A 276,961-nucleotide genomic window follows, 5' to 3' on the forward strand; every position below is an offset into this window, starting at 1 on the left:
CCTGCCAGAGTTCCCGAATCCAGGAGGCAGCCTCTCTGAGCTCCTGACCCGTGCAGAGCAGATCTCAGATGACTGGGCAAGGTGGCCGAGTGGTGTCTGTGGCTCGCCCAGTGGCAGTGAGCACCACTTGGTGTCCACAGCCCGTCCACATCCAGTCCCAGCTGCTCCCATGGTCACTCAGAGTTGGCGGTGTATACGTCTGTTTACAGATGAGAATGCTGAGGCTCAGGGAGGCGATGTGGCAATCCCATTTGGGTCAACCACACGTTTATTGAGCAGCTGCTATGTGCTAGGCACTGAGGTAGGTGCTGGGGATCAAAAGATGTGCTAGACTATGTCTGTCCTTGGGGTTCACAGTCCAACGGGGAAGAGACCCCTAAACAGATCATTTCAAATCAATGTGGCAAATTACATGAAAAAAAACATGCCCCAGGGGTACGCATAACATAATCCAGCGTGCTAGGAGGTCAAGGAGGCTCCCTGGAGCATGCGACATCAGCACAATGCCTTCAAGGATAAGGAGGATAAACCAGGCTGGGCTGGGGGTGGGAGGATCCCAAGCAAAGGGACCAGCCCGGTGCAAAACAGCCCCAGGTTGCAAAAAGCATGCTGGCTTGAAGCTGCTTGGTGGCTGGTGGGGGGCTGCCAGCAATCGGGTTTTGTCCAGCATTGTTGGCAGGTGGGGCCAGAGAAATACACCCAGTTGAGGTCAGGGAGCAACTTGAGAGGGTCCAGCTCGAACACACTTAACCAGCAGCACTTGAAAGAGGATTGGAGGGGTCAGATTTGTGAACCAGCTTGTCAAGAACAGCTGTAACGATTCGAGTGCCTACTCCACGTCAGGTGGGTGCTGCCTCTTGATGGGTATTACTGACACTTTAAGAAGGTTCAATTAGCTTGCCTGAAGACACTCAGGGAACCAGTCCTTGCTCAGATCTCCCTCTGGGCACACGTGCGTGCGTTGGAGAGTGGGGAGAGGCCGAGAAGACCCGGTGAATGGCTGACCTGGCTTGGGGCAGCCCCGGGGCCCATCCTTCGCGCTGGCGCAGGGAGGAGCGAAGCGGTGCGCGCGCTCGATCGCCGCCGGGCTGTGTGTCTGCGGCTCTAACTAGGTGGCTCCCAAGGGCAGTGGTGTTGGTTCACAGTCTGGAGGAGAGAGGGCGGCAGTCCGAGAAGGAGGCTAAGAGGCCACCCCCAGCCCGGGGCAGCCCAGCACCCGAGGGGAGGTGCCGCTCCCGGGGCCGGAGAGAAGGGGGTGGCTCCTCCCCGCCCCCGCCGTGGTGGGTCGGGGCGCGGGGCCGGGCTGCGCGGGAGCCGCAGCCTTTTCCGGGGGGCGGTCCGGAGGCGCTAGCGCACGGCTCCTGCCCCGACAGGTGCGCGCTGCGCGCAGGAATGCGGTCTGCCTGACTCATCAGCTCCTCCTTCCTACCTGCCGCCCAGCCCATAAAGCGGTCCCCTTCCCGCCGCCGCCCGCCCTCCCTGCAGTCCGTCCTCTGGACAGTCCCGGCTCGCCCGCGCGCCGCCTCCGGAGCCGCCGAGCGGAGCCCAGCGCGGGGAGGGCGCGAGTCAGCCCCAAGGTAGGTCCATCCTCGGACCGCGGCAGGCGGCCGGGGCACTGGCGCGGGGCGGGAAGGCAGTCCCTCCGCACACCGCACGCCCCTCCAGTGCCTCGGGCCGCCGGGGCTGGGCGCTCATTCAGGGACCTCCGAGGGGAGAAGAAGGAAGTGAGCGCGCACCCCAACTGGGCAGACCCGCGGGGAGCTGATTGGTGGGCCGGGTGGCTTTTGTTTCCCCGGCTCTTTCCTTCCTGAAGGCTGGCCGCCCGGCCCTTGGGTGGATATGTGGGAGAAGTGGGCAGGGGCCAGGCAGTGGCTGGCAGGCTTACCGGGCTGGGCCCTTCTGGGGTTCAAAAAGCAGCAGCCACCTAGAGGCAGAGGCCCTCCCGGCTTGGCTGTGCGGTGCCACAGTCCGTCTGGGGTCTGGGGAGTCCCTGACTCTCCTCTTTTCTTGGCCCTCCTCCCAAAGTCAGCACAGGACACCCTTCCTCCAGGAAGCTCTCCTGACCTCATCCAACACCCCTGGAGGCTGTGCCCACCACTGTAAACTCCTCCAGAGCCAGCCCCCTTTCCCACCCCTTTAGCCCCGGGTGGGCCTCTGGTTGTAGGCGGGGGGCCTCTAGATGGCTCCCAGAGGGCAGCGGCAGGGCTCCTGCTTCTCCCGCATGGTCTTGCCACACCCTGAGCCCAATTGTGGGCATGGTTGTTGCTGCCTCGGAAGGAGCTGGAAGTGAAGACTGAGGGGCTCCATCCTGGGGGCTGAGTGGGGAGAGGAGAGCCGGAAGGACAGCAGGGAAGGAGTGCCTATCTCCTTGGCCTTGATTTCTGTGGGCAGTAGAGCAGCAGAAGGGCCAGGAAAGCAGGAAGGGAGAGAACCACGGAGGGCAGGTGCAGACATGCAACAGGGGTCCCGTGGGTGGGAGGGAGGGCGGGTATAGGGAGATCGCTGAGCCTACGTTCATGTGGGTCACAGTGTGTGTCCAAGAATATGCATGTCCCTGTGCCTGCAAGGCCTGAGTGTGCCACTATGTGATAACACTGGGTGGCAATCACATACTTCCGGGACCCGGGTGGTACATAAAAAGACCCTCGCAGCCTGGGGACCCAGAGTAGCCTGGAGAGAACGTTTCCCGAGGGCTCTGCCCAGCCCGCCACGGCCAGCCACCTCTTCCAATAAGCCCACAATCCTAACTTTTATGTGAAACCTTATTATTTTTAACACCAGCAACTACTTTTAAAACTTTTTAGGGATTTTCCTTGGTGGTCCAGTGGTTAGGAATCCACGCTTTCACTGCCGGGGCCCGGGTTCAGTCGCTGGTCGGGGAACTAAGATCCCACAAGCTGTGCAGGGAGGCCAAAAAAAAGAAAACAAACAAACTTTTTAAACACAAGTTGAGTCAAACACAACACTCCTGAGTGCATAACTAGTCCCCAGCTGCCACTTTAGAGCCTCCGAGTATAAAGTGAAGGCTAAGTGGGGGGTGTGCGCTGCCCGGGTCTCACCCGGGATATGGGGACAATGCAACCATCCCCACTGGTTCCTGTACAGATTAAGGGGCAATTATGTACATGAAGTGCTGGGCACTTGCCCACTGTGTGCCCAGCCTGGGGGCACAGGAGGGTGAGTAAAAGCTGGGCTGGGCCCTCCAGTGTCTGTATCTGTGTATGTAATGGTGCCTCTGGGAAGCCTGGGTAAGGCAGCCTATATTGTGTAGTGTGTGGGTGTGGTGCCTATGCCCCAAGGCTGCAGGAAAGTCATTTCCTCCAAGAAGCACCCCCTTGGCTGGCTCAGAGCTCCCTTACCCCAGGCCCCTCTTAGAGGGTGGCTCCTTCCCAGCAGGCTCTGCCTGCGATGTGTTGGAGCTGCTAGTGCCTCCTGGGAGCCACCTGCCTTGTAGCGACGGAGGCAATGCCTTCCTGCAACGCCCCCCTGCCCCCGGCTCTCCCCAGCCATTTGGGGGCCTCAGTCTCCCAGAGCCTGGGGCTGCCCCTGCCCCACAAGCCAAGGACTGAGCAAAGATCCAAGGAGGGAGGGCCAGTAGGCATGGCATAGTCTTGGGCTGCTGGGTGACTCGCTCTAGAGAAAGAGGAGGGGGTCCTAACGTCAACTCTGCCGGCCTGGTGGCTATGGCCAGCCCCTTCTCTTCAGCAGGCTACCCATCTTTTATTTATTTGCTTGCTTTTTTTTTTTTTTTTTGCGGTACGCGGGCCTCTCACTGTTGTGGCCTCTCCCGTTGCGGAGCTCAGGCTCCAGACACGCAGGCTCAGCGGCCATGGCTCACGGGCCCAGCCACTCTGCGGCATGTGGGATCCTCCCGGACCGGGGCACGAACCCGTGTCCCCTGCATCGGCAGGCAGACTGTCAACCACTGAGCCACCAGGGAAGCCCCTAAATTTTTACTGCAGTATAGTTGCTTTATAATGTTGTATTAGTTTCTTGCTGTACATACCCATCTTTTTTTTTCTTTTTTTTAATATTTATTTAGTTACACCCGGTCTTAGTTGCCACACGTGGGCTTCTTAGTTGAGGCATGCATGTGGAATCTAGTTCCCTGACCAGAGATCGAACCCGGGCCCCCTGCCTTGGGAGCGCAGAGTCTTATCCACTGTGCCACCAGGGAAGTCCCCATACCCATCTTTTAAAAGGCCTCAGGGACGCCGGTGCCTGCCCCGAAGGTCACTAATGAGTTGAGATGGTTTGATGGTGAACCAAAGGCAGATGGGTCTCCTGGGGTGGCTGGCAGTGCGTGTGTGTGTGAGTGGGCAGGAGGGGCTTGTAATCTAGCTCCAGGCTAATTTTTGAAAGGGTGATCTGCTCAGGGGCCCCCAAAACTCAACTCTGAGGCAGACAGAGGTGGGGAGTAGGGGGGGACCCCTCCCCTGATGGGACAGGCAGCCATTGCAGAACTTAGCTGAGTGCAACAAGTCTCCTCCTTCCTTTCTCAGGCCCCAGATATTGGGAGGGGCCCCCTTCTTCCCGGCTGCACCCTCTTACCAAGAGGCAAGTGGGCCAGGACAGAGAGGGGACAGGAAGGCGGAGCCAGGATCCTCTAGGGTGGCCCTGTCCCTGCCAAGCCTGACCCAGGCCACTGGGGTCTGAAAGGCAAAGGCGGAATAAGCCCTGTTCTGCCCTCGGGGAGATCAGCACAAGAGACCTGGCATTGGGACAGGCTCAGAGCCCAGAGTCCTCAGTGGTGAGAGGGTGGGGGCCTCCCTGGGCAGGGCATAGGCTGCAGGGCATCTGGCCACTCCAGAGACGACAAGGAAGGCGGCAGTGGAAAAGAGGAGTCAGGGGCCCTGGGCCCTGCCACGTGCAGGCCAGGTGGCCTTGGAACATCACTAAAGTTCTGTAGAGCCTCAGTTTCTACATCTGTGCAATGGGAATGGTGGAGCTTAGACAGGGACCCAGTGAGCTGACACATGGACCAGAGCTGTCAGGCATGGTATGTCGATTGTTGCTGTTATACAGGAGGAAGAGGATGGCAGGGCCGCATCCCAGCTGGTGGAGCAGGCTGTTGCTGGCAGCCCTGCTGAGCGCCAGCTTCCCCGGGGACATGGGTGAGTCGGACACACCCCTGCAACACCCCTCTCTGTGGTGGGGGCTCAACTTCCAAGGCACTGCCCTTAAGTGAGGGAGGGGGCTCTCATGGAGTGTCTTACCCAGACGCTCACTCAGCCATTCAACAAACAACCACCACCCACCTTGAAGGCTGGGGAGCCATGAGCCTGAGCTGTATGGCCCAAGAACACCCAGGGGAGGAAGGAGACTTGGTCTAGAGGAGGGAGAAGACGTCCACTCGGAGAATGGAGGCGCTCGCAGGATGTACTGAGGCTGGAAAGCTGAGTCGAAAAGTTTTAGAGGCATTTGGAGGAGAGAAAGGTGATCATCACCTGCTCTGGGAGTGTCTGCAGTCGGCAAAGGGCTGGAGCCCGCTCCTACTGATGAAATTTCGCCTGTCAGTGGAGGTCATGCTGATAGCTTGAAACAGACCATGGTGGGAACATTTACACCCTGGAAATTGGCAAAGGCTGCAAGTCAGGGCTTCCCCGCCCTCACCGGAGCCCTTGCTAAACATTGACAGTGCACCGTTGCCTGGAGCCCAGGAGACCACCCACTAGTGCACATAATAGGTCCTTACTGTGATTTTAACTGAACAAAACCAAAGGGAATCCCAACCTTTGGGGAAACTGGAGTTTTACCTCATTTATTTACTAACAACTCACTGTGTGCGGGGCTTGGGCTAGGCACTGGGGACACAGTGATAAACAAGACAGAATCCCTTTTACCCTGGAGGAGCAGGTGAGGGGGGTGGCTAGGGTGTCCCCACCAGCGCCTCGGTCTCGGCCCCCACCATCCTTGCCTCCAGACTTGAGTGGAGAGTCCAGGTTTGAGACCTGGCTCCGTGGGTTTCTAGCTGTGCGACCTGGGACTGACCACGTACCTGCTGGCCTCCATTTCCCCCTCTGTAAATCGGGAGAGAATCCCCACCTCTTTCAAATGAGGTTGCACAAGGGAAGGGCTAGGCAGTGGGTGAGGCGCATCTCAGTGGGCACGCCCATCTCTGCTCCCCAGCGAACCGCTGCAAGAAGGCCCAGGTGAAGAGCTGCACGGAGTGCATCCGCGTGGACAGGGACTGCGCCTACTGCACGGACGAGGTGTGATGCCGCTGGGGCCTAGCCTGGGCCACCTTCCCAACCTGCGTGCCCCACCCTGCTACACCCCACGCCTGGGCTCTGGCCCACACTTGCCCCGCCCTCAGCCCAGCCTCAGGCCAGGTGGTCGTGGGAGAACAGGCAAGGGTCAGGAAGATCGGGGTGGTGGGGTACAGGATAGATCCAGGGTTAGGACAGCCAGGGGAAGGGCACTGCCCTCCTGACTCCATCTCCTTCCGGCCAGATGTTCAAGGAACGGCGCTGCAACACCCAGGCAGAGCTGCTGGCTGCGGGCTGCCGGCAGGAGAGCATGGTGGTCACGGAGAGCAGCTTCGAGATCACAGAGGTGCCCAGAGTGGGGGTCGGGGGGGCTGGGCCCTCCAAGCTCAAGGCTGGCTGTTTGTGGGAGGCTATCGTGTCCCCTGGCTGAGCTGAGAGGTATCTCCCTCAGATCTGGAGAGACCCTCCAGCCAGGTGTCCCCCTCCCCTGGACACAGGAAACGCAGATCGACACCACCCTGCACCGTAGCCAGGTGTCCCCCCAGGGGCTGCGGCTGCGGCTGCGGCCGGGAGAGGAGCGGCACTTTGAGCTGCAGGTGTTTGAGCCCCTGGAGAGCCCCATGGACCTGTATATCCTCATGGACTTCTCCAACTCCATGTCTGACGATCTGGACAACCTCAAGAAGATGGGGCAGGATCTGGGTACGGCGTGGAAGACAGCAGGGCAGGGCATGGAGAGAGTGGCCTCCCCAAGCTGGCTGGACACCTGCTCAGGAGGCCAGGGCTCAGGCTAGCTGCACCCATTCCTCAAGGAAGGACAGGACATCTGAGCACCCCAAGAACTCCTTCCCCCCATTCTCAGAGGCGGGTCCTGTGCAGACCCCAATAACCACTCGGGAGTGCAGAGAAGGCCCCAGCCGGGTGGGAACCAGAGCCCTCGGGTCCTTTTTGTGTTTTTGGATGTGCTGCGCTTCATGGCTTGCGGGATCTTAGTTCCCTGACCAGGGATTGAACCCGCGCCCCCTGCAGTGGAAGCTCAGAGTCCTAACTACTGGACTGCCAAGGAAGTCCCTCCTCTGGTGCTGACACGGAGGGCACCAGCTGCCATGAGGCTGAGGTTAATTCCCAGCTCTGCAGACAGCTGATCCAGCTCCCCGGCCGCACCCTCCAACTAGCTGCATGCACAACTCTGGGTCCCCTGAGTCCCATTTCCCTCATCCGTAAATAAGGACAAGGGCTGTCGTGTGCGTGAGCTGACGCCCAACATGCAAAGTGCTGACAATAAGTTGTTCTTCCTCTTCCTCCTTCCCAAGCCAGCCCCCGGCCCCTGTGTTGATGTGGGGTTCTTGGGGCTCAGCTGCCCCCTCTTTTTTTGTTGTTGATGCCTAGCCCAGGTCCTGAGGCAGCTCACCAGCGACTACACGATTGGATTTGGCAAGTTCGTGGACAAAGTTAGCGTCCCTCAGACAGACATGAGGCCCGGGAAGTGAGTGACCGAGGGGGCAGGGGTCCTGGCCAGGTGGCCCACGCCCTCTCCACCCAAGTACTTCGAAGTCTTCAGGTTGAAATGAGCCACGGGGGCGGTCCCTAGAGAGGGTGGGCAGGGGGTTGGGGGCATCTTCTCCCCTGACTTTCTCCCTCCCTGACTCTCTCCTTCCCACCTCCGCCCAGGCTGAAGGAGCCCTGGCCCAACAGTGACGCCCCCTTCTCCTTCAAAAACGTCATCAGCCTGACGGAAGACGTGGAGGAGTTCCGGAACAAGCTAAAGGGAGAGCGGATCTCAGGCAACCTGGACGCCCCCGAAGGAGGTTTCGATGCCATCCTGCAGACGGCCGTGTGCACCGTGAGTGCCGGGGCAGGTCCTGCCGGCCTAGACCCGGCTGTGCTTTTCAACAAGGGCATGAGCTGCCCACTGGCCTGCCCTGGTACCAGGCTGGGGCCCCCATCCCCTAAGACAAGCTCAGACCCACTGGGGGACCCTCAATTCCAATCCAAGTTTAGAGGTATCAGGGCCTGAGCAGTCACAGCCTGGTTTTGTGTTGGCCAGTGAGGCGGACATGAGTCTTGGGATTCTGGAATCTTCAGTGCCCTGAGGCCAGCCTCCCACCCAACCTCCCTGTTAATACCCATCTCCAGCTGTGCTGGAAGAGGGCGCCTCTTTTTATGTGCACATCAGTTTTTTCATTTAAAGAATAATGTATCCGCAGACAGAAAAGAAAATTCCCTGGCAGTCCAGCGGTTAAGGATTCAGCACTTTCACTGCCGGGGGCCCAGGTTCCATCCCTGGTCGGGGAACTAAGGTCTCTCAAGCCACATGGCGTGGCCAGAAAATAAAACAAAGTTAAAAAATAAGAAATAAAAATGAAAATAATGTATCCATATTACAGACAATTTGGAAAACAAAGAACAGAAATTGCCCATAATTTCACCACCATCAGACAGCCAGCCACTGATACCCCACCAGCATATTTTGTTCCCTTTTCCTTATTTTATATAGTTGGTTTATATAGTTCTGAAACTTGCTTTTTTTTTTCACCTAATGCTATCATAAACATTTTCTCTTGTAATACATGGTTTTCAAAATCATCCCATGTATTTCTTTTTTTTTTTTTTTTTGCGTCATGCGGGCCTCTCACTGCTGTGGCCTCTCCCGTTGCGGAGCACAGGCTCCGGACCCGCAGGCTCAGCGGCCATGGCTCACGGGCCCAGCCGCTCCGCGGCATGTGGGATCTTCCCGGACCGGGGCACGAACCCGTGTCCCCTGCATCAGCAGGCGGACTCCCAACCACTGCGCCACCGGGGAAGCCCCGATCCCATGTATTTCTCAAACAAATTGTCACATGCTGCTTGCTGTACCTATTTTAACTCTTCCGTTGAATGCTGCGTGGTGTACATTTTTCTGTGCCATTGAGATATTCTCGCAGAGTGGTTAAGACCTTGTGGGGACAGCTGCATGAACCTGGTTCACATCTTGCGTGGCGCCCACTGTGGGCACAGCCCCTGCTTCTGTTTCCCACTTCCCATCGCTGGTTTCTGTTTATGCCGGTCATCAATCATGTGCTGTCTGTCACGTGCGTCATTCGTGGGGGCGTCAGGCTGTTAATCCCGTGTCCTCGCTGAGCCCCGTGTTGGGACGTGCTTTCGCTGTCACTGTGCACGACGCTGTGACGAGTGTCCCCTGCTCCACGGGCACCCCTCCTCGCTCTCCCCAGAGGCACATCGGCTGGCGCCCCGACAGCACCCACTTGCTGGTATTCTCTACCGAGTCGGCCTTCCACTACGAGGCGGATGGCGCCAACGTGCTGGCTGGCATCATGAGGCGCAACGACGAGGAGTGCCACCTGGACACCACGGGCACCTACACCCAGTACGGGACACAGGACTACCCGTCCGTGCCCACCTTGGTGCGCCTGCTCGACCGGCACAACATCATCCCCATCTTTGCAGTCACCAACTACTCCTATAGTTACTATGAGGTGCGGGGGCCGGGGCCTCACGGGGCAGGATGGGGGCAGGCGGGAGGGTCCGTGGAACTTCTCAGACACCCCCATCTGCCTTCCTCCCTTCCTTCCCGAAACTTGGGATGGGCCCTGGTGGGAAGAGGAGTCCACGTGCCCATTCCCCAGCCCCCCTCCCAAGCAGGTGGGGGCTGAGAGCACAGGCTCTGGAACGCACAGCAGGCGCCAGGCCTTAGCTTCCCCATCTGCCAGGTGAGCGAACCCCAGAGGTGTTGTCTGGATTCAGAGATGACCCTTGTGGGAGGCTGAGCCCCAGCCTGGCGTTTTCTCCTGCAGAAGCTGTCCTCGTATTTTCCCGTCTCTTCGCTGGGGGTGCTGCAGGAGGACTCTTCCAACATCGTGGATCTGCTGCAGGATGCCTTCAACGTGAGGGCTCTGGAGTCTGAGCCTTTCTGGGGAGGGGCTAGAGAGAAGGCTGAATGGCGGAGGACTGGGAAATAGGACAGGAGGGAGGAAGGGTCTTCTGCAGTCCTTGAGGAGCACCCCCTGGGCCTGGCCCCAGGTTCCTGCAGGCTCTTCTCCCTTGACCCCCAGCCCCCCCGACCCCCGCCAGCACCCCAGGCCTCCGTGTAGGTGGGAGTGCAGCACAGACAGGCCAGGCCAGGGTGGGTGAGCCCGGGGTACCCCCAGGCCATTGATCGCCTGCTCTCTTTTAGCGCATCCGCTCCAACCTGGACATCCGGGCCCTGGAAAGCCCCCGAGGCCTGCGGACAGAGGTCACCTCCAGGATGTTCCAGAAGACGAACACTGGGTCCTTTCTCATCCGGCGGGGGCAGGTGGTACGCCTCCATGGGGGTCCCGGGGCAGGGGAGGACGGGCACAGCGGCCTGCGGGGCGGGGTCTACCCGAACAGAGGTCCAGAGCATGGCCTCCGGAGTCAGATCTGGGTTTGAAGCCCTCTGGATCAGCCCCTTGGCGTGTCCTCATCTGTATAGTGGAGACCAATCAGCTTGGAGCTCAGGGTTGCTAAGATGAGTGAATGGGCCAAAAGCAACCCCGGTTACTGTTGGTGCTGTTGTTACCGCGGCTGTGCCTGGAGGGAGCAATTTCGCAGCCCTGAGGAAGGGCAGGCGGGGAGCTGGGTGTCAGGGGCCAGACACATCCCTGGAGCTTGAGGGCCTAGAGACTTCAGGCACGACTGCCCCCTGGTGGTCTGTCCAGGCCTGCCTTGCCTGACAGTGGGGTCCCTGCAGGGCACATACCAAGTGCAGCTGCGGGCTATCGAGGACTTGGACGGGACTCACGTGTGCCAGTTGCCAGAAGCGGACCGGAAGGGCAACATCCATCTGAAGCCCTCCTTCTCCAATGGCCTCAAGATGGATGTGGACGTCGTCTGTGACGTGTGCTCCTGTGAGCTGGTATGATGCGGCCCCGTCAGGTTGCGGAGGGAGGGAGAGGCTAAGCCGACCACCCCAGGGCCCTGAGTAACACAGCAGAGCATGCTGTGGCCACAACTCCCTTTTGGGGTTCCCTGAGGGGCAGCGTCCAGCGTCCCTCGCCGCCCCCAGCCACCCCACCATGATTTCATTCCAGCAAAAACAGGAGCGGTCACCTCGCTGCAGCTTCAACGGGGACTTCATGTGCGGACACTGTGTGTGCAGTGAGGGCTGGTGAGTGTGGGAGGGTGAAGCCAGCGCCCAGGATGCCAGCCGCTCCCAGAGAAGGGGCTGGGCACACCAAGTAGGCTGCTGAGGGTGGGTTGGCAGCTGGGCATAGAAAGGGCTAGGAAAGGGATATGTCTAGTTGGCAGGTGGGTTTGGTTCAAAGCACTTTGAAATTCATGGATATGGGAATTCCCTGGTAGTCCAGTGGTTAGGACTCAGCAGTCTCACTGCCGGGGTTCCGGGTTCGATCCCTGGTCAGGGAACTAAGATCCCGCAAGCTGCCTGGCGTGGCCAAAAAATGAAAAGAAATCTATGGCTATATAGGATTACCGCTGGAAATACGCATAAGAATCAGGGCAGTGGTGGCCGTTAGGGTGTTGTGGGTCAGACACAGGAGGGAGACGTACTTGACCCTCCATCCCTTTTGGGCCTTTAGTATCTGAGCCATGGGCACCTGTTACCTGAGTAGAAGGGAGTCATAAGAGAATGTTAGCAAGAGCAAGGGCTTTTCAAGCTTTAAGACATTGAATAGGTTTGTCATGACTTGAGGAAGGGACAGGAGGAGGGTCTCAGGGGACTGAGGTTTGAGTCTCAGCGCAGCCCCTGCTGTCTACATAACTCAGACCCACAGAGGCCCACTTAGAGCCTCAGTTTCCTCATCTGTAAAATTGGATGGTGAAATCTTTCCTGCTGTGCCGTGCAGAAGTGACTGGCTTCTCCCGCAGGAGCGGCAAGACCTGTAACTGCTCCACTGGCTCCCTGAGCGACCTGGCGCCCTGCCAGCGGGAAGGTGAGGACAAGCTGTGCTCGGGGCAGGGCGAGTGCCAGTGCGGCCACTGCGTGTGCTATGGTGACGGCCGCTATGAGGGTCAATTCTGTGAATACGACAACTTCCAGTGCCCCCGTGCCTCCGGGTTCCTCTGCAACGGTGAGCTACTGGCCCAGGTGGGGTGAAGCCGGGAGGGTGGCCTGGGTGTCCAGCCCCTGCCCGCCACCTCTGGCTCTGCCATCAGAACCCATGTTGGGAGAGCCTTGCTGGGAGTCGGGACCCCCATGTTCAGGCCCAGCCCTCCTCCAGATTCCCTGAGTGCCTCTCCTCAGTCCAGCCCCAACCTGGACCTCTCTCCTCCTCCACAAACTTGATGCCCAAGGCCCCTGCCAGCATGAAATCCCCATTGTGGAATGTCCCCCTGAGGTCCTCCGGCCCGTGCCCACCGCCTTCTCCACTCTCCCATCCCACTAGAGCGGGTACCACCCAGCTCAACCTCAGTGATCGGTGGTCTGTGGCATGGCGATCTTTCCTCTCTCGGAAGCGGCTACATCTCTAGCAGACAGGGCCTGGAGTAATGCATCCTCTGTAGCCCCACAGGGCCTAACACAGTGTGGGCCCAGGCCATGGGTACATAGCCTGGCCAGGGCTTCCGGAGCTGGGCAGGGGGTCACAGAACCCACAGGGGCCATATGGAAGTACTGAATGGGTAAATGGAGGAGAATGAATGAAAATCCACTCGCCAAATACTTACTAAGCCCCAACTGTATACTTGCCACGGGGGGGTCAAGACCCTGCTTTTCTATCCTTTCCTCCGTTCTTGCTTCTGTCTGCCATTAGTTCTCTTCACCTGCCCACCCCGGGGTGTGCCCAGAGAAATGAAGGGAGAACGCAGGACGTCTGGAGAAAGGCAGACATTTGGCACAGGCCAAGCTGAGACAGGAGGGGAGGGAGATGCAGCCAGGAAGGAGGCAGGGCCAGACTGCGAGGGGCTTGGGTTCCAGTCCAGGATGGGTCCAGTTTTAGTGTAGTCCAAACTTTTTCTTAAAAGGCTATACATTAAATATTTTCAGCTTTGTAAGCTATATGGTCTCTGTCACAACTACCCAGCTCTGCCATTGTAGCAGAAAGCAGCTTTAGGCAATACATAGGCAAATGAGTGTGGCTCTGTTCCAATAACACTTTTGCAAAAGCAGGTGGTGAGCTGGATTTGGCCCACAGGCTGTAGTTAATCAACCCCTATTCTAGTAAGGATATTGGACTTCATCCTTTGGGCAAAAGGGAGTCACTGGTGTGTTTCTTTTGTGTGTGTGTGTGTGTTTTTAATACATTTATTTATTTTTTATTTATTTTTGGCTGCATTGGGACTTCATTGCTGCGCGCGAGCTTTCTCTAGTTGCGGTGAGCGGGGGCTACTCTTCATTGCGGTGCGTGGGCTTCTTATTGCAGTGGCTTCTCTGGTTGTGGAGCATGGGCTCTAGGCACGTGGGGTTCAGTCGTTGTGGCATGCAGGCTCAGTAGTTGTGGCTCGTGGGCTCTAGAGCGCAGGCTCAGTAGTTGTGGCACACAGGCTTAGTTGCTCTGCAGCATGTGGGATCTTCCAGGACCAGGGCTCGAACCCGTGTCCCCTGCATTGGCAGGCTGATTCTTAACCACTGCGCCACCTGGGAAGTCCTCACTGGTGCTTTTAATTTCATTTTCTAACTCTTTCTATGTTAACCTTGTATCCAGCCACCTTGCTAAACTCACTTACGAAATCTAATAACTTATTTATAGATTCTTCTTGCTATTTTGTGGCATGTTTCTGATACTTGCACATGATGACAGTTTTTCATCTCTTAACTTTCCAAAACTTATGTTTTATTTCTTTTTCTTACCTTGTTGCATTGGCCAGGACTCATTAGAAGTTCTTAAACAGGGGAGACACATGATTGTGTTTGTGTTTTGGGGTGATCTCCCCAGCTGCAGAGTGGAAGGTAGAAGGGCACAATAGAGCGGGAGAAATGGAGAGGAGGGAGTTCCAAGAAAGCGACGAAGAGATGGCTCTGCCCCTGGCTGGAGACATCCTAGCTCCCAAGGCAGCTCCAGCCAGTGGGCAGCCTGGACTGCAGGTGCAAGTGTGCCTCTCCTCTCCCCTCCCCTTCTCTTCAGACCGAGGACGCTGCTCCATGGGCCAGTGTGTGTGTGAGCCTGGCTGGACAGGCTTGAGCTGTGACTGTCCTCTCAGCAATGCCACCTGCATCGACAGCAACGGGGTAGGCCTGGGCATGAGGCAGACGGGGGGGGCGGTAGAGGGGGCCCCAATCAAGACCACCCTTCCTCTCAGGCAGGGGTGGGGGCACAGCTGGCTCACTGGCGCCTCCTCTTGACTCAGGGTATCTGTAATGGGCGTGGCTACTGCGAGTGTGGCCGCTGCCACTGCAACCAACAGTCGCTCTACACAGACACCATCTGCGAAATCAACTACTCAGCGGTGAGGCCAGATTCACTGGGTATGGGCATGGGGACCCCAGGCACGGGGCAAGACGGACAAGAGGGGCTGAGCCTGGTGCCAGAGGAGCTGCCCGAGGGTGTGACGTGGTGGGAGCGGGCCTGGCAGGGGCCGCCGCCCAACACAGTGCCTGTCTGACCCTCTTCGCCCACCCAGATCCGCCTGGGCCTCTGTGAGGACCTGCGCTCCTGTGTGCAGTGCCAGGCGTGGGGCACCGGTGAAAAGAAGGGGCACGTGTGTAAGGAGTGCAGCTTCAAGGTCAAGATGGTGGATGAGCTTAAGAAAGGTATGGGGCAGGGAGAGAGGACTAGGCAGGGGGGCTTCCGATGGGGTAGGTGGTGTCTCTCATCTGGGCAGGTCTGTGGAGCTGGGTAGGGGGCTCATAATCCAAACTGAGGACATGCAGTCCAGAAAGAGGGGTTCCAGACCTGGGAGTGGTCACAGAACCCAGACAGGTCACACAGACCCAGGTAGGGGCCACACAGTCTGACCAGGGCACCCAGACCTGGGGAGATGGCTTCTGGCTTGGGCAGGGGGCAAAGAGCTGGGTAGGGCCATGAACACGGCAAAGGCCCATAATTGGGCCGTGGGGGCTCACAACCTCCTTTCCTCTAGGTCAGAGAAGTATTCTAGAAGGGACTTCCCTGGCGGGCCAGTGGTTAAGACTCCGCACTCCCGCTGCAGGGGGTGTGGGTTCGACCCCTGGTCGGGGAACTATGATCCCACATGTGGCCAAAAAAAAAAGAAAAGAAAAAAGAAAAACGTTGTAGAAGCCCAGCTCCTGAGCGATGCCCAGGACGGGCACAGATTTGCTTGCAGCCTTTGACGCTCCTGGAGGGCAGACCCCGCCTTGCCCCATCTGTATGCACAGTTTGCCGGGAACTTGCGTTCTTCCCCAGGGAGGTGCCTCCCACCCTGTGATGGGAGGGCTGGGCCCCAGAGTAGGGCTGTGGTGAGGAGCGGCCACCCCACCAGGCCCTAAGGTGCTCCGGGGTGGGGTTGGGTGCCCTGCCGACTGTCTGTGGGTGCAGCGGAGGAGGTGGTGGAGTACTGCTCCTTCCGGGACGAGGATGACGACTGTACGTACAGTTACACCGTGGAGGGTGATGGCGGCCCCGGGCCCAACAGCACCGTCCTGGTGCAGAGGAGGAAGGGTGAGCTGGAGGGCCGGCCGGGGGCGTGTGGGTGGCCTGTCGGGCCCCGGTGGGGGAAATGGCACCGACTTCCTCTCCTTCCTCCCTAGACTGCCCCCCCGGCACCTTCTGGTGGCTCGTTCCCCTGCTCGTGTTCCTCCTGTTGCTCCTGGCACTGCTGCTCCTGCTCTGCTGGAAGTACTGTGCCTGCTGCAAGGTGGGGGCTCCCCCAGGGTCTCCCCCCGCCGCCAGGGTCCCTGTAGGTGGCAGAGGCCAAGCGAACCCACATGTTCTGCCCAGCCCTGGTGCCCTCCCCACGCCAGCCTCTCACCTCTGCCAACCATCAGTGGCTGGATACCTGGGAGCCCCTGCCCGGGGGTCAGCCACATGCAAAGGGTCACGAGAGCTAACAGGGAAGGAAGGGCTCTGCCCGCCAGGAGCTGACAGTCTACTGGGGAGGAAAGACAGGAGACAGGAAAACATGGAGGACGGCATGGCATGGGATACTGAATTGTAGGGAGCAGAGACTACTCTCTGCAGTAACCCCCAGCGTGTGGGATATTAGTGTGTGTTACAGAGAAAAAGAGCTCTGTGATCAAATGCATTTGAGAAAGCGGTTTCTTCTCTGCAGGACTTCTCAGAGCCTTTGATCTAGTTGTATGAATAGTGAAACTATAAGGGGAAGGAATTCCGTGCTTCCCAAATGGGTTTGATCACAGAACCTTTACTTTCCAGAGTATACAGCAGGACCAGGGTCCCCTGGCACACATTTGGGGAACCCTCTGCCCCATCACCCTCTGTGTACCCACCTTATGTGCCACACACCTAGACCCCTGCAGCTGCCTGGATATCCTGGTGTCTGGGAAGGCACCTTTGCCCCCTCTGGACCGTTGGCGTGGGTGGCAGGTGGTGGCGGAAGGGGCTTACCTAGGCTGGGGTGGCTGTCTCAGCTCTCATCCTCACCCACCTTGTCTCCTAGGCCTGCCTGGCCCTTCTCCCGTGCTGCAACCGAGGTACGGGCCAGCATCAGCAGGGGTGGCGGGCTTCTGCCCGCTCTTTCTTCCAGCTGGGGTGGAGGGGAAGTGGGGGCCGAGTCTGGAACAGAGGTGGGAGGCCCCGGGGTCCCACCTGCAGGGGTGTGGTGGGGAAGGTCTAGGGAGCAGCCCAGTGTGAGGACCCTGTCCCGCAGGTCACATGGTGGGCTTCAAGGAAGACCACTACATGCTGCGGGCGAACCTGATGGCCTCAGATCACCTGGACACGCCCCTGCTGCGCAGCGGGAACCTCAAGGGGCGCGACACAGTCCGCTGGAAGACCACCAACAACGTGCAGCGGCCTGGCTTTGCCTCGCATGCTGCCGGCATCAACCCCACGGAGCTGGGTGAGGGCCAGGGCTGGGCACCGCAGGTCTTGGTGCTGCCCTTGGGGCCCGGGGCACGTTCACCGCTGCTCCCAGGTCCGGGATCACACCATTCCTATTTTCTCTGGGTATTGGGGTGCAGGCATAGGCCTGGCTGCCTTCTATCCTTCCTGATGGTGCTATAAGCCTCAGGTGCTCCCCTATCCAAGCATGGCTCCTGGACGGGGCTTCTGTGGTGCGCACTGTGCAGGGGGCTGACGACACCCCTCCCTGCCTGCCCCTAGCGCCCTACGGGCTGTCCCTGCGCCTTGCCCGCCTTTGCACCGAGAACCTACTGAAGCCTGGCACCCGAGAATGTGACCAGCTGCGCCAGGAGGTGGAGGAGAACGTAAGGGCCAAAGAAGCCGATCGCAGGCAGTGGCGTCTCTGGGCTGGGTGTGAGCCAGGTGGCGGGAGAGCAGAGGGAAGCAGCTGGGGAACCTGGATTCTTCCGGGCAGGAAAGAAGGGCTTCCCTGGACATGTGCCTGGCCTGGGATCATCCTGGGATCTGTTCCCTGTAAATGCCTCCAGAAGGGTGGAGGCAATGTGCGTGCCCATGGCCACGCCCCCAGCCCACCCCGAGAGGTCCTCCGGGCCTGGATGGCTCTGGGTGCAGAGGCTCCCCCAGGGCCCGAGCCTCACAGCCCTTCCTTGTCTGGCAGCTGCACGAGGTGTACAGGCACATCACGGGCGTGCAGAAGCTCCAGCAGACCAAGTTCCGGTGGGTCCTGGGTGCCCGGGGTTGGGTGAGGGTGCCGCCCGTATAGCCAACGCCAGGGGATCTCCCCCAAGCAGATCGTGCCTCCACCCCAGGGACCACCTGGCTCACGTTCCCCACTTTGTCCTCCACAGGCAGCAGCCCAATGCCGGGAAAAAGTGAGTCGAAGACACACAGGTGGGGTAGTACCAGCCCCAAGTACCTGCCCCCTCTGCCCCCTCCCCCACCCCAATCTCCATCTCCATCTCCATCCCACTGGAAAGGAGGGCTGTCTGTCTTTGGGTAGGACCTTCACTGAGCAAATACCAGTATGAAGCCCTCACCAAAAGCCAGCCCCCGTACTAGAACAGGAAAACCACAGGGAACCAAGCAGACCCAGTCTTTGCCCTCATGCCGGCGATAGCCCCCTACCCAGTACCCGGGATAGCCCGGTGCCCAGCTGCAGCCCTCCTCCGACGCCAAACGCCTTGATCCTGGAGGCACCACTGGGTGCCAAGAAGATGGTCCAGTGGGTGACACACCTCCTTCCCAGTTCCTACCCCGAGTCCCAGCCCCCCCAGGGGAAAAGTGGGGGTGGGAACAGCATGTAGAGAGGACAGAACTGCGTGCGCAGTAACAGAATACAGCTCTCACTGAGCACATCACCTTCAGTGAGAACCACTTAGACCAGCATTTTGAGTGCTTACGACGGGCCAGGCCTTGTTCTAAGGGCTTCATGTGTGTGGTTCTCTTATCCAAGTAGGTACCATTGCTATTCCCGTTTTATAGTTGAGGAAACTGAGAATCAGAGAGCTTAAGTAGCTTGCCCAAGGTTACCTAGCTGTTAAGATATAGAGCCAGGGTTTGAACCCAGGCAGTCTGGCTTCAGGGCCTACACCCTTCACATCTTTGCTGTCCTGACTCTACTTTTGCTTCAGCAGCCCTTCTTGGTGAGGTGGGTGGGAGCAGTAGCCTCATTTCACAGATGAGGATGCTGGCTGCAGGGTGAGGGGGCCCACCACGCTGGGACCAGCCTGGGCCCCTAGGACTGTCTGGTTCTGATGACTGCCTTTTGCTGCCTGGAATCTTGTCCCCTGATGGAGAGAGGACAGGTAGGCGGGACGGGATGAGTGCCAGCCTCCTGGCCAGCCTGACACCTCCCCACCCAACCCCGCCCCCAGGCAGGACCACACCATTGTGGACACGGTGCTGATGGCGCCCCGCTCGGCCAAGCAGGCCCTGCTGAAGCTGACGGAGAAGCATGTGGAGCAGGGGGCCTTCCACGAGCTCAAGGTGGCCCCTGGCTACTACACCCTCACTGCAGACCAGGGTAGGTGGCCAGGCTCCCTGTGCCCCTCCCTCTCACCTCCCACCCCTGTGCGGCCCCCTGACCCCCATCTGACGTCTCCCCACCGCCTGCCCAGACGCCCGGGGCATGGTGGAGTTCCAGGAGGGTGTGGAGCTGGTGGACGTGCGGGTGCCTCTCTTCATCCGGCCTGAGGACGATGACGAGAAGCAGCTGCTGGTGGAGGCCATCGACGTGCCCGCGGGCACTGCCACCCTCGGCCGCCGCCTGGTCAACATCACCATCATCAAGGAGCAAGGTCGGTCAGGGTGGGGGGAACAGGGGGGCCAAAAGGGAGGCTCTGGGGTCCCTTGTTCCTCCCCAATCCAAGTGGAAGTGGGGCCTGGCCATGTGGCCTAGGCAAGTGATTTAACGTCTGAGCCTTGGTTTCTCCATCTGTAAAATGGGTATCAGGCTCTTGTGAGGAGTGTGTGGCTGTACGTCTCTGCACAGTGCCTGGTAGTAAGCACTCAGTGTGGGAGCTTCTCTTATAATCACCAGAGGGTGCTACGTCCTCCTGGAGCCATTGCACATCCCTCTCTCCTTGTTCTTCCCCTATGGCCTTTGAACTTGGGAGACTGAATAGGGCCCCCCTAGGATGGCAGGGCATCAGAGCAGGAAGGGGACTGGGGCCTCCCTCTGCCCAAGCCTATCTAGAGGGGTGAGCAAGGCGTCACACCACTGTCACCCACGGTGCCTTCCCTGCTGGTTCCTCGGGGAACCTGGAATTGTTGATAACCATCTTTCCGGCGCCCGGAGGGTCTGTTCTGGTCCCTGACCCCTCCTCCCCACCTGCTCCAGGACCCCAAGAAGGGGGGGTCCAGGACTTAGGCCTACTCTGCCTCAGCTCTCAGTCTCAGCTCTCATGTCTGGTCTTGCCCCTGCCCGGCCTCCTTTCTCTGCCCTGACCCTTCCAAGATGTTAGTTGGACACTGTTCCAGCCTTGTCAACTTTTCCTGGAAGACTTTTCCAGCCCCTTCCTCTGCCCTTCCCCAGAGAGGGGTGACAAGCAAACTCCTGGAGTCTGGGCCGGGCTGGGCCAGAGGGAGGGCGGGGGCTGAGAAGGGACTGTGGCCAAGGCCCCTGACCGGTGCCTGGCTCCTTGCAGCCAGCGGGATCGTGTCCTTTGAGCAGCCCGAGTACTTGGTTAGCCGCGGGGAGCACGTGGCCCGCATCCCCGTCATCCGGCGTATCCTGGACAACGGCAAGTCCCAGGTCTCCTACTGCACGCAGGACAACACAGCGCAGGGCAACCGGGTGAGTCTGCATCACGGAGTCAAGGGCACATCCCAAGGGCCCGGTGCGAGCAGGACATGGGGGCTGCCTGAGTCTGGATGCTGGTGGTGCCGCTGGCTGGCCTCCCAAGGACATGTCCATCTGCCCGGCCACCCTGCACCGGCACCAAAAGTGCCAGTGACGCCCTGAGTAAGGTCTCATCATGTCCAGACCATCCATGTCCCCCTCCCAACATCCCAGGATCCATCAGGACAGCCGAACTCTCCACAGAGAAATAGACACCTCCATCTGCCCCTGTCCAGGGACTCTGGGCTTCTTGACGTGGAATCACAGACCCCATGTCCCTGGGCTGTCATTGCCGGGCAGGCCGTCTCTGGGCCGTGCCACAGGAGCAGCCCTTCAGGGCAGGGAGGGCCGTGTGGCAGGGCAGTGTCCCCTTTATCACTGGGCCCCAGTCTCCGGGAACTGCCCAGTCCAGGTGGTGGGTGTGCTTGGATTGGCGTACAGGTCTGTTTGTTTTTGTAAATTTATTACCAACATTTTATGTTTTTTTTGTTTTGTTTTTTTTTTTGGCCATGCCGTATGGCTTGTGGAATCTTAGTTCCCCAACCCAGGGATCGAACCCGAACCCGGGCCCATGGCAGTGAAAGTTCAGAGTCCTAACCACTGGACCGTCAGAAAATTCCCTATTACCAACGTTTTTTTAAACTAATTTTTATTGGAGTCTAGTTGATTTACAATGCTGTGTTAGTTTCTGCTGTACAGCAAAGTGAATCAGTTATACCTGTACATACATCCACTCTTTTTTAGATTCTTTTCCCATATAGGTCATTACAGAGTATTGAGTAGAGTTCCCTGTGCTATACAGTAGGTTCTTATTAGTTATCCAGTTTATACTTATTACCAACATTTTAAAACTAAAAATATTCACATCAAAACTTCACTCAAAACGTAATAAAGTCTAGTCTCACTGGCCCACAGGCCCAGCCCACTTGGCAATCATGGGAGCAGGTGTGCACTCACATGATCCCGACACACACGCTATTCTTTTTATCGGTAGGAACAGTTCTCGTTACTGCTCCAGTGCTCCCCATAAAATCTCCAAAGAGGAATTTGGATGCCCAGAACTTTTCACTGAATATTATAGAGATTCTGGCTATCCTGTTATGCTTCTACAAAGATCCTTTGGGATTGAACTTTTTTTGTGTGTGTGGTACGCGGGCCTCTCACCGCTGTGGCCTCTCCCATCGCGGAGCACAGGCTCCGGATGCGCAGGCTCAGCGGCCATGGCTCACGGGCCTAGCGGCACGTGGGATCCTCCCGGACCGGGGCACAAACCCGTGTCCCCTGCATCGGCAGGCGGACTCTCAACCACTGCGCCACCAGGGAAGCCCCTGAACTATTTTTAAAAACATTTTATTTTTCAACTTTTTGTTTTGAAAAGTTTCAGCCTACAGGAAGATGGAAAGACCAACAAAATTAGCACCCATTTACTCTTTACGTAGATTGACCTTGCTTTCTTTCTCTCTTTCTATATAGATGTATACATGCGTGTGTGTGTATGTATGTATATATATATATATGTATACGTATTTATAGCTCTATAACTGTAGAGAGAAAGGGAGAGAGAGTGTGTTTGGTTTACTTTTGTTGGCTAAACCATTCAAGGTAAGTTGTAGACATCACATAGACCCTAAACCCTTCCGCAGGCGCCTGCTAAGAACAAGGGCACTCTACATGACTACGACAGAATTACCTAACTTAAGAAATGTCACATTGTCCTCATAACTACTAATTAGTCCATATTCGGATCCCCCCATGTTCACATGTCCCAGTAATGTCCTCTATAGCTTTTTCCCCCCAATCCAGGAACCAATCAGGGGTATGACATTGCATTTTGTTGTCATGTGTCTTTAGTCTCCTTTAATCTAGAATAATTCCCCGGCTTTGTCTTTTGTCACCTGGACATTTTTGAAGCATCCCCCCCGAGGTCAGTTGTCTTGCAGGCAACTCCTGCTTTTCTTTCTGGGTTTTTGTAGCGTTTGAGTTTGTCCCTCTCTGCACAGCGCGGCTGGCTAGCAGTGCCTGGAATTGAATGTTAGTTTGCAGTGCCACCTAGTGGCGTCATGTGACGGGAGCTCAGGAAAGCTCGGGGGCATTGGGGAAAAAAAAAAAAAAGCTGGAGATGTTGGAAGCACCCCACCCGGGAGGCAGGGCCTGGGGGCTGTGGGATCCAGACTTCGGAGCCCCAGTGCGGGGAACAGTTCCTCCCTCCCTGTCTGGGGCCTGCAAATCTCAGCTCCCCCGGCTGAGTGCCTGCCTGTATGGGACCCTCCACATCTGCATCCCTGTCTCTGTGCCTTGGTTCAAATGCTGGTGAACCAAGCAACCACAACTACCTGTGTGAACTTGGGCGAGTTTCTTCACCTCTGCGTGCCTCAGTTTCCTCATTTGTAAAATGGGGACAATAATATCTCTACCTCACACTGCCCTGAGGAGTAAACAAGCTAATATTTGTAATGCGCTTGACGTGCAAGAGGTGTTGTAGAAACATAAGCCATTCCGTGTCCACGTGGGACAGTCTGTGTGTGAGGGTCTCTGCATTATCTGTGAGGTTGGGGTGGGGTGTGTGGCCGTTACTCATTCTCCTAGGCCTGGTCTGACCCTGACCCCTTCCCACTCCCAGGACTACATCCCCACAGAAGGCGAACTGCTATTCCAACCTGGGGAGACCTGGAAGGAGCTGCAGGTGAAGCTCCTGGAACTGCAGGAGATGGACTCCCTCCTGCGGGGCTGCCAGACTCGCCGCTTCTACATCCAACTCAGCAACCCCAAGTTTGGGGCTCGCCTGGGCCAGCCCCAGTCTGCCACTGTTATCATTGGGGACCAAGGTAGGCAGAGTCTGGAGTCAGCTTAAGCAGGGCTGGGGACTTCTTGACAGTCTTAGCAAGTAAAAATACAGGACGCTCAGTTAAAGTTGAATCTCAGGTAAGTAACAACCACATTTGTAGTATAAGTATGTCCCATGCACTATTTGGGATGTACTTATCCGAAAAAAGTGTTTGTTGTTTATCTAAAATTCCAATTTAACTAGATATCCTGCCTTTATCTGGCAACCCTACTCTCAATCAGAGAGGCTGGGGTCATGTGGCCACCGGCCTGCTGCTGGCTGTGAATCCCACCACTAAGGGCCTTAGCCCTTTGACTTCGGCCTTAATTCTAGCTAAAATGCAGGTGTTTCCAGAAGGGGTGAAACAGTTCTTATGGGTCCTGAGAACTGTATAGTGGGGTCTGTGAGCCCACCCAGAGAGGAGGCTTGCCGAGAAGATGGGGCAGGAGGCGGAGTCTTGGGGTCCAGGAGTGATGGAGGGCGTTGGGAGGAGCCAGATTGTCTCACGTGGGACATACCCTTGGCTGCCAAAGGGAGAGAGCAAACTCGTTCCTCCTTCTCATCCCTCCAGAGACCCTCCTGGGCACCCCCAAGTTTGGCAGGATGCCCTGTGCTTTACTAATGGGGGCACCAGCCCTCTAGAGACCCCCTTTGGCAGGTCTCAGTTGAGGGGGGTGCAGGGAAGGAGCGTTGATGTTTTAACTGGGCTTCTGGCGCCCCCTGGTGGCGACGGTGGGTTCCTGCCCCCCTCAAAAGCGGGGTGTCTCAGCTGGCTGCCCTGCCCTGGTTTGACCCACTACAGATGAACTGGACGGGAACTTAATGGGCCAGACCCTATCATCACCCCTACTCCCCCGGGGTGACCTGGGTGCCCCACAGAACCCCAATGCCAAGGCCACCGGGTCCCGGAAGATCCACTTCAACTGGCTGCCCCCTCCTGGCAAGCCAACAGGGTACCGGGTAAGGTGGGGGGCAATGAGGGTGGTGGATGGGGGAGGCTGGGCACATAGCGGGGAGGTGGGCCACCGGGGGGCAGAGGGCCCTTGAGGGAGAGGAGAGGGCATGCTTGGCCTCAGTGGACGGGGGAACCCCCATCTGTGCCCCGGGGGAGAGGCAAGTTCCTGGACTGTGGCCCCACCACCCCAGAAACACCTCTGCCCTGCCCCAGCCCTGCTGTGTGAACCTGGCAGGTCACTCGGTCCTGTCTGTGCGCAAAGGGGGTAAAACAAGGGCAGGGCTCAGTGGAGGGACGATCAGCTCTGCCAGCTGCTCCCCACTGACCAGCCCCGCCCCGGGAGCAGGTGAAGTATTGGATCCAGGGGGACTCTGAGTCCGAAGCCCACCTCCTCGACAGCAAGATGCCCTCGGTGGAGCTCACCAACCTGTACCCGTACTGCGACTACGAGATGAAGGTGTGCGCCTACGGGGCGCAGGGCGAGGGCCCCTACAGCTCCCTGGTGTCCTGTCGCACTCACCCGGAAGGTGAGGCCTCGCCTTTCTGTCCATCCACCTGTCTGCCCCCCAGCTACCCTGATGCCAGCGTGCCCAGCCCTGTCCCCCGACCCCCTAGAACTCTGCCCCCTCTCTGCGGCTGACAGCTCTCTTCCTGCATCCCCTCCCCCTCCAGCTCCCAGCGAGCCGGGGCGTCTGGCCTTCAATGTCGTCTCCTCCACCGTGACCCAGCTGAGCTGGGCTGAGCCGGCCGAGACCAATGGCGAGATCACAGCCTATGAGGTCTGCTATGGCCTGGTCAACGAGGACAGCCGTAAGGATCTGGACCTCTCCTTCTGCCCCCAGGGAGGGGGCAAAGAGTGGGAGGAGGTCACAGCGTCCCGGGCAGTGGATGAGCCCATATGTCTGACTGCCTGGGGCATCGTTAGGTCTGTGGTCAGGTTTGGGCTGAGTTGCATTCCAAAGCCAGGCCCAGAAGCTCCCAGGGCGGGTAGGGATGGAGGGCCTGAGATTATATATGTGCAGTGGGGTCACAGGTCCAGGGCTGCCTGCCCACGCAGGTAACTAGAATGGCTCAATTCTACGCGGTTCTCTTAGGGCCAGAGTAGAGTCGACAGATTTAGCAAATAAAAGCAGAGGACGCCCTGAGCTTCAAACAGACAATTCTTCTAGTACATTTCATGCAATATTGTATCTGGCAGCCCTAGGCAAAGCACCTGGCAGAACTGTTATTTTTCTCCCAGTCCTGGAAAGGGGAGGGACCACCCCTGCCAGCTGTCAGGATGAGAAACTATTTGAGGGAACTTGGTCCCACCTCTCGCCTGGTGCAGGGCCCTTCTCCTTGCGCTCTCACCTCCGTTTGGCCCATCTCAGGGATGGAGAGCTGAGTCAGGCTTACCACCGCCAGGGTGGCCCAACAGGGCCGAGGGCAGCAGGATTGCTCTGGGTCTCAGGCTCCTTGCCCTTTACTAGCCTGGCTGACCAAGCACAGCCTTGTCAGCAGCTGCATCACATCCTTGGCTCATTCTGAGTTTACAACACCTGGTCCACCCATGGACCACTGTCAGGAAGTGTTTTCCGACCCAGCCTTTAATCCCAGGAATGACTGATGGTTTCAGCCCACGGCCTTAGCCTGCTGAGGCCTCCGCTGTGTCACGAACGTGCGAGGCAGGCCCGAGGGCATCAGCGACTTTGGGGTGGCCCCCTTCCCTTCTACCCCTGGTGGACAGAGATGAGAGAGGGCGGTTAGAGACCTCCCCCGGCTGACAGCCCAACGTCAGCCAATTCTTGGAGCACAGCTGTTTACTTACCAAACAGCATCAAGGGACTTCCCTGGTGGTCCAGTGGTTAAGAATCCATGCTTCCACTGCAGGGGGCACGAGTTCGATCCCTGGTTCGGGAATTAAGGTCCCGCAGGCCACGCGGTGGGCAAACAAACAGCATGAAGCTTAGCAGGTGTTGTTTTTCCAGAGCCCTCCTTTGGACCCCTGGGGAACTGGGACATTTTCTGGTCTCCCAGACGTCTTCCAACATAGAGGGCCCCATCTTGTCACATGGGGGCCTAGGCACCGTACCTTGCTTAGAGCAGCCTGGGGTCTCTTCCTTCTCTCTCCCAGGGCTTGCGTCCACCCTTCTAGGTGTGGTGGAGGAGAGCTGCTTCCCCTCTGCTCTCGCCCTTAGCTCTCACACGCCTCGGCCTGTCCTCAGGTGCAGGTTCAGGCCTGCCTCTCTCCTCCCGTCCCTGCCCAGGTGACCAGGGCAGCCGTGCATTTGGGGTTTGGTTGTGGACAGGGAGGCACAGGTGCTGAGGGCGCCCAAGCCTCTGGAGCCAGCGTCACGCAGACGCACATGGACGCAGGACCCTTTACCAATTGGTAGAGGTGACAGTGGGGCCGACTTGAGTCTAGTCTGTCTCTGCCACTTAACCTGGCGATGAGCCGCGTGGAGGCTTCTCTAAGCCAGTCACACCCAGGTTCTCAGGGCTTGGCACGCAGCTGGGTTTCAACAGTTGCTCGCTCCCTGACTCGTTCCCCAAACTCCTGGGTGCAGTTCAGGGGCTGTGCAACAGTCCTGGTGCACCAGAGGCAGGGATGCACCAGGCCAGAAGCTGGTGACCCCTCTGAAGCACTCTCCCTGTTCCAGGACCCATCGGGCCCATGAAGAAGGTGCTGGTGGACAGCCCCAAGAAGCGGACGCTGCTCATCGAGAACCTGCGGGAGTCCCAGCCGTACCGCTACACGGTCAAGGCTCGCAACGGCGCAGGCTGGGGGCCTGAGCGGGAGGCCATCATCAACCTGGCCACCCAGCCCAAGCGGCCCATGTCCAGTGAGTGGCGGGTGGGAGGCACAGGGCAGACAGGGGCGGGCAGGAGGCCGAGGCTGGGGCCCTGGCTCACCCGCTCCCGCCCTGCAGTCCCCATCATCCCGGACATCCCCATCGTGGACGCCCAGAGTGGGGAAGACTACGAAAGCTTCCTCATGTACAGCGATGACGTGCTCCGCTCCCCGACGGGCAGCCAGAGGCCGAGCGTCTCTGAGGACACTGGTGAGTGGGCCTGGGACGCCTGCGAGGAAGGTGGGGGTCCTGGGTAGAGGGTGGGGCCATCACTGGTGTCCAGAGAGAGCCAAGGGGCCAGTGAGCACTGGGCACGACGGTCACACCAGAAGTCCCCTCTCAGCCCCAGGCGAGCATCTGCAAAGCCGACGGTTTGGCAGGCACCACACTGGCTCTGGGTACAGGGGGGATAGAGCCGACGTGGCCCCAGTGAATAGTGTGCACGTCTGTGAGGACAGGCAGAAAGCCATGTGCTTGGGGCACATGCACACAGGCTCGTGCACATGGGACTGGAAACACAGTTTTGAGACTGGAGGGCTCACCAGCAGTGCCATGGAATCAGGCCACCTCCCAGGGACAGGGCTATGTGGGAGGAGGCAGGCCGGGCTCTGGGGCCCACAAAGCAGTGTCTCCCCACACTGGCCCTGTACAGTGTGACGCAAAGAGCCCTCGACTGGGACTCTTGGGGACTCAGTTTTAGCTCTGGCTCCACTGCAGGAATTCAGATGAATCACCCTCTCTGTGCCTGTTTTCTGATCTGAAATGAGATGCCGATCACACACTACCATTAGTGAAAATCCTTCAGGATTTGTATTTTCTTCCATCCTTGCCTATACCAGGCCTCCATGGTGTCAAGCCTGGGTTTAAGGAACCCAAGCCCAAGGGTCTTGAGAGTTTTGAGGGTCTGAAGTAAAGAGCAGCTGGTACGCAGCAGGTGCCCCAGCGCAGCTGCACTACACTTGGCTGCCTGTGACGCACACCGGCTGCTGGAACTGCCCCTGGGAGGCCGGCAGGGGAGAGCTCACTCCCTCCGTTATCCAGATGGGAAACTGAGGCTCAGAGCAGGGAGTCCTCACAGCTGGTGGCAGAGCCCAGGCTCTAGTCCAGGGGTCTCCCCTCGCCAGCTGCAGCCCGGGCCGCCCTCTTCCACCTCTCGGGCGAGGGCCTCACTGGCCACCGGGCTCCCCGGCACACACCCGGATCCCAGAGAGCCAGAGGACGGGCTCACGTCACAGCGCCGCCCGCCTCCTCCCCCAGCCCCTCTGCGCAGCCGCCCGCGCCCCCCGGCGGTGCCAATGCGGCCCTTCGTTGTTCCCAAGGCGGCAGCGGCTGGAAGTTCGAGCCCCTGCTGGGGGAGGAGCTGGACCTGCGGCGCGTCACATGGCGGCTGCCCCCGGAGCTCATTCCGCGCCTGTCGGCCAGCAGCCGGCGCTCCTCCGACACCGCCGAGCCGCCCCGCGGGCCCCTGGACGACGGCGCCGCCGATGGGGGCGCGCGGGGTGCCAGCGGGGAGGGAGGTGACCGGCCTGCCCTCACCCGCACCCACCTAGGCTCACTGGTTTGCTGCCTCTGGGCTCCAGCCAGAGCCCACCGCGGCCAGGCTGCCCGGCTGCCACCCCAGAGCCAAGGGACCCCAGGGCAGGCGCTGGGGCTCTCTCCAAAGCTAGACTGCCCCCAACCTTCCAAGTCTGTTGTGTCCAGGGCAGGCCCTGGTGCCCAAGGAGACCCCTCAGAGGCCTCAGGGGACCCAAGGGCAGGCGTTTGGGCTCTCCCCAGGGCAGGGCCAACCGCAGGGGCAGTGAGTCCCCGGCTGAGGTCAGCGGCCATCCATAGGGGCGTCCTGCCGGGCCACAGGACCTGAGTTGCAGACGCCTAGGGGGCCCTTGTACTCCTCCAAGGACCTCTGTCCCTGGCGGGCCAAGGGAAGCAGGTTGTTTTTATGCCAAGGGCCCCCAGAGGGTAGGTAATCCAGGGAATTCCCAGGGCCGCAGCCTGCCCCGAGGGGCTCCAGGTCTGGTGCGGGCCGGTCCGGTGACCCTGCTCTACCCCACAGAGCACCTGGTGAACGGGCGGATGGACTTTGCCTTCCCGGGCAGTGCCAACTCCCTGCACAGGATGGCTGTGAGCAACGCCGCCTACAGCACCCACCTGAGCCCACACCTGCCCCACCGCGTGCTGAGCACATCCTCCACCCTCTCGCGGGACTACCACTCGCTGACCCGCCCGGAACACTCGCACTCGTCCACGCTGCCCAGGGACTACTCAACCCTCACCTCCCTCTCCTCCCAGAGTGAGTGCCCGCCACCTCCCCTGCTCTCCCCTAATCCTTCCTCTCTTCCAGCTCCTGGAGGCTCGGGCTGCTGGCCTGCCGTCCCCCTCCTGCCCATCCTCTGACGTGCACACTTCCTGTCCTCTCACTCTTGTTTTGTCCTGCCCTAGGCCTCCCTCCCATCTGGGAACACGGGAGGAGCAGGCTTCCGCTGTCCTGGGCCCTGGGGTCCTGGAGTCGGGCTCAGATGAAGGGGGTCCCCCACTCCGGGGACTCCAGAGACTCTATAATCCTGGCTGGGCAGCCAGCAGCACCCTCTTGGGGCCCAGGTAGTATAGGGGTGGCCATCCTGTGCCTCCACAGCTGTCCTGCACCATCTGTCACCCATCCACCCACCGCCGCCGCTGCCCGCGCCGCCTTACCCTCCATTCCATCCACATCAGCGCTGGTGCCTAACGCAGCTTCTGTCCTCTGGGGGTGCTGGGCTGGGGCAGGAGAGGGGCCAGGCCAGCTGAGGAGGGTGGGGGCCGGCTGACTCACGAGCTCACCCCTTCTCGGCACAGGCAGGGCCCGCACCCACGTCCTGCACAGGACATTCAGGAGGTGCTGAGTGGCCTGGACAGGGTGTTGCAGGGTGAGTGGGCCACCTGGCCGGCGGTCCATGCAGGCGCCAGAGCCGAGGGCGGTCAGGGCTAGAACTAGGACTCCTGCCCAGACACCCCCGACACCGGCTGACTGTGGCCTCCTGTCTCCAGGCTCCCGCTTGGCTGCAGGTGTGCCCAACACCCCCACCCGCCTGGTGTTCTCAGCCCTGGGACCCACGTCTCTGAAAGTAAGCTGGCAGGAGCCGCAGTGTGCGCGGGCGCTGCAGGGCTACAGCGTGGAGTACCAGCTGCTGAATGGCGGTGAGGCACGGCTGCTGTCGGGCTGACACGCGGGGACACCCGACTGTCAGGAATCCACCCAAGTCCCTTGAACACTAATGCTCCCCCCACCACCCACCTTTCCGAGAGAGTCTCGCTCTTCTAAGACTCCCACTGCCTCTTCTGATGAGTCCTCATCCACCTCCCTAGGCCTCTCTCCAAATCATTCCCACTGCTAGGTTTTACCTAACAAGGCCTCACCGGCCTAGGGACCCAGGGCCTCTGCTGGCCTATGAGATGTCTTTTCAGGAGTCGGGAAGTGGTACTTCCGTGGGCAGACACACTCGCGGCAGCATGCCCTGGGCCCATAAACGGCCAACATACACAGATGGGATTTCAGGTTCCACTCATTCCTTGTATAGCGTACAACGAACCATACTATACAAGGCTGACCCCACCTGTACCCAAGCCACAGCTAATGCTGGGTGGGTGGTGGCTAGGTCTTGACAGTAGCCTAGGGAAGGGGTGGGATCAGGCTGGGGATAGGAATGAGGAATGCTGCTGCTCTGCTACCTGCCTCCATCCCCACCCAGGTGACCTGCATCAGCTTAACATCCCCAACCCCAGCCAGACTTCGGTGGTGCTGGAAGACCTCCTGCCCAACCACTCCTACGTGTTCCGCGTGCGGGCCCAGAGCCAGGAAGGCTGGGGCCCAGAGCGCGAGGGTGTCATCACTATCGAGTCACAGGTGCACCCACAGAGCCCTCTCTGCCCCCTACCGGGTGAGTTACCCCCCCACCCTGACAGTGGTCCCCCCATCTTGTACCCACAAACCCACCGACACCCTTCCTCTGCTGTCCGCAGGCTCTGCCTTCACTTTGAGCACGCCCAGCGCCCCGGGCCCACTGGTGTTCACCGCCCTGAGCCCAGACTCTCTGCAGCTGAGCTGGGAGCGGCCGCGCAGGCCTGATGGCGACATCCTCGGCTACCTGGTGACTTGTGAGATGGCCCACGGAGGAGGTGCTGCCCGCCCCAGGGTCAGGGGGACCAGGGGAAGGGTGGAGGGGGAGCCACCGAGGCTAAAGGCATCTTCCCTGCCCAGAGCCAGCCACCACGTTCCTGGTGGACGGTGACAGCCCCGAGAGCCGGCTGACGGTGCCAGGCCTCAGCGAGAACGTGCCCTACAAGTTCAAGGTGCAGGCCAAGACCACCCAAGGTTTCGGGCCGGAGCGTGAAGGCATCATCACCATCGAGTCCCAGGCTGGAGGTAGAGGCTGTTTCACCCCTTCTCTGGCGACACCTTCTCCTGGCACCACCCTCTGACTGGCCCCTCTGCCCACTCCAGGCCCCTTCCCACAGCTGGGCAGCCACTCGGGGCTCTTCCAGTACCCAATGCCAGGAGAGTACAGCATCACCACCACCCACTCCAGCACCACTGAGCCCGTCCTACTGGGTGAGTTGCCCGGCGGGGGCTCCTGGCTCTCCCGGAGGAGCACAGCGCCAACAGAGGAAAGGGGGTTGGGGACCCAGGTAGACCCTTCAACACCTCTTCCCCTACAGACGGATTGACCCTGGGGTCCCAGCACTTGGAAGCCCATGGCTCCCTCACCCGGCACGTGACACAGGAGTTTGTGAGCCGGACACTGACCACCGGTGGAACCCTCGGCACCCACATGGACCAACAGTTCTTTCAGACCTGAGCCCCCGACCCCCCACCTCCTCTCCCTGGCGCTGCCTCAGCTACTCCATCCCTGGACCCCTGGCGAGCAGCCCACTCGCATGCTGATCGCAGGGCCGGTGCCTCTGGCCACAGAACAGGGGGTAGGTGTCCTCTGGGAGGCACGAAGTGGTCCCGGAAGGCCCTTCGGCTGCCCTCCTACCCTGGGCCCAAGCCCATTTGTAACCAAAGAGCTAGGACCAGCATGACAAGGTCCCAGCTTTGTTCTGCACTTAATAAAAGATTTTGCTACCGCTGAGCTCTGCCCTGTCCATGTTTCTGGGGCCTGCCCAGAGCAGGGGAGCAGTTCTTATACACACCTTTCTCTGATGCCCAAGCACACATCCACCTCTGGAGACAGGCAGGTATCAGAGCCAGAGGTAATACAAGTTTATTGAGCACCCAGGTTGGAGGGCAGGCCTGCCGTGGGCCAGCCTGGGAGGGCCTCACAGGCACAGCACCTGGGCGCCGTCGGCCGCCTGGGAAAGGTAGAAGGTGGCGGTCCCGCTGTACTGCCCCTGTAGGAGGGACGGGTGGGGTGGGGTCTGAGCACAGCACGGCCCTAGGAACCCATCTCTCCCGCTCCCCCCAGTCTCTGGCACCTACCCACCTGGATGTGCTGCATCACTAGGGAAGCGGCAGAGGCCTCCAGCAGGGTCACCGTGCAGCCACCAAAGCCACCGCCTGTCATGCGGCTGCCATAAACCCCGGGCGCAGAGAGCGCAGCCTCCACCAGCTGATCCAGCTCGGGGCAGCTCACCTCGTAGTCATCCCTGCAGAGAGGACACGGGGGGAGGCGGGAGGCCTTGAACCAGCCCCATCCGGCACAGGGGACAGCCTGTGACCAGGAGGTGCTGGGCACCCGGGGATCTCACCTGAGCGAGTTGTGACTCTCCACCATGAGGCGGCCGAAGGCTCTGTAGTCGCCGCGGCTCAGGGCGGCTGCTGCCTGGGCTGTGCGCTGGATCTCGCCCACCACGTGCCGCGCCCGCCGGAAGGCCTCCCCGCTCATCAGCTCCCTGCCAGCTGGGGCGGAAAAGGAGTCAGCAGACCCACCATCCACCGCCTCTGGGCCCCTGTGGACGTGGAGGAGGGGCACGATGGCTCCAGGGCGCTGGCTGGGGGGGGGCCGGGGCATCTCCAGTCTGAGATCTGGTTCTGACCAAGCTGTGGGTAGAACCTCGGGTTGGTGACCAAGGTTTCAGAGCCTCCCCTCCTCGACTAGAAAAGGGGACAACCGCCTCATTTGGCGCGCAGGGGAGGCTGAGCAGACACATGGAGTGCCCCCAGCAGGGCGCCTGGCACACAGTGGGGGCTCAATAAACAGCAGTTTGAGCCCCAGACTCAGTGCTTCCATGGTGCGTGGGACACAGTGCTGCCTTCAAGAGGCCAAGACAGAACAGGAAGGAAAAGTCCTGCTGGTGTTTTTGCTGGAGTTAACAGGGAAGCCTCCGAGGGCCAGGGCTCCGGAGTTGGGATACAGACCAGGTCTGCCCGGGGCACCCCAGGGAACCAGCAAGCTGTCCCACTGGCTAACGCTGAAGCTGGCAGAGCAAGCTGAGTCGCTAACGGCAGCCCCGAGCGCTTAGGACTTTACAACTTGACTCTGGGCGCCAGAGAGGTTTTGGGAGCAGGGGAGGCATGGAGCTGAGCTCTAGTTGACGAAAGTGACTGCCTTGCGCAGAGGGCCCTGCTGGGAGAAGCCAGCGCCGGGAGATGGCAGCTGTTAAAACAGTCAGAGACCAAGAGAGGCCGGTTCTGGGGAGGAAGGAAAGGCGGGCAGGGATGACTCAGTGTCCTGAAGTTTCAGACAGCAGTGACAAGGGTGAGGAAATAACAGAAAAGGGGAAGTCAAAAGCAGAGGCGTCCAGGGGCTTCCCTGGTTGCGCAGTGGTTGAGAGTCCGCCTGCCAATGCAGGGGACACAGGTTCGAGCCCTGGTCCTGGAAGATCCCACATGCCGCGGAGCAACTAAGCCCACGCACCACAATTACTGAGCCTGCGCTCTAGAGCCCGCGAGCCACAACTACTGAAGCCCGTGTACCTAGATCCTGTGCTCCACAACAAGAGACGCCACCGCAGTGAGAAGCCCGAGCACCACAATGAAGAGTAGCCCCCGCTCACCACAACTGGAGAAAACCTGCGTGCAGCAACGAAGACCCAATGCAGCCAAAAATAAAAACAAACAAACAAACAAAAAAATCAACCCATCACAGGGACTTCCCTGGTGGCGCAGTGGTTAAGAATCCACCTGCCAATGCAGGGGACAAGGGTTTGAGCCCTGTTCCAGGAAGATCCCACATGCCGTGGAGCAACTAAGCCCATGCGTCACAACTACTGAGCCTGTGCTCTAGAGCCCGCAAGCCACCATTACTGAGCCTGCACGCCACAACTACTGAAGCCCACGCACCTAGAGCCCGTGCTCCACAACACGAAGCCACTGCAATGAGAAGTACGCACACCACAACAAAGAGTAGCCCCCGCTCATCACAACTAGAGAAAGCCTGTGTGCAGCAACGAAGACCCAACGCAGCCAAAAATAAATAAATTTATATATTAAAAAAATCCATCACGGTGTTAGGTGTGATCACCAGAAAATGGTTAAGTAAATTACAGTGCACCTAGATGCTGAAATGCTATGTAGCTTTAAAAAGCCATGCTGATGACAGGCCTTTCATGACATAGAGAAGGGCTCTGAGATAATGTTAAGCAAAAAAAAAAAAAGGGCAGGTGGCAACACTGCATATACTAAACCTTGAGAATCCAGATGTTGAAACTAACATAACATTGTAAGTCAGGGATATTTCAATTAAAAATTTTAAAACTGGGACTTCCCTGGTGGTACAGTGGTTAAGAATCTGCCTGCCAATGCAAGGGACACGGGTTCGAGCCCTGGTCCGGGAAGATCCCACATGCCGCGGAGCAACTAAGTCCGTGCGCCACAACTACTGAGCCTGCGCTCTAGAGCCTGCGAGCCACAACTACTGAAGTCCACGTGCCACAGCTACTGAAGCCTGCACACCTAGAGCCCGTGCTCCACAAGATAAGCCACCGCAATGAGAAGTACGCACACCACAACGAAGAGTAGCTCCCGCTCGCCACAACTACTGAAGCCCATGCACAGCAACGAAGACCCAATGCAGGACTTCCCTGGTGGCACAGTGGTTGAGAGTCTGCCTGCCGATGCAGGGGACACAGGTTCGTGCCCCGGTCCGGGAAAATCCCACATGCGGCGGAGCGGCTGTGCCCGTGAGCCATGGCCGCTGAGCCTGCGCGTCCGGAGCCTGTTGCTCCGCTACGGGAGAGGCCACAACAGTGAGAGGCCTGCATACTGCAAAAAAAAAAAAAAAAAAAAAATGCAGCCGAAAAGAAAAAAAAAATTTTAATTAATTAATTTAAAAAAAGATACAGATGTAGAAAAACACTGGAAGGAAATATACTAAAATGCTAATAGTGGCTATCTCTGGGTAGTGATCTTATAGCTTGTTATTTTCTTCTTTGTACTTTTTTTTTTTTTTGGCTGCGTTGGGTCTTCATTGCTGCACACGGGCTTTCTCTAGTTGTGGCGAGCAGGGGCTACTCTTCGTTGTGGTGTGCGGGCTCCTCATGGTGGCTTCTCTTGTTGCGGAGCACGGGCTCTGGGCACTCAGGCTTCAGTAGTTGTGGCACATGGGCTCTAGAGCGCAGGCTCAGTAGTTGTGGCTCACGGGCTTAGCTGCTCTGCGGCATGTGGGATCTTCCCGGACCAGGGCTCGAACCCGTGTCCCCTGCATTGGCAGGCAGATTCTTAACCACTGCACCACCAGGAAAGTCCTCTTCTTTGTACTTTTCTGTATTTTCCATGGTGGATACTTAATCCTCACATTAGAAAAAGCAATATGGAGATTTCAAGCAGTCCTAAGTCAGCAGTGCTGGGGGAGTGGGCAGAGCTTGGCAGAGGTCCCTGGAGGTGAGGGGACGTACATCCAGGTCAAAGCCACAACGAGAGCCCGGAAGCCCCCCTCACCCCAGGGTGCCCAGCCATCTCCAGGACACAGTGCACCCAGCCAGCTCTCACCCTCCAGCTCCTCCAGCTGCACCTCACGAAGGCTCTCCTTGCCCAGCGCCCGGGCCACTTCTTCACACTGGCGCCGCCGCAGGGGATACTCGCTGGAGCCCAATGAGTGGCGGACGTTGGAGTTGGTGATGAGCACAGCCAGCTTGGGATCCAACAACGGCACCAGGCTTGTCTCCAGGGACCTGGGATGGAGATGGAGCCAGGAAGATGACAAGGCCAAGTGTCTGTTTGCCGCGCATGTTTCATCCAGGAGCTCTCCTACGAGGTGGGAGGGGACAAGGGGAGCCCCTGACCTGCAGTCAATGAGCAACGCGTGGCCTTTCTGCCCCAGCAGTGCGATGAGCTGGTCCATGATGCCACAGGGCACCCCTGCAAAGCTGTGCTCAGCCCGCTGACACACCCGGGCCCGGGCGGCTACTGTCCCCGAGTCTGCAGCACAGGGCAAGGTGGGAAGGCTGGGGCCCAGGAGGGGGCACTAGGGGTGGGAGCAGCCCCCAGTGTGTCCAGTGATACTCCAGGGAGATTCCCCACCCACTCCCCCAAAGCCACAATTGGGGTAGGAAGCTCTGATCACAAGACCTCAGGGAAGGAGGGCTGCGTTGGGAGCTGGGGTCTAGGAGGTACCTGGGCAGAGCTGCTGCAGGAAGGTATACGTGGCCACTTCCAGGGATGCTGAGCTGGACAGCCCACCCCCCAGGGGCACTGAGCTGACCACCACTGCACTGAAGCCAGGGAGGGGGGCAGCTGCAGGAGAAAGAATAGATGACGGTAAGACGGGCCATCTGGGAGGATGAGCACAAGAAGGGCATGTATCCTGGTATAAAGGAGGCAACTGCCTGGCAGCTGCTCCTGGGGAACTGTGTCTCAATTGTCAGAGGCCACCAACCTGTTGGGCCAAGGGGTCCACCGCCCTCCATCCTCCTACCCTGAGGTTTCTGGGACACAGACTCCTAGTTCTCCTGGTTTAGGGCTCTGGAGACCAACGGGCTGGGGTTTGAACCCTGGCTCCTCCAATCATGTCATGGGCAACCCAGGGATGGTTCTAGAACCTCTGCGGGCATCAGTCTCCTCACCTGTACAATGGGGATGCTCCACGCTGCATGCCTACCCCACAGTGGATTAGATGAGCTAATGAGCCTCGCAGCTGAGAGACAGGAATTTGACCCAGGCCTGGGCCCCATACCTGGGTAGTGCTGAATCACTCCCTTGACGTAGTTGGCCCAGTGGGGGGCCCCAGGCTCCAGGGGCCGCTGGGTTGTGGGCAGGGGAAACTGCAGCCGGCGGGGCTCGTCGGCATCCTCAGAGGTGGTAAGGAGGGAGATAAGCCCATCTGCCCGGGGGCTGCCCACCAGCACCGTCCCAAGCTCCAGCGCCTGGCAGAAGAAACAAATAGTATGCAAAACTTCCACTACCAAGGGGCCAGGGACAGACAAGGAGGTGACCTCCAGGCTCAACATGAAGGGAATGGGGAGTGTCTCAGGGAAGAGCCTGCATGTCCATCTGGCCTTGGGGGGCTTGGGTCCCACCCCATAGGTCTTCAGGGGCAGGGCCAGTGCAGCGGGAGTGCAGACCTGGACTCTGCCCTAAGCGTGGGCTCCTGGCTGTGGGTCAGTAGGAAAACAGAATCAGACGAGCTCTTTCTGACGCCTTCCCATTTTGGAAGATGCACAGTGGGATGGACATGGCCCCAGGCTAAGGCAGCTCCACCTCAGCTGTGTGACCTTGAGCAGATCACTAGCCCTCTCTGTGCCTCCATTCCCTCCTCTGCGAACTGAACGGGCCGGACCAGGAGGCTTAGGGCTACTTCGCCTCGGTTTACAGTTGGGCCGCGTTCCGCATCCCCCCACAATCTGAGGTGGCTCCCAAGGAGATGGCGAGGATCAGCGGTCCATAGCCTACTTCCTCGCGGATTCCCCGTTTCCTCCCTTCCAACGTGTGAAACGCCCCGTCCTAGGGTCTCTCCCACGTGCTCGTCCCCCACACTCGGCTGGAGTAAAAGTTCGGAGCGACCCGCCCAACGGTGCAAGCGGGGAGATGGCGCCTCCCCCGCAGCCCCTCACCATGGGCAGCACCAGGCCCTGGTTGTAGTCCGTGTGCTCCCCGATGAGGTTGACGCGGCCCGGGGCCGACACGGCCAGCTCGGGCTCGGCCCCGAACTCCTCCAGGAAGGCTCTCCGGGCCTTGGCCAGCAGCTCCCCGGGCTGGCGCTGCTCGGAAGCGGCCATGACACTCACCCTGCGGCTCTGCCGGGCGCAGTCGGGTCGGCTCGGGATGCTCGGGGCGGAGCCGCGCTGCGTCGGCTCACACAGCTGCACGCACCGCCCCAAATCGGGCCGCGCTGGCCCCGCCCCGCCCGCGGTTCCGGCCCAATCCACCAGCTGGGCGCGCGGGGCGGGCTGACGGCGGGCTTTCCAAAGAAGTGCTGGGCGCCCAGCGGGGCGGGTATTGGCGGGCCCGGGACATCTGAGCTGCTCTTTCCTGGCCCTGGTGCCCCTCTCTGTGTCCACACCCATCCACCCAGCCATCTACCCCAGCCGGAGCAATAGAGCTGGCCTCCCACACCTGGGTTTCCCAGAAGGATCTCCTAGGTCCTAAAGTCCTGCAACCGTGATGGGTCACCAGCCTCTGATCATAAATCCGTGAGAGGGCCGCCAGACAATCAGTGTAAATAGAAATAAGGAAAGCCAAGTGTGGTGGAGTCACTTTCTACACGCTTCTTTTCTAGAGTGGACCTGCTGGCCCAGCTCCTAGCAATGGAAGGAGTAGGGAGGGTGGAGATGGACAGCAGTGGGCCCAGCCCCTCCTGGAAGGACCCACCCAGCTGCCAAGGTAGGTTGGTCGGTTGGCCCCAGCAGATGCTTTCTCAGCCTGGAACCTTGGTCCCAGGGCCTGGTGCCCAGAGTCTGACACTAGCCACCTCCTCTCTCACCAGCCTGCATCCTAAACCTTCAAGCTGTCCCCAACACCTCACTGGATGCCTGTCCACAGTTGGCCACCCCATATGAAACCTTGGAGGGGAAAGGCTGAAATGTAAGCAGACTCTTCGGGATTAGAGTGGGGGTTTTGTGGAGGGTTGCAGCCAGGGTAGCTTGGGGTCTGCTCAGGGGGTTGCCCCAAGAACATTCAGAAGTCAGCTCTGAAAACTCCTAGAAGTAAACATAAGGATAAACCTTTGGGACCTTGGCTTAGTCAATGGTTTTTTAGATAGGACACCAAAAGCACAAGCAACAAAAGAAAAATACGTAAATTGTACTTCATCAAAATAAAATACTTTTGTGCATCTAAGGACCACCCCATCAAGAAAGTGAAAAGACAACCCACAGAATGGAAGAAAATATTTGCAAATCATATTTAAGGGACTTACTTGTATCAAGAATGTATAAAGAGGGCTTCCCTGGTGGTGCAGTGGTTAAGAATCCGCCTGCCAATGCAGGGGACACGGATTCAAGCCCTGGTCCTGGAAGATCCCACATGCCGCGGAGCAACTAAGCCCGTGTGCCACAACTACTGAGCCTGTGCTCTAGCGCCCTCGAGCCACAACTACTGAGCCCGCTTGCCACAACTACTGAAGCCTGCGTGCCTAGAGCCCGTGCTCCGCAACAAGAGAAGCCACCACAGTGAGAAGCCCGTGCACTGCGATGAAGAGTAGCCCCCGCTCGCTGCAACGAGAGAAAAGCAACGAAGCAGCAACAAAGACCCAACGCAGCCAGAAACAATAAATAAATTATAAAAAAAAAAGAATGTATAAAGAAGGACTTCCCTGGTGGTGCAGTGGCTAAGAATCCGCCCGCCAATGCAGGGGACACGGGTTCGAGTCCTGGTCTGGGAAGATCCCACACGCCACGGAGCAGCTAAGCCCTAAATAAATTTTTTAAAAAAGAAAGAAGAATGTATAAAGAGCTCTTACACCTCAACGGTAAAAAGGACAACTTAAAAATGGGCAGAAAGACTAAATATAAGGCTTGGGGATCAATAAAGAAAAGGTTTAAAAGCTCGAAAAAAATGGGCAAAAGATTTGAACATTTTTCCAGAGAAGATATGAAAAGATGCTCAACATCACTAGTCATTAGGAGAATGCAAATCAAAACCACAATGAGGGGCTTTCCTGGTGGTACAGTGGTTAAGAATCCACCTACCAATGCAGGGGACATGGGTTCGAGCCCTGGTCCAGGAAGATCCCACATGTCATGGAGCAACTAAGCCCATGCGCCACAACTACTGAGCCCATGTGCCACAACTACTGAAGCCCGTGTGCTTAGAGCCTGTGCTCCGCAACAAGAGAAGCCACCACAATGAGAAGCCCGCACACTGCAACAACGGGTAGCCCCCGCTCGCTGCAACTAGAGAAAGCCAGCCAACGAAGACCCAACGCAGCCAAGAAATAAACAAATTAATTAAAAACAAAAACCCACAATGAGGTAGTACTTCGCATCCATTAAGATGGCTTAAGTTAAAAAAAAAAAAAGACAGAAAATAGCAAGTGTTGGTGAGGATGTGGTGAAATCAAAACCCTCATTCACTGCTGCTGGGAACGTAAAACAATTCAGCAGTTCCACAAAATGTTAACCATAGAGTTATCGTATGACTCAGCCATTCCACTCCTAAATGTACACTCAAGAGAAAAAATATATCCACACAAAAACTTGCACATTAATGTTCATAGCAGCACTATTCACATTAGCCCAAAGGTGGAAGCCATCCAAAAGGGAAAAATGAATAAACAAAATGTGGCCTATACGAGGGAATATTATTCAGCCGTAAAAAGAATGAGGTTCTGATACCTGCTACAACATGGATGAGCCTTGAAAACAGTAAATGAAGGAAGCCAGTCACAAAAGACTACAAACTGTATGATCCTGTCCAGACGAAATGTCCAGAAGAGGCAAATCTATAAAGACAGAAAGTACATGAGTGGCTGCTTGGGGCTGAGCGGAATGGGAGAATAAGAGGGTGTTAGGAAAGGGTACCAAGTTCCCTTTGTGGTGATGAAAATGTTCTAAAATTGACAGTGGTGATGATTATCCGTATCTGTGAATATACTGAAACCACTGAATTACACACTTTAAATGGGCCTTTTGAGCACTCCTCAGTAAAGCATTTTTTGGCATAGGCAACATAAAACAAGACAAAACGGTGAGTGGCCCTTGGGGCTGGTTGAAATGGAATTAAACTCACAAACCATGTCTCCCCACGAGGCAATGACTGGAGAAGCCTCCCCGACTCTGCGCATCATTTTCCCACCTCAGCTTTGATGTCCAACAGCTCTGAGCCCAAATCTTTGCCCTTACTACTGTGTGATCTTGGTCAGATGACTTAACCCCTCTGAGCCTCAGTTTCTCATCTGTACAGTGGGGCTAGTGTGTTTCCTTCCTAACAGACTGTTTCAAAAGGAAGTGAATGAGGTCATCTTCATAGAGTGCCCAGCCCTGCCTCTGGCACTTGGTAAGCACAGAATAAATGTTTACTATTATGATCAATCGTCCATTAATACAACAGACATTGTTGGACTCTCCAGCAGGCAGTGGGCCAGATAAAAGCCTTGGGCTCTGATAGGGAGGCAGTCTCAATCTGACCCTCGCCCCACCCTGACTGAGATAAATGCTCTGAAAAAGGAATAAAGAGCTTTCTGGGAATTCTGATCACTAGGCGGCCCACACCCCTGTTTATTTCCATTGTTTCATTTTGATTGAAAACACCCCCTTTGATCCATAGTCATCATTTGTATGTTTCAGTTGTTGGAAAACCTGATTTGACCCAAGGGCAGGTGCTCCTGATGGCTCACTCTGGACTCTGAAACACTGATTTCATTTGGGAGACCTGTTTACTCTCAGTGTTTGAATCCCATCTAGCATGTTACATAAAATTTGTTCAGAAGAAAGTCTGCCTCTGACCTTTGACCCTCCCTCCCATTTCCTGGCCAGATGTCACAAGACTGGGGGGAAGGTGGCACCTTAAAGGGGACACTGTCACCCAAAGTCTGTCCTCTGCTCTGCTGGCCAAAAAAACTTACTTGTATCAGAGGAACCAGAGCCAACTGTCACACAGGACTGAGGTGTCATGATAGAATTCTCAGTAATAGCCCCCACGGGGACAAATTATCCAGTGGTGGGAATACCACCCGTGCCAGCTGAGTGCCCAGTGGCCTAGGCAAGCTGTTTGTCCAGGTCATGGCGAGACCGGGCCCACCACTGAGGACAGGTGTCCCAGAGGCAGCTCTTCTCTCCCAGAGTCCGTGTTTGTCCCCACGCTCAATTCTTAGCCCTTGGGCCCTCCCTGCTGGACCCAGTCTTTCTTCATGCAGTGAACGTCTGTGTACTTCATGCAGCTCTGGCCTCTCCACTGCAGTTAAAGACTGGTTTCCTGATGGGACTGGGATCCACATCTCCCAAGCTAATATCTACAGTCTCTGAAAATGTTTGCTCTCAGCAGATGGCTCACGCTTTCACTCATTCTGGGAGGTTCTTTTTGTTGTTCCCAGGGGGTTAACCTATCTCCTATTTGGGCCCCCTTTGCCCTTCTGCTACATTAATGATAACAGCTTCTGTAATATTGATAACACTAATATCAAGCTTGTGGTAAACCCTGGTATCAGGGCTGAGATGCAGCCTGCAGGGCAGCACAGGTTGTTCACTACCAGTGCCTGTTCTGATTGGTCAGTGCTCTGGACTTCTGTTTTAAAGGCACCAGACTTTGCACACATTGTTTCATTAAATCCTTACAAGCCTATTGGGTAGACACTGGTTTTATTCCCATTTTACAGATGAGGAAAAGAAGCACAAATGGGTTAAGGAACTCATCCAAGTAGGACAGCTGGGTCTTGAACCTGGGTCTGTCTGATACTGAGATTGGTTGTACTGTAACCACCCTGTCCCCAGGAGCACTTTGACCTGCCGCAGCCTCTGCTCTGCCAGCCTCTGCTTACTGAAGAATTAAAATCCAAAGCTCAGCCTCATAGCAAGGAACAGGAGGGGCAGCTGCTCTCCTGGACCCCTGGAGCCCCAGTTCCTACATGGAACCCTCCCAATTTGGAAGCCAGGCCAGTAACCAAAGCTCTTGGGAACCTGACTGATTCTTGGCCACCCATGCCAGAAGCAGATCCAGCCAGATGCGCTGTGGGGCTGCCAGGGCTTTGGGTTGGCCAGCAAACACGCCCAGAGTCTGTGCTGTGTGCCAGGCACGACTCCAGAGGCAGACCAGACTCAGGTCTTGCCTTTGGAGCACCGGGAGCTTCTTGTCCATCCCCGGCCTCAGATGCCCCGCTAAGAGGCACCAGCTGCAGGCCTCGTCTTTATTTGGTACCCCCACCGTGTCCCTGAAGCTCCTGCCCTCTAGGCTGACGACCACCCTGCTGATGGCTAGGCAGGGAGCAAATCCAGACTCACAAGATGCAGCTGCGGCTGTCTCTCCCTGCACCTCGCCCTAGGCACAGCAGCTGGCAGGTCTCCAGGCCACCGTGGGTGGGCAGGAGGACTGAGGCTGGTCAAAGGCAGGGCATTGAGGAGGGAGAGGCCCTCGGACTGTCACAGGACCCTCAGGTTCATGAAGGCTGGGCCTTGGACCCAACCCCATCCCGTCCCCTCTGCTGATGCTCTTGGCTCAGTGCCAGGCAGTGAGGCGCTTATGGGAAAGGTCCTGGAGCCTAGTGTGTCCGACAGAGAGGGTGGGAACGGAGTAGAGGTTAACGGAGCCTGGGCACCATCTCCCTGCGGACGTGTGCAGCCCCTCACATACCCCTCAGCCAGAGGCGGCCAGCCCGAAGCCTGCAGCCCACCAGCCTCCCTTCCCCAGAGCCCTTCTTGCCACCAGTACTGGTGAATTGGAGATGGCCTTCTTCCTTTCAGCCCACTCTCCCTTCCACTGTGTATATTCCCAGAACTGCAGCTCCCTGAAGGGGGGCTGGGTAGCTGCCAGAGAGAAGACCTCAGACACTGACTGCCCAACCACGCCCCTCTGTGCCCCTTTCCAGACCCCATGTGGCCTTTTAGCTCCTCCAAGAGTCACGGCCTCCCTGAAGAGCTGCCCCGCCACCCCCCGCCTTGCTTCCCTAGCTGGGGTGTAGGGGGGTGTCTGCAGAACCTCTTAGCTTCTCAGGAAGGGCAATGGGGTAGGTGGAACGGGGGCGAGGGTCCCTGGCTGGACACTGGACATAGTGCTCAGGTGAGGACACCAGGACAGGCTGGGGACACATCACACACAAGGCCCATGACTCTGCTTGGAACAATGCTGATTGTCGGGGTGGGATTCCCTCACTGCCAGGGGCAGCTGGGCAGCAGGCAGAACAGGGAGCAGGCACCTCTCCACCCACCCCAGGAGGGAGGACAGCAGCCTCTGATCCCTGCTCACAGCACACCCTCTGTGAATATGCGCAAAGCTGTCCCAGCTGCACCCACCCACCTCGGCCCACAGCCTCGCTCATCCCCCAGACCTGCCGACCCAAAGGGGTCAGGGGCCAAAAGGCCGGCCACCTGGCCAAGGACATCAGCCTCCTCTGAGCAGGCTGCAGGGATTTGGGTTAGCAACCTGGGCAAGGACCAGTTCTTCCTTCCTTCCTTCCTCCAGGCTTGCCTTCAGGAAGGTAGGTGGAAGGCTGGCTGCTTGTGCTGGAGTTGCTGGCCAGAAGCCAGGCCCAGCTCGATGGAATGGTCTGGGCTGGTGACACCCCTGAGGAACGCCTACAGAAGCAGGTGTGACCGCCAACGGGTTTAGGGAAGGAAGAGACTGTGGAGCTCAGACCACATTGAGCTCAGCTGTGTTCTTTTATCAGCGCCCAAGGTGGGGCCCAGGGAAATATGCTGTGACTGCCGTGGTGAGGTGACTGTGAAGGGATGGGGAGGTAGGGGTGAGGACTGGATGCCCAGGGTGGAGGCTCAAGGCTCCTGGGCCTAGCCTACCCAGTGAGACGACCGCTACAGAAAGTGTGCTGAAAACTACACCTCCCCCTTCTCTGTGGCAGGGTAGGTTGGCCACAGGCCTGAGGAACTGATCCCTGACCTGCTGTTGCTCCCATAGGCAGGTTGGCCCTTGCCTGCAGAAGCTTAAGGGCAAGCCCTGGAGTTTCCTCCTGATCCAGTGGCAGACAGCTGGCTAGACTGTGTCCACCCTCTGCTGCCCAACCTGAAAGTGTTCCAGAAGGGGCCTGCTTTCCTACTGAGGCAAACCCCAGCCCCAACACCTGACACCAAGCAAGGAACAGTGCTTGCAAGGAACCAGGGAGGGGAGCCCCCGGACACAACTATCAGGGAGAGCTGAGGAATGCACTCCCCACCCCCCACCCCCAACTACCAGCTGAGTCAGAAGGCAAGGCTTCCTGGACATTCCCCTACAAAACTTTGTGAAAGAAAAACATCATCATCCAAACGAAGACCATTAACAAGATGAGGAAGTCTCAACTTTAAAAGCTTTATTTTTGTCTCACCCATCAACAGCACAAGATGTCTTCATCAGCTCCAATTTTTGCTTGCTTTTCTCCTCAGACTCTGTTCTACCATCTTAACCCATGGATATTATAACATGTGGGCAGTTCCCTAGAACCAGAAAATATTTCTGCCTGTCGACTTAAAAATTAAAAGTGTGTAAGTTGCACTATTTTAGCAGATTCCAAGCTGCCCAGTAAAATCCTACCTTGGGATGCAGACTTCGTGAGAAAGTCTGTCACCTACTCTAGCTCGAGTGGTAACTCAAGGAGACGCATCACCATAGCCGTTTCTCTACTTGTGTTTGTAACTCCCACTCCACACCACATTCCACTGGCTAGGATTTCAATGTCCTTCACAAGAACAATGCAAGTAATTGGTTCCAGAACTCGTTATGATGGACCTTCTAGGAAACCAGTTCATATACTGTATCAAATTTCGACACCTCATAAAAAGCTCACTAAATTACCAAGATTCCCAATCCTAATCTGCCTTGCCTCTTTCCAATCCTAAACCCCTTAAACCCTAAATTTGAAACTAGTCCAAACTTAAAAAAACACCCACCAAACTGTTTTATCGTGGCATAGAGACTTCCTACAACTACTGACTTCAAATTATACAGAATTCTTTTGTCTGGTAAGTGTGGTTCTTGTGCCCATGTCCCGCTGACATACTATGCTTCACTGGTGGCCATCATTGGTCAAGAACACTAGTTTCATACTGAAAAGGCGGCTTAAACTAAAGATTCTATACCTGTGGACTTGTCTTAAAATAACTCACTTTATGAAGAGATCTATAAACGTGCTTCACAAACAGGTTCAGGAACAGACGCCAAATTTGAGTCCTGGAATTTCAAAGAAATTTACTTTCCTTCACAACAGAGGGGCAGGGGGGAGAATCATATTAATACAATCTTAAGCCCACACTGCATATACAGCTGTCATGGCATTTTTATAGAGCAGAGAGCTCTTTACATGCTTTGTAGAAATATTTCTGCAAATAAATGTTTCCTTTGTCTACCAAGCAAAACCTGAAATAAACTTAAAGGACCTAGATAAAAGATGTATTAAGCTTTCAACATTCAATTTAGGTTTTTGACACTTAGTTGGATAAACAAGTTTATTTGTAAATTTAGTCAACATACATAAGTGACCTAAAAACTTCAATAGAAGAATAAGTTTGAAAACCACTTGGAAAGCATCTCTATGAAGTGATTTTTCCCAGGACCTTATACCAGATGACACCATTTTAACCGGCAGAGGTTCCATGAGCTGAAGCTGTGTGTCCCTCCCCCACAGCAAGTTTACCCTAAGGGTTATTATAATACAAACTCCACAAGGAAAAGAAGTTCAGTATTGTTCCCTCCTGGTAGAGAAAAACTCAACCTAGTTATGAGACCAACCACAACACAAAGAAAAGCTGCACTAACTACTATATTAGTAACAGATGATGCTGGTGTGAATAACTTGTATTATATTCTAGAGCCCTTATAAATAAATCCCCCCGTTAGTGTCTGCATTATCAGCTAGAGGATTAGTTAACATGTGGTAGAATGAGGACTTATGCAAGGTATAATGCACAAAGCATCTTACTACGTATGAAAAACAAGTGCAGTCTAGTTAGGAGAAAACCAACCGGACTCTATGTTACACACACCTTAATGACAAGACTCCCCACCACATGTGAATGTAAAACATTTAATTTAAAAATGTTGACACTACAATATATAAAATAGCTATTATAAATGCACATAGTGTATTCTATAGCTGCCAGGTTTACTTTTTTTTTTTTTTAATAAGGAAACTGTAAGTTACACTGTGGTTAAGACTTGTATCTTCACCCTTGAAAAAGCCCACATTCTATCACAGTGATGTATGGTCAGACTTAACAGCCCCAATTGTTAAACACTTGGATCAAGTCATAACCAGTTTTATTGCAAAAGGACCCTGTACACATTTATCAATTCTAGTACCTTAATAGCTACCCAACAAGTCATTAACATACAGAAACATGCATCATGAGAAGCAAGAAATATCACCCATCCCTTCTGCATATTAGCAACTTGTCACTCCTGAGCAACAGTGCTCACATCACTGAGGTCTGTGAACAGTCAGTCACTTTTCGCATTCATCCTGAGTGAAAGATGGAATGACTTAAGTACAAATGCAACATATTATAAACAATTTCTTACAAAAAAATCACAAATTAAACCAAAGTATTTTACAGAATTTACTACAAAACACCATAAAAACTGCCTTCACTTAAGCTCTCTCTCCCCGTATCCGGCGAGCCAACTGGATGTCTTTGGGCATGATGGTGACTCTCTTAGCGTGGATGGCACACAGATTAGTATCTTCAAACAAACCCACCAGGTACGCTTCACTAGCCTCCTGTTGAGGACAAGAGCCACACTATTAACTCTCTCCGAGGAGAACCGCGCGCAAGCCCTCCGCCCCTGCCGCACGCAGCTCGGCCACCTCACCTGAAGCGCACCAATGGCGGCACTCTGGAACCTCAAGTCGGTTTTGAAATCCTGGGCGATCTCCCTCACCAACCTCTGGAAAGGCAGCTTCCGGATCAGAAGCTCGGTGGATTTCTGGTAACGACGGATTTCTCGAAGCGCAACGGTCCCGGGCCTGAGGCGAAGAGGAGGGCGTAAAGGGACACCGGTTAACCGAGAGCGCTGATCAAGCAGCAGGAAGCGTCCCGCTCGCGGCGCGCCGCCGAGTCATTGTTTTCCTGCCGCGCTGCCTACCTGTAGCGATGAGGTTTTTTCACCCCGCCGGTAGAGGGGGCGCTTTTCCTGGCGGCTTTAGTGGCCAGCTGTTTGCGGGGCGCTTTGCCGCCCGTGGACTTACGAGCAGTCTGCTTGGTTCGGGCCATTTTCTTTCACCTGCGGAACAAATCCCTGACTCCGGGGCCGCGGCGCTCGCCTCCCGGGCTGCGGGGGGCGGGACGCCCGGCGCCCCTACCCTCCCGCCTCCTCCCACCCCAAGGCGGGCGGCAGATGGCCGAGGGCTGCCGCCTCCTCCCCCTCCCCTAATGACTCAGGCTGCAAGTAGCAGCAGCCTCCCCCGGGAGGGGGAGCGCGGGGAGGAGTCACTTCCCCTCCTCGACGGGCGGAGGCCCGGCTGCCCGGAACCCGGCGTCGGGACCTCTGAATCACCAGCGGGAAAGAGGCGGAGACATGGTTCCGGAACGAAGCCCCAAGGGAAAACCACCCGTCCCCACGCCGGCGCCAGCAAGCAGCCTGGGCAGCCCGCAGCGGCCGGCACTCGGCTCTCAACGGCCGCGGCCCGCGACACCAACGGCTGACAGGGCCTCATGTCACGCGTAAACCCAAGAACACTTACCCAATGCCTAAGTTCTACGCCGCTTCTCCGACAGCCGCGCCGCTCCTGCTGCCCAATGAAGAGCCGCAGTCGCCGAACTAACGGAAGAAGCTCCTCCGACTAACGACCAAACCGCTCTGCGTTCCAGGCCCCCCCTATGCCTCCGTTTTTATACTCACGCTTCACGCTGCGTCTCTGCGTAATAGGACCTTAATTTGCATACACCAACGACTTTTTCTATTGGCTGACGCTTTCGCCGACGCGCTGACATCCCCCGACACAAAGGCCGTGCTTCGGCCCCGTTCGCTGATTGGCGGACATCTAGACCACTGATTGGCTGTTAAAGTGGCCTAATGATTGGATAAATGGAAAGCGGAATGGACGAATCAGAGTTTAGCACTAAGCGGCTCTTCTGATTGGATAAAATGGAGCTATGTTTGGATCCTTCCCTTGGTTTCAAAGCTCTACAATAGAAAGTCAATGCAAATGAATTGCACTGGTCCCTATCAGGACTTAAAGAGTCGGGACGGGAAGGAGCCTAACCTTATTTGCATCAAGCTAATACAATGCAGGAGGAGGAGAGGTTTCTTTAACGAAAATTTTATAAATATTTTCCAATATATAAAAAAAATGTATTCCCTGTGATTACTTTTCAATCAAATGGGAGTTCTTTTGTTTGGTGGGGAGGGGTAAATAATAGATACAAAAAACAAATGTCAATAAATTATTTTAGAAGTACTGTTTTGTATGTTATTAGACCATCACAAAATACTTTGTGATTTCAAAATGCTTAAACAAGAAGTAACCCACTAAGCAACATATTTTTAAAATTATGTAATTCAACTGAACTAAATGACTACAGCCAGAATGGGAATAGTCAGTTCTAAAACTGTATTTGCATGTCCATAAAGAGCAAACAAAAGACAACTAAATTAAATACGTTCACTTGTATTTAATGGTATATCCTGGAATGTGTTACTTGTGAAGAAACAGGACAAATGTATAAAAATGGTAATCCCTACCTTTGCCTAAATGTCTTGAGTGGATTTTAATATTTAGTTTTTCAGGTGACTCAGTTATATAAAATATCAAAGCAGGCTTAAGGTTAAGACCCGCCAAACAAAGCCCAGAAAATTGAAACAGAGCCTTGGGCATTCTACTCCGCAGTTCTTACTCTGGGTTCACCGAACTGATTTATTTATTCGTTGGCCGTGCCGTGCGGCATGTGGGATCTCAGGCTCCCGGTCAGGGATGGAACCCGCGCCCCCTGCGGTGGAAGTGCGGAGCCCTAACCACTGGAGAGCCAGGGAAGTCCCTCACCGAATATTTTAAATTATTAAAATAAAAAAGCAGCAAAACCAGGTACATATAGATTTCAACTCAGAGAATTATTATACATAAATACAAATACCTCAAAAATTTACTCCTGACACCAGAGTTCCCCCTCTCACCATCAATAGTGAGGAAAAAAATGCAGTTTGAAAAAGCAGCTATGGCAAAAAACGCCTTTGACCCAACCTCTATTTCCAAATTCCTCTCGTTATTTCAGCCCTCTCAATCATAACACGCACAGTATGTATTTAATTATTATATATCTAAACTTTTATGTGATAATTCAATCAACTTTAGTTTTCTGCCTTCTGCTCAAAGTTTAGGGTAGGGGAAAAATTAAGCTGTTTCATTCATGCCAGACTGAGAAGACAAACCAAGATGCCCTGTTCTCAGAACCCGGGTAAAGCCGAGAAACAGGGCGCTGGTTACCTCTCACATAAGAGGCTGTCAAATGTCCTGGGATGTAACAAGAAAAATACCCTGTCATCTTTTTTTGACTGCTCAGATGGCCTGGAGAAAGAATGGACTCCTGAATTAACACCCATTTTGTGTTCCAAAGCTTTTCTAGGAGATCCAGAACCCTGTCTGTCCCATGTTTTCTACGGGAGAAATAGTCTAGTTATCTGCCGCGCCCCCCATCCCCGTCCCCAGTTTTGCTAATTACTACAGAGGAACTAAAACTGCTCCAGGAGAAACTAGGTATGAATTTACATGCATCCATTTAAGGATGATTAGTGGAAACAGTTTGTCCCTCTTACTTGGCCGTCTTTTCGCTATGTTCTTCTTTTTCCTAAGTGGACGCAGGGGAGGAAAAGCGACACAGGAAATAGGGAACAACTGAAAATGTTAATACAGTCAAAACAACGCAAAACATGATGCAGCATGTAGGCTACTGTCCTAGTTCCTGTTCTGTCAGACTTGCTGAGTAACTTCGCACAAGTTACTTAACCTCTCTGAGTTTTGGTTTCCTCTTCTGTAAATTAAGCAGTTTGGATGGTATCATCTCCCAATTCTACCAGTACACACTTATTCTGAAGCTCATACCCTTATTTAAAATCTAGCACTCTTAACTATATTTCTTCATTCAAATCACACTTGGGTATTTTGGGGATAGCATATATGCCAATTATTTGGATTTAATAATAGTAAAGCAATACACAACTTTTTTATCCTTTTGGAATTTTTCATCTTCAAATGCCCCTAGTGGTTAAACAACTGATTTGACATGTTTAAGAAATACCAGTTTCTCAACTTTGTAGGCTGACAATTTGGATTCTGATGTGAAGTTACTCGTAACAAAATAAAATAGATATGTATCAGTCTTAAACATTAACAATTTTCCATTCACCCCACCCTGCTTCACCGGTAAGGTTATTCGTTATTCGGAATGTGTTTCTTTAATGAGATTAACATTAGTTAACGTTATCTCATAAAATGTAAATTAGTCTGTAAAGCAATGGTTTCAAATAGATTCAATATGGAAAACAAAGTTAAATAACAAGTGTTAAAATATCTATGAAGAACTTCGCCCAACTGGCGGGAAGCAGGGAGGAGACATTTTCACCAGTAGAAGCGCTGGCATCCGCAGCAGGAAACTGGAGTGGATTATAAATCGCACTCCCTACTCAAACCCAGGCCCTTCCTCTGGACACTGTGATGCTTCTCGACGCCCCTGCAACTTGCCAGTGTACCTGAGACTATGCTAGACGGAGATTAAATTCGTCCTTGGCCCTTAATGTACTGGAAACAAGTTGGTCAAGCCAGGTGTCGAGTTGAGAAGGGACCCAAGTCGTGGAGTTCCAGGTTTCAGGGCTGGTAAAGGTTTACGGAGCGCCTCAGCAAAGGCGCAGGAACAGAGTATTGTGTAGTGTAGCTCTTCGTTAGCAAAGGTTTCTTAAGCTGACTTCCAACGGGCAGACTTTCCTTCACGCCTCTCAGCTTGGTCCCACTACAGGAATGAGGATGTTGGCGGACTCCAGGTGCCTGAAGCTCAAAGGCCCACTGCTCAGGGCCGGCATCAGAACCGAGCCCAGGGTGTGCTAAGTATGGAGGCGAGGTAATTGTTACACTGTTGGCAGTGCAATTACACTTGGAACCGTTTCCCAGCAGTCGTTAGGCCCTCCCTGGCTCTGGGCCTCTTCTACTCCAGGGGCTCCAATTTCAGGGAAAGGCTCCCGACTACAAACCTGGAAAGACGCAGTTAAGAAGAAACGCAGCCGGACTGCAATCCCCAGAAACCGTCGCGGGCCCTCAGCATCCGGGACACCATCCGCAAGGATCCCTGGGTATTGTGGTCCGTTCCTTCGGCAGCAACCCTCGGCTGACGGTAAAATTCCAGCCGAACCTAGGACCACAACTCCCAGCAACCCTTGCTGCCGTGCGGGGGGTCTTCACGTTCTCGTGGCGCGGCGCAGGCGCACTGGGGCCTCGGCGCGGACCGCGCAGACTGAATAATAAAAGGGGAGCGGCGAAGAGGCAGGAAGACAGGACCATGTCGAAGGGCCCAGGGCCCGGCGGCTCCGCAGCTTCCTCGGCGCCCGCGGCCGCCACCGCTCAGGTGCTGCAGGCACAGCCCGAGAAACCGCAGCACTACACGTACGTAGAGCCCCCCCCGCCGCGGGCGCACGCCTGACGTCAGCGGCCAGCGTGAGTCACGCGCGCAGGGAGAGCGCGAGGCGGCCTCTCCCTCCCCCCTTCTTCCTCCGGCCCGGCCCAGACCGGTTCCAACCTGCTGGGGCCGGTCCCAACTGCCTCCAACTGCCATCAACCTTTGGTCGGCCGAGGGGCGGGAAACCCGGTCCCCGCCGCCGAGTGGGGAAGGCGGGAGCTTGGGATGCGGAGTGCACACATCTTAGGCCGGGCCTTCGAGGCCTAACTGTTCCTCAGACCATAAAACCACAATCCCAGGCACTTTAGGGGCGATAAGAAGTCTAAGACGCGACCAGAATGAGTTCCTAAGGGGCCAGCCCTAGACCCGCTTATAAATGACCGTTAGCGTGAAGTCTTGTCAGGCGACCCATGTAGTGTGCACAGGGGGCCTTTTGTGTCCGTGAGGTCCGTGTGTTGTCCACAGAGGTCACTCTTGCTTGAGTTCACTTAAACAGTTGACCCAGCCCTAGTCAGGGATCCCAAGGGTGATGGGGTCCGAATGTGTCCCCAGGCCCAAGCCAAATGTGGCATCCGAGGGAGCCCCAAATGCTGATGCTACGAGAGTCCAGTAAGATGGGAAGCCTCTTCCTGGGAATCTGCTTGTGTCTAAATGTAGGTCCCTGTCGTCTTTTTATAATATTGCCTCTCAAGGCACTTCAAGCAACTGCCTAGTGCTAGATGCTTTGGGAGAAAGAAAGAGAAAAAGAGGCAGGCCCTCCTGTTAAGCACAATGTTGGTTTCCATTTTTCCGTGATGCTCTTTGAGTGCCCCACATCCCCTTCGTCTCCCAAGTTGTGAGCAAGTTTAGAAGGATCCCCAAGTGTACCTCAGTCTTGCTGGAGATTTTGGAAGTTGGGGGTTGAACAGCCCTTAAGGGGAACACGGTAATGCTGCCTGGTGAACCAAGAGCAAGAAGCATGTGTTGGAGTAGAAGGAAGTAGACAAGAGGAGCGCTTGTTTGTCACTGATGGAAGTGAGACCCATTGGGAGACTCTTCTGGGATAAGGGAACATCGATTTTAGGAAGTGTATTGGTTTCTTTGTGAGATTCTCTGTTACTGGTTGAAATCATTTGAAACTTTTTGTGGACTTAAGTCTGACTCACGTTAACTATAACTTTTTTAATATGGCCATTTGCATTGCTTTCTTACTGGAGTTCTTTCTGCAGTCCTGCCGCTGGCTTTGGTGAGATGGTCTTATCTCAGGGAATTCAGTGATCAGATGAATGGTGTGGTCAGGCAACAGTAGGGTCTTGATTTGGAAATCTGCAAACTTCACCTTATTGGAACTTATTTATAATCACTGGTTGCTCAGATCACGTTTTTTCAGAAAAATACCGATAACATTTTGAGTAATGTGAATCTTGGTTTCAGCAACCTGTTTCTGTGTTGTGTTGTCATTGTCATTGAGTATATTATGGAGTCTATATTAGAAAGGCTTTCTGATCATGTTGGAATTGAGAGGTGAAACAAGTCAACAGCTGTGTAAATGTTAATATGAGTCTTTGTCCTCTTGATGCTCATTTGTTTAAAAACTGTCTTTCCGTTCCTCGTGGGGTAAGCACAGAGTAATCAGTCTTGGCTCTTAAAGTGGCTTAGCAGCAGATGAAATGCCCAGGCCTGATTGGGTGGTTGGTGGTTGGAGGTGTTCCCATCTCTTTATTTTCTGTTATCTGTTCGTGTGTGTGTGTGTGTGTGTGTGTGTGTGTGTGTGTGTGTGTGTGTGTGTGTGTGTGTGTGTGTGTGTGTGTGTGTCCAGAAATCAGAGATAGAAGTCAGTTGTCTTTCTTGGTAGGTTTATGAGCATTCAGAAACCTTGATGATTTGGAAAGCTTCATTCAGGTCTGAGGAGCAGGAAGCATGAGGACACATGATGACACGAGTACACTTGTTGGCTCTGAATTTATTTATTAAAGGTGAACCCATTTGTTTTCCTTGGGGGTTAGGAGACACGAACATTTTAATTTTGATTTCAATATTTGCTATAAAATTTTGAGCTGCCGAGCATTTTTTTCATTCTCTTTTGTAGCATGAATTTCCGGAATTTGTTCCAACCTGAATATGACCTTATCTAGTGCATTGATCCCATTGTTGAATACAGATATAGACTCCTTGTTGTTTTTTGAATGTTTGTATTTTTTTACCTGTCAAATTTTTTTTACATTTTAAAACTTTCTGATATGTTAATTTTGTGTATTTTTTTGTACCTGATGTTATTTGAGATTATGTGACATGCATTAATTTTGCAGTAATCTAGAAGAGATTTGCATTAAAATTGACTCCCACTCATCATAATGTCAGTCTTGGCAAACACAGTTGAATCCATCAAAAGCAAAAATTGTGTTCCTGTTGGCTTGCTTCTTGCCCTTTATTCTTATACCACAACTAAAGTCCTAGAGTTTGAGCCCTCCTTTTCCCAAACCAAGGATTGTTCGTAACATAGTTTGAAGGATAATTATTTTGTTGGCTTTTCTTTTTTGTAAGCTGTTGAATTTCTTACTTTAAGGGAAACTTGGAATTAATCCTTTCAGAAAATTGGTGTAGCGGGCACTTGTGCTAGACTTGAGGAATCCATCCCTTTTAGATAACGGTTATATCAGAATTTCCTCTGTTGTACACTTCCAAGTATTGGATTAGCACTAAGTAAAATGATAATATGCATGTATTAGTACTTTTCAACACAAGAACCATGTGACCTCTTGCTAGGTAATTTGTCTATTTTTTTTGACAAAAACTAAATTTAATGCAGCTTTATTTAGAACAAGTCCATCATATTTTAGAAGAGTTTTATAAAAACAGACTGAAGAATGGGAAATTTTGGAGCAATTTACATTCTGAAATGTATCTACAAATTTAGCTAACTTTGGGCTTTCTTACTACATAACAATTATATTGTTAAAAGTGTATAGCTGAAAGGTCACCAAAAAACCTGCCATCTTTAATAAAACATCCCAGTTTGGGGACTTCCCTGGCCGTCCAGTGGTTAAGATTCTGCGCTTCCACTGCAGGGAACACAGGTCCAACCCCCAGTGGGAACTAAGATCCCGCATGCTGTGTGGTATGGTCAAAAAAAATCCCAGTTTTGGGAATTCTCTGTCAGTCCATTGGTTAAGACTTGGTGCTTTCACTGCCGTGGCCCAGGTTCAATCCCTGGTCTGGGAACTGAGATTGCGCAAGCCGCGCAGCGTGGCAAAAAAAAAAAATTAAGTTTTTGACCTCATTATTTTGACCCTATAAGAGGATATAAACCTCAAAGACATTAAATCATTTTTGGATTCTTTTACCTGCAATTGATTCTCAGACTTCTTAATTCTCTTGTATTAAAGGAAAATGAAATTCTAGTTTATTGACGGTTACTTGGAGGTTTCTGGCCACTGGGTGATTTCTTATAGGTAGACAGAGGATAAGTGCTTTATACTCATCTAGCCAGGTGTCGTTTTAATTTAGGACTGTTTCCTGGGCATCTTTAAAGAAGAATAATGTAGCAGTACTTCCATAGATAAACTACTTTGAGGGAAATCTGTTAGTTTATACATTATGTAAATGTCATGAGCTTCACTTGATTGCATCTGATTGTGTTTTGGAAAATCCAGGCAATGAACAGTATTTAAATCATTATTGCAGATTGCAATAACTTTGTAAATACATTGCTAGAGCACAACTTGTTGCACAATGGAAGTCATTGGAAGCATTGCTTAGCAGCCTTGGCAAGAATGAGTTAAATTACCAATAAACATTTCTGGATCTTGTTTACTTGTTTATCAAGGAGAACTAATATCTTGCAGGACAAAAATTGAGAGCTCACTGTGGCCTTCAGGCAAGTCCACAAAATCCCCATTAATAAGTGTTAAGTGCCCGTGCTAAGGGTAGACTCAATTTTAGCACCTAGTTGATATTTGCTATAATCTAAATTAATGATTAAAGTGAAGATTTGCTTAATGGTTAAGTTTTTTTGTTTTAATCCAGCTATGTTAGATACTAAAGAAGGCTTCCCCACAATCCATATGCATCTGCTTTGACTGGTGGTTTCTATCAACCTACAAAGACTGTGGCTTATTGGTGAGGGCAGCTGGACAACTCTGAGAGCAACTTAGAGAAATCCATCTTGGGCACACTCTATAAAGGAGCTCCTTCTCTGCAAATAGCACCCCAGATAAGTGCACAAAAGCAAGACACCCTCGTGGACCTACTTCCTCCCGCTTTCAACACCCTGATGCCTGAAGGTGAGGTCTCCTTCCTGTGTGTCTTAGAAGCTGTGAGCTCACTTAGGTAATGAGAGGCCTGCGACAGCCTGAGCACCGCACATCTGCAGGCTTTCCTACCAGACCTTTGCCTAAAGGTTATTTTTCTCATTAGGAGAGACTCTAGGTTAGAAGACTGATAAAAGTAAGGTTGCATTTAAAGCTACGTTACTTTAAATAGAGAACTGATCTAGGGATTATTTTCTCAAGTGGGGACAATATTTGCTTAATCATAAAGTTTTTCATTTTGTTTTTTGTTTTTTTGATCCAGCTGTGCTTGATACTAAAGGAGGTTTTCCCACATATGCATCTTCTGTATTTTGAAATTACAACTATGGACAGTTATGGCTAATCATAGTAGATTGTCTTCCCTTCTTTTAACACCTTGGATGAATTTTGGGGCACATTAATGTGTTATGTGAAGATGGATGTTGAATGTAAGTTTCTCTGCCATTCTTAGCCAATATATAAAAATTACATTAGCCTAATTGCTAAAAATGCCAAGGATTTGCGTTCAGTATCTTTCTGGACAATGTAGTTTTCTTGTTTTCTTACCGTATAGATACTCTATAGATTCACCCCAGCCACCATCTTAAAATACCTGCATGGGCAACAGAGAGATCTACGGAGAAAGTGTGGGTAAAATCGTTGCATATGAAAATAGGTATGGGGTGTATTTGGGGGTGGAAATGTTCTGGGGCCAGGCCATGATGATGGCTACACAACATGATGAGTATCCTAAAAACTAATGAGATGTACGCTTTAAAATGGTGAGTTTTTATGTTGTATAAGTTCATCTCAATTTTTTTGGACAGAAGCGTTGTTATAATCAGTGTATATGAGTCCCTCCTACTAGAGAGGCCTTAGACACATGGCCTATCAGGGCTTGGCAGCATCAGTCAGCATGGGAAAGCCTGCAGTTTGTGAAGAGCTCTTGGCACCCTTTTCCCAGCCTTCTCAATGGCTTCGTCTCCGTGTATCCATTCTAGGCGAAAGCCTCCATGTTGTAAGTCTGAGGAGATTCTTTTAAGAAGTGAATACTCAGCAAGTGTGAGACTCCTAGTTGTTGGTAGTTGTACTTTAAATTGTCTCTGAATTGGTAACCGTTATAAAGAACAAGCACACTTTTCCCAATACCTTCATAAAATGAATTGTGTTTACTTCCTAGGGTGGGTGGGATGTAGAAGAGGTTGCTGTTCTGCTAAAATGAATTGATTCTGTTCATCCGGTATTGTGATGATTGTTCTAATGTTCACATGGGCATTTCTGTAAGAATAGGCCATGTGTTTTAGGCATTTAAAGTGATATCAATGGCTATAATATTTTCGTTCAAATAATCTCAACAAACTTTTAATATTTTCTCTATAAAATCCCTCAACTTTCACCCCTTTTTTCTTTGCCAGTGTGTAGAATTTGACAGCAGTATCAAGAGCTGATGAGGAGGAGAAGATGGAAAGGAGTCTAGCAACTTAAAAATCTCATAGCGTTCTGTGAGGTGACCTTTTTCCTGTTGGTGGCTCAATTTATTTAGGAGACAAAGAAGATACTAAGGCCTGTGATAGTATCGTCATGTCATATCTGAGCTTATTTTCCTCCCTTATTCTTTACATCACAGTTTGCTTTTTGTGTTCATAAGTTGACTCATTTGTTTCCTATTAGTATTTGAAACACCATATGGTCACCATAAGTCCTAACAAAATGACTTCTAATGAGGAGGGGAAGACCCATGTTCCCACCTTCCTATGAAATTTCGGCCTATTCACAAAACTACCCCATTGAAGAGAGATAGTTATGCTCAGGAAGGAAGAGGTTGATAAAAACATTTGGCATGGTGTTTTATGACTTAAAAATTTTAAGTAGTAGTTTTTATATCTAAGCTTTTATTAATTTTGGTAAGAACATTACTATATCGTTTTTATTTCACTTTTAGTGCTAAGAGGTGCCAAGCATCTGGTAGCCTGCCAGTTTAGGATTTGTGTAAGTCAAACAACATGAATTAGAAACTTGTACTTATGTTTTCTTATTTAAAACCAAACAGAACAGATTTTACTATTGAACTTTTATAATGAACACATAAAATGAATATTAAATATCCAATAGAGTACATTGAAGTTAACATTTCTGTTTTTGTTTTTAGTAACTTATTTTATGGTATTGAAATTATGGCCTGTCAAAAACTCCCAGACATACTTTCAACAGCTTCTAGAGAGCCACCTATGCTTATTTGTTACTACTCTTGTTTTTCCTGTAGCTCAGTTAAGAAAAGCATAGTTAACAGCATGGTGTTTAAGACTAGTGATTCTAGGACCAGACTGTCTGGGTTTGAAGCCCAACTCTGCCGCTTACTAGCTGTGGGGCCTTGGGCAAGTGACTTCCCTCTTTGTGTGTCAGTTTCCTGATGATACCAATAATACCTGTGCCAAGGGGTAGTTATGAGGATTCAGTGAGTTAATGTATATAAGGTGCTTAAAACTGTGCCTGGCACTTAGCACAGTGTAAGTACTATTCTTATCAATGTCTGAACAGTGCTCAGGTTACTGCTTTCAGTTGCATTGCTACCTCCTTCAACAGCCTGTGGGTCCGTGTTGTCTTCAGAGCACTCTCTTCCCTGTCCATTCGAATTTCACTTCAGTCGCAGTTCTTATAGCCTCCATCAGCCTGGTTATATCTCAGACAATGAATTTGTGTTCTCAACGGAACTACTCTTTCAGGGATCAAGACTGTTGTACAGAAGTGTTCAAAATAACACATCAGTTAAAACCTTTATACTAAAATGTTTGTCAAATTGGAAGCTTTTGAGGCCAGCTATTTACAGGAAAACTCTGAACCAAAGCAAGGTGTTATCTAATTTAGGGAATGAACCAGGGTTTTCAGTACCGCTCACAGATTCTCCAAAATCAGTGACGTTGAGTCACTGATTACATGAACTTTCCTCAGTTTTACCACTTCCAGGATCCTTAGGGCAAGGAGAAAATTACAGACAGAAGGAACCAGGAACACCAACGTTGCACCGTTCATGGTTCTTGTTAGTTCTTGGGGCCGGGACATGTCACAGGTATCAGCTTTTTCTCAGTGAGAATGGGCTGAAATCATTTGCTGGTGAGTGACTCCACCCCACCTTAAAGTGTTTGCTTGCTTAAGTGCCTGTGGTGCTTGTACTGTGGGTTCCTGTGTATGTAACTGTGTGTTAAGATAGTTTCATTGTATCTAGGAGGTTGGTACTGGCCCCAAGGCCTTTGGCTAAAACCCGGTTATAGGATTAAAGCCTGTCTTGAAGATTTAGACACATGCAGAAATTCACCAGATGCTTATTTTGTTTGCCTGAATAATACTATCTGGGCTTGCTTTTTCTGCCAGAGAGAGTGTTCTAAACCAGGATCACTTCAGAAGATAGCACGTTATCTTATCTTTTTTTTTTTTTTGCGGTAAGCGGGCCTCTCACCGATGTGGCCTCTCCCATTGCGGAGCACAGGCTCCAGACGTGCAGGCCCAGCGGCCATGGCTCACGGGCCCAGCCGCTCCGTGGCATGTGGGATCCTCCCGGACCGGGGCACGAACCCGCGTTCCCTGCATCGGCAGGCGGACTCTCAACCACTGCCCCTCCAGGGAAGCCCACGTTATCTTATCTTAAATAAAGATTTGGACAAATAGTTGTCCAAATATTTACCAATAACTAATTTTAGCTTTATTTGGCGTTGTTTTTTTAAAAAGCCATTTTTTTTTTGTAACTCTTACTGGTGTGGTTATTGTCATAAAGTTGTATGGTTTCTGGGTTATGTTTGGTGTCAAAACAGAATGTGTATGTATGTCCTTACAAACATTGAATCCAGAGCTAATAGTTTACCTAAAGCTCTTCAAAAATGAGGAAAGGTTTTTCAGCAAATTGTAAGAAATATTTATTTTTACACACACACACACACACACACACACACACTTGGATAAGTAATTTAGGATTCTTAATCTACTGCTTATCTGCTCTTACAGTATTCTCCTTGAAGTTAAAAAAGATTTTATTCTCAAACTTAAAAATGAAGAATCTTTGGTAAGTCATGAACTATGAGCTCTGTGACTAAATTTCTTTATAGGAGTTATGTATGGGGAAAATAAAGTAGCCAGTAGGGTTAATATAAATATGGAAAACAGATTATAGATAAGTGTCATTTGAGCCTTTGGACACCACAGTGTTGTCTTCGACAGTGACTGGAATTTTTTGGGGTTTTTTTTTTGTTTTGTTTTTTCTTTCCTTTGCTAGTTTCAGAATCCTATCACATTGTGGCTAGATTTCATTAAGCAATATTTAAGAACAGGACCATTTCTTGCATTTTAAGATTCTGTTTCCGTGATAAAGCTTGATTATTGCTTGAAATAGATGAAATTCGGATTTAATAAGACTAGCTGTAATAAAGATGAACAGCGGTGGCTTATTAGGGATATGGGTACATCTGTCACGTTGCCAGATCTCTGCTACCCCTGTGTGAGTCTCATGAGCAGGGACCACTGACTAGCCAGGAGAGCAGCTGGCTCCCCAGGAGCAGAGCCATGACCTTCAGTCTGCGAGGTGTCAGGGGTGGGTTTCTACTGTCAGCTCTGTCTGTTGCCCCCTTTTTGTTGGGCTCACAGATTGCTGTTCACTGTGCACATTGGGATCAAGTCCCGAGCACACACCATCTCTTCCTGTTGCTTCTCCAGAGGCCATCATTGTCTTGCCTATGTGCCTTTTTATTCAGATCTGACCATTTTACATACGTATCCAATCAGACTTTACAAATCATAAGCAGGATGACATTCTAATAGTCATTTGTTTTACAAAAAGATTTACCACAGTTCACTTTTAACTTAAAAGAACTCTTCTGACTTATTAGCATCATATATCTTTCATTTAATTTTGGAAAAGCCACGATAACCACTAAGATCAATAATACTGGGTGTAGTTTTCTTTCCAGTTTTTCTTTCTGCATATAGTTTACCTAATTGTCCAGTTATATATATATATATTTTTTTCTTTCACTTAATATATCTCTAATTTGTACCCAGCTTTTGCCAAATAGTCATCATAATACCTTTTAGTTGTTTGAGGAAACAGAAAAAGGAATTTAATACATCTCTGTTTATCTCTGCACATTCTCAGCAGCAGTTACAGAGTGAGCCATCCCACTGGTTGCTTTTCTAGTCTGCATGTGAAGCTGAAGATCTTAAATTTAGTGTTGAGGGTGAGGAACAAGGCTGTGCAGACTTTGTGGGCAAAGTAGCTAGAGAAGTTACTGATTTCTTAATTGCCAGGAGAAGCATCTAAGTTGCTTGTCTGTTTTGCTGGGTTAGTGCATCGCTGCTGTGGACCAGGCTTGTACCACTTGGGTTGCTTTAAGACTTTTGCTTTTTCTTGGACAAACATGTCCTGAATACCTGCTACAAGCTGGCTTTGTGCAGGGGTACAAAGATGAATAGACCTGGCTGTATACAAAGCAGTTGAAATCAGCTGTGGTGGGGCCATACCTGCTGTATTCACACAGTATGGTGGAAACATGGAAGAGAGGGCAATTAATACCACTGGGCAGGGCAGGAAACTCTTATGCAGAGAGATGCCAGAAGGGCGATCCAGACACAGGAGCAACATGATTGAAAGTATGGAGGTCAAAAATGAGGGGACGCTATGGTGTGTGGAGCAGAGGTCAATAAACTATGGCTCATACGACACATCTAGCCTGCTACCTGCTTTTGTATGGCCCGTGTACTAAGAATAGTTTTTGCATTTTTAATGGTTGAAAAAATATTTCATGGCACATGAAAATTATATGAAATTTAATTTTCGGGACTTCCCTGGCAGTCCGGTGGTTAAGGCTCTGTGCTTCAAATGCAGGAAGTGTGGGTTCGATCCCTGGTTGGGGAATTAAGATCCCGCATGCCGTGTGGCCCAAAAAAAAAAAAAAGAAATTTAATTTTCAGCATCCATAAATACAGCTTTATTGGAAGCCACACTCATTGGTTTAGATATTGTCTATGGCTGCTTTTGCAGTTTAACCACAGAGTTCAGTAGTTCTGATGGAGACCAGACTGTTGTTCTGCATTGCTCTTCAGTGCGCTACAAATCATGGTGACACAGTTAACAACTTGACAGTGTTTCAGCGCCATGTGTGTTAGCATACCACAATGTTTTATTTATTCTTTATTACCAGTGCCTAAGTATCACGTCAAAACGAGAAGAGAAGAATGGACTTGGAATGTCGTGTTTTTAGGGCACAGGGGAGTGTGGATTTTCTTGTCACTGAATTAGTTGGCAAAGCTATCTGTAATTAAAAAGCTGTGCTGAAAGAATCCATTAACATTACCAGACTATGTAGTTGTCACAATATTCCCAACTCATAGGAAGGCAACGGTCAGAAAAATTAGAAAATTCTAAAGAGACTGTTTCATTACAGCAGAATTTCTTCACAAAAATGAAAACGAGGCTATAACTGAAGTAAGTTTCTGAGTGGCTCATGTGTTAGCCAAGCAAGGAAAGCCATTTACGGATAGAGAATTAATTAAATTATGTTTGAGGGAAGGAGCTGAAGAAACATGTCCAGAGAAAACAAACTTGTTTAAGAGCATTAGCCTTTCAGCAAGAACAATTTCTCAAAATGTTGAGGTCAATGGGAAAAACATCAGTGGTCAATTAGAAAACAAGGCAAATGATTTTGTGTGTTTTTTCTTGGCTCTTGATGTGTCAACAGAAGCTACTGTTTTATTCATGAAGTCAGTGCCGCCTATGAAGTGACTGAAGAAGTAGCTTCTATGAATAGTCTACTTAAAACAACTACAGCTGAGGATATTTTCTTTTCAAAAACATTAAGAAAACACATAATTCACTACGGCCTGAAGTATAATCTGCTGATATCTGTTACAACTGATGATGGTAGGAATATGTGTGGAGCAGAAAAAGATTTAATTGGACAAATTTACAAAGCTTATGAAAACATAAGGTGTTTAAAGCCTGTGGTTATTCATTGTATTCATCAGCAGGGACTCTGGAAAGTATTCGAATCTGTCATGAGTTCTTGAACTGCTAGGATCAGTGATGAGCTTCACTCCCTCTTGTGGACTTAACAATCGTCAATTCCATGAATTTTTATCAAAGATAAAAGCTGAATATTCTGGCATGCCCTACTGCACAACTAGATAGCTTAGCAGTGGTGAAGTTTTCTTGTAATTTTTTGAGTTCAGGGCTGAGATTGAAATTTTTCTGAAAGAAGAATCATTCTCAACCACTATTACCGAATGCTGAATGGCTTTGGAAGTTAGCTTTTACTGCAGGCTTGATAATGTTTCTTAATGAATTCACCCTAAAATTACAAGACAAAACATCACTTATACGCAAACCTTATGTTGCAGTAAAGTCATTTTGACAACTAACGTTTGAAACATGTCATGTCAAACTACCTTACACGCTTCCTCTGCTGCCAGAAGTTAAAACAAAGGTGAGATCTCTATCCCTACACACATTTACCATGGATGTGATTTCATTCATTGATTGATGCATCGGGTCTTAGTTGCGGCGCGCGGGCTCAGTGCCACACAGCATGTGGGATCTTAGTTCCCCGACCAGGGATCGAACCTGCGTACCCACACTGGAAGGCAGATTCTTAACCACTGGACCACCAGGGAAGTCCCTACCATGGATATGATTTCTGAACACAAATTATAGTTTGAGCAGTGATTTTGCATCTTGATAGGAATACAAAGGAAATTTCCATATTTCAAAATCCATGTACCTTTGCAAATGAGTTTATGCCAAACCTTCAGTTGGAAGTAGTTAAAAGAAAAGCATCATATGGGGGGATATATGTATACTTACAGCTGATTCACTTTGTTATACAACAGAAGCTAACACAACATTGTAAAGCAATTATACTCCAATAAAGATATTAAAAAAAGTATCAAGACACTAGTAGAATTCTATAAATGTATTCTAAGAGCAATATACTCAATTAAAATCATGCTTGTAGAATGAGAACAGCATTTGTCAGTACCTGTCTATGTGAAAAGACATCTTCAAAGGTGAAATAAGTAAAATCTTATTACAGAATCAACATTAACAGATGAACATTCGTAACCAATTTTGGTGAAAGGGACCCCCAACTTTGCAAATGTTATTCCTGCCACCCTAAGTCCATTCTTATTAGTAGACCTGTGTTACCAAAAATTATAGCCAATTATTATTTTCACCAATAAAAAATCTGTGGAAATTTGTTTTTTCTCTTGTTACATAAGTACGTACGTAATATCCTCAGTTTGGCCTTTTAGCCCTCAAAGTCTGAAATACTTACTCTATGGTCCTTTACAGAAAAAGGTTTGCTGACCCTGCTGTAGAGTTTAGCTTGCTGTTGGTGAGAGGAGCAGGTCAGTGGCAGCAGGGGAGGTAGAGTCAGAGTGAGGCCATGCTAAGCATGATTCTAGAAGCAGGGGGGAACTAGATAGATATGGATTAAAACGTCAGCTACGTCCTCCCCATTGCCTCTAAATTTACATGGTTTTGGGACTTCCCTGGCGGTCCAGTGGTTAAGACTTTGCCTTCCAACACAGCGGGTGCGGGGTCAATCCCTGGCCAGGGAGCTAAGATCCCACATGCATTGCGGCCAAAGAACCGAAACAGAAAACAGAAGCAATACTGTAACAAATTCAATAAAGACTTAAATTGGTCCATGTCAAAAAAAAAAATAAATCTTGGAAAAAAATTGAAAAAAGACTTCCCTGGTGGCGCAGTGGTTAAGAATCCACCTGCCAGTGCGGGGGACACAGGTTCAATCCCTGGTCTGGGAAGATCCCACACGCCGAGGAGCAACTAAGCCCGCAAGCCACAACTACCGAGCCTGCACTCTAGAGCCCGCGAGCCGCAACTACGGAGCCTGTGCTCCACAACTACTGAAGCCCGTGCACCTAACGCCTGTGCTCCGCGATGAAGAGTAGCCCCGGCTCCCCGCAACTAGAGAAAGCCCGCGCGCAGCAACGAAGACCCAATGCAGCCAAAAATAAATAAAAATAAATAATTAAAAAATAAATTTATGTAGTTTTTCTAACAGTCATCTCTAATACTTTTCTGTTTATTCAGTTTATTCAAATTCTGCTCACCCTCCTACCCAGAGGAGAGTGAAACGCCCAAACAGATAAAGCTATTAAGTGGGACAATTTAGAATAGGATTTAAAGTTTAGCTGGAGGGAATTCCCTGCGGTTAATAGGACTCTGTGTTTTCGCTGCCAAGGGCGTGGGTTCCATCCCTGGTCCTCAGAGGACTAAGATCCCGCAAGCTGAGCGTACAGCCCCAAAAATAGTTTAGCCGGAAATTGAGCTGGTAGCAGTTAGCACTTGATTTAACACCTTAAGAGTGGTATAGGGACCTCCCTGGCGGTCCAGTGGTTAAGACTTCACCTTTCAATGCAAGGGGTGCGGGTTCGATCCATGGTCAATCCCTGGTCAGGGAGCTAAGATCCCACATGCCTCTTGCGGCCAAAAAACTAAAACAGAACAGAAGCAACATTGTAACAAATTCAATAAAGACTTTAAATATGGTCCACATCAAAAAAATCTTAGAAAAAGTGATGTAATTTACTGCATATATTGTTAATCCCTTATGTTATCACTGTTGGTTTAATGGGGCAAGTGATTGAATTTTGATTTCAAGTAGCCTGAATTTTGCTGTTTTAGAATTTTGGAAAGTAAAGATAATCCAGTAAATATTGAAAGTATCATTTGATTTTTTTAAAATGTTTGCATGTATTTGATTTTAAAAGTTTTTAGGGAAAGGTATTAGTTTTATAAAGCAGTTCAGTAATATGATACATTATGATTATATTTGTGTAAAAGTACTGGGAGAAAATTAACCAAAAGTCCAGCATTATTCGTGGTGGGATTAAGGGTGATTTCGCCCTTTTTTAAAAAATATATATATTTTTATAAATTTATTTCTTTTTGGCTGCATTGGGTCTTTGTTGCTGCGCGTGGGCTTTCTCTAGTTGCAGTGAGCGGGGGCTACTCTTCGTCCCGGTGCGCGGGCTTCTCATTGCGGTGGCTTCTTTTGTTTTGGAGCACCGGCTCTAGGCGCGCGGGCTCAGTAGTTGTGGCTCGTGAGCTCTAGAGCACAGGCCCAGTAGTTGTGGCTCACGGGCTTAGTTGCTCTGCGGCATGTGGGATCTTCCCGGACCAGGGCTTGAACCCGTGTCCCCTGCATTGGCAGGCAGATTCTTAACCACTGCGCCACCAGGGAAGTCCCCCCTTTTCTACATTTAAAAACTTTTTGTAAGTGGGCATGTTACTGGCACAATGATCCTTTACATTTACAGATAAACCATTGATAGGATAATTAATATGATGTCCTAAAAAGGAGTGAAAGATAACTTTGAAAGTCAGCCCCTGTTGGGACAAACGCAGGGGCTGCTCCTTAGTCAAGGTGAGACTCTGAGCAACCTCAGTGTTCCTCCAACCTTCGTTGATCCTTCTCCTGGGAAGGACGAAGATGTGGCTTTTTCCATCAACTCTTACTGATTCAGGGCCTGAGTGGTTTCTTGACTCATCCTGGCCACAGTAGGTCACTGAGGCCTTGCAATTTGAAGCTAGTCCACATTTATTGTCTTTTATCCTTGAGTGCGGGTATTCCTGGGAGATGGAAGTGTGAAGAATTGAGCTCTGTGGCCCTGTGCGCCCCCCAGATCTTGGAGTGGGGCAGGGGTGGTTGGCGAGTCTTCTCTCCTAACCAGGGATTCCAGGACTTCTTGGTTTTCCTGAGAGCTGGTTGAATTGGAACGAGTAAGTTTCAGCCTATTTTCTTAGTTAGATCTTATGCTTTCAAACCTTTAAAATGGAAAGATCGGTTGGAGCTTAATGGAGACAGTTGTTCATTTCCACTGAAAATTTGTTTCATTTCAGTCCATGAAAGTAGAAAAGAGTGATTTCTAAGTGCGTTTCTCCTTGCTGTCTGGGCAGTGCGTTGCTGGTTAGCACAAGGTTAGAGGGGGACAGGGAGAGTGGGAAGTTCTGACTAAACATTTTGGTTCCCAGGTGGAGGATGGCGCAGTTCTGTTAATGGCTTAAGCAGAAGGTTAGACATTTCTCTCATTGATTATTGTTGGTTGAAAGTGGGTATTCTGCCGGCCTAGACTCAGTCATTTGGTCCCTTCTCTCGTGAGAGGCTTTTCTGCAGGACAGTCCGCCCTGTCTGCAGTTACAAATTTCCTGCACTGTAGTGCTTTTCACCAGGGAATAGGATTAAGCTTCCAGCTCTCAATGTCTGCCTGTGCGCGGCATCATAAAATTGTTGATACCTTTGTAGACTTTGCCTCTTGTGTGACTTCTTGTTACATTTATTCAGCAAACTGTCACTGTACTGGGTTATTACATGCTTGCTGTCAAGGACTTTATAATCTAGTAATAAAGGAAAACGTACGCATTATTAATATGCAGTGCAGGATAAGGACTATAAGAAATGTCCAGAGAAAGTGCTGTAAAAGCTTAGAGATGATAACTTAGCTGGAGACAAGGGCAGGAGGGGGAGGATAGGTAGAGGTCAAGGAAAACTTCATGGAAGTGATGGCATCAGAAGATTAATTACCATTGAATTCAGCCTTGAAAGATTTCAACAGGTGAGGAAGGGGACATGAGCAAAGGCAGGGAAGTTAAAGATCTCTTTGCAAGACACCAAGGACTCCAGTGTTACTGGATTCAAGAGAAATGGGGCTGGAAGAGTTCATTGGACCAGATGTGTAGGGCTTGAAATGCCAGGCTGAATAGTTGATCTTTATCAGTGGCTACTCGTGGAAGCTAAAGGCTTTTAAGAAAGTGAAAATTACATTTGGGTTCTGGGAAGAATGATGAGTACTGTGCAGCATAAACTGGACAGGGGAGAGGCCGGATACAAGGAGACCGGTTTACTAAGAGGTACCAAGTGCCTGACCCATGGTGGTGGGAATGGAGATGAAGAGGCTTAGAATGAGGTAATTTGTTGCCTCCATGTCTTTCCTCTGTGACACCTCTGCCAGCTGGAGCCCTTTGGAGCCGTAGCATCTGTAGGTAACACTGTGGACATGGCTGCCCCAGAGAAGCAGGCTTGCCAGGAACTCTCTCCGAGAGGACAGACTGTGTCCACAGTCACTCCTCTGGACTGCCTCCCTGGGTTTTTACTGAGGCATTGATACTAAGCAGGCAGATGCCACTCTTAGGGTTGCTGGATTTAGCAAACAAAAATAGAGGATGCCAGGGACTTCCCTGGTGGTCCAGTGGTTAAGACTCTGTGCTCCCAATGCTGGGGGCCTGGGTTCGGTTCCTGGTCAGGGAACTAGATCCCACACGCATGCCTCAACTAAAGATCCTTCACGTGGCAATGAAGATCCCGTGTGCTGCAACTAGGACCCAGCGCAGCCAAATAAATAAAAGAAGAAACCCAAGCTATGCTTTAAAAAAAAAAAAAAAAAGAGGATGCCAGTTAGATTGAAATTTCAGATAATGGATAATTTTTTAGTATAAGCATGTCCCACAAAATATTTGATTTATCTGATATTCCAGTTTAACTGGATGTCCTGTATTTAGTCTGTCAGTCCTAACTATCAATACTTCTCATTCTTCCCTGGCCCTGGGATCAGCTTCATCCGCTCCCATTTCCTACCTGTTACCTCCTGAATTAGCCTCCTGTGGGTCAGGAGTCAGGTAGAGTATGTGCTGCGCAGGAGAGATCAGTCTAGCAGTTTGGGGGGTTGGTGTCCCAACTCAGTGCCAGGGTTTGATACTGCCACATGCTGTACCTGTGTACAGTATGCAGGGCAGATTTCTGTCTATAACCAGACAGAGAGGGAGACAGGAAGACCTTACGTTCCAATGTCAGAGGGGCTCTGAGAGGCTCTACGGAGCCTTCCAGGTTTCAACCCAGTGTCTCAGAATATATCTGCAGCCTGGAGATGATATCCCTGAAATGTGGCTCCTCCCACACCTCACCTCATCCTCATTTCCCTTTTCCAGTTCTACCCCACTCACATTCCACAAAGGCGCTCGGAGCTCTTTGACTTAGGCATACTGTTGCTAAGCTCGTACTGTTCCCTTTGCCTAAAACACCCTTCCCACATTCTTCACCCACAAGTACCTCTCCTTCCCTTTCCCCTTCCTCTGTGCCAGCCTGGGTCAAGGATCCTTCCTCTGGGTTCCCAAAGAGCCCTCTGCAAACCTTCCTCATAACCTTTTCCACAGTTGATTGATTCCACCTGTTACTGGTGTGTCTCCCATGAAAATATGGGCTTCCTAAGGATAAGGACCTGCTGCGTCAGTGTCCTCAGCGCTCACCACCGTGCCTGCACCTAGTAGGTGCTCAGTAAATAGGTGCTGAACGAATAGGATGCTGTTTGGGAGCTTCACTGCCCCTTAAACCCCCATCTGTGTTCTTTAGGGAGCACCCAGCTCCAGCTTCCCCCTGCCCAGTACACACGCCTGGACACTTCTCCGCACTTCAGGGCTGGGAGGATTTGGGGTTTTTTGGCCACGCCACATGGCTTGTGGGATCTTAGTTTCCCCGACCAGGGATTGAACCCGGGCCCTTGGCAATGAAAGCACGGAGTCCTAACCACTGGACTGCCAGGCAATTCCCCTTGTCTGGGAGGATTTTACAGCACTCTCGTTAGCGTTAAAGAAAACCTGTCTGGAAAGTCTCAGCCCTGGACCTACCTGTCCCCACACCTTCCATATGCCCAGACTGATAAGGCCCTGCATATCCTGGCATGAGCCAAAGGCATGGGCTGGACCCGCTCGCCTGTTTCCCAGGCATTCCAGCGCCAGGTGGCTGCTCTCTCCACCCTCCCTTCTGCACACAACCTTCTGTGCCTTCTAGAACCATCCTCCTCACTGGCATCAAATGCCTTCTATCAAGCCATTTGTTGCCTTCATTGCTAGGGCTTGAAGGAGTGAATATAGAGAACTGGGCTGCCTGCTTGTGCCCACCGTGTGTCTGTGTGTGTGTGTCGGGGGTGGGGGGGCAGTGGCGGTAAATCTAAGAAACCCTCCACCTGGACACAAAGTGAATGAAAACACGGATGGGTGGTTTGGTTCTGTAAGGGGGTAAGTGGGTCAGGCCCTCCACTGGGTGGTGTGGGGGGAGGAGCTTTGGGTCATCTTGGTTTTTTTTGTTTGCGGTACGCGGGCCTCTCACTGTTGTGGCCTCTCCCGTTGCGGAGCACAGGCTCCGGACGCGCAGGCTCAGCAGCCATGGCTCACGGGCCCAGCCGCTCCGCGGCATGTGGGATCTTCCCAGACAGGGGCACGAACCCGCATTCCCTGCATTGGCAGGGGGACTCCCAACCACTGCGCCACCAAGGGAAGCCCTGTCTTGGTTTTTAGATGCAGAGTAAAGGAGAGAGATGCAGGTTGGGAGGAGGCTGGGAGGACAGACAGAGCCCCCAACCCCAGGTTAGGACAGAGATAGAATACCTCAGCTGCTGCAGGTACTCATTTGCAAGACTGTTGTGGGAGGCAAGGCTGAGAGGGAGTCTCTTCAGATGCTTCCAACATGAGCTTCACAAACAGACTTGGGTAATGCTAGGAAGTGTCTCTGGAAGGAGGTCAGCGGACCCGACAGTGATGACCTGTGTCAGTGGTCCGGAAGGACACCTTGTGGCCTGGGCTCTCAGCTCTAGAGCAGCAGCCGTCCTGGCCCTTGGCCTTGTGCCCCAGCCCTGCTCCTGAGACAAGTGAGGCCTCCAGGAATTGGCAGGCAGATTGGGCAGCAGAGACCCTTGCAGGAAGTTTAGGAGAGGCTCCTCAGGCTCTGGTGTGCAGCCTTTTCCCTGTGATCAGTGGTTTGGCCTGGGAAACCTCGGGGAGCGCTCAGAGAGCAAGCCACTGACGAAGCGCTCCTCTGGTCACCGTGGCAGAGGCAGCTGGCCACTGAGGGCCCTTGTGGTCTGTGGTTCCTGCCCTTCCGGCTGGGTGGGGAGCTGTGTATTAGGAAGGATCCTGATACTGAGGGCCTGCTTTAGCTCTGGGTCTTTTCTGGTGTCCCAGTTGAACTAGCCCCCCCCAGAGTAGGGCCCTTGGGGGACTTGGTGGCCAACTTCTTGCTGGGAAACAAGGGACTTACCTCTCCGCTCCTGGCCCACCCTACTCGGGGGCTCTCCCTGCAGGTACCTGAAGGAATTCCGCACTGAGCAGTGCCCGCTCTTTGTGCAACACAAATGTACTCAGCATCGGCCCTACACCTGCTTCCACTGGCATTTCGTGAACCAGCGACGCCGCCGGTCCATCCGCCGTCGGGACGGCACCTTCAACTACAGCCCCGACGTCTACTGCACCAAGTACGACGAGGCCACAGGCCTCTGCCCGGAGGGCGACGAGTGAGTGCTGCCCAGCCTGCCTCAGAGGAGCCCCCTGCCTCCTGGATCAGATGCCCTCACAATAGTCCAGTCAGAGTCCAAGAAGCCAGCCAGAGCCTGCCTTTGGGGACCTGCTGCAGCCTGGCCCACTGTCCTATGGTTTGGACCTGGGTTCAGACCCCGCCATCATCTGGGGGAGACCCCTTCTCCTTTCCCTACTTTTGGGAAGCCCTACACAGGCCTTTCTTCTGCTAAGCCTAAGGGCCACATCTGAACCAAAGTGGCTTCCTGGGCCTTCTTGCCTGGTCCCTTGCAGGTCACAAAGACCCTCTCCCCAGCCCGTACTGCCCACTCCATCCCATGCAGTTCCCACCAAGGCTGGCTGTTTAGCGACATACAGCCTCTCTAGTTCCCTTTTTGCTGACCCTAAATATTTTGCCACAAAGCTCTGTGAAGAGACGGAGCATAACACATGACAAACATGAGGTGGCAAACCTGGGAACGTCACTGAGGGAGCACTTACTGACCTGCCTAACAAGTGTCTCAGCCGTGCGGAGGTGGTGACGGAGGCACTGCGGGGTGTTCTGTGGGTGCACCTCACTGAACCACCCGACACCAGCTCTTCCATTTCTCCCAGGGGTCAAAGGCTTGCTCACCCCTCCCCCCAGCTTCATGAAGCACCCAGGGCCCGAGGGCGTTTGCTTCTCTGAAGACCCCTGACCTAGGCAGTGTTGGTTCTCCCAAGAGTGCCCCCCTCTGGAGCTTCTCTTCAGGACAGCCCAGGGCACTGGCTGAGTAGTCTTTGAGAAGCTGAAGTGGGAATGCCAGGCCTTTCAGCGCCCACTTTGGGCTACAGCACCCACCGGCAGTGGGAGGGTGGCTCTGTTACCTCAGCAGGACTCGTCACTTGCTTGCCTCTTTGACCCACCATCAGTACACCCGCTGGGTCATGAGAAAGCCTTCAACGGGCAGGGAAGGGCACGGCTGGTAGCCCAGGCTGCAGGGGGCGAAGGTGAGTGACCCCCACCCCTGCTGCTGTGTTTCAGGTGCCCATTCCTGCACAGGACCACAGGGGACACTGAGCGCAGGTACCACCTGCGCTACTATAAGACTGGAATCTGCATCCACGAGACAGACTCAAAAGGCAACTGCACCAAAAACGGCCTGCACTGCGCTTTTGCTCATGGGCCCCATGACCTCCGCTCCCCTGTCTACGACATCAGGTGGGCTGATGGCTGAGGACCGGGGTGGGGGCCTGGCTGCAGACGCGGTGAGTACCACCGACGGAGTGCAGGGCTGGCACTCTGGTTCCTTCCTCCTCATGCCCTCTCCCCGCTCTCTCTGTCCTCTCCTCTCTTCCCAGGGAGCTCCAGGCAATGGAGGCCTTGCAGAACGGCCAGACCACAGTAGAGGGCAGCATAGAGGGCCAGTCGGCTGGGGCCGCAAGCCACGCCATGATAGAAAAAATCCTCAGTGAGGAGCCTCGGTGGCAAGGTAAAGGTGGCCACACAAATGGCCATGCCCCCTCCCACCAGCTGTCTGTCCTCCCCCCTCTCCTCCCCATGGCTGCTCTGAGGACATGGCTCACCACCACCTGTTGCCTTCTCCAGCCCAAGCCACCGCCTCTGCTGGGAGGCACTTGCCCCCTCATCCCACCTCACATCCCGCCAACTGCAGCCCTGGCATCCGGTGGCACTTCTGGGGGAGTCTCCCCAGACACACCTTGCCCTGCTCCCGTCACCCCAGGTGCTCCCTAAATTCCGTCAGGAGGCTTTCACACATACACAGTTGTACACATATATGAGTACACATAGGTGTATTCTCAACCCTCCTGCGGACGCCCTTTTAACTCTGTGAGCTGTGAGTATCTCCGGTGAGGGACGGCGGCATCCTCCTTACCTCTCTCCCGGGTCTCAGTCTTGGCATTGGCCCACGAGGAGGTGGCCCTGCTCATACCTGTCACAAAAGCCTCAGCTCCTAGACTCCTTCCTAGTGGCTTCTCCTTCCCCTCCCCGCACCCCGCCCCTGCCTCATCCACCTGACCCCTGCCTCTGGCCCCCTGTGCAGAGACCGCTTATGTGCTGGGGAACTATAAGACGGAGCCGTGCAAGAAGCCCCCACGGCTGTGCCGCCAGGGTTATGCCTGTCCCTACTACCACAACAGCAAGGACCGGCGGCGGAGTCCCCGGAAACACAAATACAGGTCCTTTGGCCCAAGCAGGCCAGCCGTGGGAGGGAGGGTGGCAGGGAAGGGATCACTGCAGGGGCTGCTTGCACTGTGCTCTCAGGGAGGCCAGCCCTGGGGATCACAGAATCACAGCACCCAGGTACGAGGGGAGAGAATGGTCAGGATAGCTGAACGATAGGGGGCCTTCCTGGATCCTCCTTTGGCATGAAATGAGGATCTTGGGTTAGAAGCCCCTCTAGTTCGGATCCTGAGGGGCGTTTGCCAGGGCCCAGCTGTGGTGTGGTTGTAGCCTGGCTCTCCTTGGGCTGCACAGTGCTCGGGGGGAGGACTTGGCTAAAGCGAGCAAAACAGTGTCCTTCTTGGTGATGCAGCCAGGTTGGGCCAGAGAAGCAAAGCCAGGCTTCTGGCCCCAGTAAGGCCCTCACTCTGCCGCTGATGTTTCCTACTTCTGAGCCTGGCTGTGCAAAGCCGGGAGACCAGAGAGGGGTCCTGAACAGCAGCGATCTCATTGGCTCCCCCAGATCCGCTCTGCGTCCATCTGACCCCACCCTCTTATTTAACCAGGTCATCTCCATGTCCGAACGTAAAACACGGGGACGAGTGGGGTGACCCTGGCAAGTGTGAGAACGGAGACTCCTGCCAGTACTGCCACACCCGCACGGAGCAGCAGTTCCACCCAGAGGTGGGCCTTGGAGCTGGCGCCCAAGCTGCGGCCCTTCGAGGGTTGGGGGTAGCTTAACATATCCTCTTTGGAAAGCAAGGAGGAAGGAAAGGAGGGTCCGGGCCGATGCTGGCAGAATCCATCCTGACACCATCCTGGGAGGGGTCTGTAGCCACAGGCTCCCCCCGGGCAGTACGTAAAGGAGCCCCACACCCTGATTCGGCAGCTTTCCACACTCACCGAGCAGCCCTTGGCCCCCGGTTTTGTTTCCCCGAGCCCCCCTGTTAGGGAGAGCACGCACTGGGCATGGTGACTTGGCCGTTCTGGGCTTTGCACCACTTGTGGTACTTAACGTAGCATCAAGATTTAAAAAATAAGAAATCCCCTTACCGTTGTCCTGTATCATATGAGGGCCTAGGGTACCAGCAGCTTCCCTGGTGCAGCCCCTAGCCCCACGGTGTGGCCTGGGCTCTGTCAATGCCACAGTCTCACATGTGGTATGTAGAGGCATGTGCTGTCCCTTCCCTTGGTTCCATGGAGGTCAGGACACCCTGAGATAGACACACGGACGGAAACTACGTGATGTGGGCTACAGACGGCAGGGTAGAAAGTTAGGCCCAGCGTAGATCCCAACCCAGAGTGCTCCAGGGTGGATGGGTGTTGCCTGTGAACTTGGCTCCCTTAATGCCCAGAGTTACATTGGAAGGTCACAGCCCTGGCCAAGATCATGAGTTGAGAGTAGCATGGAGAAGATCCCTTTGTGAGAGCTGGGTCAGGGCTGGTTGGGCCTGTGACCACAGGAGGGGGGTGGTCCCTGGCATGCGGGCGGCAGTGTCTGCTCACTCTGGCTTGAGTAAGCAGTTGGCAGGGAGAGACTTAAGGAAGCGGCATCGGGTGGGGAGGAGAAAGGAGGGATTTCTAAGCTAACCCAGCCATGCTGAAGGCACCCCTGGCTGCCTTTCTCTCTCTGCCCAAGCCTGACCCACCTCTGTTCTGCTCTGCCCTCCAGATCTATAAATCTACCAAGTGCAACGACATGCAGCAGTCGGGCAGCTGTCCCCGAGGACCCTTCTGCGCCTTCGCCCACGTAGACCGTATGCTGTTCCCATTGCCCTGGGGCAGTGCCCTCTCCACCCTCCCCTTCCGTCCCCCCTCCCCCTAAGTTCAGTGTTAGCCAGCAGTGGGCCCCTGTCCCCCCTGGAAGTTCCATTCCCCCACCACCCCCCCGCCCCACCTCTCTGGAACTGGTCTCAAAACCCTGGAGCTTCCAAGGCCGTGAGACAGCAGGGACTGTGCCCCTGGTTGCACACTCACAGGCCCAGGCAGGGTGAGGCACCCTCCCCGAGCCAACTAGGCAAATCCCAGCAGCCACCCCGTGCCCCACCCATGGCAGACATCACTAACTGAACACAGCACTCTGCCCTGCTGAGAGCAGAGCTGTCCAATCAAAATTTAATGCAACCCCCCTTATGTCATTTTAGATATTTTAGTAACCACATCTAAAAAGAAGAAAAAGAAATAGGTCAATTTTTAATAATATATTTTTATTTAACCCAACATAAAATAATATCATTTAAAATGCAGTCAACATAAAATCAAGATATTTTCCCTTTTTTTTTTTTCAAACCAAGTCTTTGAAAGCTGGCGTGTACTTGAATAGCTGCAGCACATTCCAGTCCAGACTAGGCACATTCCGGGTGCTCAGCAGCTGCATGTGGTCCTGGGCTGCGGTGCCGCTCGGTGCCGCTCCAGACCACCACCGCCAGTCTCAGAGACGGGTTTGAGTTACAACCTGTGTCTACCCCAGGCCACTGCTCTGTCCTTAACCTCTTTCTAGCCTTAGGCCTTATCTCTGGGATTAGAGTGAAAAATAAACTGAGGCCCCAGGGAGGGGGAAGCACACATGTGGCTCAGAGGTGGGCCCAGCCAAGGCAGCACAGAGAAGCAATGAATGGCCCAAGCTTTGGAGGCGTGTGGATTGGGGTTCAAATCCCAGCTCTTCTGTTTCCTAGCTCAGCCCCCTTGGGAGATATACCTTACCTCTCTGAGCCTCAGTTTCCTTATCTGTAAAATGGAGACCATGGTATCACTTCTGTCTTCCAGTCATTGTGAAGATTTACGATTAATACAAATTGCCTGGCACATAGTAAGTGCACAGCACGTGATATTAATAGAAACAGAAGCCTTCCCTTTATACATAGGGCGATGCATGTGCTCCTTTAAAAGAGACCCAGATGCATTTTTGGAGGGACAGAGCTGGCTCAGGAGCCTGCTGACACCCTGCCCCTGTCTCTTGCAGAGCCACCCCTCAGTGACGACCTGCAGCCTTCCTCAGCTGTGTCCAGCCCCACCCAGCCAGGTCCCGTCTTGTACATGCCGTCTGCTGCCGGAGACTCGGTGCCCGTGAGCCCTTCCAGCCCGCATGCCCCTGACCTCAGCGCTGTACGTGCCTGTCCAGGGGGTGGGGTGGGTACCATGCCTGCCCAGAGCCAACACCTGCCTCTCGTGCCCTGTGCTTGGGGAGGAGGTCTCCGCCCAAGGGTGCTGCCCTTTCTGCCCCAGGGTTGTTCTCTCTGTCAAAAGCTGATAGTGGCTGGAGTGGTGTCCCCAGAGCCCTGTGATCAGCCTGGGTAGAGCTGATCATAGGTAGTAGAAGGGACAAAGCCTGTCTGCCCCCCAACACACAGCTTCCACGTGGGGTTCTGGGTCCTGGGTGGTGGTTGCTGCCCCCTGGCCAGTTAAAAAGGAACTGAGCCCCTTGATGAAGGGTCTCCCTCCCACGCAGGGACGGAGAATGGGCCGTGCCGCAGCCTGCACTTTGCCCCCCAGCCTACTCTCTGCCTTCTCTGCAGCTCCTCTGTAGAAACAGCAGCCTCGGCAGCCCATCTAACCTCTGTGGCTCCCCACCGGGCTCCATCAGGAAGCCCCCGAATCTGGAAGGCATTGTCTTTCCTGGGGAGTCCGGCCTCGCCCCTGGCAGTTATAAGAAGGCTCCTGGCTTCGAGAGGGAAGACCAGGTGGGAGCTGAGTACCTGAAAACTTTGAAATGCCAGGTAAGGGATGAGGGGGCAGCCCAGTGAGGTTAGCATGGGCTAACCTTCTGCATGCGGCAAGAGAAGACCTGGAGGGTTGTCCTGGCCCAGCTATGGGGAATGTGACTGGGAGATAGGAAGCCCCTGTTCCCAGCCTCTTCAAGACTGAGCAGAGCGGGTGAGGCCATCCCATTTTATAGATGAAGACAGGCAGGTTAGAGGCTGAGCACCTCACCCAGTGTCAGAGCCAGTTAATAGAGGGGAAAGGGTTACTATTCCGTCTTCTGACCCCACGTCCGGACTTTGCCCTGCCCTGTGCTGCCTTGATGGGGCAGCAGGGCCTTGGGGAGCAGGACAAGGGGTGTGGAACTGGCTTATCTGTGACTTGGAGTCACAGGGAGGAGAGGAGCAGCTCCCCGGGTTCCCAGGGTAGGGAAGGAGGGTGCGTGTGTGTGAAGGGGGACTGTACAACAGATGTCTGGTGCCTCCTTCCCCCTCAGTGAGCCATGGCAAGTTGATGCTTAGGAGGACTCATGGGCTCAGGGTCCCTCCCTAGCACCACATTCATCTCCTGCTCCCTGACTTTTCTCTCAGGCCAAGTTAAAACCCCACTCACTAGAGCCCAGGAGTCAAGAGCAGCCTCTGCTTCAACCCAAACAGGTAAAGAGCCCTCAGCCCCCTTTCTCCCCTTCTGGCACCTGCTGTGGACAGGACAGGCCCAGAACACCAGGCGGCTTCTTCGGGGAGCACGGGGCACCGCTTTCTCTACAAACTGAGGGCAGGATTAAGGTGGGGCCTCAGCCCCAAATTCAGAGAGGGTGGGAGTCAGGCCCTTGAGCCCCTCATCTCCGGACTCACTCATTAGCCAGTCAAAAAAAATATTAAACATCTGTCCTTGCACTGAACTTGCTTCTCCCTTCCCCTACTGCAGAACTTTAGGGATGAGTAGGCCCTGCAGCCTCCAAGCCACACCTGTCCAACTCCAGCCTCCCAACAAGGTGTTGAGGGCAACCAGGCGAGAGCTGGGATGCACCCTTCCCTTCTGCCCTAGCCAGCCCCCGCCTCCAGCCCCCATCCGTGGGCAGCCATCCCACTATGTCTCTTCTTCACTCTCTCGTTGCAGGATATGCTGGGCATCCTCCCTGTGGGCAGCCCCCTGACCTCAAGCATCTCTTCTAGTATCACCTCCAGCCTAGCAGCTACTCCCCCTAGCCCCGCCGGCACCAGCAGTGTTCCTGGCATGAATGCAAATGCTCTGCCCTTCTACCCCACCAGCGACACGGTAGAGTCGGTCATAGGTAATTGGGCCATTTCTGTTGCTAAGTCTAGGAGCAGGTCTGGAGTCGGAGATACTAGGACTCTGGAGTGAGACTCAAACCAGCATACTGGTCACTTTAGACATCTGTCTTGGGAGAGTCAGAGGGTGGGCATTCTGAGCCCTTTGACCTAAATGGAACATGATCCCAAGGTGTAGGGCCAAGACTAGTCTTTATAGCCAATTAGCCCTCCAGTTTGCTCTTCTGTGCAGATTAGAAAGAGATGCCTCTTCCCATGGGTCTGGGCAGTCTCATTCCACGACATACGTCATTCAACCCCAGCTAGGTATCCTTGTGAAAAACCTGCACAGCTGTCCTTAGAGTTCCTGGTCATCAGAAGCCACTGCCCTTCTCTTTCAGCAGTCATTTATGGGTGCCACTTTGTGCTAGGTCCTACTGCAGGCACTGGGGTGACAGAGATGAAGACATACTGTTCCTGCCCTCCCAGTCCAGTTCCTCAGAGCGCAGTGGACATTTGTTGGGCAACTACTGTACACTAGCCACTGAGGGTCCAGAGACCTGCCTGCCCTCAGTGAGCTCAGGGGTGAGACATACAAGCTGTAACGTCAGGGGACAAGACCTCTGTCAGCTGGATTAGAACTCATTTCCCCCGGGTGTATCGAAGAAGGCTTCTGAAAGGAGAGCCATTTGAGCGGGACTTGGCTAGGGGATCGGTGTTAGCAGAGGGGCAGCCCAGACACAAGCAGAGGCTTGAGCGAGCACAGCTCCAGTGGGACTGAGCTCGAAGATGAGGCAGGGGCAGGAGTAGAGGCAGTAAAGGGCAGGTGGGTCCAGGAGGTGAGGCCTGGAACCTCGGGACTGTGTGGGCCCTCGGGAGGCTGGGAGGCTCACACTCCAGTCACTCTGTCTCTAGAGTCTGCCCTGGATGACCTGGACCTGAACGAGTTTGGGGTAGCTGCCCTAGAGAAGACTTTCGATAACAGCACGGTGCCCCACCCAGGCAGCATCACAATCGGTACTGGGCATGGGTGGGCAGGATGGCTTGGGAGGGCCCCTGGGGTCCAGCCTGGCCCGGGGGTGGGCAGACGAGCCACGCCCTGCTCAGTGTGGCCCCGCGTGGCTTGCCCGGCCCTCACTCGGCCATGCCCCTCACTCGGCCACGCCCCTCACTTGGCCACGCTCCTGGGCCTCTCTTGCAGGCGGCAGTTTGCTGCAGAGCTCCGCACCCGTGAACATCCCTGGCTCCTTGAGCAGCTCTGCTTCCTTCCACTCAGCATCCCCGTCCCCTCCTGTCAGCCTCTCCTCGCATTTCCTGCAGCAGCCCCAGGGCCACCTGAGCCAGTCAGAAAACACATTTTTGGGGACGTCAGCATCACATGGATCTTTGGGTAAGAGGGGGTATGGCTCTCTAAGGCCTGGGGCAGGAATCTGGGCTTTTGGAAAGTGCCTTTGGCCATTTTGTCCACGGCTAGAGGCAGTGCAGAGTGGAGGTTAGAGTAGGGGCTCTGGGCACGGAGGCGAGTCAGGCCCCGGTTCCATGATTCTCTGAGGTGTGTGAACCTGGACAAGTGACTTAGCCTCTCTGTCTTAGTTTCCTCTGTGAAATGGGTACAATGGCAGCACCCACCTCGTGTGGTGGTTGTGAGGCTTAAAGGAAATAACATGAGTGAAGTGCTAGGCCCCGGGCCAGTGCACAGTGAGAAGTGTGGCCTCAGAGTTGCCAGGGTCTAGGTCTGCTCTCCGTGCCAGTGTGGCGGCTCTGCCTAGTCACCCAGAGCTCCTCGGGGCCCAGGGAGAGGTCTGAACAGGCTCGGCCCTGGCGCAGGGCGGCCTCCCTGTCCAGCAGAAACACCAAGCGGACCCAGCTGTAGCTCCAAAGGCTGTTGGCTGAACCCAGCGTTAGAGACGTGTGGACCAGGGGCTCTGGAGGGCACGTCAGAGCAGAGGGTCCAGAAGCGTGGGTGGAGACCTGCGTGTGTGCGTGGGGCCAGTGCGAACGTCTGCTGAAGTAACAGACGTAAAGCAGCAGACGCCCAACCTGCTGCCTCTCATTCAGCAGCAGCTGCTACTCTTACTTCCCCCTCCCCCAGCAGCTGTTCAAGGAGACCAGAAACACCCTCCCTGAGGGTGCTGGCCATCCTGGTCACACTGAGCCTGAGCCTCTGAGCTGCCCTTTGACATTCTGAGCAGCTTTGGGTCCTTCCCTAATGTCTCTGAAGATGAGTGCAGCACCTTCACCGCTGGTGTTGATGCTGCCGGCTCAGGTGCCCCTTCACCGCTGGTGTTGATGCTGCCGGCTCAGGTGCCCCTTCACCGCTGGTGGTGATGCTGCCGGCTCAGGTGCTTGCTGTTACATTTGTCGGCTTGCCCGTATTCTGGAGGTATCTTGACTGCGGCCCTATTACTGGCCACGCATTCCTTCCTTCCGCACATAGTTACGGATACAAGGTGAGCTCAGCAGTCCCTGCTGGCATGGAGCCACGGTCTCTCGGGAGAGGCAGAGGCGCCCAGGCATTACATCATGCTTAGAGACCATCACTGTCGTGTGGAGGCCACAGGCTGGGTGCTGCGATTCAGAATAATAGAGGGACCTAACCTGGGTGGGGCTCCCCGAGGAAGTGGCCCTCTCCACGAGCGGAAGTGCCACCGGGCGGGAGGAGAAGCACAGGTGGAGCTTGCTCCTGGCCAGGGCTGCCTCAGCAGGGATCCCAAGTTCTCGCCTCCAGGACAGGGCGGAGAGCCTCGCATCTCCATACAGGATGACGTTGGTCATGTAGGTGCACTTGTTTGTTTGGAGGACAGACTCTCTTAAATCCGTTTGGTTCCAGAACATCCTGGCTGGATTAGTGGGAAAGGGAGCAAGAAAGAAGTCATTAGAATGATATGTGTGGGCAGAATGAGGCCAGAGGTGGATATGGGTCTCCCTCAGAAGACAGGGGCCGTCCTGGGGGGCCACAGAGCAGCGGCACGTGGTGTTCGTTAAACATCTGCTGAATGAGTGGGTGAGGGGGCGGTGGATGAGCACACAGCTTAGCTGTTTGCAAAGAGTAGGCCTTTGGGGCCGGGCGCCCTGGCTGTGCCCTGGCCCTACACGTAACTGTTTCTGTGATTCCTGGCAACATGTTTTATGTCCGTTTCCTCACTGTAAACAAGGGGGATGGACCAAGGGCTCCCTGTGCTCTTCCGGCTCCAGCTCTGCCATCATCTGAGGCTCTTGACCAAGTCTTTTGTCCTGAATCTCCTCCTGGGCCTCACATCAGGGTGCAAGAAGGCTCCCCTTTCTCTAGGCTGAAAGTGAAGTTGGGCTCGCAAATTGCCACATTCCCAGACTGCTCTCCCTACAGCACTTCCCAAGTCCCCTGAATCACCTCGTGAGGCAAGTGATGGGAGCCCCACTTTACAGACGGGGATGCTGAGACTCGGAAGTTAAATAGCAGCTGATGAGTAACAGGTGGCGCCTGCGCGTCCCTGTGAAATTCCCCAGCCTGACATTGCTGGAGCCTTGCACAGCCAGCCCCTGGAGGCCCCCAGGCAGGGCTGGACAGGGCGGGGGCCAGGCCCAAGCCCAAAGCTCTTCGGAGCTCTGATGTTCCTCCCCTTCCTGGGGCAGGTCTGAATGGGATGAATAGCAGCATCTGGGAGCATTTTGCCTCTGGAAGCTTCTCCCCGGGCACTTCCCCTGCCTTCCTGTCAGGGCCCGGGGCTGCCGAGCTGGCCCGGCTTCGGCAAGAGCTAGATGAAGCCAACGGCACCATCAAGCAGTGGGAGGAGTCCTGGAAGCAGGCAAGACAGGTACTGGCCCCGCCCACCCGCCTTTCCCGGGGCCTGTGGCATCTAGCCCAAGCCCGTCTTACACAGAGTGGGCACAGGGGCTGGGGGAGGCCAGGGGTCCTGGGGAACAGAGCAGAAACTCCGTTCGGCTTATTCTTTCCCCCTGTGGAAAAACTTGCCTTGCCGGTCAGGACCCTGGGGTGGCTGGTATCCCAGGCCTGGAATTCCCTCTGTGAGCTGCTTATTTGGTCTGGGCCCATAGCACTGCTTGCTTCTGCCCAGAAGCCCTGACTCTCCAGGGCTCTAGGTCCAGGGTTCTAGGTTCTGAGATGGGCCTTATGTCCAGCCACAGCATGGCTGCCCCTGGAGGTGCTGGCCATCTCTGCCTGGTGCTCCCCTGCTGTGCTGGGCGCAGCCCCTTTCCCTGCCCACAGAGGGTCTCTTGCAGGTCCTGAAACCTCTCCTCTCTGCAGGCAGCATCAGCCCTCCTCCCTGCCCCACTTCCCAGACACCTGACCCAGCTCCCCCGCAGGCCCCGCAGCCACAGTGGCCCACACGGGCTCCCAGAGATGCACTCTCGGGGTGGGGGGCAAGGGCAGGGGGGCTATCATGACAAGGTGCTGCGTGTTGGGCCCATAGGCTTGTGATGCCTGGAAGAAGGAGGCAGAGGAGGCCGGGGAGCGGGCCAGCGCGGCAGGCGCTGAGTGCGAGCTGGCCCGGGAGCAGCGAGATGCACTGGAGGTGCAGGTGAAGAAACTACAGGAGGAGCTGGAGCGGCTGCACTCGGCCCCCGACCCGCAGGCCCTGCCCACCTTCCCCGACCTGGAAGCCCTCTCACTCTCCACCCTCTACTCTCTCCAGAAGCAGCTGCGGGCTCACTTGGAGCAAGTGGACAAGGTCAGCTTAGGAGGTTGGGGAGCACAGGGTGGGGAGGTACAGTGGGCTCAGCCAGTGCTTGGACTTGGATGGGTCCCTGCTGCTCCAGGGATGGCCACCCTCCTAAGAGCCTCTGTCCCCGCTGAGCTCACACAAAATGCCAGCCTGCTGGAGAGGAGCTTGGAATAGAAAGTCACTCACTGGGGAGGTGGGAAACCTGGAGGTAGATGGGCACCAGGGCCCACCCCTGGCACTTTCGAGGGCAGGCACTGAGCTGAGCTGCATTAGTACGCCTGGGCCCTAAGTTTCATCCTGACCACTTCTCTTCCTGTGAGCTCTGCACACGCCAGCAGACATTCCAGAATGGTTAGTCCCCAGGGCTCCTGTCTGCATTCCTCGGTGCCCTTCTGGGTCCCCAGGGGAGTGCGGCACAGTGGGAAGAGTATACTTCCCTTCGTTGGGCAGCCGTGTCACCTCGGGCCTGTCACTACCCTCCCCAGACCCCACAGTTCTCACTGGGGACCTAGGGTCATTATAAGGTCAAACGAGACGAGGCAGAAGCCTTTGTGCGAGGGAAAGCCTGTCCGGCTGGAGCTGTAGAGCGGCGCTGGCCCTCCCCACTCCCCCACGCACAGCTCCGACTCAGCCCCACTTGGCCTTGCAGCTGAAAGCAGAGATGAGGCGCCTTGAGGTGATCAGCCAGCCCCCTGACCCTGCCCTCCTCCTTATCAGCTGGGGCCTGTAAGCACACTGTCGAGTTTCCTCATCCCAAGGGGCTAGTGAGAGTTGGGGGAGCTCTTTGTCTGACATGGGGCTGGGCCAGTGACCCTGATGTCCCTTTCCCCGCAGGCCGTGTTCCACATGCAGTCGGTGAAATGCCTTAAGTGTCAGGAGCAGAACCGAGCGGTGCTGCCGTGCCAACACGCCGTGCTGTGTGAGCTCTGTGCCGAGGGCAGTGAGTGCCCCGTCTGCCAGCCAGGCCGGGCCCACGCCCTCCAGTCGTGACCCTGCAGGCCTGGCCCCGGCCTGGCTCAGATCTTCTCCCCTAGGACTTTTTAAAGTATATATATGTATGTATGTATGTATGTATGTATGTATGTATGTATGTATGTATATGATTATGTATACATTTCTGTATGTGTGTAGGTGTGCGTGGGCGGCCAGTGTGTGAACAGTGTCTGTGTGTATATCTATACGTGGATATAGACACACACTTTAAACAGACTCACCAAGCACTTTTTAAGAGAAAAAACTATTTTGCAGTCCTCCCTCTGCCCCTCCCTACCTTTCCCACTGCAGAGACAGAGGCCCCTCTTCTCCCACCAGCCTTTTGGCAGGGAATCTGTTTCAGCCTCTTTTTTTATGTAGGAACTAACTATTTTTAACTTCTTCCTGGGGCCTGAGCAGGGAAGGGTGGAAAGCTAGAAGGGGCCAAGGGGAGGGGACAAGCCTTCAGGGCAGGCCCTGTTCACCCCACTTCCCCAGGCCAGGGCGAGAGCCAGGGGTGTGGAGGACCTGGGCCCAGGCCTGGTTCCCAGCTGTGAGGCTTGAGCGCGGGGGATCCAAGCCCGCCGAGCTCTAGGGTTACCAAGCGCGTGTTTAGTCCAGGCTGGCGGGCCAAAGCCGTGGGGCCAGCCCCACTCCCAACCCTGGGCCCTTGCAGCTCCTCGAGGGGCAAAGCCCAGGCCTTTTACCCCTCAGGTACCTGAGGCCGGGGGTGTACCCCAGTCCTCCCCCCACCCCCGGGCTCCTAGAGCAGCCTCCCTGGCCCCAGGGCGACCTACCAGGCTGGCACTGCCCTCTCCATCACCCCCCAGCTGCCCTCAGCTGTCTCCCCTCTGCACAGCCCTCCGTGCTGTCCACCCCTCCCTCTGGCAGCTAGCAGGGCAATAGGTGGGGAGGAGCTACGGACTGTGAGGACCAAGGTGGGGCTCAGGCCCCGCCCTCCTCCCCAGGAGGGGCTCCGTATGCATTCCTTGGTGCTCTCTGAGTGCAGCTGACGTCCTGCCCGTTTGGAGCAGACGCCTGTGTGCATGTGTGTGCGTGCCTGTCCGATGTATATTGTGTCTTAGCTTCCATTTTTAAAATTGTTCTGTACAGAGAGATGCAGCAGGGGGTGGGAGGGCAGAGTGGGCAGAGGGAGGCCACCCCACTCCCAGCACTGGGGGTCTGGGGTGGGAGCAAGAGGGCTGCAAAGGGTCTGGCCCGGCCCAGGCGCCCCCTTGGGCTCAGCACGAAAGGGCTTTCAACGAATTAAGTGAAAACTTTTTTACAAAAACGCAAAAATCAAAGCTCCAAACGTATTGGAAATAAAATATGAACTTGCGGTGGTAGCTTGTTTATGTCGGGGTGAGGGACAGTTGGGCCCTAAAGGAGGGCCTCTGCCAACCCAACCCAGGAGGGAGTTGGGCCCTAAAGGAGGGCCTCAGCCAGCCCAGCCCAGGTTTCAGCCATGGGAAAGGCTCGTGCCTGACCCCTGAGGTGTGGCTAGATAGCTGAAGAGGCCTTGAGGCACCCTGGGCCCATCCAGGCCCAAAGGCTGCTCCAGGCTCCTAGACAGAGCTTGAGTGTTCTGACGCAGGCCTGCTGGGGTTGATGGGATGGGGACCTTTAGCCCTGGACCCAGAGACCTCCCAGGCCCTAGGGCCCTTGAGAGCTCTATCGTCAGATGCAACTGGTATACTTAATGTTTTCCAAAAGACAACAAGGCCCCTAGTAGCTTCTCAGAGGAACAGACGGTGCCTGCTCATAAAAGCATCGAGGGCCTGCCCCCTGAGGGAGGCTTTGAGCCACCTCCCCTCCCCTGCTCTTAGCTGGCCTGTTAGGTGGGTGGGAAAACACACACCTTGTGGGCTTTCTGTATGGGTCTCAGAGGAGCAGTGCTGAAAGAAGCCTTGGACATGGTCTTATCTGATCTCCCCCCACTCATCACACCTGTGCAGGCTCAGAGAGGTTAGGTGACTCAACCACAGTCACACTGGAATGAGAAGTGAGCCTCAGGCTCTGACTCCCAGCATTTGGGCCACTCCCCCAGGCAGGTCTGGGGCCCCATTCCTCTAAGCCCTGCTGTTCAGAGCAGCCCCTCGGCCTCAGCCTGCACCCCTGGGAGGCCCCCCCACACTCATGGGGTGCCCCCATGAGTGCCAGGTTCCTGTGTTGGGCAGTGGCGACAGAACCTGATACGTCTGCTGGTGTTTGGTTCGAAGCTTTTGCTGCTGCGTCAGTTACCTCCACACCTACCCCGCTGCTCTGTAACAGGGAGTGAGCGGTGGGCTGGGGCCCAGAGTCGGGGGCAGCCCAGGCTCTCCTGAGGGCTGAGGAGGGGTTTGTGATGGCTTGGCTGTAACCTAGGCCCCGCTGCAGGCCAACAGTATGTTTAGTAAGAGGACGATGTATTGTTAATTTTTTTATTTTTGCTAAGAAAATTTCTAGGTACTGTCCCAAGGAGGAGCGGTCCTCAGCAGACACAGATAGCCAAACTGTGCCAGCCCCACTGCCCACCAGTTCTCACCCCTTCAGAGCCAGAAGGTCCCTGGCTCTAGGCTCCTTAGCCTGGGTGCTGGCAGCTCCCTCAGGAGAGGACCCAGGCTCCCTTCATTATGGCTGCTGAAGAATAGGGCCCAAGGCACCTGGCCCCCCACTTCAGTGGCTGGAACAGGCCTACCAGGAGAGGAAGGGCTGAGCCCCTCCTCTGCCAGAGCAGCTTTTCCCTACGAGGGGTGCAGGGGTAAGGGGTGCAGACAGCTGTGTCCGCTCCCCCAGGGGCTGGACTTGGCAGAGAATGCTGAGGCTGGGGCTGAGGGGAGGAAGGAGGGGGTATAAATACTGCGAATGGGGCCTCCATCACTGTGGGCCCCGGCTCTGGCAGCGGGAACCCCGCACACTGGGGCTCCCCCGACCTGCAGGGCCCTCCTGGAGTGTTAGGCCAGGTGGGAGGGCTGCGCTGTGGTGGGGGGAACACAGGCCTCCCAGGGACCCAAGCCCCGCTGCTGCCGCCCTGGCCACGGGGCGTGCTGGGAGGCCTGCTTGGCTCGCTGCCGCCGCAGCCGCACAAACACCTGGGCCTCGCGGTCCCCCTTCCGGCTCTCTAACAGCTGCAGGATTGGATCCCCTGCAAAGAGAGGCATTTGGGGGTCAGACTCGGGGAGTGGCAGGGGCAGCAGCACTGCCCCATTCTCCAGAAATTAGCCATGGGCCCACACCAGCCAAGCTCGCAAGACAGCCTGACAGATGAGGCAGGAAACGCGTTTGCCACGCCTGGGCAGCGGGGCGCACCTGCGGCGCGAGAGGCTGACGTGCCTCAGGTGGCGACTCTTCCTTTCCATACAAGAACCTTGGGCCAGTCCACCAATTCGTGTCTCAGTTTACTCATTCGGAGAGTAGTGATAACACCTGACTCACTCAGTGGTTGTAAGGACTGAGGGTTAACATATGTCCAGTGCTTAGAACTGACCCATGGTGAGCGCTCAAACACAAGACCTACCCCTCTTATCAAGCTTGGGGACTGCCCTGCAAGAACGTGCCCCCTGGGCACAGAAATGGCCCCTCTCCCCAGGCAAACTTGTTGGTGACCTTATCCCACCAGAGAGAGTCGCACACACTTGGCCTAACTTAACCTTCACTGGTCCTTGACCAGGCGCGAGATCTCAGCAACACAAGCCACCAGGCTGGCTCCACAGGCTTCCACCTCCAAGGAGGCTTTCCTCTGACCCCAACTCGGCCTCTGGGGGCCCCTGAGCCTTTCACGGCTGCCCCTCCCCTGTATCCCCAGTGCTGGGCCGGGGCCCACACTCACAGGGCTCAGGCCTACCGTTGGGTGCAGGGTAGGTGAGGGGCAGGCGGGTCTGAGGCACGTCGCTGGGCTCCACAGTCCCCGTCAGGCCCGGCACCGAGCACAGCGGCAGGAAGGCCTCCCCTTCAAGGTCATCAGCCCCCAGCGTGTCGTGATCCAGCACCGTGAGCAGAAGGCACGCCCCATCCTTCTGGCACGGCTCAGCAGGCACCAGGCTGGGCGGGGGGCAGAGCCGGGCTCAGCTGCCTGCCCCACGTGCTGCCGTGGCCACACAGCCCCCGACGCGGGCTCGCCCAGACGCGTGGGATTAGGGTTGAGAGCTCTCAGCCTGGTGTACCTTGGGCCACACGCCATGATGCCTGCTCTGACTGTGGGCCGATGTGTTAAACCAGGGGCCCCTGTGTACCCAGGCCCACCTGACTGGTGGAACAGGGGACCTCAGGGGCAGCACCCTTCCCTGAAAGCAAGCCTCTAACACTGGACTCAGACTGGGAGGAGTCTCCCCAGCAGCCTCACTCCACCTGTAGGGGAGCAGGTTTGAGGCCTGCGCCAGCAAACACTTGTCCCAAGTGCTCCCTCCCTGGGACTCAAACCCAGTCCTCTGAGGGGAGCCCCTCGGCCCGCCTCAGCTGGGAGGAGCAGGCCTGAGGCGGGTCCAGGGCTAGTGGGACCACTCACAATTCAAAGGTCTCATCAAACAGTGGGTGAAGTTCCTTCTTGTGCTTTTGGGTCTCTCGGGGGGCCAGCTCAGGGAACTCGTGCCTCGGCTCCAAGGTCAGCTGGACAAAGGGGTCGCTGGAGCCTGGCAAGTGGCCGGGGAGGGGACGTTGGCCGAGGATATCCCAGCCCCGCCGCCGGTGCCCACGCCAGCAGCTGTGCCCCGCTCAGCAGCACTGCTCCCTCCTGGTAATCCAGCAGAAATGCACCCAGTGCTCAGGCTGGACGAGCAGAGCCCCCGGGAACTCGGGGGACCAGAGTGGGGACACGGAGAGTGGCTGGGGCAGCCTCCACTCACCATTGGAGTCCAGGGGCAGCAGGCTGGAGGCGCTGAGCAGCTCCACGTGCAGTTTCTGCTCGGAGGCGCGGTAGGAGGCCTTGACTGTGACGGCCCCGAGCTCCTCGTAGGTGGTCTCTGCCTGGGGGCGGGGCGCAGGGGCAGCGTCAGCAGGGGCTGAGCGGGCGAGGCGGGGCTCCAGGCGCGCAGGGAGCGCGGCGGAGGAGGGAGACTCACCTGCTGCTGGATGCGGCTGCAAAAGTACTTCTGGATGAGTTCCCGGCTGGAGGCCGCCTGCAGCTCCAGGTCCCTCTGCAGAGCCTGGGGATGGGGCACAGCTGAGGAGTCACTTGAACTGTCACACAGTCGCAGCCCAGTGCTGCCCTTCAGAAGCTTGCAGCCAACGGGAGACGACAACGTGAAGTGGAAAGCACTGGGCGCTGGGGGACCACAGGCAGGGTTGCCCTGGCAACAGCCAGAGGCACCGACAGGGTGGGCTCCACAGGTGTGTCTCAAAGCCGCCCCCGCCCCAACCGTGTTTAGAAGAACTTCACACGTGGAGGGGTTTTTTGTTGGTTTGGTGGGGGGGCGTTTGTTTGTTTTTGGTTTTTGCTGTGCCACGAAGCATGTAGGATCTTAGTTCCCGGACCAGGGATGGAACCTGCTCCCCCTGCATTGGAAGCGTGGAGTCTTAACCACTGGACCGCCAGGGAGGCGCCGTCAATTATGTTTTTTTAAAGGGGCCCACATTTTCATTTTGTGTTGGGCCCTGTAAATCACGTAGCTGGTCCTGGACACAGGTGAGCACAGGAAGGCAGGCTCCCCACACCACCAGCTAACCAAAAGGCCCCTACCTGGAAGGTGGCCGTGTGCAGCGCCTCGGGTGGCAGGCCACAGCCCTCTGCGTAGAAGCAGACCTCCAGGTTCTAGGGGGCGAGACATCAGAGGTGACCCCCAGGCACTCTCCCACCAGGGATTTTATTGTTGTCACTGGTATTATTACCTGTAGTGCGATCTTCAGCCTGCTAGAAGCCAGAGGGCAGCTCCGCTGGGCAGCGGCCACCTCCGCCAGCACCGTGAGCGTGTGGGTCCACAGCAAGGTCAGAAGGCTGGGGTGCCGTGCAGAGGGATGCCGGACACAGGACAGGAGGACAGAGGAGGAGGAAGCGGAGATGCTCTTGAGAAAGAAGAGGCCTCGTGGGACCCAGGCCCACCCCCGTTCGCCAGTGCCTCCCCACCCCCACCCTCCACCTGCCTCACTGGTGGGACTGGGGCCCAGGCTGCAGGCAGGGGAGGGAGGGAGGGCTGGTCTGCTGAGGGAAGGAGGGCAGGGGGCGGGGCAGACAGGCCTAGTCCTATCCAACATGTCTCGGAAGCTAGTGAAGGATCCTTCTCACTAGGATTAACAAACCCCAACCAAAAAAGGAGCAGGAGGGTGGTCCCCCAATGACAGAATCATGAGTCAAGATGGGAGTGACCAAAATGAATAGGATCTCAGCACACAGCATGGGTAAGCATGTACTACCTGCGGCGAGAAAAAAATAGCAACCAAGCCACAGTTCATCCTAATAACAACCTGAAATAACTGAAATTTCACTTGTCAAAGTAGAGTCAGGCAGATAAGCACAAAAAATGTGTAATTAAGAACGGGGGTGGGGCACTTCCACGGTGGCACAGTGGTTAAGAATCCGCCTGCCAATGCAGGACATGGGTTCGAGCCCTGGTCCGGGAAGATACCACATGCCACGGAGCAACTAAGCCTGTGCGCCATAACTACTGAGCCTGTGCTCTAGAGCCCACGAGCCACAACTACTGAGCCCTTGTGCTGCAACTACTGAAGCCCGTGCACCTAGAGCCTGTGCACCTAGAGCCTGTGCTCTGCTCGGAGGCGCGGTAGGAGGCCTTGACTGCTCTAGAGCCCACGAGCCACAACTACTGAGCCCTTGTGCTGCAACTACTGAAGCCCTCGCACCACGACGAAGAGTAGCCCCCGCTCGCCGCCACTAGAGAAAGCCCGCGTGCAGCAACGAATACCCAACACAACCATAAATAAATTAATTAAAAAAAAAAAAGAATGGGGGTGCAGGAGACTTCCCTGGTGGTGCAGTGGTTAAGAATCCACCTGCCAATGCAGGGGACACGTGTTCAATCCCTGGTCCGGGAAGATCCCACATGCCACGGAGCAACTAAGCCCGTGCATCACAACTACCAGGCCCACACGCTGCAACTACTGAAGCCCACATGCTGAGAGCCCGTGCTCTGCAACAAAGAAACCACTGCAATGAAAAACCCGCACACTGCAATGTAGAGTAGCCCCCGCTTGCCGCAACTAGAGAAAGCCTGTGCGCAGCAACGGAGACCCAACTCAGCCAAAGATAAATTAAAAAAAAAAAAAAATGAATGGGAGGATGGGACTTCCCTGGTGGTCCAGGTCCAGTGGGTAGGACTCCGTGCTCCCAGTGCAGGGGGCCCAGGTTCGATCCCTGGTTGGGGAACTAAGATCCCTCACGCGTGCTGCAGTCAAGAGTCCGCATGCCACAACTAAGAAGTTCACATACCGCAACTAAGAAGCCCACATGCTGCAATGAAGACCCGGCACAGCCAAGATAAATAAATAAATAAATAAGTAAGTAAATAAAAATAAATATTAAAAAAAAAGAAAGAATGGAGGAGGTCTAGGGATTTCCCTGGTGGTCCAGTGGTTAAGACTCCACGCTTCCACTGCAAGGGGGCGTGGGTTTGATCCCTGGTTGGGGAACCAAGATCCTGTAAGCTGCGCAGTGTGGCCAAAAAAAAAAAGAAAAAAAGAATGGGGGAGGTCTATAAATTTTTTAAAGCTTAGAAAAAAATTGGGTGGTCCATACTAAAAGTAGTTAATTTGGGGACTTCCCCCAGGTGACGCAGTGCTTAAGAATCTGCCTGCCAATGCAGGGGACATGGGTTCGAGCCCTGGTCCAGGAAGATCCCACATGCCACAGAGCAACTAAGGCCTCGTGCCACAACGACTGAAGCCCGGCGCCTAGAGCCCGTGCTCCGCAACAAGAGAAGCCACCGCAGTGAGAAGCCCACGCACCGCAATGAAGAGTAGCCCCCGCTCGCCGCAACTAGAGAAAGCCTACGCACAGCAACGAAGACCCAACGCAGCCAAAAATAAATAAAACAAATTAATAAAAAAAAATAAAAGTAGTTAATTTAGTCCCCATACTTAAGTGTTCATTATGCACAGACACTGTTCTAAATGTTCTGAGACAGTGAGTGGTATGTTAGCTCCTGTCTTAGTAGAGATTAAACTCTATTTTGTGTGAAGATTAGAGCTGAACTAATGGCATTCTCTGGCCTAGGAAATAAAGAAGGTGGGCTCCTGAAGCCCCGCTGCCCCACCAAGAGCAGAACTCTGGGGGCCAGCAGCCCCATGTGGAGGACCTGTCATCATCACCGTCACCGTCGTCACAGCAGCTCAGTCATCAACCACTTCCTTTGTTGCAGGCACTGCTCTCAGCACTTCACATGACTCATCTAGTCCTCAGTAGAGGCCAGAACTATGACCATCTGCACAGAAAACTTGAGTAATCTGCTCAAGGCCACCCACCAAGCAGCAGTGAAACTGGAGTATGAATCCAGGTCGTCCAGAGCCCATGCCCTTGACCTCTACCCACTGCTGCCCAGTGTGCTGGGCCCTGTTTTGAGAGAGACCCTAACGAGGAGTTCCCCTGGAACACCAGCTGCCTGTAATGTTAGGGAGGGCAGAGCTGCAGCCTCCCGAAGACGCAGCCCAGGGCTAAGGGAGAAAGGACAGACAGGTTTCAGCTCAGCCTAAGGTGAAATGGATAGCATTGTGCGGCCATGAGCGCCCTGACCCTTGGAGCAAGCATTTAAGAGAGTCTGGTTGCATCCTCCCCTGAGGATGGATGCTGAGGCCGGGAAGGAGGGGCGGGTGGGAGGAGAGGTGGAGGTGATGGGGCGCCACAGGGCAGGCGGCTGCTGCAGACCTGCTGAAGTTCTCCTGCACCAAGTTGGTGTTCATGTAGCAGAGCTGCACCTCCAGGAACTTCATCAGGGGCAGAACGGCCTGGGGAGGGGAGGCAGCACATCTGGTTCTGGCCCATTCTGGTCCCACCCCCATGCCTTTGCCCTGGCCCGGAGAGGAAACGGGGCTAGGAGCTTTCCTGCGCATCTGTGGAATGTGTGCAGAGCCAGCCCCTGACCACGGTCGGCTCCAGCCACACTGGAGACAGTATAGCCTTTTCTATAGCCCTGAACCTGCCAGACCGGGTCCTGCCTCAGGGCCTTTGCCCATGCTGTTCTCTCCCATAGAAATCCTCGTGGCTCCTTCTCTTCCTTCCTTTAGATCTTGACTCAGCTGTCACCCTCCGAGTAAGGCCTCCTCTGGCCACTATCTAAAAATACAGTCCTCTGACCCTTTCCATTCCCTTGTGTGCTTTATTTTTCTCTTGAGGGGGTTATCATTAACTAACATATGATATGTGTGTGTATACATATATATATGTTTACACACACACACATATATGTGTAGTTCTAATAACAGCTGTAGCTATAGTTATCTACTTAGCTCTTTTTTCACCTCCTCTACTAGGATGAAAACTCTAGGAAGGCAGGGATTTTTGTCACACTGTTCATTGATATATATCCCCAGTGCCTAAATCAATACCTGGGACAAAGTGGGTGCTTAAATAGTTGATGAATTAATGAGTAGCACGCTCCCAAGCAAGCACAGGTGTAATTATTATCCCCGCTGACAGATGACGAGCCTGAGGTCAGCTGACCTATATAAATAGAACAGCTCCGCTAGCAGGCAGCTAAGAAGGAGTCATGCCCGGGGCTGTTTGGCTGCAAGGTCTAAAGCCTCCCCCACTGCAGCTCCCACATTGACTGTCAGTGCTGGGAGAGCCCGTGGAATGACCCAACCCCACCCTCTTAGCATCTAAGGGGGAAACCGAGGCCAGGAGGGAACATTTCTTGCCCAAGTCTGGGGGACTTATCTCTGACACCCCATGGCCTTCAGCCCCTTGCCCACCCTAAGCCCCTTTGCAATCCCTGACCCACATTGCTGGCAAAGGTCAGCAAGCAGGGAGGGCCACTCACATCCTCAGGCAGGACGGATTCCTTGAGGCCCACGAGTTTCTGGATGTGCTTGGCAATGCCCACCTCCAGCTGGAGACACAAAACAGTAGGAGGGAGGCCAGGGTGTGAGTCGGGGGTCAGGAGAGGTTGCTTGGGGCCTGAGTTTAGGTTCAGGAAGGGAAGGGGGCTGGACATTGGCCCAAGTCCTGCTGGAGGGTACTTCAGGCTGAGGATGGGTGGGGTGGGGTCACTGTGGGTCAAACAAATTACCTGCTCGGCCAAGGTGCGGACGCCAGTGCGGATCTCATGGCCCAGCCCAGCCAGGGCGCCCTGCAGCTGGGCATGCAGCGTGTTCTGCAGCTGCCCCTGCTCCAGCACGGCCCCTACCCGCTGCTCCAGCGCCTCCCATGCCAGCTGGGTGGGCAGCTTGCCGATGACCACCCGCAGCTGCTCCATGTCGTTCACCACCACGCACAGCTGCAGGCAGGCGTGGGCACGGGGATGCTGAGCTTCCTGAATAGTGCCAGGACTGGCAGGCTCCACCCCTACCCCGGCCCAGCCTCAGCCCCCAGCTCTGGCCCTTACCATGTTGGCTGCCTGGCCCTGGTCCTTCTGGCCGGCAGAGAGCTCACGGGCCCGGGCCTTTATAAGGCTGCAGTACACCAGGGCCAGCCGACAGGTGTCCTGGGGTGAGGAGGGCGTGATCAATGGGGGTGGGGAGTGCCGAGGAGAGGCAGATGCGGGGGGAGGCAAAGGAATTTCAGTGACTTGGGGGATTTAGGACATAGGCTTTTGGAGGCTGCTAGGATGAGAACTGGGGAGAAATCGTAGGGTGGGAATGAGGCTGCACCTCCACAAACTTGACGGTGATCATGAAGGCCTCCTCTGGGTCAGGCCAGTCCAGCTGCTGGGCAGTGTGGCTTATCTGGGCAAAGCAGGTGGACAGGTCCACAGCCGATGTGCTGTGCTTGGTCAGTTCACCCAGGGGCACCAGCTAGGAGACGGGGGAGTGTGTAGAAAGGAGGGCTCAAGGCTGGCCAAATCCATGCTCTCCCTCCCCACTTGCACTTGCAAGCATCCAGGGCTCATAGAGCCACAGCAGGCACAGAGCTGGGCCGGGGGCTGCAAGGCGAACAAGCAGGGCTCTGCCCAGATCCCCCAGGCTGCGGGGATCAGCATGTAAACCAAGTCCCCCCCACCCAATATAACAGGAGGCAGGATTTTGCACTCAGCTGGCCTCGAGAGCACCGCTCAAAGCTGGTTAACCGCTTCCGCACGTGCCACACGGTTGGCAGAGCTGCGAGCCACACCCCGAAATGTGGGACTCTGCCCCTAGTCCAGCCCCCAACCCCACCTCGTCCATCTGCACAGCGCGCTGCACCCGCTCCAGGGCCACGCTGTACGTCTTCTGCAGCCAGGAGGGGATGGCCGGCTGGAACCAGTGGTGGAAGCCTTCCAGGGCCAGGACGCCATCCCTGGGGAGAGCCAGGGTCAGCCTGGGGAAAGCCGGGGCCATTGCGGGCTTCGGGCCCTCCTCTCCCTGCAGCCAGTCTGCTGCCCACCTCTCCGAGAGGACCGGGCCCAGCTGGTAGAGCTCCTTGAGGCTGATGTAGAGCTGGAACAGACTTTCGCCCATCTCCGGGGTCACGGCACCGCTCACCACAGCAATGTGGTCCTGCACCCTCTTGGCCACCTGCGAAGGGAAGGCATGGTGGGCGGAGCTCCAGAGCCAGTGCAGAGGGCGTGGCCTTGGGACGTGGTGGGTGGGTGGGTGGGTGGGGCGGGGGGTGGGTGGGGCTCACCAGCCATTGCAGCTCCAGGAAAGCCATGGAGAAGAGGTCGATCTTGAGGACACTGGAGGAAAGGCAGCAGGTGTGACCTGGCGGCACACAGCGGGGTCCCTCTGGTCCCCATTCTGAGCCCCTGCTGCACTGCCTCCCGGCCCGGCCGCCTGCTCACTTATGGAAGATCTTGCTCCAGGTGCGCTGGCACTGGTGCAGGTCGCCAATGATGTCTTGTACCAGGTCCAGTAAGGCCTTGCCCTCCTCCAGCATGCCCTGGCAGGGGCAGAGGTGAGCCAGGCAGGGCTCTGAGGGGCAAGCATCCTGTCCCACCACCCACCTCCTCACCCGAGCCCCCTCACCTGCACCATGGGCTGATGGTGCTGCTGCTTCAGGTGGAACCATTCAGTGGTGCCAGTCTGTGGGCAGAGAGACAGTGAGCAGGGAGGGCTGCTGGGCCCAGGCACCGCACCTACAGGGTGGGCACCATACCCGCAGTGCCTCGGTCACCAGGCGGGGCAGGGGGCCTCTTTCGGGGCACAGTTCTCCAAAGGCTTTCATCTTGCACATCTGTACCAGGACCCTGTGGGGAGAGAGAGCCGTGTGCAAGATGCCCGTTGCCCCGTAGCCCCCACTCATTCCGCCGGCAGGCTTCCCCACCCCAGAGGTGCCCCAGCTGTTCCCCGTCCCCGACTCCACTGAAGCGGGGGGTAACCGCTGACCTGAGGAGAGACTGCAGCCGGGCTGGGGAGTCGGAGACGGAGAGGGGGAAGACAGAGCGGAACCTCCGGATGAGGGAGAGGCCATAGGCCAGCAGGGAGCTGAATGAGGCAGCCAGCTCCTCCAGCTGCAGGGCCAGGACGGTGCTGTGAGGCGGGGGCTGCTTTATGGGGCCCGGGGAGCCGCTCCCTGAGCCCTGCCTGCCCAACACCCCTCGCCCCGCCCCAGCCCACCTGCTCTGCCTTGAGCCGGCCCTGGATCCACTGGTACTCGATGCTGGTGATGGGGTACAGGAGGCAGCTGCTGGGGAACTCCAGGCTCTGGTAGAGACGGCTGTAGGCCAGCCACTGCCTGCGGCAGACAGGAAGCCCTCAGCCTGGCCAAGTGGGGCACGTTCCTTCCCACAGCTCACCTGGCCTGGCCTGGAGGGGGTGGGGGTGGGGTAGGGGCAGGTGGCGCGGCGTTATCCCCACCCCACCCCCACCCCAAAGCCTCCTGGGGATCCCCATCGACCCGCAGAGGCTGAAAACCTGTGGCTGAAGGTAACCCACAGGATTGTTTTTGTTCCCATCAGTGCTTTTCAAACATGTAAATGAATTGTCCATCTCTTAAATTAGAATATTTGTGATTTTAAAATTCAGGACTTCTTGCTTCTTTTGAGAAATCAGATTTGGAGACTCGAGCCTTCAAGTACATGTAAAACTTCAGCTAGAGCATCCCTTCAGAGAGTCGAGGGGAGACTTCACAGAGGTGACCGAACTGAGACAAGAGGGAGGGCGAAGGAGGCTGGGGCAGAAGAGCAGCCCAGGGACAGGCCTCCGCCAGGCGGGATACAGCGCCGCACTCCCTGCTGAGGCCCTGCAGGCAAGTGAGGCCCTCACCCTCCGTGCCTGCTCCAGTCTCCAGCCTCGCCTGCATTCCCCACAGCCATCCAGGAATACACACCCGCCCCTGGTCCTAGAAGCTGCCCTTCTCCGCCAGCCTCCTTCTGACCCCCTACTGAATGCCAAGTGTCAGCTCCCACTCTCAGTCCTCCTCCTGGCAGCACCTGGGCTGTGCCCCTACTCCTCTCGTGCATGGAAAAATCTACAAACTCCTGTGTGTCCTTCCTGGCATTCCCGTAATCTAACAAGGCTCAGGGGAGGTGACAGGCCCTCAACACAGATCCAGGAGCGTCAGCGCACAGATCTCTTCAATGGCCCTGGGGTCTGGGCCCGGGGTGGCAAACTCAACTGCCCAGAAGGACTCAGGTGGTGTCAGGGGACGAAGCGCCCAGATGGCAACTGTGATGGATGGGGGAGGGCACGCTGCTCTGCTCTGACCACCTGCAGCCCAGCAAAGCGACAGCCCTGCAATTCCAGCACGAAGCTTTCACGGGAAACTGGTGATGTGAATCTGCACAGCAAATCTCCAGAGTTTTAAAAGTCGGCAACTGACTCAAAACTTAAAATACAATTTGGGCCCCAAACAGAAATCTCCTGAGGGTTAGACTTGGGGCTGTCAGCCTGCAGGAGGGCACGCAGGGAGGGAGAGGGTGGTGTGGCGCGGACGGCCCTCGGGCACTCGGGCTCGGAAGGGCACTCACGCCATGGACTGGTGGAAGTCGGACAGGTCCTTCTGCGTGGAGTGGAGGAAGAGGACGGTGGCAGCCTGGGGGCTCAGCAACCCATTCCAGGAGGTGCTGCCCGCCTGAGGGGACAGGTGGAGGGTGTCAGGACCTGACAGGCAGACCCTGGCCCTGCCCAGCCCCGGGAGGGCAGTACCTGGTGCTGGGTGACCTCGTGGGACACGAGCTGCTGCAGCAGGTGGAGATGCACTCTGTAGCTGGGCTGCGAGCGGCTGGCCATGGTGGCTCTCTGCAGGGGGGCCGGCGCGGCCGTGAGCAGAGGACCCCACGCCCAGTGCACCCCTCCTCCCCACCCAGCCGGGCCACCTACCCGCTTGTGAATGAACTGGAACTGGAGGTGACACTGACCACGGTCCGGGTAGGTCTCCGTGCAAGGCTCTAGAGGGTACCACTGATCCTCCCGGCAGTGCAGGTCCTGGCAGGCCGGGCAGGCAGGGGATGCCCACACCTGTGAGCCTCAGGAGCCTCACCCGGTCGGGGGCAGGGGAGGCGATGGGAGGCAGACCCCAGGATCCGCTGGGTGCAGACCTGGAACCCCTCCCTTGATCCCCTCGTCACCCCCTCTCTGCCTCTCTCCCGGGAACCTTTCCCCACTCCACTCACCTGTAGTCTCAGAACCACGTTCCCCAGAAAGTCATCCTGGCCTTTGTCCTTCCGGACCTCCTTAAAGATCCTGTTCCAGGCAGGGTGCCGTGAGGGAGAGGGACCAGGAGCCTGACCGGGTCAGGCTGGAATCTGCTCCCTACCTGCAGCCACCTGGGCCCAGGTGAGAGCCTGCAGCCCAACAACCAGTATGCATGTGGAGGCAGGGCAGAAGGAGCCCCAACTCCTTCCCCGGGAAACCCACGGCCCTCACCTTCGCAGCCCGTGCAGATCTGTGAGCTCCCCGAGCTTCTGTCTGACAGACTCCACGGTGTCCATGTCCCTGGTGGGGCAGAGGTCTGAGCAGGAGGCAGAGAGGGTGTCCTGGGAGCCCCCAACCCCTTTCTGCCACCCTCACCTCCAGGCCCCCTTCTCTTCCCAACCCCTACATGGGGCGGGGGGGACATGCTCCTCACCACATGTCCAGACGAAAGCTGGCATTGCTTATGTTCTCAAACTCCCTGTAGTGAGAAAAGAGCATGGCTGAGGGTCTTGGAGGGATAGACCCCTGGCCAGGCCACAGGCTCCCTCAGCCCCAAGCCTGCCCCCCAAAACTGCCACGCAGTATCACCCACTGCCAAGTCTCAGTCCCTCCCTGCAAACCCTCCTCCCCTCCCAACGGCATCTCTCTCTCCTTTAAAGTAAGGCTTCATGCTACCCCCCAGATCAACCCAGATGTGCCTGACCCTCCGCCGCCCACCAGCACGTGGCATTTAAGCCATTGCTGTGTCCTGCTTGGCCTCCTGTCAGTCTTGCCTGCCTGGGGAGCAGGCTCCTCCTCCAGTCAAACCAAGCTCCTCCCCTGAGCCAGGAAGTGCTCTGGCCCAGAGCGGGTAGGAACGGGGGCAGGGCCACGTACAGGATGAAGGTCTCGTCCCAGACGGGGTTGAGTGTCTGGGCGATGACCTGGGTGCGGTGGATCTGCTCCTCCGGGATGGTGTGCCTCACCACGGCCTTCTGCCGCCGCTGGAGTCCAGGGCTGTCCCCCAGCACACCCACCCCCTGCTCGATGCCCAGCAGGCAATAGGGGTCACTGAACCCTGGGGAGGAAGGGGAGGGGTGTTGGCTAGGCTCCCAGGGAGAGTCCTTAACACCCCCTACCCCTCTCCATCCCAGGCTCCAAGGACAGGGGCCAGCAGCACCAAAGTGAGCCCCAGGGGATGTTTGGGAGATGGGAACTTGCATCACAAGCTCTGGGACAGGCTGTGATGGGGAGAGGAAGGAGCCAGGAAGAAGGCCCTCAGGGCCCCCCATCGCCTACTCACCACTGACATCCTTGCCCAGAATGCCCTTGGCTTGTTTCACCGTGGCCTTCAGACAGAATATTGGTTTCTGGAGCGACAAGAGGTGGGGCCTGAGTCCCAGAGGGAGCTGGGCTTCCCAGCCCCCGTGTTTGCTCAGGACAGCCCTGGCAGGCTTACCTCGAGCTCCTGGACCTGCCGCAGCATCTGCTCGTGCTCCTGGGGCTCCATACGGAAGGCCTGGTGGTGTAGGAGTGTGGGAAGCTTGGGGCACGGGGTGGGAGTGGGGGGACACGGCCAGGCTGCAGGGAGGCAGGTGGAGTGGGGGCTGGCCTCACCTCCTGCAGGTATCGCAGCAGCTCAGAGGACTCCCCGACATGGGTGGGCTCGGGCTGACCCAGGCGGTACAGGACCGTGTAGAGAGCTTCCTCGTAGAGCAGGGCCCGCTGAGACACAGCAGGGTCACCTTGGGAACCCCCGTCCACCCACCACAAGGTCTGAGCCCCACCAGCCACCCCTGGCACTCACGGCACATGCCCAAGGTGGGGACCAGGCGTCCACACGCGCAGCGGAGGGGAGGGGGTTGAGACCCAGCCTTGGCCAGCAGCCTAGGGGGGTGTCTGGGAGGATGCAGGGCTGCTTCCCAGCACCCCTCTGCACCCCGGAAACACTCTGATTCTTACCTCCTCAGGGGACAAGTGGTGGGACGTTGGCTCGATCTGGGGAGCGAGGTGGAAAGACAAGGTGTCCCAGAGGCCTGGACCAGGGCTCGGACGCGGGAACGGCTCCTCACAGAGCAGGCCCAGCCCGAGGGCTGAGGGGGCCCCAGCACCTGGCCTCCAGCCCCACCAGTGCCGCACACCTGTTCCCACAGCAGGGCTCCCGGGGGTCCGGCACCCGGGCCACCTTCCTCATCCCCTGGCCTGCCGTGGCTTGGGTCCATTGGCGCTCAGCCGTGCCAGCTCAGCTGCGCCAGCAGGCGCCCGTGGCCTCAACCTCCCCCAACCTCCCTTCCGTCCCCAGAGGAAACAGCGCTGCTTATCGGGCAGCTCTGCTCCGCACCCCGGCGGCGGAAGTGAGGCCCAGCAGCAGAGGTGGGAGACTGGGGCTCATGCCAAGCAGGCCTGGGGGCTGCTCAGCTGGCCCCCGAAGGCCCAGCCCCTAGCGGACACTCCCTGCCTAGTGGAGCGGGTGTCTTTGGGACTGGAGGAGCAGCGGATGGCTGGGGTTGGGGCGCGAGAGGGAGGGGCCACCGAAAGGCTCAGATCCCAGACCTGAGGCCCAGGCTGGCCCAGAGAACACATGGCAGACCCTCTTCTGCAGACCCCAAAGGCTCTGCCAGAGGCTAGGGTGGGCAGGAGAGGGGCACACATCCTCAGCCGCAGCCCACAAGAGGGGGGACCCCGCACCCAGAGGGGGCAGAGCCCCACCCAGGCCTGCTCTTCTCCCCACTGAGGTCCCTCCTACCTCCTGAGCCCTGTGGGGCAGGGCCTCCTGCAGATCTCTGACTCTACGGCGGCGTCTTATCTTGATGGCCTGGCGCAAAAGGGGAGGGCGCCGCTGGGTCTGGGAGAAGAGCGTCGCCATGGTGGCCAGCCCTGCCCTTCCCCTCCGCCTGTGGTGCCGCTGCCTCGGGTGAAGATAGGGAAGCCACAGGGTTATGCAAAGAGCCCAGGGCTGCCACCCGGTGCCAGGGGAAAGGGAAGGAAGGGCAGGTCACGGGAGGGTCAGGTCGGGGTTTCACCACCTTGGGGTTGGGGGTCCACGGCTCCCAGGCCCCTGCACCTTCCTTCCTCCCTCCCACTGGCTGGGTTCCTGGGAGGAACTCAGCTGGGCTGGAGGCAGAGGTAGACCAGGTGGGCGGGTCCGCCCCATCCCACCTTCCCACAGGGGCCCTGGGGAGGGTCCAGTGCCGTGGGCAGCGGGCATGAGGGCAGGGGGGCAGCGGGCCTGCTGCATCCAGGTGACGGGGGACGCTCCCCTGGCCGGTGGGGTTCTCAACCTCAGGTCTCCCTGAACCGGCCGCAGACCTGGAGTAGGGGTGGGCAGGGCACAGGGTGGAGGCTCCGGAGAGGCGCCTCCCCAGCCGTCAGCCAACCGCTCAGCCTGCTCTGCTCCCCAGGTGACATTCCACCGAGGTGACAGGGCCAGGCTGCGCGGGGCAGGGATGGCCCCACGGCCCCGGCCCCCATAAGGATGGTCGGGCGGCTGCTCCCTTCAAACGCCCTTGTCGGGGGCTCAGCCAACCCGAGGAGCTGCTGGGCGGGGCTGCAGAAGGAACAGGCTGGCGAGGCTACTGACTAGCCTCTCCTGACAGGGCGACTTGGCCCAGAAGGGACAGGAAAATGGACGCTTCGGTGCTGGGCTGAGCTCCACCACAGGGTCCAGGGTGTGCAGGCCTGGGCATGGACGGTGGCCGTTTCCCACCCGCCCCGGCCCCAGGGTTCACAAGGAGGGTGGCACCAGAGCCCGCACTGCAGGGGCCAGTCTTGAAGGGCTGGCCTTCACTGACGTGCCCTCTAACCCCCACGAGGCAAGGCGGTGAGCACAGCAGCCAAGGACGCAGGAACTCCGGTCCAGCCTGGCCCCTCCTGCCAACGCCTCCCACCCAGAGCAGCTGCTGGGCTGTGCCAGGCCCCAGGGGACTCAGCGGGTGGGCACAGTTGCTGAGCAACTGCCACAGAATGGACACAGGAGAGGCCTTAGCATCCTGGGCCCAAATAGACCAAGAGAACAAGGGACTCTCACACGGGAGGGAACACTGCCTCCCCCGGCCCCAAGCAGCCAGATGGCTCTCCTTCCCAAGAGCCTCGTCACCACACGCAGAGCCGGGCAGGGTCCAGTCACTCATTTTTACAAGTTCACATTTTCAGCAGACAAATCAAGGTGCAAACAGGGTTTATTTCACATTAATATATTAACTGAATTTTTTTGTCAAATAAATAGGGAATTCTCTTTAAATAACCATCTCCTCTCTTCACAGCCAGTCCAGGAGCAAATGGGAGCAAATTTTAGTGCATCCAGGGGGCATATCACCAACCAGGCAAGAAGCTTAAAGGGAAGAGGGCAGGCTAAGGGGCTGGCGAGAGGTCATGGTCAGCGGCCAGGCCAGGCCCCAGGGGTCTGTTCCCAGCCCTCCCGGCAGCCCCCAAGTGGACATGCATCCTGCAGTTCCAGTCCAAGAAGCCCCTTCTAGAGGGAAAAGAGAGAAGGCAAAGGGAAACAAATTCCAGAAAAACTAGCAGGGAAGCAGAGGGGCTCCCTCCCCAGCTGCAGCAGCCTGGCCCTCACGCCACCCCCCCCCCCCCCCGGTGGCTCGTGGGAAAGCTCCAAAAGTCAAAAGCAGTGGCAACAGGATGACCCAGGACAGGGAAGGGAAGGCGAGCGTGACGGGGGCCGAGGCTGGCTGGGAATGGAACGCAGGCTGACAGTCCGGCACACAGGTGGCCTTCCACAGCCAGGTACAGCCCAGAGTGGATGGAATGTGAGTAGGGCCTGGCAGGGGTCCCTGGGGAGGGCAAAGCTCGTGAGGATAAAGTGGCTACAAAACGAAAGAGCTGGACTGCGGCGGAGGAGGTGGCCAGAGAGTCCCTCCGTGGGTAGAAGCTATGAGAGCAGGACAGGAACGAGGGGGACGCCCGCCGGGGATGCTGAGAGGGAAGCGCTGTGGGCTCTGGGCTCACGTGGGAAGCTGGGAGGCACCGCTCCCCGCACCCCTCAAGGCTACGTCCTGGCGACTGCTTTATATTCATCCAAGTCAAGGGGCCCTCCCCCTGCCAGGCTATTCCTGGTGACTGCTTTATAATCAGACCTGGAGAAAGGACGAGGCCGCCCCCCACCCCAGACTCAGCCCCAAGGGGAGGGGAGGAGAGAGCAAAGAGAGGCGGGAGGAGGCGGGTGTGAGCGGTCTACTGGGTCTTCTTATCTTCTGGGGGGTAGTAAGGAGGCGGCGGAGGCTGGCTCTGAGGAAGAAAGGAAAGATCACGTTAGAAGGGTCGGAATAAGCCGAGGTCTCTCCTGCCCCTAAATCCCAGCAAACTGGGGCTGCGGGGGGCCCGCCAGTGCCACGGCCCCCCCGCTCACCAGCCCGCTCACCGTGGGCATGTAGACATTGTGTGGGTTGCCTGGGTTGTAATAGGCGCTGGCGGCTGCTTCGGCGGCCTTGGCTTCAGCTGTGAGAACACACAAACTGGGGAAGAGCCCCGGGGACAAGCCCTCCCCGCCTCCTCCGCTGCCCCCACGGCCCCGGCCCCCCAGTGCTCGGGGCGGCGGGTGCTGAGGACGCAGTTCCATCACTAAAGCAGTGGAGAGCCCTTCCTGAGCACTTACCGCGTGCCACACCGTCCCATCTGGTCCCTCTACACCTCCTGCCCCCCCCCCCCATCTTCACCACAAGCCCCACAGGTGGTGCCGTTGGCCCGTTTTGTGGATGAGAAGACTCCGGTGCAGAGGGGGACCTTCCTGGGCCCAGGGCACGTGGCCAGCTAAAGGACAGAGTGGGGGCTGGAATCTACCCCTTCGCCACCAGGCCACCGTGCTGCCGGTCCCCTGGGATCGTCCCTAGGCCAGTGGTCATTCGTTATCTGGGGCTTCCGTGCAACCACTGGGAGCAGCCAGGGCCCTCACCTGCAGGAGTGGAGGGGACAGCGGGGCCGCTGACCGGAGGCTCCATGGGCCCAGGGTAGGGCGGCGGCGGGGGCTGCATGTACCCCATGGCCCCGTCCATCATGGGAGGTCCCGGATAGAACTCTGCTCGGCAAGAGAGTGACGGGGACCCAGTGAGCAGCCCAGCGCCAGCTCCTGTAGCTGGTACTCTCCCAGGCCCCTCCAGCTGCTCTGTCAGTCCTGAAGCCAAAGAACAAGTCTCCCCTCTACAATCCCCTGGCCTGGGTGAGGGTGGTCAGTGGGGGGGGAGGCGTGGGCAGCAAAGGACACACTCACCAGCTGGGGGCAGTGGACAGGGGTAGCCAGGAGGGCAGGGGTACATTCCATTGGCGACTGGTGGGGGGAAGACATAGGCCCCGCTGGGCATGTAAGAGTAACCATAGGCTCCGTTGGGGGCTTCACCTCGGGAGGCTATAGCACAAGGGGAGAGAGAAATGAGTGTCGCGGGCCTTGGGTTCTGGGGAGAGGGCGCTCCCACCGCCTGCCGAGGGGAGCTGCAGGGTCCCAGGAATGCGCACAGCAGACACGCCTCACCCCTCCCCACTGGAGTCCGCCTCGGTCAGGAATGAGGCGAGGGGTCTGGATGGGGAGAGAGGTCAGAGCTGGGGTGGAGGAGGTCCAGGACAGGGGTGGAGGGATGGATGGAGGGAAGAAGGAGGCTAGAGGTGGGGTAGAGAATGCAGCTGGGTGAGGCTGGGGACGAGGTGAGGAGGTCTGCTGAACACAGCCCTTGGGGACTTAAAATGGTTGCCTGATGGTAGCTTAATGGTTGAGTTTCTGTTTGTTTCTATGAGGCCACAGTAAAATGTCCTTGAGTCCAAACAGCTTTGTTAAAATGTCCTATACCTGCTCCAGGCAGGGGACACCCAGCCTCTGAGGTACAGGAGGGTGATTTCATTACAGGCTTCCTTCCCAACTCCCAGCCCTGGGCAGCCTGGGGCCCAGAAACTCATCTCCTGACTGCTTAAAAAACAAAACAAAAAGTAAACAAACCCAAGTGAGCAAACAGCACACACGTTCAATGCGGCCTTGGCCCCTGGTTTTTAGAGCCTTGATACCTTGAGATGCCACCTGTAGCATCCGCTGCCCAAATTCAATGGCGCCCCCTGCCACAAAGGTCAACTTGTACGACGCAGAGCCTTCCCAGCCACCTGAGAAGGGAACAGGGCATCAACAGCTCCGGAAAAGAACTTAGGTTACGTCTGAAGAGATGGCTCTTCGTCGTCTTCAGGCCCCATCCAATGGCCAGGAGGCTCACCACCCACGTCGCACGCCAGTGCTGCAGACCGGCCACCTCCTGCCCGCTTACTGCGCAGCCCTGTAAGCACGTCTGCACTCAGGCCTCCCACCCCCAGTAAGGCAGCTTCTCAGCAACAAGCACGCCCAGCAACAACTGACGTTCAAGTTCAGAACAGGTCTCTCATCCCGCGGGGGCCTGAGGACGAACCCCGGGCCCCTCCAGCCTGGCTTCTGTCCAAAGGGGAACTGTGAGCTCAACAGCAAGGCTCGGGCCAGGCTGAACGTGAGCGGGAAGGCGAGTTCGACACAGGGGTCTCTGGGGTCTGCAAAGAGCCTGCCACCAAGCAGGGCCTCTCCGGGCGTTACAGAGGGGCAGCGGGTTCTGCCTGGCTCTAGGGGAAAGACCCTTCCCGAGAACCTGATACAGCTCCCTCCCACACCTAACATCTGAACACACTCCCCAGCTCACAGTAAGCATTTTCACTTGGTCTACAGTCATTCTGCTGACTTCCCTCTCTGAAAGGTGACCTGAGCCGTCATCTTTAACGTTAGCACTTTCCAGCTCTTGGCAACTTCCCCCTGCTGAACAGCTGGCAGCCCAAGTGCTGGTCTTGGAAGCTAATCCAGAGCCAGGAAGAAGACACGGCTAGGGTGATAGGGTCCAAAGAGGACACCTCCAGGGCAGCAGTCAGAGATGCCCCAGAGCACCTCTCTGGAAGCCCCGTCGGTGTCCCCAAGCTCCCTTGTCACCTACCTCCCGCTTCAGCCTTCACTGTTCCCTTGATGTAGTTTGCTCCGAACACAGGCTGCTTGATCTCACAGTCCTTCATCAGATAAAACGGCATCATGAAGGACTGCATGGCATCCTTCCCCTTGGACAGAAAGATGACCTGCAGGGAGAGAGAACAAGGGCCATCCCCACCTGAACCATGGCCTGCCCGGCCATCACCTCCTATGTGTGGGAGGCCATCACCTCCCAGGGCCGGGGCGGGTGGCCCGAGCCAGCACCCGGCAGCCCCAGGGCGCTCTCTGCACCAGCCAGCCCCGGAGAGCGCTTTTTAGAGTAAAAGGCCTCAGATGCAGCCGGGCTGGAGAGGCCAGACATGTGAATTCACAAGAAAAATGTGTGGCTCAGACAGCACGTGTGAGCAGGACAGATTGCTCTGCCACTGAGACGTGGTGGTGAGGAGACGGCGGATGTGGAGCCTAAGTGGAGGGCCTGCGAGGCCAGGGCAGAGGCAGGGCCGAAGCAGGGAAGGGCTCCTGAAGGGAGAGCTCAGCCTGAGCTTCACAGAACTGAGAAGAGGGAATGGCAGCGGGTGGCAGATCCCAGGAGAAGGGATGATCCTAACCTTTCTGCAGACTCTGCCCAACAGCCAGCGTCTCCCACCCTGCACGTGGAGAACATTCTGCTTTACCCCCATGACTTCAATCTGTGACTGAAGATGCCAGCTTGAACCCCCAGAGATAGGGTTTTGAGACATCCCCCCACCCCGGTCTCCGCTAAAGCCTGTGCTGCTCTTCCTCTAACGATCCTTAAGTCTAACTCTGGGATAGCTGCAGGCAGCGATCCTCTCCCAAGAATACCCATCTGTGTTTCTCTGGAAGTCTCTCAGAGTCTGCTTGGGGAACTCTCAGGCAAGGCCCATTCTGCAGTCTGGCATTTCTCGCTTTGCAGGGTTTGGCCGGTCTCTCTGCCCACTCCCGAGGCTGCGGCCAGGCTACTGCATCCCCTCCAGGCCCAGGTCATCCCAGCAGCTGCATCCAACTACAGAGAGATTTTGCAGCAGCAGCTCTGGAACTTACACGGATTCACTGCCCAGCCATCAGTTCTGCTGTGCAAAGAGGCTGGTGGTTCTAGAACCAGGAGCATGTGACAGAAACAGGCTAACATTCACCAGGGTTCAGCGGCCCTAGACTCACAAGGCTGCGGCTGACCCAAGACTCACGAGGCTGAGGCTGACCGAAGACTCCATCAGCCTCCAGGAGCCATGAGTCTCCAAACCGACTGACTCGCCAAACCAACCGTCTCGCTGTACAACGTACCCGGTACGGGGTAAGGTAGACGGTGCCTTTCTTGGTCCCTTTGAAGGCCTCTGGCACATTCCTCATGTCACTGAACGTAAGTTCTACATGGTCATAGGACATCAGGATGCTGTGATGAGAAAAGAGGAAATGCCCTGATGAGACACTTGGAGTCACAATCTGTCACCCCCAGGGACTGGACCCTCCTGGGTAGCAGTTGCTTATTAGTAGCTGCCAGCAAGTCATCCGCTTCAACACTGATGTGAGAAAACTACTAACACAGCCATGGGAGAGATAAGCAAGCTGGGGGTCCATAGAATTTCCCCCAAACCCCACACACACAGCCCCTAAGTGACCAGTGCAGGGACTTCCCTGGCAGTCCAGTGGTTAGGACTCCACGCTCTCACTGCTGAGGGCCAGAGTTCAATCCCTGGTCAGGGAACAAAAATCCCACAAGCCAAGAGGCACAGCCAAAAAAAAAAGTGACCAGTGCCATAGAAGAGCCACGGGGCTCTGGAGACGCCATAATCCCTCAAATGAGGTTAGATTATCTGCGTTAGCTCTTCGATTCTCTTCTAGGTCCTTATGACAGGTGTTCTGTTTTTGTTGGCTTACTTTTTTAAGTCTGATACACAAACATTTTAATACATGACTCTACACATTACCAAAGGGCTCACTTCAGGGTTCCTTTAAACCTGGGGTTCTGAAGCTGGGTCTGCAGGGGTATCAGTCCACTAGCCCTTGAGATGATCACGTACGTGCTTTTTCCTGGGAGAGACCACAGTTTTCATCACTCTCAAAGGGATTCATGATTTGAAGAGTAAGGTTCACTATTTTACATATCAAGTTTTAAATGCTGAACGTGGACTTCAATTACTGTGTACACAATTTTTTCAGAAATGAGGCTGAAGCAGTTTCTGAAACAAGGCACATCATTATTTAGCAGCAATGAGTCCTAAACCGGGTAGGAGGCCCAGCAGGATAGATACATTCTTGGCCCAGAAAAGTCGCACTGAGAGAGAAAGAAATAGTCCCAGGAGATGTTACCAAATGGCATCAAAAGGGTTTGTCCGGGTCCAGGACTGGCTTGCACACAGAGCAGCTACACACTAAGGGCAATGTGAAGTTTCTCTGATTACAAGACAACAAGGTCCAAGCTCACATGGTTCCATTTGTCTCCTTTCCCCTCCCAGATATCACAACTTCCTTCACTGGGGAGGGGTAAGTGGGAAAGAGGACCAGTACCAGAAAAGAAAAATACAGCTCAGAGAAAAGAGGTCATTACCAGGAACAGGCTGGGACGGCCAGTCGCTGAGCAGGTAAGATGGAGGAAGAGTCACTATTGTGAGGTCTGGGCTCCCTGGGTGCTCTCCTCTGACTCATCAAGCATTCCCGGATGACAGCCCTGGGCTGGGTGCTGGCCTTAATCAGCTACCAGACTTTGATCCCACCAAGTCTCCTGTGGGGACTCAGATTCCTCCTATGCGCCTTCAAAAAGTGCTTTCAGGTCAGCATAGCTCAACCAGGGCTGGCTGGTCTGATTCTCAGCGCCCAAGGAGCAAGAGAAGAGAAGTCATGCAAGGAGCCCAGAGGTGGAGGAGAGACAGAATTGACGGGGGTTGGGTAGGAAGAACCTTGAAGCTGGGAGACCTCTGCTCTGGGAAGTGACCCAAGCCAACAGGAATTCAAGGGAAAGAGGCAAAGACAGACCTTTACAGAAAACGTGTCAAACATGTGACAAACGTTAGCTATGTAATTTCACCTCTGGGCCTCAGTTTTTCATCTGGAAACAGCAGTTCTGGAATATACTGGAAGGCTACATACTGGGAATTAAGGCTACTGACTTTGGAATCCGGACTCCTTTCCTGTTACAGCTCTGTGATCTCATGCAAGTTACTTAAGCTCTGTGCCTCAGTTTCCCTACGTATAAAATGTGGATAGTAATAGTATCTGCCGCACAGGATTTACATATTGAGAAAAGCAAAAGAGGTGTAGTCCCTGACACATAGTAAACGCCCAATAAACGGCAATTATTTCTGTCTAAAGCGCTTCCCAATTCTTAAAGTCACCTACTCTGGGACAGGGGCTCAAGAACTACCCACAGGTTCCGCCTGTCTCTCCAAACCCCCACCCGTCTCTCCAAACCCGTACCCTAGCCAGCCGCCCCACCCCCATCCCACAGCTGCAACATCCCGGCCCTTCCCTCACGCCTCACCCACCTTCCTTCAGCCCCGCCCCCAGCCGTTACCCCACCCCCCGCCCCCCGCATCACTTTCACCTCTTCACGGGTTTATTCTCCACCGCCCACTCACCCACCACCCACTACCCACACCCTCGACGCCCGCCCTTCAGTTCTCCAGGATCCTTCCGTAGTGTTTTCACCTCTCGGTATTGTTGACGATCACTCCGCCGCCCTCCGAGTGATTCTTGTTGAGCGCCATAGTCTCTCGGAAAAGGGTCCCGAGACTCGGAACGCAGTGCGCTTGCGCCCTTCCTAGGCCCACCCCTAGTGGCGTCGTTCGTATTAGAGTCAGCCAATCAGCTCTTGCGCGGAGGCTGGCCCTACCACCTGATCCCTGGCGTCACGTGCTAATAGTTTACTCCCTCTCCCCCTCCCCCCTAGTTTCGCTCGCATCACAAACAAACTCAAGACTGTAGTTCCCAGAAGGCAATGCTCCCTCAACCTCGACCTCTCACTACGCTAACGGAAGGCTGCATTCTGGAACTTGTAGTCTCCAAGACCATAGGCCCGGATTGACTCCGCTTGTTGCATAACTAATCCTGACCCTCCTCCACCCGGTCCTCCGAGGGACCGGCGTAAATAGTTGGGCGCGTCACAGGCAAGTTCGTCGTAAAGGCCCTGGACGCAAAAGTTCATACGCACGGAATGGGGACTATAACCTACACCTGCTGTGGGAGCGTTGTACACTTACTGGGGCATCTTCATTCAGTCCGCAAACGTATGGGGAGCATTTCCTATATGACTTTACTTCCCCGCCACACACTTGGGTAGTCACTGAGCTAGAGAGATGAGTCCAAGAATCAGTCTCTGTTCTGGGAGAGAAGAGTCAAGAAAAACTGCCATCCCTCCCTTGAAATCAAACCCACACCCTCCGAAGTGGGCGGTGAGAATCTCCGTGCGGGGAGGAGAACCTTTGCCCAGCGCCGGCACCTGACCGCCGCCTCCACCACAGCTGGCCTCGCGGTGGCGCTGCTCGCTCTAGAACGCTCTGGCTCTGCAGTCCCGCCCTCCCAGCGTTTAACAGGCTGGAAGATTTAAACCGGACGCGGAGGAGCTGAATGGAACTGGGCACAATTGTGACACCCGGAGCTTGCAGAATGGGGATGACTCATTGTGACCCAGCACTTGGGCGGCCTCCACTCGGCCGCGGTAGTTATGTAAACTCCCGCACCTCTGAGGTGGAGCTTTACCCGCAATTGTGGGGGTGAGGGGGCGGGTCTTACTCCCCACGGGGCGGCGCAGGTGCAACATTAATCTTAAGGGATCGGAGTTTGATTTTTAAGCAAACAGCTGATTTCCTGACACGTGGTGGCCAACTTTGGGATCCACCTGCTTGACTTGACTTGAGTGAGATTTCCTAGGTGAAGGATCAAAAACTAGAAAATATTATGAAACAGGTAACAGCCTTCTGTGAGGTCTTGCGCAAAACCACCTGGAAGTTGCAAGACAAGTGCAGTGAAGTAGTGCGTCATGGACATAATGAAGTCGGCCCTAATGGGTTAGGGTAAATTCCACACATACAGTCTATGTAGCGGTTGAAAAGAATGAAGTCATATTCTATGTGCTGATGTGGAAAGATTGCTAAGGTTTGTCTGTACAACTGGTGTATAAATATACTTCTGTTTGTATAAAAAATAGGATAGGATCTAGATCTAGGTATTTTCTTGAACGATCCATCAGACACTGTTTTGGGCATTATCCCTTTGAAGCTCAGCTCTGGGAACTGGGGTTGGCAGGTGACTTACTGTGCATTGCATGCTCTTTTGTACTGTTTGTTTACTGTGTGCATTTTAAATATTAATAATACATTTCAAAAAGAAAGAGAAAACCCACCCAGTAATGGGTGTGCAAGAATGGCTGCTACAAGGACCCTAAGAGGGAAGGTGGGACAACAGCACAGTCCTGCCCTGACCCCTTTGCGACCCCGGTTGATGGCAGAGGCAGAGGCGGGTTTTGTGGGGCCTGAAGCCTCTCCAACGTTGGAGGCCCTGTTTTAGAACTAAGATACACGATTATGAACACACAGTGCTGTGGCCACACTGAGGCCTCCTAGCAGGAGGGGAAACGTGATGAAGAGGAAGTCTGAGTGGAGCGAGATAGCACTCTTAACCGATTCTGGCTTAAGTGTCCAAATTTTGCAAATTTTATAAAACCATGTGATCATGTGAATGCCTTGTGAGGACCGCTCCCAGGCGGTGGAGAGGTCAGGTGCTTTCCAGGACCCACACTGAGGGGCTCAAGGGCAGTTCATTGCTGAACCAAGTCGGTGGCAAAAGGCCCTGTTTGGGCCCAGGTCTCAGAACTCAGATCACTCCTGCCTTCTAGTGCACACAGGCTCTGGCTGTTCCCAGAAATGATCGCTTTTTGCTGAGCTGTAATTGCTCCTGTTCTGCAGACTGGAGCTCCTTGAGTGCTTTGGGCTTGCCTGGGATATTGTGTCCATCACCACAGAACAGCCAGGCAGGGTCTGGGGTGACCCTGTTCCAGTCACCTCTTAAGCTCCAAGAAGCTTCATTTATTTGCCCCAGTGAGTTGGACAAGTATCATTTGTGCTAAACAATAATCATTTTCTATGTGTGTCCTGATGTTGAAAAGACTAGGGAGCAGTTTATCAGATGGTGGCTTTCCTTTTTTTTTTTTAATGTTGACCCACAGTAAGAAGTACATTTTATATCAAGACCCAATAAGGGAATTCCCTGGCAGTCCAGTGGTCAGGACCCTGCGCTTTCACTGCCGAGGGCAGGGGTTCAATCCCTGGTTGGGGAACTAAGATCCTGAAAGCCGCATGGTGACTCAAAAAAAAAAAAAAAAAAGACCCAATAAGCCCAGAAATAAACCCACACACCTACAGTCGCTTAATCTTTGACAAAGAAGGCAAGAATATACAATGGAAAAGAGACAGTCTCTTCAGCAAGTGGTGTTGGGAAAGCTGTACGGCCATATATGTAAATCAATGAAGTTAGAACACACCCTCACACCATATACAAAAATAACATGGCTTAAAGACTTAACTATAAGACATGACACCATAAAACTCCTAGTAGAGAACATATACAAAACATTCTCTGACATAAATCGTACCAATATTTTCTTGGGTCAGTCTCCCAAGGCAATAGAAATAAAAGCAAAAATAAACAAATGGTGGGACCTAGTCAACTTACAAGCTTCTGTACAGCAAAGGAAACCATAAACAAAACGAAAAGACAACCTACAGACTCGGAGAAAATATTTGCAAATGATGTGGCTGACAAGGGCTTAATTTTGGAAATATACAAACAGCTCATACAACATCAAAAAATCAAACAACCCAATTGAAAAATGGGCAGAAGACCTAAATAGACATTTCTCCAAAGAAGACATACAGATGGCCAACAGGCACATGAAAATATGCTCAACATCACTAATTATTAGAGAATTGCAAATCAAAACTACAATGAGGTACCACCTCACACCAGTCAGAATGGCCATGATTAAAAGGCTACAAATGACAAATGCTGGAAAGGGTGTGGAGAATAGGGAACCCTCCTACACTGTTGGTGGGAATGTAAGTTGGTGCACCCACTACTGAAATCAGTATGGAGGTTCCTCAAAAAAGTAAAAATAGAGTTACCGTCTGATCTAGCAATCCCACTCCTGGGCATATATCTGGAGAAAACTGTAATTCAAAAGGATACATGCACCTATATGTTTATAGCAGCACTATTCACAATAGCTGAGACGTGGAAACAACCTAAATGTCCATCAACAGCTGAATGGATAAAGAAGATGTGGTATATATATACAATGGAGTACTACACAGCCATAAAAAAGAATGAAATAATGCCATTTGCAGAAACATGGATGGACCTAGAGATTGACATACCTAAGCGAAGTAAGTCAGAAAGACAAAGACAAATACCATATGATATCACTCATATGTGGAATCTAAAATACAACACAAATGAACTTACCTACAAAACAGAAACAGACTCACAGAGACACGGACAAAGCCTGCAGCAGAGCCAGCAGGAAACCTGATTTCTCCCAGAGTCAGCAGCAGTCATAAGAGGGAACGACACCCCTCTCTCTCAGCAACTGCTGCTTTCCTACCAGTGATACCCCTAGACAAGCTTTGCAATTCCCAACTATTGGCGGGGGTGCCTCAATACTAAACCATTCACCTCGTGATGGCCCCCAGTCCCTAGTTAATCCCCAGTGCTTCTAATCCCCACTCAGAAACAGCACCCCCTCCAGAACTGGTCCTTGCTTCCCATAGACTCTCCTCAGAATCTTTTAGAAGACAAACCTGAGTTTTGTTTTCTAAAGAGCTTCCCTCTTCCCACTCATGGGTGGCTGGGCATCTTGGGGCAACCCTGGAGGCTGTGCCCCCTGCTGGCTGGCTGCAGAGGCTTTACCGAAACAACTTTCCTGAAACGATATCTACCCTACTACATGTTGCTGAAGAACACTGTTAGTTATGAGTTAGTTATGAGTGCATAGAAAAAATCTTATTGCAACATTGCACGCAAAGGAAAAGCTCCCTTGAGGGTCAATTCAGAGGTTCCCTCTTAGAAGGGACAATTTATAGGAGTATGGTCAGAGAGCCACTGCTTGGCCAGAGGTCACTGGGTTTCTGATTGAAGACAACCAGGTAGGTGGGAGAGGTAACTAAGTTCCCAGATCAAATTCTTTTTTTTTTTTTTAAGATTTATTTATTATTTATTTATTTTATATTTGGCTGCGTTGGGTGTTAGTTGTGGCATGTGGGATCTTCATTGTGGTGCACGGGCTGCTCTCTAGTTGTGGCGTGTGGGTTTTCTCTTCTCTAGTTGTGGCATGCAGGCTCCAGGGCGCGTGGACTCTGTAGTTGTGGCGCGCGGGTTCCAGAGCACGTGGGCTCTGTAGTTTGCTGCATGTGGGCTCTAGTTGAGGCGCTCAAGCTCAGTAGTTGTGGCATGTGGGCTTAGTTGCCCCACGGCATGTGGGATCTTAGTTCCCTGACCAGGGATCGAGCCCGCGTCCCCTGCATTGCAAGGTGGATTCTTTACCACTGGACCACCAGGGAAGTCCCCCAGAATAAATCTTAATGCCATTAAAATTTATCTAAAAATTGCTTAATGGGGGGGAGGGAGATAAATTAGGAGTTTGGGATTAACATATACTATATATACTACTATATATAAAATAGGTAGACAACAAGGACCTACTGTATAGCACAGGGAACTATACTCAATATTTTGTAATAACCTATAATGGAAAAGAATCTGAAAAAGAAAAAATATATATATATATGTAGGTGTAACTGAATCACTTTGCTGTACACTTGAAACAAACACAACATTATAAATTAACTAGGGACTTCCCTGGTGGCACAGTGGTTAAGAATCGCCTGCCGGGCTTCCCTGGTGGCGCAGTGGTTGAGAGTCCGCCTGCCGACGTAGGGGACACAGGTTCGTGCCCCGGTCTGGGAAGATCCCACATGCTGCGGAGCGGCTGGGGCCGTGAGCCATGGCCGCTGAGTCCGGAGCCTGTGCTCTGCAACGGGAGAGGCAAAAAAGAATTAACACAGGTATAAAGCTAGCCATGTCACTTAGGTCGCTAGGTAACTGAAAAGGTGAAAAAAAATAATTTTAAGGTGCCGCAGAGGTGCCTGAACCTAGGACTGGGGGACCAAAAGGCAAAGTCGGAATAATTAAAACACAGACGCTTGAAGGGAAAGCCCCTGGGAACTAAAACCCAACTCTCCGAAGGGGGCACATTCTTGCTGGTGCCAGTGTCTCTGAAGGGGGCTCCAGGCAGCTGGTTCTGCAAGGGTCGGAAAAACTACAAAGTGCATTTAGTTGCCGCTAAGGAACTGCAGCTGCCCCAGTGAAGAAGCCTTCCAGTGATGATGGAACCGCCAGCAGCTGGGAAGCCGCCAGCCCTTCTCCTTCAGCCCTGCAAGCCCTCTAGCGCCCTCTGATGGCAGAGCCCGGCAGGGAGAAGCAGGTAGTGGAGAAATGCAGAGTCCCAGCCCCTGTATCACGGAGCCCAGCCTAGAGGGTGGATATTATGGGTTGAATTTTGTCCCCCGTTTAAATTCATGTGTCAAAATCCTAACCCCTAGTTCCTCAAATTGTGACCTTATTTGGAAGCAGGGCTGTGGCAGATATAATTAAAGATGAGGTCATTAGTGTGCGCCCTAATCCAATATGATTGGTGTCCTTTTAAAAAGGAGAAATTCGGATACAGATACACAGGGAGAACGCCACGTGAAGACAACGGCAGAGTGCTAGAAGGATTTTGCCAGATATTGTCAGCAAATCACCAGAAGCTAGGGGAGGGGCCTGGAACAGATCCTGCCTCGAAGCCTCAGAGGGACCAACCCTGCCAACACCTTGATCTCTGACTCTGGCCTCCCTAGCGCTGGAAGACAATGCATTTTTGTTGTTTAGACCACCTAGTTTGTGATACTTTGTTACGGGAGCCCTAGCAGACTAACACAAAGGGGCTGGAGCAGAAAGACAACAGCTGGTCACAATCTCTAAACCTTGCTTGGCTCAAGGGAGAGGAAGCTCTCCATACAAGGACCACTTGGGCTCAGACACCGGGCAATCTCAGCAGCTGCCCCAGTGGACAGAAGACCCCAACCCCCCAAAACATGCCTGAGGTTGAATTCCTTTCCCTCTTGGCAAAGGGCAGCTCATAATCAAATTTTATGATTTAGGAAAAATACCAAATTTGACATTTTTTGTACCTGAGTGTATGGACCCAGTTCATGCTTGATACACCATATATTTTTTTTTTATCACTCAGCCAGTCATCATCTTCCAATAAGCCAGCAAGAGAAAGAAAACTCTTGGTAACCCTCAACTTTGTGCCATTTGCTGTTGTTTGTTTGGGCTTCGAAGACAGAGTGGGAGATGCCACATGGGGCGCTGGTGATGGGAAAGTGAGCTATTTCAGGGCGTGTCGTTTTGGCCACAGGTATTTCAGTAACACAAGTTCCTTGCTCCTCCATCAGTAAGCCCAGCCAGGGCTTGTCTGGGGCTGTTTCTGGTTGCTACGGAGATGAGCCCCACCCAGTGGCTCCCAGTCCAGACCTCCCCGCTCTGTGGTGTTCAATATCCCCTGGCACAGCTGCAAGGCCTGTTCTGAGTGATTCCTGCTGTAGGAGTGTTTACACAACGCCCCTGCTGTCCATTTCCCCTCCGTGATCCCAGAAAGCCAGAAAGACACAGGCATCACCTTCGAAGCAGAGAGGAGCCACGCCTGGAGGGACCCTTCTGCAGGAGGGAGCTCAGGGAGGGGCTAGGAGGGGCTCTAGTGGGTCTGGGCCCTTCCCTGCTATTTCTGGGTCTTCCTTCTAACAGTCCGGGGTGGGTGGGATCATCTCCATCTCCCTGGAAACATGCATGGTCTCTCTCATCCTCTTTTATCCCTCCTTAAACCCATTTCTCACTTAAATTACAGATTTTTTTTTTTTTTTTTTTGCCGCACTGTGTGTGGCATGCGGGATCTTAGTTCCCCAACCAAGGATCGAACCCGCGCCCCCTGCCGTGGACGCGTGGAGCCCTAACCACTGGACCACCAGGGAAGTCCCTGTAGAGTGATTTTAAACTTTCAAATCTGATTGTATTGTTTACCCATGCGAAACCCTGCCTTGGCTTCCCATTCCTCCTAAGTCCAGAATCCTCACCAGGCTCTGCACTGCCACCTCACGTCACTTGCCTTCCTTAAAACACTTTGGTCCCCTGGAGTGCTTGGCCCCTTCCAGAGCGCACACCCATCCTCTTTGTCTCGCTCACTCCTTGTCCTCCAGGCCTCAGCTGTCCCTTCAGGGAGGCCCTCCCTGGAAATGAGACTCCCCCACACCTAATAGGGCCCCTTCTCGTGACCACTGTCTTTTTCCTTCTTTCTTTCTTTTTTTTTTTTTTTTAATTTCTGTCCCTGGGAAATTTGTGTCTTGTTTTGTTTTGTAATATAGCAGAGGCAAAACTTTTCTTCCCCTCAGTCGTAAAATACACTGGATACATCACATAAAATTTACCATTGTAAGTGTACAGTTGGGTGGCACTAAGTACAATCACATTGTTGTGAGACCATTACCACGATCCATCTCTAGAACTTTTTCATCATCTCAAACTGAAATTCTGACCCCATTAAACACGAGCTCCTCAATGCCCCCTCCCCCAGCCGCTGGGAACCCCCCTCCTACTTTCTGTCTCTATGAATTTGTCTATTCTAGGTGCCTCATAGAAGTGGAAACATACAAGATTTGTCCTTTTGCCTTTAGCTTATTTCACTTCGCATTATGTCTTCAAAGTTTATTCATGTGATAGCATGTGTCAGAATTTCATTCCTTTTTAAGGCCATTGTATATTCAGAGCACATTGTGTTTATCCATTCGTCCACTGATGGACACTTGGGTTGCTTCCACCCTTTGGCTGTTGTGAATAGTGCTGCTGTGAACGTGGGTGTACCAGCATCTGTTTGAGTGCCTGCTTTCAGTTCTTTGGGGTGTATCCTCAGGGGTGGAGTTGCTGCCCTTTTCTTGTACAGTACTTACTACAGCTGCAATTATCACACAGCCGGTTGTGTGGCACAGGCATCTCTGTTTGGGTCACTCACCACTGTATCCGCAGCCCCGGAGAACAGTACACCACACTGAATAAACATTGTTGAATGAATGAGTGAAAGTGTCCAACCTTAGTGGGTGGGGCAAAATGTAAGTATCCTGACGAATTTAGGTCTGGGTTAATCTTAGCCCCCAAAGAACAAATCCATGGATTCCCCCAAGGATTGACGAAACTTCCAAGAATATCAATTTTACTCATCGTTCAAGAGAAGAAGAATACCAATAACACTTATTGAAAGCTCACTCTGTGCCAGACTTGTGACAAGCACTTTGCCTAAATTACCTCATTTAATCCTCAAAATAACACAGACTTCCCTGGTGGCGCAATGGTTAAGAATCCGCCTGCCAATGCAGGGGACACGGTTTCGAGCCATGGTCCCACATGCCGCAGAGCAACTAAACCCGTGTGCCACAACTACTGAGCCCGCAGGCCTAGAGCCCGTGCTCCGCAACAAGAGAAGCCACCGCAATGAGAAGCCCACGCACTGCAACGAAGAGTAGGCCCCGCTCGCCACAATGAGAGAAAGCCTGCACCCAGCAACAAAGGCCCAACGCAGCCAAAAATAAATAAATAAAATTTAAAAAACTATATTCCATAATTTCATTTAAAAAAAATAACCCTAAAAAAAAAAAAATAACCCTAGGCAGTTTACTCTGTATCTCCCTCACGTGTTTCTTGCCTCCCCCAACCCACTCCCCTCTGGCAGCCACCTGTTTGTTCTCTGTCTCTGTATTTGCAGTTCTATTATTATCCCTATTTTACAAGTGAGGGGACCGAGGCATGGAGGGGACTAAGCACCCTGCCCAAAGGCATAGCAGCTGGGAAATGGCTAAAGTGGAATTTTTAGCCAAGACTTTCTGATTCCGGAACTCACACACAAAAACCATTCTCCACTGTTGGGCAGAGAAGTGTTGCTCCTTACATTAAAGCAAAATCAGAGATATTACCGAGTAAAATTCAAAAATTGAATGTCATTTAAAGACAAAGTACACAAGGCAGCAAAGAATGTGTCCTACCTGCCTCAGTGCTCGGGGTGTGAACTCCCTCCCTGGCCCTTCTCTGAGGACGCTGGGAAGGAGGAGGTTGAGGTTTCTATCCAGGTGGAGACCATGAGGACCACCCACGGCCTCCTGCAGTTCTCAGGCATCTTCTGGAGGATGTGATGGTGCAGAAGGGGAGTGACCTCGTGTTCCACATTTTGAACGTTGGCATCAAATGGGAATGTGTGTGTTGGGTGTGGGGCTGACTGGGTCACAGACCCTGCAGCTAAATGCTATTTTCTTCCCAGGGGAGAAAACCCAGCACCAGTAGAGCCGTCTGCAAACCTCTGCCCCTCCCAGTTCAGCCCCATCTTCCTGGCCAGGCCCTCCTTTTTAGCCACAGTCTCAGTCCAGCCTCACCCTGTGCCTGGGAGGAGGGGAGGTGAAGAAAGGCACTTCTGTGAGTCCCCTGAGTGGGTCGGAGGAGGAGAGGGAGGGGAAAGGATGCGTCTGTCCCTTTCCTCCTGGAGTTGGGGGTTGGGGGGGGATAGTGGGAGGGGGGAGGGGTACGGGACCCGGCTGTCCTTAGTCGCCGAGAGGGGAGAAATGCTCAAGTCCGTTGGTCAGTCTGTCGTTTGGAATTCCGGAGCTCATTTTCCCACAGAAACAAAGCTCAAGTGGCGGCTGGCTCCCCGCCTGGCCCAAAGGAGCCAGACTCAGCTAATAGCAGCACAGCCTCAGAAGACCCTTCACCTCCTTCACACACTGCCATTGTCTGTGACTGGCGGGGCTCACAGATCCTCAGGCAGCTCTGGAGGAAGGGCTCTGGTGGCCGTGGAAACTGGGCCGAGGGCAGCTCTTACACAGGCTTAGCTTTGGGAAGCAGCGCGGGTGCGTGTGTGCATGCGTGTTTGGACATTTTTAAGCACACGCCTCAATTTCTTCATCTGGAAACGGTAGTGGTAAAAGAAGACTTGGACTAGATCGATGGTTTTCTAAACTTTCGTCTTTTTAACAGCTTCTCTTTTTGCAAGTCATCTTGGGTAAAATCTGCTCTGATTAAAGTGTTGTTAGGGGCAGTGAGGGGCTCGACCCCTGGTTTCCCCTCCCACCCCTCCAGCCTGCCCTGCCTCATTATACCTCTTCAGAACTCCAGGTGTCCTCAGAGCATATTTGAAAAGTCACTGGGCTGGATCCACACACACAAATACACAGACATACACCCAGGCAGGCATGAAGACCTATACACTAATGCACACACAACATACAAGCACAGACACACACACAGAGGCAGAGACATAACATAGATACACACAGACACACAAACACACACATAGGCAAAGAGATACACCCGAAAACACACAGACTCTCACATACACCCCATCTCGCCGGCTCTAGTATTTTCCTAGAGTCACAGAGGAAGTGCAGGGTTGCAGCTAACACTCCATTCTGGGGACAACACTGAAACCTGGGGGCGGGCTCAGCCAGCCCCTTGCGAGCTGTGCAGCCCTGGGTGAGCCAGTGCCCTGCTTTGAGCTGTAAATCTGTTAACACTGGGAAGTAGGATTAGGATGCACAAGGTTCGGGACTTCCCTGGTGGCGCAGTGGTTAAGGATCTGCCTGCCAATGCAGGGGACACAGGTTTGAGCCCTGGTCTGGGAAGATCCCACATGCCTCGGAGCAACTAAGCCCGTGTACCACAATTACTGAGCCTGAGTTCTAGAGCCTGTGAGCCACAACTACTGAGCCCACATGCCACAACTACTGCAGCCCACGTGCCTAGAGCCCGTGCTCCGCAACAAGAGAAGCCACTGCAATGAGAAGCCCGCACACTGCAAGGAAGAGTAGCCCCCGCTCACCGCAACTAGAGAAACCCCGCGTGAAGCAACGAAGACCCAACGCAGCCAAAAAAAAAAAAAAAAGATGCACAAGGTTCCATGAGTCTTTGGAAGCTGGCAGTCACTCTGCAAGTGGCAGGGCCTTTGTGGCTGCAGACTTGACTAGTCAGGCCCGAATTCCAACCAGGAAGCGCCAGTCCTGTGCAGGGGCCATGTCCATCTAACTCACGTTCCGTGACATGCCAGACCCTGCAGGATCAGGGACCCGAGGGTTCTCTGTAAGGGGAGTGTGTGGGGTGGGGCATGCCAGGGTGGGGGGTGGGAGGGGCTCTGGGAAAGGTGGGAGGCTCCCATTGGTCCACGTTGTGACAGCGACAGGAGCAGCCTCCCCCATCCGCCCCAGGCCCGGGGAGTTGGGGCCCTTGGCTGTCAAGGAAACCGTGTTGAGAACACAGAGCCCCAGGAGCCAGCAGGCCCCGCCCGGAAAAACAACATCCTGGCTTCTGGGGCACCAGCAGGCTCTGTGGGAGGGGTTATTTTTAGCTGGTGAGGCAGCCAGGGCAGGACTTGTATGGCCTTGCCGGCTGGCTGCATAACTCACCCATTGTCCCACCCGACCTTGGGCTCTCTGCCTGCCTCTGCTCTCTAGGCACGGCCCTCCCTGGGGTGCACCTGAGTCACAGACAACCCCAGGAGGAGGGGGCTGGCCTGGGAACACACTCACCTCGTAGCCTCAGGGAGCAAGCCTTCGCCTTGAAAGCAGAACGCGGGCATCCCAAGCTAGGGTGGGGGTTCTGGAGCAGCAGGGGCACTGGGCCTTCTTGGGAGAGAGATGGAGGTTCTGCTGGGGCCCAGGGCCCAGGGTCTCCCCCCGCATGGAGGCGAAGCACCGTTCCAGCCGCACAGCTGGTGCGGAGATGGCAGGCAGCTTCCAAAGGAGGACACAGGTCATTTTAGCGTAGACGTTCTCCGCTCCAGCCGCACCCGGAGGTCAGTTCAACCACATCTCTCATGGGCTGAGAAGGTATGTGTATGAAAGAAGCTCTAGGTCTCAAACTTTCTTGCCCATGCCCAGAAGTTATGCCCTGCTCTTGGGGGATGTGACGTCTGTATTTAATCCTGGGCACAAACACCATTAGGCAGGTCCAGAACGAGGCTGTGGTATCAAGGATGAAAATAGTGGGTGGGAACCAGGCTGTCCGGAGCAAACACTCGGGCAGCCAGAATGACTGTGGGGCTGGACCCCTCCGGGAGAAGCCACCTCTACCTATCCCTGTCCAGAACCAGGAAGCAGGTGTGCCCCAAAGGGTAGGCACCCCATTTCAGCCTCCTCTTCCTGGGCCAGGGTTCTCCCTCCCAATAGGAATCTGGGACTAGGGGCTTGTTCCCTTGTCCTGCCTTTCAAGACCTGCTCTTGAAAGATGAGAAGTATTGGGAATCCTTGGTGGGTGGAGAGAAGGGTAGAAAAGGGAGTCATTCATTCGACAAATGTTTATTGAGCACCTACTATGTGCCAGGCACTGTCCCAAGAACCTGGGAGAGGAGGGGTCGGGGTAACCCTTCTCCCAGAAACAAGGCCTGTAGGGGGACAGGGTCTGGGGAGCCTCCTCCCTGAGAGGTGGAAGGCCTTGTATATAGAAGGTGGAGGCCTCAGAAATGAGAAGCCTGGGGAATGTGTGGGACTCCAAGGCTGGTGTCTTCCCTGGGGCAAAGCAGGGGTGCAGAGAAGCAAGCTTCCCAGGAGCTGCGACCGCAGCGGGAGGAGGCCCCGTGCCCCCTGCATCACCTCCTCTTCAGCACGGATATGCAGGACTTCTTGAGGGGCCCGATCTGCAGATGGGCATCCACGCTCTCCAGGAAGAAGGCGGGCTTGAGCCTGTGTGTGAAGAGCCCCGCAAAGTGGCTGTCCAGGCGGCTCTGGAAGGGGTCAACCGGGGAGGCTGGGGTGCCACTGCGGCGGGCTCGGGAGGTCTTCAGCCTCCGCAGAAGGCTCATCTTGCCATCCCGCACGGCATAGAAGGCCAGGGTTCGGTCAGCATATTCCAGGCAGATCCCGACGGTGGGCGAGAAGGGGTGGGGCAGGAGCAACTCCAGCCCGTGGAACCAGACGGAGAAGCTGCGTCCGTTCCACTGCAGGCAGCAGGAGTGAGCATTGCGTCCAAGCCGGCCCCGGTCGTAGGGCTCTTGCGGGGAGAAGTCTTCAGCCATGACTCCCACGCTGACCCAGCCCTCAATGATCTCCACCTCCCAGTAGTAGGTGCCCCGGTCCAGGGCGCCCTCGCCCAGCACCTGCTCGCAGTGGGTGAAGCGGGTGGGCGACTCGGGGTAGTTGATGGGACACAGCACCCTCTTCACACCCTTGGTTCCAAACAGCTGCAGGAACTTGTCTGCCGTGTCGCTGTCCAGGTCCACGATGTACGCAACTGCTCCCACGGAACAGAGAGAGATGCAGGGCTCAGGTCCAAGGTCAGGTGGGACAGTCCCTCCCCTAGGGGCCCACCTCCCCAAACACAGCCTCTCCCCTCCTCTGCAACTGGCCCTCTGCAAGCAGGCCACCCTGGGGAGCACCGCATGAGCTAACCTAGTTCACTGCATGAATGAGGGACAGGAATCGAAGACCTCATGCGCCAGGGCCCAGCCCGGAAGCCTTGGGAGGGCCCCTTATGAGCAGTGGGGCGAGCCCAGGTGTCGACTTACACTTGAGGAAGTAATCCCTGGGAGCCTCACTCTCCAGGCTGTTGGCGCTTTCGGGGTCCTGGGACTCAGCATCCGCTGCAGAAGAGACAGTGCAGAGGGGGTCTCCCCAGCTGCCCGTGGCTGGGCCGCTGTGCAAGGTGACCGCCCCCCACCGAACCTATGACTGAACTTCCCCTCCTCCCCCTTCCTCCCAGCACCCCAGGCCACCTGGGGACAGGCACACCCCCAAATATGGTACACTGTGTTCACACACATGCCTGGTCCTCGGGCTCTGCCCCCGCTTCACTTCCTCCCTGGGCCTCAGCCCTTCTGAAGCTAGAGGGTGGTCTAGGAGAGGCCTGCTCTGCCCCCTGGGCTGTGGCCAAAGGGGCTGACTTGTGCTCCAGCCATTGGCAGGATTTTGGGTCCCACCCTGAGCCTGGCAGTTTCCATCCTCCACTCCTGAACGGGCACCAGGCCTGGGGGCCCGTGCGGGGAGTCTGGGGAAGGATGAGTCACTTGCGGGGGGCACCCACCTTCCGTGCCTGGCTTCTGTAGCCCATCCTCGTCGCTGCCCAGCCCCTGCAGCTGCTCCCACTGGCTGGTGCAGGCTGAAGCCAGGCCATCTCGTACCACCTGCACGGCCTGGGATGACTTGGTGAAGCTGAGCTCCCTTGGAGGCCCGGGCCCAGGGCCGCACCCCTCCTCCAGGGCCAGCCTGAGCTCCAGGAGCTCCTGTGCCAGACAAACGCCCATTAAGGCCCTGCTGGCCACAGCTCCTCCTGGCTGGGGTGACACGGCGCCGCCAGGGGGCTGGCACAGCCCTGAAGCCCAGGCACCCGCTGCCTTCTCCCTCTGCTTCCCGCCTACCCCCTTCCATGTCCTCTCTGGCCTGCAGAGCTGCCCTCACCTGCAGGAAGCTGACTGAGTCGGCTTCAGGGACCTGACCGAGGTTGCGGCGGGCCCGGCTGAGCCGGCTGCGCTGTCCCTCCTGCCGCCGCAGGTCGCCCTGGGAGCGGCCCAGCATGGTCGCCTCCCCCTCGTCGATGAAGGACAGCACCTCTGCCTGAAACCCCTGCAGGACGGCTGCAGCCTCGGCAAACAGCCGGCTCACCCTTTCCCGCTCTGCCACGGCTGCACTCTGCACAGGAGGACAGAGGTGGCGGTGATGAAGGCAAAGAACATCACTTCCCATACCCCACTTTCCCCCCCTGTCCTCTCGGGGGGACAGAAGCACCAGCCCCAGCTGCCCTGGATCTGTGTCAGGTCAGGGGAGACACTTGTGCTCAGTGGAGCCGGGCAATGCCTTGAGCGTGGGCTTCTTTAGAGTGGATGGTACCATGCTGAAAGCTCACACTGCCAGGAGGATACTGCAGGAGTGAACGGGGGCGGGGGTTAGGATGGGATCGGACCTTGATGAGGGCCACCGTGCGCCGGGACTGTGCGATGCCCGCGCCCAGCTCGTCCATGCGGTCCTCCACAGCGCTCAGGATTTTGGGCTGCTCGGCCTGTGAATGACACCCTTGAGTATGGGGTCTGGCAGAGGTCACAACCCTGCACTGGGGTCCCAGGTCTCACCAAGGGGGGAGGAGAGGGCTGACCTGGGAGGGAGTGGTATCTGGGTATAGGTGGGACTGGGAGTGGCCATGATATGCCAGAGGTGCCTCAAGCCCAGGCTGGTGCCATTCCCGAATGCCCAGGGAGAGGGCAGGCTGGCCAGCTGTGGGTTGTCTGCCTCCCCCCTTTGACTGGTGTGCAAGTAGAGGGCCATCTACGGTCCTCAGTGTTGCTCACATGCATTTGAGAACTTCCTTCAGTGGGGAAGAGGCAGAGAAAGAGAGTGAGGAGGGGGCCCTGCACAAGATGGCATTCAGCTGTCCCGGGCATCATTGTCCCCAAAGAGTCTGTGCCCCCAGCCCAGGCCTGAAAAATGGGGATTCCGGGCAAATCCCCTGGGTCTTATGAGTCACCACGCCAGGCAGGAGAGACGGAAAATCCCAAGGCAGAGGCGCCAAGACCGGGCTGGGGGCCAAAGGAAACTGGGGGCGGAGGTAACCGGCCAGGCAGCGTGTACACGCTCCCGCCACGGCCCCCGGAACAGCTGAACAGAGCGGTCTGTGTGCTCGGACCACCCTCTGCAGCACTCCTTTCGCCTGCCACACCCATCCAAACCCTCAGCCCAGGCAAACGGGGATCTGCAGGAGCTCGGCCGGAGCAGCAGCTGCGCGGCGGAAATCAGCCGCCTGGGACCACGTGGGCCTAACCCGGCTCCCGGCTGTTTAAACCCCCAAGGGCCCCGCTCCAGCCTCAGGACCCCAGCCCGCCCATCTTTTTCGAGTTCTCACTGGGTCCCTCCAACCCCCATTCTTGTCCCGAGCGCAATGTCCCACAGCGAGAGGAGGCCGTCAGGGCTGGAAGGGACCGCAAAAATCCTCAGATTAGAGGAGGGAATTAAGGATGGGGTGAGGGGTCCCCGGCCCTCGGCCGCCACGCGAGGCCCGTCGCCCGCCCGCCCTCCGCGCCCGCGCCCCACCTCCTGGAGCGCGCGCTCCTGCTCCAGCGACACGAGTTCGTGGCCCCGGTGCTCCTGGGCGGCACAGGCCTCACACAGGCACACTCGCTCCGCGCGGCAGTAGCGCTCGAGCGGCCGCAGGTGGCGCGGGCACAGGCTCTCCTCCAGCCGGCGCAGCGGCGGCACCAGGCGGTGTCCGCGCAGCGCGGGGTTGCGCTCGTGCGGGCCTAGGTGCGCGGGGCAGAAGGAGGCGAAGCAGGAGAGGCAGGAGAGCGCGGCGGGTAGGGCGGCGCCCTCGGGGCACGCGTCGCAGCGCACCGGCTCTTCGCCCGCCGGCCACGGCTCCGGCGCACAGGGAGCCGACGGCTCCGGGGCGCTGGGCGGCGCACTGGGCGCCACACTGGGCGGCGCACTGGGGGCCACCGGCTCGGGGGCCCGGGCCGGGCCGGGGCCGGGCCCCGGGCCGGAGCCCTGGCGGAGCTGCAGCAGCTCAGACAGCGTGTGGTTCTTGCGGAGCTGCAGGCCGTCGGGGAAGGGCTCCTGGCACAGCGGGCAGCGGGCCGTGCCTCCCGGCCCGCCAGCGCCACCCGCGCCGCGGTGCGGCCAAAGCGCGCCCAGGCAGGCGAGGCAGAAGTTGTGGCCGCAGGGCAGCGTCACTGGCTCCCGGAGCGACTCCAGGCAGATGGGGCAGCTGAAGGGGCCGCTGCCGTCCATGGCTCCTCGGTCGCGAGGCACCGCCTGTGCTGCTCCCGTCTGGGAGGGACCCGGACTGTTCGCGATGCGGCGCCGCCCCTGGGACCGAGGCCAAGGATCCGGCCCCCGCCCGCCGCCCGGCTTGGACCGCCCCCCAGCGCCACAGGCCCGCCCGCCGGCCCTGACACCCAGCCCCAGCCCGGACAGCGCGGAGTGGACTCTGGGCCCCGTCTGACCCCTAAGGGTTCCTGGACGAAAGGGCTGTGAGAGAGAGAGGACAGAGAGCTGAGAAGGCAATGCGGGGGACACTCTGAAAGCAGGGAAGGAGTTCACTCCTCCATGACCCCCCATAAACTCCCCCACCCCGTGGCCAGCCAGGACGGGCTGGATGACCCCACTGTGTTCCACAGGCACCTTTGCACTCCAGACCCCTCCGCAGCACCTTTAAGCAAAGTTGCTGAGCTGCTGAAGGCGGGGGTGGGGGGAAACTGCTGATATGCGCATGTTTTTGCCCCTGTTTAACCCGGGTGGGAAACTTGGGCTTCTCTAAACTTGAAATGGGAAGTTGATATCCTCCAGGTCCAACGTCCTGGGAATTCAGTTACGGTCCACCGACACTCATGTGGTGTGCCTGGGGCTAGGGATGTGGGTTCCCCAAGTGGAGGCGTTTGCTGAGACTCCTTCAACTATGCACTCAAAATGGTGCATTTTATTATACGTAAACTATACCTCGATAATGTTAAATTTTAAAAAATAGAATGGCAACAAAATAACAAAAGTCGCATTGGGTTGTAACCCAAAGTATAAAATAAACATCCATGAGTTCATGCTGGTGTAAATAAATGACTGGATAAATAAATAAATGAGGGAGAATAGACAAATTTCCCATTCAGAGGAATTCCAAAAAGTTTTGGTAAATACTCCAAGGTGGAGAATGGCTTCCCACTCCTTAAGTATAGACGGTGCATAGTGACTTTCTTCCAAAGGGAGCAGAAGAGTAACTTTACAATGGAGAAACCTGATGAAAACCACATCAAGGTCAACGTCAACAGTGATAAGTCATGTCGGCAGTAAGTACCCTTGATATGATGTGGTCTTCCTACCCAGAAGTCCATAATCCCACTCTAATTATGACTAAAACTTTAGACAAATCCCAATAAGACACAGACTACACAGCACCTGACCAGAACCCCTTGAAACTGTCAAGGTCGTCAAACAAAAGCAGGGAAAGTCTGAAAAATTGTCACAGCCAAGAGAAGCCCAAGGAGACATGATAACTAAATGTAATGTGTATTCTGGACGTGTTCCTGAGAGAGAAAAAGGATGTTAGGGGGAAACTAAGGTAATTTGAATAAATTATGGAATATAGCTAATTGGGGCAATGCTTCCTACCCCCAGGCCTGCAGACTTCCTGCTGATGAGAGGCCAAAGTGGAAGGAATAAAGTGGTGGAGAGGATTGATCCACCTAGAGGTGGGGATTAGTCTTTCTTGCTCTGCCAGGGGGCCCTCTTGAAGCCTGGTGTAGTCTCAGAAGCCTTTCCAGAATAATGCTTTTAAATGCACAAAATAAAATGCAGAAGATTCCATGGCAACCAATTACACTGAAATACAGTTTCAAAATATAGAGAAAGAAATTTGTGATAAAGTAATATATGTGTTTCTTTAACACAAGAACAAATAACAAGATCTGATGGAGGCCTAAGAATTACTGTATTTTTGAAATAGTGATGAATGTAAACATATTTCAAGTTCTCTGTCACCTCTGTAATGTGCAATGAAAAATCTGTAAATTTTTTTTTAATTTTTAAATTTAATTTTATTTAGTTTTTATGCAGAAGGTTCTTATTAGTTATCTATTTTACACATATTAGTGTATACATGTCAATCCAATCTCCCAATTCATCCCCACCCCCCGCCACTTCCCCCCTTGGTGTCCATACGTTTGTTCTCTACATCTGTGTCTCAATTTCTGCCCTGCAAACGGGTTCGTCTGTACCATTTTCCTAGGTTCCACAAACATGCGTTAATATACGATATTTGTTTTTCTCTTTCTGACTTACTTCACTCTGTATGACAGTCTCTAGATCCATCCACGTCTCAACAAATGACTCAATTTCGTTCCTTTTTATGGCTGAGTAATATTCCATTGTACATATGTACCACATCTTCTTTATCCATTCTTCTGTCAATGGGCATTTAGGTTGCTTCCATGACCTGGCTATTGTAAATAGTGCTGCAATGAACATTGGGATGCATGTGTCTTTTTGAATTATGGTTTTCTCTGGGTATATGCCCAGTAGTGGGATTGCTGGGTCATATGGTAGTTCTACTTTTAGTTTTTTAAGGAACCTCCATACTGTTCTCCATAGTGGCTGTATCAATTTACATTCCCACCAACAGTGCAAGAGGGTTTCCTTTTCTCCACACCCTCTCCAGCATTTGTTGTTTGTAGATTTTCTGATGAAGCCCATTCTAACTGGTGTGAGGCGATACCTCATTGTAGTTTTGATTTGCATTTCTCTAATAATTAGTGATGTTGAGCAGCTTTTCATGTGCTTCTTGGCCATCTGTATGTCTTCTTTGGAGAAGTGTCTATTAGGTCTTCTGCCCATTTTTGGATTGGGTTGTTTGTTTCTTTAATATTGAGCTGCATGAGCTGTTTATATATTTTGGAGATTAATCCTTTGTCGATTCATTTGCAAATATTTTCTCCCATTCTGAGGGTTGTCTTTTTGTCTTGTTTATGGTTTCCTTTGCTGTGCAAAAGCTTTGAAGTTTTCATTAGGTCCCATTTGTTTATTTTTGTTTTTATTTCCATTACTCTAGGAAGTGGATCAAAAAAGATCTTGCTGTGATTTATGTCAAAGAATGTTCTTCCTATGTTTTCCTCTAAGAGTTTTATAGTGTCTGGTCTTACATTTAGGTCTCTAATTCATTTTGAGTTTATTTTTGTGTATGGTGTTAGGGAGTGTTCTAATTTCATTCTTTTACATGTACCTGTCCAGTTTTCCCAGCACCACGTATTGAAGAGACTGTCTTTTCTCCATTGTAAATCCTTGTCTCCTTTGTCATAGATTAGTTGACCATAGGTGTGTGGGTTTATCTCTGGGCTTTCTATCCTGTTCCATTGATCTATATTTCTGTTTTTGTGCCAGTACCATATTGTCTTGATTACTGTAGCTTTGTAGTATAGTCTGAAGTCAGGGAGTCTGATTCCTCCACCTCCGTTTTTTTCCCTCAAGACTGCTTTGGCTATTCGGGGTCTTTTGTGTCTCCATACAAATTCTAAGATTTTGTGTTCTAGTTCCATAAAAAATGCCATTTGTAATTTGATAGGGATTGCATTGAGTTTGTAGATTGCTTTGGGTAGTATAGTCATCTTCACAATATTGATTCTTCCAATCCAAGAGCATGGTATATCTCTCCATCTGTTGGTATCATCTTTAATTTCTTTCATCAGTGTCTTATAGTTTTCTGCATACAGGTCTTTTGTCTCCCTAGGTAGGTTTATTCCTGGGTATTTTATTCTTTTTGTTGCAATGGTAAATGGGAGTGTTTCCTTAATTTCTCTTTCAGATTTTTCATCATTAGTGTATAGAAATGCAAGAGATTTCTGTACCTTAATTTTGTATACTGCAACTTTACCAAATTCATTGATTAGCTCTAGTAGTTTTCTGGTAGCATCTTTAGGATTCTCTATGTATAGTATCATGTCATCTGCAAACAGTGACTGTTTTACTTCTTCTTTTCCAATTTGTATTCCTTTTATTTCTTTTTCTTCTCTGATTGCTGTGGCTAGGACTTCCAAAACTATGTTGAATAATAGTGGTGAGAGTGGACATCCTTGTCTTGTTCCTGATCTGAGAGGAAATGCTTTCAGTTTTTCACCATTGAGAATGATGTTTGCTGTGGGTTTGTCATATATGGCCTTTATTATGTTGAGGTAGTTTCCCTCTATGCCCACTTTCTGGAGAGTTTTTATCATAAATTGGTGTTGAATTTTTTCAAAAGCTTTTTCTGCATCTATTGAGATGATCATGTGGTTTTTCTTCTTCAATTTGTTAGTATGGTGTATCACATTGATTGATTTGCATATATTGAAGAATCCTTGCATCCCTGGGATAAATCCCACTTTATCATGGTGTATGATCCTTTTAATGTGTTGTTGGATTCCGTTTGCTAGTATTTTGTTGAGGATTTTTGCATCTATATTCATCAATGATATTGGTCTGTAAATTTCTTTTTTTTTTTTTTTTTGCGGTACGCAGGCCTCTCACTGTTGTGGCCTCTCCTATTGCGGAGCACAGACTCCGGACTCACAGGCTCAGTGGCCATGGCTCATGGGCCCCACTCCGTGTCATGTGGGATATTCCCAGACCAGGGCACGAACCCATGTCCCCTGCATTGGCAGGCAGACTCTCAACCACTGCGCCACCAGGGAAGCCCGTAATTTTCTTTTTTTGTAGTATCTTTGTCTGGTTTTGGTATCAGGGTGATGGTGGCCTCATAGAATGAGTTTGGGAGTGTTCCTTCCTCTGCAATTTTTTGGAAGAGTTTGAGAAGGATAGCTGTTAGCTCTTCTCTAAATGTTTGATAGAATTCACCTGTGAAGCCATCTGGTCCTGGACTTTTTGTTTGTTGGAAGATTTTTAATCACAGTTTCAATTTAATTACTTGTGATTGCTCTGTTCATATTTTCTGTTTCTTCCTGTTCAGTCTTGGAAGGTTATACCTTTCTAAGAATTTGTCCATTTCTTCCAGGTTGTCCATTTTATTGGCATAGAGTTGCTTGTAGTAGTCTCTTATGATGCTTTGTATTTCTGCGGTGTCTGTTGTAACTTCTCCTTTTTCATTTCTAATTTTATTTGAGTCCTCTCTCTCTTTTCCTTGATGAGTCTGGCTAATGGTTTTTCAATTTTGTTTATCTTCTCAAAGAACCACCTTTTAGGTTTATTGATCTTTGCTATTGTTTTCTTTGTTTCTATTTCATTTATTTCTGCTCTGATCTTTATGATTTCTTTCCTTCTGCTAACTTTGGGTTTTGTTTGTTCTTCTTTCTCTAGTTCCTTTAGGTGTAAGTTTAGATTGTTTGAGATTTTTCATGTTACTTGAGGTAGGCTTGTATTGCTATAAAGTTCCCTCCTAGAACTGCTTTTGTTGCATCCCATAGGTTTTGGATTATCGTATTTTCGTTGTAATTTGTCTCTAGGTATTTTTTGAAAAAAATCTGTAATTTCTATTGGTGACAAGTCACAGCTGTTGCTAATATCACTGCAGTGTGTTTTCTCCATTTGTAATAGAAATGCTAAGTATCTGTTAGAGGACAGTGAAAATAAAGAGGATTTCCCCCCTAAGACCCCGGGTTAAAAATGTCTAATTTAGGGAGAATTCCCTGGCAGTCCAGTGGTTAGGACGTGGCAGTTTCATTGCCATGGCCTGGATTCAATCCCTGGTTGGGGAGCTAAGATCCTGCAGCATGGCCAAGGGAAAAAAAAAAAAAAGTCTGATTTAGAAAGATGCTATGCAGAGTCTCCTGGAAAGAGAGAAGAAAACTAAGATCTATTACGTATTAAGAGAGGTGGGATCCACTCCTGGGGGATTTGTGGGAAGTGGGGGGAGGGCAGGAAACCATGAAGGCCTGCATGGAGGAAGTAGCATTTGAGCTGGGCTTTCACAGACTGCTAGGGCTCAGGCATGCAGAAACTAGGGTGGGAAAAGATCTTCTGGGCAGAGCAGCAGAGGGACCCAGGCTGGGTGTGCCTAGTTTGGCAGGAAGGCGGGTAATGAGTTCCATAAGTTGGTTTCCACAAGGAGCACTTGATCTGGACAGTTCCTTGTTTGCCGAGACCCAGCAACAGTTCAGAGGCTCAGGCATCAGCGCCACCCTGCCCGGCAGCCTGGCAGCGAGGATGCCTGGGCTTGCTGAGACCACAGACCCGCCTGGTTCTGGAGGGGAAAGAAGGGTGCCACTCAGGTTTGGGGGTGCTCAGGGATGAGGCCCAGCCAGCCCTCTGCTCCCCACCCCACAGCCTGTTCAGGAAGATGTGCTCCCTCAGGAAAGCTTGGAGATGTGATTTGCCAGGGTGGCTGCATTTTGACACTTCATTTCCATTACGGTAGCTTTAAGTTGCCCAATATATTCATTATTCTTGAAATGACTTGGCTCTTAAGGGGAAAGGGCAACTGACACTCTGCTCATGCCTGCATCTCACTCTGCCCTTGCCAGGACTGTCACGAAGGAGGGGAAATAGAATTCCAATAGGTTACATATCTTGCCAGAGGTCACGTAACTAGTCCTGTGGAGGAGGTGGAATTTAAACCCAGAAGGTGCAACCTGAAAGTAATCCTAAACCTCATATCATAAATGACCTTGTCTGGCTGCAGTACTGCTTACCAAAAAAAAAAAAACAAAAAAAAAAGTCAAACAGAAACAAAAACAAACAAGCAAAAGCAGTTGAGCAAATGATAGTACTTAGCAAGCCACGCCTAGCTTTGCTTGCATCTCTGAAAAAAAATGGAAATGGGATCCAAGACATGTCCCACAGTAGCACGTCTTCTTTATGCTATTGACGTGCTTTAAAACACTTGTTTATTTCAAAGTACTATATTTAGGAGTATCTAAAAACTAAACAATTTAATCAGGCTTATAACAAAAACTGGCAGTCCCATGTCCTACCTCCTCCAGATTCTTGCTCCCGTGGACAACCAGGTTCAACTCTTAACCGTCTCTTCCAGCACTTACCTCCTCGTCTCTAAAGCACGTGCTTATAAGCCTTGAATACGTGAATGTCTGTGCTCGTATTTCTGGAAATTTTGATTCTTTATCGCTTCTCCTTAGTGTTGAGCTCCCCGTTGCTTGGATCCCAGGTCTCCCTTTCCCTTCATTGATTTCTTTCATTTTTGAAAAGTGGGTGCTCTGGGGGCTTCCTGGGAATGGATGCGGAAGTGTCTGCAAATGTCTTGGTTCAGGCTTTGCCCATGATTGACAGTTTGGCTGCGTGTGGAATTCTAATATTTATTTATTTATTTATGGCTGCGTCGGGTCTTTCTTGTGGCATGCGGGATCTTTGGTTGTGGTGCGCGGGCTCCAGAGCATGTGGGCTCAGCAGTTGTGGTGCGCGGGCTTAGTTGCCCCGTGGCATGTGGGATCTTAGTTCCCCGACAAGGGATTGAACCCGTGTCCCCTGCATTGGAAGGCAGATTCTCAACCACTGGACCATCAGGGAAGTCCCGTGTATGGAATTCTAAATGGAAATCTTTCCCTCTCAGAGTCTCAATGGCCTGGCTCCATTGTCTTCTAGCTTCCAGCCCCTTGTTACTTGAAGCCACATTTCCTACTGTCACCACGCTGCTCCCTTCCATCCCTTACTGCCTGGGCAAGAGCAGCCTCTTATTCTCTTTACCACTCCCCTCTCTGGCCTCCAATCCAACTCCCTCCAACTCCACTGGCCCAGAGGCCCCTGTCTTTTAAAATCTCTCCCACCCTCCCCTGCTCTTTTTCTGTCCCTGTGCCCACCCTGCTGATTCTGCCTCACAGACACCCAGAAACCGTGAGGAGTGGGGCAGAGATGCTGGCAACACCCCTAGGCTCATCAAATGTGTCCTCTTTATAAAAGTTACACCCCAAAGCCCATGCTTCTTTCTCCCTCTACACCAAGGCATTTTTCCTGGAGAGGAGGCAGAGAGTCCTGTTAGAATCAGGAGGACCCAGCGAATTTAATCTGAAGTAGCTGTCCAGGAGATTTGTCAATGCTTGCCTCCAGACCTACTTGGGAAGCACTTCTCCATAGCACTCTATAAAAATAGGGACTTCCCTGGTGGTCCAGTGGTTAGGACTCAGCGCTTGCACTGCGGGGGCCCAGGTTCAATCCCCAGTTGGGGAACTAAGATCCCACAAGCATCGCAGCAAAAAAAAAAAAAAAAAAAAAGAAAAATGGCAGTAGTGTTATATGTAAACAAAGGTTAATGATCACAATATAGAACCTTCCCACAGGACAACACGGAAAGGACTAACAACCCAATAAAAAAGTAAATCCACAGAATAAATGACCCAAGGCACTCCCCACCATGGAAGCAGAAAGGGGGCTGTTCTTCCTTTCTCTGCCCCTTTCAGAACATGGGCTCGGCTGGCTGGACACTTGTGTCGGGTGCTGGGGCTCTGGGATCAAGAGGGACAGTTAGAATCTGTGCGCCGGGACAGCCAGTGATGATGGCTACCTGGCCAGCTCAGTCCTGCATCCTGCCCTGCCCGGCCTTTCAGCTCCTGCTGTTAACCCAGCTGTCACACTGTTGGGCTGCCCAGTGTCACAACCTCCTTCCCGTGTTTGGGGACCTCCCCACCTTAGGAATCTTACCGGAAGCTCCTTGCCCAGGCTGCACCAATCAGAGGCCTGGCCCTGCCCTTGAACAGAGAGCCAAACGGCTGAGGAGTGAGGCCACAAGATGGAGTCTGCGACTGTGGCAGCGGCCGAGGCCAGGTTACCATGTGGGGAGGGAGGTACACGTTATATAAAAATATTATGTAACTTTTGGAGTACGTGTTATCCTTTAATAAAACTTTTATTGTCAGATACTTACACGTGAGTATATAAAACATGTGTGTGCAGTGGGAAAAGTTATAAAGCAAACACCCTTGGAACCACCACCCAGATCAAGAAGTGGAACATTTCAAGTACAAAACTACTGCTCCCCTATGGCCCAGCGCCCTCACTTCCAGAAACACAAGCAAAAACATGTACAAGGATCTTCGCGGAAACATGTTCCGAAGAGCAAAAACCAAAATAAAAGGAGTTGGCAGTGTGCTGGCACCTCCACGAATGACTGTGCTTAATCCCCACACCCCCGCTGGGGATAAGGTGGGGAAGACGGCAGCTGAGGCTCTGCCACAACAACTTGCCTGGTGGGATGGGGGGGCAGGGGCACTAGCTGGTCTGACTCAAGGTTTCTTTATTTTGGTCCTTTGTATAAAAATAAAAAACCTTCAAGTGTTCATTGTTTCTCTGTTGAGCAATTCCTCTTTAGGAAATGTAGCCTACGTACGTAACAATAAATATGGCCAAAGCTTCCTGTTCAAAAACAGTCATCACGGCCATATTTTTAGAGCCCTCAAATAAAACGTTTTGAATGTCCACTAATGGGTAAACAAATTCTGATTAGAATTTGTCTCTGTCATTAGAATGACTGTCTATACTGTAGTCATTCAGAGAAAAATTTATAACAATGTGAAAAATGCTTGTTAAGTAAAACACGCAGAAAACACAATTGTTTACAGAATACGATCACAAGGATGTAAAAAGTAAAAGAAAAAAAGACCAAACTATATGAAATGTTAAGGAAAATAACAAAAAGAAAAGAGATAAAGATGAGGAGGGAAAAGGTAAATATCAAGTTTCCCAAGATTTCCTCTAGGAATCGTTTTTTCCTCTGGGGCTGTTGCATGTATGATTTTGTCTGTCCCACCCTGTGGTGTGTCCCACACCACACTCGCTCTCCTGAAGGACCAGGAGCCCTGGGCACTGCACTAGCCTCTGAGGTCCAGGCAGTGCCTAGAACTGGGCTCCCATTTTACTTCCTTTAGCCCCTGTCCCGTTCAGAGAGGCTGGAAAAGTAAACTCCAGTTTGGAGGCTCCACCCACCTCTCTCTCCAAGTGGCCCAGTCTGGTCCTGACTCGGTCTTCTAGCCACCAACTGGTCCCGTTAGAGCTGTGGCCTCAGGCCCCCAGGCCAGGGGCTGGGGCAGTTCTTGGGCCCACAGGCCTGGTGGCACCCGGTCCTGACCCTGAGCTCCATCCCGTGCCTTCCTCAGCTGAGCCCTGAGGCCTCTTCCTGGAGCCCTGGAGGGAGCTTGGCCTCGGGCCGATGGCACAGGGTCAGGGTCCTACCCTCGAGGAGCCAGAAAACGGGGTGGAGGGGCCGGGAGAAGATGGCATGAAAGGTATACAAGTGTTGGGTCTCGGGCTCCAGGCTGTAGAAGGTGAGGCAGCCAGAGGTCAGGTCCAAATCCATGCCCAGGAGCCGCCCTGATACCCCCGGGAGGCGCCGGGCCTCCCCGTTGTGCCAGGCCTGGGTGCTGTCCTCCTGAATGCAGAGCCCCCAGGAGCTGGGCCCACGGCCGATGTTGTCCGTGTGGGGCCCCAGCTTGCGCCTCGTTAGTTCTGAGTAGGCAACGCCCAGCGTCACCGAGTGGTTGGACACACGTACCTCCCAGTAGTGCTGCCCGGCATGGAAGCTCTGGGCACACTGCACTTGCCAGAGCTCGAAGCTGCCTGGCCCATCTGGGCCCTGGGGCTTGCGACAGTGCTTTACCTGCCGGTCCTGCTGAGACAGGTAGAAGTGACGGTTGGCGCTGATGGGGTCGAAGGTCAGGTTGCGATAATCTGTTGGGCAGAGATGGATGGAAGGTGAGCGGGCAAGGGTGCCTGTGCCTGGCCACCATCCTGTCCCCAGAGGGGAGAGACAGCAACTGAAGGTCCACGGGCGGATCGCCAGACATCTGCCGGGGCGACTGCAAGCTGAGCTAACGTGGACATCATCTCAGCATCTGACCCTCCATGCAACCCCTGAGGTGGAACCTTCCATCAGCCTCGTTTCACAGATGAGAAAACGGAGGTTCAGAAAGGTCACCTAACTTCGTAGTAAGTGGAAGAACTGTGATCAATCCCACATTTGTGTGCCCAGAATCTCCTTAAACACTACACTGGCTGCACGTGTAAGAGGTGTGCATCCTGCAACAGGTGTGCAGAGGGGCGAGGCTAGCCCCAGGGAGGGGAGTGAAACACACTTCCTGTACAGAACAGTCATAGCACGTGCCGTGCACATGCACAGACCCACGTGTACACACAGCGCACTCACACGCACACGCTCACACAGGTGCACATCCACATGCGATGGGCCTTCTTACTCTGCCAGAGTTTCCTCCTCAGGGGACAGACGAGGCTCGCGACTGGTGCCGGGGGACCCGGGGCCTCTAGGGGGCAAAGCAGTGTCTTAGGGGAGTGACCTGGAGGGGAGCTCATGGGGGGCTGGGCCCTGACTTCATTACCACCCCAGTGGGAAGGACAGCTGGGCCCAGAGGGGTGGAGAGAGATCTGGGGTCAGCCTTACCCATGGAGCCAAAGTCAGCAGCCTCGGCTGGTGCTCCGGGACGGCCCCCCTCTTCCAGGAGGAGGGCACACAGCTGGCTCAGGGACTCCTTCAGGCCGCCCAGCTGCTGATCTTCGTCCCAGTGCGGGAGAGTCAGTGGCCCGAGCGGGCCTGGGGGCGCCAGGAGCTGTGATTCCTGAGCCCCGGGGACAGCTGCAGTAAGCCGGAGCACGAGGGGCAGGCACCCCGGTCCCCACCCTGCCGCCCTAAGGCCTGGTACCTGGAGGAAGGTCCGGTCGTCCAGCTGCTCCAGGAGGTTGCGAATCCTGTGGTCACAGCAAGACAAGGCCTCCAGGTGGCCCTGCAGTCGCTGTTTCTCGTCCCGGGCCTGTTCCAGCGCCTGTGTCTTGGCCACCTCGATGTCCCTCAGGGCCAAGTCTCGCTGCATCTCCAGGGCCTGCCGCAGGCGGTTGAACTTGCCAGAGATCACGGAGATCAGGGTGCAGGCTGAGCTCTGGGTGGGCACAGGAGAAGTCGAGGGCAGCCAAGTCCCTGGGCTGCCCGCTGGCCTGAGGGGTGGGAATGTGGGGAGCCATGGTCCCTGGAATCTCTCCCCCTGTTCAGCCCTTCCTTTCCTGCTGCCAGGAGGCATTTTCAAGGCAGCTTACACCTACTGCCCGGTGTCCCAGGGACCGGCCAGTGGCTGCTCGAAGGACACGGCATGAGGACGTGGGGGGTGTGGAGCAGACAGGCCTCATACCTGGATCTGGCTGCTTCGCTGCTGCAGCTCCTGTAGCTGGCTCTCAGCCTGGGTGGCCTGCTGCTGGGTGACCTCCAGTGTGGCTCTCAGCTGGGCCTGTGGTGCCCACCGGGGGACAAGTAACAAGAGGGGTCCAGGATCGGCTGTGAAGTTCCCCCCTCAGCCAGTCAAAACACCTGCAGATGCTGGGCATCCCCTCCTCATGCCACCCCAGGTGAGGCCAGCACGCAGAGCATCAGCCTTGGTGTGTGCCCCGGGAGAATTGGGTCAGAGTCCCAGGGAGGCCTGGACAAGGCCCCTTCCCCACCCGGAGCAGGGTGGTGCAGAGGCCTTGGGCTGAAGACGAGCAACCTGGGGCGGAGCAGCCCCCCACTACCCCCAGTCAATAAATGGGAGCTTACGCGGCCTTGAGGGGAAGGGGCGACGACCCAAAGCACCGAAGTTTTTTGACAGGTGGGCAGTGCACCGCAGGTATGAGTTGGGTTCTTCCAAATGCCTGGCCAGTCCTCAGGCCCAGCTTTGGACATGAGGGGGAAGGGGGCACCCCTATTTGGTTGTGACCTGTCTGGTCTCCTCGAGGATCAAAATGCTATACTCTCGTAGTTCAGGACTGCGCATCTGCTAGGATTTGGTTCCCTGTACCAGGTCAAGAGCCTGTCTTGATTCTTCTTGTCCCAGCAACACTTTGGTGGAAGGACTGATATTATCCCCGATTCACAGGTCAGAAAAGTTGACAACTTGGTCAAAGTAATCAGGTCTTCCTAAGTGCAACACTTGTGCCTCTGTTCAGGCCTCACCGCCTCCAGCATGGTAAAACATGCTGAACGTAGGAGGGGGCAGGGCAGACTTTTCTGGTTCACCCTGACTCTCCCCCAAGGGCACACATCCAGCCCCTCACACCCCAGCGTCACTTCCCCTCTCCCTAGCCAAATTCTAGCTCCTGCAGTGCATCTGCCGCGGGCTGTACCACCTGTTCCTCCCTCTCTCCCTGTTGCTGCCCTCCACTGCAAACTTCGATGCTTAGTGCAAGGTCTTTGGTCCCACAAGCAGTAACACCCTGTCCTTACTCTGTGCCTTCAGCAGCCACAGGGATTATCCTCCACATTCTGGCTCTGGGCTCCTTGACCTCCTCATTCCATCTCAGCCACTCACCCCTGTAACTTCACCCTGGACCCGTCACCAGCTCTAACATCTCTATTCCAAGCATCTGTTTTCTGACCACCACCTCCTTTCAAACCAGAATAAAAACAGGACCAAGCGAAGCTGCTGAAGCTGCCAGCCCCGCCCGGGCGCAGAGAGCAGGGCGGGGTCCCCCGAGGGTCACCTCGCGCTCTCGGCGCTCGGCGTCCAGCAGCGTCCGCTCGTGGAGGCGACACTCGCGCACGGTACACACGCTGCACACGCAGAGGCCCTCGGTGCGGCAGAAAAGCTCGAGCGGCCTCCCGTGCCGGGGGCAGCACGCGCCGGGGCCGGGTTCGGGCGCCGGCCGGACGCGCAGATCCTCCAGCACGCCGCTCAGAGCCACGTTGCGGCGCAGCTCGGCGCTGTCGGGGAAGGACTCCCGGCACTCGGGGCACACCTTCTCGCTGCGGCCCAACCAGTCCTGGATACAGGCCCTGCAGAAGTTGTGGCCGCAGAACAGCGTCACCGGGTCCCTGTAGAGCCCCAGGCAGATGGCACAGGTCAGCCTGTCCTCCAGCCACGGCGCGGCCATGGCGGCGGCGGGCGGCCCCAGACGCACGGGCGGAAGGCCGGGGCCTCTTAAAGGGACCGCCGGCGCCCGGGTGTGGGTGCGGCGGGCGGAGCCAGGACCCGCCTGGGAAGACGAACTTGACAGCCCTTCTTCCGCCCCGACCAGCCGCCACTCCCAGTGCGCTCGCTCCACCCTGCGCCGACAGCTGCGGGATTGGCTTCCCATTCCGGTGCTCGGCCCCTATCAACTCCGAGCCACCCCTGCCTGCCTTTTACCACCCGAAACTGGGAGTTGGGGTCCAGCTCTCTCTGGGACCTCCATCCTGCTTCCCTAGATCCTCAGTCCAGCAGCTCCCGTGCAGGGAATCTGGACACAAGAGGCTTGGGAAACCCGTCGGGCCTCCTGGCTGAGGGCCACCACCAGTACCTCTTCTGAGCCCCTAATCTGAAAATCTCATGCAAATACTACTAACAACAACAAGGGCTGTTGTTATCTACCTCCCAGGGGTTTTGGCGATTAAATGGAACAGGACCGCACATGGGAATGCCTGGCAATGAGCATGGCGCACACAGCTAGTGCTCATTAAATGCTCTCTCCTGACCCGAGGGGCCCTGCTGCACTTTTTCCTTGAGCTGAATTTCAGGCACTTGCCGGATTAGGGTGTCTCCCTTCTCTAGGTTATGCCTAATTTTGGTTCTTTTAAAGCAAACAGTGAGGTGGAAATTTCTGGTTACCAAGAGACAGAGACCAAAAAACAGTGGTTCCTTCCTACCCCCTTTAATGGAAACTAAAGCAAGCTTAACCTGCACTTGGAATCCCCTCTTGGTGTCAGCCCTCTGCTGGGGAGAGTTCCTTGTCTGCAGGTCCCAACTGTTCTGGAACCTCACTTTTTAGAGAGGTGGTTCCCCTGCAGCTGAGCACAGAAGGATCCTGACTGCTAACCCACCTGCCCTGGGGGCAGTGTGTGCTGGGCCAGCGTGAGTTGGAGGAGGGTTAACTCTTTCTTTCCAAAGGAGCTGGCCTAATTTTGAGGCGGGGCGTCCTCTCCCTTTGATGCAGCAAGCGTATTGTCTTCTGGGTGACAGTATGTGAAGTTTCTCTTGCTGGACAAGGTGCATTGATCTCCTGACTGGCTACTAGGCAGTCTCTGCCTTTAGAGAGGAGAAATACCCTAACCATCCAGCAAGCACTCGGGAGCTTTCTGGGTCCTGAGCAGGGGGCGTGCCCAGAGATCTCTGAGACGTGCCTTTGCCCCACCTGACAAAGCTTCTTTGTTTTTTTTTTTTTTTTTTTTTTTTGTGGTACGCAGGCCTCTCACTGTTGTGGCATCTCCCGTTGTGGAGCACAGGCTCCGGACGCGCAGGCTCAGCGGCCATGGCTCATGGGCCCAGCTGCTCCACGGCATGTGGGATCTTCCCGGACCAGGGCACAGAACCCGTGTCCCTGCATTGGCAGGCAGACGCTCAACCACTGCGCCACCAGGGAAGCCCGACAAAGCTTCTTATTCAAAGCATCTGGAGGCCAGGAGCCTGCGAACAGCCGGCAAGGGGCCAATGCCCAGGGCTGGCAAATTTCTTTCAAGAGGCCTGTGGGAGCAGCCAGGGTCCACTGCCTGCTTTTCTTCTGCACCCGTCTTCAGCCAGTGGATCGCAGGGCCTCTGACACCCTCAGGAAGCAGAGGTGAGGGGTCACCTCCTGGAGTGGGAGACAGCCTTCTTCCCCCCCATAAAGCAAGAGTCCCAGCAGGGGGCATTCTGGCTGCTCCCAGAACACAGACCCAGACCAGCTACAGCAAAAATCAATATATTCATACCCCCAACTCCCCAGCCTTCTTCACTTCCAAGCCCTGGGCCTGCTGGGAGGGCAGCAGAGGGGCTGCCTCAGGCAGGCCGGAGAACCCCAATGCTTGCCCCCCTTGGCACTGTGTCTCTATTGCTCCCGCCTGTGGAGCCTGACAGGGTGGCCTGAGAGGCCCAGTCCACTCTCTGAGGGGGGTGGCACTCCAGCCACTCAGTAGATGCCATAGGTGGGTTCGTGACTGTCTCTGTACCGGTCCAGGTAGCGCAGGGGCTGCCGGTGGGGGAAGCGCTTCTGCTTAGGGTGATAAGGGGGCGGCCGCATAAACTCAAACACAGGCTCTCGCATGTCTGCAAGAAGAGTGAAGGGGCGTGTGTGTGGACTGCTGCTGGCCTGAGCCCCTCTCGCGTCTGCCAGGTGGGACTGCCCAGGCTGGCACCACCCAGCCAGCCCACCCCAGGAGTGGCACGCCTGCTGGTGGCCCTCTCCTGACAGGCGCTCCTCCTGGCAAGTCAGGAGAGGTCTGTGAGCTCAGGCCAGCCGCCCCCTCCTCCAGCCCACTCTGCCCTTACCCAGGAGCTGGTGGAAGATGTGGGTGACCGAGTCATCCCAGCGGCACTGGAAGAAGGCCAGGCCAGCTGGAGTCATGGCATCTTGGTGTTTCTTGTAGAAATCAAAAGTGTGGAAGGTCCGCTGGGCAAGCTGGTAGCTGGAGGAAGAGCGGAGCATTAGAGAGTGGGGAAGGGGGCACCAGAGCCCCACAGGCAATGCTGAGAAGCCCCTTAGGGTCTGCCTAGCACAGCTCAAGTTACGAGAGAGAACTGAGAAAGACTGACCACTGCTGGGAAGCTGGCCTGAGGCTGCGGGTAGCTGTGTGTGGGGGAGGGGCACAGATTACCAGGGCGAGGGCCGGGTGTCCCCAGAGAAGTCGATTGGCTTGTCCTGCTTGAAGAGCAGAAAGGCAAAGCGGTGGAAGCCGGAGCCTCGGGCAGGGAAGGGGGGCAGGTAGGGACACGTCTCCTGTCCTTCAGCCACCCTGTTGCCTGGGATGTTGGTTCTGGTGGGAGAAAAAGCATCTGTTAATTACCACTCGCGGGAGGTGGCAGCAGGAACATCCCCACCCGTGTGCTCCCTAGAGACTGATATAACTCCCCGGGAAGAGAGACCCTAAAATGATCTCTATTGTACAATCAAGTAGGAAGTAGAGCTCTGTAAACCCTCGGATGGACTGCAAACTTGTGGAGGGAACAGTAGGGGCTCAGAGGCCGACAAGGGCCCCAGGAACTGTCAAGATGAGAGCTAGGTCAAGCAGCCCGTTTACTGGCCCTGGGGAGCTGTGCGGATGCCACAGCCGTGCACGCGGGAGAGCCATGCGACCTTGGGCTGTTTCTCTCCCGGTTTCCCAAAGCCTCTAGGTTTGTCAGGGAGTGTTTGCCCAGCCTGGCACTGGGATGGCCGCTGTACCTGCCCCAGGTACAACTCCCCAGAGGGTCCTGTTACACAGGCTGGTAACTGCAGTTGAATAAAAATGCCTGACCTCCTCCCCTTGGCCTGGTGCTCAGAACCAAAGGCCACCGAGAAAACAAGAGGCACAGGTACCAGAGGCCTCTTCTGGACTCCTTTCCCATTTGATTGTCACAGAGCCCCTCAGGGTGGCTAAGGCATGTGGTGGCATCATCCTCGTTTTACAGGTAAGGAAAGGAGTTCAGGGAGACCAGGAGGCCTGTGGGAGAGGCCAAGGCCCACTGCTGCCGGCTTTCCTTCTGCACCCGTCTTCAGCCACTGGATCACAGGGCCCCTGACACCCTCAGGAAGCAGACGTGACGAGCCACCTCCAGGGATGGGAGATGGTGGTTAATGCATGGTGGAGCCACGACTGAAATTCAGGTGCAGATCTTTCCAGGGTGCCAGGGCCTCCTGGAACGCTTCTGACCCATTCCCCTACCCCAGGTACTCACACCAGCCAGTGCAAATACTCGGCATCCGGTTCCAGCAGGTGTCCATCTGCACATAAACACACCCCACTGACTGCGGGAACTGCCGCCCCTTCCCACCTCCTCCCTGGGAAGGAGCTGGGGCTGGAGCTTTCCATCTGGCCCCTCCCCCAGCTCCCCAGGGCCCTGGCTCCCGGGAGGTGAAGGAGGCAGGAGTCCCAGTGAGCCCCAGACACCTACCCAAGTTGGTGAGCAGCAGTGTCCACATGGAGCCCTCGTCTGCCTTATAGGTCACCTCCGGGGCCTGGGCAGCCTGGTGGGGAAAGAACGATGGAGCTGTCACCCCATCAGGGATGGACAAGCTGTTCTAAACAGACCTTCGTTCTGGAGGTCAGGAGCCTGAGAAACCTTGGAGAAAGAAGAGTCCATTCTGAAACAAATGCCCATGACAGCCCCTTGAGAGGCAGGTGGGCAAACCGAGACTTATAGACTTATAGAACTCTACAGAGTTGACTATCCCGAGATCTGAACCACAAGAAGGCCAAGGCCAAGCCCCCTCCAGGGGCTAGGAGGGCACTCTGAAGACAGAGGGTCAGTCACAGCAGTATGCCAAGATGGGACTTCTTTTCCTTTCACTTTACATCCTCTTCTTTGTAATTACTGTATCACGGTGTTGTTTATCAGGAAATCAAAAAGAGGAGACAGAGAACAAGAAGACCCCAGATCAGTCTACACAGATGCCGTGCTTGTGTCCTTAACCACCATAAAAACTGCCTCTATAAATGCTTTCAAAAAGGAGTTGTTGTCTGCGGCCCCATGGTGGGATATGTCTGTGTACACAGGGCGGGGAGGGGCACAGGCCAGCAGTTACCTCAGTTGGAGTGACCTCATTGCCGTAGTACACAGGCACCAAGTCGTCCTCGCCTATAGCATAGGCCACATGCAGGGGGACTCGGGGCACGAAGGTGGCCCCGTGGAACAGGTCTCGATAGAGGCCGTAGTGTTCAGCCAGACGCTGCTTGTGGTAGGGGCCACAGGTCCTCTCCCACTCAGCCCTCACTGCCTCCAGTGGAATGCGTGCTGGGAAGGAATGATGCCAGCTGGGATGCAGGGTCAGGGCAGGGACACACCCAGGACCCTCTCCCCTGGGAAGGCTTACCTGTGCGGAGGCGAGCGGCCCGTTCCTCCTCCACATTGGCCCGCAGTGCCTGGAGGACCCGCTTCCGCTCCAACAGCTGTTGGGTCCGGCAGACCTTAGGTGCAGGCAACCCAATGTCAATCTTGTCTTTGGGATCTGCGGAGGGAAGGTGTGTTAGAGAAAGTAGGATCAGGTCTTGGTTAAGCTGCCTGTCCATACCTTTCCTTTCACTGGGCAAGCTCTGCTGCTAAAGCTTACCCTTTAATTCACGAAACTAAAATACACTGTGTAGTCAGCTTCACAGACATGAACAGGGTCCAGTTGCTAAGCAAATTGGACACAACTTGAGACTGATCCCTAAACCAGGTTACGTCATCTGTCTCGGTCATGGGAAATCGAGGCGGATGGCCATCCCAATTATAGTTGGGGTCACCTTCAAGCCTGTTCACAGCTGGCCACGGACTCGCACCTGTGTACCTGGCAGAATTCAGAGCTGAAGCTACAAGGAAAGAAGCACTTCTCACACTTAATGCACAAAACCACACAAGTCACCTGGGAAACTTGTTTAAGTTCAGATTCTGAATCAGCAAGTTAGCGTGGGGCCTGACACTCTGCATTCCTAACAAGCTCCTAGGTAATGCCCATGCTGCTGTTCCCAGAACACACTCCGAGGAGCAAGACCCTGGAAAACTTTCACTCCAGCACCCTCTCCCATTTACGTTAGACTAAGACAATAAGAAACAGACACTGAGCCCACATCAAGAGTGACATTAGTCTAAGAATTCCGATTAGCTGTATCCTTTAATCCTCACAACGATCTTGTGACACAGACACAATCGTTTTATTTTATAGTTGAGGAAACTGAACCTCAGGGACGTCACTCCCAAGAGATTGACTTGGGTTTAAGTAAGATTCCACACGTGTGCCCTTAACCATCATTAGAATGCCTTTATAAACGCTTTCCAAAGAACAAACTCCTTAAGTGTAGTCAGTCTCTCAGGAGCAGGGTCCCTGAGTCACCTTGCCCAGGGCTTTCAATTTAATTCAGCAAAGTATTGCACACCTACGTGCCAAGCACTGTGCGGGTGCAAGGATCCAATGGTGGTCAAGACAGGCAGGATCCCCACCCTTAGGGAGCTCATAAACTGGGAGGGAGGCAGCGAAAAGAGTCAGGATACGGTGTGGCCAAGGCTACATGAACAGTATTGTAGGAGCAGAGAGGGGCGTTCTAACCCGGAACTGGGCCGTGGGGAGCTGGTCAGGAAAGGGCTTTAGGAGTAGAAATATCCAAGGTGGAACTCTAATAATGAGAGAAGGGAATGTTCCAAAGTAGGGGGACCGAAAGATGTGAAAAATCCTGGTGGGACTAAATCGCCACCGGTGCGCACGGGACCGCTGGCAGGCCCCCTCCCCCAAGCTCGGGGAGGACGCCGGCGGGGCCCCCCCGAGTCCCAAGGCGGCGGGGTCACCGCCCAGCTCCGGTCGCCCCGCACCTGACTCCTCTCCGAAATGCTCCCGGTAGGTCCGCCACCAGTGCGGGTCCCGAGCCTCCTGCTCCGCCCGGCGCCGGTAGCGGTCGAAGCTGCGGTACTTCTTCAGCCGCTCCAGGTTGCTCACGTCGATGAGCTCGTTGGGCATCGGCCCCAGAGGAGCGGTCCGGCGGCTCAGGGCGGCTGCGGGCAGAGAGCGGGACGTCAGGCCGGCCCCGGCCCGGCCCCACGGAGGTCGGGGGCGGGAGCTGGCTCGATCCCCAGGGTTCGGCTATACGGAGACCTCCAAGAGCCCTCACCTGAGGTGCCGAAGCCCCGCCACCTCCGACTCCCGTACAGCGCGACTCGCCACCAGGTCGCCGCCATCTTCCCCCAAGCCGCCGTCGCCGCCGCGGCTCCTAAGACCCGAAAGAGGCGGCCGCAGCAGCGCCTGAGCGCACGGCGGAAGCCCCGCCCTCAGGCCCCGCCCCAGCATCATAGGAGCCACGCCCCCTCCTAGGCCCAGGAGTCTTACTTCCTGGGATCCGCGAGCTCCTCCCTCCGGGAGGTGGCTGCGGACCTCGGGCGCCCCGGCTCCGGAAGTGACCGGTGAACGGCGAGGCGGAGCTGCGAGTGGTCCGGACCCCTTCCCGCGTCCAGCCACCAGGGGGCGGCACAGACTGGGGACGGTCGGCCGGGCCCGCAGCCACCTCGGCTCAACGAGGTAGGCGCTTTGCGGGGCTCTGGGTGCTGCTCTCTCTCAAGGGTCACCCAGTCCCTGAAGGCGGCATCCTGAGCACCCCCGGCAGCACGGGCAGGGGAAGGGGTTGCGAGCAGGGATTCAGGAGTCCTCCTACTTGGGTTCAGATTCCAGATTGTGACCTTGCTGTCGCCCTTGCAGTTTCCTCACTTGGAAAAAAAAAGCACGTAGTAATAGTGCTTACGTCATAGGATTGTTAGAAGGATTAAATGTTAATTAACATATGTAAAGCACTTAACTGTGGGATATGTGTTAGCTTTTGATCACCTCCAAGTTTTTGCCTTTGCCTAAACCTTTTCAGGGTTGTGTTGTTCTTGGGATTCAGTTCTAACAAGATGAAACTTGGTACCCCTGGTGATCTGGACCCGCTTCTGCTCTGGTCCCTCTGTCCTGGAATTCAAGCTTCTGTGACACCAACCTTCTGTAACCCAGCAAAGGGCTCTTGTGTCTGTGATGCAGAAAGCCAGACTCTTGACACTGGATTTGCAGCAGAGTAGATATATTGCAGGGCACCAAGCAAGGGAGTGGGAGACAAACCTCAGATCCACCCCAACTTGGTCTTTGAGTTTTGTTTTGTGGGGGTTTTTTTAGGGGAGGAAAAAGGAAGCTGGGGTTAATCATCATTTTTTGACATTTTTTTTTTTAATATGGACCACTTTTAAAGTCTTTATTGAATTTGTTACAATATTGCTTCTGTTTTATGTTTTGGTTTTTGACTGCAAGGCATTTGGGATCTTAGCTCCCTGACCAGGGATGGAACCTGCACCCCCTGCATTGGAAGGCGAAGTCTTAACCACTGGACCACCAGCGAAGTCCCTACATTTCTTTTTTTTTTATTTTTATTTTTTTATTTTTTAGTCCCTACATTTCTTAATCAAAGTTTTGGGAATCGGGATGTTTCTGGTTTACGACTCTCTGGCCAGGTAGTCCATGGCTTGGGGGTCTGTGAGCTCATCTTGCCCTGGAGAAACGGCCTGAGTTTGCACATGAATGGAGATATCTATAATAATAGCAATTTTAGTACATTAACGATGTTATTAACAGCAGCAGTTTTAGTCATCTGACTCTGGTTGATTACTGTTCAGTTAGCACAGGATTGAGATCAGAGGGGATAAGAAAGGGAATAAAGTTTTGGATAGAGAGATTAATCATAAACTCGGTAAGGGAACATGGTTTTACAGGGACTCGGTTTCACATTTTTCACTTAGCACTTTTCTCCCCCTGGCACCGGACCTTTGCACATGCTGTTACTTCTGCCTTGCACTCCTTACCTTTCCCCCTGTTGCTTGGCTACCTCCTAGACCCCATGAAGCAGTCCCTCCAGGAAGCCTTCCCTGATGTCTCAACCAGGGCTGCTGACCCATTCAGTTGCTCTGGTACTAGCAGAAGCTTGACCCTCACATTCACACTGAAATGGCATGGGGGGGCGGGGTCTCTTAATTCAGCAGGAAGTGGCCACACCTTGAATTTGGTTTTCATAAACAGCAACCAAACAGCTAAACTCACTGTCACTGCCAACTCACCCATCAGTGCACAGCTACTGTATGTTAAGGCCCGTAAGACCCAGTCATTGCTTATTTTCAATATTTTCATTTTTATTCAGATGTTACTTATTTTATTATTTTGGCCGCGCTGTGTGGCATGTGGGATCTTAGTTCCCCGGACCGACCGGGGACCTAACTCGTACCCCCTGCAGTGAAAGCGCGCAGTCTTAACCACTGGACCCCCCAGGGAAGTTCCTGGAGGCACTGCTTATTAATTTGTGAAATTCTGCTGATGGAAGAGCAGAGCTGAAGGTTGTGAGCAGACCAGGACTGTGCCTCAGGCCGGGAGGAGCACAGGGGTTCCTGTATGCTTAATGTCCTGCGCGTGTTTGAATCTGGCCTCCTTTGCTATTTTATCTTCTCCTTTGGTTTCTGAATCCTCTTCTACATGCCTCTAAACCCACCCCCACCCCAGCCTGCCCCTCTAGAGATGAAGACTCATGGGACCTCCGGGGCAGAGGCACAGGGCTTGCTAGTCAATCAGATGACTGCTATTTGTCCATTATTCCTTACTTTTGAAAAACACTCCTGTTCTCTCGCTGCCCTAGAACCCTCTAAGAATGGGGCTTGCTGGGATTTTAACTGAAAGGCCTAGCAGGGATTCCCACTGGTATCAACTTGAGGCAAATAATAAACATGAATAACTCTTGAAACTGGAAGTATTAGCCCAGCCAGTGTCTTTGATCATCATTACTTTCCACCAATATTTCTCTTTCTACAGGGAACATCTGGGTTTATGACCTTGAGGAGTTGTTTATAATTTTGAAGGGAAAAAGAAAGATCAGCAGATACGTTAACACTCACTCCTGTGTGCAGCCGTCTCCCACCTGTGGCGTGGGAGAACGTTAATGAAAAGGGGGTGTGTAAGCCACCTGCCACACCTCAACGCCAGTGACAGGGACCCAGGGCAGTTACAGGCACTGGGTAACGTGTCACCGTAACTAAGTGCCCGTGGACCGTGTCTACTTGGCTCTTCCATGGGCACCCAGTTGCCCAGGACAGCAACCTGGGGGTCGTCCTCGATGACCCTGCCTGCATGTCAGGCACCAGGTCCCTCAGGGCCACGCCCGGTGCTGTGCTGTCCAGTCTCCCCTATACCACAGCAGACAGCCTTCTGCCCGCTTCCCTGCCCCCACTCTTGCCCCACTCCGGTTGGTCTGTTCTCCACCCAAAGCCACAGTACTTTTTCTAAAACACAAAGATGGTTCCACCCTGTTTAAAACCCTTCAATGGGGCTTCCCTGGTGGCGCAGTGGTTGAGAGTCTGCCTGCCGATGCAGGCGACACGGGTTCGTGCCCCGGTCTGGGAAGATCCCACGTGCCGCGGAGCGGCTGGGCCCGTGAGCCATGGCCGCTGAGCCTGCCCGTCCGGAGCCTGTGCTCCGCAACGGGAGAGGCCACAACAGTGAGAGGCCCGCGTACCGCAAAAACAAACAAACAAACAAACAAAAAAAAAACAAACCCTTCAATGAATACCCATTGCCCTGAAGATAAAAATTCAAACTTTAACAAGGTAAACAGAGCCTCCTCGACCTGCTCCCTAATTCTAAACTCATTCCTGTTGGGTCTCCCTGCACCCTCCCCCAGTATGTGCCTGTGATCGCCCACATATCTGTCAGGTGACTGCTTAAATGCCAGCTGCTCCCAGGCTGTGCCCAACCTTAGACCCACCTCCGGCCCTTCACACAGGTGGGAATTCGTGAAGTGTGTGTTGAGAGGATTGAATTCCAAGCTTCAACAAGGCTTCTAATGGGACGCGAATGCTTCCCTCCTCTGTGTGGGCACCACCCCACGCAGCGGCTCGGGGATCTTCTACGTCACAGAAGCACCGTGTGCAGCAGCTTTTCTAGAAGGAGCCAGCGGTGATGTGGCTGAGCGCCTGGGGCTTTGGAATCTGTCCAAGCAGAACTCAAATCCAGGTTCTGCTGTTTGCTGCGTCACCTTCGGCAGATTATTGAACCTCTGAGTCTCAGTCCCTTCATCTGCGAAGTAGGGGTGATAATCGCTCCCTTCTCCTGCTTGTGGTCCAGCCAGGGGAGTATGGGGCTGGAGAGGTATTACAGCAAATAACAGCCCTACAGAGCAAACATTTCCAAGAAATAGGTTCAAACTCTGATGAGCCATGGCAGATTCTAAGAATCCAATCATTAAGAATACTGCAATTTAGGGAATTCCCTGGCGGTCCAGTGGTTAGGACTCTGAGCTTTCACTGCTGAGGGCCCGGGTTCAATCCCTGGTTGGGGAACTAAGATCCCACAAGCCTCACGGCCAAAAAAAAAAAAAGGACATAGCAATTTAGTGGGTCCAAGAGGCTGTGTATAAATGAGCTCCCTCTGCAAGCTGCTCTAAAAGAGCAGAGATGCACCGGTGCCCGCTCACACCCCTCGGCACTACCCTCCCCTCCACCACCTTCCTGCTCCCCAGACGGTCCCCTCTGATGGGAGGTGAGAGAAGCCGCTCTAGAGGTTAATTGTGATTTTATTAGTTGAGTCCTTGGGTCTGCAGGAGACAACTACCAATCCTCCCACCCCTCTCCTGGCACCCCTCTGGCCCTCTGCCCACACGTGGAGAAGGGCGGAGCCCCCCACCCGGGACAGCAGCCGGGGTGCGGCCCCTCGTGGTCCTCGGCGCTCTGTATCCTCCAAGGCAGGGGCTCTTGCTCTGTCATCTTTGTTCCCACTGGCCGGGGTTTTGTGGCAAGTGAACAGCATGGAGAAAAGCCTTCTGTCCCTCCCCACACCCCACTGTCACCCGCAGCCCCCTCTTTGCCTCTGCGGAGCGCATTAGAAGACGCCGATGAGGCCAGCATCTGTGCTGGTGAGTCCGCTGCCCCGGCAGCTGGGAACGAGGCGGGGGCTTTGTGCGCCGGCTTGGGAGCAGGAAGGGCTGGCTGAGTCCCAAGGGCAGGTCAGTCTGTGAGGTAAAAGCCGCCGGGCACAGCGCCCTTCCTGCCCCTGCAGCACCTCCCACCCCCTCGGCCAGGAGGCTAGAAGGCTCTTGAAAATTTGCGGCCTGACTCTACGTCCCCATCAGGGAGGAGACCCGGCGCTCCCTCTGCTGGCCTCTCAGGCAGGGAGGGCAGCAGACTCTTTGTGGCAAGGGAGTCGAGAAGACCCCCTGCCTCAGAAGAGGCCCAGGCGAAAAGATCCCCAGACCATCGATGGGCTGAGGGGCCGAGAGGCCCACAGAGCCCAGTCAGACGCTGGGCCCTGAGCCGGACGTCTGCGGGGCTGGAGCACCGACACCGTCGCCGACAGTGTCGTGGGGCTGAGATGTCCTCAGCCTCGCGTGTCCCCAGAGGCTGCTGCCTCCTGGGGAGTCTGAGAGGCACGGGGGCATCTGCCTGCCTCCGCACGGGCCGGAGTGTCGGAAAGAACGCGCTGGCACCCTGTCCACAGGAAGAGCTGTAATCAGGCCCTGGGCGTTGCAGGGCTCTCCCTGGCCCCCCTGCTCGGCGCTGGAGGCCAGTGGGCAGTGGGACGGTTCTAGAGTCAGGCCTCTGCTGAGGAGGCAGTGGGGCCTTCAGGCTGAATGCGACGTCATGTTGTAGGAGGCTTTCTTCAGGGTCTCCAGGAAGAACTGTTCGTTCTCCAGGAAGTCACGGTCCTGAAAGGCAGGGCTGAGTGAGCAGCCACCCTCTGGTTCCCTCCTGCCCCGTTTCTGTGCGCAGGGACGCGGGGTTGCTGGACTGAGAGTGAGCTGGACCCTGGGTGCCAGCCGAGCAGCCCTCCCTCGGGGCCCCTCTCGCTCGCATCCTAGCTCAGCCTGGCTCTGGGAGTCAGTGGGGGTGGGGCAGGGAACGAGCACGCGCACTGGAGTGAGACACCAGCGCTCACATCCAGTGTTCGCACGTGACTTCATCCCTCTAAGCCTGTCTGTAAACTGGAGACAATAACAGGACCTGCCTGGTAGGGCTGTGGGAGGGTACAAGCTTATCAGGCACGGCACAGAGCCTGGCATGTAGGAAATGCTCCATCAGTGACGCGGTGAGCATCTCTGAGACGTGTCCTCTAAGCAGTCTGCGCTGCTGCTCTCCTCCAGGGGGTGGGCTCAGCCCTCCCCGGGGCCAGGCTGTGCTCCCTCCTGCCTCTGCCTGAGCTGCTTGTCCCCAATGTGAACACGAGGAGCCCTAAATCCAGGGGGAGTAGGTGGGCCTGGGCCGGGGCGGCATCTGCTCTGGGAAGCTCACCTGCTCAGCTGTGTGTTTCAGCAGCACGAGCTTGGCGTAGAGGTGCGAGGGGCCCAGGCCGGCTGGCAGCTGGCTGCACTGAGGAGCCGGGGGGACAGGAGCCATGATGGCTGTAAAGGCCAAGGAGGACGGAGTCAGGGACTGCAGCGCTCTAGAGCCCCTGAGCCACAACTACCGAAGCCCGCGTGCCTAGAGCCCGTGCTCCGCAACAAGAGAAGCCACCGCAATGAGAAGCCCGCGCACCACGACGAAGAGTAGCCCCCGCTCGCCGCAACTAGAGAAAGCCCGCGCCCAGCAACGAAGACCCAACGCAGCCAGAAATAAATAAACAAACAAACAAACAAAAAACCCAAGATGACTTTAAAACCCAGCTGCCCCCTAACCTGAGCACACAGGAGGCGTGGGCAGGGTGTTGCTGGCCCTGCCCTGCCCAGTGGGCCGGCCGAGCCAACGTCCCACCCCCCTGCAGCCACTTACCACTCAGACCAGAGGCTGCCGAGCCCTGGGCCCTGGAGAGCAGCCCCACGGGCCCGGAGGGCAGGTCCTGTCGGATACGATCCAGCTGCAGCCGCTGCTGGGCCAGACTCAGATTCTCCTGTCCCCGTCCCCCCAGAGAGGACACAGCTGTGAGGGCAGAAGGCTGGGGGCAGGGGTGGGGGTAGGAATGCCCCGGGAGCGGGGGGAGCGGGAGGCAGGAAGAGCCTTGCCTGGTGCACGTGCCGCTCCTGCTGCCGCAGCTGCTCCTGCTGCCGCTGCACCAGCTGCAGCCGGGCCTGCTGCTCCGCCTGCACCTGCCGGGCCTCGCGCAGGGCCCGCTCCCCCTCCTCGTACTTCTGCGAGGCCACCTGCGGGGAGGCCGCCTGGGTCAGCTGGGCTGGCGGGGTGGGTGCACTGCCCATGCCCAGGGGCTGAGCCGCTGGGCACCTGGCTCATGCTCTCCACCTCCTCAGCGCGCAGCCTGATGCGCTGGGCGGCGGCGCTGACCCTCTCCTTCTCCAGCCGCAGCTCCCGGCGCTCCTGTTCCAGAGCCTCCCTCTCGGCCGCCAGCTGGTCCTCTTTGGCCCGGAGCTCACTTGCCCTGAGCTTCAGCTCTGCCTGTTCCTGGAGACAGCAAAGCCTCTCTGCAGCCTCCTCCCCGGAGCTGAACTGGGCTCTGCTCAGGGTTCCGAGGACCCGCTGGCCGCCCTGCCTCATGGCTGTGGCTCGGCTCCACCCTGACTCTGGGAGGAGGTGGTGGGAGACCTGGGGCCAAGCCCCGCTGCAGCCCCTCGCCCCCGCGCTCAACTTCTCGGAATCCGATTTCTAGAATATCTAAGTCACGGGAACGTGATGAGGAGTTAATGAGCAAATGTGTAGAAAGTACCTGCGATGATACGATAAACGGAAGTAGTTATTACGATGACTGTTGTTTTAATTCCTATACTCCTGTTACCGCTGCGCTCTTTGCTAAGCTGACACGTCCTGACGGAGGGGCTGTGAGGCCCCGGGGTGGGGAGAGGGGCAGGGCTGCCTGGGCTTCCCGCTGTCCGGGGAGGCTCTGGGTCTTACCTTGGCCAGGCTGACGAGGGTGCCCTCCCGCTGGGTGTCCACCTGCAGCGCCCGCTCCACCGCACGCTCGGCCCGCTCCTTACTCAGCTTCTGCTGTGCACAGAACTCGGCCCACTCGGCCGCCAGGCGCCGCCGCTCCTCCCCACATTTGTGCATGACGGACTTCTGCTCCTCCAGCAGGGCACTCTGGGGCGAGGGCGTGAGGGCACAGGTGAGCACCCCTGGGCGCAGGCACTCTGGGGCGAGGGCGTGAGGGCACAGGTGAGCACCCCTGGGCGCAGTGGCAGGGACGGAGCTGAACGTGCTGTGGCCGGGCTCACCCTGGCCCTCTCCATCTCCTCCCGCTCCACGGCCATCTGCTGGGCCACCACCTTCCTCTGCTCCTCCAGAGCGCGCTGCGCGGACTCGGCCTTGGACTGCTCGGCGTTCACCCGCCAGCGTTCCTGCGGGCCGGGCAGAGTCAGGGCTGAGGGCTCACGCCCCCCGGATGCTCCGCCTGCCCCCATTCAGGCCGGAACGTGCCCTGGGGAGCCGTGCAAACCGCCCTCCTCTGGCTTCTCCCACAAACACATGCTTTCCTGAGCGGTGAAAATGGGAAGGAGCGGGGCCCAGCTGCTGGGATTAACTGTGCCGAGGCTGATGGCTCAGAACCGCTGCTGAGAGAGGCACCTTGTGGCTCCAAAGGGCCAAAGAAGAGCAACATCCCTGCTCCCTGAATCGCCAACTGCAGCACTGCCCGCCTGTCTCTTGTCATCCAACAGGGAAAGAGCACCAGGGTGGGCATGACACCGTATGCCAGGGGACTCAGGGCACACACAAGCCTGGCCCGAGAAAGGCGCTGAATACAGCACCGAATGAAGGGCTGAATAAATATGGTTCACGATGTAAAAACATCTGTGTCTATGTACTGATATGTCTACAGGATATATGTGATGTCATCAATGGCTATCTCTGGCTAGTGGGTAATTTTTATTTTCTTTATTGTTGCCTGTTGTTTTAATATTTTCAATGAGATGTATCACCTTATAACCTTGTACAGAAAAGGAAAAGGTATTATTATTTCTGAATTCATCAAGTATTTATGGGATCAATTCCATCAGGGATTGCTTTTTTGTTTGGCATAAGGTAGGGGTCAATTTGAGTGTTTTCATAAGTACAGCCAATTGTTTTATTTTAATTTTTTTTTTTGCTGTGCTGCCCAGCTTGTGGGATCTTAGTTTTCTGACCAGGGATTGAACCCGGGCCCCCTGCAGTGAAAGCATGGAGTCCTAACCCCTGGACCGCCAGGGAAGTCCCCATAAGTACAGCCAACTGTTTAAGCACGCTTATTAAAATACGGAACACCTCACGAATTTGCGTCATCCTTGCGCAGGGCCATGCTAATCTTCTCTGTGTTGTGCCAGTTTTAGTACATGTGCTGCTGAAGCGAGCACGAAAAGCCATGATTTTCTAAAGAACGAAGCTCGCTCTCATACCTGGAAGATACGTAGGGAGTTTAAATACGTTATCTGTTACAGCTCAGAAGGCAAGAGCACTTCTCCGAAAGTCCCAGGCATCCCTGATGAGCAGGTAGGAGCTGGACGGGGTAGGCCTGGGGCGCTTCTGGAGGTGGGGAGGTGGGAGCCCCTGCAGAGGCAGGAAAGGGCAGGAGAGACATTCCAGAGGAGAGTCCCGAGGCCCAGGAGGCGAGGTCAGAGTACAGCTGCCATCCCCTGGGTGCCCGGGGGAGACAGGCCCTGCGGCAGGAGGACGCGCCCCACCTGCTCCAGCAGCCGGCTCTGCTCGCCCAGGCGCGCCTCCATCTTCCCGATGACCTCCTGCAGCCGGCTCCGCTCCTCCTCCATGTCCCGCTGCTGCCGGCTCAGCCTCTCCTGCAGCGCTGGGGGCGGCCACAGGGCACTCACTGCCCGCCCACCTTCCCACCACGGGGGACAGGAGAGAGGCACGTGTGGCCTGCGGTACCTCGGAGCTGCTCGTCTCGCTGCCGGATCCCCAGCTCCCGCTCCTGGGCAGTGCTGAGGTGCGAGGCCTCCACGCGGGAGGACAGCTCGTGCAGGCTGCTGGAGAACTTCTCCATCTGCTCGATGATGCCATTCAGGGACCTGCGGGGGGCTCAGGTCACGGCGGCCTGTGGAGCCCAGCAGGGCCGCGGCAGGCGGGCAGGGCCTGGATGGCGCGCCTACCGCGTATGGGAGGTGGCGCTGGTGACGGCGTCGATCTCCCGGTCCTTCAGCAGCTTCAGCCGCTGCAGCTGCTCCTCGTGGTCCTTGCGCATCTCCAGGATGGAGGCCCTGGGGGACAGCAGGGAGGGCGGCTCTGCGTGGGAGGGGCCTGCCTCCGGGTGCCCCATGCTCCGTGGGCCTCTCCTCCCCATCTCCGGGCACTGCCTCACTTTCCCCGGCTCCTCTGCCTTATCTGTCTTGCTGCCTCAGTGCCACATCCACTCTCTGGGGGCAGATTCCTTGTTATGCAGCAAAGGACACTCGACAGGTGTGCCGACAACCCTTTCGTGTCTGGCCAGTCTGGGCCGTGGGAAAAGGCCGGCTCTGCCCGCGTCGGCCAACTCCCTCACACGCCCTTTCTTAGTTTTGCCCTCATCTAGAAAGGTAACCAGATCAACGCGCCAGGCACGACCTTTTCCAGGGCCAACTAGTTACTAGGCTTGAGAAGTGGGGCCGGTGAGTGGGTTCACCGGTGCTGAGTTAGCCCTCGGGTTGCTTGCTGCTGCCAGGCCCTGCCCGAACAGCTAGTGACCTTGGGCCCTGCCGGTATGCCCTCCCCACTCTGTAGGAGTGATGGGTCCCCACTGGTGGGGCGATGCGGCAGTGAGCTCGGCCTAGGTCCTTTCCCAGAATGGAAGGGGTCGAGCCTCGGTCCAGAGGCTGCTGAGCCCATGGCTTGGGGTCTCACAGCAATTGGCTTCCCCTGGCCACCCTTGCAGGCAGCCCCCCTGCCCCCGGGCCTCCCCCTCACCGCTGCAGCTCCCGGAGCCGCTCCATCTCCTGGTCCTTCTCCTGCACGGTGGCCGCCAAGTGCCGCTGGTGCTGGGCTGTGAGCTCGGCGCGGGCCTGCTCAGCCTCCTGGCAGCGCGACAGATACTGGGCACACAGCTCCTCGTTCTCTCTCCGCAGCCGCTCTTCCCGTTGCTGGTACGATGTTTCTAGCACCTTGACTCGGCTCCTGCCAACAGCACACCCAATCGCGGGGCTCAGGAGGTGCCGGCGGCCACCCGAAGGGCCTCTCAGAGCACGGGAGCTGGGGCTGGCCATGAGCCACCGGAAGTCCGGGCCGGAGGAGCGGGGGGTACCTGTGGGCACTGTCGATGAGCTCCAGGTCTGCCTGGTGCCTCTGCTGCAAACTTTCCAGCAGCAGCAGGTGCTGTGTCCGCTCCAGCTCGAGCTTCCGCACCTGGGAGACGGCGGGAGGGACGGGTTGTGTGTGTTGTGGGGGGCAGGGTCCCTCAGACCACCTGGGGAAGCCGTCCGGCCGTCACGTGGCCCGCTCCCACTTCAGCCCTGCCCCCGGAGCCGGCTGCCCCTCTGCCCCGCACCTGGGCCTCGAGCTCCGCCAGCCGGGCCTGGCTCTGCAGGAGGTCGGCCTGGAGCTCGGCAGTGCCCCTCTGAAGCTGAGCCTGTGCCGCCAGGAGCTGCTGCTGGTACTCGGAGCCGGGCAGCAGGCTCCAGGCCAGGGACTCTGGGAGCAGGGACTGGAGGAGAAGGGGAGGGATGTTCCCTGTCAGGTAGGGGACAGGGACTCAGCTGAGCTCACCCACCTCTGGCCCTCACTCACTGGACCTCCCAGGCCCTGTGTCTGATCTGGGGCTGTAGATGGGGACAAGGTCGTGACACCGAGAGGCCAAGGATGAGCCCCGGGAGAGTCAAATGGTCACTGCCCCTCCCCTCGCAGGTCTCGTTGGGGAAGATGAGTCTCCCTTCCGCCCTCAGAACAGCATCCTCCCAGAAAGGGTTCCAGATCCCTGGATAAACAGCCGAGTCCCAGCAGAGCCTTGGCTACAACAAAAGGTTGTGACCCTGCCCCTTTCTGTCAGGCCTGAAGCCCCAACGCAGACAGCCGTTCTGGTTCCCGAAGGCTGCCCACCACCCACCCTCTCAAAGGCACTTCCGGGTTACCCGGGAGGTGCCCCCATGGGGCTAGGCCTCCTCAGGCCCGGGGGGTCACTGGCACCACTGCACCTGGGAAACAGAGGCGGTGCAGTGGGAGGAGGGCAAGGATGGAGGAGGCTTTCTAGACAGAGCAGCAGGACACCCGCGGCCCTGCTTTCTGATTAGAGCCTTCGCAGCTGCCCCCACCTGGGTGCCACCTCACTTCCCTACTGATGCTGGCGAATCCGCGCCCAAACCTGCCCGGGAGTGGCACGGAAAGTGCTGGCGGGGAGCGCCGGGGGAGCTAGCTGATAGCACGGTGCCTGCCTCCCAGCAGCTTGTCGGGTTTGGCAGGTGTTGCCTCTCTGAGCACGTGACAATTGTTCCACGGGCCCGAAACCTACACCTGTTGGTTCACCCTCCCTACCTGGACAGGCACAGAGAGCCCTGGGGCTTCCTGGGAGCTTGGGAAACCAATTGCAGGCTCTGAAAAATCAACAGCAGAGAAATGAGCAGGGGGTGCAGGGAGGCCCCGCGGGCTGGGTGTGTGCTCGGGAGAGCCCAGCTTCCCTCGTCTGCCAGGGCCCCCGAAGGAAGCTCTCAGTGTCTCTCCTCTACCCAGAGTCACACCCCTCGAACAAAGCAGAAGACAAACCAGTGCCGGAGCAATCTCCAGGGGCTGCTCCCCTCTCTGGGTCACCCGCGTGGAGGGCCGAGGCAGCGGGCTTCCAAGTCACGGGGGACCTGAGGACACAGGAATGGGGGTGGCAAGCTGAAGAGCCTTCTGTGTAGGACGCCGGGAGCAGGGGAGGGTTGGCCCAGCAGGAAAGGAAAATGTCAGGTTCAGGTCACTGACTGCAAAGGCCTGGAGGCTGGCAGCTTACTAAGAGTGAGGTCTCAGCTGGGAAAAGGGGACGGGGACCCAGCTTCCGGCCCCTTGCTCCGTGGGCCTGCTATGTGGTCTGGGATACCACACGCCACGCTGACCACGAGGAGCCCAGCACAGCCGTCCGCCGCTCTAGGGAAGGGGGCCTGGGCCACCCCGCCGCACCTCCCCTACCCGCAGCCCCGCCATGAATGTACCCTGAGGCGGCAGGCCGGGCAGGCGGCCTCTGTGCTGCCGTGCCTGGGGTCCCCCCGGCGGCTGCTGGCTCGAGCCCTTGGGTGCCGGCAGCAGGCTGGCTGAGGAAGTAAATGTTAAAGTGAAGAAGGCAGAAGGTCCGGGTTAGGCTGGACCAAGACGGGCTGGGACAAAGCCCACGAGTGAAGCTGTGTGGCCGCCCCTCCTCCCGCCTCCCCTCAGCCTTCCTCCTGTTCCTAACCATCCCGTCTTGGTAATTCTCCTCCCAAGTCTGAGCGCCTGGCCTTCCGTAGCCCGTCCTGGCCTCAGTGCTCACTGGGACCGCCTGAGGATGTCCCAGGAGCGACCATGGGCCTGTTACGGGCAGCAGGGCCGTGCGCCGGGCCACGCGGCTCGCTCAGCTTCGGCGGAGGGCCTGCTCACTCACCCTCCCGCCGGCTCCAGCACCCTTTGGGCTCCTCGCTTCTCCTGTCTGGTGCTCCCCCTTGCTTCTCGGCTCTCGGGATCACCTCGGTTTCAGGTCCAGGTCCAAACCGCCCTCCTCATTCACCCCAACCCCAGGGCTGGGTGACATCCCTGGCCTGTCACATGAGCGCCCCGCCTCGCCTCCCCTTCGCTCCAGCCGCAGAGCGTCCTGCTGCTTCCTCTGGACAGTCCCGGCCTCGCCAGCCCCCTCAGGGCCGCTCACATCCTGCGGCCTCCCCTTCTCGAACACTCCCCAGGAGCACGAGCGGGTTCCCAAGAGCACGCGCGGGTCCCCAGGAGCACGAGCGGCTCCAACCCGCGCACGCATTGCCTGCCTTAGCTCGGTCAGCAGGGCAGTTGGACACCGGGTGTCCCACCAGCCCGAGGGCGCTGTGGACAGAGCCCCTGCTCAGAGGCACCGGGATGGCTGTGTGTTTGCCATAAGGGCGCCCTCGGTCTCCTGCCCGATCAGGTCAGCACCTGTCCCCACAGCAGTCAGGGAGTGAGCGTCGGCAGCCCCCCAGCTCCCTCGTGCTTTCGTCTGAGCAAAGGCAGGGAGCTAGACCCTCTCCCCAGCACCTAAAGAAGGGGAGAAGCACGGCCGAGAGGCGGTGCTCTGCTCTGAGGCACGCTGTGGGCACTCCCGACCGAGGCACCGAGACAGCAGGGTCCTCCTTCCACTGGAGACAGCAGCCCTGGGACTTCGTTGGTGGCACAGTGGCTAAGACTCCGCGCTCCCAATGCAGGGGGGAGTGGGTTTGATTCCTGGTCAGAGAACTAGATCCGACTTGCCGCAACTAAGAGTTCGCGTGCTGCAACTAAAAAAGATCCCGCACGCCTCAACGAAGATCCCGCACGTGGCAACAAAGATACCTCGTGCTGCAGCTAATACCCAGCACAGCCAAATAAATAAATATTAAAAAAAAGAAAATTAAAGGGACAGCGGCCCAAGCCCCTACCTGTCGGAAGGCAGCGCCCCTACCGAGTGCTGGCCCTTACAGGCTGCGTCGTGCTCCTCTCCAGACAGACCTTGGGACTTCTTCCGAGACAGGGCATGGCTCAGCCAGTCCTCCTCCTTCTTCCCAGACGCTCCTGGCTGGGAAGGCTGGCTGCCTTTGGCAGGAGAACCGGTACCCGCAGCTGGTGGCTGTGCCCCCAGGGAGGGCAGCCCGGCCGGGGCAGAGTGGTGGCTGGGAACAGAATGCTGGCTGGCGGGAGGGGGGCCCCTCCGAGCCTCCCTGGTCGGGGAGGTAGGGAGCAGGTCCAGGCCTTCGTCCTTGAGGCCCAGCCAGTCAGCACCTCCCCTCCTGGGCTGGGTAGGGCTGGATGCTGCTGGGGTGCTCTGTCTGGAGCCTGGTTCTCCCTTGGGGTCTGTGCCGCCTTCAAAGAACCTACTTCAAGACAGAGAAGTGGGGGGTCTAAGGCAGGGCAAGCAGCCTGTCCCAAGAGGCCCCTGACGGGCCTTTCCCTCCACTGCTGGGGGTGACTATGGGGCCCATGCTAAGAAGTCGTGATGCCCGGGGCCCTGCACAGCCAGAGCCGCGGCAAGCTGAGTGATGTCCGTAGAACACCATGAACACCCATGAAAGACATCTTGGATTCCGCCCATTTTCCCAGCGGGCAACCTGCCTCCAAGGCCAAGCTCCTTGCAGGCCCCACTTACCTGACGGACTGCCGGCGGGACTGCCGGCCCTCGGAGGAGCCCACGGTGGGCTGATAGGCCCCAAAGGTGAAGTCCTCGTCACCCCCGGGGTCCTCTTTGTCTGTGAATGAAGGAACCTGTGATCTAGAGCAGGGGGACTCAAACTCTTCTTCTGTAGCTGCAGAATTCTTTGTTTAAGAAAAGCTGAACTGGCAGCCTGATGGGTAAGACGAGTGATAGGGAAGCTGCTGTGGAGAAAGCAGGGTGAGGGGCTGGGCGTCTGTCAACACTCAGGCTCCAGCCTACGAAACATCACCCAGGAGCTGTTAAGAGTGTACCAGCGGGCCCTGCTGCAGACCCCCTGCAGGTGAGGCGTGGTGAGCCGTGCGTGTCACGAGCGTGATTCTCAACAGATGGCCCGTGGGCCGATGCTCTGAACGGAGGAACACTGGTCCAGGGCAGTGTTTTTCAAACCGTGAGCTGCTGCCTATTAGCAGGTGGAAATACTAATTGAATGAGTCGCAGCCAATGTATTTATTAGTCAAAGAACACATACACTGAATGTGGTGACTATTATTTCTTGACATTTTTTGTCTCAGTAATAAACGTGAATAATTAAAGGTGTGTCATGATGTAAAGCTTATTTCTTATCATGGCTTGTGGTAAAATCCTGTTCTGGGGGTCCACTCCCCACCGCCCCTGCCCCACAAGCTCCTCACCCTGTGGCCGCTGATACTTCTTGTCCAGCTTGAATTCCCCGTGCTCCCTGGTGCCCGGACGGGCCAGGAGTTTGGCGGCAGTGCCCCGACCCAGCAGCTCATCCAGCTTGGAGCGGGCAGGGAGGGGCCCTTCCCTGCAGGATGGGACATAGGGCTGGTACATGTGAACACAAGGGGCTCCTGGGGGGGCCCCCACTGTACCCTCCCTCTCACTTTTCCCTGGCCAGGGAGGGACTCTCCGCTCACAGGGACCCTTACTGGTCTCCCGTGTGCCTCCTCTCCACTTTGGGGCTGTCTCCAAACCCCAGGGTGGCCATGATGTCGTCCCCATCGTCAAAGAGCAACTCTTCTTTCTTTCGGACTGGAGTGTTCCCAGGAGTTAGAGTGATAGAGGGCGCTAAGGGACAGAACACAGGGCACAATGCCCACAGCCTTCTGGCTGCAACGGTGATGTTTGAATGGGTCGAGGGGGGCGTTTCCCTGCAACCCTGGCCTTTGGGTGGAAGAGCGGGCATGGCAGTGTCTGGTCTGCCCACAGCACCCAGCTTCCCCAGCCCCACTCCCACAGCCCCACCCCCGGGCTCCTGCATCCCCCCTCCCCGTTCCCAGAGACTGATAACCTCTTGGTCCAGGATCTGAGACCTGTGGTCCCTGCCTGGTGGGGTGTCTGGCTCTGCACCGGAAAGTTCAGTTAGCCAACTGCACCTGCCCCGGGAATGGGTAACACGCCCACCCCACCTTGATCTCTGGCCGGGGCTGGGCTCTTTACAGAAGCTGTTTTACTCTCCGTCCCCGGCAGCTTCTTGGCGATTCCTTCCTCATCATCAGAGAGAAGTCCTGCCAACGGGTCTTCCAAGTCTCACGGCCAGAAGGGGAAGCAAAGGGAAGACTGCACACTTCGTTCAGGAAAACAAGCGCTGTGCTGTGCTAGGGGAGTTATTGCTCTACTGGAGATTTCTAGCCGCTCTGATATCTATACAAGCCGCTCGGCATCTGGGGGCCTGGGTTAGCGGGGCTCGGACACAGACCAGGCTGGGCCAGGGTAGAGGAAGCAGGGAGAGTGGCCCAGGCTTCAGGGCCTGCACTGAGGCATGAGAAGAGAAGTAAAACTTCCACGCATTCATGAAGGAAAAGGAACTTTTCCCCACACTTTATAAAGTCTTCAGTTTGACACCTGGCTTCAAAGTCCTTGCAAATAAGTGCCCCAGACATGCCAGCCAGTAGAACATAATTAGTCCCTCCCTGAATTCATGAGGAACAAAACCAGCGGCACGAGCTCTCTGCTCCTCTTCTGACATACACAGTGGCCCGGCCTCGGGCAAGCAAGTAAGCATCGCCCAGCCTACTGCACTCTCAAAACTGAAGCACCCCAGAGGTGTGACTGCAGGGTCTGTGGTACCTTCAAAGGAGAACTTCCTGTACTGATGCCCAAGGCTGGTGGGAGAGGGAGATAGCTTCTTGGTGGGAATGGCATCTCCTGCAGGGAGCAAAGAGAAGGCAAGGTCACAGGCCTGGATCTCTCCTGGCCTACGTTCTGCCAGACCAAGACTGGGACCACTGGGCTGGCGCACACTTCTACCTGGAGGCTGAGGGCTTGTGGCCGTGGACACAGCCATGGGATGGGTCTACACCTCTCCGGTTCTCAACCAGGCTTCTGGCCGGGAAATGTGGTCTGGAAGCTACCTCTGGCCCCCTATTCACAAGTTGCTCCAACAGGGACATAGGTTTGGGAGATGCACAGGCTACCATAAAATTCTCCAATTTAACTCAAATGGCTTCTCCAGGAGCTGCCATGATGGACTTAGAGGGACTGGAAGAGCCGCAGGAAGGAGGAAAGCTCAACCTGTCTCCCTCCCCCACTATAAATACTCTAACACACACGCACACAATGAGCTCCTGGCCTCTCCATCCCAGGCAGAGAAAACCCACAGGGCTGAGAGCTACCCTCTAAGCACCTCCCACATCCCCCAAATGTCCCTTGATTCGCGGACCTATGTCTCACTCACGTTTCTCATTGGCTGTTAACACACCAGCAGGTTTAAGAGGACTAGGCTGCTCTTCTTTCCCAGAACCCTTTGCAGATCTTTTGCTTGAGGCTACATTAGACTTCTTCAGACCCAAGAGATCAGCATCCATTTCATCCAGATCCTGGAAAAGCAGGGAGGGGGGAGGAATCCCCACAGGGGCTCAGCCAGCGGGTGCTAAACACCCTCATGCTCTGAGCAGCCTGGTGAGGGTGTTGCCTCCAACTTCCATATGGAACAAATGGGGACTTGGGGTGGGGGACTGAACAAGGACAGAGGCAGGGCCAAAGCCCAAAGACTCAACATAGTCGATCTCAGATAAGCTGAAAAGTCTCAGGTTGGTACTCCTATCAGCCCCACCGGCAGCTCCTGCCTTGATGCTAGAATGAGAGGGTGCCTAAAACCTGCTTTCAGCAGCTTCTCACAAAGGCTTAGCGAATGTCAAAGCTATTTGCAGTAGAAACGAAACAGCAGGATCCTGGGGTTTAAGACTCCCCAAGGGACTACCACTGGGCAGTGACAAGGGACCTGAGGCAAGAAGATAACCCTCTGTCCAAAGTCAAGAAAAATTTGATCTCAGGAATTCCCTGGTGGTCTGGTGGTTAGGACTCCGCGCCTCCACTGCAGGGGGCCCGGGTTCAATCGCTCCCTGGTCAGAGAACCAAGATACCGCAAGCCGAGCAGCTCGGCCTGGAAAAAAAAAAAAAAAGAGGCATGAAGAAGCCTGCAAAATACAAAGCCTTTAAAAAAATGTCTTTTTCATCTGGATTCCTTAGCCTGCCTGGGTCGGGAGAAGCAAACTGACAACAGAGGCAGAGGTATGAGAAGGATGCTATTCTGGGTCAATGAATGGTCTACGGTAAGGGCATTAAAAACCACCATAAGCATGCTGGGAGAGGAAGATGGTCGGGGACTCCCTGGTTGCCACAAGCCCTTGGTACAGACTGGGAGCATGGCGATTTTGATAAGTGCGGTTGGCGCTCCAAGGGCGGTTGGCAGAAATGTGAGGAAACAAAAGAATGAGAAAACTATTCAGAAGAAAGGTGAGTTGGGAAAGATAATGGAACCAAAGGTAAGCAGAGTGGGTGGAGGGTTCAGCTCGTGGTTCTGGAATGAGAGACTCAGAGCCACCACTACCGACTAGTCAGAGGACTCGAGGGTCACGCCCAGGGGGCCCAGCTGCCTGGTCTTGGGGAGGAGCAATTTCAAACTGAGGTTAAAGAAGCTGATTCCGGAGCCAAGAAGGAAACAGACTCCAACCCTTCAGGGTCCCACAGGGCTGAAAGCAAGCGCTCAGCCCTGGCCTGTGGCAGCATGGGTTAACCAGAAGGGACATGAAGCGGAGGTCAGGTGGGAGGATGCTGCTGGACAGAAGGGGAGGGAGAAAACAGGACCACTCAACATTTTAGACCCCAGCCAGGCCACCCGAGCCCCATGAGATGGTGCTTATGAATTTATGTCTTAAAATTCCATTGCAAAGATCAGCTTGGGGCTCGATCTGACAACAGGACAGCTGTACTAAAGGGGACTTGGCAGGGGATGTGAGGAGAAATCTGGAGAAAGATTAAGAGCAAGATTTAGGAGGGAATTCCCTGGTGGCCCAGTGGTTAAGATTCTGGGCTTTCACTGCCATGGCCCGGGTTCAATCCCTGGTGAGGGCAGTGTGGCCAAAAAAAAAAAAAAAAGAACAAGATTTAGGGGAAACGGTCTCCCCCTTTCCTCACGGGGGGAGGCAGCCCCATTTCACCAGAGGCCTGTGACGTGACTGTGTCTCTGGGTGGGTGAATTTCCATAAACCAGGAAAACTGATTTATACCCAGAGGGGCAGGGAGGGCAAGAGCTCATGAATGCCATTCTTGCATGAGGTGGGGCTCAGAAATACAAATTGTAAAAGAAGAAATGAGAGGGAGAATGAAGGCTTGGCACAAAATAGTATCCCACCCCGTGTCCCTGGCTCCCCGCATCGTGCAAGCTGTTTCCTTACCTTCATGGCCTGGAGCAGAGCCTGCGGGTCTGCATCGGAGATGTCTGAAACCTACAAGATGGGAGGTGACGAGGCGTGTTAGTCAAGGTCCAACAAAGCTCAGGGCCCTTGTTGCCTTGCTTCTGTTAGGGCAGGAGCAGAGCTGGGTCAGGGGGCATAACCTGGAGGGTCCTGCCCTCACTTGGGGCTCAGGTATTGTAGGAAGTCAAGCCTGCCCAGTTGTGGACACCCAGGAAGCACTGCCACTTTCCGGTCCTCCCAGCAGTAAGTGCACAGCCATCATAGGACTCAAATTAGGCTACTTTCCATCCACGTGATTGGACAGCGTGGAGTTTATTATGGGAAGCACAGTTAGAAGTGGCAACATCGAGCCTAAAGCAGTTGCTCGGAGCTCTACTTTCTAGCTCATCTCACTGGTAGAAAGGAAAAGGATGCTGCCTTGGGTCCACTCAGCAGCCATTCATTCATTCATTCATTCATTCATTTATGGCTGTGTTGGGTCTTCGTTGCTGTGCACAGGCTTTCTCTAGTTGCAGCAAGAGGCGGCTACTCTTCATTGCAGTACGCAGTCTTCTCATTGTGGTGGCTTCTCTTGCTGCAGAGCACGGGCTCTAGGCACGCAGGCTTCAGTAGTTGTGGCCCATGGGCTCAGTAGTTGTGGCACGAGGGCTCAGTAGTTGTGGCTCGCAGGCTCAGTAGCTGTGGCTCGCGGGCTTAGTTGCTCCGCGGCATGTGGGATCTTCCCGGACCAGGGCTCGAACCCGTGTCCCCTGCATTGGCAGGTGGATTCTTAACCACTGCGCCACCAGGGAAGCCCCAGCAGCCCTTTGAAGAACGAACTGGCTTCGCAGGGACTTCTAAACCTCCGTGGGCAGCCCCTCGGCACAACGCTCATCTCACTGTCTCTGGGGATAAGTAGGGTCAGTGAGGAGCAGGGAATGCGCCAGGCTCACCTCAGCATCAGCTCCTGCCAGGCCTGCCCTGGTGCTGAAGGCATCATCTTCCAAGAGGGACCTGCAAAGGGGCAGAGTCAGCACCCACCCACGAATGGTCCCCAGGGCACTAGATGATTCTAAGGAGGGAGAAGTGGCTTAAAGAGTCCAAGTGAACCTGAATAGACTCTTCTCTGGAAGAACAGAGTTGCTGAAAGGAATTTCACAGGTCACCTAATGCAGTGATTTTAAAAGTGTCTTAAAGCAGTAGAGCCCTTTCAAAACAACAGGTAAGAGAGAAAAACAGAACTGCTTGGGCTAAAATGAAGGTGGAGGGCAGAGAGCTCACAAAGTGTCTCCCTATCTCGCAACTCTCAGGAGGACAGACACAATCTGGGAGGCACCTATCTAGGCCTATCCTCTTATTCTGAGGGTAAGAAAATTGAGGCTCAGAGAGGTTCAGGAATTGCCCAAGTTGACACAGTAAATAACCGATGTAGGACTAGAAGCCAGAACCTCCGACCTCCAGTTCAGTTCTCTTCGCACTCCTCCAGGCTCCTTCACTGCCCAGGAGCTGACGGGAGGACCGGGAGGTGGTGACACTACAAGCGGGGCCCACAGTGAGTGGAAAGTGGTGGGTGGGTGGGGGAGGGGGAGGAGCATTGGGCCTGAAATGGGGCTTGGATGCCCAGGCCAGCCCCGTGTGCTCACTTTGCTCTAGCCCTTGAGGGAGGGAGTGCCTGAGCTGCACCTGTGGCGTCTCTGGCACGTGAAGCTAGTTTAACAGGCTTCTCAGGCGGTGTCGCTGGAAAAAAAGAAAACAAAAGATGTGATTCGGTCACAGAGAACTGGAGTCAAGGGGAAAAGGATTGCAAGTTCCCCACCAAGCTGTCTCCCACACCTTCCTACTGAAAGAGGGGCCTTTTTGGAGGAAGGAAACTGGCCCTGTAGGCAGGTCCCTTAAAAGCCAGAATGGGGGAGGGAGCGGTATGTTTCCAAGCAGGAAGTCAACCCAACTGGTGCCAAATGAAGAGGCTACTCCCATGCCACCGCAGCCCCATGGAAATGCAGGAACAGCAAGGCACTGCCATCGTCCATGGGCTTGCGCTTTGTGGGTTCTTATGGGCCAGGTGCGGGGAACCTCGGCCTTGTTGTCCCTGGTGAGCTGTGCATGACCCCGAAGCCCTGCTTCTCAGTGCAGCAGACACGGACACACAGGGTAAGGGACTAATGTCCAGAATATAGAAGGAACTCGTACAACTCAACAACAAAAAGATAAACAACCCAATTTAAAAACTGGGCAGGGCTTCCCTGGTAGCGCAGTGGTTAAGAATCCGCCTGCCAATGCAGGGGACACGGGTTCGAGCCCTGGTCCAGGAAGATCCCACATGCTGTGGAGCAACTAAGCCTGCGTGCCACACTACTGAAGCCCCTGTGCCTAGAACCCGTGCTCCACAACAAAGAGAAGCCACCGCAATGAGAAGCCCGTGCTCCACAACAAAGAGAAGCCACCGCAATGAGAAGCCCGCGCACCGCAATGAAGAGTAGCCCCCGCTCACCGCAATCAGAGAAAAGCCTGCGCCCAGCAACGAAGACCCAACGCAGCCAAAAATAAATAAAATAAATTTATAAAAATTAAAAAAAAAGAAAACTGGGCAAAGATCTGAATAGACCTTTCTCCAAAGATATAAACGGCCAGGAAACACATGAAAACATGTTCAGCAACATTAGTCATTAGGGAAATGCCCATGGAAATCACGAGATGCAACTTTTCACCCACTAAGATGGCTATAATCAAAATGAAAATAACAAGTATTGGCAAGGATGTGGAGAAACTGGAAACCTCTTACACTGCTGGTGGGAATGTAAAATGATACAGGTGCTGTGGAAAATAGTTTGGCGGGTCCTCAAAAAGTTAAACATAGAGTTACCACATACCCCAGTAATTCAACTCCTAAATTCACACCCAAAAGAACTGAACACATATGCCCACACAAAAACTTGTACCTGGAGGTTCATAACAGCATTATTCATAATAGCCTAGCCAAAATGTGGAAGCCACCCAAATGTCTATCAACTGACGAATGACCAAACAGAACGAGATATATCATACCGTGGAACAGAACGAGAATGTCGTTAGAACGAGAATGTCTATCAACCAAACAGAACGAGATATATACCGTGGAAAGGAATGAAGAGAGGAATGCTACAATGTGGACAGACCTCGAAAACATTATGGAAAGTGAAAGAAGCCAAATGCAAAAGCCTCACACTGTATGATTCCATTTCACGTAAAATGACCAGACTAAGCAAATCCACGGAGAAAGAAAGTTCAATAAGTGGTTGCCTAGGGGTGGGGGAGGGGAGAATGAGGAGTGACACTAATGGTATGGAGTTTCTTCATGGGGTGATGAAAAAGTTCTGGAATTCGACTGTGGTGATGGTTGCACAACTCTGTGAATATACTAAATGCCAGTGAATTGTACACTTTAAAAGAGTGAACTTTGGACTTCCCTGGTGGCGCAGTGGTTAAGAATCCGCCTGCCAATGCAGGGGGCTAGGGTTCGAGCCCTGCTCCGGGAAGACCCCACATGCCACGGAGCAACAAAGCCTGTGCGCTACAACTACTGAGCCTGTGCTCTAGAGCCTGCGAGCCACAACTACTGAGCCCATGTGCCACAACTACTGAAGCCCGCACACCTAGAGCCCGTGCTCCGTTAGCAAAGACAAGCCACGGCAATGAGAAGCACGTGCGCTGCAACGAAGAGTAGTCCCCGCTCGCCTCAACTAGAGAAAGCCCGCGCACAGCAACGAAGACCAAACGCAGCCAAAAATAAATAAATTTAAAAAAAAAGTGAACTTTATGTGGATTTTATCTCAATTCAAAAAAAAAAGAGCAAGCCTAAATCAGGGGATTCCAGCAAAGGGGCACTTACTCTCATCTCCCAGGAGGTCACCAAGGACATCATCGATGGAACCTGGAACAGAAAAGGGGCCACTGTGACTTCAGGAGGAAAGAATGGTCCTTAGGGCTTCATGTCTTGAGACCTCATCCGGGACCTCAGACCCCTCAGAGGTTGGGACTTAGGCTTGGCTCTCTCTTCACTGGCCATGAGATGTTTTCTAACTCCTGGCAACCAGTCACAATGCTTTGTTGAAAGACCCCAGGGTGGAATCTGAAAATAACTTTCTCAAAGGATGATGGTGAAGATTTTTCAGTAGAACCTACATGCTACGTGACACACTGGCCAACAAGCCAGTCTTCCAGACTCTGAACAAAGCCCAGATGCTTCTTTGGGAAAAGTGTTCAGGATTTCTAGGCACATATACAAGCTTCTTTCATACCACCAGTCTCCTTGTCCCCTTCCAGCTGAGCGCCCGCCCCTGCCAAGCTGGTTTGAAGACACACCACCTTGGCCACTTTCCGATGCAGCATGTAGGGGAAACCCAGGTGTGAGTACCGAATTAGTTCTCAGCTCAAGCTTCAGTGCCTTTACCGCCCTTAACCCCAACGGTATACTTCTAGATACAAATACTTCAACAAGAAGGATTTTTTTCCCCAAGTCCCATCTGTTGTTTATTTCTGAATTACTCCAAGGGCCAATGAGGCAGCATAAGGAATTCCCTAGGAAAACCAAAGCTGCCTATGGGATTATGGGGAAATCAGCAAGACTCACACTGAGAACATTCAGACAGACACGTCTAAGTTATGTGTGGACCCAAAGTGGGGGAATTATTTTTGGCGTAAGGGTGGTGTTCCATCTCCACTCACCTTTCAATCCCTTCTTGGTTTTTGGTGCCTAAAATGGGAAAAACAAATCACATTAACAAGATGAGACAGTGAACGTGTACTGAAACCAACAATGCAGAATGAACTGTTTTGCCTTTCGCCAAGTCACCAGAGGAAAAGGCGCACCAATGGCATTTATAGACAGAGGCCCTTTATGGTTTTCTGAGTTTTGAGAATAGGCTCATTCAGAGCATGAAAAGGGCCCCCACTAACCAGCAGGGGACACCACTGTGGGTGCCATCCGGTGGGCAGAAGTCTCTCCTTTTCCCTCAGATTTCCAGACGCCACACGCAAACCCTCCCAGCCAGCCAGGATGTAAAGTTTTCATGTAAGGATGCTTTCAGCTGAACATTCAGAGGCTCAAAAAAGATGCTTGCTTACTGTTTAATAAGAAGTGTTTTTTTTCCCTCCGGCCGTGTCACATGACACGCAGGATCTTAGTTCCCTGGACCAGGGGTCAAACCCACGCCCCCTGCATTGGAAGCGTGGAGTCTTAACCACTGGACCGCCAGGGAAGTCCCATGAATAAGTTTGCTACCAATGCTCCTAACCATCACTCTTCTTTGGGGCCACCCAGCCCCCAAAGTACTTCATGCAGTTAAGATCTTGGAGGTGGGAGTAGGGGTGAGGGCAGGCTCCCATTTCCACACACCTACTCTGCATTCTGCCTACCATCTCAAGGCTCTGGGGGCTGCCTGCAGCTCCTTCACAGCGCTGTCCAGCTCATTTGAATTCTGCCCATCAGGCTCATCCTCCCTAATGAAGAAAATTAAAGTGGCTGCTTAAAAATTATTTGGATTTAACAGTGGTTGAGTCCAAGGTTGATCAAGCCTTCTCTCACTTTACCCATTCAAGAGATCAAAACATTTCCATCAATTAAAAATTCCTTGTAGGGCTTCCCTGGTGGCGCAGTGGTTAAGAATCCACCTGCCAATGCAGGGGACACGGGTTCGAGCCCTGGTCCGGGAAAATCCCACATGCCGTGGGACAACTAAGCCTGTGAGCCACAACTACTGAGCCTGCGCTCTAGAACCTCCGAGCCACAACTACGGAGCCCACGTGCCACAACTACTGAAGCCCATACACCTAGAGGCCGTGCTCCACAAGAAAAGCCACCGCAATGAGAAGCCCGCTCACCGCAAAGAAAAGTAGCCCCCGCTCGCCGCAACTAGAGAAAGCCCGCATGCAGCAACGAAGACCCAACGCAGACAAAAATAAATTAAAAAATTCCTTGTAGGGTGAGCAATTCAGATGAGAAGCGAAGTGTTCTGGGTAACTCTTCTCTTTTCTTCTCTTCTTTTCAACATTTATTTATTTATCTGGCTGCACCGGGTCTTAGTTGCAGCACGTGGGAACTCTTAGTTGCGGTATGTGGGATCTAGTTCCCTGACCAGGGATCGAACCCAGGCCCCCTGCATCGGAAGCGCAGAGCCTTAGCCTCTGGACCACCAGGGAAGTCCCCTTGGTAACTTTTCGAGGCCTGGAGATTATTCGAAAAAAGTGCAGTGGTCCTCATCCCTTACTCTGAAAGAGAATGCGGAAAATGGCAGGTACCCATCTCAGAAAGGAGGTGGGTGCCTAGCACTAAGGCCAATACACCTTCCCAGGCAACACCCTGACTACTTTCCTGGCAGCGTTCAGAGCAAAGAGCGGCTGCAAATGCTGGTTACTCCTTGATAGTATTTTCACTGTCGGTGGAAAAATTTCCCTTCACACTAACTGTAAATCCGACTCACTCCATTAATAGAGAACTGTTTTCCCCAGAATTATCATTCTCTCCCACCTCCTCCTCAACGTTGCCAAAACTGACCTTTGGCACAGCTTGGAAGAAAGGAGTGGGAGGTGGGCCTCTCTAGTTCTCTGGTGTCGGCCTGTCCTGTTATTAGAATGCAAAATTTATGTGAGGTTACTGTATACGGGCCACTCTGAATGGTTGTGTTTCTCTTTCTCTGTAATGCAATGTTCACGGCCTACAAGTCTCAACACGTTTTGTCTCTTATCACATCCAGGGGCGTCTGCCATCTCCTAGCGATCCTCTCCCAGCCTCCCAGACCGTGGGAATTTCTAAGGGAGCATTGCAAAGGCCTCAGGGCCACAAAGACCATCGCGTCATTGCATCTGCTCAGCCAACTTCGTGCCAGGCGTTTTAAGATCCCGAGGCCGCCCCTTAGCGCTCTCCCGGAATCACCCCCTCGGTCTCGAGACTCCCCGCCCCTCCATGCGCCACCCCCTCCGCGCGCCCAGCCCGTCTCGATCCCGAGCGCAACCTACGATCCTTCCAGCCCCTGAATCCCCCCCGTTACGCGCCATTCCCCTTGGAGGCGCAGCCGCTTGGACGTGTCCCAGACATATCCGCTGCTCCAGGCTCCACTCGAGCCCAGCTCAATCAGGCCTCCCGCTTCGGAGCCTCTAGATCGCCAATCTCTCAGTCGCCCGGCCTCCGGAAGCAAGGCAAGGCGCGAAGCATTCTGGGGGTTGTAGTCCTAGGCCCGCTCACCTGCCGGAGCCAAGGGAACCTGGGGCACCGAGATGAACTACATTTCCCAGGGTGGCTCGCCGCGGCCGTTAGTTGGCGCCCGGCCTGTTGTTTGCGGCTTGACACGTTGCTAGGAGCTGCCTGAACGCTCCTTTGCGAAGCGGTCGCTACCGGGATCCAAGGCCGGTGTGCTTCTTCCTCCCGGTTTCCCTGGGGAACTGCCGGGGGCCTGGGCTCCACGACCGAACACTTCCAGGGACTTCCCTGGGGGTCCAGTGGTTAGGACTCTGCGCTTCCACTGCAGGGGGCATGGGTTCGATCCCTGGTCGGGGAACTAGCATCCCCCTTGCGCACGGAAATCAATTTTTTCCAGCTCTCTTCTGAGCGCTGACTTGCGGAGAGGTGGAGGGCGTGAGAAATGTGTCAAGAGTAGAAGACGGACGTGGTGAAACTATAAATATGCATTTATTCCACACCCCAAAGCTTAGGAAAGTAGCTGACTTTCCTGTTCAATTATGAAAATCAAAGCTGGGAAGCCAGAATGAAACCCAACACCATCACCTAATAAAGACACTTTTTGTGTTGATTACAGATTTTATTAAGGGTTTTTCAGTTTTACAAAAGGAGAGGTTAGTGGTTTGGCTTATTCGCAGGCCCAGCAAAGCTGGTGGGTCACTGCTGTCCAACCATGATTCTCACGCTTTGGACCCCCCGCGCCTCCTTGGTACCCCCACCCTCACTGACACGTCCTGCCAGGGATGGGTAACAATACATGCTAAATGCATCTCGTCAGCTAGGAACCAAACTCAAACCACAAGAGTTAAAGGGGAAAAGGTAGCAAAGTAATTTACACATTCCAAAAGATACAAGTCATTTCCTCGAATCCACAGCAATTGGAAATAAAATGGTGTTTACAAAGTAGCAATCATCAGTTGGAATATTATGCGTAAGATCACATATTTGTTACCTAATCTGTGAAACAGTTGACAGTAATGTGGCAGAACAAGTTACTTTGGTTCAGAATTCTTTTTATAAATTAAAAAATTTATTATTTTTTAGTAATTTTTGGCTGTATTGGGTCTTTGTTGCTGCGCGCCGTCGTTCACTAGTTGCGGCAAGCAGGGGCTACTCTTCGTTGCGGTGCGTGGGCTTCTCATTGTGGTGGCTTCTGTTGTTGCGGAGCATGGGCTCTAGGTGTGCGGGCTTCAGCAGTTGTGGCTCGCGGGCTCTAGAGCGCAGGCTCAGTAGTTGTGGTGCACGGGCTTAGTTGCTCCGCGGCATGTGGTGTCTTCCAGGACCAGGGCTCGAACCCATGTCCCCTGCACTGGCAGGCGAATTCTTAACCACTGTGCCACCAGGGAAGTCTCTGGTTTGGAATTCTTAAAATCCCTCCCAATTTTCCGTGATCTTCCAGAGATAATCAGTGGCTCACTTAAATTTAAGGCAAAATCAAAATCAAAAATCCCTTCAAATCTAGGAATTTGCAGGTCTGCAACAGCTAACATCCAGTAACTCTAAAATTTCCTTATGTTTCTAAGTTTACTATCATGGACCACAAAAATAGGTACTGAAAGTTTTAGTTTGGACAACTATAAGCAAAACACCAATATTTTAAAATGAAAATACATTTTCATCATTTACAATGACTTGGTCTAATCCTCCAGGAATGGATCAGTAAATATTCAATTAGCTGAGATGATCTCTTTGTTATTCCATGAAAATGATCAAAAGTTTTATCTGAGGAGACTCAAAAAAACTCTTCTCTCAAGCAGAATCATCATTCTCCTGGCACTGGTCCTCTCTCCAGCTGCAGCAGAGCTACTGCTCGAAGAAAAGCTATAATTCCTTCCACATGTATAAAAAGATTAGTGGGTGTTACAGGCCATCTGCATCTAATCCTCTCCCTTTCTACTAGGATGGATGGAAAAAACTCAGAAAGGGGTAGGAGGAACTTTGACCAACAGTCAATCGTCTAAGGAATTTTTGTTCCCCAGAGGACTCGAGGATGATGAACCAGGATATATTTCCCCGACCATGCCCTGCACTGACGAGAATCCAAGAATTAAGATCTAACATTGGTAACTTTAGGAACTGTTAAACACCTCTAGGTATATGGCATCTGAAATTACAAGCAGTGAGTTCTCAGAAAGTACCTGAATGTGGTTAATGTTGCAATTAAGTGAATGTTCTGAAGATAAGCTGCTACTTAGCAGTACTATGTTCTGAAGACAAGAACGTGAAGGCCCCCAAAGGCTTTGGGGCCAACTGTGCTTTGAGGTCACCAATATCCAAACACTTAAGTACACCTCGGTATCTACTGAGTAGAGCATGAAGTAGAACTCCAAATACGTGAGGAAGTATCAACCTTCATCCATTACAAATAGAAAAAACCTCTATGAAACTTCAAAGGCTTATATAAGTATCATCGAACAGAAAAATCTCATTAATTCTACTGAGATTTATCATCATTTTGGAGATTAGGTTGAAATTTATCTGTACTCTTTGTGAAAACGGCTCATAAAAGAACCCAACAGAACCAAACCTATCTGTGGCAAAGTCTGGCTTCTAAGGGACAGCAGGCTGGGTCTGCTGCTTCCTTACGAGCAGCCAAGAAACCTGTACTCCTGCGTGGACAGAGCACTCAGATACGCTGCAATGACAGCATCACGGCCCATTCAGCCTTATCTGCTTAGGCAGTTCTCACTCCTTCCTTTTTTTGTTTAGTGTTACCTACACCTGCATCTTAAAATTCTTCATAATTTAAACTTATGTTTAGTTATGTGGCACGTTCTTTCCATCTTGATAGTAACAAATTAGTGAGGTTTTACGATATCTTTATTCTTTAATTACAGAGGACAAAGTTCAAGACAAAACATTCCAATGTGAATAAAAATACTGTCAATATTAGATTGTTTTTAAATGAAACTCAAGGTGCTGGACTGAAGGTGGCTCTGCAGAGTCACCACCTGTTCCAACCTGCTTAGATCCCAGATCTATGCAGCTGGATTGGGTGGGTGTCATTTCAAACACCCTTAGATCCTGACTATGGATATCCCTCTGTGAATAAGATTTTTAACCCCTAATTGGAAACTATTCTACATTTAACAGGTCAATATTAAGGAATTTGAATTTACTCTCTGTTATTTCCCAGAATCTGATCTAGTCAAAGATACACCCAAATGAGATTAACACAGTGCTTTTTCACTTCAGTCTTAACACAATGACCAATCAGTGCTCCTGGTGGAAAGATTACGGCTTGTGTCAACTGACAGTATTTCTTCTGCTGGACCTTATCTCCTATTACCCGTTCCATTGGGATAGATTTTATGGCAGGTCCCAAGATAGGAACTACATTTCCACTGAATTACATACTACATTCTCAAGACTGATGTTAGAACAACTGGTTTCATGAGGCAGATGTCACAAAGAGTTAACAAAAACAAAAAATCAAGTGACTTGTTTTACACTGATTTTAAGAAAAAATTCATTAAGAGATACATGTTTAGCCTTTAAATATAGAATGATTGTATAAATTAGATTTCAGCTGAAAGGACAATTTAGCAAGTCAGAAAAAGCTCCCAGAAACATACTGAAAATAATGCCAGATATACAATAAGAAACGGATTTTCTATGGAACTTCCATTTATCCTTTAGCCACAGTTTCAATGATTATATTTTCTGATCCAAAAATCAGAACACGTGGTTTGTCAAAGGATCTCTCTGTGCGACTCCTGGGTGTAAGAGGCGGCGAGTGGTGCTTTTATTTTTGTGAGGCCAGACACTGTAACCACCGAGCATTTTAACAGCTTGCACCAAAGTGACAGAAGAGGGAATCTGGATTGTTCCAGGAAAGTTAGTTAATATGGTCACCAAAGTTACAGTAACCATAACTGATAGCTCTTCCTGCCCTTATTCTACTAAGAAGGAAATGTGACTCTCCTTTTCTCCTCTTTTTTGCATCTCTCTCAGGAGAGGGAGAGAGAGGGAGAGGGAGAGGGAGAGAGGGAGATCAAAACCACTGATTTGGAGGTCCCATCAGTTGCCGAAAGTTATATGTAGAGATAACTTTGTCCAAGAAGTCGGGGCGAAGGGAGTTGTACTGCTACGAGAGCAACAATTTAGGGAAACCCTCCAATGGAAGATTAGCTCCTAATCACATGGGGCAGTGACCCTGCAGTAGCTTGTGCTGAAGAAATCCTTGTGTTAGAAAAATGCTACTGTGAACAGGTAGACAGGAACTATACACCAGCAAAGGAGGGCAAGCAGGCAGGAAATATGTCAATGTATCAAGCACACACGTGTTAGAAAAATGCTACTGTGAACAGGTAGACAGGAACTATACACCAGCAAAGGAGGGCAAGCAGGCAGGAAATATGTCAATGTATCAAGCACACACGCATGCACACGCACACACGCGCGCGCGCACACACACACACACACACACACACACACACCAAGTTTCCTGATTAGTTTCTTTCCCCAATCCCTCTTCTTCAGTCCTGCTTTCTAGCCAGCGCCCATGGCAGGAGTGGTAGGACAATTAGCAGGAAAGCTTGGAAGGGTTCTACCCCCACTTAAAAAATACCTTTGCTTAAAAACACTTGCATATCCAGTGATTAGCAATTAAGATGTGAAAATAATTAACTACTTAGTAGTTAAATTCTACGAATTATCAAAAGTCCTGGCCTCCCGGGATCAGCAGCGTTGCAGATGGAAGTCACACGGCATTTCTTAAAGCTTTTTCTGAATGCTTAACAGGTCTCTTTCAGTGTTAATTGCACTTGTAAAACACAACTGTTTTTTTCCTTTAATCTCAAATCTGTTCTTTTTTTTTTCATTTATAAAAAGAGAAAAGGGTCAATTTATCATTTGCTCTAGCTTTTCTAAATTTGATACAGATTCCACACGAATTTGTGTGACAGGTATAAGGGGAGTAGAGTACAGTTACTTTCGGGAGATTGAACTTGTCCTCAAGACACTTCAGAGCTTGGACTGCAGTGACTTTAGGTGCTTGTAGTAAGATTCATGGACCTGCAGGGAAGGGAGAGAAAAAATTACTGATACGGAGTTTGCAATTTAAAATAGCATACCTGGACTTCCCTGGTGGCACACTGGTTAAGAATCCGCCTGCCAATGCAGGGGACACGGGTTCAAGCCCTGGTCTGGGAAGATCCCACATGCCGCAGAGCAACCAAGCCCACGCACCACAACTACTGAGCCTGCGCTCTAGAGCCCGCGAGCCACAACTACTGAAGCCCGTGTGCCTAGAGCCCGTGCTCCGCAAAAAGAGAAGCCACCGCAGCGAGAAGGCCGCGTACTGCAACGAAGAGGAGACCCTGCTTGCCGCAACTAGAGAAAGCCTGCGCGCAGCAGCAAAGACCCAACACAGCCAAAAATAAATAAATATATTAGTAAAATAAAATAAAATAGCATACTTTTAATCAAGAAATTATCTGAATCTTATTTGGATCCTGATTCAAAAAATCTGAAGTGGGGAGAAAAGAAGAATTGAGCTAACTGGGGAAATCTGGACACTGACTGGGTAGCAGTTCATGATATTAAAGAATTACTGTTAATTTGTTTAGGTGTGAGAATGGCATTGGGTTTATGTTTTTTAAGAAGAGTCCTTATCTTTTAGAGATACATACTGAAATATCTATGAATAAAATTATCTGATATCTCGGGTTTGCTTCAAAATAATTCTTAGCTGGGAGGTTCAGATGAAATGCAACTGGCCATGAGCAGACAGTTGCTGAAACACGACAAAGGGTACGGGGGAGATGCACTGGAGTATGCTATTTGTGTATACATTTGAAAATTTTCAATTGTTGCTAAATAGTTGGGGAAAACTAAAAACCTGCACACTGCAGGAAGACCTTGTTCCCTTCAGAACCTGCTGCTCAAATAAAGAGACTGTCCGAAGTGGCCATGAGAGCTTTCAAAGCTTTCACAGATGATCACTCAGAGGCCTTTCCTGCCTTAATATTTAAATGAACAATTTCAAAACGTGAAAAAACTTTTTTTTTTTTTTTTTTTACCTCTGTGTTGTTCAGTGGGGATTTCTTGGCCCATTCAAACAAGTTTTCGTACACATTCCCATCATAGCGGCCAAGCACAGAGCCCAGTGTCACATCCTGAAAATCAAATGCATCAACCAGAGCAACAGCGTCAGGGCGAATCACAGTCAGTAACTCCTTTACGCGCTCGTTCACTTGGGTGATTTGAGACTCTGTCATGATGCTCCCCTAAAAGAAACAAGCAAGCAAACAGAGATATTACATAGGTACGTATAAATCTATTCATACGTGTATATATACACATACAACCACGAAGTAAACCACAATTATTTTTCTATAAAAAATTAAGAAATACATTAATAAAAGGACTTAAACTTAGAAAATACCTGAAGAAAATCCCCTGCGTTCCGACTGATTCCATACAGACAATACAAGAGACACAAATTCCTTAAGACGGCTTGGATGGATTTCTCTTGAATTTGGAGGAGTTTTTCTGAAAAGAGCTTAACTGCCACATAGTGGCAATGTGCCTAGAAAAAAAGAAAACACCAGAGTGCAAGAACCTTTGAAAAAGACTCAACAGTGATACAGTTTCTGCACTAAGAAAATGAGGCGGGTGGTGAAGGACGGAGAAGGGGAGGGGGAGAGAGGACCATCGCTGACCTCACTTGCTTGAACGAGGTCAACGGAAGTTAGGTTCCATGCTACCTCCTTGCTTTTTCTGTGAATCACTTCAGTTTGAAGGTTTTTCGCAGCAATTTCTACTAATCTGTTAAAAAAAGAAAAGAACTAGAAAACTGGAGCTCAAGGAAGTGATTGCTAGGACTTGTGCCTCCCGTCTCTCCCATCAAGCCCCTGGCCACAGAGGCCCCCGTGGCCCTGTCCCAGCTCTTGAGGGTGTACTCACCTGGCCGCACGAAGCTTGTACGCTTCTGTCAGGCTGTCAGGGCTGTTGATATCCACCACAGTTGGCCAGACGGCCACCTGCTGTGGCTGGATGTGCTGGCTGGGCAGGTCATTCAAGTAGGACACCATGCCACACACCAACTTGCCTGAGTGCACCTGGTCATAACTTTTCATCAGGAACCTGAAAGTCACCAGGACACATGCTTTCAGCAACTATGCTTCTCGTGAAACAGAAATAAAACGAACTCCTGAAATGACTTTAAGCTGTGGGACAACTGTTTCATACTAGCCTGACCCCAAGAAAAAACCGTGGGTCAGGATGGAAGGCAAAAATGACATCTTTCTGGAACAAATATAATGAGAAGAGAAAACATGGGAATAAGAACCAACGGAAAGGACTCAAACATTCTTGAGAACACATATGAGAAATCATGAATTAGATTCTCACCGGGCCGTCTGTAGCATCATGACAGTGTTTTCTCCCTCGAAGGTGCAGGTTGGGGTAAAATTGACATAAATATTTGGAAGTCCACTGCAGTGAGAATAGCCATGCCCACCACAAGCCATCCGACATGCTTCAATACCAGTGTTAGTCGTCCAGGACGTGAAAGCCTTCAGCCCGGCAGTGAGGGCGTGAAGCTGAAGGGGGAAGCACAGGCCATCAGAACATCTGTGGTGCTGACAGCCTGCATTCCAATGAGACACACTTAGCCTCACTTAACAGCACTTGTCACTTTCAAAATCACTTGGCAGGGACGTCCCTGGCGGTCCAGTGGTTAGGACTCCACGCTTTCACTGCCAGGGGCCTGGGTTCCTGGTCAGGGAACTAAGATCCCACAAGCCACGTGGCGTAGCCAAAAAAAAACCAACCAAACAAACAGCAAACAAAATCACTTGCTATGCCATGTAAACTGAAAAGCAAGCTCATCTGATTGGCCTGAGCCAGCAACATTCCCACACTCCCTTCTGAACTGTTCTACTTCGCAAAAGTGGCACCACTTAAGTTCCTTTGATTAATAAATGACCAACATGGTACAGTAATTCTGAAACTTAAAAACAAACCCACGCATCTTCACCTTTGATCCACTCTCAATTAGAAAACTCTCTCTATATTTTGAGAATATATGGATTCTTTTCAAGATATCCCAATGTTTAATTTTCTCTGGACATGATCCAATAGGCAAATATGAACTAGAAGGGTGCCCACAAGGGAACAAGACATGACGCAGACCTCAGGCAGCTCACTCAGGTCCCCTTGGCTGATGTCTTCATTAATCCGATGATAGGTCTCTTTCATGTATGCGCCTACAAACTGGAAGGCATAGGCAGTGGCCAGGAGGGGAAAGAGTTTATACTGCTGGGTTTGATAATCCAAAATCTGTGGTTCTGGTTCACTAAAGCATATAAAAAAAGGGGAGAAAAAATTAAATGCCTACACAGAGCTTACTATGTGCCAGGTTCTGGTCTAAGCACTTTGAAAGACGAATTTATCGAATCCTTATAAAGATCCTGTGAGGGTAACTTTTATTACCCCCATTTTACAGATGGAGAAAATGAGAGGTTAAGAACCTAGAGAGCTAATAAGTGGCAGATCCTTGATTTAAATCTAGTATCTGGCTATAGAAGACCACGTGCTTAACCACCTTGATGAGCTGCCTTAGTTGGACAGGATTTTCTAGCTGACTTTCATATTTTTCTTAGTCTTTCCAATCTTAGAAAATTGTATCTCATGGCAACTTCCGGAACCAAAGTTCATTAACTTCACAGGAGGAAGACAACATTAAAGGGGTCTAGATGGCTGAATAAACTATATTCTGATCACAATTTGAGGAGACCCAATGCACTGAGTTAAATATTTGAAGTCTAAGCAGGTCTGCTCTTATCAATTTCTTTATTCCTTCTTTAAGAGTAAAAAGTTTATCAAAGAGTCATGCCCAAGTAATAGGCAGTTGTAAGAATAAACCATGTCCACGAACACAACAGAGAATCAAGTTTAATGGCACTTTCACTATACCCGATTTGTAACTGTTAGGAGCAACTAGAATCTTCACACCACCTTCAGTGTTTTCAACATTTCATTTATAAAGCTCAAATAATATTACTGTTTTTCTTAGAAGGTTAAAAGTAATAATTAGGTGGTTATTCTCAACTTTCCACTTAAGGGAAGTCTAGGTTCTCAGACTCAGTACACTGCCATCCTAGCTAATTTTACAGCAAATGCACTTTCTCCACAACACATTTGGGAATTTTGATATTTGGATGGGGTCCAAGCCAGGTCTTCAGTACCAAGCTCATCTCCGACTCCACCCTTACCCTGGCTTGATTTCAGACTGATGCCTCACGGCACTGTAGCGGATGGCAATGGTGCATGCCTTAGACAGACACCGAGCGGATTCTCCCACAAGGAAGGACCTGATAAACACCATGGTCCCGTAGGTCAGCTTGTTACTCAGGGGTTTCACGTATGTGCCATCAGGCTTCACCTGGAAAAAGAACATGAGATGGATGCTTCCCTCTGTTAAAACCAAGTGGCAGTTTAGGCAAGTCGTTCTCAAAGTGTGGTCCCCAGAAAGGCAGCATCAGCATCACCTGATGCTCAGTCCCCACCCTGACCTCCTAAATCAGAAACTCTGGGGGCCAAGTACTCTAGGGTTTAGCCAGCCCTCCAGGTGATTCTAATGCATGCTAAAGTTTGAGCCCCACTGGTTTTGCAAAACAAAACATGCTCTTCATACCTGTCAACTGCTTTTGATTTCATGGTCATAATAAAAGCAGCTTCAGAAGTAAAAATCTGTTAGTACCTTCTAAAAGAACAGATCCTTCTAACCCCGTGATTATCAACAGTCACTGACATCCCCGTCTGATACCTCTCCTCCTATTTTCTGTCTAAATATACCTGAGCGTGCTTCATCAGCATGTTTTCCCTGGGAATGCGATAATTGTCCATCTTCAGGTAGCCGTTATCCATCTCATCATAGCCAAATTTGGGGCCAATGTCTCCAACAGTAATACCTACCGCAGATGAAAGTCACAAGGTGTTTATGCTCTGGAATTCCTGGCTTCCCTCCTCTTCTTTAGTTATGTATTATACTTTTTGCAGAAGAAAGTGATTGGTTTAATTTTCACCTCAACATCAGATGAACAGTTCTAACCTGGTAAAGGCTTATGCGTCCCAAGTTCACGAAGAGGTACAATGAAGGCATGTAATCCATAGCATTTCCCCTGAGTGATGAGTTGGGCGAGTACTATTGCGTGATTTGAAGTCTTTCCAACTGCAACATCAAAGAGAACAAGAGAGGGAAGTGAGCAAACATTTTTACATTTTCATAGAAACAAAAGAGGGGGAAAAAAAGCATATGTTAAATATAACACTAGCTTCCATCAATAAAGTGTGCCCAGAGAGCTTTTCTTATGACAGTGTCATGCCTAGTTTTCAGAAGGAAATCCAGTTAAGCTGATAGTTATTAAAATTCATTGAATTTTGGCAAAGCAATCCTTCATTTTTTAAATATATATAAACACATTTTTAATTGAGATATAATTGACATATAACGTCTAAGTTTAAAGTGTACAGTATGTTAATTTGATAGCATTTTTAAAAAGTAGGCTTTTCTACTTATTTTTCATTCATTTACATAAATAAATTTTTAGGATAATTCTAGAACATTACTTTAAATTACATCCTTTTTCTCCCTTAAGGCAGGGCTTTCGAAAACAGTAGCCACTAGCCACACGTGGCTGTTTACATTTAAATTAATTATAATTAAATAAAAGATTCAGTCCCTCAGGTCAGCTAGCTACATTTCAAGTGCTCAAAAGCTGAAAGTGGCTAGTAGCTACCACACTGAACAGCAAAGACAGAGAATATTCCATCATTGCAGAAAGTACTATGGGATACAGCTGCTTTAAGAGATTTTTGGTTAGTGCATCCAGAAATATTTCTTTTTTTGCATGCTAGTTTTTTCCTATCAAAACGTAACATCCCATATTAAAATATATAACGTGAATAACAAAATCCTTCAACCACTAATCTCATCTGAAATATATATCCTAAAACAATAACTCAGAATGGAAGACGATATTAAATAAATTTCATGTCAAAGCTATTTATAATAAAAATTTGAAAACAACTCAAATGCTTTCCAGTATGGAAATGACTAACCAAACAGGGAAAACTAAATTACTTTAAATGATGACTATGGAAACTATGCTAACACACGAGAATATTTAAATGAAAAACCATGAAAAGCAGAGTAAGATAGCTGCCCTTTCTGCGCTTTGTAAAACATATAAATATCTGTAACATGCAACACAAGAGAATGTGAAATATCTTAGAATAGTTTAAGCTCTAAGAAGCTTTTTCTATATTTCAAAATTATATGCTCATATAAGCTCTACATTCTAAACACGTTATAATAAATCTTAAAACATCCAATAACTGTTAAAAAATTCACTTACGCCCACCAGGCCACCACTTGATGGAGGTCACAGTAGGACTATTAAGAATGAACTCCTGGGTTTCGGGGTCATAAGTGGCTGTGGTTTCCAAGCCTCGAAGATGAGTTCCTAAGAAAATGAATTACACCTACTTCAGACAGAATACAGGAAAAAATAGGTACAGGGTAAAATCTCCTGCCCAGTCCTTTAAAGCTCTAGCATCTCAGAGAGTAACAAAATCTAACGACAATAGAACATCTGTAGATGAACTACAAATGGTTAATAACCAAGATACGTAATTTCCTAAGCTTAATTAATTAGTATGTAATTTCCTGATTTGTTCCTATTAAGCTGAAAATACAAATGTCAAGGATATTCCATTTCTGTACTTGATTTAGTGCACTTCTGTGGCAGTGGACATGGAACATTTATTTAGATCAACCAAAAGAAAATGTAAAATAAAGGCAGATTAGAATCATAGTTTCGTAAGGTCACAGGATACGAATTTAACAGGGAAGTTAACTGACCTTTTAAAGGCATATCTAAGCTGTTAGTGCGCCAATTTCAACTCATTTGTATTGTGTCTACCACACCAATGCAATGTTCTGGAATTCTGTATTATAACAAAGAATGAGAACACGTGACAGGAAGAGACTCGGCTAAAGTTCTTGTAAACTGAGAATTTATTTCAGAATGAATGCTAGAAAGGAAAACAAGAACTTAAAAAGTTATAACCAGGACTTCCCTGGCGGTCCAGTGGTTAAGACTCCGCGCTTCCAATGCAGGGGGCGCGGGTTCGATCCCTGGTTGGGGAACTGAGATCCCACATGCCTTGCAGTGCGGCCAAAAAAAAAAAAAAAAAAGTTATAATCATTATGCGGAAAAGACCTGGAACAGTCACTTTTTTTAATTTCTAAAAGTCCAATAATAAGGTCCAAGTTCACCCTGCAGACTCAACACTAAGCCTTAACTTATTCTTGGCTGGTTCACTAGTGTGACTAGGAAGAGTTTCCATTTTATGTATAATGGAGACAGACAGGGATTCGTGTTTTAAATCCTAATACAAACGTGCCAAAATTATTTGAAAAAAGTTACAGAAAAATGTTCTAAGTGACACCCTCCCTAGTAATACTATCCTGTAGCCAATGCTGAGAACCTTTTACCAAACTGCTTTGATAATGCCAGATCTCATTAAACACTTAAACTGTGAAACACTTAGAAACTCCTGAGTTAAATAACAGAAATGGACAGTTTATGTGTGATCCACAACCTCTCCCTGTGTGGGAATCAAGGAATCAGACACTAAGACTCCTTTCACCAAAGAAGAAACTTTTATAGAAAACGAGGTAGCATATTAAACAGAACAGGTAATGACAAAACGTTTTCAAATGCACAACTGAATCAAACAGTATTCCACTTCGAGTTTTAGGAAAATTCTCTAAAATACTATTTACCACGGAAGCTGAAAGCCAAATTAGCAATCAAATGAAGATGAAGTTGTACAGGAATAAGGAGCAAGTGGAAAATATACACTAGACCAGCTGTTCTGAAATGTTTGAGTAGGAAAAGAGAAGCCAGAAGTAAACAAATGGTAAACACAGATACCAATGTGGAACGGATGCTACCAGGCACAGCCACCACCTCCAGCCCCATCCAGTTCACAGGAAAAGACAGGTGAGGGATGGAAAGAAAAAAAAAGGTGGTACAGGGACTTCCCTGGTGGTGCACTGGTTAAGAATCCGCCTGCCAATGCAGGGGACACAGATTCCATCCCTGGTCCGGGAAGATCTCACATGCCGTGGAGCAACTAAGTCCGTGCACCACAACTACTGAGCCTGCGCTCTAGAGCCTGCGAGCCACAAATACTGAGCCCAAGTGCCACAACTATTGAGCCCACGTGCCACAACTATTGAAGCCCGCACACCTAGAGCCCGTGCTCCACAATAAGAGAAGCCACGCAATGAGAAGCCCATGCACCACAATGAAGGGTAGCCCAACTCTCCGCAGCTAGAGAAAGCCCATGCACAGCAACGAAGACCCAACACAGCCAAAAATAAATAAATAAATAAATATATATTTTAAAAAGCAGAAAGGCAGTACATACAGAGTATGAAATCAACTGCCCGGAAGTACAACTTATCTTATTTTTTCTAAACTGTGGCCAAAGCCACTTTCAGAACTTTACTGAATTTACTGAATCAAGGCACAAATAATGTCAAGGTACAAAATGCTGCATGTTTTGGTTATATAAGCCACTCATTTCCCTTCAGCAAGTCAAAGAGCACACATTCTATTAATCTGTATTTCTTCTGCAATCTGTGCAAGTTCATTAAGGTATCAGTAGCAAAGATAACCAGATAGTAATGAAGAAAAAGAGATGGGTTCAGGCTCTATATACACACAAATCCCATACAACTTCAGTAAACTTGAAAAATCACTTATTAAGTAAGGCTTGACTTGTAATTCTTGACCTTCTGAAGGGGAACCATGAATAATCAATCAGCATGTCTGTGATAATATAAGCTTTTATTTCCACCGACCAAAGCATTGTCTATGCCGAGACTTATATGTGTGAAAACCCTGGCCGCTGCAGAAAGACTGCATTTAAACAGATCTTACACAGCACGTGGATATGCCACTGCTGACACGTGGTGGACACTCCATGCATGCTAAGCTCGAAGAGCCCCGCCCAACCCAGAAGGTAGACTGAATGCACCGTACCATGACCCATCTCTGTCTGGGCATAAGTGCCAATGATCTCCAAGTTCCAGGTGGGCACGAAGAAGCGTTCCTGCTGTTCCTCGGTTGCCTGGTGAAGCAAGGTGGGCAGGAACATGCCCAAGTGAAGATCCAGAGGCCCAGACTGCCCTCGGTGCACAAGGCTTCAAAGAAATACCAAGGATGGGCATTTGAGAGAAGAGTCATCAGGTGTGAGAGAATCAGCAATTTGAACAAACAGAGCAAGGGAAGGAGAAAAAAAACCCTTCTGTTAAGTATGAATTAATGGGTGGACTTTATCATGGATGGGAGCACTGCCCTGTCTGTATTACTTTATAACTCTTAGCAATTTCCATTTTTCTTATGTTGGCGAGAAGTATTTTCTAAGGCTACTCATCTCTAAAATTAATTAACCTTGGTAGGGATTGGCTACCGATGCCAAAGCCTGTGCAGCACAAGACCATGTGCGCAAGGCGGAGGATTCGAGCCTTGCAATTAAAGTAAATAAAAAACCTGAAAAGGCTGGATGGAATGGAGAATTTAAGTTGTACAGTGACTTATTTAGTCTAATGAAAAGTTGAGACAGGAGAACACAGTGGTTCTCTTGGACAAAAGTTTCTCCAGGATCTAATTCCAATAATGCTTCTATGCTGGAATCTTTTCTGTTTGTCCATAAAGCATCCAGCATTAATCCACATTCCTCACATAATTCTGGTCATTTCATTTGGATCCATCACAAATATCCAGCCACATGCTACTGAAACAATGTAATACAAACACTGACAGTGCTCTTCATCCCAATAATTAATTTCAGAAATAAAAAGACATGTGATTTTTAGTGAAGACCGTAACATTTACAAATAACAGATTCATGCATAACAAGCTCTCCATTACAATTATATGGGAATTATCACAAATGATAATAAACATGTTAGTTGTCATTTTAAATCCACTTTCTAAAGTCATTCTTTTCCATTTAAAATTTGCAGGTGCCTTAGACTTTTATGTGAATTTATTTCTAATAGGAAATAGTTTTATATGGCTTTGTATTGTTGCATGCTACTGGCATTTTATTTAACTTCCACCTCAAAATTAATCAATTCTATGTTACTCTTACTGTGCTCATTATCTTAGAAATGAGCCTAAACATTTCAGTTTCAAAATTTCTCCAATTGTTCCACTTGAGGAGGAGAATAATCAGGACAGGGTGCTCTAGGCAGGGGCTGACATGTGATGTCTTCCAAAGAGGGCGGGGGGGTGGGCTGAGCTTTCAGCTAACCAATTACATAAAGATTGAAGAATGCATGAATAACTTCCTCATTTTACAGAGAAATTAAAGCTGAGGTGAATTATGTGTCTTCAGGTCAAAAAGATAATGGCAAAACAAGGACAAGAATCTCATCTCCTAATCACGTCTTCTAGTGCAACCTGGGCTGAGGACAACAGTGGGGACACTAGAAAGACTTGCCAAAATCAGAGCTAGACTCGGAAGCATCAAAGTGGAAATCCTGTAAGATGTCACCACTGGTGCAAACTGGGTGAAAGGTTCACGGGACGTCTCCGTGCTATTTTTGCAACTTCCTATGAATCTGTAATCATTTCAAAATAAAAAGTTAAAAAAAAGAAAAAAAGTGGAAATCCCTGGAAAAACACATTCCAGGGATGAGAGAGTATTTTTCACACACAGACAGGAATGTCAACTGTGCTGTTTTTAAAAGAATGATGTGTAGGAAGAAAAATTAATGTGCGCCTAGGAGCTAAAAGAAGAAAACTCTGAAGTAGGACTGAAAGCTGTGGCCTGGGGCCAGCCACTCACGGTGCTGAGAGGCTACTTTCCATGACTAGAAACCAGAGCGATTCCTGGTGAAGGAGAGGCCATTCAGAGGCGCCCATCAGACTCGTCATGGGTGGGCGTGTATTCGGGAATAATGAGGGGCACCAAGGGTTACCACAGAGTACACTCAGGAGGGCAGGGGTAAAACTACTTATAATCAGAAACTGTCTTGAAGCAAGAAAATGTTTTCAGGAGAAAAATGTCTCTTGTGACTAGGATAAGGATTATTCAGAAGTGGATGAAATGCAGAAATGTTACAAGGAGAAAGTGACCTGGATAGTTTTTGATTTAAATCAAGTATTTGCTATACCATTTATGCATGATAAAGATCATATATTATTTTTAATTAATTTATTTTAAAATTGCAAAGCACCAACATTTTGCTTGGTAAAGAGCTGGAGTCGATTCTTTCAAAACCGTAACACCAGAAGGCCTTCCCAGGCTCTCCTACATGGTACAGGGCTGGGAAGGCTAGCAGTCAATACTGAGGACAAAATGATTAGATTAATAATATATGAGAAAGGAAGAAATCAAAATAGCATCTCCACGGACAGTATGATTATAATCCTAGGAAATCAACAAAAACAAAACACCATCAATAATAAATGAGTTTAGAAAAACCAGGATTAAAAAAAAAAAAATCACTCATTCTTATCCATTAGAACCATTCAAATAGAAAACCCTGGTAAAGAGAAAGGTGATTTATAACAGCAACAAAATATTTTAAAAATCTGTTAAGTAATTTAGCTCAGAATATTACAGATTTAATTAAGAGAAAATATAAATGCCTAATAGGATGAATAAAAGATATGAAAATGGACAATAGGAAAGAAATTGCTAATTCTTGGCTGAGAGGACTAAATAAGATTAATACTTCCCAAGAAAATACAGGGATTTAAGGTAATGGGTTTTAAATTCCTACAGGATATGTTTTCGAACTTGGCAAATTGAGATCAGAATTCATCTAGGAGAATAAGTATGCAAGGACACCAAATACATATAAATTGAAATATAGCAAGAGTAGGCTTATTCTATCAGATTTTTAAATATCTTAAAAAGCAACAATGAGCCAAGCTTATGATGCTAGGAGAAAAATAAAGAAAAAAATTAATGTAATATATTTAAGGTTCCATAAATAAACTGAAACTATTACAAAACTCTAAGATGAACCAGAAAGAACATAACAAGGGGAAAGAGCTACTAGTTAATAAACATAAAAATAGTATGGGGTTCACTCATCTCTGTATCATACACAAGTCAAAGCATTAAACACAAATCAAACAAACAAAAAAGGGAATAAAATAGAAGATAATTATCCAAGATACGGGAAAAAGAAAACTTACACCTATTCAGAGAAGGATGCACTGAATACATAAGGCCAAAATGCTTAATCAAACAGAGGCAACAGAAAGAAATATTGGAAGGATACAATAAAATCTTGTAAGATCAATATGCAGGTTCTATGTATTCAATACGCAAAGGAGAAAAACCCAGTTTACAGTAAGCTAAACATGTAACATCCAGGCTCACTAGCACTGGAAGAATTAAAACTTTAACTCTTAGATATATATAAAAGTAGCAAAAAAACAAAGTAATCACGTTGATAGGACTATGGAGACACGAGCACACTAAGTACATCAAAACTTGTTCCATGTCTTGAGCAACAGAAGCTATGAAGTGTTCATTCCCTTCAGATGTAGTAATTCATTTCTGAGAAAGATATTCCAAAGGCATAACCCAAAGAACACAGTTTCTGTAAAGAGACTGATATTGTTATTACTGACAGTGGGGAAATTAGAATACCCAAGGAGCAAGTCTCATGGGAAGTCCAAAAGGCAAGACAATCCCTCCTGGAAAAAGAAGACAGGAGACTCTCGGAGAGACAGAGCAGTGAGATACAGGGAGAGAAAGATTAGCGACTTACAAAATCGAGTTTACTATTTATTTTTCAAGTTTCAAAGGAAGAGTATTTTCACATTTGAGTATTAGTGATGGGAATTTGCAAAGAATCTGCACCACCATCTTCAAGGATGGTAAGTATGTACTACGTAAGCTCTATTTTCCTTAATAATTAAAATAACAATAACAATAATAGAAAAGGCAAGAAGGATTCCTATTAAGTGGCCAGAACATGAAATGATCAAATACCTGTGAAGACCAAACACACTACTTGCTTTGTGACCTGGAGAAACGTATGGTCAGGATAATACCCCTGCACCACGTCCCAGACTGTCCCTTTAACACCAGAACCCCAGGAAGAGGGTGCCCTCCTTGGCCCAGGCCTCTGCCTTTGATTAAGGCTCGCGCACTCACAGACCAAATGTGTGTTGGGGCTTGTGTGCCTATACAGACAGGTGTGCATTTAGAGGAGGGAAGACACAATTCTCGAGGGAAGAGAGAAAACTGGTGACTTAGACTTTCTGCAAGTGGTTGAATTTTAAAATTCTTGAGGATTCTGGAATAAGCCTGAGAAATTTTGAGTCTCTCACTTCTCAGCGGCTACCCAGAGGTGAAAGAATCCCAAACTCGAAGTTATAGCCAATTCTGTGAGAACACTTAGATAATCACTGTTGACCAATGTTCCAAAGTCTCAGAATTTAAATGGTCAAATCTTCATCCTGTACAAGTTGCTCTATTTCCAGTCCCACTGATGTTGAAGTACTTTTTATATATTCTACATAAGACCGTACTGTCACAGGATGCAAATTAGCCAACAAACTGACTGGCTTCTCTGGAAAAGAACAGCAGTCAGTGAAGCACAACTAATATGAACTGACAAAGTTCCAGCAAGAAACAAGACCTAATCTTAAAACTCTGTTCTCTAAATAAACCATAAAGATTGAGACAGAGTTGGTTCGAATACAAAAAAGCATTCGAAAACTAGAAGGAATAAGGGAAAGAAAACTCTAACAAATACAAACTCGCCCAGAGCAACAAAGGACCTCAGTCCAACGTTCTGGGCTCCTCAAACCAGTGAAGTTCAAGTCTTCATTTCCTCCTCTCTTCCTTCAAATATACATTTGAAATGTACCTTATAAATAGAGGCAGAAGGATTAGACCAACAAGAGATACACAGATCAGACTCACTTAGCCTCACAACAGTTTACATCTTATGCCCCCTATTTCAAAGCTATCTCAAGATAACAAAACACGAGTACACACTCCAAGAGAGGAACATTGTAGGAATGTGATATTCCTTCCGTTAGGACACCTTCCTTCAGGCCTGTCATCTCAGTGTTGACCATCCTGAAGATGGCCATGGGTGTTTGGCAGGGTGTTCATAAAACTGTACCATGACCAGAATCTGCAGTTCCCACAGGCATTATGGGAAAGAACATTTCCTTAAACCAATTTGCAAACCAAAAAGCACCAAATCAAACACAAAAATGAAGTCTTCCTGATATCTGCATCCTTTTCTCATTCTTTTTCTTTACTTTCCTTTATTTACATAAGGGAAGCATTATGAACCGGGCAGCTCAAATTCCAAGACACTCAAACCTGTCAGTGGTCTCATCTATGAAAACAAACCTGTTTCACAAGACTAAACACAAAACTTTTTGAAAGTAGCCAGGTTTTTAGGAACAATTTAACCAAGAATTACTGGTAATATAAAGTCCATGAACATGAATAGAAAAATGAATAAAAAGCAATGAAGAGCATCGTGGACTTTTTCCCAAACCATCTCACAACCTTCACCACTCTAACCCTCTGCCCCTTTAAAATCCACATCTTTAACTTCATTAAAGCAGAGCATCTTCCAGATGTTGCTGAGGCATGAACGCTCTTAAGAATTTGCAACTAAGTCTTTAATCAGACACCAATACAATGGGGCGCTTTGCAGTATTTTCAACCCCATCTTTCCAAACTGCTCAACACCCATTTTAACGGATGTATGCAGCAACGGTAACGAGCCTTAAAAAATAACAATGACAGATGCTTCAGGCCAGAGTCTTGGACCAGTTTAAGGGGAAAGAAACTATCAGAAAATAAGAGGCTGAATTTTATTTAAGATTTAACAATTTAAAAATAAAATCCCAAATGTGTAGCAGCAGAAAAAAGTCAAATGCCAGGAGTCATTTTTGTTTGTTTGTTTTGCCAGGAGTCATTTGTTAACTGAAGTCCTGAGGTGGGTTACCCGCTGAGCCTCAAACGTGGACTAACCGTGGCCCATTTCCGTCTGGGCGTAGGTGCCAATTATCTCGAGTCCTTTGGATGAAAGCAGCCATTTCTCTTGCTGAGCAGTGGTGCCCTGATTCAGCAAGGTAGGAATAAACATGGAGTAATTGAGGCCCACAGGTTCCACAAAATTGACCAAATGTAGTCTACGGGAGAGAAAAGAAAAGGATCTCAGCCTTACTCTGGAAACTGCATTCTACTACCAATCCTGCCAGATGGCTGTGGCCCTGAGGATGAAGGTTAGAAAAATTTAAACCTCTTTCTTAGGAAATTAAGACTAATATTTATCATTTACTACCTAAAAAGCCAACAGCAGAATCTAATTGAATCGCTTCTCCCCCTAGTCATTTCAGGGCCAGAATTCTGAATTTCATACTTAATACAGGAAGCAAATTCTACCATGTTTTAGCCTCAACCCCCTTTTGTTTATTATACTGTTGGTGTTATTTGTTGGTTTGATTGTTTGGAGGGTCTGCCTATTTGTTTTTGGATTATTTTCAGGTTTTACTTGTTTTGAAAATCAAAAGACACTCCACAGAACACTTATTTGTTGACCTGTTAACAAAATGTCCCAAAGAAGAATAATTTATACTATCTTTCCCTAGTAACTGAAGCAAATGTCCAGGATAGTACATATACGTTCTGGGGCCAAAGCACACATCTCTAAAGGTCTTCAGAGCTTAGAAACGGCTAAGTAGGTAATGTGAGTGTTAAAAATTTATCACAAACGGTCTTTGAAAATTATTCCAGATTAAACGAACTCTAATCATAATGAAATTCAGTCTTCAACGATTTTCTCACGAAAGAGAATCTGTGAGATGGTCAAAATACGAGTTACGTACACTAGTCAGCCTCGGCTACATTGTGCTGTAGATTTTTTAGGGGTCTATTCTGTCAGATCTATCTATATAGAGAGCTTCAGGGGCTTCCCGGATGGCACAGTGGTTAAGAATCCACCTGCCAATGCAGGGGACATGGGTTCAAGCCCTGGTCCGGGAAGATCCCACATGCAGCGGAGCCACTAAGCCCGTGCGCCACAACTACTGAGCCTGCACTCTAGAGCCCGTGAGCCACAACTACTGAGCCCGTGTGCCACAACTACTGAAGCCTACGCGCCTAGAGCCCGTGCTCCACAACAAGAGGAGCCACCGCAGTTAGAAGCCCGCGCACCGCAAGGAAGAGTAGCCCCCGCTCGCCACAACAGAAAGCCCGCACGCAATAACAAAGACCCAACACAGCCAAAAATAAATAAACTAAATAAATTTATTTAAAAAAAGAAAAAAAAAGAGCTTAGGGTACAAAGTAAGTACCACCTAACTGACCCTCATGACTTTTCAAGGGATGGATTGGAAGCAATGTCACCGCCAGCCTATCCTGGCTTGTACAACAAGCAGAGCATGAATTAAAGGAAAGGGGGGGGTAGGCTGCCAATTCACATCTGGGGAGGCCCTGAAACCATCCCACCACCTTTCAGGGGTGCTGGGGACAGATTCAAACATCCAAGGAATGCCTGGACTAGTCAACATCAGAAACGCTTTTTAACCCTAAGGTTCTATGATTTTCACACAAATATCAAATATTAATTTAAACTGAGGGTTTCCCTGGTGGCACAGTAGTTAAGAATACACCTCCCAATGCAGGGGACACGGGTTCGAGCCCTGATTCGGGAAGCTCCCACATGCCGTGGAGCAACTAAGCCTGTGTGCCACAACTACTGAGCCTATGCTCTAGAGCCCATGAGCCACAACTACTGAGCCCACGTGCCACAACTACTGAAGCCTGCATGGCCTAGAGCCCGTGCTCTGCAACAAGAGAAGCTACCGCAATGAGAAGCCCGTGCACCGCAACAAAGAGTAGCCCCCCACTCGCCGCAACTAGAGAAATGCTACGCGCAGCAGCAAAGACCCAACGCAGCCAAAAATAAATTAATTAAATAAATTTTAAAAAAATACCTTAAAAAAAAAAAAAACCTTAAACTGAAAGGAGAGAAAGAGGGGAAAGGAGGTATAGGAATACCAATCCGCAGCAACTGCCTGCTGCTGTACTACAAAGAGAAGTAAGGCTCTTTGCAAAACATATTCATCACTAAAGTGGAGACAAGTAACGAGGAGATAAACGTAGAAACTGGCCTCTCAACGGCAAGGGCACCACAGCACTCCCTCACAACCATGCTTTACTAAAGGAGGAAATGAACCTGCGAGAATTTCTGAGAAATAAAACCAGTAATTTAGGTGCTAAAAATGGTGGCAATATAAGACACTCGCAATCCCTTGACGGAATTGAGGAGGCTCTGGGTTGGTAAAATGATGACACTGACACGCAATAATTAACTCTAGGAAACTGAGAGGGAAAAATATATGACACAAAATAAAGACTGTCAAATACTTATGTTTTCATAAACATACTGAGATTTTTTTTGAAGCCACTTGAAAGTTAACTCGGGCGTCCCTGGTGGCGCAGTGGTTGGGAGTCCGCCTGCCGATGCAGGGGACACGGGTTCGTGCCCCGGTCCGGGAAGATCCCACGTGCCACGGAGCGGCTGGGCCCGTGAGCCATGGCCGCTGAGCCTGCGGGTCTGGAGCCTGCGCTCCACAGCGGGAGAGGCCACAACAGTGAGAGGCCCGTGTACCGCAAAAAAAAAAGAAAGTTAACTCAAGAACAAAATCTCAGTGCTTGTTTTTAAGTTATGTTTAATCCCTCCTGAAGATGCTTCTCAAGCAACTAGCTTTAAAAACCTAATAAGGATAACAGAAACCATGAATGATTCTCATCAGAATTTTAAAGTACTTTTAAGAATATTTTACAGTTTTTGCATAGCAAATAGTATAGTTAAAAGACAAAATTACAGGAAAGGGGATTAGGAAAGTAACTCCTATTCCCCAAACAGCAAAGTCTTATTTTCTCAAGGAATGGAGAGATGAATTCTTTCACTGCTCATTGAGAAATCTCAAAGTACTTTACTAATACTTTAGTCAATTTCAACATACTCTCATGAGTTTTATTTTGTGATAGAGAAATTGCATGTAAAAGAGACCAGTAAATGCCCCAAATCCCGAGAGAAATATTACTATATTTCATTAATTATAGCATCCTTCTCCTCACAGCCAATTTTAGCATTTAAGAAATCTGATGCATCTCACAATTAATGGTACATCATAGTTAACTTTGTTAGTGATACATAAGACATGGGTGTGAGTGACAATCGATGGCGTTCAGTAATTGCCAAGACTAATTTTCAATCCCCTTCTCTAACATACATGGATCTCCCTGTCACATCCCAGAAATACTGGAAAGATGTCAAAGGGTATGCCAAAGTTTGTACTTTGTATTTCGCCAATAGTGAGGTCTGTGTCATACAAAATGATACGCAAAACAGTTGGCTGGTGTCCACTGATCTTTAACTCACATAAAGGACTTTATTTCATTGTGACTTCACCGGAGTCTGGTTACACGTTGTGCACCACCACAGATCATGAAATCTTCTAACCAACTCTGAAACACACCGCATCAGCCATTTTAAAGTAAAACAAAACAAACCTCCTCTTTTGTGTTGTTTTAAGGAAGAATAAAATCTTACTAATTTTTTAAAGTTCACAGACCAAACTCAGGAAAATTAGAAACATAATCTTCTAGGAGTTACTCCCCCTTAATATCCTCACAGCCATGAGTTACAAACTTTAAAAGTAAAAAAAAAAGCATTTGGAAGTTAATAAGTACTCTGACTGGACTACCAAATTAACTGTATTTTTGTAACTAAAATGGAAAGGAGTTCTGAGTGTGGTCCTAAGGGCTGGAGTAAATCATTTCCTGTTGACAATAATAACCAGGTCAAATAGAAAATAATTATATACCATATGTATTTGCAGCAGTAGTATGGGGAGGAATGCCTATTGCTACATAAAGGCAGAACTTGTAACATATTTCATTTTTCTTGGCTCTTAAATATGTACCATTCACACCATTTATTCTTTATTGATGAAAATATTGGAGTTCTTCTAAAATGTAGAGGCCTAAAACAGGAAATGCCCAGGAATAAGCGAGAAGTGTAAGAGATGCTGAAAGTCAAAGAAATCTTGTACTAAGATCATATAATTATACTGTTTATTTACATAAGCGTAAAAAAAAAAGTGTGTTTTATTTCTAAAAACACAACAAAAAGCAGATGGTCTGAAAAAAGAACATCCTCTTTCAGCAGTAGGACCAAGGCATGTTTTTATGAGGTCTTGTATGACAGGGGAGCCATTTAAATACCATCACCAGATTCAACAATGCTGGGTTCTTAGAATACTTTATACTCATTCTAAGGTATGACTAAAGTTCTTCTTCCTCCACTCATATCTTCCATTATTTTAAACTCAAGATCTACACGCATATGAAAATACGACCTGTTACTGCTCCAAAATATTTAATGTTTGGTCCTTGCAACTGAAAACATCCTTCCAAATGCAGCTTCTAAATTTAGCAGGCCTCCTTCTTACAAAAAGCAAAGTCATTCTGTATTTAAATCTCTCAAAATTGAGACATCTGGACCGAATTTGTATGATTCTTGAGATAGAAAATTATAGCATTTCCATGATCAACTTCTTACAAATGCCATCCCTTTCAAAGGCTTAAATACAAAAGTAAACATTATTTTCGACACAGATAACTTTAAAATGGCGTGAAAATATGCCAATTCGAGTCTTCAAACGTCAAGCACGCTGAAAAAGGACACCGCAGATCGCGGATGTGAAGTTTGGGCTTAGGCACTCGATCTAAGCTAAGGCATACCTACTTTTTAAACCACATGATTTCAGCAGGGTCTGCGATGTTAAACTTCCTCATCTTCTCCACCATGGTAGCACTCTTCCTAACAGCCACCTCGTAACGCTGGCTACGACTGAGGAAATTCAAGTCCTCATGCTGGAAGTCTGGGTCTTTCAGAATCAGGTTCTCTGGTAGGGAGTTAAAGGATATCAAGAGGAAGACAGAAATTCAGGGCTCCGTTAAAGCTCCCTGGGTCACAGCAGGTTTCAGACTCACGGGCACAGGTCCCCTCTCGTTATAGGGGATTCCCCCCGCCAGAGCCGCCCCTGGAAATGGGGGTCCAGGCTCCCCTAAAGCTGGGCCAGAGGCTGCGGCCTACGCCCTACAGCGTCCCCCGATTCCTCCCGGAGGGAGTCTCAAGCTTTGCTCGGGGAAGGAAGGAGGCCTGGCCCGCCGCCCTCACCGATCTCTCGACGGCGCCGCGTGTTCTCGGGGCTGCCGTCCAGGACGTGCGTGAGCAGCTCCGGGTTGAAGCTGGCGGCGGCCCGCTCCTTCTGCAGGTCCTGGTTCATGGTGACGGCCAGCAGAGGCAGCTGAGGCCGAGGCGGCGGCGGCAGCGACAGCGAGTGTCCGCACCTCCAGAGCGGGCCCAGCCCTAAGAGCCTCCGCAGGCCACCGCGAGTCCCCGCCCCGTTCGCCTCGGCCCGCCCCGGCCCTCCCTCTCTCCTTCACCGCGGCCCCTCCGCGCGTGACAGAGCGCGGCCGAGGCGGAGGCGGAGGCGGAGGCGGAGGCGGCGCCGGGGCGGGCGGGCCCCCTGTTTTCGGCCAGGGGAGCCTTTGAGCGGCGCCCAGCTAGGAGACCCTGGAAGAAGATCGAGAAATTGCCCCGGGGGGAAAGCGAAGCGTTCTCCGCAACCCGCCCCTCCCTCGTCACGTGGCCACGCTGGGCGGAAAGAGGGAACCCAAGGCCAGGAGGCCCAGAAAGGTTCGCGAGTGGTTGGGAAGGGGCGGGACTACGAGGCTGAGGAGGACTGCGCCTGAGCCTCGGGACGCGGCCGCCCCGCCGCTTCCGGGTGCGCGCGCCAAGGCATCCCCGGGAATGAGATGCGGGAGGAAACTCAGGGCTTGGGGCGGGGAACCCTCGTGCTTGTCGGAGTTATCGGGGAGGTCGTAGCGTTTCCCAAAACCTTCCAAGATTGGAGAAAAAATGGACGGGAACAAGGGTCGCACCGGGGAGAGGCTCCAACTATCGTTTGTTAAGATAACGGCATCTTCGCTGCCAGAGGCGTGGGCCGCGGGGAGCTGAGTGTGGAATTGGGGGCGCTCCCCCGTTTATGGGGTGAGTTTGGACTTAAGAGTGGCAGTGTGCTTAGAGGTCTTTGAAAGGAGACTTTTTTGTTTTCACAATTATCGTCATCAAAGTAATAAAAGCACACGTTGAAAAAAGCTGGTATAAGAGGGTTTGTAATGAAAAGCAGAAGTTCCCCATCCTCAGAGGCAGCCACTTTGACCATAATAAATTGTTTCTAGTTTTGTTTCCTAAAGAACATCGAAGTAAAATTCTTCCAAGCTGTTTCTTGATTTGCTCATTTTTGTTACCTTTTGACCTCATGCCATGGTAACGAAGATGTGGCACGCTACCCATCTCCTTTATCTCTCATTTACCTTTGTAACTTTAAACAACATACTAATCCCGTTTTAAAACTATACACTTTTAATAGTGTTAATAGTTTTAAAAAAACTTGTTTGTAAAACGGACGCATCAATTTTTTTTTTGCGTGGGCCTCTCACTGTTATGGCCTCTCCCGTTGCGGAGAACAGGCTCCGGACGCGTAGGCTCAGCGGCCATGGCTCACGGGCCCAGCCGCTCCGCGGCATGTGGGATCTTTCCGGACCGGGGCACGAACCCGCGTCCCCCGCATCGGCAGGCGGACTCTCAACCACTGCGCCACCCCTTCCCTTTTTGAATCCCAAGGAGCCTTCCTGCGCATGTGCAGACAGGGAAGTTTTCCTTGACCTCAGGAGTAGTCATCTTATTTCTTTACTTCAGCAGAGCTCAGCTTCTGCCACTAGCTTTCTTCTTGGAGTGTCTGGGTGAGAACAAAGATTCAGTTTTACTCCACTTGACAAACCCCAGCTGTCCGGCGCAGGGGCCCATCTATCTCCTACCTCAACAGATCCAATCAGTATTCACATTTCTCTGATTGCTTTGTAAAAAATTGTCTGCAGTTGGTTCGTTCAAATCAGGGTCCAAACAAGGTCTACACATTGCAGTTGGTTGATAAGAATCTTAAGCTTCTTTTAATGTATAGGTTTCCACTAGACATTGATTTTTTTCTCCGATTTATTTATCGAAAAAACTAGGTTGTTTTTCGTGTGACTTGCCCACAATTTCCCTCTCTGTGATATCTTTAACACGTTCCTCTATTTCTGTATTTTCTATAAGCTGTTGGTTAGATCTAGAGGCTTTATAAGATTCAGGCTTGAGGCTTTAGGAAAAAATACTCCTGTGGCATGTTTTCTATTTTAAAATATCACTCTGGGGACTTCCCTGGTGGCACAGTGGTTAAGAATCCACCTGCTAATGCAGGGGACACGGTTTGATCCCTGGTCCAGGAAGATCCCACATGCTTCGGAGCAACAAAGCCCGTGCGCCACAACTACTGAGCCCGAGCGCCTAGAGCCCATACTCTACACAAGAGAAGCCACCGTAATGAGAAGCCCACACACTGCAACAAAGAGTAGCCCCCGCTCGCCACAACTGGAGACAGCCTGTGTGCAGCAACAAAGACCCAACGCAGCCAAAACTAAATAAATAAAAAATAAATTTATTTTAAAAATACAATAAAGTATCACCCTGGTTGTTATGAAGAGAATGGACTGTAGAAGGAAAAGAGTGGAAACAGACCAGTTATAAAGATGGTGAAGGCCTGGATGGAGTGGTGACCATGGAGATGGAGGAAAGTAGATTGAATCTATCTATTCAATATGTATCTATTCAATATGTATCTATTCAATATGTATTTTGAGGTAGAACTGACAGAAATTTGTGATGGATTGGATGCAACCATGAGAGAAAGGGACACATCAAGAATGACTCCTGGAAAAAAAAAACAAAAACAAAGAATGACTCCTGGGCTTGAGCAGATCAGGGATGGAGAAGGGTGGCTTGGAGGTGGTATTAAAGCCATGGGACTTGGTTCTGGTTAAAACATCGTCCTCCTGTGTCTACTTCCTCTCCCTCCCAAGGACCCACCTGAATGGACGAAGAGAACAGGAGAACAGCAGTTATCAAATTAAGGAAACTTAACGTTGATACAATACTATTACCTAATCTACAGACCTTTCTGTGGATTTACAATTGTCCAATAAAGTCCTTTATCACAAGTTTTTCTCCCAGCCAAGGTCCAATCCAGGATCGTGAATTATATTTAGTTGTATTAATTTGCTGGAACTACCATAACAAAGTACCACAGACCAGGTGGCTTAAACAACAGAAATTTGTTGTCTCACAGTTCTGGAGGCCAGAAGTCCACAATCAAGGCATCGGCAGAGTTGCTTCCTTCTGAGGCTGTGAGTGAGATGTGCTCTGTGCCTCTCTCTTAGCTTCTGATAGTTTGCTGGCAATCTTTGGCCTTCCTTGGCTTGTATACATATCACCCCAATCTCTGCCTTCACCTTCACCTGGCCTCCTCCCTTTGTGCATGTCTGTCTCTGTCCAAACTTTCCCCTTTTTATAAGGGCACTAGTTATATTGGATTAGGCCCTCCGTAATGACCTCATTTTAACTTGGTTACCTCTGTAAGACCCTCTTTCTAAATAAGGTCACATTCTGAGGTCCTTGGGGGTTAGGACTTCAACATCTCTTTTTGCGGGGACACAGTTCCACCCATAACAGTTGTCCTATCACTTTCGCCTCCTTTAACTGGAGCAATTTCTTTATCTTCTGTGATTTTGACACTTTTGGAGCATATAAACCAGTTGCTGTGTAGAATGTCTCTCAATTCAGATTTGTGTGATGTTTCTTGGTGATTAGATTCAGATTATACTTTTTTTTTTTACAGGAATATCACAGAAACAATGTGTCCTTCTTAGTGCATCACATGCAGAAGGCACATGAAGGCTGTATTTGCTAATTTTCTTCACTGTGAAGTGGACCATTTTTTCCTTTGTAATTAATAAGTACTCGGTGGGGGAGATACTGTTGAGACCATGTAAATATGCCGGTTCTTCATCAAACTTTTACCCAGTACTTTTTGCATCCAGTGGTGATTCTTCCCTGAATTCATTTTTACTCTGGTGATTGCAAAACTTTTACAGGCATAGTAAAATAATCATTTTATTTGGTTACTGTAAAATTCATTTAGTTGAGATTACACTTAAAATTGGAAATAATCCCCAGGTGATAGAATCTTTTGAGGCCATAGGTCAAATCATGTGGCATCACTCGAGTTTTAATGTTGGAGATTCATTGTATAATATAGACTAACAAAGACTTGTAACTTTAAACACATTGATGAATGGCTTCTGGGTTGGTGAACACAGGGAGGGGCTGGGAAAGTGGCAAAGCTCAGAGAGGGCATGGAAGCTCCACACCCCTCCCCACCTACCGTGTTCTATGCACCTCTTCTCTCTGGCTGTTCCTGAATTATATCCTTTTATGATAAACCAGTAACCTATTCTAATTCTGGGGTGGTAAACATATACCATCAAGTTTCTTGTCCCCAAGAAACAAACCCAAAGCCGATAAAAGCTATGATGAACTTAGTTATAAGTGTTACTTCTCTGACCTTCAATCCCACTACAGCAGTCTTGACAGTTTCTTCAGGAAAGATGAAAGCAGCAGTCAGGTTGGTTCACCATCCTTCCTGTACAGTATTTTCAAACTTCCCAGTTGTTAAAAAGAAGCCTATTTCTCTTCTTCATACCAGGGATTTTTTTCTCCTAGAATATTTTGCCTTGGGGAATGAAAAGGGCAAGGCTTGAAGTACAGGTTGTACCATTACTCAGACTGCTAGAGAGAGTATTTGAAATCCAGTTGACCCACAAGAGAAGCCTGTCCTCATATGTCTTCTCAGAAACTTTCTTGAATGTGTGATAATGTATGAATAATGATTGATGGAGCCAGCTGTGCTTATTTAACAGAAGTGTCTTAACAAACACATAGCAGCTTTTGTTTGAAGAAGAAATTGAGGTTAAAATTTACAAAAGAGTATCTCCCCCAACCCTAACCCCACAAAGAGTCAAATGCTACTGCATGGTAATTAAAAAAAAATAAATTTAATGATATAGTTACTTATAGCTTAGCTTATACGTGGTGAGAGTAGAAAAATTACTTTAAAAACGATTCTAGGACTTCCCTGCTGGCGCAGTGGTTAAGAATCTGCCTGCCAATGCAGGGGACATGGGTTCGAGCCCTGGTCCAGGAAGATCCCACATGTCGCGGAGCAACTAAGCCCGTGGGCCACAACAACTAAGCCTGCGCTTTAAGAGCCCGAGAGCCACAACTACTGAGCCTGTGTGCCGCAAATACTGAAGCCTGTGCGCCTAGAGCCCGTGCTCTGTAACAAGAGAAGCCACCGCAATGAGAAGCCCACGCACCGCAACGAAGAGTAGCCCCCGCTCGCCGCAACTAGAGAAAGCCCGCGTGCAGCAACGAAGACCCAACGCAGCCAAAAATAAGATAAACAAATAAAATTTATTTTAAAAAAAAGAAAATGTTATATGGGATTCTGGAGGGGACTCTGGAACAGGAAAGGGACATTAGGGAAAAACCAGTGAAATCCAAATAAAGTATGGAGTTAATAGTACCATATTGATACGGGCTGATTAATTGTGACAAATGTGTCATACTAATGTAAGATGTTAATTATAGGGAAAACTGGGTGTGATGTTTATAGTAATTCTCTGTACCATCTTTACAGGTTTATTTAAAAAAATAAATGAAAACCATTCTCCAATAAAAAGTTTATTTAAAAAACGTGAAGACTCCCTTTATATACAACTATGAAAGTGTCAAAATATATTAAGTGAAAGAAAATCAAGAACAGTATGTATACTATAGTACAGAAGGGAAATAAATATATATGCATATCTGTCCTTATTTGCATAATGAAAAGCTAAATACAAATTGATGGAAATGGTCCCCTCAGGGCAGGGCTTGGCAAACAGCAGCAAAGGCCAAGACAACTCACGACATGTTTCTGTCAATAAAGTTGGAAGGAAATAAGGTACACGCATTCGTTATTTATCGTCTTTGCGAGTTTTCATACTGTAATGGCAGAGTTTGGTAGTTGTGACAGAGGTCATATGTCACTGTCTGCCTTTTTACCGATCCCAGGTTTAGGGGCTTGGGGAGGGAACGGGCTGCATGGGAGTTAGAGTGGGAATCGTACACTTTCCACAGAGATCTTTTGTGTATTGGTTTTTTTTTTTAAATATGTGAACGCATAAACCTATCAAAAAATCTTTTTAAATTTTAAAACATCATCCCCTGGAACTACCTTTTCAGTTGTTGCTGGTCTCGTGTCTGTTAATCTCCATCTTGTGGTTGGCTTGGTTTGTCAGGAATCTTCAAAAATCCATCTCAACTATTTGGTTACAGGAGCAATGATGCTGCCCAAACCTGGGATCTATTACTTCCCCTGGGAGGTCAGTGCCGGCCAAGTTCCTGATGGGGACACACTGAGAACGTTTGGCAGGTGAGAATGTTTTTTTCACATGGTGGGGGGGATGTTTAAAAAAAATTAAAAGTCTTTTTAAAAAATTATAATATTTTAAAAATTATTTTTAAAGTATATATATATTTTTTTATAAATTTATTTTATTTATTTATTTTTGGCTGCGTTGGGTCCTCGCCGCTTTACGCCGGCTCCCCCCAGCCGCGTCGAGCCAGGGCCACTCCTTGCTGCGGTGCGCTGGCCCCTCACTGCGGTGGCCTCTCCCGTTCGGAGCATGGGCTCCAGGCACACGGGCCCCAGTAGTTGTGGCGCGCAGGCTCAGCAGCTGTGGTGCGCGGCTGCCCAGGATCAGCCACCGTGGTGCACGGGCCCAGCCACTCTGCAGCATGTGGGATCCTCCCGGACCAGGGTTGGAACCCGTGTCCCCTGCACCGGCAGGAAGACTCCCAACCACTGCATCACCAGGGAAGTCCCCTAAAGTACATATTTTTAATTACTAAAAAATCACTTATTTTTACATTTTAAATTATTTATTATTATATATTTAAAAAATTATTTTAAAAATTAAAAGTCATACTTTTATCTAATTATTTTTGTTTTTTAAAATAAATTTATTTATTTATTTTTATTTATTGTGTCTTCGTTACTGCGTGCGGGCTTACTCTAGTTCCGGAGAGCGGGGGCTACTCTTAGTTGCAGTGTGCGGGCTTCTCATTGCGGTGGCTTCTCTTGTTGCGGAGCACGGGCTCTAGGCGCGCGGGCTTCAGTAGTTGTGGCTCGTGGGCTCTAGAGTACAGGCTCAGTAGTTGGTGGCGCAGGGGCTTAGTTGCTCCGCGGGATGTGAGAGCTTCCCGGACTGGGGATCGAACCCATGTCCCTTGCATTGGCATGCGGATTCTTAACCATTGCACCACCAGGGAAGTCCCTAATAATTTTTAAATGCTAAAAAATTAATACATATTCATTGTAAAAAATGTAGACAATCCGTAAGGGTGTAAAGAAAGCAAGTAAAGGGATTCCCTGGTGGCGCAGTGGTTGAGAGTCCGCCTGCCGATGCAAGGGACACGGGTTCGTGCCCCGGTCTGGGAAGATCCCACATGCCGCGGAGCGGCTGGGCCTGTGAGCCATGGCCGCTAAGCCTGCCCATCTGGAGCCTGTGCTCCGCAACGGGAGAGGCCACAGCAGTGGGAAGACCGCGTACAGCAAAAAAAAAAAAAAAAAAAGAAAAAAGAAAGCAAGTAAAAATCACCTGTAATTCCACTGTGTGGACAACCACCCACCACTAACCTTTTGGTGATTACTTGCTTTTTCATGTGTGTTTGTGTGTATATGTGGGTGGGTGTGTATATACACAATATGTGTATATACATATATACTGTGTTAGTCACATATTGCTGTGTAACAAATCACCCCAAAATTAAGTGGCTTAAAATAACAATAAATGCTTATTTTTTCATACTTACTGAGAATGTGGGAGTGGCTTAGCTGGGTGGTTCTGTCTCAGACTGACTTTGAAGATTGCAGTCGAGATGTTAGCCAGGGCTGCCAGCATCTGAAGGCTGGCGTGGACCTGGAGGGTCTGATTCTATGATGACTCATTCACATGTTTGGCAATTTTGTGCTGCCTGTTGTCAAGAAGGCTCACTTCCTCAATACGGATTTTTCTATATGGCTGCTTGAGAGTCTTGATAACATGGCAGCTGGCTTTCCCCAGAAGGAGTGACTCAACAGAGAGGGCAAAGAGAAAGCTACAATGTCAATGACCTAACCTCAGAAATCACTCTAGGTCATCTCTGCAATGTTTTATTGGTTACACAGGTCAGCGCTAGTCAGGGTGGTAGGGACTACACAGGGATGCGGATGCCAGGAGATAAGAATCATTGGGGACCATCTTGGAGACATATATATATACATACATGTATAAATATTTTAAGCTAGATGAGATCCTATTATATTACTATATTGTACCATACTTAACTGTGTATGGTAGACCTAGTTCCATGCCAAATATGTAAATCTATATCATCACTTTAAATAGATCCATTTTATTTCATTGCATAGACATACCATAATTTATTTAACCACATCTATTTATTTAACCAAAAGCAATTGATTTTCAACAAAGACATCAATTTAATTGAGTGGGGAAAGTATAGTCATTTCAACAAATGGTGCTGGAACTACCGGATATTTTTATGGGGGTAAAAAACCACCTTGATCCCTACCCCACAGCATACCAAAAAAAAAAAAAATCATTCTGACTGGATCATAAATGAACAAGCTAAAACTATAAAATCTTTAGAAGAAAACAGGAGAAAACCTTCACGTACACCTTGAGATAGGCAAAGATTTCTTAGACTCAGAAAACAAAAACCATAGGGACTTCCCTGGTGGTTCAGTGGGTAAGACTCAGAGCTCCCAATGCAGGGGGCCCAGGTCCCACCCCTGGTCAGGGAACTAGATCCTGCAGGCCGCAACTAAGACCTGGCGCAGCCAAATAAATAAATAAATATTCAAAACAAACCAAAACAAAAACCATAAAAGAAAAATAATGAATAAATTGGACTTCAACAAAATTAAAAGCTTCTCATCAAAAGCTACCATTAAGAAGATTAAAAGGTAAGCCCCGAACTGGTAAAAAATAAGTGAACATGTGTGTGTATATTATCTATATTCAACAAATGATTTGTACCTAGAATAAACAAAGAACCCATATAACCCAATAAGAAGACAAAGAACTTAATTTTTAAATGGGTAAAAGATTTAAACAAGACACTGCCAAGGAAGATATACAGAGGGCAGATAAACACATGAAAATTTGTTCAGCATCATGTGTCATTAGGGAAATGCAAGTTAAAACCACAATGGTACGGTATTTCATGCCCACTAGAGTGGCTAAAATTAAAAAGACTGACCGTATCCTGTGCTGACAAGGATTTGGAATGACTAGAACCCTCATATGTTGCTGAGGGGAAAGGAAAGTGGCACAACCACTTTGGAAAACAATTTGCCAGTTTCCTTTAAACAGACAGATTGACCACATGACCCAGAAATCCCACTTGGGTATTTCCCCACGAGAAATGAAAACATATGTCAGCACAAGTCCGTAAGCAAACCAGATCAGCTGGTGAGGATAATAATAATTTATTGATCCATTCAACTGAGTGCTACCAAGCAATAAAAAGGAACAAACTACCGATTTACCCAACAGCATAAATGGGTCTCCAAACCATTATGCTGAGTGAAAGAGGCTAGACACAGAAGAATTCATGCTGTCAGGATTCCATTTACATGAGGTGCTTGAGTAGGAAAACTCACCTGTGGAGACCAAGAGCAGATCAGTGGTTGCCTTGGGTGGGAGGTGGGGAGACTGAGTTCAGAGGGGCACAAGGGGACTTTTGGGGGTGTTGGAAATGTACCAAAGCTTGATGGGGGTGCTGGTTACACAGTGTATACTTCTGTCAACAGTCAATGAACAGGTCCCTTTTAATGCATGTAATTTATACCTCAGTTATGTAGACCTAATTAACCTTTTCTGTTGCTGCCACTTTAATTTCTCTGATCCGAGTGAGGCTGAACATTTTCCCATGGATGTATTGGCCTCCCAGAACCTTTAGAACTTTGGGTTGGTTCTGTCTATGGATGGAAATGATCACACTTACCTGACCTCCAGGTTGTACAGCTACGACATGACAAAGTCCCGAGTGACCCTGATGGCTCAGCACAGATCTGACCAGCACCCAATCCTCGTCTGTACCAAGTTGGTGGAACCGTTCCAAGCCCAGGTGGGCTCCCTCTACATGGTCCTTGGGGAGCTGGAGCACCAGAAGGGTAAGCCTTGGCTTCACACACCCTTTTTCACTCTGGGTCCTGAGTGGGGCAGTCTTTTGGGTGCCTGGGCTTGGCTTCTGACCCAGCAGGGGTCCCTCATTGGGGTTAACATTCCTTCCAAATCAGCCCACGAGTTATAGGGACTCATAGGAAAGAGACGTGATTGGGCTTGAGGTGGACCTGTCGTAGGGAAGCGAGAAAGGGGGGAGAGAAATCATTAATTTCTGAATGCCTACAACATGCCAGGCCTGGTACTAGGAGGTTTGCTTAAATCTTTTCGAATCTGCTCACCAGCCCTTAATGAGTCATCTTATGGCTATTCCATAGATGAGAAAACTAAGGCTCAGAGAGGATGGGGCTGGAGTAACAGGCCAGGAAGTCAGGGTGAGAGAAATAAAACACAAGGGAAGGAACAGAAGCAACCTGGGAGAATCTCTATGGCATCAAGGGTTGAAGCTTGCCCTTTAAAACCTAGGTACCTGTATTCTTTGCTTCCCTCTTTGGCTGTCCCTGTGCCATTTTCCTTCACATGCTTTATGTAACTATAACATGTTGTATCTGGTTATTTTAATTTAACATTATATCATAAGCATTCCCCCATGTCTTGAAAATTTTTTCTAGATATAGTATTTAATGGCTATATAATATTTTACAGATTAGATGTGTGCACTAATTCACACAAGCATTAGACATTTGTATTGTTTCCATTTTTTGCTCTTATAAGTACACTGTACATTAATTGGTTAAAGAAACTATGAGATATTCAGCCAGGAGAATATTATACAGCCATCAAAAACGGTGTTGTAAATTTATATCAGTTGACGTGAAAAGATGTTCGTAGTATTTTACTGAGAAAAAGCAGTTTACAAAATAGTATGTATCATATGATCTCATTTTTGTTAAACAGACATTTTTTTTTTTGCGGTACGCGGGCCTCTCACTGCTGTGGCCTCTCCCGTTGCGGAGCACAGGCTCCGGACGCGCAGGCTCAGCGGCCATGGCTCACGGGCCCAGCCGCTCCGCTGCATGTGGGATCTTCCCGGACTGGGACACGAACCCGTGTCCCCTGCATCGGCAGGCAGACTCTCAACCGCTGCGCCACCAGGGAAGCCCTAGGCATTTTTTATACACATAAAAGTTTGAAATATTATTTACCAAAACGTTAATAGTAATTATTTCTGGGTGGTGGGGCTGTGGGATTCCTCATACTTTTATTATTTGACAATGAAAATGTATTGCTTTATAGCCAGAGGGAAAAAACAGTTTAAACAATCTATCTAGATATATATTAAAAATGCTGTAGTTAATAGCCTTTAACTATTCCCAAACTTTGTCCATTTTCTGATGATTTCTTTAGGGTAGTTTCCTGAAAGTGGAATTGCTACATTAAAAGATATGAACATTTATGTTTCTTGATTTACACTCGCAACTTACCTTCTAAAAGTTGCAGTGGTTTTTAACTCTGGATGAAATGCACTAGAAAAAAAGTAAACGGGGCTTACTTTAATTACATTTGATTTAATAAAAGTTAATCTTTATTCAGGCTTAAGCCTTTGAGCTCAGAGTCCCTGGCTTCATCATTGATTTGAGAGAAGTATCAGGAGGAGGGGTGGAAATGGGTACAAAGGGCCTTGAATAAATCATTTCCACTTTGACTGCAGCCCACTTCACCTGAGACTCCCTCCTGCACTCCTGGCCCCTACAGGGAGTCCTGGGAGCTCTCAGGAGCCAACTGCCCAGTATCTGTAACTCAAAGGTCTGATTGCAGATACAGAGAGGGGTTGATACTAAGGTGGGACATCAGGCCAGGACCAGGGTGGGACCTGGAGAAGACATTTAGAATTATTTGTGGGAAGAAAAATGGAAAAAACTTTACAAATTCAACCCATATCACTTTTTCAATTTAATGGTTTCAAATCAAACAAGCACAAAAGTAGAATGAGCCCCCATGTACCTGTCACCCAAATTCAGCAGTGATCCACATTCCACTGTTGTGTCATCATCGCCCGCATTTACTTACTTATTTTGCTGGTGTATTTTAGAGCAAATCTGACATCATTTCATTTACCCATAAATACCTCAATGTCTATCTCTAACATCACAATCACGCCCAACAAAATGAATAGCTGTTCCTTAATATACTCTAGTACATACCTTGTCTGTGTTCATTCCCCTCCTCGGCCCCAAAATGGCTTTTTACAAAAAGTTAGTTTAAAAGCAGGAGGCAAAGTCCGTGCATTGCCTTTGGGTTACATATCCCAAGTCTCTATAATGGTTCTGGTCTTCCTTTTTTCTTTTTGGTAATGCCATTTATTGGAGAACTTGGGTCTGGAATTAGCTAATTGCTTCCTCCTGGTTGCATTAAGCCTGCTCTTCCTTCCCTGGAGTTTATCCTACCTTTTTCTGAACAGATTGTATTTCAGGGAAACCAAATGGTTGGAGGAGGGAACGTTCTTTAGAGAAGAATCACAGTGAATAAACACAGGAGAAACAACTAAATTCTAAAGTCACCATGTTAAAAGCCCCGAGGAAATAATAAATCCAGGCAACGATCGTTATCACTGGCCGCTCAAATCATTAGGTGGAAGCTTGCCGGGAACACTGTAGCTCAGGTGATCAAACATTACAAAAATCGGACCGATCGATCGTGTACCTCTGGTGTGATGCACCAGGAGAGCACAGACAGTACTGCTCTGACGTGTTCTTGCCAAAGAACAAAAAACATGGAACCTCAGTAGTCAAGCCTCAGACCCAGCAGGATTCTTCCTAGGCTCTGGCAAGTTTACCACTCACCATTATTTTCATCACAATGTGTAGGGTTTTTTTTTCCTTAAGAAAAATGTTTCCCCTCAGTTTCTAATTTCTGAGACTACATGCTCGTCATTCGAGACTGACACAAGGAAAGAAAGACGACGGTGAGGAGGGAGGGCAGAGTGTGGGCTGAGCTTGGCAGCCGTCGCTGACCTCCAACCTGCAGTGGCCTGTCTGGCCCCCGGCCAGGTCTGAAGTCCTGTGGGGACACAAAGGTCAACCACACACGGACCCTGCCCCGTGGCAAGGTTGGCAGTTCTGAGGATGGACTAGAGGCCCCCTCAAGGCACCTTTCTGAAATGTTTGCACACGAAAGAGAAGAAATGCCAGCCATGTGCCAACACCAGCTGGCCAGGACACCCCGCAGGGCCGAGGGCTTCCAGTCCAGGGATTAAGATGTGAGGACACAGCCTCGGCCCCGCTCTGCTCCAGGGGCCCGCGTGGAATACCAGGCTGAAGGTTACTCGCCTACAGCAAGAAGCTGCCCCAGAGCTCTCACCATAAATCCCACCTGTTCTGGTTTCCGTTCACCTGACTGCTTCCTGCCCTCACAGGCCTTCCTTGTGTCCTCTCAAACCTTCAAGCCCCCTTCTCTGGGACTTGCCTGAAACCTGGCTTTCCCCCCCAGGCAGCAGTTCCCCTCCTGCCCTCCCATGTGGAGCCTCCCAGGCCCCATTACAGAACCCAGAGGTGGGGCGGAAATCCTGCCAGCTCCTCCTGCAGCACCAGTTCTGCCACCTCCGCCCCACTGCTGCCTGACTTACCCGGACCCTCTGCCGCCTGAAACTAGGTTCCACCCTCAGTATCCTTCTGCCTCGTCACCCATCGGGACCACCTTCTCTCCTCTCCAGCTTGACCTCACTATCATTTCAACCACTTTCCTGGCCGAAGTTCCAACCCCTCGTCTTCCATCATTCCTCCCTGATTAAACCCCAATCCCCACCCTCTCAGGTCCCACCCAACTGTTGATGGAGAAAGTTCACAAAGCTCCAGGGATTCCTAGCACAACGGTTTCAAGGCCTCTTATCTCTTCCGGGCCCTTCACGCTGCCTAGAATTCCTTCCACATGTCCTGGCTGGTCCCCCCTCCCCCTGACCCGCAACAGCTGTTTCAGGCATTCACGCAGGACCCCCTTCGTCATCACCTCCCCGTCCCTTCCAGCAAATTACCTCACCTCCTACATCCCAGGTAAAATTGAGGCCACAGCTGCAGCCTCTCCTAAAATTATATGCATCCACACCCATCAGTAGCCCCTTTCCTCCAGTCTGGGAGAGAGGAGGGTCCCTCCTGCCTGCGGTGCAGCCCCTGTGCTGTGATGCATGCCTGCCTTCCTGCAGGGGCTTTGCTTTCTCAGCTGAATCCTTAACCTGATACCACCGGTTCTTCCCTCCCAGCATATAAAGCGCTCAAGCCTCTTCTGTATTAAAATAATAGCAACAATAATGTCAAGGTCAGCTCTATCCCTACCTAGCTGTGACCCTCCTCCCTCCACAGTCAAACTTCCTAAAAGAAGATCTGTTCTCCACATCACCCCTCCTTATCTCAGACTCACACCTCAAGCCACTGCATTCTGAATTGAACCCACACCCTCGGCAGTGAAAGCGCAGAGTCCTAACCACTGGACCACCAGGGAATTCGCTCAGCCCTTCTCCTTTGCCGCAGGTTCTTTTCCTTTGCAAGAAGAGATTTCCCTAAATGACTATTTCTCTGGCTTCCTAAACTCCTTTCTCCTCCCCTGCAGCACTCTTCAAATGCTGTTCTTTTATTCCATTTACACAGACCTTTTGCCGATGGACTAACAGAATTGCCAAATTTGTTCCTGTGATAATCATACTTCTAAAGTTCACTTCCATTTTTAATAACTTTTCTTCATTCACGGGAAGAAACATGTTCCACTATCTGTATCTCGAAGAGAACGTTTCCCCAGGCTGAGGGGAGGAAAGAGCTGACAGGCATTATTATTGTAAGGAAAGTTCTGTGAAATTAAGTCCAATACTAAGAAAATCTTCATACAGGAAGTTTGGAAACATTTGACCTATGCTTCTATTTTGAGATTTTTAACTGCGAATTAGAGCACTCTGATTTTGTCCTTGCTTTCCCTGTGTCATCCTGAACACATGCAGCTGCTCTGTGAAAACTATTTAGGGCCACACGTGTCACAAGAAAAGGTCTAGGCCTTTCAGTGCCAAATGAAGTTTAGGCAAATATCCTGTTTGACTGATTAGTGTAGATGAGCCAGTTATTCCTGAAGAGGCCTGAGTGATGAGAATCAACAGTCTACATCCATCCACAGATCCACATACTGCCCCATGCCCTCCCCCCCACCCCACTCTAGGCCATGCAGCCCCTGCAGTCCAGCGCTGGGGCCGACAGAAGCTGACGACACACAGGCAACCTCATGTTTCAAACGAGTTCCTCTCTCTGTGTTGAAGCCTGGAATCTACACAGTCCAGCTCTCTGAATTCTGCCCCCGGGCTCTGTTAAATCAGTAAAGTGGCCTAGACTAGAGGAAAAGTTAGGCATAGACTTTAACCAGGGAGAGCCTCTATCTCAAAACGGCATCAAAAGAGGACGGCATACTGTTCTAGAACACTGAATGTATTCATTGACGTGCCCAGAGAGCAGAGAGAACATAGTGCAAAAAAACCCCACAACAACCTATAAGGGCGAACCCCAGATGTCCTTCCTATTTGGTGTCACCTGAACATTGACAAACCTTTCCGTCAGCTCACCACAGCATCTGCTAGAAGCGCCCGCAGCCCCTTGTCCAGGGTGGGATGACTTGCCCCTGTAAGGCCAGACTCTCCCCTTGGATTGATTGAATATGGGGTTCTCTTTGCTCCAATTTCCAATGCCAGTGAGCCCCACGAAGCCAAGGGGCCCTTCCCCTGGTACAAATGGAGAACTAGGGTGGTGACTGAGACTGCTCCTCAACTCTGGGCACTTGGGAGCTACAGAGAAGCTGGCAGGGGTTAAGAAGACAGAAGAGGGAAGTAGAGGCTACACCTCTCTGGGCCGGAGTGGAATTTTCAGGCTACCCCCTGAGTTTCAGCCACGTGCCTGTAGTGCATGGTGGGCCCACAGTTCTGAGGCCCGAGTAGACAAATGGTGATCATCCTGTAAACCATCCTTCTCACCTGTGCCCTGTCAGACTCTTCTGTCAAAACCCAGGCCCGGGAACAAGTCGACGGGAAACGGCTGGAATGCATCTGCAGGGTGTGTTGCTGACACTGCCTGTGCCTTGGTGTCTGTGTCTTTCAGATGGAGACTGCGTGGTGAAGGCCCGGGTGCTGACTTGTGTGGAAGGAATGAATCTCCCCTTGTTAGAACAAGCCATCCGGGAGCAGAGGCTGTACCAACGAGAGAGGGACAGCAGCCAGTAGAAAGCGAAACAGCAGCTCCTGGCAAACCGCCCCACCCCCTCCCCGCCGCCGCCCCCGCGCTGGAGCTGCCGCCGAGAAGATGCAGGAGCTTCCCGGAGAGAAGAGGGGAGGGGTTGTTCATTGGGATTGCCCCAGAAATGGAAGCCTAGAGATCAGAGGCCGGGCTCTGGGGCCCTGGGGGATGGGCCCCGTGTGGATCCTGGAGGGTTGCAGAAGGTCCTCGTGAATAAAGCCATGTGGTGTGACGTAGCAGTGCGTGCACGTGGTGCAGCGCCGGCAGGGGCCAGCAGGGGGAGCCTCGGAGCAGGCAGCCGGCCGGCAGTGAGGCTGCGGGAGCGCAGGGTTTGTGGTGAATTCTGGGCTGGGGGCCTGAGGGGAGGGCGCTGGGGACGCTCAGGACCTGGTGGGGGGCCCGGGACACAGTGGGTGCTGCTCCTGCCAAGGTTCTGACCTCTGTCCTGAGTTGACCCCGGCCCCCCCTGGGCGGCCCCTCCGGGCAGCCTTCTGCCCCCGGGGTCCAGGCCTGGCTGGGCAGGGGCGGGGGCTGGGGCAGAAGAAGTTTGGGCCCTCCTGTGCTCCGTAGCCCGGCTCAGGGCAGCTGCTTCCTGGGGCTTTCTGCCTGGCCTGGGCTGGGCGAGGGGCGTCCCTGCGCCACACCAGGTTCTCGGGCATGGGCTGCGGCTGGGGCTGGGGCTTTGGTGGGTGGTGGGAGCCGGGCCTGGGCCTGGGCGGCCTGGCAGGCAGAGCAGGGTGAGCCCTGGGGGCCCCAGGCCTCAGGAGCCGGGGCGGGGGGCGGGGCTGGGGGCCCTGGGCAGGCTGTGCCGTGGAGGTTGGAGGGGCAGCGGGGGTGCAGGGCATGGGGGCGAACGCCCCAGGCGCCTTCTGTTTCCAGAGCGGCTCTGCGGGCATGGATGTGTTCCAGAAGGTGGAGAAGATCGGAGAGGGCACCTATGGGGTGGTGTACAAGGCCAAGAACAAGGAGACCGGGCAGCTCGTGGCCCTCAAGAAGATCAGGCTGGATTTGTGAGTTCTGGGACAGCCTCTGAGACCCCCTGGTCCAGGGGTGACCCACAGCCCACCCATCCGTCCCTCATCATAGGGTTTTGTGTTCCACTCCTTTTCCGAGTGCTCCCCAGTTACACGGGGGCCACAGAGGTGCAGCCCTCATGCGTCCTCACCCCGACCAGGCTTTGCCCCTGGCCGGTGGGGGTGATGGGTGTGTGCCGAGGAGCACAGAGCCCCATCGCTGGGGAGGGGGGTGGGCATCCTTAGGGAATAAGGAACACAGGTGACACCCCCCGCCCGCCCCCCAGCAGAAGGGCCTGCTCAGCTGCTACCTCCACTGCTGTACCACTCTCTTCTCCAGGGAGACCGAGGGGGTCCCAAGCACTGCCATCAGGGAGATCTCCCTGCTCAAAGAGCTTAAGCATCCCAACATCGTCAGGTGAGTCCTGAAGGAGCGGGGAAGTGGGCCTCTCCCAGCCCGGCTGGGAGCCGCATGCTGACTGGTGTCACCCGGCCAGGCTGCTGGATGTGGTGCACAGCGAGAAGAAGCTTTACCTGGTGTTTGAGTTCCTCAGCCAGGACCTGAAGAAGTACATGGACTCCACCCCAGCCTCCAAGCTCCCCCTGCATGTAGTCAAGGTACCGGGGGCGGGACGGGGGCAACCGGCGGCCTGCTCAGCCGGCCCCGCCTCCGCTCAGCCAGCTCCTTCTCATGCTCGCTGTTCCAGAGCTACCTCTTCCAGCTGCTGCAGGGGGTGAACTTCTGCCACTCGCATCGGGTCATCCACCGAGACCTGAAGCCCCAGAATCTGCTCATCAATGAGTTGGGAGCCATCAAGCTGGCTGACTTTGGACTGGCTCGGGCCTTCGGGGTGCCCCTGCGCTCCTACACCCATGAGGTACCGCAGGACAGAGGGGAGAGAAGGGATGTCACCCGTGCACCCAGCTACCCTGAATGACGCTGTTTTCTTGTCCCCACAGGTGGTGACACTCTGGTATCGTGCCCCCGAGATCCTCTTGGGAAGCAGGTTCTACTCGACAGCTGTGGACGTCTGGAGCATTGGTTGCATCTTTGCAGAGATGGTAGAGAGAGGGCCAGACATGGCCCCAGGGAGGCCACAGGCAGGGTCCTCTGGGGTGGGGGGTAGAAGGGGCTCTGATTCTCCTATTAGAAGTGGATTAAGGGGTGTTTGGGACTGGCTAAGGTCTTTTTCCAGAAAAGGCCAGGATTTTTAGCACAGCCCTGGGAAAGATATCTTGGAGGTGCCTCCCTGGTCTGGCCTCTTTTCTGGTATTGGATTCTGCATGACAAGGGAGTAGACCCCACACCTTCTCCCCTTCCCCGTTCCAGGTGACCCGCAAAGCCCTGTTTCCTGGCGACTCTGAGATTGACCAACTCTTTCGTATCTTTCGGACCCTGGGGACACCCAATGAAGCCATGTGGCCAGGAGTCACCCAGCTGCCTGACTATAAGGGCAGTTTCCCCAAGTGGACCAGGAAGGGGCTGGAGGAGATCGTGCCCCACCTGGAGCCAGAGGGCAAGGACCTGCTCATGGTAGGTACAGGTGGGCGGCAGGGAGGCTGAGAAAGACCTCCTCACGCCAGCTGCTGCTCTTGCTAGAAGTGTCCCCTTTGTCATCCAGCCTCTTGTGCAGCCCTGGTTCCTTCTGAGTCCCAGCTCGTCTCTTTGCTGACCCCTATACAGAGTTCGCTTGTCCCCATGTGTATTCATTGTTCCACCTGGAAGCCTCTCCCATGATAGGTCCAATGTTCATCATCCCTTTTAAAACTTCTCTCCTCTAGTTAGCTTTGTTTTTATGCTGTGCTATGTGCCCTTTTTCTTAGTTGCCTTGTGTTTCGGTAATTTTTTCTCGTGGACATTATTACCCCATCTAAGCTGTAAGCTTTCCCAGAAGGGACCACACCGCCCACTGCCTCGGTGCTCCCGCAGTGCGTTCCACAGTGGTTACTCTTCACACGAGGCTGTTCAGAGCAGGCTGCTCGCTGCTCGCCGCGGCCCCTGCCCCAGTCCTCACTCACCCCTCTGCTTGTACCCTCTTGACCCCTTGGGCTGGCCCAGGCCAGGCTGCCCAGAGGGCCTCAGGCAGAGCTAGCCATTCTTGCCCACAAAGACTCAGAGCACGTTTCTCTCTTTAGTCTGGTGTTGGGTCAGAGGAAGGCAGGGCAGGAAGTTCATCTTCAGGCTCTGTGTCCAGCTTTCCAGAGGGCTGTGTGCGTCTCCCAACCCAGGGCCAGGAGGATGGAGTGGACTCCCCATGGAGCCTCCTAGCCCTCCATCCTGGCTACTCTAGGGCAGGGGGTTCCTTCCACAGCCTGGCCAGGTTTAGGGATTTTTGTGTTTCTGCCCCACCCTCAACATGCTCCCTGGACAGGTTTGGTTCCCTCATCCTGATACCTAGAGAAAAGTCTGTCTCAACTAGAACTAGGCTGGAGCCTGGAAGGCTCCCTAAGGAAGGGGGGAGCCTGACTCGGCCTCAGTAACGTGAAGGAGACAGGGGGTGACTTAGGGCTGGACTAGAATGAAGTCTTTGTCACCAGATTCCGGGAGCGTCCAGAACTGGTTCTCAAGCTGGGAGGTACTGGCTTTGTGCCGTCTGGGTGTGGCGGCAGCTCTGCTTTGGGGCTTGGGGCCCTGGCCACCCCCGGGCCCAGTCTGTCTCTTCCTCCGCAGCAACTCCTGCAGTATGACCCCAGCCGGCGCATGTCAGCCAAGGCCGCCCTTGTGCATCCGTACTTCTCGTCCACCGAGGCCTCCCTGGCCCCGCGCTAGTGTGTGCTGGAGGGTTTCTGCCGCTGAGAAGGTGTGAGGCCTCAAAGCCTCTCTCCAGCTGCTGCCCCCCTGCCTCCCTACTCACTTCCCAAGAAGGAGGACACATCTGGGGAGAGAGCAATTTGGCGTCAGCCGTCAGAGGGCTGAGTTTGGGTTTGTCCTGCCAGCAGGTTAGCGAGTTCGTGGGTTGTTTGTTGGGTTTGCCGGTGCCGTTTCAAGATGGGGGCACAGAAGCGCCATGCCCGAGGGGGTCCGTCAGAGGCTGGGTCCCCTGGCACCAGAATGGCAGGTGCTAAGGAGAGTAGGAAACCTGCCCGGGCCTCCAGCAAGCCCTCCTAGTGCCCTTCCGCTGCCCGGCCCTCAGTTGCAGAGCCAGACCCCGGGGGAAAGAGTTTCTCCCGGCTGGTCTTCTGGATTTAAAATGTTTTGGGGAAGAGTTGAGTTCCAGTTAAGGGTCCCAAGTTAAACAGAAAGCGGGGTGAGGGAGAGAGGACATTTTCCTGATCCTGGGGTAGGCTGGGTGTTCTAACTAGTTGTCTCGTCACCTGGGATATGCTTAATGTTTGTTTGCTTCTGGCTTTAAGAACAGAAAATAAAACATGCATTCCTGAGTTTTCCAGTGTTTCTCCGCTCAGGGGGGACACCAGGGACTTGCTGACGAGGGGGAGGTTGACAGCGGGCTGAAGACAGTTCCTGGCCTGAACTGAGAAGCCCTGAGCCGGTGGGGAGTGGGGGGGTTGGGGGAGGGGGGAGGGCATCATCCTCCGCGGCCTGCCCCCGTCGGGTCCTTCCTAGAGTCAGAGGAGCCACAGGCCTCCGAAAGCACCCCGTCCCCAGCAGGGCCAGCTGGGCGTGTCCACTCCCCAGGACCCAAGCAGTGCTGTCCCTCGTGCTCATGCCACAGACGAATCGACTCTTATGTTCCCAGATGTGAACAAGACGCCAGGAGAATTCGTTTATTGGAAGCACTGGGTTGAGGGAGGAGAGAGGAAAACAGAACTGCTGATCTCCATCCAGGTCAGGGGATGGACTGGGCACCAAAGTCAGGGGCGGGAGCCCAACACCGAGAGTCAGTCAGACAGAGGGAAGACCCAGCCCCTCGATCGGGCTGCTCTGGGGGCAGGGGTGCATGCATCCTACCCGCCCCCGCTCACACACGCTCCTGTGACTGCTTTGGCCCCGTCAGCGCAGGGAGCGCGGGCCAGTGCGGGAGGCCGAGCGGTAGCAGTGGTACCCCTCCAGCGAGGCTGGGAGGAGCAGCAGGCCGCTCAGGGGGTCCTTCCGGCAGCGCCCCATGGCCTCCTTGTAGCTCAGCCGTTCCTTGGAGATGGGGTCTGTCAGATCCTTCTCGTAGCTGGCCTCGTCCTGCAGGAGCTGGGCCAGCTCTTCACTGATCATGCCGGAGAGCATGGCCTGCGCGATGGGGATGCGGCCCGTCCTCTTGGGGTCAATGAGCCCTCCCGTCAGGTGCTGCACCCGCAGGTGCGGGAGCATGCTCTCCTGGGGCATCCAGCCCTTCTGGATGGCCTCGCTCACCGACAGCCTCTTCTTGGTGACGGGGTCCTCGATGCCGGTGAAGCCCTTCTGGGCATTGAGCAGCGTCTGCAAGGAGCTGTTCTCGATCAGTCCCCTCTCCACAGCCTTGTGCACGGAGTAGCGCTCCCGGCTGAGGAGGTCCACGATGCCCCCCGTGGCTGCCTGCGCCTCCAGCAGCTTCTGCCCGGTAATGGGGTCCAGCATGTTCTTGGCCATGGCTGTCTTGATGGTGACCTTGTTGTCCGTGGTTGTGTCGTAGACGCCGGCGATGGGGAAGTTGTCCTTGCTGAGCCCGAGAGAGAAGCTGGGAGAGAAGAATCTGGTGCTCTGGGGGGCCGGGGAGGCCAGTGGGGACTTGGAGATGATGGTGCCGATGGAGAGCGGGGAGCAGGGCTTGGTTTCCCCGGCCACAAGCAGGGCGAACTCGCTGATGGGCAGGTGGCCGTCTGTGTAGAGATGGTACTCCTCCTTGGAGATGCGCCGGCAGCGCAGGGCGGCCTCGATGGAGTACTGCTTCCCGCTCTTGCGGTCCAGGAGCACAGACTCCTCCCCACGGGGACCCAAGGTGGTGACCTCCTCCCAGTCACACTCGAGCTCCTGCAGCTGGAGGTACTGGCCTCGGTCGATGATGCCCCTCTTGTAGGCCTCGTACGGGGACATGTCCTTCCCCGTCTCGGGCTCCAAGATGGAGATCTTGGTGGAGAGGTTGGTCTCTCGCGTCTGGGTCTCCTGGCTGAGCTCCTCCCGGCTCACCTTGGTGTGGAGGTCCCGGAGGGTCCTCTCCTTCTCGTAGATCTGGTCCTTCTCGCGGAGGATGGCCGTCTCGAGCCGCGAGAGCTCATGGCCCCGCTGGGCTGCCCTCTGCCGCTCGCTCTCTGCCTTCTGGCCGAACAGCTTCGACGACTCCTGCAGGCTCAGCACCTGCTGCTGCTTCTGCGTCTCCAGCTCCCGCAGCTTCTCCTGCAGCTGCCTGCACTCCTGGCTCTTCTGGTCCCGGGCCTCCTGGAGCTCGGCTTCCTCCTGCGACCAGGTCCTCCTCAGCGCCTCCGCCCGCTCTATCTGCTCCCGCAGGCGCCTCGCCGCCTCCTCCCGGCTCTGCCGGGTTGCGCGCTCCCTGTTGAGCATCTCCCACACCCAGGAACGCTCCCCCTCCAGGACCGGGTCCTTCTCCACTCTGATCACTTCCTTGTAGATGGTCTTCTCCTGCGGTTTGGTTTTCTGGAGCACGTCGATCTGCACCTGCAGCTTCTCGCACTCCCGACGCAACTCGGTCACCTGGGTCTTCTCCTGGTCCAGGTCCCGCCGCTGGCCTTCCACAGACTTCTCCAGGTCCGGGTCCTTCTCCAGCTGGACCACCTCCTCTATGATGACCTTCTCCTGCACTGTGGGAGGCCGCTTCTGCAGCTCCTGGACCCTCAGGGTCAGCTGCCGCAGCTCCGTCTCCACGGCCAGCTTCTTGCCGCAGTCCTCCTGGGAGCTGAGCAGGCCCTCGTCCTCCTGCACAGCGGCCCGCAGCTGCTGCACCTCCCGCTCCAGCTGCCGCCGCCGGCCCGCCTCCTCATCGAGGCTCCGGCTCAGCCGACTGTGCTCCTCGCGGCGCTTCGGGTCCCTCCGGGTGACCACCACCTCCTGCACCACCACCTTCTCCTCGGGCCGCCTCCGCTCCAGCAGCAGGTACTTGTTCTGCAGCTCGGAGACCGTGTCCTCGGCCGTCCGTCGCTTCTGGGCCGCCTCCCGCAGCTCCTGGCGCAGCCGCTGGGCCTCCTGCTCCAGGACCGGGTCCTTCTCATAGCGCACCACCTCCTTGTTCACCGTCTTGGTCTCCACCTTGGAGCGCTCCCGTCTCCACTCGTCGCGCTCCCCCTGCAGCCGGATGAGCTGCTCCTGGGCCCGCCCGCTGCCGTTGACCAGCTCGTTGAGCTGGGCCTTCAGGTGGTCCATCTCCCGCAGCACCTCCGGGCTCCTCTCGTGCCTCACCACCTCCTGCGTCACCTGCTTGTACTCCACCACGGGCTTCTGCGCCCGCAGGACCGCCAGCTCGGGCAGCAGCCGCCCCGCCGCCTCCTCCACGCTGCCCCTCCTGCGGGCAGTCTCCTGCAGCTGGGCCCTGAGCCGCGCCATCTCCTGCTCTGTCTCCGGATCCACCTGGAAGATCTCGTGGACACGCTCCTGCAGATCCACCCTGGGCTTCTGCTTCTCCTCCGCGCTGTGCTTGCCGCGCAGCTCCTGCAGCTCCCCGGCCAGCGCCTCGTTCTCCTGCCTCTCCGCCTCCAGGCAGCTCCTCAGCCTGGACGCCTCTTGGAGGAGGCCTGGGTCCTGCTCCACCCTCTTCACCTCCTTCACGATCACCTTCGGCTGCACGGCGCGGATTGCCTGCTCCAGCTCCACGATGCGAGCCTGCAGCCCGGCCACGGCTGCCTCCGCCCCCTTCCTCTGCGCCGCATCCTCCTGCACCTGCAGCCTCAGGGCCTGGGCTGCCTTGACCATTTCCAGGTCCTTCTCCACCTTGACCACTTCCTTCAGCACGACCTTCTCCTTCACGCTCACCTCCTTCTGCTCAAGGGCCAGCAGCTCCGTCTTCAGCGCCTCCAGTTGGGCCAAGACGGCGGAGTTCTCCCCCCGCAGGAGCTGGATCTCGCTGCTGAGCTGGGCCGCCTGGCTGTCCAGGCCAGGGTCCCTCTCGATCTGGGTGGCCTCCTTGGTCAGCAGGTGAGGCTGCGTGGCCTTCCTCCGGTTCTCTAGCTGCATGGCCTTCCGGGCCGCCGCCTCCAGATCTGCCTGCAGGCCAGCCCGCTTCTTGCCCTCGTCCTCCACCTGGGACTTCACCCTGGACAGGCTGCTCTCCAGCTGGGGGTCCTGGGAGAACTCCACCACTTCCTGCTCCTCCAGTTTCTCCAAGGGCCGCTGGGTCTTCAGTTGCAGCAGCTGGTTCCTCTGCTCCTCTAGCTCGCGCTGCACCTGGGCCACCCGCTTCCTCTCCTCCTCCAGCTGGGACTTCAGGGCCTCTGACTCCCTCCAGGCTCGGGCTCGGGCTGGGCTCTCGGACCCCTGCCGTGAGTCACGGGTCACCTGGATGTCTTCACTGAGCTCCTTCTGCAGGGTGAGAGGAAGAGGGGGGAGTCCCGGGGTGAGGGGAGGAAAGGGATAAGCCCACCACACCCTCCTGAGATCAGGACCCTCCCCTGCTTCCTGAGACTTCCTAGTAGGTCCTGGGAGGTGGAACTGAAGACCTGGGATGCTTGGAGGCGGGATTTTGAGAGGCTCCATCAATGCCCAGGATGTTAGGATTCAAGGCAGCGTTCAGGCTGCGTTTGCACTAGAACGTGCAAATAGGAAGGTCTTCCCTTCCTCAACTTTCCCCCTTCCACTTCCACCCAGGCTCCCAGAAATGGGCCTGCACTCCTCTGGGGGACCCTGGAGTACACCTCTGGGTGGGAAGAAGCTGGCCAGTCCTTTGGCCAGTCACCAAGAGTCATGGAGAGCACCTGGCTCCTGGTCTCTCAGGGATGGAGACCTAGGTGGCCTCTCGCCCACTGGGGCTGGATCCTAGGCTGAAGACTTCGTGGGGATTCTCTCCCGTCCCCACCGGAGCACTGCCCAGTGGCGAAGCTGCGACCGCACTGAATGACATCTCCTGGTACTAACTCTGACATGGTCACCAGCCTGTAAGAGCTGCTGGGGGAGGAAGGAAGCAGCCCCTCCCTCAGGCTGCTGAGCTGTCCCGGGGCTGCAGGCTGCAGTGGGGGGAGGAAGGGGCGTCTGCCAGGTCAGCCACCGGGCCAGGCTGCCTAGTGCGGGAGCGGAGGGGCCTCACCCCCATACCTTCTCCAGAATCTTTCCGGCAAACTCCAGCTGGTGCAGTTGCTGCTGGTGCACGGCTGCAACCTCAGCGTAGGCCTTCATCAGGTTCTTCTCCTGGAGAGGCCACAGGGAGGTGGGGGAGGGCGGTGTCAGCTCCCGCCTGAGAGGCTGCGGAGCCCGGCGGTGTTGAGGAATGAGGGATACAGAGCCCGGGCTCACCTGGGCCTGGATGCTCTCCTGCAGGGGAGCCACTCGGGGTCTCTTGGGGGCCGACCCCGCCTGGGTGGGCTCCAGGGAGCAGCGGTAGGTGTCTGCCTGCAGCTCATAGTCCTGAGCAGCGGGGAAAGGACAACAGGCTGGCTGTCAGTGGGGGAGGTGGGGGGAGGGGGAGGAGGGGACGGTCGGAGGGAGGGAGGGAGGGTGGGTGGGTGGGTGGGAGATAAAAGGGACAAGCCGAAGTAACTGCTTACCTGGAGGGCCGCCTGCAGTTGCTGGGAGAGGCGGGATGCCATGGCCTTGTCCTGCTCTCGGCCCTGGATCTCCTGCAGCAGCCTCTGCCGAGGCAGAAGGGAAATTCAGGAAACACCGCTCACCTGGACTCTGCTCCAGCCGGGCGCCTCCAGGGCCTCAGGCAGCCAGCACCGCCCAGAGGCGGGAAGGGCTCTGCGGGAAACTGCCTTTTCCCGGTGTGCTCCACCGTGGCCTCTGCTCAGGACATCTCGCCCCTCCACACACACACCTGGCCACGCTGGTTATTCCTCAGGCCTCAGCCTGGGTGTCGGTTCCTTCCAGACTGCTTGCCCCGGCGCCCCTGCGTGTCCCGCAATGCGCTCCCACAGCGCTCTGGCTTCTCCGCCAAAGCACTTAGCAGTGGGCCTGGATGCACCGGCCTGGGATGCACCGGCCTCCGCCTCAGACTGGGGGCTGCCCGAGGGCCGGGCTGTACCCCCGCCCCTGGGTCATTACCAGCATGTAATAGGGGCTTGGCAAGTATGAGGAAGAGGATGCAGTAGGAGTTGGAACCCTCAGGAGCATAAGGCCTGCTGTCCACCTCGGACCAGACAGAGAAGGGCTGGCTGTTTCTGTGGGCAAATTGGAGCATTTGGGGTGGGGGGTGTGACACAAGGCCTCTGAGGTCTGAGCTTTGAGGTCATTAAAACACTGGCCACTAGAGGGCCACATGCACACAGGCAGCTCTCCCTGATGGGGAGGTGGCCAGGGAAAGGGATGTGGCTTGAGGGCCCAGCTCTGGGTACCGGCCCCCCAGGTCGCCTGCAGCCCCAGATCCTCACCTTCTGCACCTGCAGCTTGTAGGCAATCTGGCTGGGCCCGTCTCTGGGCCGCATCTCGTTGCGGGGCAGGTGCTCCAGCCAGGAGTTCAGGTTGTCCCTGCAGTTCTTGAACCGCTGGTAGGTGAGGCCAGCGTCCTGCACCATCTTCTCCCTGCAGGAGGACGAGGCCCAGAGCAGAGGTGAGAGCTGCCCTCAGGGGACAGGTGAGGGGTGCACGGAGGAGGCTGGTGGGTGCCTCCCTCCCTGGGACAGGTCAGGAGAGCTGAGTGACCCACCATGCCGATCCCCTAACTCTGGCCCTGTGCTGGAGCTGGGCATTCAGAGATGGACCGGACACTCTCTGCCAGGTACCACCTGGGAGGTCGGTGCCGTTATTATCCCTTTTTTCTTCCTTTTTTAATTTATATGGATGTGCCGCGTCTTAGTTGTGGCACATGGGATCTTCGTTGCTGTATGCGGGATCTTTAGTTTCGGCATGTGGGATCTAGTTCCCCGACCAGGGATCAAACCCGGGTCCCCTGCATCGGGAGCGCGGAGTTTTAACCACTGGACTGCCAGGGAAGTCCTCCATCCCATTTTAGAGGTCAGGAAACTGAACCTCGGAGAGGTGAAGTCGCCAGTCCAAGGTCACACAGCTCACCAGCCGTGGCCACCGTGCCCCATGGGGCTGTGCCATGAGCTGCGATGGCCCAGCACTCACCGCAGGTCCAGCTGGTCACCCACGGAGTGGTAGCGGTCTGTGAGGGCCCGCACCTGGCGCTGCTGGCGCGGCAGGTCTTGGCAGAACTCATGGAAATTACTGTGCAGCGTGCCGCACGTGCGCTCGGCGGCCTTCAGCTGGCGGTGCAGCCCCAGCACGCAGGCCTGCTGCTCCAGCAGCTCCCTCCGCCGGCGCTGGGGCAGGAGGGGACACAGCGCGATGCACCCTTATGGTTCGGTCGTATGCCACGTCTACCCTCCACCTGCCCTCAAATGCTTGGTCAGGCTGTGGCCCCCTTCTGCCAGGGGGCCACCCAGCCCCTCACCTGCAGCTCGCTGACCCTCTCCTGCAGCGCGCCTGGGTCTGCAGGGATGGGGGCCTCCTGCACCAGGGTGGACTCGAAGCCTCGGATGACCCTGTCCGCATCCCGGATCTGCCGCTCCAGACCCAGGGCAGCCTTGGCTCTGCCACAGAGGAGGCCAAGGGTCAGACACCCCCTTGGCCACACCCATATGGCCTCGCCCAGCGGCCCCCATCCCCAGAGCACTCACTTCTCCCTGTAGAGTCTGCAGAGAACCTGCACGTCACTGTACTTGTTCTTAACGTTGCTGAGGACCACGGGTAGGTGCAGGGCGGCGGGGCCTGCAGGCTGCCCTGACAGAAACGCCTCACACTCCTGCTGGGCTGCCGCCTTCTCTGCTCCCAGGCTCTGCAGCTGCTGGGCCATGCCCTGGGGTGGGGCGGGGCTTAGGATCTCTGCTCTGGGCAGGTGGCTTCCACCCAGCCCTCCTGCCATGTCAACCTAACTCTGCCCACGAGGCCCAAGAATGTGGTGCAGACGTGCTCAGTCTCAGTTCCCAGGTAGATGACCGTGGGCGGTTAACCTCTCTGACCCTCAGTCTCCTCATCTACAGAATGCTCGATGGGAGGCTGAGACGAGACCCTGTGAGTCAGGAGCTCTTGCCCACCTTGGTCTTCATGTCACTATCCTGTTCACAAAACCTTCAGTTCCCTGCCCCCTCGCTCCAGGTCAGGCAGCAAAGCCCTAGCTCCATCCACTTGGGGTTATTGCGTTGATTCTGTTATCAGTTATTCACTCATCTAGTCCATAAGCCACTGGTGCCGACTCCATGCCGTGCACTGCCTCCTTTCCAGGTAAACTGGACCCCCGACACCCCTGACGCTGTGACTTCAAAACCTAAGGACCTATTTGGAGACTGCCAGGTCCCAGCGCAGTGGTAACCAGGGCCTGGCGTGGGCAGAGGCATCGTTGAGGCCGTGTTACCACACAGTGCCTCCTTCTGCCACTCCTGCTTCCTCCCCCTGCCGCCCCAGGACCCCATCTGCAGCACCTTTCCCACCTCTGGAGCCCTCCCGCCCCCAGCCAGCGCTCTGAACCAGCTGAAATGCTACGGAACACTGCAGAGTGAAAATAACAAGTTGCACAATAACGTGAACGTGCTTCAACTTTTTAAAAACTATATCCGAACGATATATTTGAGTAGAAACCAGTTTGGAAGGATACAATCCAAACTGCTGCCCCCCAGGTGGGGGGAGGGGCAGCTTTCACTGTTAGCACTTCTGAGTCCTTTTGTGATCATGTTTATACTCCTGCAGCCTCTCCAGGGAGGCTCCCTGCCAGCCACCCGGGAGAAACCACCCCTGAGATGCTCCAGGCTTCCTGCTGCTCTCAGGACTCTCGCCAGAACACCCCTCCAGCGTGGGGTACAGGGCCGTTACTCTGAGCCCTGCCCCTCTAGAACCTTCCTGGGCCTTGCTATACTTCATCCTCAGGACACCCAGACGATCTGGGTATTATTGTGCCTTTTTTCAGGAATGAGGAAACCAAGGCCCAGAGAGGCTGAGTGAATTGCCCAAAGTCACAGAGCCAGTCAGTGGAGGAGCCAGGATGGGAACCAGCTTGCGTGAGTTATGGACTGTCCACTCCCTTCTTCCACCTCGGGGCCCCATGGCTGCTCCCACACTTGCCTCGTCTTTACTTTGTGCACCCCCCAGGGCCGGACCACTTCTTATCCCAGCTGCCCTGGTTCACCCACCTTGTGGCTTTGGATGCGGCCCTCCAGGTCCTCCAGTGGTGTGGTGTGGCTCAACGGGGCCCGGATCCAGGTCAGCACCTGCTTCTCTATCTGCCCCAGGTCCTCCTCCAGCCGGGTCATCTGTGTCAGGAGCTTCTGGGCCTGTGGGTCGGCCGGGGCTGAGCTGGTTGGAGCTGGGGGAAGAGAGTGCCTGTGAGGGTCCAGAGCCTACCTCACGTCTGCCTGTCTGCTTGGTTGGCCCCTCCCTGAGTGCCTGCAGAGGGTCCTGTGTGGGGTAGGGTGGGAGGGCCATGGGCAGGGCCTAACTGAGGGAGGGACATCCCCAGGGGCTTGCCAACCCAGGAGATGGAATCCCCAGAGCAGAAATCCTTAATCCAGGGTCACCCCCTGCCCAGGGCAGCCCTCACAGTGACCAGAGTCGAGTCTACTCCCTCTGTCCCAATAGTGCCTCCCCCTGTTCCCTGGCCAGCCCTCGGTACCCTTCTGGCTAGGCTGTAAGGGCTCCGCAGCACTGGCCTTCAGGCGGCTCTGGACCGTGGTCAGTTTCTGCTTCAGGGCTTGCAGCTCCGAGGCCAGCCTGGAACAAGGAGGAGATCAGAGAAGGACATCCCTCCACTCTCTCCCCTCGGCCCCAGCAGTCACTGGTCCAGGCGAAGGCCGGGCAATGGCCTCAAACCACAGGGCCCGTTCTGGGCCCACAGCCTGCCTCCTGCCCCTGTGGATCCCCAGGCAGACTCACCTGGAGGCCCTGGCCACGGCTTCAGGGTCCGGAGCTGGGATGCAGAAGCAGGCGGCTGGGGCACATTTGGTCTCGCCTGCCGGGCCCTGGACCAGCCAGGTGTGCGGATCAGTGTTGTCCATCAGTGTATACCGCTCGCCCTGCAGCAGCTGCACCTAGGGGGCAGGTGGGGAGGGGCTTATGCAGGCTCAGGGGCCGGGATGGAGAAGGGATCAAGGCCAAGGTGGGTAGAGGCTGGGGACGGGGACAGGTAGAGGAACAGGAGCTGGGGCAGGGGTGCTGGGGTAGGGACAGGGACAAGCTAGAGGCAGGACAGGACTTGGAGAGGGGTAGTGCTCGGGCAGGGGTGGGGCGGGGGGCGGGGGCAGTGGCAGGAGTGGGTAGGATGGGGAGGGGAGGGACTGGAGGGGGCAGGGGTGGGGTGGGCGGGGCCGGAGGAGCTGGGCAGGCAGAGACTGTACTTCTCCCGTGTCCCAGTCACAGATGCTGTCCACGTGCAGGGACTGCTGGGGTGGTTTCCTGCGCTGCGGCAGAGGGGCCACCTCCCGGCTCCGCAGCTGCAGGTCCCCAACAGTCTTTTCGGCCACAGCCAGCTGCTTCTCCTCTGCCTGCAGGGACCCAGACAATGGGGGCTCAGGCCAGCCCCATACGTGCCCCCCAGGAGGGCCGGGGAGGGGTCTGGCCCTCATGAAGACAGGGTCTCTTTTTTTTTTTTTAATTTATTACTATTATTTTTTGCGGTATGCATGCCTCTCACTGTTGTGGCCTCTCCCATTGCGGAGAACAGGCTCCGGACGTGCAGGCTCAGCGGCCATGGCTCATGGGCCCAGCCGCTCCGCGGCATGTGGGATCTTCCCAGACCGGGGCACGAACCCACGTCCCCTGCATTGGCAGGCGGACTCTCAACCACTGCGCCACCAGGGAAGCCCAAGACAGGGTCTCTTAGTCAGCAAAGTAAAAGGAGCCCCTCCCAGGGCACCCAGGATCCTAGGGCCTGCTGGTTGGGGTGGGGTGGGGTGGGGTAGGGGGCTGCCCAGCATCACCCAGGCCTGCAGAGTGGGAGCTGGAGGGGCCTCAGAGCTCTTCTGGGCAGCCCCTGTCACATTACCGATGAGGAAACTGAGGTCCAGAGGTGGTAACAGACCAGGCTCCTCCTGCTGCAGCAGACCTCCTTCTCCTGCTCCCAAGGCTGGGGCTCCGGGCAGGACTACGTACCCGGGAGGCCTGAGGCCCAGACACACAGGCAGGCCCCGTTCCCAGGAGTGGGTGCAGGGGCTGGGTGGGGCCATCTCACCTCCAGCTGCAGCAGCTCTGTTGGGGCGCCAGGTGGGCCCCCCGGGGCAGGGTTGTACTGGGCGTCCAGGCTGGAGTTGAGCTTTGCCAGGGTCTGGCTGACAGAGTCGGCCTCCTCCTGGAACTGAGGTCGGTGGGTGGTCAGGGGCAGAGCTGGGGCACCCGCTGCCCTAGGGCACCCCGCAAAGCAGCTAAATGCAAACCGCTTAAACCCAAACTGCCACTTGCTGTCGGTCTTTCTACCCAGGCAGTGCAGTCTTTTTAACTAAAGTGCTCTGCAAATCAGGCATTTTGAGGTCACTGAACTTAATTTCTTTTAGTGTTGTAAAACACTTTGGTTTTCGTCCTTCCTGCACAGATGAAGGGCAGTGCCCCTCCCGCCTCACTCTAGCACCTGGAGTCCTGGCTGGGACCCCGGGTGCCCAGGGTGCCTCAGAGTAGAAGCTGGGAGTGTGCTTTAAAGAAACATCCTACAGTTGGGTGATATTACGGAATTCTCATCAGTGGGTGTGATAATGGTATTGTGGATATATACAAAAATGCCTTTTAAAAAAAAGAAAAGGGAAGAAAAAAATCCTTGGCTTCTGTCTTTCTCAAAGTATAATAAACCATTTTAGCTGGAAATTATTAAAAAAAAGAAGTCCCTGTTGTATATATACATTTTTTAATTTTTAATTTTTTTCTTTTTCTATCTGTAAGTCTATTATATCAATGTTTGTCAACCCTTGTTTCATTATTGTCCCTTCTAAGGAGTTTTTTAGACATTTTTTTCCTTACTTTCCCCATTGTCGCCATGAAATTTTAGTATTATAGATATGTTGTATATCCTTTATGTATGTATATATGTGATTTATGCATAAAAAAAGATTTTTTTTTTTTCACCCACGAGAACCAACTTTCATCCCCCAGGGGTGATATCACCCTGTTGAGAATGTATGTGTGACATTATTTTCCCCCTGGGAACTAGTCACAACAACACAGCTCTGTCTTTTTTATTCGGTGCCTTGACCCCCGAGATGAGAGCGTGTCCTCCGGCGTCCTCCAGACACACCCCTGTCCCCCTGCCCGGCCCTGTCCGCAGGCTCACCCGGCAGTAATCCTCCACGTGCTGCAGTTGGCTCTCCTGGCAGATGCACAGGTTCAGGAAGTTCTGCCACTCCAACTTCAGGGCCTCCTGGTGGGCCTGGGGGCAGAAGCACGGAGTCCTCAGACCGTGCCCCGACCTGGTCCATCCACCTGCCCACCCACTCTGCTGGCCCTGCCCACTGTCCCCCACCCGGCTGGTGTCTCCCTCTCCGTCTTCCCAGCCTCCCTGGGAAGCTCCCTGAGTGAGGGAGTTAGGGTCCCCGAGGCAGCAGGGAGTGTGTGGGCCTTCGCACCCGGATGGGCCCCACGGCCGGGTGCCCGAGCTCCACCAGGTGCTCCCCGTCACGCTCCAGCTGGTTCACGCACTGCTCCTGGCTCAGCAGCTCGTGCTGCCTGAAGTGCTGGGAGAGAGTTGGGGAGCGGGCGGTGAGGACGAGGATGTCCTCGTCCCCCCACCTCGCCCCCACTTGCGCACACTGACCTCGTACTCCCTCCGCACACCCACGGGGTCTGCCATGAGGTCACTCCAGTCCTGCTGCAGGATGCGCTGCTGCTGCTGGGCCAGGGTGCTCAGCTGGCGCGTGCAGCCCTGCAGGTGTGTGTACAGGCTGTCTAGGCTCTGCCCTCGCCACAAGGCTGCCTTCTGTGCTCGGGCAAGAGGCAGGGAGAGAGAAGGGGTAGCAAGAGGCACCGTCACACTGTGCCCCACTCCCAGCCCGCCCAGCCCGCCAGCCCGCCAGCCTGTCCCTCCGCCCTGCTCACCAGGAGACCCTGGTATTGCCTCTGGATGCTGGCCGCGTCCTGCCTCGACCAAGGGAGAGAGAACACAAGCGCAGTGAGAGATGGGGTGCAGGGGAGAATGTCCCCACGTCCTGGGCCTCCCGTACCCCCTCCTCCATCCCTGGCCCTAGAGGGCCAGCCAGGCCTCACTCAGGATCGGATGGGAGAAAGGGAACTGGGGCTGGGGCCAAGCAGGGATGTGCGTCTGACAGCTCACCCACCGGCCCTGTGGGGCTCCGCAGCTGCTGCCCATAGGCCTCGATCTCCTTCTGCAGGATATTGTGCTCGGCGACCTGCTGCTCCAGCTCCACCATGCCCGGCCCGTACAGGCCCTCACAGACCTGCTTCTGCAGAAAGGCTGGCCGCTCAGCTCTGCTGCAGGGCCTGGGGCAGGAGCCCTCCTGCACCTACCCTCCCCCTGGCCCCTGGCATCCCCATTGGCAGAGGTGGAGCTGGTCACTGGGGCAGAGGGTGGAGAGGTGGGCGCCTGAGTGAATGGCTGCAGCTCACCCTGGGGAACACGCTATTCTCCAGTGGCCCTGGCCGAGGCCTCAGCATCGCATGACTGAGGACCCTGAATCTCACTGGTCCCCAGGACTCAGGGCTCAGCCTCTGAAAAGTCTCCACGCTCTGCCCTGCCTCCTGCTGGGACACCTCCAGCCTGGCTCCAGGAGCCTGTGCACACCCTGCCCTGTCCATGCTCTCCCCTGTCCCCTCGTTGTTATCACAGCACCCCTTCTGTCGTGACATCAAAGCACAGTTCCTCACGTGATGCTCAGGGTGCCCGTGACCTGGTTCTGCCTACCTGCCCAGAAAACCCCACTTCCCATCGCACCCCAGGCTTCCTCCAGGTCTCTTCCTTTTCTCTGGAATGTCCTCTCCTCACCACCTCACCCCAACCCAACCGAGCCCTCCCACCTGCAGGAAGCCTTCCCTGACTGCACTGTCGCCTCTGCCCACTCCCTTCCCAGATGGCTAGCTGCCCCCAGGTCCAAGCACGCATCAGCCCCTGACGAAAGGCAGTTCTGGGTTGCCCTGTGATTGCTGCTGGGTGTGACTTCCAGCTCCTTGAGGCGTCTCCGACTTTGGGGATGGCTCCTGACCTGCTTCTGCTCCAGCACCCGTGCCCAGTCGACCCCGGGCCCCACGTCCGGCGGCAACACCATCCTCTCATACAGGGCGCGGTACTCGGAACACTCCTGGGCCACCCGCTCGTGCAGCTGCTTGATGCTGCCAAGGAAGTGGCTAACAGGTCAGAGCTGGGCCCGGGGCTCCCCCCGGACCCCCGGCGCCTCCATCCTTGAGCCCCAGCCCCCCGCCGCCGCCCCCACCCCACTCACTCCTTCTCGATCTCCTCGGCCTGCAGGTGCTTGAGCCGCCGGGCCTTGTCCACGTCCAGGAAGAGGCTCTTCAGCAGCTCCTCGGCCTCCTTCAGGCTACAGCCCACCTCCCCCTGGTGCTGCAGGGCTTGGCCCTGCTCGCTGTGCTGCCGGTCCTGCAGCAAGCAGATGGCATCCTCACTGCCCGCCGCTGCTGCCTGAGCCCCGCCCTGAGGGACTCTGGCCACACTGGCAGAGGGCAGGGCATGGGCACCTGCGGGGCGGACTCAGGACACAGGGGAGGCCTGGGCCCCGCCCCTTTGACCCCCCAGGTTAGGAGCCCGACAGAGAAGGAGGGATAAGCCCTCTCTCCCACTGTGTTTGAAGAGTGGCCACCTTCACCATGACAAGTGGGCACAGGAGGGACCGCCAGGCATGGCAATGGGCCTCCCACGTGCCCACGCCCCGTCATCTGCCCCCAGGCCTCACCTGCTGCAGCCTCTTCTGCGTCTCCAGGATGTCCCTCTCCACCTGGTCAGCTTTGGCCTGCATGCGAGAGATGAGCAGGGCCAGCTCCTTGGTGGCAGCTCTGATGGGTGGTGGGGACAGAGGGCAGCGTGGTTGGAAAAGGTCCCTCTGTTTCCCTTGGGCAGAGGTCTGCCCACCTGGGTGGTGTCCCTTCCTCCGCCTGCCCCGTCCTGCCCTATAGCCGGGCTCACTGCCCTGGAGGGAGGAGTCCAAGACCTGGGGAGCTCTGGCCTCTCTGTAGGAAGCTCTGTGAGATACCCAGTTCTGGGCGGGGAAGCGCTGCCTCCACAGGAGGGCTCAGAAAATGGGGGTCCCGGGTGTGCGCAGCACCGCGGAGCCAACCAACCTCCCTGTCCTGGAAGTGTGTCCCCAACCCCGCCTAGCTCCCTGCTGCTCCTTCTGGATGGAGGGCAGGCAGCCCTCATGGGAGTGAGTGAATCACTGGCTCAGCCCCTAATACCTGAGATGGAATGGCTGGATCTTGGGGAGGGGCAGTTGGGCTGGCTGCGGACAGGGGAGCAGCAGCGTGTCCCCCAGCCCAACTTCCATTCACGCCAACCCTGTCTCCCCACCGCTGCCCTGGGCTCTTCCTGTGCCCAGGCTAACAAGCTTCCAGAGGAGACACACAGCACCGGGGCAGGGGGAAGCCACAAGATTGCCAGGGCACCCCAACCCTTTCCAGATTTAGGGGTTCAGAGCCCAAACTGGGACCTGACTTGCCCCAGGCCACACAGCCAGGAGCAGAGTATGAGCCTGAACCGGGCTGCCAGGGTCCTTTCCCAGCCTCTGTAGGGCGCCTGCTGTGGAACTGAGCTCACTCTGGAGCCCAGAGGCTCGAGCAGACCTAATAAAAGGCAGAGTGGTCTAAGCCTCAGGAGCACAGCACCCTGGGAGGTCACAGTCCTGGGGAAGGTAAACCTTCACGAGCTGGGCCTTAAACCAGGGGGCAAAGGATAAGCCTCCTCCAAGCAGAGGGGCGGTGACGCAAAGACACAGCCTGAAAGAACTCTGACAGACAGCCCGGTTTTTATCCTTCTCCACTACAGCTGTGTGGTCTTGGGCAAGTTACTTAATCTCTCTGTGCCTGAGGTTCCTCACCTGTAAAGTAAGGCTCTAGTAATATCTACCTCACCGTGTCATTGTGTTAAGAGAACTGATTCATCTGAAGTGTCCTGTGCAGAGTCAACACCCAGTAAGTGTTAGTTTTTATTCCCCTAGAATGTAGGCGCTTTGAAGGCAGGGAGGGACCTGTCGGTTCTGTTTACGATGGCATCCCTGGGGCCTACAACAGTCTTGGCACACAGTAGGTGCTCAATAAATATGTGTTGAACAAGCAGATTGCACGAGGGGAATGATGAGCCCTCTTGGGGCGGCTGCAGCCAGAGGACAGGGCCCTAGGGACCGAGCTGCCTGGGAGCCTCCCTGGGGACGGGAGCTCTGGGTCCTGAGCCCTGGGAGAAGCACACTCCACCCTGGGCAGGGCCCAGGAGCCCCAGCTCACTCCAGTGAGTCTTAACTGCCGTCCTTCCCGTCTGCCGAGAAGCCCAGCCTCGGAGTCGTCACCCTGATCCCTACTGGGGTGATGGGCCTTTCATCTCCGCTCCCGCCTCCACACCCAGGACCCCGCGAGCCGCCACCTCCACCCTGCAGAGGGGCCTGATGGCCAGTGAGTGGGAGAAGGCCAGCCAAGTCTGCAGACTGTGCGGCTCTGGAGAGCCGGGCTGGACCCTGCCGGGAGCTGGGGGAACTGAGAGAGGCTCTGAGGATGTCCGGGGCCCACGGGCCCCTCCGCCTTCCCTCCAGCACCCCCTCCACACACCCACAGGGTGAAGGTATCATCTCAACTCTAATAAAACCCTCAAGGCCCGAGGCGTGAGCCGGGTGGGGAGAGCTGCAGCCTGGAGGTGGGGGCAGCACAGCCCTGCCTCCGGGCACCCCATCTGCCACCTCTCGGCTTCTCCGGCCTCAGTCCTTCTGCCCACCCTGTGCTGTGCCCAGGTCCCAAGGGTCATCACAATCCAAGCGGAGCCTTGAGGGCAGAGCCATGGACAGGGAGACAGTCCCCCAGCCTCCCAGCAGAGGAAGGCAGCTGCTCAGGCCCCCACCCAGCACGTCTGCAGAGCAGCCTTAACCCGTGGCCCTCAGGCCCCCTGGAGAACGTGGGGAGCCCCAGGCCATCTCTGGTCTCCTGCCGGGGCTGGAGCTTGGCCTGGGCCGGTGAGAGAGAGTCCAGCCCCAGGCTCTCGGCCTCAGGACACCTAATGCCAGCACTGGGCTGGCCCCAGCTCTGGGCTGCTTCCCCCAGGTGGCTGGAGCACCTGGGTCTGGCACCACCCGGGCCCCAGCCCCTCCCCCGGCCCTACTCACCGGCTGTGCTTGTTGGGGGACCCCTTGGGGGAGCCTTTGGCCAGGGAGGCCTTGGGGGACCCCTTCTCCTGGGAGCCTTTGCTCAGCCCCTTGAACATGGTCGTGAAGGAAGGTGCGGGCTCGGGCTGGGCTTGGCCGGTGATGGCGGGCGGGTGGCAGGCAGCAGGTGTGAGTCCTCGCTGGCTGCTCAGCTGGGCTCTGGCGAGGTGGGGCGGCCGGGGACTGGGCAGGCGGTTTTTGTGCGGCCTCTCCCTGCAGGTGAGGCAGGCCAGTGGCCGGGGCTGTGCGCATGCACCCACGCTTGCCCACACCCCACTCACGCCTGCTCCTGCACAACCAGTTTGGGAGGAAAGGGCACAGCCCAGAGGGTGGGGCGCCCGAACCTCCCCGACTCTCAGAGGAGGTTTGGACTTGTTACACTCACACGCCCAGAGCCAGAGGGAGTCGGCAGAGATCACACCCAGATGCGGAAATCGCGGGGCCCAGGAGGGACAGGGCTCCAGACAGACGTGCGTGCATATGCACGCGCAGGCTCAGGGACCCAGGCGAACTCAGAGCCTGGGCTCCAGGTTAATAAACACCTCCAACCAACAGTGCTGCCAGGCACGCCCCTGCCCACGGCTCGCAGCCTGCCGGGGGTGGGTGGGGGGGCTGCTCCCTGTCAGCTCAGGGTGGGTGGAGGCCCCGGGCTCTCTGCTCACCACCAGGGCGTCCAGGTCTCTGTTCCACGTCCTCCACCGACATGATGGGGCAGCTAGGGGGCATTCACCCCTGGCAACTGGCACGAAGTACATTTTAAAAGTGGACACCACCCAGCCGGCTCCCCAGAGCACCAGCCCCCAGTCCTGCAGCCCGCTTTTCCTGGTGGGCTGGTTATCCCATCTGTCCACGGCTCCAGGTCCAGATACAGTCAGATGCGCATTGCTGGGATCCTCGGAAGCTTCCGAACAGCGCCAGAGGGGCCGGGACTCCTCCTGGGCCCCTCCCCCCAAGGGCCCGCAGCACTAGCCTTCAGGTGCTGCTGAGCCCAGGGTCTGCAGGAGCCTCCTGGGAACCCACTGTTGCTTGGGTTTCCTACCTGCCTCTCTTCTCTCCCGAGAAGTGGCCCCTGGTGGCTTTTCTGGAGTCAGATGGAGTGTCTAACAGCAGTGCCAGTTTACTGGTCTTTTCCTCACACTGAGGGCCAGGGAGGTCATCTTGGTAGCTGCCTTCTCCTGTGGTAGCCCCCAGGATCTTCAAGACAGGTGTGGGTTCCTCCATTTCCAGGCACTCATTTCACTGCCCCAGCTCAAGTCCCTTCTATAGATCTAGAGTCATTCCCTGGAACCATTACAGTTTCGGTGGAAGGAGGGTTTGAGGGGGAACAAAGCGGGAGGGATGCAGACAGGCTGGGTTTGGAGCACTGGGACATCCTGGCAGGCCCAGCTGAGGACAGAAAACAACCGGAGAAGAGGTAAGGGTCCCAGCCCACTAGGGAGACCAGGGACAGAGGTCTGAGACTGGCCACATGCCCCCTAGGGCAGAAAAGGCCCGAGTCCCTTTTGGCTGCATCTCATGAACAACCCATTGAATTTGGCCCTGGAGAAGGGATACAAGAGTCACCATCTATCCCGGAGGGGGTGGGGCTAACAGTGGTAGTGGCCGTGGGGAGGGCAGCAGGAGGCCTTGACGCAACAAGTAGCAACAGGGAAGTAGTGGTTTCCAGCTGTTCTTCTCCCAGATGAGTGTGATAGTGAGATGGAGCCAGATAGAAGCCTGGCCCAGAGGCCACTCACCCTCTGCCCCAGCCCCTCTCCCTGTTACTCCTGGGTGACAATTTTCTTCTAACCACTAGCTGCATGCCTGCCATTTACTGTTCTCAGAAAGGGGCCCGTTTGTTGAAATGACTACCGGATTCAGCCACCAGCCCTAACGGCTGGCCTCTCATATCAAACCCAAGAGTCAGCTCATGTTCTTATCTTTGAGATTGGGCAAGTGATAGCAATATCCCAGGAGAGCCAAGACAGGAGACAGCAGCCCTCAGTCCACTGTCCTGTCTCCCCGAGAACTCCAGGTCTTTCTTGGGAGGGGGTGGTCATTGGAGGCGGGGGTCCCAGGGGGGGAAATGTCCAGACTCCAGCCCCAGGAATGGGAGCAGCCAGGGGAGGCCCCACTGGGCTGTGGCCCCCAGGTGGAGGGCAGGCAGTGAGATTGAGATCTGGAACGTTTGAGCTTTGCCTTCTGTCTGCAGAAGCCCCCCTGGAAATAAGTGAGTACCATAGGGGGCCCTCACCCGCCCCAGAGACGAACTGATTCACTGCAAGAAAAACAAGGGCTGAATTCCTGGCCTGTCTAAAGCCAAATCGAATCAGACCCCAGCTCCCAGACAGGGCTGACGTGCCATAGGCATGAACACCCAGGTCTCTGAGCTGGCTGTCATTGCAGGGTGCTCCTATTCAGATAGCAGTAACCCTGGCCCCCCAAGACGAAGGCACAGGAGAAAGGATAGGGACAAAGAAAGATGTAGGGTTTTAAATATCTGAGGGAAGGGGCTTCCCTGGTGGTGCAGTGGTTGAGGGTCCGCCTGCCGATGCAGGGGTCACGGGTTCGTGCCCCGGTCCGGGAGGATCCCACATGCCGCGGAGCGGCTGGGCCCGTGAGCCATGGCCGCTGAGCCTGTGCATCCGGAGCCTGTGCTCCGCAACGGGAGAGGCCACAACAGTGCGAGGCCCGCGTACCGCAAAAAAAAAAAAAAAAACATCTGAGGAAAAAAAAAGTCGTTCATTTAGAAGGCCGGGATGGAATCACCAGCCTCTGTGGCCACCTGCACTGTCCCAACCCCCTGTCACTCTTGAGCACTTGAAACGTGGCCGGTTTGAATTGAGATGTGCTCTAAGTATAAAATTCACACCGGACTTCAAAGACTTAGCATGAAAAAAGGATGTAAAATACCTCAATAATGTTTTATACTGACTACATGTCCAAATGATCTTTTGCAATATATTGTGTTAAATGAAATGTATTTTAAAAAATGAATTTCACCTATTGCTTTTTAAGTTTTTTTGGCTTATAAACAGCAGAAGTTTATTGCTTACAGTTCTGAAGGCGGGAAGTCTGAGGTCTGAGCACCAGCATGGTTGGGTGAGGGCCCTCTTCAGGGTCATGGATTCTCATGCTTTCCTCACATGGTGGAACGGGTGTTGCTATTTTTATTTAATGTGGCTACTAGAAAATTTAAAATTACAGATAAGGCTTGCGTTTTTGGCTCACATTGTAATTCTATCAGACAGCTCTGACCCAGAAGCCAGACTGGGTGACCCGTTTCAGCCTTCCCAGGCCTCCTCCCTTTGAACCAGAAAGGAGTCCCAGGACCTGGCTTCTTGTCCCGTCCATGAGGCCTTCCCCTCGCCTGGACTTGCTACCCGCCCTGTGGATTGAGAGGTTTGAGATCCATGGGTCCCCAACCTCCTTCCAGCACTGTGGCAACTCATTCACATGCCCCAGCCTGGCGCTTCCAGGCCCGTGATGTGGGCCACTCACAGCTCGTGGGGACCGAGCCCGGAGCAGAAGGGCAGATCAGAGCTGAAAGCAGTGTAGCTCCCGGCTCTGAGGCTGCCATGCATGCATGCAGCTAGGCAACAGGGTGGCAGCTTGGATAGTGTGCCAGGGCTTAAGGTACCCACTCTCTCCTCCAGCTCACGGGGTCCTGCAGGGAGGGGCATTCTCCTCCCTGCTGAAGCAGATGGCGGCAACTGCCTACTCTTCCCTGGGAACTGTAACCTGTCAGGCTTCCATATGCTCCCTGATCAGGACAAGCTTTGCCATCTCAGGAAACTGCCCTCTGTCTGTACAAAAGCTCTGCTGCCAGGCCCCCGGAGCCGAGCCAGCTGGAACCCCTCTTGCCTTACGCTTCCCTGGCCGGCTGAGGAGCCAGGTGCCTTCACCGGCTGGGCGGAGTGGACAAGGGCTGGTGGGGTGGGGACTTCGGGGATGGGCCTCCTTCTGTCCACAGGTGCTGGGGGAGGAAGGGGCTGTGGCCACAGGAATCCACTGGGCAGTTTGGAGGAGGCTCTCTTGGCTGCCAAGTCTGCCCAGCAAGCCGGATAAAAAGAAATACTGAAGGTTGGCCTGGAGACCGTGGCTTGCCCATCTAGCACAGAGCGGGCAGAAAACGGGGCTGGCTATTCCTTCTGGGCCTTTTATAGAGAGTCTAAAGGAAGCAACTCAAGCAAACCAACCACCCAGTCCAGCCCGTATTGTGAGAATAGGGTTCCCCATATTAGGTGGCAAGAGGGAGAACACAGAGGGGACCTCAGGAGAGCCCAGGTCCCGAGTTGGCTGGGAGGGCAAGGCCAAGGATGTCTTGGCTATCTGTCCCTCCCTAGGAGTGGTTCTCTTTCCCTACCCTTGGGCAACAGTAGTTGGCCCCAGTTCACCTGTGGGACCAGTGCTGGTACAGCCCACACCTCTGGGCCATAGCAGCAGCCTGCTGGCACAAGCCATGCCTGCATTCCAGAAGCCTGCAGCCCGCCCACTCTCACTCAGACACTGTGGCGCCTCCAGGTCTCCCCGAGTTGCCCAATGGCTCTGGGCCTGTCACCTTGAAGACAACGGCTAGCCTTTAATAGCCAGGTCTGGGGACCTGCAGCCCTATTGTGGAAAAGTTCAGGTTTAATGGAGGTGGCTTAGCCATGTCCCTCACAAGGTCAACAGCCCAGCACAGCAGCTGGGAGAGAGTTACATTGTCTGTACTGAAGCAGCAGGGGTTCAGCTGCACCAAACCCCGTTCAATGGTCTGTGGAAGAAAGATTTATAAAACAAACAAAAAAATGAAAGAACGAATAAGTCTTTATAGCTGGGGGGTAGGCCTTCCTAATCAGTCTTTGTTGCCAGGAAATTGGAAAGCACACAAGAGCAGCTCATTACACTCAGCCTGCTGTCCTAATGACACTGCTTAGACCTAGCAGGACTCGGCTCTGGGGAGGGAAGAGGAAGAAGACAGTGGGGCCTGCCAGGAGCAGGGAGGAGGCCGGCTATAAGCGGAAGGCTCTCCTCACCTATCAGCTGTGCTGGCCCCACCAGCTTGGTGCACAGCAGCCTGGACCCTGGGCTCAGGCTGCATGGCTACAGCTAGGAGAAGAGACTGTTCTACGAGTTCAGTCCTACCTAGGCAGGGGCTCCCTCTGCAAGGCGCCAGGACAGGGCTCAGGTGTGAAGGTGGCCTGTAGGCAGCAGTGGAGGGAGAAGCATGGTGTTCTAATGCCAGCTCCATCCGTGGGGGAGCAAAGGGAAGGAAATTCATTTGTCAAGGGCCTATTGGTACTAAGCAAGCCCTCTGCATGGCAGAGAACCAGATGACCCCATCTTCCAGGGGATGACCCCTACCTTCCTTCCATTCCAAGATGAGTGAGAGCTCACGAACGTCACCAGCTTTCAGGGACCAGTTACCTGCCCGTTGTAACTGCACTGCCTCCTGCCGGAAGGTCCCTGGGAAAAGTTCAGCCCAACAGAAAGAACGTGGTTCTTTTCCAAGGGGTCATTCAACCGCACACTGAGCGTGAGGACACATAGTTGCAGCTAACGGAGGTGAACAAAACCATCTGCTGAAAAGAGGGACCAGAGAGTAGCAAGGCTCCCCTTTCCAACACAATTAAAATCACCACAGTGGGTGCGGCCGAGGGAGGAAAGCAGTGCGCCCTGCCTCAGAGATCTGCAGGTCTCGGCCCCAGCGTGACACAGACTCTGATAGAGCCGCCAGGATCCTGCCCCCAGAACAAAAGCATCAAAACCAAACCTGAGCAGCTCAGAAAGGTTGATTAAAAGGTTCCCATAAGTGTTCCATCAGTATTCATGAGCTGAAGTTATATTTTAACTTGTACCAGCTAACAATACGGCTCACGAACACTTGGTGCTCACACGGAGGGCAGATCCCGGGCAGCGCGGGGCCGTGTTGGTCATTCGTGCCCTCCCGCCTGTGCACAGTGTCTCCAGCATCTCACAGAACCACAGGCCACTCTTCCAGTTGGCGTTGTCAGGATGCAGGCAGTTTCCAATTTATCTCTTTGCTTGGAACATCGATAAACTTTACAGCTAAATCTGGTTTCCATCTCCTCTGTAGCAACAAGTGTCTTCCAAAACAAATTAGAACCAACACATATTTTTGCTATCTTTGGACATTTTCCTAGACCTCTGAAGATTCCAAGCTTCTCAAAGCTGTAGACGGCAACATGTTTAGAGATCCGCGGTCGATTAGCTTTTGTGTACACTGATGCCGAGCGTGTGAAGGATCAGCATTGCCACGGCGATGACAGTGAACAGGCAGAGCGAGCGCAGTGCCCACCTTGGAGCTCCTGAAGTCGCGTGTCCTCTCCTGGCTGGGGGAAGGGGGAGGCCATCACCTCAGCTGTGGGAGGAAAGACTGGCGAAGGGCCAGGGCCACTGTGGGTGGACAGGTGCACTGCCACCACAGGCTGTCACCTCCTGGCCACGGTGAAAGGCTCAGGTTGCCACCAGAGGAAAGGGATGGAACGAAGCCTGGCACTGTTTCATTTCAAACAGGGAATCCAAGAATTCTCATCTAGTCAAAGGGAAAACTGGGGACTTCCCTGGCGGTCCAGTAGTTAAGACTTCGCTTTCCAATGCAGGGGGTTGCGGGTTAGATCCCTGGTCCAGGAGCTAAGATCCCACATGCCTCAGGGCCAAAAAACCAAAACATAAAACAGAAACAATATTGTAACAAATTCAATAAAGACTTAAAAAAAAAAAGGAAAACTGGAGAGTACAGCGAAACAATGCATATGGAAAGGAAAACACCATACGCACATCCATGAACAGTGGAGAGCCTGTCCAGCTCCAACTGCCTTACGTTGCTTTTTCTGACAGAACCAGCAGAGTTAAGGATAACGAACTTGGCCAAATCATGTCTTTCCCATCCAAGGCTCCGCATTCATTCTCTAAGTCTGTACGCAGAGCTTTCACCTCGTGGAGCTTTGAACTCTAACATTTCTGCAGATCAAGACCATCACCACGCAACAGGTAAGAAGATAAAAACCATTAACACAGCAGCCCTCAGGCATGTTCTAAAAAACGTAGACTCAACTGAGCTTGCCCTCCTCCTCTCTGGATCTGGGGAGACAGAAGACTCTTCCAGGGTCAAATCCTGCTGACCGCGCCACATCCCATCCTGTGGGAGGGACGAGAGCCGAAACAGCAGGACCCAGCCAAAGCAAAGCGACTGACTGTTCACAACCCCTCCTCACGCCGGCAGACCTCCCTGCCCTCCGCTCCCCAGGAAGGAAGCGCCGGGCGGCCTCTGCAAACCCATCCAGCGAAAAGTGCTGCTCCCTGGGCCTGACTCTGAACCCGTTCCCATGAGCTGCAATAGCTGCTTCCCAGGCCTGAGGACAGGATGGGGTCCTGCTTCCGGCGTCCTGTCCCCCATAACACAGCCTGTTCAACGACTGGGGATTCCAGGTGAAGAGATGTGTGAGCTAAGTGAGACCTCGGCCCTGCCAGGTCTTTCTTCTTAGGTAAATATGCGTTTTGATACTAATCACGTCTTGTCACGGCCTTACTGGCTGACGACAGTCACTGCTACTCAGAGCAGCCAGCAGGGACACCAGGTGGAGGGGAACTTCTGGTGTTTCTTTTTCATGAGAAAGAGAAAGCTTAGAAAATCTTCAGTCAAAATGATCGACCCGGGATTCTGGCTCCCCCCGCCCCCGTATGCCGGCACTCTAAAGAGAGTAGGAAGGGCTGGAAGGACTTACTGTGAGCAAGACAAAGGGACATCTTCCCAGATGAGGACAGACGGAGCTTCTCCAGCCCCGGCCACACCCCTACAGCGCCACAGACACTGGCACAAGCAGACTGGAGGACCGCCTGCACAGTGGGGCCTCAAACTGGCTTCCTGACGCTGGAGGACATCCCAGCTGTGGCTGTAGCCCAGGTCAGCGTGAGAATGAGGCGAGGGAGATGAAGAACCTTGGACCACAGCCCCGGTGCTGCCAAGCGCACTGGAGAGCGGGACGAGGGTGAGGAAGAGAACAAAGGGCCCCGGCGCTCCCCCAGCCCATTAGGAACACTGATCGGGCCTTCAGGACCAAAATCCAGGACCTCAACCTAAGATCATCTGTGCTGTACCCTCAGAAGGAGGTAGGGAGAGAGGAAAAGAAAGATACCCCTAAATTGCATGGCACAGATGATGAAATGATAAAACTTTCAATTAAAATTAAAAAAGATCAGCTTCCTGAGACTCTCTGACCCAAGTCAAATGCTGGAGGGAGAAGAGTTCTTATCTCTGAGCATCTTGAAAGCCCCTGCCAACGCTCAAGTCTGAGACACATCTGATCTGTCTTCCCACCACCCTCTCCTAACTTCTGGCGATTTCCTCTGCAGCTCACTGGGAAAACAGAGGCACCTCTGAGCCCACAGAGGGTTTCATGCATCTCATGTTTAAGTCACTTTTATTCCTTGCTTTCTGACATTACTTTTGTGACTCCTATTATTGATACTATAATAGAAATAAAAATGAGTGACGAAGAAAAAATAAAGGGTAAGGAAGGGAAGTGATGAAAATACAATGGCATCTAAAAACTGCAGGTTGGGAACTCTAGAAACAGTGCCTCTATCGCTCTTATCAGGCATCAGACACACCCACGTTGCCAGGAAGTCAGGATCCACATGACGACAGGATCTCGCAACAAGGTTCCCGAGGAGAGAGCTGGGCCCAGACGTGAATGAGGATGTGCAAAGAACAGGCACAGTGTCCAGCATCTTCGCCTTTTAATATAAGATTTGTTTTCATTATTTCTGAGCGTAACATATTTCTTCTAAAAATAGAGCTCTTTGCTTGTTCTGAAACTTCTTAACTTTCACTGGGAGGTGAAGGGGAGTAAGGCTGCCAATGCTTCCTAGTCACGGACAAACTCTTCAAGGGATTCTGGATGCTCACAGCAAGAATGAGTTCATTTCAAATCCATGGGACTGAAGAAACACGACAGAACATTCCCAGCCCCAATCTGTGCCTGGTGTGGACCCCCACGACCACATTACTGACCAAAGGCTCACATGAGACCAGATGGCAGGGGCCCCTCCTGCAGGGGACAGACACAGGACCCCACACATATTTATCAGAAGACAACAGGGTGCCCTTCTAGCACCCTGGTTAAGAATGGAAGTGTACAAACACACAAGACATAGGAATGCAGGGTTGAGGATGTTAAACTTCTGCCCTGGGCCAATGCAGACCTGGATTTAATATCATGGAAGCTGCTGGGGTTTTCTCACAATACAGATTAAGAGTCAGAATCTCCCCCTGCCCCCAAGGAAAAGCCTGGTTAGCTCCTGAATCCAAAGATGCCCTTGATATATCCAGTGAGGCCACTCTTGGTCTTCTGCTCCAACTTGTCCTCAAGAGGTGGGAAAGCCACATGGTTGAGGGCCAGGTCAAAGAACAAAGGCTTGCATGGGATGGGCTGGAATCCCGGCGGGAAGTGCACGAGGTTGGCTTGCTTGGTGACGAGGGAAGGGTCCAGGCAGAATGTCTCAAACCGTTCGACCAGGGGCTGGAAGTCAAACCAAAAGCAAGAACCCAGATGTTAATCACAGCCCACTGGTGGAACATTCACTATGGGCCGAGCACCCAGTTCAGAGCTCATATGTGCTATCTCACTCGATCCCCACAAACCTCCTATGAGGGGCTATCATGTCCTCGTTTTATAATTGAAAGTCACTGAAATCTAGAGGGGTTGGGAGAGGTGGGCTGGGACTGAGGTGTAAGCCTGTCCGATGTCCGAGTCAGAGCTCGTAGCCAGGGCACACAGCAGGTTCCTAACTCCATTTGGGACCATCTAGATGACACCTGACAAATCTCACATAGGCAGCTTTCAGGTCCTGAGTAAAAGAAGGGAGGGAGGCAGGGTGCTCACTTAGAGATTTAGGGTCCTCGTCCTACAAATGAGTACACGTTCCTAATAAGTTATGAATCCTTTTTATTCCTCAAAAGCCACAGCCCAGACTCACCTTATTGTCCTTGACTTGAAAAGAGGTCTCTGTTTGGTGGGAATCATTTGTATCTGAAAGTTTCACAGGATTCAGTAAGAACAGGGACTTATAACACACTATAGTCACGAATGGACACCTATCACACGTCTGGGTTCTAAATCCTAAGAGCAAAAGTAGCGGATCTGTGGGGAGTTAGCCCTCTCCCTCCTGAGTCCAAACTCAGAGAGAAGCAGTGCAGATAACAGACAACTAAGCCCAGAACCAATGTGGTCAGCCCAGCGAAGCAAGCACCTTGAATGCAAGAGACACGGATAGGCAGAACGGACAGCACAACAGCGTTCCTCTAAATTCTTCCACATAACCTGATGCCTCAACGGGGCAGAAGGAATGGCAGGAAAAAACTACTTACAGATTAACCCAAACAGCCCTTTCAATCTTAAAACAGTGGCATAGGGGGTGGGAGAGAAGAGGAGCAGCAGTGAAGGGGAGTCTGAGAAGACAGGCCGCAGAGAACAGGCAGGCGGCTCACCCAGGATCGCGGCCGCCTGCAGAGAGCACTTTTCCGACCTCACTTGCGTGATGAGCTCTTGCACGTCAGGCAGGTCCTGTAACAATGTGGAAAACGGGGACTCGTGAGCTGGAGTCAGGCCGGAGAAGCGCACCACACTAACCTGAGCTAAGTGACCCCACTGGTATTTTCATGAATTTTAGACTTTTTAAAATGGTCTCCCTATTAAAAGAAACAACACACAAAAACTAGCCTGTTTCAAAGGGAGAAATCTACGCCATGGCTTAAGTAATACTGCCTGGAAATAATGACGGCAACAAGCACGATATTAATGTTAATCACACACTAAATGCATCATGTGCCAGGCATTGCTCTAAGCAGTTCACATAACTGTCCACCTTCGCGATAATCCTGAGATAGTTTGTACTTGCATTTTACAGATGAGAAGACTAAAGCACAGAGGGGCCAAAGAACGTGTCCAGTCACATTCCCAGTGGCAGTAGGGCAGGGCCTCAGAACTAGGGCGGCTGGCTCCAGGGCCTAAGCCCCTACCCACTGACCCCTTCTACAAGGGCAATGCCACTCTCTTGCCTCAGACTCTTACTCGGCAAATTGGGAAAGATCTGACTAGGTCTGGATACTGCTGAATCCCCTAGGCCTCTGTTCCCTAACACTTTCCCCTGAAACCAGCCGTCACATTAGGTCAGATGGGCTTTTGTAAAATGCCTCTTACTTCTCTCCGGAGATAAGCCATCCGCACTGGTTTGTCTCCACATTCCAACGACACCCTAAGAGATGACACTGCTACACTCGCCAGCCCACCCTCTGCCCACAGCCGCCTCCCACGTACTCCTTCCTATTTCTCTGCCCTCGCCCTCTATCTTCTTCTGTATTCATAGGTGGGTACTATGCAAGTCCCACGGCTGCAGCAAAACCACAAGCTCTCCGAAAGCAGAAACCAGAGTTCTCCTCCACCCCCGAGCCCAGGGCTGTTCCAAGCAGAAACAAGTGCCCCACCAGCAGCCCCTCTCACACTGGCTGTGACAATGTTAGGAACAGTGACCCTAGCCCGCTTTTCTAAACAGTCTCTACTTATAAAATATACATGGATTCCTTGGACCAGTGCTTTAAGAATCTATAACCTCACAGCAGTCCACAAGCTTAAAAAGCTAGCTGCCATTCAACAATCACTACATCAAACCAGATCAGCATGTAAGCTTTGATGTACACCCAAGTCACCTGGGGGTCTTACCCAAGTCACCTGCGGGTCTTACCCAAGTCACCTGGGGGTCTCACCCAAGTCACCTGCGGGTCTTACCCAAGTCACCTGGGGGTCTTACCCAAGTCACCTGCGGGTCTTACCCAAGTCACCTGGGGGTCTTACCCAAGTCACCTGCGGGTCTCACGCAAGTCACCTGGGGGTCTTGCCAAAACGCGCTTTTGACTCAGCAGGCCTGGGGTGGGGACTGAGAACCTGCATTTCTAGCAAACTCCCAAATGCTGCTCCTGCTGGTCCAGGCACACATTGTGTGGAAAGGCTTCACCAGTGGTTTTCAACTTGGCTACACATTAGAATAACTGAGGGGCTTAAAAGATCCCAATGCTCATACCAGATCCCACACCAATTAGAACCAATATCTCTGAGGGTGGAATCTGGACATCCACCTTTTAAAAATCTTCCCAGGCAATTCCAACATGTAGCCGAGTCTGAGAATAGTATTTCAGGGTTGTTTTAACCACAGGAAGGCTGTCCCTCTTAGTACCCGAGTCCTCTTCGGGCCTGGAATGCTGCCATGAGTTGCACTCCGCAGCTCCTGGGCACTCAGGGATGTACCACATGCCATGGCTGACCAGGCAGGACCAGTCTGGGAAGGCGTGGCAGCCTCACAGCAAAAGTGCTCAGGGCTTGGAAAACAGGAGAGAACAACAGCTCACCTTTAGGCTGTTCTTGAAGGCTCCGGCATCAGAATTCACCTCATCTGCGTACTTCAGGACCCTGTCGTACAGGACAAGGGCTTCGCTCCACTTCTTCACCAGCACATAGGACTGAGCGATGAAGAAACACCTGATGGGGAATGAAAGAGCCACAGTGTTCTTAAGCAAAAATCACCCAAGATCAAGGCTTTCCTTGCTGTTTAGGCTAAATAAGTTGTAAAGTTTCTTAACCTCAGGCTCACTGCCTGGGATGGGAGATCCCACCGTTCTCACTGTTCCAGTTTGCCAGCCTAACCTGCAGACTTGTCCCCGAAATTGGAGCCGACAAGGGTAGGTCCAAAGCTGACCCACTGTCTTTTACTTACTGTTGACTCTGCAAAAAAGAGGCAATTCCCAAAAGGCACAGGGAGGAAGCTGGAGACAGGCAGGAAGGTGGGATGCTGCCCAGATATAAATCCCACCCACAACTGCCCACACATCTAGGTCGCAACCATTCACCTCTGCTCATGTCTTTCAAAAACCAAATCCAAAGAAACAAACCTCTTCCTAACAGAAATTACTCTGCTGGGATCAACAGAACCTGAGCGCTGCTGGCTTTTGACAGGAGCCAGAGAGCGTAGGGGCATGCGGGCCAGAAAAGGAAGGGCAAAAGCACTCAGGGCTCTACTGAGCCATTCTGTCCAGACCCCATGTTGCTACACAGTCCACTCCCACGTTACAAATAGCACGGTGCATGTAAGAAACTGAGACACTGAGCTTTCTCCCAACTCAGTTCAGTTTTCCTGAATCAGCCGCTCTGGTTCTGCTAATTAACGCTTTTTCCAACACTTATCCCTTTTCCACTGGGAGGAGGGAGGAAAGGGAAGGGAGAAGACAGGTAATGTATGTGCTTTCCAGCTCCCCAAACCTTTCCAAAGAGCAAAACTGCACTGGAAACTCCCAGCCACAACCCGAAACTTCCCTTGAACACGCTGGGCTAACTGCTCTCTGATCACATACCCAACCTTCCAGGGACATACTCCCAAGGCTTCTAGAACCACGGGATGGTAGAGGGGAGCCCTGTCTGTCCCACAGGAACTTACCTGTAAGCCTTGTAGACCAGAGTTTTAAGGCCGATCTCTTTCTGGAAGGCTCTGTCCTCCTCTAAGCCAGGAAGCTGGAGCAATTCCACCAGATTCTGCACAACAGATGCAACAAGAAAACTCATGAAGAGGAGACCTCGCACTGATCGTCTGACAGAAGACTTGTGAGAATAGACATGGGCAAAACGGAAGAGTCTAGGCTTCAAGTAACGGGAAAAAGTCTGTGACGCGTGACTCAGCAGCAGCCACATCTGGTGTCACCTCCACCCTCCTCTCTGACACTGAAAGCCCACGTGTCCTTTCTCTCCCAGTCACACTCCACCTCCTTCAGAGACTTCTTGGACCCTCTCAGCTAGAGGGCATTTCTCCGGCTCTGAACTCTCATTTCAGACAGCCCACTACTGTGGCATCTACACGAATAAGGCAGATGTGTCTCACAACCTTACTCACTGGCGAGCTCCCAGTGGGCCGAGGCAGAGTGGCCTCAGGTCCCAGGACGCTCCACAGCATGCGGGAGACCACCCTGCACAGGGGAAGTGCTCAGTGAATACCTGTGGTTTACAAGTGTTTACACACCAACACGTCTGAATATTGGGCTCACGGATGGCTGAAATGGCATGAAAACAAGACCTCTGTCTTTTTTTTTTTTTTTTGCGGTACGTGGGCCTCTCACTGCTATAGCCTCTCCCGTTGCAGAGCACAGGCTCTGGACGCGCAGGCTCAGCAGCCATGGCTCACGGCCCCAGCTGCTCCGTGGCACGCGGGATACTCCCGGACCGGGGCACGAACCCGTGTCCCCTGCATCGGCAGGCGGACTCTCAACCACTGAGCCACGAGGGAAGCCCAAGACCTCTGTCTTTTATCAAGACACTAACAGCTCCTGGCTGTCACAGCCCTTTTGCTATGCAAAGCTCAGTCATTTGTGTCCAACACAAACACAGGACAGGCTCTTGCACTCCCAGCCCTCCAGGGTCACCTGAAGAATGATGTCATAGAGCCGGATCAGGTCCTGGGGCCGGGGGGAGCGCTTGCTGTCGTCCTCCGGCTGCTGCTGCAGCACCGCCTTCTGCAGGCCTTTAGCCATGTTCTCATTCCGCTTGATTGCTGTTGACAGCTTGATGTAAGTCAGGTAGCTGGAATGGACCACATGTCAGCTCAGGTTATGATGAGGGAAGCTGATGTTCGAGAAGAGCACTGGACCACAAGCTGGGACCGCCCTAGGGGATTATGGGGGTGAGGGGGTGTCATATCGCAGGGCTGTCAGGCCTGGGCCTCAAACTCCAAGGGCCTTCAATTCTGGCTGCTGTTCAGTGGCTAACTGCAGGGGACCAGTAATGAAACCTTATGACAAAATCTGATTTTAGCTTGAATTATATCCTCCGTATCTTTATTTTTTAAATTTTTTTTTATTTTTGTGGTACGCGGGCCTCTCACTATTGCGGCCTCTCCCGTTGCGGAGCACAGGCTCCGGACGCGCAGGCTCAGCAGCCATGGCTCACGGGCCCAGCCGCTCCGCGGCATGTGGGATCTTCCCGGACCAGGGCACGAACCCGCGTCCCCTGCATCGGCAGGCGGACTCTCAACCACTGCGCCACCAGGGAAGCCCCTCTCTGTATCTTTATTAAAGAGCCAGAGAGCTACTAATTTCAGAGGACACTGCTGGTCCTTAAGATGACTAATGGATGGCAAGCTAGTTCCTGGAACAAGGACCGGTTACCCGCCTGGCCCACACTACAAGGACAGCACACATGCACGGCAGCTGCTCCTGCTCCGCTGATGACCTTCTCGTCTCAGAAAATACTGAGGGACAGTCTCTTTGGAGGGTTATGCATATTAAATGTGTGTATATACCGGAGACTATGAGTGATGCCTGCTTATTTTAACTGTACCATCTGGAAAGTCCTTTAATATTTGGCGATTAAAAACATGGTAACTATTTAAGTCTACTTAAGAAGTGTTTAGGCCTCTAGATCCCCATCTTACTGTGGCAGAGGCTGGAGGCATCCTGGGAGAGGGAGGATATAAAAGAGGCCTGGGGACAGGGGATACAGGCACAGCTGAGGTCAGGGGCTCCACAATGAACCAGGGGGGTTAAGAGACTGTCAAGTTCTGAGGGCTGACCTCCTAGCATTCTTCTCCTACTCGGCTTCCAGAATAAGAACAGCCTGATATATGCTGAGGATCTGACCAGCCCAAGAAAAAAAAACCCTTCAAGATTCTGGACTCAGGGTCCTCAGTGAAAGCGCAGACCCAGAGCGCCTACAGTGAAACCACAGCTGAGGAGCTCCATGCAAGAGCTCCCAACAGACAAGACACAGTCATTAATAGGAGTGGATGAACAAGGATCACCAGACACTTAAGGAAAACCTCTAATAAGACAGGAGGGGCCAAGACTGAGAAGGGAAAAAAAAGCAACTTGGAAGAACCAAACTTTGTAGGGAGAAGAAAACTTTAGACAACTATTATTAATAATTTCAGAAAGATAAGTGAAGACTTTGTGGTTGTGAAGTTAGAATGAGACACTGTTTTAAAATAATATTCAAAGAACACAAATGAGCTCTTAGAAATTAAAATCGGGACTTCCCTGATGGTCCAGTGGTTAGGACTCTGCACTTCCACTGCAGGGGGCACGGATTTGATCCCTGGTCGGGGAACTAGAATCCCACATGCTGTGCGGTGCGGCAAAATAATTAATTAATTAATTAACTTAATGGCATTGGAAATGAAGAAGCCTGTGTAGGAGTCAGATGGGAAGTCAAGAGGGGTCAGGGTGAAGAGTGGGAGTACAATCGGTGAGAGAAGGCTGTAGGGGAAAGTGGTAAGAAATGCTGAAAGCCAAAAATCAACAAGTAGCAACAAAACGCATGTTATTTAGAGACATGGAGGTAAATACCAAAAGAATTTGTTAAAAGAATTAAAAGTAGGGACTTCCCTGGTGGCACAGTGAGTAAGACTCTATGCTCCCCACGCAGGGGGGATGGGTTCAATCCCTGGTCAGGGAACTAGATCCCACACGCTTGCTGCAACTAAGAGTTCGCGTGCCACAACTAAGGAGCCCGCCTGCCGAAATTAGAACCCAGTGCAACCAAATAAATATTAAAAAAAAAAAAAAAAAGAATTAAAAGTGGCTGCTGCTGCCTTTTTTTTTTTTTTTTTTTGCCACATCGCATAGATTGTGGGATCTTAGTTCCCCGACCAAGGATTGAACCCACATCCCCTGCAGTGGAAGCTCGCAGTCTTAACCACTGGACCATCAGGGAATTCCCAAAAGTGGATGCTTCTGAGAAATGGGAGGAAAGGTCATGAGATGGTTTTTTCTAAAGCTCTGTAGAAAAATCAAACTCTCAAAGTAACTATTATTCAGAGTAGGAGTCCAGATACATCTTTATTAAAATACAAGAGTTTTATTAAAATACAAGAGCTACCCGATTCTCGACTTCAATTTACCCCAAAGCTGGCTTCCGATCCTAACTGATTATGATCCTGACACTAGCCACATGTGGAGGTGGGAGAATGGATCCAAGGGCAAGAGGCTTCACAATTTGAAAGTTTCCTGAGCCCTGCTGAAACTCTCTGGGTTTTTCAAGATTAGGAAGTTGATCAACTGCCTCTGCCTTGTTGTGGCTGTTAACTACCAACATGTCCCCTAACCTCCTGGAGCCTCATCTTTCTCCTTAGGTTGTTGAAGCAGAAGACGGCTAAGGGCCGTTCTGGCTGATATTCTGTGCACCCGAGTCATCTAGCAGTCAATTTGACATTCACATAACACCAAGTCCCCTAAGAATGGAGATTAAGGCAGGGAGAGGAGCTTTTATGGTTTTGCTTTTTTTATAAAAGAGGGGCGGGGGGCACGGGAATGACTGAAAATACAGCCAGGTTCACTAAAAACTTATAAGCAGTGACTAAGAAATTAAAATTTCAAGGTCACATGGAAAGAGAATCTGAGGAGAAGTGGAATTTTATTTCTCCCCAGGAAGTTCGAAAAATGTCACTCTCCCTCCTTTCTTCTGTGAAACAAAATGATTCACCTCTTAAAAAATTTAAACTTGACAAGGTGATTTAAAAATGCATATGAAAGAGCAAAGGGAGAAAAACAGTCAAGATATGCCTGAGGAGAAACCTAGTGGGGAAAACTTGCTCGACCAGATACCAAGACTTATGATAAAGTTATAGTAAATCATTGTGCTGTGTTAGTACACACAAATAAATCAGCAGAGCAGAAGAGAGTCCAGAAAAAAAGAGCGCGCAAGGAGAAAATGGAATGTATTCCTGCAGATCAGTGGGGAAAGGACAGAACAGTCAATAAATCACACACTGGAATAATCCATTATCCTCATGGAAAAAGGTGAAATAGATCCTTACCTCACTCAAAAATAAACTCCAGGTGGAATTAAACTTGAGTTGAAATTGAACTCAAATATAAAAGGGACAATGTAAAACATTCAGAACACAGCAGAGAGTCACTCTAGGAGCTTGGCATGGGAAGGACAGTGGTTAGCTCCAGAAGAGGGGGAGGAATCAGCAAGGGTGGGGCCACAAGGAGCTTCAAAATTATTGGCTGTATTCTAGTTCTTACACTGTATAAAAATTTTAAATTATAAGTATATTAGAATAATATACAAATTCAAAACTCATATGATAAAATGCGAATAGATGCATTCAGATTTTAGTATGTATCAATAAATTATAATGTACATAAACATTATATATACTCTTTTGTTCCAAAGATACATCATACAACGTTAAAAAGTAAAAACATCACAACCCTTACCTGTGCAGGTACTGAAGATTAGATACCTTCCCCGATTCCCCGTCAAGGATATAATCTCTCTGTTTCTGCAGAAAGTGAAAAGGTAAGGATAAAATGGCTGATCCTATCCTTGGCTCTGACCACCTTGATTTTTTTTTTTTCTTAACATCTTTATTGGAGTATAACTGTTTTACAATGGTGTGTTAGTTTCTGCTGTATTACAAAGTGAATCAGCTGTACATACACATATATCCCCATATCCCCTCCCTCTTGCATCTCCCTCCCTCCCACCCTCCCTATCCCACCCCTCTAGGTTGACCACCTCATTTAATGGTGTGGTTCCCCCAAGTGCCCTGGAATACAGGCACAGACTCTAGTAAGTTAAGGGTCCTCAAATATCAGAGATCTACTGCATATATTCTAGAATGACAGGGTCACTCAGTTGCCACTGGCATCTAAAAACCAGACTTGAATAAGAGGATTCAGAGTAATGGCCAGTAAGGCTTCCTGTCCAGTGCGTCCAGTGTCCAGACCCAAAGCATTAAGGCAGACAGTCCATGGTCCTCGGTTCCATTTTAAGACCTGTGTCTTAGACCCAAGTTCCATGCCTTGTGCTGTTAGCTCTTGTCTTTGTGGCTGGCTGAATAATGGCCTCTAAAGATGTTCACATCCTAACAGGAACCTGTGAAGATGTTACCTTACATGGCAAGAGACCTTACAGATGTGATGAAGTTAAGAATCTCTTAATTAGCCTGGATTATCCACGGGGGGCCAACACAAACATAGACTCCTTATAAGAGGGAGGCAGTAGGGTCAACAATATAGAGAAGATACTGGGACTGAAGCAGAGGACAGACAGGAGAGAAGATGCTATGCTGCTGGCTTTGAAGATGGAGGAAGGGACAACGGGCAAGAAATGCAGGAAAATGCACTCTCTGGAATACTGGAAATGGATTCTCTCCTAGAGCTTCCAAAAGGAATGCAGCCCTACAAACTCATTTTAGACTTCCATCCTCCTTACAGGACTGTAAGATAATATACTTGTGTTGTTTTTAGCCACTAAGTTTGTGGTAATGTTACAGCAGCAACAGGAACACCTTGCTATCACCATATTCATTACATTCTGTGAGGTGTCTGCTGAATTCAGCTGCTGTGAATTCAAAGTGAATGATAGAGGCTGGGGCTCTGTATGTACCTGCTAAATGAATCAAGGGAAGTATAATATATAAAGCCTGCTTATTGGAGGAGGAAACACGCGACTACAGCCCAACATACGTTCATTGAATATTTCATACAGAAGGTACTACGGCAGATGATTAAAGAAATATATAGTTACTTTTAATATGCTTATAATCTTAAGAAAAATATAACGAGAAGGTAAATATAAAACAATACACAAAATGTTAAAAGGCTGTGCTTGACTGGGACTTCCCTGGTGGCGCAGTGGTTAAGAATCCACCTGCCAATGCAGGGGACACAGGTTTGAGTCCTGGTCTGGGAAGATTGCACATGCCGTGGAGCAACTAAGCCCATGCACCACAACTTCTGAGCCCGTGCTCTAGAGCCCACGAGCCACAACTTCTGAGCCCATGTGCCACAACTACTGAAGCCCACATGCCTAGAGCCCGTGCTCCGCAACAAGAGAAGCCACTGCAATGAGAAGCTCGCGCACCGCAACAAAGAGTAGCTCCCGATCGCCGCAACTAGAGAAAGCCCGTGTGCAGCAACGAAGACCCAATGCGGCCAAAATTAAATTAATTAATTAATTAAAAAAAGGCAATGCTTGATTAACTATCAAACAAAAATTACAGCTGCAAGTATCAGATATTCGGAAAATGGAGAAATGTGGGCGAGGATGGTGTAGGCAGGCTTCTCAGAGACAGTGAGCTATGAGTCACACCTTGAAAGACAGCCAGCGTTTGGACAGGTGAAAAGGGAGTGGAAGAAGCCAAGTGTGAGGAGGGGGGAAAGGACAACAGTGTAAGGAATGCACTGCAGTGGGACAGGCATAATAAGACAGTGAGTACAAGAGCCTAAGGCAGAAGACTCAGAGGGAAGCAGCCAAGTACAACACTGGAAACAGGCTAGAAACACCCAGCGGAGGCTCAAATACCAGCTCAAGGAGTTTGAACTGTATTTGCTAGACACTGTGGTATTTAAGAAGGGTGCACACAGCCCTCAGGGTACGGTATAAGAAGAAAACTAGAACTTCTATTTATATCTATCTCAATTCTAAAAACTTTATTTTAATACATTTTCTAAATCACAAATCAGTTGAATAATAAGGTATATAATTTATAAATAAATGTTATCAGAGATAAATGCTCAATTTTACTTATGGGGTGCATGGTCATAGAAGTTTAGCGACCACTGCTCTAGACCTCAGAGAATCACTGGGCTTTTTTCACAAGTAGGCAGTGAAATAGGATCTAGAGAGATTCAGTCTGGTCTTCTGGCAAAAAGGACTGGAAAACCAAACTGAAACCAAGATAGGAAAAGCAATCAGGAGACTTTTGTGGTAGTCCAGGCACAATATAAAGGGCTTATTAGAAACAGGTGGAATGGACAAGAAGTGAGAGAAATTACAAAGGGAGAATAAACAGGGTTTTTGGTGACAGGGAATAAAGAGACAGAAATGGTTCTGAGGTTTTCAGCCTAGATGGCTGAATGAATCACAGTGATATTATTAGAGAAAGGGAGCACTGGAGAAATCCACCTGGAGATATGAATTTGAGATCAAAGCTTTAACAGGTAATACGTGAAACCATTAGGAGAAACAGGATAGACAAAAGAAATTCTCAACCTGATGGAGCCCAGAAGAGGCTTCTGTTGTTCATTAGCCAATCACCACACCTAAATACAACAGTGGCTAAGAGTCAATGCACTGAGAATGCGACACACGGACTGAAGAGGACCTCAGCCCAGAACAAGAGCCCGTGGCTCAGCTGAGAGTCCTACCTGATCTGGCTTGAGCTCTTCCCGAACGGCCTGGATGGCGTCCCGACACTCACTGAGCATGGATTCAAACAGACGCTCCTTGGTTTCTTCACTTTCAGCCTAAACAAAGGCAGAAGGCAGTAAAAAGATTTTCTTTTGAGTAAGACATAGCACTCTGATGGGAGGAAGGCATAACATCGCTTTGATTCCTCCCATTAAACACAAATACACACATCAACCAAAAAATGGCCCGAATCGGAGATCATTTCAACTGTTAATATTCTCTATCGTATATGATTTTTCTTATGGTTTTAGTCTTTATTTGTATGGAAATGAGAAATATATATATATATATAAATACAAAGTGAACATACTGAAAAAGTATCTGTATAACTGATCTAAACCGTCAGGCAACAGATGCTTTAATGTTTCCTCTATCACAGAACTTTCTACTATTCTCCTCCAACTCTTCTACCCCTGCTCCCGACCTGCACCTGGCTTCCCTAGAGGGGCCTTATGGACTAGATTTGGGGCACTGCTACCTCATACTGACGCTCAGCACAGCAGAAGCTTCTTTTCCTTACAAATGTAACCCGACGGACTTGCACATACTGGATTTCTTTTAAGTCCAAGCAGGTGAGTAACATTACTAATCAATACCCAATCAAAAACATATTTCTCCTAAATGCCATATGAGGTTCTCCTCCTCACGGAAATTCTGCCCTCAGATATTCCATACAGCTATGCTGAGAACATTTTTAGGGCAGATGAGGTTGACCAAGCATAGGGTGTCAACCCTCTGCCAGCCGGCTGGGATAAGGCAAAAAGTGATTCATTAACTGAATACCTGCCAAACCACATTACCATTCTAAAGAATCTGACTGAGCAGGTGGGAATGAACAAAAAGCAAAAAGGAGATGAACTTGTGTTACTTGCAGACCCACCCAGACATTAGAACATCAACATTCTCATGATTATGTTTGACTTTCCACAGAAACTATCATCCAATCTGATCTCTTGACACTCAACTGACCTCCAAGAAAGCCCCAAAGAAAACCTGGTACCACCCACTCCTTTAAGAGATGGCTAGGAGTGGCTTAAGGAAAAACCTTTTCTTCTCTTAAGAACGCTTATGTTTTTCCTAGTTTCCAGTGTGGGAAAAAACTTCCTTGTAAATTACCCAATATAAATTGAACATAATTTTCTATTTATAAGTTACTTGACTTTCCTGTTGTTCAGTAACTTAGGAACAAATCAGGGGCACAGCTATTCTATAAACTTATAAAGGCAAACACAGCCACCATTAACTCACTGAAGCCTAGAGTAGTGCTGTCCACTAGAACTTTCTGTGATAATGATGTATCTGCACTGTCCATTGTAGTCATCGTTAGCCACACGCGGCTGCTGAGCAACCTGAAATTTTAATTAATTTAAATAGCTGTATGTGTTCAAGTGGCTACTGTACTGGACAGTACAGCCCAGCTCTGGAGAAACACACTAACACTCACACTGTTAATTAAGCATCTCAAGTTAGCAAGATTCTTTACAATCATTTAATCAAACTGGCCAAATTTTTCAAAGTACAGAGCCTGTGTAACGGAGCAGCCGCAGAATAAGATATGCGAACAGACCTGGCACTAACCACACACATACCAGAGCCACGTCGTGAGCAGGCCGGATGAACTCCAGCATCAGTTTGCTACCATGCAATCCAGCAAACAGGCCACCGACACCCTTTTAAGATGGGGGGGTTCAGCAGTCAGGGCAATGGGTGTATAAGTAAGAAAAGAGTAAATTTGGTTTTACCAGCTACATAGGATCTGTCTCCTTTCCTACAGGGAGGGAATGGCTCAAATAAAAAAATTAAAATGATGTCTAAAATGCTAAACCTCTTTAATGCAATGTATTACCTTCGTTCCCTTTGAGTAAGGAAACCTCTGCATCAAGGTACTGAACATAAGCAAATTTTCCCTCTGCTTCCAGAAAATTCTAAGATCCATTGGGAATCTTACAAAAGTCTTAAACCGCAATGAAGGAAAAAGCCTATCTGAAGGGGAGCACTTCAGTCAATGGTGTTTTCCTAATGGCAGCTGCACTGCACAGTGACGTGGAGACCACTAATCTCCCGAGCAGAACTTCTCCCGGTTCTCCCGGGCTGGACAAAATGTCTCCAAACAGGAAGCCTGAAACGTATCTTGCTACTTACCTGCTTATTCCATAAACCTATCCTGGAGGCTAAGATAATCCTGAAGGGGCAGTGGAACAAGAAACACCTCTCTATGCCTCTGCAGAGGGAGGGTCCCTCAGAGTCCACATGCATATGTCTCAAGTTTGCCACCGAACCAACAAGAATGTGCTCCTAAACACAGGGGCAAACCCCCTGCATGAGAATCTGTGGTCTGCCTGGACCTTTCCCAGGTGTGCCTATGACAGAGAGAAACCTGAAGCCCAGAAGTAATGTTACTCAGTCCTAATAAACAAACTCGAGATCCATTTTTATAAAACTTCCAACACTCTCGGATGTGCTTTTCCACAGCCTCAAACCACGTCTCAACGCTGACTAAAACCAGCTGCTTGTGTCCTGAGGTAGAGACCCCCAGCTCTTTAAAACAGAGCTCCCAGATCGTTTTCGCTTGTCTACAAATATTGCCGGAAGGTGGTGGTGTGACTAAGAGACAACAAGGCGAGTCTGACCACATTCTCCACCGGACTCGCAGGAGAACCAAGGGGATGGGAACCAAGCCTCGCTCGGCCCAGTGAGGTCTAGTGAAAAACACATGGGATTCGAGTAGCAGAGGATACAAACCTCACTTAAAAATAGACTTTTTTTTTTTTTTTTTTTAGAGAAAAGGGGAAATGATCTCCCTTCCAGTCAAACATTAAAACATGAGCCGTAGCCTGAGGATAAGAATCATGAAACCTGCAGAGACTTTAAAGCTGCCCACCCCCCACCCCACCCAAGAGCTGCCTTACACCCTCAAATCACCACCAGTGACAATTCAGGCAGGACCAAGGACTAACAAAGCAGACAGAAATAAATTATAAAGTAAGACAATACTAAAGACATGAGGCCCTAAAGCTTGGCTAAAGGAAGGAAGGGTTCTGCAGCGGGAGTTCGGCAGCTCATTAAGCCTCAGCTCCAGTTTCTGCAGTTTAATATTATCTCCCTGAATTATTTCTTCCTTGCACGCTTTTCAGTAAACTGCAGTTTTAGTATTTAAACGTCATAAAAACCTCTACAAGCAAGAAGCTGGGGCTACCAAATTCCTGAATTCGAGTTCCCAGAGGGTGGCAAACACCAACATCAACCAGGTTAGAAAACACTGCAGTGAAAAGCCCTGTCTCTCTCAGGCAGAGTGCTTGGTTTCCAGGGCAGAGAACAACTCGATACAATAAGGAGAACAGGCAAATCATCTGACAGTGGCACCAAGGAGCAAGTAGTTCTTCTGGAGATTAGCCTCAAATGGCCAAAGGGCATTTCCCACATTTAATAACCCACGGTTCATTCAATTCAATACACATTTAATCGGCCACAGTGCTAGCCCTGACATCTCAGGATTCAACTAAACTTTGACACTGCACTTAAATTACTTTATTTACTGGCTTGACCTGGTGGTATATGTGTGATACAGCACATTAGGCACGTAACTGTTTCTAATGTTTTTTTTTAAATTTTTATTGGAGTATAGTTGCTTTATAATGTTGTGTTAGTTTCTACTGTACAGCAAAGTGAAACAACTATACGTATACTTATATCCTCTCTTTTTTGGATTTCCTTCCCATTTAGGTCACCACAGAGCACTGAATAGAGTTCCCTGTGCTATATAGTAGGTTCTCACTAGTTACCTACTTTATACATAGTATCAGTAGTGTATATATGTCAATCCCAATCTCCCAATCCGTCCCCCCGCACCCTGTTTTAATGTTAAAACCTTAATGGGATTCCTGGGATTAATACACATTTTGTTTGACCTACCAAATTATTTAAAGGTCTCTGATACTCAAGTGATCCTAATGTACTGTAAGATGCTTAAAAACCACAGATAACTGTATTCACCACAACAAGCACATTAACCAGGCACTTAAAAGATTCTACAAACATTAAAATGATAACGGAATATTGTAAACTCTATGCCAGTAAAATCAACAATTTACATTAAATTAATAAATTCCTTTAAAAAAACAAAATCCAAATTCACACAAGATGAAACAGGAAATCCGAATAGCCCTACAACTTGTAAAGGAATAATATTTGTTTAAAACAAGCAAAACCAAATTTTAAAAACCTTCCCACAAAGAAAACTCCAGGACCAATGGTATCACTGGTGAATTATAACAAACATTTAAGGAAAAAAAAATACCAGTGTTACATACTCTTTCATAAAAAGAGAAGAAGGGAACATCTCCAAATTTGTTTTATTAGGTATGTATAACCCTGACACCAACCCTAAAAAAGACATTACATACAAAACAAGAAAATCATAGGCCACTCTTTCTCATGAAAACAGATGCAAAATTCTTAAAGTATTAACAAAGCAAATCCAGCAATGTATAAATAAAAAGTACAACATATTACAACCAAGTGGGTTACCCCAGATACTCAAGGTTGGCTTAAACACTGAAAATTAATCAATGTAATTCACTACGTTAACAGGCTTCAAATATTCTTCCCGCTTCAGCCTTTAAAGATTTGAAACTATCCCTATATGGTTCTTTCCAACCCTTTGATTTCATACACTCCTCAAACACACCACTGTATCTTGCAGGATAACAATTAAAAACTCATACAGAACTTCGCTGGTGGTGCAGTGGTCAAGAAACCACCTGCTAATGCAGGGGACACGGGTTCGATCCCTGGTCCAGGAAGATCCCACATGCCACGGAGCAGCTAAGCCCATGTACCACAACTACTGAGCCTGCACTCTAGAGCCTGCATGACACAACTACTGAAGCCCACACACTCTAGGGCCCATGCTCTGCAAGAGAAGCCACTGCAATGAGAAGCCGGCGCACTGCAACAAAGAGTAGACCCTGCTCGCTGCAACTAGAGAAAGTCATGGTCAGTCACCTCATCACAGGTTGTCTTCTTAAAGGTTGATTTCTTAAAAACATCTATATTTTGGGACTCCCATGGTGGTCCAGCGGGTAAGACTCCACTCTCCCAATGCAGGGGGCCTGGGTTCGATCCCTGGTTGGGGAACTAGATCCCACATGCCGCAACTAAGAAGTCCACATGATGCAACTAAAGATCCTGCATGCCACAACTAAGACACGGCACAGCCAAAATAAATAAAGAAAAATTTTTAAAAATTTATATTTTATAAATGTTAAGCATGAACAACTTTTTAAAGTTACTTAATAAATGTTATCTTTTCTTGTCCTTTGTCTGATGTATGTCTGTGGCCCCATTCCTAAGGAGTCCCTATTTTATTTGCCCCTACTGACCTCCCTTGCCCCCTATTCTATCCAGAATTTCTGCCCCACTGTCACTGCCTGATGCCTGGCACAGAACTGTAGCAGTTCTTTTCTTCCAGCATGTACCGCTTTAAAACAAGAGTTAACGCAGTTGCATAATCTAAATAGTTGCTATCAGCCCTAGTCCAGAAGAGAGACCTCTATACCCTAAATGCCAATGAAATGTTCTCAGAAAAAGTTTAGTCTTTTAGATTAATGAAAACTCAACTTTCTGGTATTGTTCTAGTGTTCTGTCTTTCAAGGAAATAAAGGGTAAATAAGGGGCAATATGTAATACAGACAAAAGGCACAAAGAAATCCTTCAGTTGTTGAAAGCTGTCCCCAACCCAAAGGAGCCATTTTGGAACAAGTCACTGAAAGGTTTGGATGCTTAAGACAACTCATCAGCACAACTAAGAAAGCACCTCATACAAATATCACTCCGGGTGCAGTAGCTTGCTGGGAAGTCTCACGAAATGCCACTGGTCCCTGCTGAGGCTGGAGACACAGGGAGCAGCCTGGTTTTTTCTCAGACGTTCTTCACCTAATATGGAGAAGGAGCTCTAAAAAAATGCCTCAATCACTGCCTACTTCATACAAACCAAGATCACCAGGATCTCTCATCTTTTGGAACTCACTTGGTTGTGCACACCCACGAACAGGTAAGAATTATCTCAGCAGGAGCATCAGGTAGTATGGCTTTGCATGAATACTGCATATATACCACACATAAAACAAGATGTTCTGGTTTAGCTGTCTTTAAAAGGCCCAGGAACAAGACGTGGCCCTTTAGGGCTAGAAGGCTAGGACAAGAGGTCAGACAGACACAAGGGACATAACAGTCATGCTGCTGCACCACCTGCTGGGCCGAATGTAACCCCTGACTTTAAGCAGACCCTTGTTGCTCCCATTTTTACTGAAGGCTGTCACTGTCAATTTCTTTGCCCTCCAAACATAAGAACTCCTTGATAAACTCAGCTTTCAAAATAATTTTATTCAAGAGAGTACATCTTGAGACTGTTACCAAATCCCAAGCAGCAACAAAACACTACATGTTAAACACACAAGGACAACCTCCAGACACACACAGAAGAGAACAGAATAGGTCCTTGCTCCTTACCTGGGCGATGGCTGACTCATTGTCGGCCAATCCCAGTAAAAAGATCCGCACTTTGTCGATCTTCACCGGGACCGTTCGGCCTCTCCATTCCACTTCACTCATGGTGGCTGCCTGCTTGGCTCGAGTCTGAGTGATCAAGGCCTGGAAGGTAGTTTTAAAAAGTTAAAGCTTTAACTGTGGATATGAGTGATCAAGGTGAAAATCAGCGGAAACTATCATTTGTCTCTTTCTAAAACTAACATATCACAGCTTATAGAGTATATACAAATTTGTATTTAAATTCCTCCCTGGCATATTTCTTAGCTTATAGAAACTCCAGTATTAAAAGGACACGACAGAAGGCTAACGAGCAACACTAAGTTTTGGCAAGAGTGTAAGGAGAAAAGCATCGCAAGCAGAAATGTAAATTAGTAGAAACTGACTAAAAGTATTTGTCAATATGTATCAAAAGCTTCCAAAACATTCAATTCCACTTTTACAAATCTATTCTAAGGAAATAACTAAGAATGTATACAAAAACTGGGGACAGATATTCATGGTAATACCAGTTACCACTTTTAAACAATCAACAATAATGAGTGGTCAAATAAAACATGTACCACAATGGAATACCATGCGGTCATCAAAAGATGCATGGAAATGTATTTACTGAAGTGGACAAAATGCATGTGACATTAAATTTAAGAAGCACGTTACTAAACAGTGTATACTGAGATTCTATTTTTAAAACATATGCCTTTTTCTCTACATATACAAGTTTGCAGGACTTCCCTGGTGGAGCAGTGGTTAAGAATCTGCCTGCCAATGCAGGGGACATGGGTTCAAGCCCTAGTCCGGGAAGATCCCACATGCTGTGGAGCAACTAAGCCCGTGCCCCACAACTACTGAGCCAGCGCTCTAGAGCCCACGAGCCACAACTACTGAAGCCAGCACGACTAGAGCCCGTGCTCCGCAACCAGAGAAGCCACCGCAGTGAGAAGCCTGCGCACTAGTGAAGAGTAGCCTCTGCTCGCCGCAACTAGAGAAAGCCCGCGTGCAGTAGTGAAGACCCAAAGCAGCCATAAATAAATAAACAAATAAAATTTTTTAAAAAGTTTGCAAGATATTCATCATATCATTAACAGTGGTTACCTCTGGGTGGTAACCCACATGATTCTTTTTTTTTTTAATTAATTAATTTTATTTTTTATTTTTGGCTGTGTTGGGTCTTTGTTGCTGTGGTGGTGAGCAGGGGCTACTGTTCATTGTGGTGCACAGGCTCTCATTGCAATGGCTTCTCTTGTTGCGGAGCACGGGCTCTAGGCGTGTGGGCCTCAGCAGCTGCGGCATGCGGGCTCCAGAGCACAGGCTCAGCAGTTATGGCACACAGGCTTAGTTGCTCCGCAGCATGTGGGATCTTCCCAGACCAGGGCTCGAACCCATGTCCCCTGCACTGGCAGACGGATTCTCAACCACTGCACCACAAGGGAAGCCCCTAAATGATTCTATTTTTTCCCCCCAATCTTTCCCAGTCTTTTATATTTCCTACTTTTTCTATGAGTACCAAATTAAGAAAGTTGAACACTTTAAAATATTAAGTGAAAATAGTTTTTGCTAAAAATAGATATAAATATGCACATACTGACAGCAATTATCCTCGGATGATGGGATTATGGGTTACTTCTTTTACTGGACTTTTTTCAAACCAAAGACTTTTCACAAAAATGTGCATACTAGATTACCTCCAATTTTTCAGCCAGGAGACCCTCAGTGCCCCCAGACCTCAATCTCATCTGCATGAGTTCATTGATAGCTGACTGGTCCCCTGAGAAAAAGAGAGATATTGAGTGGAAAATCCTCGAGGGAGTTGGGTGTTCCCTCAGGAACCACTAGATTCAACTCCAAGCTCTTCTCCCTCCATAAGCACGTTTCAAGGCCTCCCAAGTCCTTTCACAAAGCTCTTGGTGAGTAAAGAAGATGGCAGGGCCAAAACCGAAGCAATGGAATTCCCTTCCGGATTTCGAGCAGGGCTAACTCCGACAATTCTACTTTTTCCATCGACCAAAACCCACACCAAATATGGAAGCAAGGGAAAGGGAAGAAAGTTAAAGAAATTCTCTAGGCTCTCTGAGATGAACTACCACCAAGCCACCTGTCGATGCCCCATGCAGCCCGCTCACCAATGTTATACGCGCAGTAGCGGATGTTGGGCGAGATCTCCTCCACACGCTGGTTGTACAGCACAGCCTGCTCTTCTGTGAAAGCGCTGGCCAGCTTCTCATAGATAGTCCTGCGAGGAAAGAAACATCACGGCTCACAGCAGCCTCACTTTAAGAAAATAAACTCACAAGGAACACAGACGAACTACCAGAACTTGCATGTTCTGAGGCTGAAAGAGAAGAATCAACATTTCTAAAGAGAAGAAAAAAAGAAAGAAATTGTAGTAACTTTCACAGAAACAAGCACTAGCTGATCCGCAGCTGAATGTGACTATCGTCAGAACCGGTCACAGCCTTTGGCCCAGAGGACTCACTTGCACTTGTTAAAAGCCTCGATGGCAGCTTTCCATTCTTGATGTTCAAACCGCAGCATTCCTGAGAGGTAAGCTGTGTAAGCCTGTAAGGTGACGGGAAAGAGAAACTGCGTCAACACCCGACAACCAGACAGCCCAACCGCCTCTACTTGCTTCGAACTCTGATATCAAGAATACAGAGATATTCAGGTTGATGCTAAAAGAAAAAAATTTATTTCACTAATAAAATGTGATACATAGGTAATTTTATGATTCACTTTACTTCCTAGGAAAGAACTTCAAAATAAAGAAAATTTGTTCCCTTCATTTTATTTAACAACCCACTTCTGGGCTATAACATAAGCATTAAAAGTTGAAATATCTTTCATCTCTTTTCAAATATTCATTAAGAAAAAAGTTCTTATTTTGTGAACTTCCCAGATACAAGTTCTCCATGCACGTATCAAAAGAAGCATGGGCTTTCTTAAAAGTTAGAGCTAATTGTTAAAAACCAAGAGCTCAAAAACAAAAACAAGAGCCAACTTCACCTTTTAAAAGCAAGATTAGGTTTTTTCCTCTCCTGACTACAAACATATAATGTAAGAAACTCTGTTCTGTTTACGTCTCTAAGCTCCACAATAAAGCAAAGCTGATGTTGAGACACTAACCTGAGCCTCCAACTTGGTCTTGGCGTCCACACGATTGCTCTCACACAAGCGTTCCAACTCCTCCGCATGCTTCACAGCTTTGCGTAGGCGAGATAACAAGTGGAACCGTTTTCGGGGTTCAGTGTTGGCTTCCTGTTTGAGCTGCATGGCATAGCTCCAGGCTCTCTCAGCATCCATCAGAACCAGAAGCAAATATCTAAACCAGAGACAGAATGGGCCAACTGAACAGCAAAGGCCAGGAGCACCAGACTCAGATATTCTCTGACGTGCAATCTTTGGCCTCTCAACTTTTCCCTATGCTCTGCCTTGCTTTCCTCCTCAGAGCTGCTCTTCAGTATCAACCATGGCTCCCAAATCAGCATCTCTGATAGGTTTCTAACCACCTATCAGACACATCTCATTGAAAAGCCTGCTATTGCCTCAAACTTGGCAAACCCAGACTTACCCCTCCCAAATTTAACAAATAGAGGCAGTCTAGGCACATAATCTGGCCTCATCTTTGAATCATAGCTCCTTCATCCCAACGCAGTTAGAAACCAAGTCCTTGAGAAACAGTGTATACATACATATATATGCGTGTGTGTGTATTTTTTTAAACTGAAGTATAGCTGACTTAAAATACCATATTAGTTTCAGGTGTACCACACAGAGATCCGATATTTCTATATATTACGAAATGATCGCCACAGGAAGTCTAGTCACCATCTGTCACCATACAAAGGTATTACTATATTATTGACTATATTCCCTACGTTGTGCATTATATATCCCTGCGACTCTACTGTATAACTGAAAGTTTGTACTTCTTAATCCCCTTCCCCTATTTCACCCACCCCTTCCCACTTCTCTCCCCTCTGGCAGCCACCAGCTTGTTCTCTACAAGTCTTTTTGTTTGTTCATTTGTTTTTTAGATTCCACATATAAGTGAGATCATACAGTATTTGTCTTACTCTAATTTCACTTAGCATAATACTCTCTACGTCCATCCATGTTGTCGCAAATGGCAAGATTTCATTCTTTTTTATGGCTGAGTCACATATATGTAACCTGATCTTGCTTTTAAAAGATGAAGTTGGCATCCATTGTTTTTGTTTCTGAGCTCTGGTTTAAATATACATATAAATATAGATATAGACATAGATTTAGATATAAAACCTTCTTTATCTGTTATCCTTCAGTGGACACTTAGGCTGCTTCCACATCTTAGCTATTGTAAACAATGCTACACGATAAACGCTGGCGTGCATGTATCTTTTCTAATTCGTGTTTTGGGGAGTTTTTTTCAGATAAATACCCAGAAGTGGAATGGCTGAGTCATACAGTTCTATTTTTAATTTTCGGAGGAACCTCTGTACTGTTTTCCATAGTGACCGCACCAATTTACACTCCCACCAACAGTGCACGAGGGTTCCCTTCTCTCCACATCCTCACCAACACTTGTTATTTCTTGTCTTTTTTTTTTTTTTTTTTGTCTTTTTGATAACAGCTATTCCGACAGGTGCGAGGTGATATCTCATCGTGGTTCTGATTTGCATTTCCCTGACAACTAGTGATGTGGAGCATCTTTTCAGGTGCCTGATGGCCATCTGTATAACTTCCTTGGAAAAATTTCTATTCAGATCCTCTGCCCATTTTTTAATCGAATTGTTTGTTTTTTTGATATTGAGTTATATGAGTTCTTTATGTATTTTGGATATTAACCCCTCATCGGATATGTCATTTGGAAATATCTCCTCCCATTTAATAGGTTGCCTGTTCATTTTGTTGATGGTTTCTTTCGCTGTGCAAAGAGAGGCAGTATACTGAAGTGGTTAAGAGCCTGGATTGGAATCTCAGTGCCACCACTCACTAGCTGTATGACTTTGGGCAAAATACTAACCCTTTCTGTGCTTCACTCTCCCATGCAGTAATACATATAACACACTTAGACCAGAGCCTGGCACTTACTAACTGCTATATAAGTTAGCTACTTCATTGTTATTATGGTGAATCTTTCTTTAAACTACTGCCTTGATTAATCTTCCTTTAACTGTAGCTTAGCCTGGTCTCACTGTTATAACAGACTCTTCCTAACTTGATCTCATCGGATTTAATCAATCCATCCTGCTTCATCCCATCATGCTCTAGTTTTCTGACTGTGTCTCATACACCAAGCTCCGAGCCTCTTCGCTGCCTGAGCAGTAGCTAACAACTGCCCAGAGCATTACAGTTCCTACACTGCATTCAAAGACATCATGGCATGCTGTTTCCCTGAACACAGAATGTCTTTTCCTCTCACAAACCCTTAAAGGTCCAGCCTCCTCCATGCAGGCTTCCTGGCTTCCCCATCAAGAACCCCCAAACTAACTTCTCCCTTCCAAGACTTCAGAATTCTTATGAGTAAATTACACACAATATAACAGTTTTGCTATCTTGTAGTGTTCCCTGTTCTGTACTCAACCAATATCTCTCAACAATATCAGAGTCAATGAGGTTCAATAACTATGCCTCCCCAACTCTTCTACATCCAATATGGTGTCTAACTCAGTTCTGGCCACATACCGGACCAGGGGGCAGCAAACTTTTTTCATAAAGGGCCCAACAGTAAGTATTTTAGGCTTTATAGGCCCTGTGGTCTCTGTCACAACTACTCTGCTACTGTAGCACAAAAGCAGCTGTAAGCAATATCTAAATAAATGGTGTGGCTGTGTTCCAACTTTATTTACAATAAACAGGTGGCAGGAAGACCATTTTGGCTCACAGGTCAAAGTCTGAGGAACTGACCCATAGACTTTTAATACATACTGCTTTCATGGAGTAATCCTGCCATGTTAAGCATGAATGCATTGAGCATTGAAATACAAAACTCTTCTGTAATAATTTACACATGTCCAGATTTCGCTTAAGACATAATGATTTAAGTAAGTACTCAGACATTGAGATTTGCGTTCTAGGAACCTTACCTAATAACCAGCTAGAGTCTAATCGCTGACTTCAACATTTGCCATTCTACCATAGCTCCTGAACAAGTTAGAGAGTCTCTCTGAGGCTCAGTCTCCTCATTTTATAACACAGGAGTAGTAAAGATGTCTATCCCACAGGATCACGTGAAATAACTAAGAGTCTGACACAACACCTGTCACGCTGTAATTGTTCAATAAATGTATTAGCAAGATGCATTCAGCACTTAGCACTGGGCAGTCAATACCTGTTATCAGTCAGAAGATCTTCAGTTACTTTTTTCCCTGTGAATTTGTGTCTGTTCCCCATCTTGAAGTTGAGTGTTTTCCGAAGACGTCTTTGTCTACGGGAACAGTAGCCTCTGTAGGAAACCACAACCAAAAATCATTCGGCCAAGCTGATAATACTTTCAATAGTAAATTCTACAATAAGGTAAGGTCAAAAGTTCAGGGTATTCTACTATATGGTTGCTATAGATACCACCATCCTCTTGCAAACATTTATTGAATGGAAAATTGCAAGCAATATGACTGGTATCACAGAAAACATGAAGAGACAAGGACACAGTACCCATTCCCAAAGAAACCATACTCTAATTGGACAGAATCATGCAGATAGAATGGCAACCAAAAAAAACAAGGCCAATGTCAAATTGAATGTATAGGACACAAGTAATCATTCTCTTCTTGTTAACCCACTTTGCTGGAGTGACTTATGGTGGGTTTCTCAAGAATGAGTAGGATTCTGATGGATGTAAAAGGGAAGAAGGGGCATCCTGAGGGAGACTGTGATGACAATGAAGACGTGGAGAAAGAAACTGCAAGCATAGTTGAAGAAAAATGAGGAGGTTAATTAGGGTATCAATAAGAAAACTATAGACATCACCTCTATGCCAAGCCTCTCTCTTCTGTACTCATGTAACTTTTTATTCTTACTTCTACTACAACATGAGGGCATTATATTATGTTCTTAATATGTCTATCTCACTAACATAAACTCCTTTAGTGCAAAGATGATTTTATTTTCAAGTTTCCCCCAATGTCATAGCACAGTGCCTAACATATAGATGTGCAGTAAATGTATTTTGACTAAATTGTGTAAAAGTACATGTAAAATTTTACCACCCTTAATCAAATAATATAGCATAAAATTTACAATGCAAAATGATATTAAATGGTACTTCAAAATCTCAGTCTTAAAGCTACCAGAGCGGACTTCCCTGGTGGCGCAGAGGTTAAGAATCCGCCTCCCAATTCAGGGCACACGGGTTCGAGCCCTGGTCCGGGAAGATCCCACATGCCACGGAGCAACAAAGCCCATGCACCACAACCACTGAGCCTGCACTCTAGAGCCCATGAACCACAACTACTGAGCCCACGTGCTGCAACTACTGAAGCCTGCGTGACTAGAGCCTGTGCTCCGCAACAAGAGAAGCCACCGCAATGAGAAGCCCGCGCACCACAATGCAGAGTAGCCCCCGCTCGCTGCAACCAGAGAAAGCCCGAGTGCAGCAACGAAGACCCAACACAGCCAAAAATAAATAAATAAATTTATTAAAATAAAAAAGCTACCAGAGCACACGTTATTAAAAAGAAGAAATAATAGTCTGACCGAATCTATGAACTAGATCTTTTCCCTCGAGTCATAATTATGCTTTAATTATCACTTACCCTTTCACATAAAAATCAAATGGGACACTCACACATTATAAGTAGAAATATAAATCGGTAAAAATTTTCCGGCAATATGGATACTTTTATCAAGATCCTTAAAAATGTTCATACTCCCTGAACTGACTGTCTATTTCTATACTATTCTATGCTAAAGAAATGATCAGAGAAATACAAAGAGGTATGAACAGAGATTCACGGGAACAATATTTTTAAACCTACAAAACTGGCTACGATATAAATAACCAACTTGGGGGAATAGGTAAATAAATTATGGTAGGCCTATATATTGAGTTATAATGCAACTAATAAAAATCACGTGTATGGAACATTTTTATAGGCATGGAGAAATACATACCATATAACGTTAGGCAAAAAAGCGGAATACAAAGTTGTATATACGATATGAGCAAACATGAAAAAAATGCATAGAAAGAGACTAGGAGAACAAAAATACTACTTGGTAGGCACATACATACAAATATATTTATGTACTAAAAGACATAAAAACGTACTAAAAGGTACACATCAAAGTCATTTTTATGTTATGAATATTTTACCACCAAAAAATCTAATTAAAAATGTAACATTGAAAACAATTAATAATAACTAGAAAAAACAAAAACAAAAATCGGCGTCAACCACTAGCCATTCAATTGGGGAACAAAAGCAGACTGCGATTCATCCCTGCAATGGAATACTACTGAGCAGTATCTGTTAGGTGAGAGAATCTAGACACAAAAGGCTATGTTCTGAAAAAAGCAAAACTATAACAATGGAAATCAGAACAGTGATTGCCAACAGCTGGAATGTAACCCAGATCCTACAATACGGTTAAGTTTAAAAAAAAAAAGATTACCATAACTATTACTTTCAGCAGAAGCCTCCAATGTTATCTGCAATACTGTGAGACAAAATGGATAAAAAGATTGGCTCCTTTTAAATTTGAAAATTAAGTATCTTCTTGAGAATTCAATACAAGTTAAGAACTAGACTTTCTAGGTATACTTTCTGGTACAGCAGAGTAAGTAGGATAGTAAAAAAGCAAACCAAATTTGAAAATTCCACAGAGGCTTGTACATATCTTGCGCATGATACTAACCTGTACCTCTGAAAATCTCCATGCCGTAAACCATGCTGCTGCTGGGATTCCTTAATAATCTGAAGAACTAGAGCCAAGATTAAGGAAAAGCTTACAGTGCCAAGAATCCAAATAACTCAAAACATTCATCTATATTAGTACTATTGGTCTACATCTGTATCAAATCACAGCACATTAAACATTTCTGAAATACTTAGTACATTAGTGAAATCTCTGGTAAGCATTTTCAATAGCTCTCTTATCATAGGACAGGACCAGGGCTAAGCATGTAGAAAAGTTGACTGCCTGAACCGTTACTACTTTCAAACTAAAAAAGGAGGGCATCATTAGCCATTGAGGATTAATGAGACCCAACAGCTAAAGCTGCTGGATTCTAAATACTGACTACATCTGGGGTGGTTCCCAGTGATTTACACCTGGACCCAATGTTTTACTCATTTTAGCAGATTCAGGTTATAAATCACGTGTACTACTCCTCTATTTGCATAACCTCCTACATCTGCCAAATCTGACTTTCCTTAACAGCTGTGATGCTGCATGTGCCTATGGTGAGCACATGCCAACCAAACCAGACCACAGTTTGCATTAAAATACTAGTTTTTCTTTTTTTTAAAAAAAAACCTTGAGCAAACTCTCCTTTTTAAGAACCTTAAAATATTTTAAGATTATGTCCCAGACTTCAGGAAGTCCAACGACCTTTGTCTACAATTTTAGTTTTCTTTTAAAGTTTCCTCAATGCTTCTTTACAGATGTATTTTAAAACACTGAACAATAAAAGGGCTATTTCAATAACGAAAAAGAGACAAACATATATAAGGTGTGCAGTAAAATCAAGGCGTTCTAACAACCATTTGAAAGGATACCACCAGTTCAAAAAGTAAAACTTCAATCTCCTGAAAACTTCACTATATTAAGATGTCAAGCTAAATGTATTATTTCAGAAATTCACCTACATTTTCTCCACTACTTATTCATTTCAAAAAGCCACAAACTAATGTCATCAACACTCAATTGTGGTACACGCTGATGAAAACTAGAAACCGATTCATCTGAATGACTCTCAACAAGATAAAAGGTCTACAGACCTATTAAGAAAGCTATACAAGTAATGTTAACAACCTACAATGATTTATATTCAAAATGGGCAATAAGCTTTCCCTTACAACACGTAACTTTTGCCTCCGTTTCCAAAGCATCAAACTGTAATTTTTATTATCCATTCCCCGACAGCTGTCAGACAGAAGTATTAGGCCAAAAGGTCAAGACTGCAGTTTCCTCTCCCCAGTTCAGTGGCCCCAGTTGCCAAGGCAGTAGTTCACCAGAGTGGCCAGTGTCAGCCCCATCACCAGCCCTCCAACTGGGCAACTGCGGGGAAACTGAAGAAAACTGCCCAATATTCCGGTGCCGCTTGAAAGAAGAGGACGTTTCCCAGACTGGAAGACAAAGAAGATGCGAGGAAAGGCCAGTCGAAAACCAGACCCTGAAACTCTTAAGTGCCAAAAAGTAGAAGCGAGAGAAACTGCAACCTTCGCCGTCTCCTGCCCAGGTCGTGCCGCAACCCGCCGCCTCTCCCGCCCCCGGCCCGCCAGATCGACACGTAGTCATTGCGAGTTAGGCCCGATTACTGTAGGATACTCTCCAAACTCAGGCTATCTCCGAATTCTTTGTTTGCCTTCGATCCAGCTGAAGGCCGTTCGTTTTCCTTATTTTCCTCTCCTCCGGCACCGCGTCCACCACCGCTACCGCCGCTGCTGCTACCACCGCCGCCTGCAGGAACCTGTTTCTCAGCAGCCATCTTACCCCTGCGCCGCAGAGCAGGACGGGATAGAGAAGGCGGGACGACCGGGGAGAGAGAGAGAGAGAGAGCGGAGCCGGCTCGGATGGGCTGACGGGATACCGGCGGATTCCGCCGCCGACGGCCCTGCCCGCAGGCAGCGGCCACT

At 52.3% G+C, this 276,961-nt stretch overlaps 15 protein-coding genes across 21 annotated transcripts; 4 read left to right on the forward strand and 11 right to left on the reverse strand.

The window, feature by feature from the left end:
• Window positions 1-1,491: 1,491 nt before the first annotated feature.
• Window positions 1,492-32,186, forward strand: ITGB4 (integrin subunit beta 4). Its single transcript, XM_082861185.1, has 40 exons — window positions 1,492-1,577; window positions 5,026-5,114; window positions 6,130-6,212; window positions 6,454-6,555; window positions 6,707-6,911; window positions 7,599-7,695; window positions 7,881-8,052; window positions 9,422-9,685; window positions 10,004-10,093; window positions 10,384-10,506; window positions 10,921-11,085; window positions 11,261-11,337; window positions 12,057-12,259; window positions 14,252-14,355; window positions 14,475-14,573; window positions 14,748-14,877; window positions 15,623-15,745; window positions 15,835-15,941; window positions 16,704-16,737; window positions 16,914-17,105; window positions 17,369-17,472; window positions 17,787-17,845; window positions 17,977-18,000; window positions 19,003-19,151; window positions 19,246-19,429; window positions 20,279-20,423; window positions 23,089-23,293; window positions 24,095-24,252; window positions 24,594-24,774; window positions 24,920-25,057; window positions 26,887-27,069; window positions 27,157-27,292; window positions 28,405-28,577; window positions 29,090-29,368; window positions 30,103-30,252; window positions 30,804-30,992; window positions 31,075-31,230; window positions 31,313-31,477; window positions 31,556-31,663; window positions 31,771-32,186. The coding sequence occupies exons 2-40, from the start codon at window positions 5,036-5,038 to the stop codon at window positions 31,908-31,910; spliced, it is 5,475 nt and encodes a 1,824-aa protein (XP_082717311.1). The 5' UTR covers window positions 1,492-1,577; window positions 5,026-5,035; the 3' UTR covers window positions 31,911-32,186.
• Window positions 32,177-38,303, reverse strand: GALK1 (galactokinase 1; the record flags this gene model as incomplete). 2 transcript variants are annotated; one of them, XM_082861186.1, is made up of 8 exons in its annotated part: window positions 38,044-38,303; window positions 37,167-37,356; window positions 36,608-36,727; window positions 36,277-36,412; window positions 35,984-36,165; window positions 32,803-32,953; window positions 32,534-32,700; window positions 32,177-32,445 (listed from the first exon to the last, which is right to left on the reverse strand). In XM_082861186.1, the coding sequence occupies exons 1-8, from the start codon at window positions 38,206-38,208 to the stop codon at window positions 32,177-32,179; spliced, it is 1,380 nt and encodes a 459-aa protein (XP_082717312.1). In that variant the 5' UTR covers window positions 38,209-38,303. The 2 variants fall into 2 exon arrangements, with proteins under 2 accessions (XP_082717312.1, XP_082717313.1); XM_082861187.1 differs by having other exon boundaries at window positions 32,301-32,445; window positions 32,538-32,700; window positions 38,044-38,234.
• An 8,198-nt stretch (window positions 38,304-46,501) lies between these two features.
• Window positions 46,502-48,868, reverse strand: H3-3B (H3.3 histone B). The gene is made up of 4 exons (XM_082861372.1): window positions 48,750-48,868; window positions 48,152-48,289; window positions 47,879-48,032; window positions 46,502-47,786 (listed from the first exon to the last, which is right to left on the reverse strand). The coding sequence occupies exons 2-4, from the start codon at window positions 48,277-48,279 to the stop codon at window positions 47,658-47,660; spliced, it is 411 nt and encodes a 136-aa protein (XP_082717498.1). The 5' UTR covers window positions 48,280-48,289; window positions 48,750-48,868; the 3' UTR covers window positions 46,502-47,657.
• A 3,594-nt stretch (window positions 48,869-52,462) lies between these two features.
• Window positions 52,463-85,967, forward strand: UNK (unk zinc finger). Its single transcript, XM_082860946.1, has 16 exons — window positions 52,463-52,655; window positions 72,075-72,284; window positions 73,310-73,486; window positions 73,627-73,757; window positions 74,331-74,466; window positions 75,016-75,133; window positions 76,122-76,206; window positions 77,412-77,554; window positions 77,965-78,165; window positions 78,739-78,804; window positions 79,268-79,442; window positions 80,335-80,436; window positions 80,621-80,809; window positions 83,032-83,213; window positions 83,832-84,089; window positions 84,918-85,967. The coding sequence occupies exons 1-16, from the start codon at window positions 52,552-52,554 to the stop codon at window positions 85,071-85,073; spliced, it is 2,433 nt and encodes an 810-aa protein (XP_082717072.1). The 5' UTR covers window positions 52,463-52,551; the 3' UTR covers window positions 85,074-85,967.
• A 2,017-nt stretch (window positions 85,968-87,984) lies between these two features.
• On the reverse strand, window positions 87,985-102,552 carry UNC13D (unc-13 homolog D). The gene is made up of 32 exons (XM_082860945.1): window positions 102,415-102,552; window positions 101,631-101,666; window positions 101,286-101,393; window positions 101,128-101,187; window positions 100,972-101,038; window positions 100,566-100,746; window positions 100,123-100,167; window positions 99,921-99,989; window positions 99,668-99,737; window positions 99,375-99,479; window positions 99,201-99,293; window positions 99,023-99,126; window positions 97,671-97,788; window positions 97,440-97,564; window positions 97,210-97,300; window positions 97,080-97,136; window positions 96,896-96,993; window positions 96,739-96,790; window positions 96,499-96,629; window positions 96,291-96,411; window positions 95,787-95,930; window positions 95,522-95,620; window positions 95,207-95,413; window positions 94,958-95,026; window positions 93,844-93,923; window positions 90,858-90,963; window positions 90,709-90,780; window positions 90,092-90,175; window positions 89,876-89,996; window positions 89,539-89,662; window positions 88,879-89,075; window positions 87,985-88,179 (listed from the first exon to the last, which is right to left on the reverse strand). Exons 1-32 carry the CDS (start codon window positions 102,532-102,534, stop codon window positions 87,989-87,991), a joined length of 3,345 nt encoding a protein of 1,114 aa, XP_082717071.1. The 5' UTR covers window positions 102,535-102,552; the 3' UTR covers window positions 87,985-87,988.
• Window positions 102,553-103,834: 1,282 nt separating this feature from the next.
• On the reverse strand, window positions 103,835-111,370 carry WBP2 (WW domain binding protein 2). The gene is made up of 8 exons (XM_082860087.1): window positions 111,259-111,370; window positions 108,898-109,006; window positions 107,606-107,741; window positions 106,671-106,763; window positions 105,889-106,023; window positions 105,574-105,696; window positions 105,043-105,119; window positions 103,835-104,909 (listed from the first exon to the last, which is right to left on the reverse strand). Exons 1-8 carry the CDS (start codon window positions 111,315-111,317, stop codon window positions 104,856-104,858), a joined length of 786 nt encoding a protein of 261 aa, XP_082716213.1. The 5' UTR covers window positions 111,318-111,370; the 3' UTR covers window positions 103,835-104,855.
• Window positions 111,371-124,315: 12,945 nt separating this feature from the next.
• On the reverse strand, window positions 124,316-128,435 carry TRIM47 (tripartite motif containing 47; the record flags this gene model as incomplete). Its single annotated transcript, XM_082861518.1, has 6 exons — window positions 124,316-124,956; window positions 125,231-125,305; window positions 125,746-125,944; window positions 126,120-126,350; window positions 126,622-126,717; window positions 127,743-128,435. 6 exons carry the CDS (start codon window positions 128,433-128,435, stop codon window positions 124,316-124,318), a joined length of 1,935 nt encoding a protein of 644 aa, XP_082717644.1.
• An 8,550-nt stretch (window positions 128,436-136,985) lies between these two features.
• On the reverse strand, window positions 136,986-141,986 carry TRIM65 (tripartite motif containing 65; the record flags this gene model as incomplete). 2 transcript variants are annotated; one of them, XM_082860328.1, is made up of 6 exons in its annotated part: window positions 136,986-138,791; window positions 139,316-139,381; window positions 139,519-139,693; window positions 139,778-140,011; window positions 140,258-140,353; window positions 141,582-141,986. In XM_082860328.1, the coding sequence occupies 6 exons, from the start codon at window positions 141,969-141,971 to the stop codon at window positions 138,217-138,219; spliced, it is 1,536 nt and encodes a 511-aa protein (XP_082716454.1). In that variant the 3' UTR covers window positions 136,986-138,216. The 2 variants fall into 2 exon arrangements, with proteins under 2 accessions (XP_082716454.1, XP_082716455.1); XM_082860329.1 differs by lacking the exon at window positions 139,316-139,381 and having other exon boundaries at window positions 141,582-141,971.
• Window positions 141,987-143,735: 1,749 nt separating this feature from the next.
• MRPL38 (mitochondrial ribosomal protein L38) lies at window positions 143,736-148,691 on the reverse strand. The gene is made up of 9 exons (XM_082860798.1): window positions 148,609-148,691; window positions 148,313-148,492; window positions 146,841-146,975; window positions 146,553-146,761; window positions 145,922-145,994; window positions 145,706-145,751; window positions 144,646-144,804; window positions 144,320-144,456; window positions 143,736-144,097 (listed from the first exon to the last, which is right to left on the reverse strand). Exons 1-9 carry the CDS (start codon window positions 148,673-148,675, stop codon window positions 143,961-143,963), a joined length of 1,143 nt encoding a protein of 380 aa, XP_082716924.1. The 5' UTR covers window positions 148,676-148,691; the 3' UTR covers window positions 143,736-143,960.
• A 5,422-nt stretch (window positions 148,692-154,113) lies between these two features.
• Window positions 154,114-174,940, reverse strand: FBF1 (Fas binding factor 1; the record flags this gene model as incomplete). The annotated part of the gene is made up of 30 exons (XM_082861519.1): window positions 174,879-174,940; window positions 173,741-173,824; window positions 173,051-173,078; window positions 172,215-172,256; window positions 169,990-170,083; window positions 169,300-169,360; window positions 168,347-168,397; window positions 166,369-166,486; window positions 165,738-165,815; window positions 165,077-165,196; window positions 164,597-164,735; window positions 164,339-164,472; window positions 163,641-163,740; window positions 162,937-163,371; window positions 161,515-161,613; window positions 161,087-161,175; window positions 160,859-160,917; window positions 159,879-160,034; window positions 159,636-159,736; window positions 159,302-159,508; window positions 158,512-158,619; window positions 158,291-158,430; window positions 158,089-158,207; window positions 156,649-156,771; window positions 156,329-156,514; window positions 155,705-155,881; window positions 155,488-155,625; window positions 155,258-155,375; window positions 154,781-154,890; window positions 154,114-154,197 (listed from the first exon to the last, which is right to left on the reverse strand). Exons 2-30 carry the CDS (start codon window positions 173,741-173,743, stop codon window positions 154,114-154,116), a joined length of 3,417 nt encoding a protein of 1,138 aa, XP_082717645.1. The 5' UTR covers window positions 173,744-173,824; window positions 174,879-174,940.
• A 4,935-nt stretch (window positions 174,941-179,875) lies between these two features.
• ACOX1 (acyl-CoA oxidase 1) lies at window positions 179,876-201,064 on the reverse strand. Of its 4 annotated transcripts, none has more exons than XM_082861088.1 (14): window positions 200,407-200,521; window positions 195,618-195,778; window positions 189,626-189,786; window positions 186,926-187,033; window positions 185,620-185,739; window positions 185,364-185,479; window positions 184,781-184,950; window positions 183,699-183,861; window positions 182,916-183,106; window positions 182,469-182,648; window positions 182,225-182,330; window positions 181,948-182,091; window positions 181,583-181,789; window positions 179,876-180,575 (listed from the first exon to the last, which is right to left on the reverse strand). In XM_082861088.1, exons 2-14 carry the CDS (start codon window positions 195,680-195,682, stop codon window positions 180,525-180,527), a joined length of 1,782 nt encoding a protein of 593 aa, XP_082717214.1. In that variant the 5' UTR covers window positions 195,683-195,778; window positions 200,407-200,521; the 3' UTR covers window positions 179,876-180,524. The 4 variants fall into 4 exon arrangements, with proteins under 4 accessions (XP_082717214.1, XP_082717213.1, XP_082717215.1 ...); XM_082861087.1 differs by lacking the exon at window positions 195,618-195,778 and adding an exon at window positions 200,842-201,062 and having other exon boundaries at window positions 179,877-180,575; window positions 200,407-200,566; XM_082861089.1 differs by lacking the exon at window positions 189,626-189,786 and adding an exon at window positions 200,842-201,064 and having other exon boundaries at window positions 179,879-180,575; window positions 200,407-200,566.
• Window positions 201,065-201,105: 41 nt separating this feature from the next.
• Window positions 201,106-217,324, forward strand: TEN1 (TEN1 subunit of CST complex). The gene is made up of 4 exons (XM_082861092.1): window positions 201,106-201,363; window positions 206,983-207,079; window positions 210,732-210,889; window positions 216,962-217,324. The coding sequence occupies exons 2-4, from the start codon at window positions 206,988-206,990 to the stop codon at window positions 217,081-217,083; spliced, it is 372 nt and encodes a 123-aa protein (XP_082717218.1). The 5' UTR covers window positions 201,106-201,363; window positions 206,983-206,987; the 3' UTR covers window positions 217,084-217,324.
• Window positions 217,325-217,983: 659 nt separating this feature from the next.
• Window positions 217,984-221,296, forward strand: CDK3 (cyclin dependent kinase 3). Its single transcript, XM_082860267.1, has 7 exons — window positions 217,984-218,106; window positions 218,450-218,527; window positions 218,607-218,727; window positions 218,817-218,987; window positions 219,070-219,171; window positions 219,440-219,643; window positions 220,781-221,296. The coding sequence occupies exons 1-7, from the start codon at window positions 217,991-217,993 to the stop codon at window positions 220,877-220,879; spliced, it is 891 nt and encodes a 296-aa protein (XP_082716393.1). The 5' UTR covers window positions 217,984-217,990; the 3' UTR covers window positions 220,880-221,296.
• A 553-nt stretch (window positions 221,297-221,849) lies between these two features.
• EVPL (envoplakin) lies at window positions 221,850-238,475 on the reverse strand (the record flags this gene model as incomplete). Of its 2 annotated transcripts, none has more annotated exons than XM_082860331.1 (22): window positions 221,850-225,508; window positions 226,238-226,330; window positions 226,436-226,546; window positions 226,687-226,770; window positions 227,509-227,659; window positions 228,209-228,402; window positions 228,534-228,672; window positions 228,760-228,938; window positions 230,266-230,438; window positions 230,745-230,842; window positions 231,005-231,159; window positions 231,466-231,612; window positions 232,299-232,421; window positions 233,385-233,480; window positions 233,677-233,784; window positions 233,865-234,026; window positions 234,146-234,184; window positions 234,385-234,510; window positions 235,267-235,393; window positions 235,504-235,658; window positions 235,972-236,071; window positions 238,378-238,475. In XM_082860331.1, 22 exons carry the CDS (start codon window positions 238,473-238,475, stop codon window positions 222,062-222,064), a joined length of 6,105 nt encoding a protein of 2,034 aa, XP_082716457.1. In that variant the 3' UTR covers window positions 221,850-222,061. The 2 variants fall into 2 exon arrangements, with proteins under 2 accessions (XP_082716457.1, XP_082716456.1); XM_082860330.1 differs by having other exon boundaries at window positions 230,673-230,842.
• An 8,223-nt stretch (window positions 238,476-246,698) lies between these two features.
• SRP68 (signal recognition particle 68) lies at window positions 246,699-276,813 on the reverse strand (the record flags this gene model as incomplete). The annotated part of the gene is made up of 16 exons (XM_082860332.1): window positions 246,699-247,922; window positions 248,380-248,432; window positions 248,891-248,966; window positions 250,805-250,934; window positions 251,887-251,981; window positions 252,863-253,019; window positions 256,658-256,722; window positions 259,595-259,693; window positions 266,148-266,288; window positions 267,869-267,951; window positions 268,307-268,416; window positions 268,660-268,742; window positions 269,307-269,502; window positions 272,494-272,607; window positions 275,019-275,085; window positions 276,654-276,813. The coding sequence occupies 16 exons, from the start codon at window positions 276,811-276,813 to the stop codon at window positions 247,695-247,697; spliced, it is 1,857 nt and encodes a 618-aa protein (XP_082716458.1). The 3' UTR covers window positions 246,699-247,694.
• Between the last annotated feature and the right edge of the window lie 148 nt (window positions 276,814-276,961).

The sequence above is a fragment of the Leucopleurus acutus genome (assembly GCF_964270905.1).
Source record: "Leucopleurus acutus genome assembly, chromosome: 19".
NCBI lineage: Eukaryota > Metazoa > Chordata > Mammalia > Artiodactyla > Delphinidae > Leucopleurus > Leucopleurus acutus.

What these genes read in the sequence shown, in the direction of transcription:
- ITGB4 (XM_082861185.1), top strand. Translation starts at nt 5,036, where the DNA reads ATGGCAGGGCCGCATCCCAGCTGGTGGAGCAGGCTGTTGCTGGCAGCC. An exon ending in GCAGCTTCGAGATCACAGAG is followed by an intron (nt 6,556 to 6,706) that starts GTGCCCAGAGTG and finishes CCCTGGACACAG; the next exon opens with GAAACGCAGATCGACACCAC. An exon ending in GCCCAAGCGGCCCATGTCCA is followed by an intron (nt 27,070 to 27,156) that starts GTGAGTGGCGGG and finishes CCCGCCCTGCAG; the next exon opens with TCCCCATCATCCCGGACATC.
- MRPL38 (XM_082860798.1), bottom strand. Translation starts at nt 148,675, where the DNA reads ATGGCGGCGACCTGGTGGCGAGTCGCGCTGTACGGGAGTCGGAGGTGG. An exon ending in ATGAGGTCACTCCAACTGAG is followed by an intron (nt 145,995 to 146,552) that starts GTAACTGCTGGC and finishes TTTCCCCACCAG; the next exon opens with GCTGCCCAGGCCCCGGAGGT. An exon ending in GAGTATTTGCACTGGCTGGT is followed by an intron (nt 144,805 to 145,705) that starts GTGAGTACCTGG and finishes TTCTCCCACCAG; the next exon opens with AACCAACATCCCAGGCAACA.
- CDK3 (XM_082860267.1), top strand. Translation starts at nt 217,991, where the DNA reads ATGGATGTGTTCCAGAAGGTGGAGAAGATCGGAGAGGGCACCTATGGG. An exon ending in TCCCCCTGCATGTAGTCAAG is followed by an intron (nt 218,728 to 218,816) that starts GTACCGGGGGCG and finishes TCGCTGTTCCAG; the next exon opens with AGCTACCTCTTCCAGCTGCT. An exon ending in TGCGCTCCTACACCCATGAG is followed by an intron (nt 218,988 to 219,069) that starts GTACCGCAGGAC and finishes TTGTCCCCACAG; the next exon opens with GTGGTGACACTCTGGTATCG.
- UNK (XM_082860946.1), top strand. Translation starts at nt 52,552, where the DNA reads ATGTCGAAGGGCCCAGGGCCCGGCGGCTCCGCAGCTTCCTCGGCGCCC. An exon ending in CCCCGGAAACACAAATACAG is followed by an intron (nt 74,467 to 75,015) that starts GTCCTTTGGCCC and finishes TTATTTAACCAG; the next exon opens with GTCATCTCCATGTCCGAACG. An exon ending in ATGCCCCTGACCTCAGCGCT is followed by an intron (nt 77,555 to 77,964) that starts GTACGTGCCTGT and finishes CCTTCTCTGCAG; the next exon opens with CTCCTCTGTAGAAACAGCAG.
- UNC13D (XM_082860945.1), bottom strand. Translation starts at nt 102,534, where the DNA reads ATGGCGACGCTCTTCTCCCAGACCCAGCGGCGCCCTCCCCTTTTGCGC. An exon ending in TGCCCCACAGGGCTCAGGAG is followed by an intron (nt 101,667 to 102,414) that starts GTAGGAGGGACC and finishes CTCGCTCCCCAG; the next exon opens with ATCGAGCCAACGTCCCACCA. An exon ending in TGGAGCAAGATCTTCCATAA is followed by an intron (nt 96,791 to 96,895) that starts GTGAGCAGGCGG and finishes CCTTTCCTCCAG; the next exon opens with TGTCCTCAAGATCGACCTCT.
- ACOX1 (XM_082861086.1), bottom strand. Translation starts at nt 200,950, where the DNA reads ATGAACCAGGACCTGCAGAAGGAGCGGGCCGCCGCCAGCTTCAACCCG. An exon ending in CCAGACAGAGATGGGTCATG is followed by an intron (nt 187,034 to 189,625) that starts GTACGGTGCATT and finishes TCATTTTCTTAG; the next exon opens with GAACTCATCTTCGAGGCTTG. An exon ending in TGCTGATGAAGCACGCTCAG is followed by an intron (nt 184,951 to 185,363) that starts GTATATTTAGAC and finishes TTCTTTTTCCAG; the next exon opens with GTGAAGCCTGATGGCACATA.
- H3-3B (XM_082861372.1), bottom strand. Translation starts at nt 48,279, where the DNA reads ATGGCCCGAACCAAGCAGACTGCTCGTAAGTCCACGGGCGGCAAAGCG. An exon ending in AAAAAACCTCATCGCTACAG is followed by an intron (nt 48,033 to 48,151) that starts GTAGGCAGCGCG and finishes TCTTCGCCTCAG; the next exon opens with GCCCGGGACCGTTGCGCTTC. An exon ending in CCGCCATTGGTGCGCTTCAG is followed by an intron (nt 47,787 to 47,878) that starts GTGAGGTGGCCG and finishes TGTCCTCAACAG; the next exon opens with GAGGCTAGTGAAGCGTACCT.
- TEN1 (XM_082861092.1), top strand. Translation starts at nt 206,988, where the DNA reads ATGATGCTGCCCAAACCTGGGATCTATTACTTCCCCTGGGAGGTCAGT. An exon ending in ACACTGAGAACGTTTGGCAG is followed by an intron (nt 207,080 to 210,731) that starts GTGAGAATGTTT and finishes CCTGACCTCCAG; the next exon opens with GTTGTACAGCTACGACATGA. An exon ending in GGAGCTGGAGCACCAGAAGG is followed by an intron (nt 210,890 to 216,961) that starts GTAAGCCTTGGC and finishes TGTGTCTTTCAG; the next exon opens with ATGGAGACTGCGTGGTGAAG.
- WBP2 (XM_082860087.1), bottom strand. Translation starts at nt 111,317, where the DNA reads ATGGCGCTCAACAAGAATCACTCGGAGGGCGGCGGAGTGATCGTCAAC. An exon ending in TCTACCTTACCCCGTACCGG is followed by an intron (nt 107,742 to 108,897) that starts GTACGTTGTACA and finishes CTCTCCCTGCAG; the next exon opens with GTCATCTTTCTGTCCAAGGG. An exon ending in CTGTCCACTGCCCCCAGCTG is followed by an intron (nt 105,697 to 105,888) that starts GTGAGTGTGTCC and finishes CTTGCCGAGCAG; the next exon opens with AGTTCTATCCGGGACCTCCC.